At 41.2% G+C, this 288,358-nt stretch overlaps 1 protein-coding gene and 1 long non-coding RNA gene across 6 annotated transcripts; one reads left to right on the top strand and one right to left on the bottom strand.

The window, feature by feature from the left end:
- Positions 1-110,030: 110,030 nt before the first annotated feature.
- Positions 110,031-254,042, bottom strand: BLVRA (biliverdin reductase A). Of its 3 annotated transcripts, XM_053926451.1 has the most exons (9): positions 253,919-254,042; positions 209,772-209,804; positions 186,239-186,369; positions 185,603-185,724; positions 183,104-183,223; positions 165,866-165,963; positions 127,347-127,454; positions 115,224-115,395; positions 110,031-110,383 (listed from the first exon to the last, which is right to left on the bottom strand). In XM_053926451.1, exons 3-9 carry the CDS (start codon positions 186,356-186,358, stop codon positions 110,134-110,136), a joined length of 990 nt encoding a protein of 329 aa, XP_053782426.1. In that variant the 5' UTR covers positions 186,359-186,369; positions 209,772-209,804; positions 253,919-254,042; the 3' UTR covers positions 110,031-110,133. The 3 variants fall into 3 exon arrangements, with proteins under 3 accessions (XP_053782426.1, XP_053782427.1, XP_024413982.1); XM_053926452.1 differs by lacking the exon at positions 127,347-127,454; XM_024558214.3 differs by lacking the exon at positions 186,239-186,369.
- LOC123479458 (uncharacterized) lies at positions 254,026-274,014 on the top strand. 3 transcript variants are annotated; one of them, XR_011651318.1, is made up of 4 exons: positions 254,026-254,094; positions 267,218-267,390; positions 269,499-269,573; positions 270,225-272,019. It is a non-coding gene; the product is annotated as an uncharacterized lncRNA (long non-coding RNA). The 3 variants fall into 3 exon arrangements; XR_011651319.1 differs by lacking the exons at positions 254,026-254,094; positions 270,225-272,019 and adding exons at positions 254,179-254,400; positions 273,330-274,014; XR_006655079.3 differs by lacking the exon at positions 254,026-254,094 and adding an exon at positions 254,268-254,400.
- Positions 274,015-288,358: the final 14,344 nt, after the last annotated feature.

Raw genomic sequence — 288,358 nt, 5'->3', positions numbered from 1 at the left:
GCTACTGAAATGATCTCCCGTCAGCAACGGAGGGAATGCTAGCATAGCACTTTGTGATCCTTGAAGCGGAATGAGCTTCCACAGTAGAGTTTTCTCCTAGGTACTTTTTCCATCAGAAAAGCGTAGCCCCGGGAAGAAGAGAGGCAACCGCCTACTACCTCACTTTGCCCATACAGTGTTTGCAACGTGGAAATGCACGTGCAGCTAGCAGTCCCCGTACTCTATCCGAGTGACTCTCTCACACAGCACAGCAGTGAACGGTTTGAAAGCTGCCAAGTTACTCGGGAATGAACATGTTCCTGAGAAGTGGCTTTAAGCATGAACGCAGCACTAGATCAATGTGCTCATAGCAGTTGAATTGGAAATGAGTGCCTTGTACCATATCACATACCCTCTTCAGAACTTATGATCAGCTCTCTTGCTCTGTTATTTTTACCTTGTTGTGTTTCAGTGCAACGATCTACAGAATCACTTTCTCGTCCTCAACGGACTGCGTGAAAGCACAGGACTAAGACACCTATGAAATGCAGGATATTCTATGGCACACTGTCCGCTACCTGTGGCCGTCATCTAGCTTTAGCCCTAGCCCTAAACCTATATGTAACATTAACCCAAACGCTAATGCTAAACCTATCCCTAACGCTAACCCTAACCCTAACCCTAACCCTATCCATAACCCTAACCCTAACCCTAACCCTATCCCTACCCCTACCCTCATGATAAAGCTTATCCTTTCCATAATCGTAATGCTAGCCCTAACCCTAACTCTATCTTTAAACAGAAATCTTCTGATATGTCAGAGCTGTGGGTTGTGTCCTAAACTGAATCCTTCTGAAATCATTTTCAATCCGTAGTGAATGAACAGGAGCATAGCAGTTTCAGACCTCCGCAGGACAATGAGCTGCGAGTGTGGGCTTTTCCCCGTCTCTTTTGTCCGGGAAAACAGCAGAGGCCGAAGATCTCCTGCAGCTACTGACTACTGTGTCTTGTGGACAAAACTGTTTCTCGAACGTACATATGCCCATGAAGCTCACAGCCCACTGACTCTATGCGATTGAATTTCCTTCTGATAGAATAGCAAGGAATTCATGGAAAGCTTCCAAACAACTAGGGACTCAGGATGTCTCATACAAGTCCCTTATTAGAAAACTTCATCTCCAGCGGGTAACACTAGGTCAATGCACTCGTTTCAGTAGAGTGCGAAATGTGTGGGATGCCGCTAGAAGCCACCGATTCGGAACGTCATTTCAATTGGTTTTCTGTATGATCACCTTGACGGGAACTTTGCTAGCCACAGACTTGTGGAATCACGTTGCCCAAAACAAATGAGTGAACGGAAGCACAGGACTATGCCAACTATGACCCAGAGTAAGCTTGGCTACCACTGTTTTCGCCAAATTACGCGTTCTGCGAGCAAAGCGTATGCGGACGTTGGAAGGCCGCTAGGCCATGCTACGCGACTTGGCCTCCAAGTCTCGGAAGACCTAAGGGAATGTCAATGTCAGAGTAGCCTGTGGGGCTCCCAGTGGAAGATAATACATTCCTGAAGATTTGTTTGCTCCTCAAACGCACTCGGGAATCAACCTATTTCGTAGGAAGCGGGTTTTTCTCCAAAGCCGAATCAGTGTTCAACGTCTTCTCAATGTTGTCATTTCCGTAGCGGATGTGATGGGAGAAGAAGACTGTAGCCTAAGAAACCATGGAGACTATACCACGTCCCTCGGACTCCACCCGTTCGTGAAGCATTCGAAGAGGAAGAAGCTAAAAATACCTCCTGGGCCTACCAGGCCATTCATTCCACTCTGAGAATACAGCAGTGAAGACTTTGCGCTCCCCTGCGTCATTCAGCAATTATACCAAGTCGTGCGAAAAGTGTTCTCAACAAAAGCCATCCACACTATTGGACGTGTTAGCAGGGTTCTCATTTCAGTAGGAGATGAAAGCAGCGGTGTGTCACATAGGACGTACCCTTGTGAGCATCCTGTCCAAGAACCTTGCTGCCATATAGCATCTCTGGCTCGTGTCATAGCGCAGGAGCTACTGAAATGATCTCCCGTCAGCAACGGAGGGAATGCTAGCATAGCACTTTGTGATCCTTGAAGCGGAATGAGCTTCCACAGTAGAGTTTTCTCCTAGGTACTTTTTCCATCAGAAAAGCGTAGCCCCGGGAAGAAGAGAGGCAACCGCCTACTACCTCACTTTGCCCATACAGTGTTTGCAACGTGGAAATGCACGTGCAGCTAGCAGTCCCTGTACTCTATCCGAGTGACTCTCTCACACAGCACAGGAGTGAACGGTTTGAAGGCTGCCAAGTTACTCGGGAATGAACATGTTCCTGAGAAGTGGCTTTAAGCATGAACGCAGCACTAGATCAATGTGCTCATAGTAGTTGAATTGGAAATGAGTGCCTTGTACCATATCACATACCCTCTTCAGAACTTATGATCAGCTCTCTTGCTCTGTTATTTTTACCTTGCTGTGTTTCAGTGCAACGATAAACAGAATCACTTTCTCGTCCTCAACGGACTGCGTGAAAGCACAGGACTAAGACACCTATGAAATGCAGGATATTCTATGGCACACTGTCCGCTACCTGTGGCCGTCATCTAGCTTTAGCCCTAGCCCTAAACCTATATGTAACATTAACCCAAACGCTAATGCTAAACCTATCCCTAACGATAACCCTAACCCTAACACTAACCCTAACCCTATCCATAACCCTAACCCTAACCCTATCCCTAACCCTAACCCTAACCCTAACCCTATCCCTATCCGTAACCCTAACCCTAACCCTATCCCTACCCTCATGATAAAGCTTATCCTTTCCATAATCGTAATGCTAGCCCTAACCCTAACTCTATCTTTAAACAGAAACCTTCTGATATGTCAGACCTGTGGGTTGTGTCCTAAACTAAATGCTTCTGAAATCATTTTCAATCCGTAGTGAATGAACAGGAGCATAGCAGTTTCAGACCTCCGCAGGACAATGAGCTGCGAGTGTGGCTTTTCGCCGCTCTCTTTTGTCCGGGAAAACAGCAGAGGCCGAAGATCTCCTGCAGCTACTGACTACTGTGTCTTGTGGACAAAACTGATTCTCGAACGTACATATGCCCATGAAGCTCACAGCCCACTGACTCTATGCGATTGAATTTCCTTCTGATAGAATAGCAAGGAATTCATGGAAAGCTTCCAAACAACTAGGGACTCAGGATGTCTCATACAAGTCCCTTATTAGAAAACTTCATCTCCAGCGGGTAACACTAGGTCAATGCACTCGTTTCAGTAGAGTGCGAAATGTGTGGGATGCCGCTAGAAGCCACCGATTCGGAACGTCATTTCAATTGGTTTTCTGTATGATCACCTTGGCGGTAACTTTGCTAGCCACAGACTTGTGGAATCACGTTGCCCAAAACAAATGAGTGAACGGAAGCACAGGACTATGCCAACTATGACCCAGAGTAAGCTTGGCTACCACTGTTTTCGCCAAATTACGCGTTCTGCGAGCAAAGCGTATGCGGACGTTGGAAGGCCGCTAGGCCATGCTACGCGACTTGGCCTCCAAGTCTCGGAAGACCTAAGGGAATGTCAATGTCAGAGTAGCCTGTGGGGCTCCCAGTGGAAGATAATACATTCCTGAAGATTTGTTTGCTCCTCAAACGCACTCGGGAATCAACCTATTTCGTAGGAAGCGGGTTTTTCTCCAAAGCCGTCTCAGTGTTCAACGTCTTCTCCATGTTGTCATTTCCGTAGCGGATGTGATGGGAGAAGAAGACTGTAGCCTAAGAAACCATGGAGACTATACCACGTCCCTCGGAATCCACCCGTTCGTGAAGCATTCGAAGAGGAAGAAGCTAAAAGTACCTCCTGGGCCTACCAGGCCATTCATTCCACTCTGAGAATACAGCAGTGAAGACTTTGCGCTCCCCTGCGTCATTCAGCAATTATACCAAGTCGTGCGAAAAGTGTTCTCAGCAAAAGCCATCCACACTATTGGACGTGTTAGCAATGTTCTCATTTCAGTAGGAGATGAAAGCAGCGGTGTGTCACATAGGACGTACCCTTGTGAGCATCCTGTCCAGGAACCTTGCTGCCATATAGCATCTCTGGCTCGTGTCATAGCGCAGGAGCTACTGAAATGATCTCCCGTCAGCAACGGAGGGAATGCTAGCATAGCACTTTGTGATCCTTGAAGCGGAATGAGCTTCCACAGTAGAGTTTTCTCCTAGGTACTTTTTCCATCAGAAAAGCGTAGCCCCGGGAAGAAGAGAGGCAACCGCCTACTACCTCACTTTGCCCATACAGTGTTTGCAACGTGGAAATGCACGTGCAGCTAGCGGTCCCCGTACTCTATCCGAGTGACTCTCTCACACAGCACAGGAGTGAACGGTTTGAAAGCTGCCAAGTTACTCGGGAATGAACATGTTCCTGAGAAGTGGCTTTAAGCATGAACGCAGCACTAGATCAATGTGCTCATAGCAGTGGAATTGGAAATGAGTGCCTTGTACCATATCACATACCCTCTTCAGAACTTATGATCAGCTCTCTTGCTCTGTTATTTTTACCTTGCTGTGTTTCAGTGCAACGATCTACAGAATCACTTTCTCGTCCTCAACGGACTGCGTGAAAGCACAGGACTAAGACACCTATGAAATGCAGGATATTCTATGGCACACTGTCCGCTACCTGTGGCCGTCATCTAGCTTTAGCCCTAGCCCTAAACCTATATGTAACATTAACCCAAACGCTAATGCTAAACCTATCCCTAACGCTAACCCTAACCCTAACCCTAACCCTATCCATAACCCTAACCCTAACCCTAACCCTATCCCTATCCCTACCCTCATGATAAAGCTTATCCTTTCCATAATCGTAATGCTAGCCCTAACCCTAACTCTATCTTTAAACAGAAATCTTCTGATATATCACAGCTGTGGGTTGTGTCCTAAACTAAATGCTTCTGAAATCATTTTCAATCCGTAGTGAGTGAACAGGAGCATAGCAGTTTCAGACCTCCGCAGGACAATGAGCTGCGAGTGTGGGCTTTTCGCCGCTCTCTTTTGTCCGGGAAAACAGCAGAGGCCGAAGATCTCCTGCAGCTACTGACTACTGTGTCTTGTGGACAAAACTGTTTCTCGAACGTACATATGCCCATGAAGCTCACAGCCCACTGACTCTATGCGATTGAATTTCCTTCTGATAGAATAGCAAGGAATTCATGGAAAGCTTCCAAACAACTAGGGACTCAGGATGTCTCATACAAGTCCCTTATTAGAAAACTTCATCTCCAGCGGGTAACACTAGGTCAATGCACTCGTTTCAGTAGAGTGCGAAATGTGTGGGATGCCGCTAGAAGCCACCGATTCGGAACGTCATTTCAATTGGTTTTCTGTATGATCACCTTGGCGGTAACTTTGCTAGCCACAGACTTGTGGAATCACGTTGCCCAAAACAAATGAGTGAACGGAAGCACAGGACTATGCCAACTATGACGCAGAGTAAGCTTGGCTACCACTGTTTTCGCCAAATTACGCGTTCTGCGAGCAAAGCGTATGCGGACGTTGGAAGGCCGCTAGGCCATGCTACGCGACTTGGCCTCCAAGTCTCGGAAGACCTAAGGGAATGTCAATGTCAGAGTAGCCTGTGGGGCTCCCAGTGGAAGATAATATATTCCTGAAGATTTGTTTGCTCCTCAAACGCACTCGGGAATCAACCTATTTCGTAGGAAGCGGGTTTTTCTCCAAAGCCGTCTCAGTGTTCAACGTCTTCTCAATGTTGTCATTTCCGTAGCGGATGTGATGGGAGAAGAAGACTGTAGCCTAAGAAACCATGGAGACTATACCACGTCCCTCGGAATCCACCCGTTCGTGAAGCATTCGAAGAGGAAGAAGCTAAAAGTACCTCCTGGGCCTACCAGGCCATTCATTCCACTCTGAGAATACAGCAGTGAAGACTTTGCGCTCCCCTGCGTCATTCAGCAATTATACCAAGTCGTGCGAAAAGTGTTCTCAGCAAAAGCCATCCACACTATTGGACGTGTTAGCAATGTTCTCATTTCAGTAGGAGATGAAAGCAGCGGTGTGTCACATAGGACGTACCCTTGTGAGCATCCTGTCCAGGAACCTTGCTGCCATATAGCATCTCTGGCTCGTGTCATAGCGCAGGAGCTACTGAAATGATCTCCCGTCAGCAACGGAGGGAATGCTAGCATAGCACTTTGTGATCCTTGAAGCGGAATGAGCTTCCACAGTAGAGTTTTCTCCTAGGTACTTTTTCCATCAGAAAAGCGTAGCCCCGGGAAGAAGAGAGGCAACCGCCTACTACCTCACTTTGCCCATACAGTGTTTGCAACGTGGAAATGCACGTGCAGCTAGCAGTCCCCGTACTCTATCCGAGTGACTCTCTCACACAGCACAGGAGTGAACGGTTTGAAAGCTGCCAAGTTACTCGGGAATGAACATGTTCCTGAGAAGTGGCTTTAAGCATGAACGCAGCACTAGATCAATGTGCTCATAGCAGTTGAATTGGAAATGAGTGCCTTGTACCATATCACATACCCTCTTCAGAACTTATGATCAGCTCTCTTGCTCTGTTATTTTTACCTTGCTGTGTTTCAGTGCAACGATCTACAGAATCACTTTCTCGTCCTCAACGGACTGCGTGAAAGCACAGGACTAAGACACCTATGAAATGCAGGATATTCTATGGCACACTGTCCTCTACCTGTGGCCGTCATCTAGCTTTAGCCCTAGCCCTAAACCTATATGTAACATTAACCCAAACGCTAATGCTAAACCTATCCCTAACGATAACCCTAACCCTAACACTAACCCTAACCCTATCCATAACCCTAACCCTAACCCTATCCCTAAACCTAACCCTAACCCTAACACTAACCCTATCCCTATCCGTAACCCTAACCCTAACCCTATCCCTACCCTCATGATAAAGCTTATCCTTTCCATAATCGTAATGCTAGCCCTAACCCTAACTCTATCTTTAAACAGAAATCTTCTGATATATCACAGCTGTGGGTTGTGTCCTAAACTAAATGCTTCTGAAATCATTTTCAATCCGTAGTGAGTGAACAGGAGCATAGCAGTTTCAGACCTCCGCAGGACAATGAGCTGCGAGTGTGGGCTTTTCGCCGCTCTCTTTTGTCCGGGAAAACAGCAGAGGCCGAAGATCTCCTGCAGCTACTGACTACTGTGTCTTGTGGACAAAACTGTTTCTCGAACGTACATATGCCCATGAAGCTCACAGCCCACTGACTCTATGCGATTGAATTTCCTTCTGATAGAATAGCAAGGAATTCATGGAAAGCTTCCAAACAACTAGGGACTCAGGATGTCTCATACAAGTCCCTTATTAGAAAACTTCATCTCCAGCGGGTAACACTAGGTCAATGCACTCGTTTCAGTAGAGTGCGAAATGTGTGGGATGCCGCTAGAAGCCACCGATTCGGAACGTCATTTCAATTGGTTTTCTGTATGATCACCTTGGCGGTAACTTTGCTAGCCACAGACTTGTGGAATCACGTTGCCCAAAACAAATGAGTGAACGGAAGCACAGGACTATGCCAACTATGACCCAGAGTAAGCTTGGCTACCACTGTTTTCGCCAAATTACGCGTTCTGCGAGCAAAGCGAATGCGGACGTTGGAAGGTCGCTAGGCCATGCTACGCGACTTGGCCTCCAAGTCTCGGAAGACCTAAGGGATTGTCAATGTCAGAGTAGCCTGTGGGGCTCCCAGTGGAAGATAATACATTCCTGAAGATTTGTTTGCTCCTCAAACGCACTCGGGAATCAACCTATTTCGTAGGAAGCGGGTTTTTCTCCAAAGCCGTCTGAGTGTTCAACGTCTTCTCAATGTTGTCATTTCCGTAGCGGATGTGATGGGAGAAGAAGACTGTAGCCTAAGAAACCATGGAGACTATACCACGTCCCTCGGACTCCACCCGTTCGTGAAGCATTCGAAGAGGAAGAAGCTAAAAGTACCTCCTGGGCCTACCAGGCCATTCATTCCACTCTGAGAATACAGCAGTGAAGACTTTGCGCTCCCCTGCGTCATTCAGCAATTATACCAAGTCGTGCGAAAAGTGTTCTCAACAAAAGCCATCCACACTATTGGACGTGTTAGCAATGTTCTCATTTCAGTAGGAGATGAAAGCAGCGGTGTGTCACATAGGACGTACCCTTGTGAGCATCCTGTCCAGGAACTTTGCTGCCATATAGCATCTCTGGCTCGTGTCATAGCGCAGGAGCTACTGAAATGATCTCCCGTCAGCAACGGAGGGAATGCTAGCATAGCACTTTGTGATCCTTGAAGCGGAATGAGCTTCCACAGTAGAGTTTTCTCCTAGGTACTTTTTCCATCAGAAAAGCGTAGCCCCGGGAAGAAGAGAGGCAACCGCCTACTACCTCACTTTGCCCATACAGTGTTTGCAACGTGGAAATGCACGTGCAGCTAGCAGTCCCCGTACTCTATCCGAGTGACTCTCTCACACAGCACAGGAGTGAACGGTTTGAAAGCTGCCAAGTTACTCGGGAATGAACATGTTCCTGAGAAGTGGCTTTAAGCATGAACGCAGCACTAGATCAATGTGCTCATAGCAGTTGAATTGGAAATGAGTGCCTTGTACCATATCACATACCCTCTTCAGAACTTATGATCAGCTCTCTTGCTCTGTTATTTTTACCTTGCTGTGTTTCAGTGCAACGATCTACAGAATCACTTTCTCGTCCTCAACGGACTGCGTGAAAGCACAGGACTAAGACACCTATGAAATGCAGGATATTCTATGGCACACTGTCCTCTACCTGTGGCCGTCATCTAGCTTTAGCCCTAGCCCTAAACCTATATGTAACATTAACCCAAACGCTAATGCTAAACCTATCCCTAACGATAGCCCTAACCCTAACACTAACCCTAACCCTATCCATAACCCTAACCCTAACCCTATCCCTAACCCTAACCCTAACCCTAACACTAACCCTATCCCTATCCGTAACCCTAACCCTAACCCTATCCCTACCCTCATGATAAAGCTTATCCTTTCCATAATCGTAATGCTAGCCCTAACCCTAACTCTATCTTTAAACAGAAATCTTCTGATATGTCAGAGCTGTGGGTTGTGTCCTAAACTAAATGCTTCTGAAATCATTTTCAATCCGTAGTGAATGAACAGGAGCATAGCAGTTTCAGACCTCCGCAGGACAATGAGCTGCGAGTGTGGGCTTTTCGCCGCTCTCTTTTGTCCGGGAAAACAGCAGAGGCCGAAGATCTCCTGCAGCTACTGACTACTGTATCTTGTGGACAAAACTGTTTCTCGAACGTACATATGCCCATGAAGCTCACAGCCCACTGACTCTATGCGATTGAATTTCCTTCTGATAGAATAGCAAGGAATTCATGGAAAGCTTCCAAACAACTAGGGACTCAGGATGTCTCATACAAGTCCCTTATTAGAAAACTTCATCTCCAGCGGGTAACACTAGGTCAATGCACTCGTTTCAGTAGAGTGCGAAATGTGTGGGATGCCGCTAGAAGCCACCGATTCGGAACGTCATTTCAATTGGTTTTCTGTATGATCACCTTGGCGGTAACTTTGCTAGCCACAGACTTGTGGAATCACGTCGCCCAAAACAAATGAGTGAACGGAAGTACAGGACTATGCCAACTATGACGCAGAGTAAGCTTGGCTACCACTGTTTTCGCCAAATTACGCGTTCTGCGAGCAAAGCGTATGCGGACGTTGGAAGGCCGCTAGGCCATGCTACGCGACTTGGCCTCCAAGTCTCGGAAGACCTAAGGGAATGTCAATGTCAGAGTAGCCTGTGGGGCTCCCAGTGGAAGATAATACATTCCTGAAGATTTGTTTGCTCCTCAAACGCACTCGGGAATCAACCTATTTCGTAGGAAGCGGGTTTTTCTCCAAAGCCGAATCAGTGTTCAACGTCTTCTCAATGTTGTCATTTCCGTAGCGGATGTGATGGGAGAAGAAGACTGTAGCCTAAGAAACCATGGAGACTATACCACGTCCCTCGGACTCCACCCGTTCGTGAAGCATTCGAAGAGGAAGAAGCTAAAAGTACCTCCTGGGCCTACCAGGCCATTCATTCCACTCTGAGAATACAGCAGTGAAGACTTTGCGCTCCCCTGCGTCATTCAGCAATTATACCAAGTCGTGCGAAAAGTGTTCTCAACAAAAGCCATCCACACTATTGGACGTGTTATCAATGTTCTCATTTCAGTAGGAGATGAAAGCAGCGGTGTGTCACATAGGACGTACCCTTGTGAGCATCCTGTCCAAGAATCTTGCTGCCATATAGCATCTCTGGCTCGTGTCATAGCGCAGGAGCTACTGAAATGATCTCCTGTCAGCAACGGAGGGAATGCTAGCATAGCACTTTGTGATCCTTGAAGCGGAATGAGCTTCCACAGTAGAGTTTTCTCCTAGGTACTTTTTCCATCAGAAAAGCGTAGCCCCGGGAAGAAGAGAGGCAACCGCCTACTACCTCACTTTGCCCATACAGTGTTTGCAACGTGGAAATGCACGTGCAGCTAGCAGTCCCCGTACTCTATCCGAGTGACTCTCTCACACAGCACAGGAGTGAACGGTTTGAAAGCTGCCAAGTTACTCGGGAATGAACATGTTCCTGAGAAGTGGCTTTAAGCATGAACGCAGCACTAGATCAATGTGCTCATAGCAGTTGAATTGGAAATGAGTGCCTTGTACCATATCACATACCCTCTTCAGAACTTATGATCAGCTCTCTTGCTCTGTTATTTTTACCTTGCTGTGTTTCAGTGCAACGATCTACAGAATCACTTTCTCGTCCTCAACGGACTGCGTGAAAGCACAGGACTAAGACACCTATGAAATGCAGGATATTCTATGGCACACTGTCCTCTACCTGTGGCCGTCATCTAGCTTTAGCCCTAGCCCTAAACCTATATGTAACATTAACCCAAACGCTAATGCTAAACCTATCCCTAACGCTAACCCTAACCCTAACCCTAACCCTATCCATAACCCTAACCCTAACCCTAACCCTATCCCTATCCCTACCCTCATGATAAAGCTTATCCTTTCCATAATCGTAATGCTAGCCCTAACCCTAACTCTATCTTTAAACAGAAATCTTCTGATATATCACAGCTGTGGGTTGTGTCCTAAACTAAATGCTTCTGAAATCATTTTCAATCCGTAGTGAGTGAACAGGAGCATAGCAGTTTCAGACCTCCGCAGGACAATGAGCTGCGAGTGTGGGCTTTTCGCCGCTCTCTTTTGTCCGGGAAAACAGCAGAGGCCGAAGATCTCCTGCAGCTACTGACTACTGTGTCTTGTGGACAAAACTGTTTCTCGAACGTACATAAGCCCATGAAGCTCACAGCCCACTGACTCTATGCGATTGAATTTCCTTCTGATAGAATAGCAAGGAATTCATGGAAAGCTTCCAAACAACTAGGGACTCAGGATGTCTCATACAAGTCCCTTATTAGAAAACTTCATCTCCAGCGGGTAACACTAGGTCAATGCACTCGTTTCAGTAGAGTGCGAAATGTGTGGGATGCCGCTAGAAGCCACCGATTCGGAACGTCATTTCAATTGGTTTTCTGTATGATCACCTTGGCGGTAACTTTGCTAGCCACAGACTTGTGGAATCACGTTGCCCAAAACAAATGAGTGAACGGAAGCACAGGACTATGCCAACTATGACCCAGAGTAAGCTTGGCTACCACTGTTTTCGCCAAATTACGCGTTCTGCGAGCAAAGCGTATGCGGACGTTGGAAGGCCGCTAGGCCATGCTACGCGACTTGGCCTCCAAGTCTCGGAAGACCTAAGGGAATGTCAATGTCAGAGTAGCCTGTGGGGCTCCCAGTGGAAGATAATACGTTCCTGAAGATTTGTTTGCTCCTCAAACGCACTCGGGAATCAACCTATTTCGTAGGAAGCGGGTTTTTCTCCAAAGCCGTCTCAGTGTTCAACGTCTTCTCAATGTTGTCATTTCCGTAGCGGATGTGATGGGAGAAGAAGACTGTAGCCTAAGAAACCATGGAGACTATACCACGTCCCTCGGACTCCACCCGTTCGTGAAGCATTCGAAGAGGAAGAAGCTAAAAGTACCTCCTGGGCCTACCAGGCCATTCATTCCACTCTGAGAATACAGCAGTGAAGACTTTGCGCTCCCCTGCGTCATTCAGCAATTATACCAAGTCGTGCGAAAAGTGTTCTCAACAAAAGCCATCCACACTATTGGACGTGTTAGCAATGTTCTCATTTCAGTAGGAGATGAAAGCAGCGGTGTGTCACATAGGACGTACCCTTGTGAGCATCCTGTCCAAGAACCTTGCTGCCATATAGCATCTCTGGCTCGTGTCATAGCGCAGGAGCTACTGAAATGATGTCCCGTCAGCAACGGAGGGAATGCTAGCATAGCACTTTGTGATCCTTGAAGCGGAATGAGCTTCCACAGTAGAGTTTTCTCCTAGGTACTTTTTCCATCAGAAAAGCGTAGCCCCGGGAAGAAGAGAGGCAACCGCCTACTACCTCACTTTGCCCATACAGTGTTTGTAACATGGAAATGCACGTGCAGCTAGCAGTCCCCGTACTCTATCCGAGTGACTCTCTCACACAGCACAGGAGTGAACGGTTTGAAAGCTGCCAAGTTACTCGGGAATGAACATGTTCCTGAGAAGTGGCTTTAAGCATGAACGCAGCACTAGATCAATGTGCTCATAGCAGTTGAATTGGAAATGAGTGCCTTGTACCATATCACATACCCTCTTCAGAACTTATGATCAGCTCTCTTGCTCTGTTATTTTTACCTTGCTGTGTTTCAGTGCAACGATCTACAGAATCACTTTCTCGTCCTCAACGGACTGCGTGAAAGCACAGGACTAAGACACCTATGAAATGCAGGATATTCTATGGCACACTGTCCGCTACCTGTGGCCGTCATCTAGCTTTAGCCCTAGCCCTAAACCTATATGTAACATTAACCCAAACGCTAATGCTAAACCTATCCCTAACGATAACCCTAACCCTAACACTAACCCTAACCCTATCCATAACCCTAACCCTAACCCTATCCCTAACCCTAACCCTAACCCTAACCCTATCCCTATCCCTACCCTCATGATAAAGCTTATCCTTTCCATAATCGTAATGCTAGCCCTAACCCTAACTCTATCTTTAAACAGAAATCTTCTGATATATCACAGCTGTGGGTTGTGTCCTAAACTAAATGCTTCTGAAATCATTTTCAATCCGTAGTGAGTGAACAGGAGCATAGCAGTTTCAGACCTCCGCAGGACAATGAGCTGCGAGTGTGGGCTTTTCGCCGCTCTCTTTTGTCCGGGAAAACAGCAGAGGCCGAAGATCTCCTGCAGCTACTGACTACTGTGTCTTGTGGACAAAACTGTTTCTCGAACGTACATATGCCCATGAAGCTCACAGCCCACTGACTCTATGCGATTGAATTTCCTTCTGATAGAATAGCAAGGAATTCATGGAAAGCTTCCAAACAACTAGGGACTCAGGATGTCTCATACAAGTCCCTTATTAGAAAACTTCATCTCCAGCGGGTAACACTAGGTCAATGCACTCGTTTCAGTAGAGTGCGAAATGTGTGGGATGCCGCTAGAAGCCACCGATTCGGAACGTCATTTCAATTGGTTTTCTGTATGATCACCTTGGCGGTAACTTTGCTAGCCACAGACTTGTGGAATCACGTTGCCCAAAACAAATGAGTGAACGGAAGCACAGGACTATGCCAACTATGACCCAGAGTAAGCTTGGCTACCACTGTTTTCGCCAAATTACGCGTTCTGCGAGCAAAGCGTATGCGGACGTTGGAAGGCCGCTAGGCCATGCTACGCGACTTGGCCTCCAAGTCTCGGAAGACCTAAGGGAATGTCAATGTCAGAGTAGCCTGTGGGGCTCCCAGTGGAAGATAATACGTTCCTGAAGATTTGTTTGCTCCTCAAACGCACTCGGGAATCAACCTATTTCGTAGGAAGCGGGTTTTTCTCCAAAGCCGTCTCAGTGTTTAACGTCTTCTCAATGTTGTCATTTCCGTAGCGGATGTGATGGGAGAAGAAGACTGTAGCCTAAGAAACCATGGAGACTATACCACGTCCCTCGGACTCCACCCGTTCGTGAAGCATTCGAAGAGGAAGAAGCTAAAAGTACCTCCTGGGCCTACCAGGCCATTCATTCCACTCTGAGAATACAGCAGTGAAGACTTTGCGCTCCCCTGCGTCATTCAGCAATTATACCAAGTCGTGCGAAAAGTGTTCTCAACAAAAGCCATCCACACTATTGGACGTGTTAGCAATGTTCTCATTTCAGTAGGAGATGAAAGCAGCGGTGTGTCACATAGGACGTACCCTTGTGAGCATCCTGTCCAAGAACCTTGCTGCCATATAGCATCTCTGGCTCGTGTCATAGCGCAGGAGCTACTGAAATGATGTCCCGTCAGCAACGGAGGGAATGCTAGCATAGCACTTTGTGATCCTTGAAGCGGAATGAGCTTCCACAGTAGAGTTTTCTCCTAGGTACTTTTTCCATCAGAAAAGCGTAGCCCCGGGAAGAAGAGAGGCAACCGCCTACTACCTCACTTTGCCCATACAGTGTTTGTAAAATGGAAATGCACGTGCAGCTAGCAGTCCCCGTACTCTATCCGAGTGACTCTCTCACACAGCACAGGAGTGAACGGTTTGAAAGCTGCCAAGTTACTCGGGAATGAACATGTTCCTGAGAAGTGGCTTTAAGCATGAATGCAGCACTAGATCAATGTGCTCATAGCAGTTGAATTGGAAATGAGTGCCTTGTACCATATCACATACCCTCTTCAGAACTTATGATCAGCTCTCTTGCTCTGTTATTTTTACCTTGCTGTGTTTCAGTGCAACGATCTACAGAATCACTTTCTCGTCCTCAACGGACTGCGTGAAAGCACAGGACTAAGACACCTATGAAATGCAGGATATTCTATGGCACACTGTCCGCTACCTGTGGCCGTCATCTAGCTTTAGCCCTAGCCCTAAACCTATATGTAACATTAACCCAAACGCTAATGCTAAACCTATCCCTAACGATAACCCTAACCCTAACACTAACCCTAACCCTATCCATAACCCTAACCCTAACCCTATCCCTAACCCTAACCCTAACCCTAACCCTAACCCTATCCCTATCCGTAACCCTAACCCTAACCCTATCCCTACCCTCATGATAAAGCTTATCCTTTCCATAATCGTAATGCTAGCCCTAACCCTAACTCTATCTTTAAACAGAAATCTTCTGATATGTCAGACCTGTGGGTTGTGTCCTAAACTAAATGCTTCTGAAATCATTTTCAATCCGTAGTGAATGAACAGGAGCATAGCAGTTTCAGACCTCCGCAGGACAATGAGCTGCGAGTGTGGGCTTTTCGCCGCTCTCTTTTGTCCGGGAAAACAGCAGAGGCCGAAGATCTCCTGCAGCTACTGACTACTGTGTCTTGTGGACAAAACTGTTTCTCGAACGTACATATGCCCATGAAGCTCACAGCCCACTGACTCTATGCGATTGAATTTCCTTCTGATAGAATAGCAAGGAATTCATGGAAAGCTTCCAAACAACTAGGGACTCAGGATGTCTCATACAAGTCCCTTATTAGAAAACTTCATCTCCAGCGGGTAACACTAGGTCAATGCACTCGTTTCAGTAGAGTGCGAAATGTGTGGGATGCCGCTAGAAGCCACCGATTCGGAACGTCATTTCAATTGGTTTTCTGTATGATCACCTTGGCGGTAACTTTGCTAGCCACAGACTTGTGGAATCACGTTGCCCAAAACAAATGAGTGAACGGAAGCACAGGACTATGCCAACTATGACGCAGAGTAAGCTTGGCTACCACTGTTTTCGCCAAATTACGCGTTCTGCGAGCAAAGCGTATGCGGACGTTGGAAGGCCGCTAGGCCATGCTGCGCGACTTGGCCTCCAAGTCTCGGAAGACCTAAGGGAATGTCAATGTCAGAGTAGCCTGTGGGGCTCCCAGTGGAAGATAATACGTTCCTGAAGATTTGTTTGCTCCTCAAACGCACTCGGGAATCAACCTATTTCGTAGGAAGCGGGTTTTTCTCCAAAGCCGTCTCAGTGTTCAACGTCTTCTCAATGTTGTCATTTCCGTAGCGGATGTGATGGGAGAAGAAGACTGTAGCCTAAGAAACCATGGAGACTATACCACGTCCCTCGGACTCCACCCGTTCGTGAAGCATTCGAAGAGGAAGAAGCTAAAAGTACCTCCTGGGCCTACCAGGCCATTCATTCCACTCTGAGAATACAGCAGTGAAGACTTTGCGCTCCCCTGCGTCATTCAGCAATTATACCAAGTCGTGCGAAAAGTGTTCTCAACAAAAGCCATCCACACTATTGGACGTGTTAGCAATGTTCTCATTTCAGTAGGAGATGAAAGCAGCGGTGTGTCACATAGGACGTACCCTTGTGAGCATCCTGTCCAGGAACCTTGCTGCCATATAGCATCTCTGGCTCGTGTCATAGCGCAGGAGCTACTGAAATGATCTCCCGTCAGCAACGGAGGGAATGCTAGCATAGCACTTTGTGATCCTTGAAGCGGAATGAGCTTCCACAGTAGAGTTTTCTCCTAGGTACTTTTTCCATCAGAAAAGCGTAGCCCCGGGAAGAAGAGAGGCAACCGCCTACTACCTCACTTTGCCCATACAGTGTTTGTAACGTGGAAATGCACGTGCAGCTAGCAGTCCCCGTACTCTATCCGAGTGACTCTCTCACACAGAACAGGAGTGAACGGTTTGAAAGCTGCCAAGTTACTCGGGAATGAACATGTTCCTGAGAAGTGGCTTTAAGCATGAACGCAGCACTAGATCAATGTGCTCATAGCAGTTGAATTGGAAATGAGTGCCTTGTACCATATCACATACCCTCTTCAGAACTTATGATCAGCTCTCTTGCTCTGTTATTTTTACCTTGCTGTGTTTCAGTGCAACGATCTACAGAATCACTTTCTCGTCCTCAACGGACTGCGTGAAAGCACAGGACTAAGACACCTATGAAATGCAGGATATTCTATGGCACACTGTCCGCTACCTGTGGCCGTCATCTAGCTTTAGCCCTAGCCCTAAACCTATATGTAACATTAACCCAAACGCTAATGCTAAACCTATCCCTAACGATAACCCTAACCCTAACACTAACCCTAACCCTATCCATAACCCTAACCCTAACCCTATCCCTAACCCTAACCCTAACCCTAACCCTAACCCTATCCCTATCCGTAACCCTAACCCTAACCCTATCCCTACCCTCATGATAAAGCTTATCCTTTCCATAATCGTAATGCTAGCCCTAACCCTAACTCTATCTTTAAACAGAAATCTTCTGATATGTCAGAGCTGTGGGTTGTGTCCTAAACTAAATGCTTCTGAAATCATTTTCAATCCGTAGTGAATGAACAGGAGCATAGCAGTTTCAGACCTCCGCAGGACAAAGAGCTGCGAGTGTGGGCTTTTCGCCGCTCTCTTTTGTCCGGGAAAACAGCAGAGGCCGAAGATCTCCTGCAGCTACTGACTACTGTGTCTTGTGGACAAAACTGTTTCTCGAACGTACATATGCCCATGAAGCTCACAGCCCACTGACTCTATGCGATTGAATTTCCTTCTGATAGAATAGCAAGGAATTCATGGAAAGCTTCCAAACAACTAGGGACTCAGGATGTCTCATACAAGTCCCTTATTAGAAAACTTCATCTCCAGCGGGTAACACTAGGTCAATGCACTCGTTTCAGTAGAGTGCGAAATGTGTGGGATGCCGCTAGAAGCCACCGATTCGGAACGTCATTTCAATTGGTTTTCTGTATGATCACCTTGGCGGTAACTTTGCTAGCCACAGACTTGTGGAATCACGTTGCCCAAAACAAATGAGTGAACGGAAGCACAGGACTATGCCAACTATGACGCAGAGTAAGCTTGGCTACCACTGTTTTCGCCAAATTACGCGTTCTGCGAGCAAAGCGTATGCGGACGTTGGAAGGCCGCTAGGCCATGCTGCGCGACTTGGCCTCCAAGTCTCGGAAGACCTAAGGGAATGTCAATGTCAGAGTAGCCTGTGGGGCTCCCAGTGGAAGATAATACGTTCCTGAAGATTTGTTTGCTCCTCAAACGCACTCGGGAATCAACCTATTTCGTAGGAAGCGGGTTTTTCTCCAAAGCCGTCTCAGTGTTCAACGTCTTCTCAATGTTGTCATTTCCGTAGCGGATGTGATGGGAGAAGAAGACTGTAGCCTAAGAAACCATGGAGACTATACCACGTCCCTCGGACTCCACCCGTTCGTGAAGCATTCGAAGAGGAAGAAGCTAAAAGTACCTCCTGGGCCTACCAGGCCATTCATTCCACTCTGAGAATACAGCAGTGAAGACTTTGCGCTCCCCTGCGTCATTCAGCAATTATACCAAGTCGTGCGAAAAGTGTTCTCAACAAAAGCCATCCACACTATTGGACGTGTTAGCAATGTTCTCATTTCAGTAGGAGATGAAAGCAGCGGTGTGTCACATAGGACGTACCCTTGTGAGCATCCTGTCCAGGAACCTTGCTGCCATATAGCATCTCTGGCTCGTGTCATAGCGCAGGAGCTACTGAAATGATCTCCCGTCAGCAACGGAGGGAATGCTAGCATAGCACTTTGTGATCCTTGAAGCGGAATGAGCTTCCACAGTAGAGTTTTCTCCTAGGTACTTTTTCCATCAGAAAAGCGTAGCCCCGGGAAGAAGAGAGGCAACCGCCTACTACCTCACTTTGCCCATACAGTGTTTGCAACGTGGAAATGCACGTGCAGCTAGCAGTCCCCGTACTCTATCCGAGTGACTCTCTCACACAGCACAGGAGTGAACGGTTTGAAAGCTGCCAAGTTACTCGGGAATGAACATGTTCCTGAGAAGTGGCTTTAAGCATGAACGCAGCACTAGATCAATGTGCTCATAGCAGTGGAATTGGAAATGAGTGCCTTGTACCATATCACATACCCTCTTCAGAACTTATGATCAGCTCTCTTGCTCTGTTATTTTTACCTTGCTGTGTTTCAGTGCAACGATCTACAGAATCACTTTCTCGTCCTCAACGGACTGCGTGAAAGCACAGGACTAAGACACCTATGAAATGCAGGATATTCTATGGCACACTGTCCTCTACCTGTGGCCGTCATCTAGCTTTAGCCCTAGCCCTAAACCTATATGTAACATTAACCCAAACGCTAATGCTAAACCTATCCCTAACGCTAACCCTAACCCTAACCCTATCCCTATCCCTACCCTCATGATAAAGCTTATCCTTTCCATAATCGTAATGCTAGCCCTAACCCTAACTCTATCTTTAAACAGAAATCTTCTGATATATCACAGCTGTGGGTTGTGTCCTAAACTAAATGCTTCTGAAATCATTTTCAATCCGTAGTCAGTGAACAGGAGCATAGCAGTTTTCAGACCTCCGCAGGACAATGAGCTGCGAGTGTGGGCTTTACGCCGCTCTCTTTTGTCCGGGAAAACAGCAGAGGCCGAAGATCTCCTGCAGCTACTGACTACTGTGTCTTGTGGACAAAACTGTTTCTCGAACGTACATATGCCCATGAAGCTCACAGCCCACTGACTCTATGCGATTGAATTTCCTTCTGATAGAATAGCAAGGAATTCATGGAAAGCTTCCAAACAACTAGGGACTCAGGATGTCTCATACAAGTCCCTTATTAGAAAACTTCATCTCCAGCGGGTAACACTAGGTCAATGCACTCGTTTCAGTAGAGTGCGAAATGTGTGGGATGCCGCTAGAAGCCACCGATTCGGAACGTCATTTCAATTGGTTTTCTGTATGATCACCTTGGCGGTAACTTTGCTAGCCACAGACTTGTGGAATCACGTTGCCCAAAACAAATGAGTGAACGGAAGCACAGGACTATGCCAACTATGACGCAGAGTAAGCTTGGCTACCACTGTTTTCGCCAAATTACGCGTTCTGCGAGCAAAGCGTATGCGGACGTTGGAAGGCCGCTAGGCCATGCTGCGCGACTTGGCCTCCAAGTCTCGGAAGACCTAAGGGAATGTCAATGTCAGAGTAGCCTGTGGAGCTCCCAGTGGAAGATAATACATTCCTGAAGATTTGTTTGCTCCTCAAACGCACTCGGGAATCAACCTATTTCGTAGGAAGCGGGTTTTTCTCCAAAGCCATCTCAGTGTTCAACGTCTTCTCAATGTTGTCATTTCCGTAGCGGATGTGATGGGAGAAGAAGACTGTAGCCTAAGAAACCATGGAGACTATACCACGTCCCTCGGACTCCACCCGTTCGTGAAGCATTCGAAGAGGAAGAAGCTAAAAGTACCTCCTGGGCCTACCAGGCCATTCATTCCACTCTGAGAATACAGCAGTGAAGACTTTGCGCTCCCCTGCGTCATTCAGCAATTATACCAAGTCGTGCGAAAAGTGTTCTCAGCAAAAGCCATCCACACTATTGGACGTGTTAGCAATGTTCTCATTTCAGTAGGAGATGAAAGCAGCGGTGTGTCACATAGGACGTACCCTTGTGAGCATCCTGTCCAGGAACTTTGCTGCCATATAGCATCTCTGGCTCGTGTCATAGCGCAGGAGCTACTGAAATGATCTCCCGTCAGCAACGGAGGGAATGCTAGCATAGCACTTTGTGATCCTTGAAGCGGAATGAGCTTCCACAGTAGAGTTTTCTCCTAGGTACTTTTTCCATCAGAAAAGCGTAGCCCCGGGAAGAAGAGAGGCAACCGCCTACTACCTCACTTTGCCCATACAGTGTTTGCAACGTGGAAATGCACGTGCAGCTAGCAGTCCCCGTACTCTATCCGAGTGACTCTCTCACACAGCACAGGAGTGAACGGTTTGAAAGCTGCCAAGTTACTCGGGAATGAACATGTTCCTGAGAAGTGGCTTTAAGCATGAACGCAGCACTAGATCAATGTGCTCATAGCAGTGGAATTGGAAATGAGTGCCTTGTACCATATCACATACCCTCTTCAGAACTTATGATCAGCTCTCTTGCTCTGTTATTTTTACCTTGCTGTGTTTCAGTGCAACGATCTACAGAATCACTTTCTCGTCCTCAACGGACTGCGTGAAAGCACAGGACTAAGACACCTATGAAATGCAGGATATTCTATGGCACACTGTCCTCTACCTGTGGCCGTCATCTAGCTTTAGCCCTAGCCCTAAACCTATATGTAACATTAACCCAAACGCTAATGCTAAACCTATCCCTAACGCTAACCCTAACCCTAACCCTAACCCTATCCATAACCCTAACCCTAACCCTAACCCTATCCCTATCCCTACCCTCATGATAAAGCTTATCCTTTCCATAATCGTAATGCTAGCCCTAACCCTAACTCTATCTTTAAACAGAAATCTTCTGATATATCAGAGCTGTGGGTTGTGTCCTAAACTAAATGCTTCTGAAATCATTTTCAATCCGTAGTGAATGAACAGGAGCATAGCAGTTTCAGACCTCCGCAGGACAATGAGCTGCGAGTGTGGGCTTTTCGCCGCTCTCTTTTGTCCGGGAAAAGAGCAGAGGCCGAAGATCTCCTGCAGCTACTGACTACTGTGTCTTGTGGACAAAACTGTTTCTCGAACATACATATGCCCATGAAGCTCACAGCCCACTGACCTTATGCGATTGAATTTCCTTCTGATAGAATAGCAAGGAATTCATGGAAAGCTTCCAAACAACTAGGGACTCAGGATGTCTCATACAAGTCCCTTATTAGAAAACTTCATCTCCAGCGGGTAACACTAGGTCAATGCACTCGTTTCAGTAGAGTGCGAAATGTGTGGGATGCCGCTAGAAGCCACCGATTCGGAACGTCATTTCACTTGGTTTTCTGTATGATCACCTTGGCGGTAACTTTTCTAGACACAGACTTGTGGAATCACGTTGCCCAAAACAAATGAGTGAACGGAAGCACAGGACTATGCCAACTATGACGCAGAGTAAGCTTGGCTACCACTGTTTTCGCCAAATTACGCGTTCTGCGAGCAAAGCGTATGCGGACGTTGGAAGGCCGCTAGGCCATGCTACGCGACTTGGCCTCCAAGTCTCGGAAGACCTAAGGGAATGTCAATGTCAGAGTAGCCTGTGGAGCTCCCAGTGGAAGATAATACATTCCTGAAGATTTGTTTGCTCCTCAAACGCACTCGGGAATCAACCTATTTCGTAGGAAGCGGGTTTTTCTCCAAAGCCGTCTCAGTGTTCAACGTCTTCTCCATGTTGTCATTTCCGTAGCGGATGTGATGGGAGAAGAAGACTGTAGCCTAAGAAACCATGGAGACTATACCACGTCCCTCGGACTCCACCCGTTCGTGAAGCATTCGAAGAGGAAGAAGCTAAAAGTACCTCCTGGGCCTACCAGGCCATTCATTCCACTCTGAGAATACAGCAGTGAAGACTTTGCGCTCCCCTGCGTCATTCAGCAATTATACCAAGTCGTGCGAAAAGTGTTCTCAACAAAAGCCATCCACACTATTGGACGTGTTATCAATGTTCTCATTTCAGTAGGAGATGAAAGCAGCGGTGTGTCACATAGGACGTACCCTTGTGAGCATCCTGTCCAGGAACGTTGCTGCCATATAGCATCTCTGGCTCGTGTCATAGCGCAGGAGCTACTGAAATGATCTCCCGTCAGCAACGGAGGGAATGCTAGCGTAGCACTTTGTGATCCTTGAAGCGGAATGAGCTTCCACAGTAGAGTTTTCTCCTAGGTACTTTTTCCATCAGAAAAGCGTAGCCCCGGGAAGAAGAGAGGCAACCGCCTACTACCTCACTTTGCCCATACAGTGTTTGCAACGTGGAAATGCACGTGCAGCTAGCAGTCCCCGTACTCTATCCGAGTGACTCTCTCACACAGCACAGGAGTGAACGGTTTGAAAGCTGCCAAGTTACTCGGGAATGAACATGTTCCTGAGAAGTGGCTTTAAGCATGAACGCAGCACTAGATCAATGTGCTCATAGCAGTTGAATTGGAAATGAGTGCCTTGTACCATATCACATACCCTCTTCAGAACTTATGATCAGCTCTCTTGCTCTGTTATTTTTACCTTGCTGTGTTTCAGTGCAACGATCTACAGAATCACTTTCTCGTCCTCAACGGACTGCGTGAAAGCACAGGACTAAGACACCTATGAAATGCAGGATATTCTATGGCACACTGTCCTCTACCTGTGGCCGTCATCTAGCTTTAGCCCTAGCCCTAAACCTATATGTAACATTAACCCAAACGCTAATGCTAAACCTATCCCTAACGCTAACCCTAACCCTAACCCTAACCCTATCCATAACCCTAACCCTAACCCTAACCCTATCCCTATCCCTACCCTCATGATAAAGCTTATCCTTTCCATAATCGTAATGCTAGCCCTAACCCTAACTCTATCTTTAAACAGAAATCTTCTGATATATCACAGCTGTGGGTTGTGTCCTAAACTAAATGCTTCTGAAATCATTTTCAATCCGTAGTGAATGAACAGGAGCATAGCAGTTTCAGACCTCCGCAGGACAATGAGCTGCGAGTGTGGGCTTTTCGCCGCTCTCTTTTGTCCGGGAAAACAGCAGAGGCCGAAGATCTCCTGCAGCTACTGACTACTGTGTCTTGTGGACAAAACTGTTTCTCGAACATACATATGCCCATGAAGCTCACAGCCCACTGACCTTATGCGATTGAATTTCCTTCTGATAGAATAGCAAGGAATTCATGGAAAGCTTCCAAACAACTAGGGACTCAGGATGTCTCATACAAGTCCCTTATTAGAAAACTTCATCTCCAGCGGGTAACACTAGGTCAATGCACTCGTTTCAGTAGAGTGCGAAATGTGTGGGATGCCGCTAGAAGCCACCGATTCGGAACGTCATTTCACTTGGTTTTCTGTATGATCACCTTGGCGGTAACTTTTCTAGACACAGACTTGTGGAATCACGTTGCCCAAAACAAATGAGTGAACGGAAGCACAGGACTATGCCAACTATGACGCAGAGTAAGCTTGGCTACCACTGTTTTCGCCAAATTACGCGTTCTGCGAGCAAAGCGTATGCGGACGTTGGAAGGCCGCTAGGCCATGCTACGCGACTTGGCCTCCAAGTCTCGGAAGACCTAAGGGAATGTCAATGTCAGAGTAGCCTGTGGAGCTCCCAGTGGAAGATAATACATTCCTGAAGATTTGTTTGCTCCTCAAACGCACTCGGGAATCAACCTATTTCGTAGGAAGCGGGTTTTTCTCCAAAGCCGTCTCAGTGTTCAACGTCTTCTCCATGTTGTCATTTCCGTAGCGGATGTGATGGGAGAAGAAGACTGTAGCCTAAGAAACCATGGAGACTATACCACGTCCCTCGGACTCCACCCGTTCGTGAAGCATTCGAAGAGGAAGAAGCTAAAAGTACCTCCTGGGCCTACCAGGCCATTCATTCCACTCTGAGAATACAGCAGTGAAGACTTTGCGCTCCCCTGCGTCATTCAGCAATTATACCAAGTCGTGCGAAAAGTGTTCTCAACAAAAGCCATCCACACTATTGGACGTGTTATCAATGTTCTCATTTCAGTAGGAGATGAAAGCAGCGGTGTGTCACATAGGACGTACCCTTGTGAGCATCCTGTCCAGGAACGTTGCTGCCATATAGCATCTCTGGCTCGTGTCATAGCGCAGGAGCTACTGAAATGATCTCCCGTCAGCAACGGAGGGAATGCTAGCGTAGCACTTTGTGATCCTTGAAGCGGAATGAGCTTCCACAGTAGAGTTTTCTCCTAGGTACTTTTTCCATCAGAAAAGCGTAGCCCCGGGAAGAAGAGAGGCAACCGCCTACTACCTCACTTTGCCCATACAGTGTTTGCAACGTGGAAATGCACGTGCAGCTAGCAGTCCCCATACTCTATCCGAGTGACTCTCTCACACAGCACAGCAGTGAACGGTTTGAAAGCTGCCAAGTTACTCGGGAATGAACATGTTCCTGAGAAGTGGCTTTAAGCATGAACGCAGCACTAGATCAATGTGCTCATAGCAGTTGAATTGGAAATGAGTGCCTTGTACCATATCACATACCCTCTTCAGAACTTATGATCAGCTCTCTTGCTCTGTTATTTTTACCTTGCTGTGTTTCAGTGCAACGATCTACAGAATCACTTTCTCGTCCTCAACGGACTGCGTGAAAGCACAGGACTAAGACACCTATGAAATGCAGGATATTCTATGGCACACTGTCCTCTACCTGTGGCCGTCATCTAGCTTTAGCCCTAGCCCTAAACCTATATGTAACATTAACCCAAACGCTAATGCTAAACCTATCCCTAACGCTAACCCTAACCCTAACCCTAACCCTATCCATAACCCTAACCCTAACCCTAACCCTATCCCTATCCCTACCCTCATGATAAAGCTTATCCTTTCCATAATCGTAATGCTAGCCCTAACCCTAACTCTATCTTTAAACAGAAATCTTCTGATATATCAGAGCTGTGGGTTGTGTCCTAAACTAAATGCTTCTGAAATCATTTTCAATCCGTAGTGAATGAACAGGAGCATAGCAGTTTCAGACCTCCGCAGGACAAGGAGCTGCGAGTGTGGGCTTTTCGCCGCTCTCTTTTGTCCGGGAAAACAGCAGAGGCCGAAGATCTCCTGCAGCTACTGACTACTGTGTCTTGTGGACAAAACTGTTTCTCGAACATACATATGCCCATGAAGCTCACAGCCCACTGACCTTATGCGATTGAATTTCCTTCTGATAGAATAGCAAGGAATTCATGGAAAGCTTCCAAACAACTAGGGACTCAGGATGTCTCATACAAGTCCCTTATTAGAAAACTTCATCTCCAGCGGGTAACACTAGGTCAATGCACTCGTTTCAGTAGAGTGCGAAATGTGTGGGATGCCGCTAGAAGCCACCGATTCGGAACGTCATTTCACTTGGTTTTCTGTATGATCACCTTGGCGGTAACTTTTCTAGACACAGACTTGTGGAATCACGTTGCCCAAAACAAATGAGTGAACGGAAGCACAGGACTATGCCAACTATGACGCAGAGTAAGCTTGGCTACCACTGTTTTCGCCAAATTACGCGTTCTGCGAGCAAAGCGTATGCGGACGTTGGAAGGCCGCTAGGCCATGCTACGCGACTTGGCCTCCAAGTCTCGGAAGACCTAAGGGAATGTCAATGTCAGAGTAGCCTGTGGAGCTCCCAGTGGAAGATAATACATTCCTGAAGATTTGTTTGCTCCTCAAACGCACTCGGGAATCAACCTATTTCGTAGGAAGCGGGTTTTTCTCCAAAGCCGTCTCAGTGTTCAACGTCTTCTCCATGTTGTCATTTCCGTAGCGGATGTGATGGGAGAAGAAGACTGTAGCCTAAGAAACCATGGAGACTATACCACGTCCCTCGGACTCCACCCGTTCGTGAAGCATTCGAAGAGGAAGAAGCTAAAAGTACCTCCTGGGCCTACCAGGCCATTCATTCCACTCTGAGAATACAGCAGTGAAGACTTTGCGCTCCCCTGCGTCATTCAGCAATTATACCAAGTCGTGCGAAAAGTGTTCTCAACAAAAGCCATCCACACTATTGGACGTGTTATCAATGTTCTCATTTCAGTAGGAGATGAAAGCAGCGGTGTGTCACATAGGACGTACCCTTGTGAGCATCCTGTCCAGGAACCTTGCTGCCATATAGCATCTCTGGCTCGTGTCATAGCGCAGGAGCTACTGAAATGATCTCCCGTCAGCAACGGAGGGAATGCTAGCATAGCACTTTGTGATCCTTGAAGCGGAATGAGCTTCCACAGTAGAGTTTTCTCCTAGGTACTTTTTCCATCAGAAAAGCGTAGCCCCGGGAAGAAGAGAGGCAACCGCCTACTACCTCACTTTGCCCATACAGTGTTTGCAACGTGGAAATGCACGTGCAGCTAGCAGTCCCCGTACTCTATCCGAGTGACTCTCTCACACAGCACAGGAGTGAACGGTTTGAAAGCTGCCAAGTTACTCGGGAATGAACATGTTCCTGAGAAGTGGCTTTAAGCATGAACGCAGCACTAGATCAATGTGCTCATAGCAGTTGAATTGGAAATGAGTGCCTTGTACCATATCACATACCCTCTTCAGAACTTATGATCAGCTCTCTTGCTCTGTTATTTTTACCTTGCTGTGTTTCAGTGCAACGATCTACAGAATCACTTTCTCGTCCTCAACGGACTGCGTGAAAGCACAGGACTAAGACACCTATGAAATGCAGGATATTCTATGGCACACTGTCCTCTACCTGTGGCCGTCATCTAGCTTTAGCCCTAGCCCTAAACCTATATGTAACATTAACCCAAACGCTAATGCTAAACCTATCCCTAACGCTAACCCTAACCCTAACCCTAACCCTATCCATAACCCTAACCCTAACCCTAACCCTATCCCTATCCCTACCCTCATGATAAAGCTTATCCTTTCCATAATCGTAATGCTAGCCCTAACCCTAACTCTATCTTTAAACAGAAATCTTCTGATATATCAGAGCTGTGGGTTGTGTCCTAAACTAAATGCTTCTGAAATCATTTTCAATCCGTAGTGAATGAACAGGAGCATAGCAGTTTCAGACCTCCGCAGGACAATGAGCTGCGAGTGTGGGCTTTTCGCCGCTCTCTTTTGTCCGGGAAAACAGCAGAGGCCGAAGATCTCCTGCAGCTACTGACTACTGTGTCTTGTGGACAAAACTGTTTCTCGAACGTACATATGCCCATGAAGCTCACAGCCCACTGACTCTATGCGATTGAATTTCCTTCTGATAGAATAGCAAGGAATTCATGGAAAGCTTCCAAACAACTAGGGACTCAGGATGTCTCATACAAGTCCCTTATTAGAAAACTTCATCTCCAGCGGGTAACACTAGGTCAATGCACTCGTTTCAGTAGAGTGCGAAATGTGTGGGATGCCGCTAGAAGCCACCGATTCGGAACGTCATTTCACTTGGTTTTCTGTATGATCACCTTGGCGGTAACTTTTCTAGACACAGACTTGTGGAATCGCGTTGCCCAAAACAAATGAGTGAACGGAAGCACAGGACTATGCCAACTATGACCCAGAGTAAGCTTGGCTACCACTGTTTTCGCCAAATTACGCGTTCTGCGAGCAAAGCGTATGCGGACGTTGGAAGGCCGCTAGGCCATGCTACGCGACTTGGCCTCCAAGTCTCGGAAGACCTAAGGGAATGTCAATGTCAGAGTAGCCTGTGGAGCTCCCAGTGGAAGATAATACATTCCTGAAGATTTGTTTGCTCCTCAAACGCACTCGGGAATCAACCTATTTCGTAGGAAGCGGGTTTTTCTCCAAAGCCGTCTCAGTGTTCAACGTCTTCTCAATGTTGTCATTTCCGTAGCGGATGTGATGGGAGAAGAAGACTGTAGCCTAAGAAACCATGGAGACTATACCACGTCCCTCGGACTCCACCCGTTCGTGAAGCATTCGAAGAGGAAGAAGCTAAAAGTACCTCCTGGGCCTACCAGGCCATTCATTCCACTCTGAGAATACAGCAGTGAAGACTTTGCGCTCCCCTGCGTCATTCAGCAATTATACCAAGTCGTGCGAAAAGTGTTCTCAACAAAAGCCATCCACACTATTTGACGTGTTAGCAATGTTCTCATTTCAGTAGGAGATGAAAGCAGCGGTGTGTCACATAGGACGTACCCTTGTGAGCATCCTGTCCAGGAACCTTGCTGCCATATAGCATCTCTGGCTCGTGTCATAGCGCAGGAGCTACTGAAATGATCTCCCGTCAGCAACGGAGGGAATGCTAGCATAGCACTTTGTGATCCTTGAAGCGGAATGAGCTTCCACAGTAGAGTTTTCTCCTAGGTACTTTTTCCATCAGAAAAGCGTAGCCCCGGGAAGAAGAGAGGCAACCGCCTACTACCTCACTTTGCCCATACAGTGTTTGCAACGTGGAAATGCACGTGCAGCTAGCAGTCCCCGTACTCTATCCCAGTGACTCTCTCACACAGCACAGCAGTGAACGGTTTGAAAGCTGCCAAGTTACTCGGGAATGAACATGTTCCTGAGAAGTGGCTTTAAGCATGAACGCAGCACTAGATCAATGTGCTCATAGCAGTTGAATTGGAAATGAGTGCCTTGTACCATATCACATACCCTCTTCAGAACTTATGATCAGCTCTCTTGCTCTGTTATTTTTACCTTGCTGTGTTTCAGTGCAACGATCTACAGAATCACTTTCTCGTCCTCAACGGACTGCGTGAAAGCACAGGACTAAGACACCTATGAAATGCAGGATATTCTATGGCACACTGTCCTCTACCTGTGGCCGTCATCTAGCTTTAGCCCTAGCCCTAAACCTATATGTAACATTAACCCAAACGCTAATGCTAAACCTATCCCTAACGCTAACCCTAACCCTAACCCTAACCCTATCCATAACCCTAACCCTAACCCTAACCCTATCCCTATCCCTACCCTCATGATAAAGCTTATCCTTTCCATAATCGTAATGCTAGCCCTAACCCTAACTCTATCTTTAAACAGAAATCTTCTGATATATCACAGCTGTGGGTTGTGTCCTAAACTAAATGCTTCTGAAATCATTTTCAATCCGTAGTGAATGAACAGGAGCATAGCAGTTTCAGACCTCCGCAGGACAATGAGCTGCGAGTGTGGGCTTTTCGCCGCTCTCTTTTGTCCGGGAAAACAGCAGAGGCCGAAGATCTCCTGCAGCTACTGACTACTGTGTCTTGTGGACAAAACTGTTTCTCGAACGTACATATGCCCATGAAGCTCACAGCCCACTGACTCTATGCGATTGAATTTCCTTCTGATAGAATAGCAAGGAATTCATGGAAAGCTTCCAAACAACTAGGGACTCAGGATGTCTCATACAAGTCCCTTATTAGAAAACTTCATCTCCAGCGGGTAACACTAGGTCAATGCACTCGTTTCAGTAGAGTGCGAAATGTGTGGGATGCCGCTAGAAGCCACCGATTCGGAACGTCATTTCACTTGGTTTTCTGTATGATCACCTTGGCGGTAACTTTTCTAGACACAGACTTGTGGAATCACGTTGCCCAAAACAAATGAGTGAACGGAAGCACAGGACTATGCCAACTATGACGCAGAGTAAGCTTGGCTACCACTGTTTTCGCCAAATTACGCGTTCTGCGAGCAAAGCGTATGCGGACGTTGGAAGGCCGCTAGGCCATGCTACGCGACTTGGCCTCCAAGTCTCGGAAGACCTAAGGGAATGTCAATGTCAGAGTAGCCTGTGGGGCTCCCAGTGGAAGATAATACATTCCTGAAGATTTGTTTGCTCCTCAAACGCACTCGGGAATCAACCTATTTCGTAGGAAGCGGGTTTTTCTCCAAAGCCGTCTCAGTGTTCAACGTCTTCTCAATGTTGTCATTTCCGTAGCGGATGTGATGGGAGAAGAAGACTGTAGCCTAAGAAACCATGGAGACTATACCACGTCCCTCGGACTCCACCTGTTCGTGAAGCATTCGAAGAGGAAGAAGCTAAAAGTACCTCCTGGGCCTACCAGGCCATTCATTCCACTCTGAGAATACAGCAGTGAAGACTTTGCGCTCCCCTGCGTCATTCAGCAATTATACCAAGTCGTGCGAAAAGTGTTCTCAACAAAAGCCATCCACACTATTGGACGTGTTAGCAATGTTCTCATTTCAGTAGGAGATGAAAGCAGCGGTGTGTCACATAGGACGTACCCTTTTTAGCATCCTGTCCAGGAACCTTGCTGCCATATAGCATCTCTGGCTCGTGTCATAGCGCAGGAGCTACTGAAATGATCTCCCGTCAGCAACGGAGGGAATGCTGGCATAGCACTTTGTGATCCTTGAAGCGGAATGAGCTTCCACAGTAGAGTTTTCTCCTAGGTACTTTTTCCATCAGAAAAGCGTAGCCCCGGGAAGAAGAGAGGCAACCGCCTACTACCTCACTTTGCCCATACAGTGTTTGCAACGTGGAAATGCACGTGCAGCTAGCAGTCCCCGTACTCTATCCCAGTGACTCTCTCACACAGCACAGCAGTGAACGGTTTGAAAGCTGCCAAGTTACTCGGGAATGAACATGTTCCTGAGAAGTGGCTTTAAGCATGAACGCAGCACTAGATCAATGTGCTCATAGCAGTGGAATTGGAAATGAGTGCCTTGTACCATATCACATACCCTCTTCAGAACTTATGATCAGCTCTCTTGCTCTGTTATTTTTACCTTGCTGTGTTTCAGTGCAACGATCTACAGAATCACTTTCTCGTCCTCAACGGACTGCGTGAAAGCACAGGACTAAGACACCTATGAAATGCAGGATATTCTATGGCACACTGTCCTCTACCTGTGGCCGTCATCTAGCTTTAGCCCTAGCCCTAAACCTATATGTAACATTAACCCAAACGCTAATGCTAAACCTATCCCTAACGCTAACCCTAACCCTAACCCTAACCCTATCCATAACCCTAACCCTAACCCTAACCCTATCCCTATCCCTACCCTCATGATAAAGCTTATCCTTTCCATAATCGTAATGCTAGCCCTAACCCTAACTCTATCTTTAAACAGAAATCTTCTGATATATCAGAGCTGTGGGTTGTGTCCTAAAGCAAATGCTACTGAAATCATTTTCAATCCGTAGTGAATGAACAGGAGCATAGCAGTTTCAGACCTCCGCAGGACAATGAGCTGCGAGTGTGGGCTTTTCGCCGCTCTCTTTTGTCCGGGAAAACAGCAGAGGCCGAAGATCTCCTGCAGCTACTGACTACTGTGTCTTGTGGACAAAACTGTTTCTCGAACGTACATATGCCCATGAAGCTCACAGCCCACTGACTCTATGCGATTGAATTTCCTTCTGATAGAATAGCAAGGAATTCATGGAAAGCTTCCAAACAACTAGGGACTCAGGATGTCTCATACAAGTCCCTTATTAGAAAACTTCATCTCCAGCGGGTAACACTAGGTCAATGCACTCGTTTCAGTAGAGTGCGAAATGTGTGGGATGCCGCTAGAAGCCACCGATTCGGAACGTCATTTCAATTGGTTTTCTGTATGATCACCTTGGCGGTAACTTTGCTAGCCACAGACTTGTGGAATCACGTTGCCCAAAACAAATGAGTGAACGGAAGCACAGGACTATGCCAACTATGACCCAGAGTAAGCTTGGCTACCACTGTTTTCGCCAAATTACGCGTTCTGCGAGCAAAGCGTATGCGGACGTTGGAAGGCCGCTAGGCCATGCTACGCGACTTGGCCTCCAAGTCTCGGAAGACCTAAGGGAATGTCAATGTCAGAGTAGCCTGTGGGGCTCCCAGTGGAAGATAATACATTCCTGAAGATTTGTTTGCTCCTCAAACGCACTCGGGAATCAACCTATTTCGTAGGAAGCGGGTTTTTCTCCAAAACCGTCTCAGTGTTCAACGTCTTCTCAATGTTGTCATTTCCGTAGCAGATGTGATGGGAGAAGAAGACTGTAGCCTAAGAAACCATGGAGACTATACCACGTCCCTCGGACTCCACCTGTTCGTGAAGCATTCGAAGAGGAAGAAGCTAAAAGTACCTCCTGGGCCTACCAGGCCATTCATTCCACTCTGAGAATACAGCAGTGAAGACTTTGCGCTCCCCTGCGTCATTCAGCAATTATACCAAGTCGTGCGAAAAGTGTTCTCAACAAAAGCCATCCACACTATTGGACGTGTTAGCAATGTTCTCATTTCAGTAGGAGATGAAAGCAGCGGTGTGTCAATAGGACGTACACTTGTGAGCATCCTGTCCAGGAACCTTGCTGCCATATAGCATCTCTGGCTCCTGTCATAGCGCAGGAGCTACTGAAATGATCTCCCGTCAGCAACGGAGGGAATGCTAGCATAGCACTTTGTGATCCTTGAAGCGGAATGAGCTTCCACAGTAGAGTTTTCTCCTAGGTACTTTTTCCATCAGAAAAGCGTAGCCCCGGGAAGAAGAGAGGCAACCGCCTACTACCTCACTTTGCCCATACAGTGTTTGCAACGTGGAAATGCACGTGCAGCTAGCAGTCCCCGTACTCTATCCGAGTGACTCTCTCACAGAGCACAGGAGTGAACGGTTTGAAAGCTGCCAAGTTACTCGGGAATGAACATGTTCCTGAGAAGTGGCTTTAAGCATGAACGCAGCACTAGATCAATGTGCTCATAGCAGTTGAATTGGAAATGAGTGCCTTGTACCATATCACATACCCTCTTCAGAACGTATGATCAGCTCTCTTGCTCTGTTATTTTTACCTTGCTGTGTTTCAGTGCAACGATCTACAGAATCACTTTCTCGTCCTCAACGGACTGCGTGAAAGCACAGGACTAAGACACCTATGAAATGCAGGATATTCTATGGCACACTGTCCTCTACCTGTGGCCGTCATCTAGCTTTAGCCCTAGCCCTAAACCTATATGTAACATTAACCCAAACGCTAATGCTAAACCTATCCCTAACGCTAACCCTAACCCTAACCCTAACCCTAACCCTATCCATAACCCTAACCCTAACCCTATCCCTAACCCTAACCCTAACCCTAACCCTATCCCTATCCCTAACCCTAACCCTAACCCTATCCCTACCCCTACCCTCATGATAAAGCTTATCCTTTCCATATCGTAATGGTAGCCCTAACCCTAACTCTATCTTTAAACAGAAATCTTCTGATATGTCAGAGATGTGGGTTGTGTCCTAAACTAAATCCTTCTGAAATCACTTTCAATCCGTAGTGAATGAACAGGAGCATAGCAGTTTCAGACCTCCGCAGGACAATGAGCTGCGAGTGTGGGCTTTTCGCCGCTCTCTTTTATCCGTGAAAAGAGCAGAGGCCGAAGATCTCCTGCAGCTACTGACTACTGTGTCTTGTGGACAAAACTGTTTCTCGAACATACATATGCCCATGAAGCTCACAGCCCACTGACTCTATGCGATTGAATTTCCTTCTGATAGAATAGCAAGGAATTCATGGAAAGCTTCCAAACAACTAGGGACTCAGGATGTCTCATACAAGTCCCTTATTAGAAAACTTCATCTCCAGCGGGTAACACTAGGTCAATGCACTCGTTTCAGTAGAGTGGGAAATGTGTGGGATGCCGCTAGAAGCCACCGATTCGGAACGTCATTTCAATTGGTTTTCTGTATGATCACCTTGGCGGTAACTTTTCTAGACACAGACTTGTGGAATCACGTTGCCCAAAACAAATGAGTGAACGGAAGCACAGGACTATGCCAACTATGACGCCGAGTAAGCTTGGCTACCACTGTTTTCGCCAAATTACGCGTTCTGCGAGCAAAGCGTATGCGGACGTTGGAAGGCCGCTAGGCCATGCTACGCGACTTGGCCTCCAAGTCTCGGAAGACCTAAGGGAATGTCAATGTCAGAGTAGCCTGTGGGGCTCCCAGTGGAAGATAATACATTCCTGAAGATTTGTTTGCTCCTCAAACGCACTCAGGAATCAACCTATTTCGTAGGAAGCGGGTTTTTCTCCAAAGCCGTCTCAGTGTTCAACGTCTTCTCAATGTTGTCATTTCCGTAGCGGATGTGATGGGAGAAGAAGACTGTAGCCTAAGAAACCATGGAGACTATACCACGTCCCTCGGACTCCACCCGTTCGTGAAGCATTCGAAGAGGAAGAAGCTAAAAGTACCTCCTGGGCCTACCAGGCCATTCATTCCACTCTGAGAATACAGCAGTGAAGACTTTGCGCTCCCCTGCGTCATTCAGCAATTATACCAAGTCGTGCGAAAAGTGTTCTCAACAAAAGCCATCCACACTATTGGACGTGTTATCAATGTTCTCATTTCAGTAGGAGATGAAAGCAGCGGTGTGTCACATAGGACGTACCCTTGTGAGCATCCTGTCCAAGAACCTTGCTGCCATATAGCATCTCTGGCTCCTGTCATAGCGCAGGAGCTACTGAAATGATCTCCCGTCAGCAACGGAGGGAATGCTAGCATAGCACATTGTGATCCTTGAAGCGCAATGAGCTTCCACAGTAGAGTTTTCTCCTAGGTACTTTTTCCATCAGAAAAGCGTAGCCCCGGGAAGAAGAGAGGCAACCGCCTACTACCTCACTTTGCCCATACAGTGTTTGCAACGTGGAAATGCACATGCAGCTAGCAGTCCCCGTACTCTATCCGAGTGACTCTCTCACACAGCACAGGAGTGAACGGTTTGAAAGCTGCCAAGTTACTCGGGAATGAACATGTTCCTGAGAAGTGGCTTTAAGCATGAACGCAGCACTAGATCAATGTGCTCATAGCAGTGGAATTGGAAATGAGTGCCTTGTACCATATCACATACCCTCTTCAGAACTTATGATCAGCTCTCTTGCTCTGTTATTTTTACCTTGCTGTGTTTCATTGCAACGATCTACAGAATCACTTTCTCGTCCTCAACGGACTGCATGAAAGCACAGGACTAAGACACCTATGAAATGCAGGATATTCTATGGCACACTGTCCTCTACCTGTGGCCGTCATCTAGCTTTAGCCCTAGCCCTAAACCTATATGTAACATTAACCCAAACGCTAATGCTAAACCTATCCCTAACGCTAACCCTAACCCTAACCCTAACCCTATCCATAACCCTAACCCTAACCCTAACCCTATCCCTATCCCTACCCTCATGATAAAGCTTATCCTTTCCATAATCGTAATGCTAGCCCTAACCCTGACTCTATCTTTAAACAGAAATCTTCTGATATATCACAGCTGTGGGTTGTGTCCTAAACTAAATGCTTCTGAAATCATTTTCAATCCGTAGTGAGTGAACAGGAGCATAGCAGTTTCAGACCTCCGCAGGACAATGAGCTGCGAGTGTGGGCTTTTCCCCGCTCTCTTTTGTCCGGGAAAACAGCAGAGGCCGAAGATCTCCTGCAGCTACTGACTACTGTGTCTTGTGGACAAAACTGTTTCTCGAACGTACATATGCCCATGAAGCTCACAGCCCACTGACTCTATGCGATTGAATTTCCTTCTGATAGAATAGCAAGGAATTCATGGAAAGCTTCCAAACAACTAGGGACTCAGGATGTCTCATACAAGTCCCTTATTAGAAAACTTCATCTCCAGCGGGTAACACTAGGTCAATGCACTCGTTTCAGTAGAGTGCGAAATGTGTGGGATGCCGCTAGAAGCCACCGATTCGGAACGTCATTTCAATTGGTTTTCTGTATGATCACCTTGGCGGTAACTTTTCTAGACACAGACTTGTGGAATCGCGTTGCCCAAAACAAATGAGTGAACGGAAGCACAGGACTATGCCAACTATGACCCAGAGTAAGCTTGGCTACCACTGTTTTCGCCAAATTACGCGTTCTGCGAGCAAAGCGTATGCGGACGTTGGAAGGCCGCTAGGCCATGCTACGCGACTTGGCCTCCAAGTCTCGGAAGACCTAAGGGAATGTCAATGTCAGAGTAGCCTGTGGAGCTCCCAGTGGAAGATAATACATTCCTGAAGATTTGTTTGCTCCTCAAACGCACTCGGGAATCAACCTATTTCGTAGGAAGCGGGTTTTTCTCCAAAGCCGTCTCAGTGTTCAACGTCTTCTCAATGTTGTCATTTCCGTAGCGGATGTGATGGGAGAAGAAGACTGTAGCCTAAGAAACCATGGAGACTATACCACGTCCCTCGGACTCCACCCGTTCGTGAAGCATTCGAAGAGGAAGAAGCTAAAAGTACCTCCTGGGCCTACCAGGCCATTCATTCCACTCTGAGAATACAGCAGTGAAGACTTTGCGCTCCCCTGCGTCATTCAGCAATTATACCAAGTCGTGCGAAAAGTGTTCTCAACAAAAGCCATCCACACTATTTGACGTGTTAGCAATGTTCTCATTTCAGTAGGAGATGAAAGCAGCGGTGTGTCACATAGGACGTACCCTTGTGAGCATCCTGTCCAGGAACCTTGCTGCCATATAGCATCTCTGGCTCGTGTCATAGCGCAGGAGCTACTGAAATGATCTCCCGTCAGCAACGGAGGGAATGCTAGCATAGCACTTTGTGATCCTTGAAGCGGAATGAGCTTCCACAGTAGAGTTTTCTCCTAGGTACTTTTTCCATCAGAAAAGCGTAGCCCCGGGAAGAAGAGAGGCAACCGCCTACTACCTCACTTTGCCCATACAGTGTTTGCAACGTGGAAATGCACGTGCAGCTAGCAGTCCCCGTACTCTATCCCAGTGACTCTCTCACACAGCACAGCAGTGAACGGTTTGAAAGCTGCCAAGTTACTCGGGAATGAACATGTTCCTGAGAAGTGGCTTTAAGCATGAACGCAGCACTAGATCAATGTGCTCATAGCAGTTGAATTGGAAATGAGTGCCTTGTACCATATCACATACCCTCTTCAGAACTTATGATCAGCTCTCTTGCTCTGTTATTTTTACCTTGCTGTGTTTCAGTGCAACGATCTACAGAATCACTTTCTCGTCCTCAACGGACTGCGTGAAAGCACAGGACTAAGACACCTATGAAATGCAGGATATTCTATGGCACACTGTCCTCTACCTGTGGCCGTCATCTAGCTTTAGCCCTAGCCCTAAACCTATATGTAACATTAACCCAAACGCTAATGCTAAACCTATCCCTAACGCTAACCCTAACCCTAACCCTAACCCTATCCATAACCCTAACCCTAACCCTAACCCTATCCCTATCCCTACCCTCATGATAAAGCTTATCCTTTCCATAATCGTAATGCTAGCCCTAACCCTAACTCTATCTTTAAACAGAAATCTTCTGATATATCACAGCTGTGGGTTGTGTCCTAAACTAAATGCTTCTGAAATCATTTTCAATCCGTAGTGAATGAACAGGAGCATAGCAGTTTCAGACCTCCGCAGGACAATGAGCTGCGAGTGTGGGCTTTTCGCCGCTCTCTTTTGTCCGGGAAAACAGCAGAGGCCGAAGATCTCCTGCAGCTACTGACTACTGTGTCTTGTGGACAAAACTGTTTCTCGAACGTACATATGCCCATGAAGCTCACAGCCCACTGACTCTATGCGATTGAATTTCCTTCTGATAGAATAGCAAGGAATTCATGGAAAGCTTCCAAACAACTAGGGACTCAGGATGTCTCATACAAGTCCCTTATTAGAAAACTTCATCTCCAGCGGGTAACACTAGGTCAATGCACTCGTTTCAGTAGAGTGCGAAATGTGTGGGATGCCGCTAGAAGCCACCGATTCGGAACGTCATTTCACTTGGTTTTCTGTATGATCACCTTGGCGGTAACTTTTCTAGACACAGACTTGTGGAATCACGTTGCCCAAAACAAATGAGTGAACGGAAGCACAGGACTATGCCAACTATGACGCAGAGTAAGCTTGGCTACCACTGTTTTCGCCAAATTACGCGTTCTGCGAGCAAAGCGTATGCGGACGTTGGAAGGCCGCTAGGCCATGCTACGCGACTTGGCCTCCAAGTCTCGGAAGACCTAAGGGAATGTCAATGTCAGAGTAGCCTGTGGGGCTCCCAGTGGAAGATAATACATTCCTGAAGATTTGTTTGCTCCTCAAACGCACTCGGGAATCAACCTATTTCGTAGGAAGCGGGTTTTTCTCCAAAGCCGTCTCAGTGTTCAACGTCTTCTCAATGTTGTCATTTCCGTAGCGGATGTGATGGGAGAAGAAGACTGTAGCCTAAGAAACCATGGAGACTATACCACGTCCCTCGGACTCCACCTGTTCGTGAAGCATTCGAAGAGGAAGAAGCTAAAAGTACCTCCTGGGCCTACCAGGCCATTCATTCCACTCTGAGAATACATCAGTGAAGACTTTGCGCTCCCCTGCGTCATTCAGCAATTATACCAAGTCGTGCGAAAAGTGTTCTCAACAAAAGCCATCCACACTATTGGACGTGTTAGCAATGTTCTCATTTCAGTAGGAGATGAAAGCAGCGGTGTGTCACATAGGACGTACCCTTTTTAGCATCCTGTCCAGGAACCTTGCTGCCATATAGCATCTCTGGCTCGTGTCATAGCGCAGGAGCTACTGAAATGATCTCCCGTCAGCAACGGAGGGAATGCTGGCATAGCACTTTGTGATCCTTGAAGCGGAATGAGCTTCCACAGTAGAGTTTTCTCCTAGGTACTTTTTCCATCAGAAAAGCGTAGCCCCGGGAAGAAGAGAGGCAACCGCCTACTACCTCACTTTGCCCATACAGTGTTTGCAACGTGGAAATGCACGTGCAGCTAGCAGTCCCCGTACTCTATCCCAGTGACTCTCTCACACAGCACAGCAGTGAACGGTTTGAAAGCTGCCAAGTTACTCGGGAATGAACATGTTCCTGAGAAGTGGCTTTAAGCATGAACGCAGCACTAGATCAATGTGCTCATAGCAGTGGAATTGGAAATGAGTGCCTTGTACCATATCACATACCCTCTTCAGAACTTATGATCAGCTCTCTTGCTCTGTTATTTTTACCTTGCTGTGTTTCAGTGCAACGATCTACAGAATCACTTTCTCGTCCTCAACGGACTGCGTGAAAGCACAGGACTAAGACACCTATGAAATGCAGGATATTCTATGGCACACTGTCCTCTACCTGTGGCCGTCATCTAGCTTTAGCCCTAGCCCTAAACCTATATGTAACATTAACCCAAACGCTAATGCTAAACCTATCCCTAACGCTAACCCTAACCCTAACCCTAACCCTATCCATAACCCTAACCCTAACCCTAACCCTATCCCTATCCCTACCCTCATGATAAAGCTTATCCTTTCCATAATCGTAATGCTAGCCCTAACCCTAACTCTATCTTTAAACAGAAATCTTCTGATATATCAGAGCTGTGGGTTGTGTCCTAAAGCAAATGCTACTGAAATCATTTTCAATCCGTAGTGAATGAACAGGAGCATAGCAGTTTCAGACCTCCGCAGGACAATGAGCTGCGAGTGTGGGCTTTTCGCCGCTCTCTTTTGTCCGGGAAAACAGCAGAGGCCGAAGATCTCCTGCAGCTACTGACTACTGTGTCTTGTGGACAAAACTGTTTCTCGAACGTACATATGCCCATGAAGCTCACAGCCCACTGACTCTATGCGATTGAATTTCCTTCTGATAGAATAGCAAGGAATTCATGGAAAGCTTCCAAACAACTAGGGACTCAGGATGTCTCATACAAGTCCCTTATTAGAAAACTTCATCTCCAGCGGGTAACACTAGGTCAATGCACTCGTTTCAGTAGAGTGCGAAATGTGTGGGATGCCGCTAGAAGCCACCGATTCGGAACGTCATTTCAATTGGTTTTCTGTATGATCACCTTGGCGGTAACTTTGCTAGCCACAGACTTGTGGAATCACGTTGCCCAAAACAAATGAGTGAACGGAAGCACATCACTATGCCAACTATGACGCAGAGTAAGCTTGGCTACCACTGTTTTCGCCAAATTACGCGTTCTGCGAGCAAAGCGTATGCGGACGTTGGAAGGCCGCTAGGCCATGCTACGCGACTTGGCCTCCAAGTCTCGGAAGACCTAAGGGAATGTCAATGTCAGAGTAGCCTGTGGGGCTCCCAGTGGAAGATAATACATTCCTGAAGATTTGTTTGCTCCTCAAACGCACTCGGGAATCAACCTATTTCGTAGGAAGCGGGTTTTTCTCCAAAACCGTCTCAGTGTTCAACGTCTTCTCAATGTTGTCATTTCCGTAGCAGATGTGATGGGAGAAGAAGACTGTAGCCTAAGAAACCATGGAGACTATACCACGTCCCTCGGACTCCACCTGTTCGTGAAGCATTCGAAGAGGAAGAAGCTAAAAGTACCTCCTGGGCCTACCAGGCCATTCATTCCACTCTGAGAATACAGCAGTGAAGACTTTGCGCTCCCCTGCGTCATTCAGCAATTATACCAAGTCGTGCGAAAAGTGTTCTCAACAAAAGCCATCCACGCTATTGGACGTGTTATCAATGTTCTCATTTCAGTAGGAGATGAAAGCAGCGGTGTGTCACATAGGACGTACCCTTGTGAGCATCCTGTCCAAGAACCTTGCTGCCATATAGCATCTCTGGCTCCTGTCATAGCGCAGGAGCTACTGAAATGATCTCCCGTCAGCAACGGAGGGAATGCTAGCATAGCACATTGTGATCCTTGAAGCGCAATGAGCTTCCACAGTAGAGTTTTCTCCTAGGTACTTTTTCCATCAGAAAAGCGTAGCCCCGGGAAGAAGAGAGGCAACCGCCTACTACCTCACTTTGCCCATACAGTGTTTGCAACGTGGAAATGCACGTGCAGCTAGCAGTCCCCGTACTCTATCCGAGTGACTCTCTCACACAGCACAGGAGTGAACGGTTTGAAAGCTGCCAAGTTACTCGGGAATGAACATGTTCCTGAGAAGTGGCTTTAAGCATGAACGCAGCACTAGATCAATGTGCTCATAGCAGTTGAATTGGAAATGAGTGCCTTGTACCATATCACATACCCTCTTCAGAACTTATGATCAGCTCTCTTGCTCTGTTATTTTTACCTTGCTGTGTTTCAGTGCAACGATCTACAGAATCACTTTCTCGTCCTCAACGGACTGCGTGAAAGCACAGGACTAAGACACCTATGAAATGCAGGATATTCTATGGCACACTGTCCTCTACCTGTGGCCGTCATCTAGCTTTAGCCCTAGCCCTAAACCTATATGTAACATTAACCCAAACGCTAATGCTAAACCTATCCCTAACGCTAACCCTAACCCTAACCCTAACCCTATCCATAACCCTAACCCTAACCCTAACCCTATCCCTATCCCTACCCTCATGATAAAGCTTATCCTTTCCATAATCGTAATGCTAGCCCTAACCCTAACTCTATCTTTAAACAGAAATCTTCTGATATATCAGAGCTGTGGGTTGTGTCCTAAACTAAATGCTTCTGAAATCATTTTCAATCCGTAGTGAATGAACAGGAGCATAGCAGTTTCAGACCTCCGCAGGACAATGAGCTGCGAGTGTGGGCTTTTCGCCGCTCTCTTTTGTCCGGGAAAACAGCAGAGGCCGAAGATCTCCTGCAGCTACTGACTACTGTGTCTTGTGGACAAAACTGTTTCTCGAACGTACATATGCCCATGAAGCTCACAGCCCACTGACTCTATGCGATTGAATTTCCTTCTGATAGAATAGCAAGGAATTCATGGAAAGCTTCCAAACAACTAGGGACTCAGGATGTCTCATACAAGTCCCTTATTAGAAAACTTCATCTCCAGCGGGTAACACTAGGTCAATGCACTCGTTTCAGTAGAGTGCGAAATGTGTGGGATGCCGCTAGAAGCCACCGATTCGGAACGTCATTTCACTTGGTTTTCTGTATGATCACCTTGGCGGTAACTTTTCTAGACACAGACTTGTGGAATCACGTTGCCCAAAACAAATGAGTGAACGGAAGCACAGGACTATGCCAACTATGACGCAGAGTAAGCTTGGCTACCACTGTTTTCGCCAAATTACGCGTTCTGCGAGCAAAGCGTATGCGGACGTTGGAAGGCCGCTAGGCCATGCTACGCGACTTGGCCTCCAAGTCTCGGAAGACCTAAGGGAATGTCAATGTCAGAGTAGCCTGTGGGGCTCCCAGTGGAAGATAATACATTCCTGAAGATTTGTTTGCTCCTCAAACGCACTCGGGAATCAACCTATTTCGTAGGAAGCGGGTTTTTCTCCAAAGCCGTCTCAGTGTTCAACGTCTTCTCAATGTTGTCATTTCCGTAGCGGATGTGATGGGAGAAGAAGACTGTAGCCTAAGAAACCATGGAGACTATACCACGTCCCTCGGACTCCACCTGTTCGTGAAGCATTCGAAGAGGAAGAAGCTAAAAGTACCTCCTGGGCCTACCAGGCCATTCATTCCACTCTGAGAATACAGCAGTGAAGACTTTGCGCTCCCCTGCGTCATTCAGCAATTATACCAAGTCGTGCGAAAAGTGTTCTCAACAAAAGCCATCCACACTATTGGACGTGTTAGCAATGTTCTCATTTCAGTAGGAGATGAAAGCAGCGGTGTGTCACATAGGACGTACCCTTTTTAGCATCCTGTCCAGGAACCTTGCTGCCATATAGCATCTCTGGCTCGTGTCATAGCGCAGGAGCTACTGAAATGATCTCCCGTCAGCAACGGAGGGAATGCTGGCATAGCACTTTGTGATCCTTGAAGCGGAATGAGCTTCCTCAGTAGAGTTTTCTCCTAGGTACTTTTTCCATCAGAAAAGCGTAGCCCCGGGAAGAAGAGAGGCAACCGCCTACTACCTCACTTTGCCCATACAGTGTTTGCAACGTGGAAATGCACGTGCAGCTAGCAGTCCCCGTACTCTATCCCAGTGACTCTCTCACACAGCACAGCAGTGAACGGTTTGAAAGCTGCCAAGTTACTCGGGAATGAACATGTTCCTGAGAAGTGGCTTTAAGCATGAACGCAGCACTAGATCAATGTGCTCATAGCAGTGGAATTGGAAATGAGTGCCTTGTACCATATCACATACCCTCTTCAGAACTTATGATCAGCTCTCTTGCTCTGTTATTTTTACCTTGCTGTGTTTCAGTGCAACGATCTACAGAATCACTTTCTCGTCCTCAACGGACTGCGTGAAAGCACAGGACTAAGACACCTATGAAATGCAGGATATTCTATGGCACACTGTCCTCTACCTGTGGCCGTCATCTAGCTTTAGCCCTAGCCCTAAACCTATATGTAACATTAACCCAAACGCTAATGCTAAACCTATCCCTAACGCTAACCCTAACCCTAACCCTAACCCTATCCATAACCCTAACCCTAACCCTAACCCTATCCCTATCCCTACCCTCATGATAAAGCTTATCCTTTCCATAATCGTAATGCTAGCCCTAACCCTAACTCTATCTTTAAACAGAAATCTTCTGATATATCAGAGCTGTGGGTTGTGTCCTAAAGCAAATGCTACTGAAATCATTTTCAATCCGTAGTGAATGAACAGGAGCATAGCAGTTTCAGACCTCCGCAGGACAATGAGCTGCGAGTGTGGGCTTTTCGCCGCTCTCTTTTGTCCGGGAAAACAGCAGAGGCCGAAGATCTCCTGCAGCTACTGACTACTGTGTCTTGTGGACAAAACTGTTTCTCGAACGTACATATGCCCATGAAGCTCACAGCCCACTGACTCTATGCGATTGAATTTCCTTCTGATAGAATAGCAAGGAATTCATGGAAAGCTTCCAAACAACTAGGGACTCAGGATGTCTCATACAAGTCCCTTATTAGAAAACTTCATCTCCAGCGGGTAACACTAGGTCAATGCACTCGTTTCAGTAGAGTGCGAAATGTGTGGGATGCCGCTAGAAGCCACCGATTCGGAACGTCATTTCAATTGGTTTTCTGTATGATCACCTTGGCGGTAACTTTGCTAGCCACAGACTTGTGGAATCACGTTGCCCAAAACAAATGAGTGAACGGAAGCACAGGACTATGCCAACTATGACCCAGAGTAAGCTTGGCTACCACTGTTTTCGCCAAATTACGCGTTCTGCGAGCAAAGCGTATGCGGACGTTGGAAGGCCGCTAGGCCATGCTACGCGACTTGGCCTCCAAGTCTCGGAAGACCTAAGGGAATGTCAATGTCAGAGTAGCCTGTGGGGCTCCCAGTGGAAGATAATACATTCCTGAAGATTTGTTTGCTCCTCAAACGCACTCGGGAATCAACCTATTTCGTAGGAAGCGGGTTTTTCTCCAAAACCGTCTCAGTGTTCAACGTCTTCTCAATGTTGTCATTTCCGTAGCAGATGTGATGGGAGAAGAAGACTGTAGCCTAAGAAACCATGGAGACTATACCACGTCCCTCGGACTCCACCTGTTCGTGAAGCATTCGAAGAGGAAGAAGCTAAAAGTACCTCCTGGGCCTACCAGGCCATTCATTCCACTCTGAGAATACAGCAGTGAAGACTTTGCGCTCCCCTGCGTCATTCAGCAATTATACCAAGTCGTGCGAAAAGTGTTCTCAACAAAAGCCATCCACACTATTGGACGTGTTAGCAATGTTCTCATTTCAGTAGGAGATGAAAGCAGCGGTGTGTCAATAGGACGTACACTTGTGAGCATCCTGTCCAGGAACCTTGCTGCCATATAGCATCTCTGGCTCCTGTCATAGCGCAGGAGCTACTGAAATGATCTCCCGTCAGCAACGGAGGGAATGCTAGCATAGCACTTTGTGATCCTTGAAGCGGAATGAGCTTCCACAGTAGAGTTTTCTCCTAGGTACTTTTTCCATCAGAAAAGCGTAGCCCCGGGAAGAAGAGAGGCAACCGCCTACTACCTCACTTTGCCCATACAGTGTTTGCAACGTGGAAATGCACGTGCAGCTAGCAGTCCCCGTACTCTATCCGAGTGACTCTCTCACAGAGCACAGGAGTGAACGGTTTGAAAGCTGCCAAGTTACTCGGGAATGAACATGTTCCTGAGAAGTGGCTTTAAGCATGAACGCAGCACTAGATCAATGTGCTCATAGCAGTTGAATTGGAAATGAGTGCCTTGTACCATATCACATACCCTCTTCAGAACGTATGATCAGCTCTCTTGCTCTGTTATTTTTACCTTGCTGTGTTTCAGTGCAACGATCTACAGAATCACTTTCTCGTCCTCAACGGACTGCGTGAAAGCACAGGACTAAGACACCTATGAAATGCAGGATATTCTATGGCACACTGTCCTCTACCTGTGGCCGTCATCTAGCTTTAGCCCTAGCCCTAAACCTATATGTAACATTAACCCAAACGCTAATGCTAAACCTATCCCTAACGCTAACCCTAACCCTAACCCTAACCCTAACCCTATCCATAACCCTAACCCTAACCCTATCCCTAACCCTAACCCTAACCCTAACCCTATCCCTATCCCTAACCCTAACCCTAACCCTATCCCTACCCCTACCCTCATGATAAAGCTTATCCTTTCCATATCGTAATGGTAGCCCTAACCCTAACTCTATCTTTAAACAGAAATCTTCTGATATGTCAGAGATGTGGGTTGTGTCCTAAACTAAATCCTTCTGAAATCACTTTCAATCCGTAGTGAATGAACAGGAGCATAGCAGTTTCAGACCTCCGCAGGACAATGAGCTGCGAGTGTGGGCTTTTCGCCGCTCTCTTTTATCCGTGAAAAGAGCAGAGGCCGAAGATCTCCTGCAGCTACTGACTACTGTGTCTTGTGGACAAAACTGTTTCTCGAACATACATATGCCCATGAAGCTCACAGCCCACTGACTCTATGCGATTGAATTTCCTTCTGATAGAATAGCAAGGAATTCATGGAAAGCTTCCAAACAACTAGGGACTCAGGATGTCTCATACAAGTCCCTTATTAGAAAACTTCATCTCCAGCGGGTAACACTAGGTCAATGCACTCGTTTCAGTAGAGTGCGAAATGTGTGGGATGCCGCTAGAAGCCACCGATTCGGAACGTCATTTCAATTGGTTTTCTGTATGATCACCTTGGCGGTAACTTTTCTAGACACAGACTTGTGGAATCACGTTGCCCAAAACAAATGAGTGAACGGAAGCACAGGACTATGCCAACTATGACGCCGAGTAAGCTTGGCTACCACTGTTTTCGCCAAATTACGCGTTCTGCGAGCAAAGCGTATGCGGACGTTGGAAGGCCGCTAGGCCATGCTACGCGACTTGGCCTCCAAGTCTCGGAAGACCTAAGGGAATGTCAATGTCAGAGTAGCCTGTGGGGCTCCCAGTGGAAGATAATACATTCCTGAAGATTTGTTTGCTCCTCAAACGCACTCAGGAATCAACCTATTTCGTAGGAAGCGGGTTTTTCTCCAAAGCCGTCTCAGTGTTCAACGTCTTCTCAATGTTGTCATTTCCGTAGCGGATGTGATGGGAGAAGAAGACTGTAGCCTAAGAAACCATGGAGACTATACCACGTCCCTCGGACTCCACCCGTTCGTGAAGCATTCGAAGAGGAAGAAGCTAAAAGTACCTCCTGGGCCTACCAGGCCATTCATTCCACTCTGAGAATACAGCAGTGAAGACTTTGCGCTCCCCTGCGTCATTCAGCAATTATACCAAGTCGTGCGAAAAGTGTTCTCAACAAAAGCCATCCACACTATTGGACGTGTTATCAATGTTCTCATTTCAGTAGGAGATGAAAGCAGCGGTGTGTCACATAGGACGTACCCTTGTGAGCATCCTGTCCAAGAACCTTGCTGCCATATAGCATCTCTGGCTCCTGTCATAGCGCAGGAGCTACTGAAATGATCTCCCGTCAGCAACGGAGGGAATGCTAGCATAGCACATTGTGATCCTTGAAGCGCAATGAGCTTCCACAGTAGAGTTTTCTCCTAGGTACTTTTTCCATCAGAAAAGCGTAGCCCCGGGAAGAAGAGAGGCAACCGCCTACTACCTCACTTTGCCCATACAGTGTTTGCAACGTGGAAATGCACATGCAGCTAGCAGTCCCCGTACTCTATCCGAGTGACTCTCTCACACAGCACAGGAGTGAACGGTTTGAAAGCTGCCAAGTTACTCGGGAATGAACATGTTCCTGAGAAGTGGCTTTAAGCATGAACGCAGCACTAGATCAATGTGCTCATAGCAGTGGAATTGGAAATGAGTGCCTTGTACCATATCACATACCCTCTTCAGAACTTATGATCAGCTCTCTTGCTCTGTTATTTTTACCTTGCTGTGTTTCAGTGCAACGATCTACAGAATCACTTTCTCGTCCTCAACGGACTGCATGAAAGCACAGGACTAAGACACCTATGAAATGCAGGATATTCTATGGCACACTGTCCTCTACCTGTGGCCGTCATCTAGCTTTAGCCCTAGCCCTAAACCTATATGTAACATTAACCCAAACGCTAATGCTAAACCTATCCCTAACGCTAACCCTAACCCTAACCCTAACCCTATCCATAACCCTAACCCTAACCCTAACCCTATCCCTATCCCTACCCTCATGATAAAGCTTATCCTTTCCATAATCGTAATGCTAGCCCTAACCCTGACTCTATCTTTAAACAGAAATCTTCTGATATATCACAGCTGTGGGTTGTGTCCTAAACTAAATGCTTCTGAAATCATTTTCAATCCGTAGTGAGTGAACAGGAGCATAGCAGTTTCAGACCTCCGCAGGACAATGAGCTGCGAGTGTGGGCTTTTCCCCGCTCTCTTTTGTCCGGGAAAACAGCAGAGGCCGAAGATCTCCTGCAGCTACTGACTACTGTGTCTTGTGGACAAAACTGTTTCTCGAACGTACATATGCCCATGAAGCTCACAGCCCACTGACTCTATGCGATTGAATTTCCTTCTGATAGAATAGCAAGGAATTCATGGAAAGCTTCCAAACAACTAGGGACTCAGGATGTCTCATACAAGTCCCTTATTAGAAAACTTCATCTCCAGCGGGTAACACTAGGTCAATGCACTCGTTTCAGTAGAGTGCGAAATGTGTGGGATGCCGCTAGAAGCCACCGATTCGGAACGTCATTTCAATTGGTTTTCTGTATGATCACCTTGGCGGTAACTTTTCTAGACACAGACTTGTGGAATCGCGTTGCCCAAAACAAATGAGTGAACGGAAGCACAGGACTATGCCAACTATGACCCAGAGTAAGCTTGGCTACCACTGTTTTCGCCAAATTACGCGTTCTGCGAGCAAAGCGTATGCGGACGTTGGAAGGCCGCTAGGCCATGCTACGCGACTTGGCCTCCAAGTCTCGGAAGACCTAAGGGAATGTCAATGTCAGAGTAGCCTGTGGAGCTCCCAGTGGAAGATAATACATTCCTGAAGATTTGTTTGCTCCTCAAACGCACTCGGGAATCAACCTATTTCGTAGGAAGCGGGTTTTTCTCCAAAGCCGTCTCAGTGTTCAACGTCTTCTCAATGTTGTCATTTCCGTAGCGGATGTGATGGGAGAAGAAGACTGTAGCCTAAGAAACCATGGAGACTATACCACGTCCCTCGGACTCCACCCGTTCGTGAAGCATTCGAAGAGGAAGAAGCTAAAAGTACCTCCTGGGCCTACCAGGCCATTCATTCCACTCTGAGAATACAGCAGTGAAGACTTTGCGCTCCCCTGCGTCATTCAGCAATTATACCAAGTCGTGCGAAAAGTGTTCTCAACAAAAGCCATCCACACTATTTGACGTGTTAGCAATGTTCTCATTTCAGTAGGAGATGAAAGCAGCGGTGTGTCACATAGGACGTACCCTTGTGAGCATCCTGTCCAGGAACCTTGCTGCCATATAGCATCTCTGGCTCGTGTCATAGCGCAGGAGCTACTGAAATGATCTCCCGTCAGCAACGGAGGGAATGCTAGCATAGCACTTTGTGATCCTTGAAGCGGAATGAGCTTCCACAGTAGAGTTTTCTCCTAGGTACTTTTTCCATCAGAAAAGCGTAGCCCCGGGAAGAAGAGAGGCAACCGCCTACTACCTCACTTTGCCCATACAGTGTTTGCAACGTGGAAATGCACGTGCAGCTAGCAGTCCCCGTACTCTATCCCAGTGACTCTCTCACACAGCACAGCAGTGAACGGTTTGAAAGCTGCCAAGTTACTCGGGAATGAACATGTTCCTGAGAAGTGGCTTTAAGCATGAACGCAGCACTAGATCAATGTGCTCATAGCAGTTGAATTGGAAATGAGTGCCTTGTACCATATCACATACCCTCTTCAGAACTTATGATCAGCTCTCTTGCTCTGTTATTTTTACCTTGCTGTGTTTCAGTGCAACGATCTACAGAATCACTTTCTCGTCCTCAACGGACTGCGTGAAAGCACAGGACTAAGACACCTATGAAATGCAGGATATTCTATGGCACACTGTCCTCTACCTGTGGCCGTCATCTAGCTTTAGCCCTAGCCCTAAACCTATATGTAACATTAACCCAAACGCTAATGCTAAACCTATCCCTAACGCTAACCCTAACCCTAACCCTAACCCTATCCATAACCCTAACCCTAACCCTAACCCTATCCCTATCCCTACCCTCATGATAAAGCTTATCCTTTCCATAATCGTAATGCTAGCCCTAACCCTAACTCTATCTTTAAACAGAAATCTTCTGATATATCACAGCTGTGGGTTGTGTCCTAAACTAAATGCTTCTGAAATCATTTTCAATCCGTAGTGAATGAACAGGAGCATAGCAGTTTCAGACCTCCGCAGGACAATGAGCTGCGAGTGTGGGCTTTTCGCCGCTCTCTTTTGTCCGGGAAAACAGCAGAGGCCGAAGATCTCCTGCAGCTACTGACTACTGTGTCTTGTGGACAAAACTGTTTCTCGAACGTACATATGCCCATGAAGCTCACAGCCCACTGACTCTATGCGATTGAATTTCCTTCTGATAGAATAGCAAGGAATTCATGGAAAGCTTCCAAACAACTAGGGACTCAGGATGTCTCATACAAGTCCCTTATTAGAAAACTTCATCTCCAGCGGGTAACACTAGGTCAATGCACTCGTTTCAGTAGAGTGCGAAATGTGTGGGATGCCGCTAGAAGCCACCGATTCGGAACGTCATTTCACTTGGTTTTCTGTATGATCACCTTGGCGGTAACTTTTCTAGACACAGACTTGTGGAATCACGTTGCCCAAAACAAATGAGTGAACGGAAGCACAGGACTATGCCAACTATGACGCAGAGTAAGCTTGGCTACCACTGTTTTCGCCAAATTACGCGTTCTGCGAGCAAAGCGTATGCGGACGTTGGAAGGCCGCTAGGCCATGCTACGCGACTTGGCCTCCAAGTCTCGGAAGACCTAAGGGAATGTCAATGTCAGAGTAGCCTGTGGGGCTCCCAGTGGAAGATAATACATTCCTGAAGATTTGTTTGCTCCTCAAACGCACTCGGGAATCAACCTATTTCGTAGGAAGCGGGTTTTTCTCCAAAGCCGTCTCAGTGTTCAACGTCTTCTCAATGTTGTCATTTCCGTAGCGGATGTGATGGGAGAAGAAGACTGTAGCCTAAGAAACCATGGAGACTATACCACGTCCCTCGGACTCCACCTGTTCGTGAAGCATTCGAAGAGGAAGAAGCTAAAAGTACCTCCTGGGCCTACCAGGCCATTCATTCCACTCTGAGAATACAGCAGTGAAGACTTTGCGCTCCCCTGCGTCATTCAGCAATTATACCAAGTCGTGCGAAAAGTGTTCTCAACAAAAGCCATCCACGCTATTGGACGTGTTATCAATGTTCTCATTTCAGTAGGAGATGAAAGCAGCGGTGTGTCACATAGGACGTACCCTTGTGAGCATCCTGTCCAAGAACCTTGCTGCCATATAGCATCTCTGGCTCCTGTCATAGCGCAGGAGCTACTGAAATGATCTCCCGTCAGCAACGGAGGGAATGCTAGCATAGCACATTGTGATCCTTGAAGCGCAATGAGCTTCCACAGTAGAGTTTTCTCCTAGGTACTTTTTCCATCAGAAAAGCGTAGCCCCGGGAAGAAGAGAGGCAACCGCCTACTACCTCACTTTGCCCATACAGTGTTTGCAACGTGGAAATGCACATGCAGCTAGCAGTCCCCGTACTCTATCCGAGTGACTCTCTCACACAGCACAGGAGTGAACGGTTTGAAAGCTGCCAAGTTACTCGGGAATGAACATGTTCCTGAGAAGTGGCTTTAAGCATGAACGCAGCACTAGATCAATGTGCTCATAGCAGTGGAATTGGAAATGAGTGCCTTGTACCATATCACATACCCTCTTCAGAACTTATGATCAGCTCTCTTGCTCTGTTATTTTTACCTTGCTGTGTTTCAGTGCAACGATCTACAGAATCACTTTCTCGTCCTCAACGGACTGCATGAAAGCACAGGACTAAGACACCTATGAAATGCAGGATATTCTATGGCACACTGTCCTCTACCTGTGGCCGTCATCTAGCTTTAGCCCTAGCCCTAAACCTATATGTAACATTAACCCAAACGCTAATGCTAAACCTATCCCTAACGCTAACCCTAACCCTAACCCTAACCCTATCCATAACCCTAACCCTAACCCTAACCCTATCCCTATCCCTACCCTCATGATAAAGCTTATCCTTTCCATAATCGTAATGCTAGCCCTAACCCTGACTCTATCTTTAAACAGAAATCTTCTGATATATCACAGCTGTGGGTTGTGTCCTAAACTAAATGCTTCTGAAATCATTTTCAATCCGTAGTGAGTGAACAGGAGCATAGCAGTTTCAGACCTCCGCAGGACAATGAGCTGCGAGTGTGGGCTTTTCCCCGCTCTCTTTTGTCCGGGAAAACAGCAGAGGCCGAAGATCTCCTGCAGCTACTGACTACTGTGTCTTGTGGACAAAACTGTTTCTCGAACGTACATATGCCCATGAAGCTCACAGCCCACTGACTCTATGCGATTGAATTTCCTTCTGATAGAATAGCAAGGAATTCATGGAAAGCTTCCAAACAACTAGGGACTCAGGATGTCTCATACAAGTCCCTTATTAGAAAACTTCATCTCCAGCGGGTAACACTAGGTCAATGCACTCGTTTCAGTAGAGTGCGAAATGTGTGGGATGCCGCTAGAAGCCACCGATTCGGAACGTCATTTCAATTGGTTTTCTGTATGATCACCTTGGCGGTAACTTTTCTAGACACAGACTTGTGGAATCGCGTTGCCCAAAACAAATGAGTGAACGGAAGCACAGGACTATGCCAACTATGACCCAGAGTAAGCTTGGCTACCACTGTTTTCGCCAAATTACGCGTTCTGCGAGCAAAGCGTATGCGGACGTTGGAAGGCCGCTAGGCCATGCTACGCGACTTGGCCTCCAAGTCTCGGAAGACCTAAGGGAATGTCAATGTCAGAGTAGCCTGTGGAGCTCCCAGTGGAAGATAATACATTCCTGAAGATTTGTTTGCTCCTCAAACGCACTCGGGAATCAACCTATTTCGTAGGAAGCGGGTTTTTCTCCAAAGCCGTCTCAGTGTTCAACGTCTTCTCAATGTTGTCATTTCCGTAGCGGATGTGATGGGAGAAGAAGACTGTAGCCTAAGAAACCATGGAGACTATACCACGTCCCTCGGACTCCACCCGTTCGTGAAGCATTCGAAGAGGAAGAAGCTAAAAGTACCTCCTGGGCCTACCAGGCCATTCATTCCACTCTGAGAATACAGCAGTGAAGACTTTGCGCTCCCCTGCGTCATTCAGCAATTATACCAAGTCGTGCGAAAAGTGTTCTCAACAAAAGCCATCCACACTATTTGACGTGTTAGCAATGTTCTCATTTCAGTAGGAGATGAAAGCAGCGGTGTGTCACATAGGACGTACCCTTGTGAGCATCCTGTCCAGGAACCTTGCTGCCATATAGCATCTCTGGCTCGTGTCATAGCGCAGGAGCTACTGAAATGATCTCCCGTCAGCAACGGAGGGAATGCTAGCATAGCACTTTGTGATCCTTGAAGCGGAATGAGCTTCCACAGTAGAGTTTTCTCCTAGGTACTTTTTCCATCAGAAAAGCGTAGCCCCGGGAAGAAGAGAGGCAACCGCCTACTACCTCACTTTGCCCATACAGTGTTTGCAACGTGGAAATGCACGTGCAGCTAGCAGTCCCCGTACTCTATCCCAGTGACTCTCTCACACAGCACAGCAGTGAACGGTTTGAAAGCTGCCAAGTTACTCGGGAATGAACATGTTCCTGAGAAGTGGCTTTAAGCATGAACGCAGCACTAGATCAATGTGCTCATAGCAGTTGAATTGGAAATGAGTGCCTTGTACCATATCACATACCCTCTTCAGAACTTATGATCAGCTCTCTTGCTCTGTTATTTTTACCTTGCTGTGTTTCAGTGCAACGATCTACAGAATCACTTTCTCGTCCTCAACGGACTGCGTGAAAGCACAGGACTAAGACACCTATGAAATGCAGGATATTCTATGGCACACTGTCCTCTACCTGTGGCCGTCATCTAGCTTTAGCCCTAGCCCTAAACCTATATGTAACATTAACCCAAACGCTAATGCTAAACCTATCCCTAACGCTAACCCTAACCCTAACCCTAACCCTATCCATAACCCTAACCCTAACCCTAACCCTATCCCTATCCCTACCCTCATGATAAAGCTTATCCTTTCCATAATCGTAATGCTAGCCCTAACCCTAACTCTATCTTTAAACAGAAATCTTCTGATATATCACAGCTGTGGGTTGTGTCCTAAACTAAATGCTTCTGAAATCATTTTCAATCCGTAGTGAATGAACAGGAGCATAGCAGTTTCAGACCTCCGCAGGACAATGAGCTGCGAGTGTGGGCTTTTCGCCGCTCTCTTTTGTCCGGGAAAACAGCAGAGGCCGAAGATCTCCTGCAGCTACTGACTACTGTGTCTTGTGGACAAAACTGTTTCTCGAACGTACATATGCCCATGAAGCTCACAGCCCACTGACTCTATGCGATTGAATTTCCTTCTGATAGAATAGCAAGGAATTCATGGAAAGCTTCCAAACAACTAGGGACTCAGGATGTCTCATACAAGTCCCTTATTAGAAAACTTCATCTCCAGCGGGTAACACTAGGTCAATGCACTCGTTTCAGTAGAGTGCGAAATGTGTGGGATGCCGCTAGAAGCCACCGATTCGGAACGTCATTTCACTTGGTTTTCTGTATGATCACCTTGGCGGTAACTTTTCTAGACACAGACTTGTGGAATCACGTTGCCCAAAACAAATGAGTGAACGGAAGCACAGGACTATGCCAACTATGACGCAGAGTAAGCTTGGCTACCACTGTTTTCGCCAAATTACGCGTTCTGCGAGCAAAGCGTATGCGGACGTTGGAAGGCCGCTAGGCCATGCTACGCGACTTGGCCTCCAAGTCTCGGAAGACCTAAGGGAATGTCAATGTCAGAGTAGCCTGTGGGGCTCCCAGTGGAAGATAATACATTCCTGAAGATTTGTTTGCTCCTCAAACGCACTCGGGAATCAACCTATTTCGTAGGAAGCGGGTTTTTCTCCAAAGCCGTCTCAGTGTTCAACGTCTTCTCAATGTTGTCATTTCCGTAGCGGATGTGATGGGAGAAGAAGACTGTAGCCTAAGAAACCATGGAGACTATACCACGTCCCTCGGACTCCACCTGTTCGTGAAGCATTCGAAGAGGAAGAAGCTAAAAGTACCTCCTGGGCCTACCAGGCCATTCATTCCACTCTGAGAATACAGCAGTGAAGACTTTGCGCTCCCCTGCGTCATTCAGCAATTATACCAAGTCGTGCGAAAAGTGTTCTCAACAAAAGCCATCCACACTATTGGACGTGTTAGCAATGTTCTCATTTCAGTAGGAGATGAAAGCAGCGGTGTGTCACATAGGACGTACCCTTTTTAGCATCCTGTCCAGGAACCTTGCTGCCATATAGCATCTCTGGCTCGTGTCATAGCGCAGGAGCTACTGAAATGATCTCCCGTCAGCAACGGAGGGAATGCTGGCATAGCACTTTGTGATCCTTGAAGCGGAATGAGCTTCCACAGTAGAGTTTTCTCCTAGGTACTTTTTCCATCAGAAAAGCGTAGCCCCGGGAAGAAGAGAGGCAACCGCCTACTACCTCACTTTGCCCATACAGTGTTTGCAACGTGGAAATGCACGTGCAGCTAGCAGTCCCCGTACTCTATCCCAGTGACTCTCTCACACAGCACAGCAGTGAACGGTTTGAAAGCTGCCAAGTTACTCGGGAATGAACATGTTCCTGAGAAGTGGCTTTAAGCATGAACGCAGCACTAGATCAATGTGCTCATAGCAGTGGAATTGGAAATGAGTGCCTTGTACCATATCACATACCCTCTTCAGAACTTATGATCAGCTCTCTTGCTCTGTTATTTTTACCTTGCTGTGTTTCAGTGCAACGATCTACAGAATCACTTTCTCGTCCTCAACGGACTGCGTGAAAGCACAGGACTAAGACACCTATGAAATGCAGGATATTCTATGGCACACTGTCCTCTACCTGTGGCCGTCATCTAGCTTTAGCCCTAGCCCTAAACCTATATGTAACATTAACCCAAACGCTAATGCTAAACCTATCCCTAACGCTAACCCTAACCCTAACCCTAACCCTATCCATAACCCTAACCCTAACCCTAACCCTATCCCTATCCCTACCCTCATGATAAAGCTTATCCTTTCCATAATCGTAATGCTAGCCCTAACCCTAACTCTATCTTTAAACAGAAATCTTCTGATATATCAGAGCTGTGGGTTGTGTCCTAAAGCAAATGCTACTGAAATCATTTTCAATCCGTAGTGAATGAACAGGAGCATAGCAGTTTCAGACCTCCGCAGGACAATGAGCTGCGAGTGTGGGCTTTTCGCCGCTCTCTTTTGTCCGGGAAAACAGCAGAGGCCGAAGATCTCCTGCAGCTACTGACTACTGTGTCTTGTGGACAAAACTGTTTCTCGAACGTACATATGCCCATGAAGCTCACAGCCCACTGACTCTATGCGATTGAATTTCCTTCTGATAGAATAGCAAGGAATTCATGGAAAGCTTCCAAACAACTATGGACTCAGGATGTCTCATACAAGTCCCTTATTAGAAAACTTCATCTCCAGCGGGTAACACTAGGTCAATGCACTCGTTTCAGTAGAGTGCGAAATGTGTGGGATGCCGCTAGAAGCCACCGATTCGGAACGTCATTTCAATTGGTTTTCTGTATGATCACCTTGGCGGTAACTTTGCTAGCCACAGACTTGTGGAATCACGTTGCCCAAAACAAATGAGTGAACGGAAGCACATCACTATGCCAACTATGACGCAGAGTAAGCTTGGCTACCACTGTTTTCGCCAAATTACGCGTTCTGCGAGCAAAGCGTATGCGGACGTTGGAAGGCCGCTAGGCCATGCTACGCGACTTGGCCTCCAAGTCTCGGAAGACCTAAGGGAATGTCAATGTCAGAGTAGCCTGTGGGGCTCCCAGTGGAAGATAATACATTCCTGAAGATTTGTTTGCTCCTCAAACGCACTCGGGAATCAACCTATTTCGTAGGAAGCGGGTTTTTCTCCAAAACCGTCTCAGTGTTCAACGTCTTCTCAATGTTGTCATTTCCGTAGCAGATGTGATGGGAGAAGAAGACTGTAGCCTAAGAAACCATGGAGACTATACCACGTCCCTCGGACTCCACCTGTTCGTGAAGCATTCGAAGAGGAAGAAGCTAAAAGTACCTCCTGGGCCTACCAGGCCATTCATTCCACTCTGAGAATACAGCAGTGAAGACTTTGCGCTCCCCTGCGTCATTCAGCAATTATACCAAGTCGTGCGAAAAGTGTTCTCAACAAAAGCCATCCACACTATTGGACGTGTTAGCAATGTTCTCATTTCAGTAGGAGATGAAAGCAGCGGTGTGTCAATAGGACGTACACTTGTGAGCATCCTGTCCAGGAACCTTGCTGCCATATAGCATCTCTGGCTCCTGTCATAGCGCAGGAGCTACTGAAATGATCTCCCGTCAGCAACGGAGGGAATGCTAGCATAGCACTTTGTGATCCTTGAAGCGGAATGAGCTTCCACAGTAGAGTTTTCTCCTAGGTACTTTTTCCATCAGAAAAGCGTAGCCCCGGGAAGAAGAGAGGCAACCGCCTACTACCTCACTTTGCCCATACAGTGTTTGCAACGTGGAAATGCACGTGCAGCTAGCAGTCCCCGTACTCTATCCGAGTGACTCTCTCACACAGCACAGGAGTGAACGGTTTGAAAGCTGCCAAGTTACTCGGGAATGAACATGTTCCTGAGAAGTGGCTTTAAGCATGAACGCAGCACTAGATCAATGTGCTCATAGCAGTTGAATTGGAAATGAGTGCCTTGTACCATATCACATACCCTCTTCAGAACTTATGATCAGCTCTCTTGCTCTGTTATTTTTACCTTGCTGTGTTTCAGTGCAACGATCTACAGAATCACTTTCTCGTCCTCAACGGACTGCGTGAAAGCACAGGACTAAGACACCTATGAAATGCAGGATATTCTATGGCACACTGTCCTCTACCTGTGGCCGTCATCTAGCTTTAGCCCTAGCCCTAAACCTATATGTAACATTAACCCAAACGCTAATGCTAAACCTATCCCTAACGCTAACCCTAACCCTAACCCTAACCCTATCCATAACCCTAACCCTAACCCTAACCCTATCCCTATCCCTACCCTCATGATAAAGCTTATCCTTTCCATAATCGTAATGCTAGCCCTAACCCTAACTCTATCTTTAAACAGAAATCTTCTGATATATCACAGCTGTGGGTTGTGTCCTAAACTAAATGCTTCTGAAATCATTTTCAATCCGTAGTGAATGAACAGGAGCATAGCAGTTTCAGACCTCCGCAGGACAATGAGCTGCGAGTGTGGGCTTTTCGCCGCTCTCTTTTGTCCGGGAAAACAGCAGAGGCCGAAGATCTCCTGCAGCTACTGACTACTGTGTCTTGTGGACAAAACTGTTTCTCGAACGTACATATGCCCATGAAGCTCACAGCCCACTGACTCTATGCGATTGAATTTCCTTCTGATAGAATAGCAAGGAATTCATGGAAAGCTTCCAAACAACTAGGGACTCAGGATGTCTCATACAAGTCCCTTATTAGAAAACTTCATCTCCAGCGGGTAACACTAGGTCAATGCACTCGTTTCAGTAGAGTGCGAAATGTGTGGGATGCCGCTAGAAGCCACCGATTCGGAACGTCATTTCACTTGGTTTTCTGTATGATCACCTTGGCGGTAACTTTTCTAGACACAGACTTGTGGAATCACGTTGCCCAAAACAAATGAGTGAACGGAAGCACAGGACTATGCCAACTATGACGCAGAGTAAGCTTGGCTACCACTGTTTTCGCCAAATTACGCGTTCTGCGAGCAAAGCGTATGCGGACGTTGGAAGGCCGCTAGGCCATGCTACGCGACTTGGCCTCCAAGTCTCGGAAGACCTAAGGGAATGTCAATGTCAGAGTAGCCTGTGGGGCTCCCAGTGGAAGATAATACATTCCTGAAGATTTGTTTGCTCCTCAAACGCACTCGGGAATCAACCTATTTCGTAGGAAGCGGGTTTTTCTCCAAAGCCGTCTCAGTGTTCAACGTCTTCTCAATGTTGTCATTTCCGTAGCGGATGTGATGGGAGAAGAAGACTGTAGCCTAAGAAACCATGGAGACTATACCACGTCCCTCGGACTCCACCTGTTCGTGAAGCATTCGAAGAGGAAGAAGCTAAAAGTACCTCCTGGGCCTACCAGGCCATTCATTCCACTCTGAGAATACAGCAGTGAAGACTTTGCGCTCCCCTGCGTCATTCAGCAATTATACCAAGTCGTGCGAAAAGTGTTCTCAACAAAAGCCATCCACACTATTGGACGTGTTAGCAATGTTCTCATTTCAGTAGGAGATGAAAGCAGCGGTGTGTCACATAGGACGTACCCTTTTTAGCATCCTGTCCAGGAACCTTGCTGCCATATAGCATCTCTGGCTCGTGTCATAGCGCAGGAGCTACTGAAATGATCTCCCGTCAGCAACGGAGGGAATGCTGGCATAGCACTTTGTGATCCTTGAAGCGGAATGAGCTTCCACAGTAGAGTTTTCTCCTAGGTACTTTTTCCATCAGAAAAGCGTAGCCCCGGGAAGAAGAGAGGCAACCGCCTACTACCTCACTTTGCCCATACAGTGTTTGCAACGTGGAAATGCACGTGCAGCTAGCAGTCCCCGTACTCTATCCCAGTGACTCTCTCACACAGCACAGCAGTGAACGGTTTGAAAGCTGCCAAGTTACTCGGGAATGAACATGTTCCTGAGAAGTGGCTTTAAGCATGAACGCAGCACTAGATCAATGTGCTCATAGCAGTGGAATTGGAAATGAGTGCCTTGTACCATATCACATACCCTCTTCAGAACTTATGATCAGCTCTCTTGCTCTGTTATTTTTACCTTGCTGTGTTTCAGTGCAACGATCTACAGAATCACTTTCTCGTCCTCAACGGACTGCGTGAAAGCACAGGACTAAGACACCTATGAAATGCAGGATATTCTATGGCACACTGTCCTCTACCTGTGGCCGTCATCTAGCTTTAGCCCTAGCCCTAAACCTATATGTAACATTAACCCAAACGCTAATGCTAAACCTATCCCTAACGCTAACCCTAACCCTAACCCTAACCCTATCCATAACCCTAACCCTAACCCTAACCCTATCCCTATCCCTACCCTCATGATAAAGCTTATCCTTTCCATAATCGTAATGCTAGCCCTAACCCTAACTCTATCTTTAAACAGAAATCTTCTGATATATCAGAGCTGTGGGTTGTGTCCTAAAGCAAATGCTACTGAAATCATTTTCAATCCGTAGTGAATGAACAGGAGCATAGCAGTTTCAGACCTCCGCAGGACAATGAGCTGCGAGTGTGGGCTTTTCGCCGCTCTCTTTTGTCCGGGAAAACAGCAGAGGCCGAAGATCTCCTGCAGCTACTGACTACTGTGTCTTGTGGACAAAACTGTTTCTCGAACGTACATATGCCCATGAAGCTCACAGCCCACTGACTCTATGCGATTGAATTTCCTTCTGATAGAATAGCAAGGAATTCATGGAAAGCTTCCAAACAACTATGGACTCAGGATGTCTCATACAAGTCCCTTATTAGAAAACTTCATCTCCAGCGGGTAACACTAGGTCAATGCACTCGTTTCAGTAGAGTGCGAAATGTGTGGGATGCCGCTAGAAGCCACCGATTCGGAACGTCATTTCAATTGGTTTTCTGTATGATCACCTTGGCGGTAACTTTGCTAGCCACAGACTTGTGGAATCACGTTGCCCAAAACAAATGAGTGAACGGAAGCACATCACTATGCCAACTATGACGCAGAGTAAGCTTGGCTACCACTGTTTTCGCCAAATTACGCGTTCTGCGAGCAAAGCGTATGCGGACGTTGGAAGGCCGCTAGGCCATGCTACGCGACTTGGCCTCCAAGTCTCGGAAGACCTAAGGGAATGTCAATGTCAGAGTAGCCTGTGGGGCTCCCAGTGGAAGATAATACATTCCTGAAGATTTGTTTGCTCCTCAAACGCACTCGGGAATCAACCTATTTCGTAGGAAGCGGGTTTTTCTCCAAAACCGTCTCAGTGTTCAACGTCTTCTCAATGTTGTCATTTCCGTAGCAGATGTGATGGGAGAAGAAGACTGTAGCCTAAGAAACCATGGAGACTATACCACGTCCCTCGGACTCCACCTGTTCGTGAAGCATTCGAAGAGGAAGAAGCTAAAAGTACCTCCTGGGCCTACCAGGCCATTCATTCCACTCTGAGAATACAGCAGTGAAGACTTTGCGCTCCCCTGCGTCATTCAGCAATTATACCAAGTCGTGCGAAAAGTGTTCTCAACAAAAGCCATCCACACTATTGGACGTGTTAGCAATGTTCTCATTTCAGTAGGAGATGAAAGCAGCGGTGTGTCAATAGGACGTACACTTGTGAGCATCCTGTCCAGGAACCTTGCTGCCATATAGCATCTCTGGCTCCTGTCATAGCGCAGGAGCTACTGAAATGATCTCCCGTCAGCAACGGAGGGAATGCTAGCATAGCACTTTGTGATCCTTGAAGCGGAATGAGCTTCCACAGTAGAGTTTTCTCCTAGGTACTTTTTCCATCAGAAAAGCGTAGCCCCGGGAAGAAGAGAGGCAACCGCCTACTACCTCACTTTGCCCATACAGTGTTTGCAACGTGGAAATGCACGTGCAGCTAGCAGTCCCCGTACTCTATCCGAGTGACTCTCTCACACAGCACAGGAGTGAACGGTTTGAAAGCTGCCAAGTTACTCGGGAATGAACATGTTCCTGAGAAGTGGCTTTAAGCATGAACGCAGCACTAGATCAATGTGCTCATAGCAGTTGAATTGGAAATGAGTGCCTTGTACCATATCACATACCCTCTTCAGAACGTATGATCAGCTCTCTTGCTCTGTTATTTTTACCTTGCTGTGTTTCAGTGCAACGATCTACAGAATCACTTTTTCGTCCTCAACGGACTGCGTGAAAGCACAGGACTAAGACACCTATGAAATGCAGGATATTCTATGGCACACTGTCCTCTACCTGTGGCCGTCATCTAGCTTTAGCCCTAGCCCTAAACCTATATGTAACATTAACCCAAACGCTAATGCTAAACCTATCCCTAACGCTAACCCTAACCCTAACCCTAACCCTAACCCTATCCATAACCCTAACCCTAACCCTATCCCTAACCCTAACCCTAACCCTAACCCTATCCCTATCCCTAACCCTAACCCTAACCCTATCCCTACCCCTACCCTCATGATAAAGCTTATCCTTTCCATATCGTAATGGTAGCCCTAACCCTAACTCTATCTTTAAACAGAAATCTTCTGATATGTCAGAGATGTGGGTTGTGTCCTAAACTAAATCCTTCTGAAATCACTTTCAATCCGTAGTGAATGAACAGGAGCATAGCAGTTTCAGACCTCCGCAGGACAATGAGCTGCGAGTGTGGGCTTTTCGCCGCTCTCTTTTATCCGTGAAAAGAGCAGAGGCCGAAGATCTCCTGCAGCTACTGACTACTGTGTCTTGTGGACAAAACTGTTTCTCGAACATACATATGCCCATGAAGCTCACAGCCCACTGACTCTATGCGATTGAATTTCCTTCTGATAGAATAGCAAGGAATTCATGGAAAGCTTCCAAACAACTAGGGACTCAGGATGTCTCATACAAGTCCCTTATTAGAAAACTTCATCTCCAGCGGGTAACACTAGGTCAATGCACTCGTTTCAGTAGAGTGGGAAATGTGTGGGATGCCGCTAGAAGCCACCGATTCGGAACGTCATTTCAATTGGTTTTCTGTATGATCACCTTGGCGGTAACTTTTCTAGACACAGACTTGTGGAATCACGTTGCCCAAAACAAATGAGTGAACGGAAGCACAGGACTATGCCAACTATGACGCCGAGTAAGCTTGGCTACCACTGTTTTCGCCAAATTACGCGTTCTGCGAGCAAAGCGTATGCGGACGTTGGAAGGCCGCTAGGCCATGCTACGCGACTTGGCCTCCAAGTCTCGGAAGACCTAAGGGAATGTCAATGTCAGAGTAGCCTGTGGGGCTCCCAGTGGAAGATAATACATTCCTGAAGATTTGTTTGCTCCTCAAACGCACTCAGGAATCAACCTATTTCGTAGGAAGCGGGTTTTTCTCCAAAGCCGTCTCAGTGTTCAACGTCTTCTCAATGTTGTCATTTCCGTAGCGGATGTGATGGGAGAAGAAGACTGTAGCCTAAGAAACCATGGAGACTATACCACGTCCCTCGGACTCCACCCGTTCGTGAAGCATTCGAAGAGGAAGAAGCTAAAAGTACCTCCTGGGCCTACCAGGCCATTCATTCCACTCTGAGAATACAGCAGTGAAGACTTTGCGCTCCCCTGCGTCATTCAGCAATTATACCAAGTCGTGCGAAAAGTGTTCTCAACAAAAGCCATCCACGCTATTGGACGTGTTATCAATGTTCTCATTTCAGTAGGAGATGAAAGCAGCGGTGTGTCACATAGGACGTACCCTTGTGAGCATCCTGTCCAAGAACCTTGCTGCCATATAGCATCTCTGGCTCCTGTCATAGCGCAGGAGCTACTGAAATGATCTCCCGTCAGCAACGGAGGGAATGCTAGCATAGCACATTGTGATCCTTGAAGCGCAATGAGCTTCCACAGTAGAGTTTTCTCCTAGGTACTTTTTCCATCAGAAAAGCGTAGCCCCGGGAAGAAGAGAGGCAACCGCCTACTACCTCACTTTGCCCATACAGTGTTTGCAACGTGGAAATGCACATGCAGCTAGCAGTCCCCGTACTCTATCCGAGTGACTCTCTCACACAGCACAGGAGTGAACGGTTTGAAAGCTGCCAAGTTACTCGGGAATGAACATGTTCCTGAGAAGTGGCTTTAAGCATGAACGCAGCACTAGATCAATGTGCTCATAGCAGTGGAATTGGAAATGAGTGCCTTGTACCATATCACATACCCTCTTCAGAACTTATGATCAGCTCTCTTGCTCTGTTATTTTTACCTTGCTGTGTTTCAGTGCAACGATCTACAGAATCACTTTCTCGTCCTCAACGGACTGCATGAAAGCACAGGACTAAGACACCTATGAAATGCAGGATATTCTATGGCACACTGTCCTCTACCTGTGGCCGTCATCTAGCTTTAGCCCTAGCCCTAAACCTATATGTAACATTAACCCAAACGCTAATGCTAAACCTATCCCTAACGCTAACCCTAACCCTAACCCTAACCCTATCCATAACCCTAACCCTAACCCTAACCCTATCCCTATCCCTACCCTCATGATAAAGCTTATCCTTTCCATAATCGTAATGCTAGCCCTAACCCTGACTCTATCTTTAAACAGAAATCTTCTGATATATCACAGCTGTGGGTTGTGTCCTAAACTAAATGCTTCTGAAATCATTTTCAATCCGTAGTGAGTGAACAGGAGCATAGCAGTTTCAGACCTCCGCAGGACAATGAGCTGCGAGTGTGGGCTTTTCCCCGCTCTCTTTTGTCCGGGAAAACAGCAGAGGCCGAAGATCTCCTGCAGCTACTGACTACTGTGTCTTGTGGACAAAACTGTTTCTCGAACGTACATATGCCCATGAAGCTCACAGCCCACTGACTCTATGCGATTGAATTTCCTTCTGATAGAATAGCAAGGAATTCATGGAAAGCTTCCAAACAACTAGGGACTCAGGATGTCTCATACAAGTCCCTTATTAGAAAACTTCATCTCCAGCGGGTAACACTAGGTCAATGCACTCGTTTCAGTAGAGTGCGAAATGTGTGGGATGCCGCTAGAAGCCACCGATTCGGAACGTCATTTCAATTGGTTTTCTGTATGATCACCTTGGCGGTAACTTTTCTAGACACAGACTTGTGGAATCACGTTGCCCAAAACAAATGAGTGAACGGAAGCACAGGACTATGCCAACTATGACGCAGAGTAAGCTTGGCTACCACTGTTTTCGCCAAATTACGCGTTCTGCGAGCAAAGCGTATGCGGACGTTGGAAGGCCGCTAGGCCATGCTACGCGACTTGGCCTCCAAGTCTCGGAAGACCTAAGGGAATGTCAATGTCAGAGTAGCCTGTGGGGCTCCCAGTGGAAGATAATACATTCCTGAAGATTTGTTTGCTCCTCAAACGCACTCAGGAATCAACCTATTTCGTAGGAAGCGGGTTTTTCTCCAAAGCCGTCTCAGTGTTCAACGTCTTCTCAATGTTGTCATTTCCGTAGCGGATGTGATGGGAGAAGAAGACTGTAGCCTAAGAAACCATGGAGACTATACCACGTCCCTCGGACTCCACCCGTTCGTGAAGCATTCGAAGAGGAAGAAGCTAAAAGTACCTCCTGGGCCTACCAGGCCATTCATTCCACTCTGAGAATAGAGCAGTGAAGACTTGGCGCTCCCCTGCGTCATTCAGCAATTATACCAAGTCGTGCGAAAAGTGTTCTCAACAAAAGCCATCCACGCTATTGGACGTGTTATCAATGTTCTCATTTCAGTAGGAGATGAAAGCAGCGGTGTGTCACATAGGACGTACCCTTGTGAGCATCCTGTCCAAGAACCTTGCTGCCATATAGCATCTCTGGCTCCTGTCATAGCGCAGGAGCTACTGAAATGATCTCCCGTCAGCAACGGAGGGAATGCTAGCATAGCACATTGTGATCCTTGAAGCGGAATGAGCTTCCACAGTAGAGTTTTCTCCTAGGTACTTTTTCCATCAGAAAAGCGTAGCCCCGGGAAGAAGAGAGGCAACCGCCTACTACCTCACTTTGCCCATACAGTGTTTGCAACGTGGAAATGCACGTGCAGCTAGCAGTCCCCGTACTCTATCCGAGTGACTCTCTCACAGAGCACAGGAGTGAACGGTTTGAAAGCTGCCAAGTTACTCGGGAATGAACATGTTCCTGAGAAGTGGCTTTAAGCATGAACGCAGCACTAGATCAATGTGCTCATAGCAGTGGAATTGGAAATGAGTGCCTTGTACCATATCACATACCCTCTTCAGAACTTATGATCAGCTCTCTTGCTCTGTTATTTTTACCTTGCTGTGTTTCAGTGCAACGATCTACAGAATCACTTTCTCGTCCTCAACGGACTGCGTGAAAGCACAGGACTAAGACACCTATGAAATGCAGGATATTCTATGGCACACTGTCCTCTACCTGTGGCCGTCATCTAGCTTTAGCCCTAGCCCTAAACCTATATGTAACATTAACCCAAACGCTAATGCTAAACCTATCCCTAACGCTAACCCTAACCCTAACCCTAACCCTATCCATAACCCTAACCCTAACCCTAACCCTATCCCTATCCCTACCCTCATGATAAAGCTTATCCTTTCCATAATCGTAATGCTAGCCCTAACCCTGACTCTATCTTTAAACAGAAATCTTCTGATATATCACAGCTGTGGGTTGTGTCCTAAACTAAATGCTTCTGAAATCATTTTCAATCCGTAGTGAGTGAACAGGAGCATAGCAGTTTCAGACCTCCGCAGGACAATGAGCTGCGAGTGTGGGCTTTTCCCCGCTCTCTTTTGTCCGGGAAAACAGCAGAGGCCGAAGATCTCCTGCAGCTACTGACTACTGTGTCTTGTGGACAAAACTGTTTCTCGAACGTACATATGCCCATGAAGCTCACAGCCCACTGACTCTATGCGATTGAATTTCCTTCTGATAGAATAGCAAGGAATTCATGGAAAGCTTCCAAACAACTAGGGACTCAGGATGTCTCATACAAGTCCCTTATTAGAAAACTTCATCTCCAGCGGGTAACACTAGGTCAATGCACTCGTTTCAGTAGAGTGCGAAATGTGTGGGATGCCGCTAGAAGCCACCGATTCGGAACGTCATTTCAATTGGTTTTCTGTATGATCACCTTGGCGGTAACTTTTCTAGACACAGACATGTGGAATCACGTTGCCCAAAACAAATGAGTGAACGGAAGCACAGGACTATGCCAACTATGACGCAGAGTAAGCTTGGCTACCACTGTTTTCGCCAAATTACGCGTTCTGCGAGCAAAGCGTATGCGGACGTTGGAAGGCCGCTAGGCCATGCTACGCGACTTGGCCTCCAAGTCTCGGAAGACCTAAGGGAATGTCAATGTCAGAGTAGCCTGTGGGGCTCCCAGTGGAAGATAATACATTCCTGAAGATTTGTTTGCTCCTCAAACGCACTCAGGAATCAACCTATTTCGTAGGAAGCGGGTTTTTCTCCAAAGCCGTCTCAGTGTTCAACGTCTTCTCAATGTTGTCATTTCCGTAGCGGATGTGATGGGAGAAGAAGACTGTAGCCTAAGAAACCATGGAGACTATACCACGTCCCTCGGACTCCACCCGTTCGTGAAGCATTCGAAGAGGAAGAAGCTAAAAGTACCTCCTGGGCCTACCAGGCCATTCATTCCACTCTGAGAATAGAGCAGTGAAGACTTGGCGCTCCCCTGCGTCATTCAGCAATTATACCAAGTCGTGCGAAAAGTGTTCTCAACAAAAGCCATCCACGCTATTGGACGTGTTATCAATGTTCTCATTTCAGTAGGAGATGAAAGCAGCGGTGTGTCACATAGGACGTACCCTTGTGAGCATCCTGTCCAAGAACCTTGCTGCCATATAGCATCTCTGGCTCCTGTCATAGCGCAGGAGCTACTGAAATGATCTCCCGTCAGCAACGGAGGGAATGCTAGCATAGCACATTGTGATCCTTGAAGCGCAATGAGCTTCCACAGTAGAGTTTTCTCCTAGGTACTTTTTCCATCAGAAAAGCGTAGCCCCGGGAAGAAGAGAGGCAACCGCCTACTACCTCACTTTGCCCATACAGTGTTTGCAACGTGGAAATGCACATGCAGCTAGCAGTCCCCGTACTCTATCCGAGTGACTCTCTCACACAGCACAGGAGTGAACGGTTTGAAAGCTGCCAAGTTACTCGGGAATGAACATGTTCCTGAGAAGTGGCTTTAAGCATGAACGCAGCACTAGATCAATGTGCTCATAGCAGTGGAATTGGAAATGAGTGCCTTGTACCATATCACATACCCTCTTCAGAACTTATGATCAGCTCTCTTGCTCTGTTATTTTTACCTTGCTGTGTTTCAGTGCAACGATCTACAGAATCACTTTCTCGTCCTCAACGGACTGCGTGAAAGCACAGGACTAAGACACCTATGAAATGCAGGATATTCTATGGCACACTGTCCTCTACCTGTGGCCGTCATCTAGCTTTAGCCCTAGCCCTAAACCTATATGTAACATTAACCCAAACGCTAATGCTAAACCTATCCCTAACGCTAACCCTAACCCTAACCCTAACCCTATCCATAACCCTAACCCTAACCCTAACCCTATCCCTATCCCTACCCTCATGATAAAGCTTATCCTTTCCATAATCGTAATGCTAGCCCTAACCCTGACTCTATCTTTAAACAGAAATCTTCTGATATATCACAGCTGTGGGTTGTGTCCTAAACTAAATGCTTCTGAAATCATTTTCAATCCGTAGTGAGTGAACAGGAGCATAGCAGTTTCAGACCTCCGCAGGACAATGAGCTGCGAGTGTGGGCTTTTCCCCGCTCTCTTTTGTCCGGGAAAACAGCAGAGGCCGAAGATCTCCTGCAGCTACTGACTACTGTGTCTTGTGGACAAAACTGTTTCTCGAACGTACATATGCCCATGAAGCTCACAGCCCACTGACTCTATGCGATTGAATTTCCTTCTGATAGAATAGCAAGGAATTCATGGAAAGCTTCCAAACAACTAGGGACTCAGGATGTCTCATACAAGTCCCTTATTAGAAAACTTCATCTCCAGCGGGTAACACTAGGTCAATGCACTCGTTTCAGTAGAGTGCGAAATGTGTGGGATGCCGCTAGAAGCCACCGATTCGGAACGTCATTTCAATTGGTTTTCTGTATGATCACCTTGGCGGTAACTTTTCTAGACACAGACTTGTGGAATCACGTTGCCCAAAACAAATGAGTGAACGGAAGCACAGGACTATGCCAACTATGACGCAGAGTAAGCTTGGCTACCACTGTTTTCGCCAAATTACGCGTTCTGCGAGCAAAGCGTATGCGGACGTTGGAAGGCCGCTAGGCCATGCTACGCGACTTGGCCTCCAAGTCTCGGAAGACCTAAGGGAATGTCAATGTCAGAGTAGCCTGTGGGGCTCCCAGTGGAAGATAATACATTCCTGAAGATTTGTTTGCTCCTCAAACGCACTCAGGAATCAACCTATTTCGTAGGAAGCGGGTTTTTCTCCAAAGCCGTCTCAGTGTTCAACGTCTTCTCAATGTTGTCATTTCCGTAGCGGATGTGATGGGAGAAGAAGACTGTAGCCTAAGAAACCATGGAGACTATACCACGTCCCTCGGACTCCACCCGTTCGTGAAGCATTCGAAGAGGAAGAAGCTAAAAGTACCTCCTGGGCCTACCAGGCCATTCATTCCACTCTGAGAATAGAGCAGTGAAGACTTGGCGCTCCCCTGCGTCATTCAGCAATTATACCAAGTCGTGCGAAAAGTGTTCTCAACAAAAGCCATCCACGCTATTGGACGTGTTATCAATGTTCTCATTTCAGTAGGAGATGAAAGCAGCGGTGTGTCACATAGGACGTACCCTTGTGAGCATCCTGTCCAAGAACCTTGCTGCCATATAGCATCTCTGGCTCCTGTCATAGCGCAGGAGCTACTGAAATGATCTCCCGTCAGCAACGGAGGGAATGCTAGCATAGCACATTGTGATCCTTGAAGCGGAATGAGCTTCCACAGTAGAGTTTTCTCCTAGGTACTTTTTCCATCAGAAAAGCGTAGCCCCGGGAAGAAGAGAGGCAACCGCCTACTACCTCACTTTGCCCATACAGTGTTTGCAACGTGGAAATGCACGTGCAGCTAGCAGTCCCCGTACTCTATCCGAGTGACTCTCTCACAGAGCACAGGAGTGAACGGTTTGAAAGCTGCCAAGTTACTCGGGAATGAACATGTTCCTGAGAAGTGGCTTTAAGCATGAACGCAGCACTAGATCAATGTGCTCATAGCAGTGGAATTGGAAATGAGTGCCTTGTACCATATCACATACCCTCTTCAGAACTTATGATCAGCTCTCTTGCTCTGTTATTTTTACCTTGCTGTGTTTCAGTGCAACGATCTACAGAATCACTTTCTCGTCCTCAACGGACTGCGTGAAAGCACAGGACTAAGACACCTATGAAATGCAGGATATTCTATGGCACACTGTCCTCTACCTGTGGCCGTCATCTAGCTTTAGCCCTAGCCCTAAACCTATATGTAACATTAACCCAAACGCTAATGCTAAACCTATCCCTAACGCTAACCCTAACCCTAACCCTAACCCTATCCATAACCCTAACCCTAACCCTAACCCTATCCCTATCCCTACCCTCATGATAAAGCTTATCCTTTCCATAATCGTAATGCTAGCCCTAACCCTGACTCTATCTTTAAACAGAAATCTTCTGATATATCACAGCTGTGGGTTGTGTCCTAAACTAAATGCTTCTGAAATCATTTTCAATCCGTAGTGAGTGAACAGGAGCATAGCAGTTTCAGACCTCCGCAGGACAATGAGCTGCGAGTGTGGGCTTTTCCCCGCTCTCTTTTGTCCGGGAAAACAGCAGAGGCCGAAGATCTCCTGCAGCTACTGACTACTGTGTCTTGTGGACAAAACTGTTTCTCGAACGTACATATGCCCATGAAGCTCACAGCCCACTGACTCTATGCGATTGAATTTCCTTCTGATAGAATAGCAAGGAATTCATGGAAAGCTTCCAAACAACTAGGGACTCAGGATGTCTCATACAAGTCCCTTATTAGAAAACTTCATCTCCAGCGGGTAACACTAGGTCAATGCACTCGTTTCAGTAGAGTGCGAAATGTGTGGGATGCCGCTAGAAGCCACCGATTCGGAACGTCATTTCAATTGGTTTTCTGTATGATCACCTTGGCGGTAACTTTTCTAGACACAGACATGTGGAATCACGTTGCCCAAAACAAATGAGTGAACGGAAGCACAGGACTATGCCAACTATGACGCAGAGTAAGCTTGGCTACCACTGTTTTCGCCAAATTACGCGTTCTGCGAGCAAAGCGTATGCGGACGTTGGAAGGCCGCTAGGCCATGCTACGCGACTTGGCCTCCAAGTCTCGGAAGACCTAAGGGAATGTCAATGTCAGAGTAGCCTGTGGGGCTCCCAGTGGAAGATAATACATTCCTGAAGATTTGTTTGCTCCTCAAACGCACTCAGGAATCAACCTATTTCGTAGGAAGCGGGTTTTTCTCCAAAGCCGTCTCAGTGTTCAACGTCTTCTCAATGTTGTCATTTCCGTAGCGGATGTGATGGGAGAAGAAGACTGTAGCCTAAGAAACCATGGAGACTATACCACGTCCCTCGGACTCCACCCGTTCGTGAAGCATTCGAAGAGGAAGAAGCTAAAAGTACCTCCTGGGCCTACCAGGCCATTCATTCCACTCTGAGAATAGAGCAGTGAAGACTTGGCGCTCCCCTGCGTCATTCAGCAATTATACCAAGTCGTGCGAAAAGTGTTCTCAACAAAAGCCATCCACGCTATTGGACGTGTTATCAATGTTCTCATTTCAGTAGGAGATGAAAGCAGCGGTGTGTCACATAGGACGTACCCTTGTGAGCATCCTGTCCAAGAACCTTGCTGCCATATAGCATCTCTGGCTCCTGTCATAGCGCAGGAGCTACTGAAATGATCTCCCGTCAGCAACGGAGGGAATGCTAGCATAGCACATTGTGATCCTTGAAGCGGAATGAGCTTCCACAGTAGAGTTTTCTCCTAGGTACTTTTTCCATCAGAAAAGCGTAGCCCCGGGAAGAAGAGAGGCAACCGCCTACTACCTCACTTTGCCCATACAGTGTTTGCAACGTGGAAATGCACGTGCAGCTAGCAGTCCCCGTACTCTATCCGAGTGACTCTCTCACACAGCACAGGAGTGAACGGTTTGAGCTGCCAAGTTACTCGGGAATGAACATGTTCCTGAGAAGTGGCTTTAAGCATGAACGCAGCACTAGATCAATGTGCTCATAGCAGTGGAATTGGAAATGAGTGCCTTGTACCATATCACATACCCTCTTCAGAACTTATGATCAGCTCTCTTGCTCTGTTATTTTTACCTTGCTGTGTTTCAGTGCAACGATCTACAGAATCACTTTCTCGTCCTCAACGGACTGCGTGAAAGCACAGGACTAAGACACCTATGAAATGCAGGATATTCTATGGCACACTGTCCTCTACCTGTGGCCGTCATCTAGCTTTAGCCCTAGCCCTAAACCTATATGTAACATTAACCCAAACGCTAATGCTAAACCTATCCCTAACGCTAACCCTAACCCTAACCCTAACCCTATCCATAACCCTAACCCTAACCCTAACCCTATCCCTATCCCTACCCTCATGATAAAGCTTATCCTTTCCATAATCGTAATGCTAGCCCTAACCCTAACTCTATCTTTAAACAGAAATCTTCTGATATATCACAGCTGTGGGTTGTGTCCTAAACTAAATGCTTCTGAAATCATTTTCAATCCGTAGTGAATGAACAGGAGCATAGCAGTTTCAGACCTCCGCAGGACAATGAGCTGCGAGTGTGGGCTTTTCCCCGCTCTCTTTTGTCCGGGAAAACAGCAGAGGCCGAAGATCTCCTGCAGCTACTGACTACTGTGTCTTGTGGACAAAACTGTTTCTCGAACGTACATATGCCCATGAAGCTCACAGCCCACTGACTCTATGCGATTGAATTTCCTTCTGATAGAATAGCAAGGAATTCATGGAAAGCTTCCAAGCAACTAGGGACTCAGGATGTCTCATACAAGTCCCTTATTAGAAAACTTCATCTCCAGCGGGTAACACTAGGTCAATGCACTCGTTTCAGTAGAGTGCGAAATGTGTGGGATGCCGCTAGAAGCCACCGATTCGGAACGTCATTTCAATTGGTTTTCTGTATGATCACCTTGGCGGTACCTTTTCTAGACACAGACTTGTGGAATCACGTTGCCCAAAACAAATGAGTGAACGGAAGCACAGGACTATGCCAACTATGACGCAGAGTAAGCTTGGCTACCACTGTTTTCGCCAAATTACGCGTTCTGCGAGCAAAGCGTATGCGGACGTTGGAAGGCCGCTAGGCCATGCTACGCGACTTGGCCTCCAAGTCTCGGAAGACCTAAGGGAATGTCAATGTCAGAGTAGCCTGTGGGGCTCCCAGTGGAAGATAATACATTCCTGAAGATTTGTTTGCTCCTCAAACGCACTCAGGAATCAACCTATTTCGTAGGAAGCGGGTTTTTCTCCAAAGCCGTCTCAGTGTTCAACGTCTTCTCAATGTTGTCATTTCCGTAGCGGATGTGATGGGAGAAGAAGACTGTAGCCTAAGAAACCATGGAGACTATACCACGTCCCTCGGACTCCACCCGTTCGTGAAGCATTCGAAGAGGAAGAAGCTAAAAGTACCTCCTGGGCCTACCAGGCCATTCATTCCACTCTGAGAATACAGCAGTGAAGACTTTGCGCTCCCCTGCGTCATTCAGCAATTATACCAAGTCGTGCGAAAAGTGTTCTCAACAAAAGCCATCCACGCTATTGGACGTGTTATCAATGTTCTCATTTTAGTAGGAGATGAAAGCAGCGGTGTGTCACATAGGACGTACCCTTGTGAGCATCCTGTCCAAGAACCTTGCTGCCATATAGCATCTCTGGCTCGTGTCATAGCGCAGGAGCTACTGAAATGATCTCCCGTCAGCAACGGAGGGAATGCTAGCATAGCACATTGTGATCCTTGAAGCGGAATGAGCTTCCACAGTAGAGTTTTCTCCTAGGTACTTTTTCCATCAGAAAAGCGTAGCCCCGGGAAGAAGAGAGGCAACCGCCTACTACCTCACTTTGCCCATACAGTGTTTGCAACGTGGAAATGCACGTGCAGCTAGCAGTCCCCGTACTCTATCCGAGTGACTCTCTCACAGAGCACAGGAGTGAACGGTTTGAAAGCTGCCAAGTTACTCGGGAATGAACATGTTCCTGAGAAGTGGCTTTAAGCATGAACGCAGCACTAGATCAATGTGCTCATAGCAGTGGAATTGGAAATGAGTGCCTTGTACCATATCACATACCCTCTTCAGAACTTATGATCAGCTCTCTTGCTCTGTTATTTTTACCTTGCTGTGTTTCAGTGCAACGATCTACAGAATCACTTTCTCGTCCTCAACGGACTGCGTGAAAGCACAGGACTAAGACACCTATGAAATGCAGGATATTCTATGGCACACTGTCCTCTACCTGTGGCCGTCATCTAGCTTTAGCCCTAGCCCTAAACCTATATGTAACATTAACCCAAACGCTAATGCTAAACCTATCCCTAACGCTAACCCTAACCCTAACCCTAACCCTATCCATAACCCTAACCCTAACCCTAACCCTATCCCTATCCCTACCCTCATGATAAAGCTTATCCTTTCCATAATCGTAATGCTAGCCCTAACCCTAACTCTATCTTTAAACAGAAATCTTCTGATATATCACAGCTGTGGGTTGTGTCCTAAACTAAATGCTTCTGAAATCATTTTCAATCCGTAGTGAATGAACAGGAGCATAGCAGTTTCAGACCTCTGCAGGACAGTGAGCTGCGAGTGTGGGCTTTTCGCCGCTCTCTTTTGTCCGGGAAAACAGCAGAGGCCGAAGATCTCCTGCAGCTACTGACTACTGTGTCTTGTGGACAAAACTGTTTCTCGAACGTACATATGCCCATGAAGCTCACAGCCCACTGACTCTATGCGATTGAATTTCCTTCTGATAGAATAGCAAGGAATTCATGGAAAGCTTCCAAACAACTAGGGACTCAGGATGTCTCATACAAGTCCCTTATTAGAAAACTTCATCTCCAGCGGGTAACACTAGGTCAATGCACTCGTTTCAGTAGAGTGCGAAATGTGTGGGATGCCGCTAGAAGCCACCGATTCGGAACGTCATTTCAATTGGTTTTCTGTATGATCACCTTGGCGGTACCTTTTCTAGACACAGACTTGTGGAATCACGTTGCCCAAAACAAATGAGTGAACGGAAGCACAGGACTATGCCAACTATGACGCAGAGTAAGCTTGGCTACCACTGTTTTCGCCAAATTACGCGTTCTGCGAGCAAAGCGTATGCGGACGTTGGAAGGCCGCTAGGCCATGCTACGCGACTTGGCCTCCAAGTCTCGGAAGACCTAAGGGAATGTCAATGTCAGAGTAGCCTGTGGGGCTCCCAGTGGAAGATAATACATTCCTGAAGATTTGTTTGCTCCTCAAACGCACTCAGGAATCAACCTATTTCGTAGGAAGCGGGTTTTTCTCCAAAGCCGTCTCAGTGTTCAACGTCTTCTCAATGTTGTCATTTCCGTAGCGGATGTGATGGGAGAAGAAGACTGTAGCCTAAGAAACCATGGAGACTATACCACGTCCCTCGGACTCCACCCGTTCGTGAAGCATTCGAAGAGGAAGAAGCTAAAAGTACCTCCTGGGCCTACCAGGCCATTCATTCCACTCTGAGAATAGAGCAGTGAAGACTTGGCGCTCCCCTGCGTCATTCAGCAATTATACCAAGTCGTGCGAAAAGTGTTCTCAACAAAAGCCATCCACGCTATTGGACGTGTTATCAATGTTCTCATTTCAGTAGGAGATGAAAGCAGCGGTGTGTCACATAGGACGTACCCTTGTGAGCATCCTGTCCAAGAACCTTGCTGCCATATAGCATCTCTGGCTCCTGTCATAGCGCAGGAGCTACTGAAATGATCTCCCGTCAGCAACGGAGGGAATGCTAGCATAGCACATTGTGATCCTTGAAGCGGAATGAGCTTCCACAGTAGAGTTTTCTCCTAGGTACTTTTTCCATCAGAAAAGCGTAGCCCCGGGAAGAAGAGAGGCAACCGCCTACTACCTCACTTTGCCCATACAGTGTTTGCAACGTGGAAATGCACGTGCAGCTAGCAGTCCCCGTACTCTATCCGAGTGACTCTCTCACAGAGCACAGGAGTGAACGGTTTGAAAGCTGCCAAGTTACTCGGGAATGAACATGTTCCTGAGAAGTGGCTTTAAGCATGAACGCAGCACTAGATCAATGTGCTCATAGCAGTGGAATTGGAAATGAGTGCCTTGTACCATATCACATACCCTCTTCAGAACTTATGATCAGCTCTCTTGCTCTGTTATTTTTACCTTGCTGTGTTTCAGTGCAACGATCTACAGAATCACTTTCTCGTCCTCAACGGACTGCGTGAAAGCACAGGACTAAGACACCTATGAAATGCAGGATATTCTATGGCACACTGTCCTCTACCTGTGGCCGTCATCTAGCTTTAGCCCTAGCCCTAAACCTATATGTAACATTAACCCAAACGCTAATGCTAAACCTATCCCTAACGCTAACCCTAACCCTAACCCTAACCCTATCCATAACCCTAACCCTAACCCTAACCCTATCCCTATCCCTACCCTCATGATAAAGCTTATCCTTTCCATAATCGTAATGCTAGCCCTAACCCTAACTCTATCTTTAAACAGAAATCTTCTGATATATCACAGCTGTGGGTTGTGTCCTAAACTAAATGCTTCTGAAATCATTTTCAATCCGTAGTGAATGAACAGGAGCATAGCAGTTTCAGACCTCCGCAGGACAATGAGCTGCGAGTGTGGGCTTTTCCCCGCTCTCTTTTGTCCGGGAAAACAGCAAAGGCCGAAGATCTCCTGCAGCTACTGACTACTGTGTCTTGTGGACAAAACTGTTTCTCGAACGTACATATGCCCATGAAGCTCACAGCCCACTGACTCTATGCGATTGAATTTCCTTCTGATAGAATAGCAAGGAATTCATGGAAAGCTTCCAAACAACTAGGGACTCAGGATGTCTCATACAAGTCCCTTATTAGAAAACTTCATCTCCAGCGGGTAACACTAGGTCAATGCACTCGTTTCAGTAGAGTGCGAAATGTGTGGGATGCCGCTAGAAGCCACCGATTCGGAAAGTCATTTCAATTGGTTTTCTGTATGATCACCTTGGCGGTAACTTTTCTAGACACAGACTTGTGGAATCACGTTGCCCAAAACAAATGAGTGAACGGAAGCACAGGACTATGCCCACTATGACGCAGAGTAAGCTTGGCTACCACTGTTTTCGCCAAATTACGCGTTCTGCGAGCAAAGCGTATGCGGACGTTGGAAGGCCGCTAGGCCATGCTACGCGACTTGGCCTCCAAGTCTCGGAAGACCTAAGGGAATGTCAATGTCAGAGTAGCCTGTGGGGCTCCCAGTGGAAGATAATACATTCCTGAAGATTTGTTTGCTCCTCAAACGCACTCGGGAATCAACCTATTTCGTAGGAAGCGGGTTTTTCTCCAAAGCCGTCTGAGTGTTCAACGTCTTCTCAATGTTGTCATTTCCGTAGCGGATGTGATGGGAGAAGAAGACTGTAGCCTAAGAAACCATGGAGACTATACCACGTCCCTCGGACTCCACCCGTTCGTGAAGCATTCGAAGAGGAAGAAGCTAAAAGTACCTCCTGGGCCTACCAGGCCATTCATTCCACTCTGAGAATACAGCAGTGAAGACTTTGCGCTCCCCTGCGTCATTCAGTAATTATACCAAGACGTGCGAAAAGTGTTCTCAACAAAAGCCATCCACGCTATTGGACGTGTTATCAATGTTCTCATTTCAGTAGGAGATGAAAGCAGCGGTGTGTCACATAGGACGTACCCTTGTGAGCATCCTGTCCAGGAACCTTGCTGCCATATAGCATCTCTGGCTCGTGTCATAGCGCAGGAGCTACTGAAATGATCTCCCGTCAGCAACGGAGGGAATGCTAGCATAGCACTTTGTGATCCTTGAAGCGGAATGAGCTTCCACAGTAGAGTTTTCTCCTAGGTACTTTTTCCATCAGAAAAGCGTAGCCCCCGGAAGAAGAGAGGCAACCGCCTACTACCTCACTTTGCCCATACAGTGTTTGCAACGTGGAAATGCACGTGCAGCTAGCAGTCCCCGTACTCTATCCGAGTGACTCTCTCACACAGCACAGGAGTGAACGGTTTGAAAGCTGCCAAGTTACTCGGGAATGAACATGTTCCTGAGAAGTGGCTTTAAGCATGAACGCAGCACTAGATCAATGTGCTCATAGCAGTTGAATTGGAAATGAGTGCCTTGTACCATATCACATACCCTCTTCAGAACTTATGATCAGCTCTCTTGCTCTGTTATTTTTACCTTGCTGTGTTTCAGTGCAACGATCTACAGAATCACTTTCTCGTCCTCAACGGACTGCGTGAAAGCACAGGACTAAGACACCTATGAAATGCAGGATATTCTATGGCACACTGTCCTCTACCTGTGGCCGTCATCTAGCTTTAGCCCTAGCCCTAAACCTATATGTAACATTAACCCAAACGCTAATGCTAAACCTATCCCTAACGCTAACCCTAACCCTAACACTAACCCTATCCATAACCCTAACCCTAACCCTAACCCTATCCCTATCCCTACCCTCATGATAAAGCTTATCCTTTCCATAATCGTAATGCTAGCCCTAACCCTAACTCTATCTTTAAACAGAAATCTTCTGATATATCACAGCTGTGGGTTGTGTCCTAAACTAAATGCTTCTGAAATCATTTTCAATCCGTAGTGAATGAACAGGAGCATAGCAGTTTCAGACCTCCGCAGGACAATGAGCTGCGAGTGTGGGCTTTTCGCCGCTCTCTTTTGTCCGGGAAAACAGCAGAGGCCGAAGATCTCCTGCAGCTACTGACTACTGTGTCTTGTGGACAAAACTGTTTCTCGAACGTACATATGCCCATGAAGCTCACAGCCCACTGACTCTATGCGATTGAATTTCCTTCTGATAGAATAGCAAGGAATTCATGGAAAGCTTCTAAACAACTAGGGACTCAGGATGTCTCATACAAGTCCCTTATTAGAAAACTTCATCTCCAGCGGGTAACACTAGGTCAATGCACTCGTTTCAGTAGAGTGCGAAATGTGTGGGATGCCGCTAGAAGCCACCGATTCGGAACGTCATTTCAATTGGTTTTCTGTATGATCACCTTGGCGGTAACTTTGCTAGCCACAGACTTGTGGAATCACGTTGCCCAAAACAAATGAGTGAACGGAAGCACAGGACTATGCCAACTATGACGCAGAGTAAGCTTGGCTACCACTGTTTTCGCCAAATTACGCGTTCTGCGAGCAAAGCGTATGCGGACGTTGGAAGGCCGCTAGGCCATGCTACGCGACTTGGCCTCCAAGTCTCGGAAGACCTAAGGGAATGTCAATGTCAGAGTAGCCTGTGGGGCTCCCAGTGGAAGATAATGCATTCCTGAAGATTTGTTTGCTCCTCAAACGCACTCGGGAATCAACCTATTTCGTAGGAAGCGGGTTTTTCTCCAAAGCCGTCTGAGTGTTCAACGTCTTCTCAATGTTGTCATTTCCGTAGCGGATGTGATGGGAGAAGAAGACTGTAGCCTAAGAAACCATGGAGACTATACCACGTCCCTCGGACTCCACCCGTTCGTGAAGCATTCGAAGAGGAAGAAGCTAAAAGTACCTCCTGGGCCTACCAGGCCATTCATTCCACTCTGAGAATACAGCAGTGAAGACTTTGCGCTCCCCTGCGGCATTCAGCAATTATATCAAGTCGTGCGAAAAGTGTTCTCAACAAAAGCCATCCACACTATTGGACGTGTTATCAATGTTCTCATTTCAGTAGGAGATGAAAGCAGCGGTGTGTCACATAGGACGTACCCTTGTGAGCATCCTGTCCAAGAACCTTGCTGCAATATATGATCTCTGGCTCGTGTCAAAGCGCAGGAGCTACTGAAATGATCTCCCGTCAGCAACGGAGGGAATGCTAGCATAGCACTTTGTGATCCTTGAAGCGGAATGAGCTTCCACAGAAGAGTGTTCTCCTAGGTACTTTTTCCATCAGAAAAGCGTAGCCCCGGGAAGAAGAGAGGCAACCGCCTACTACCTCACTTTGCCCATACAGTGTTTTCAACGTAGAAATGCACGTGCAGCTAGCAGTCCCCTTACTCTATCCGAGTGACTCTCTCACACAGCACAGGTGTGAACGTTTTGAAAGCTGCCAAGTTACTCGGGAATGAACATGTTCCTGAGAAGTGGCTTTAAGCATGAACGCAGCACTAGATCAATGTGCTCATAGCAGTTGAATTGGAAATGAGTGCCTTGTACCATATCACATACCCTCTTCAGAACTTATGATCAGCTCTCTTGCTCTGTATTTTTACCTTGGTGTGTTTCAGTGCAACAATCTACAGAATCACATTCTCGTCCTCAACGGACTCAATGAACGTACAGGACAATGAGAGGTATGAAATGCACTATCGTCTACGACACACTTTCCTCGACCTGCGACTGTCATCTACCTTTAGCCCTAGGCCTAAACCTACAGGTAACATTAACCCAAACCATAATCCTAAACCTATCATTAACCCTAAACCTAACCCCATACCTAACCATAACCTAACCCTAATAATAAAGCTAATCTTAACCATAACCCTAGTGCTAGCCTTAACCATAACTGTATCTTTAAAGAGAAGCCGTCTCAGATATAAGAGCTGTGGGTTGTGTCCTAAACTAAATGCTAGTGAAATCATTTTCTATCCGTAGGGAATGAACAAGAGTATAGCAGTAGCTGAACTTTGCAGGACAATGAGCTGCGAGTGTGAGGTTTTCGCCCTTCTATTTTTTCCTTCAACAACTCAGAGTCTGAAGATTTCCTTCAGGTACTGACTACTATGTCTTGTGGAAAAAACTGTTTCTCGAACGTAGATATGCACATGAAGCTCACAGTCCACTGACTCTATTCGAGTGAATTTCCTTCTGAGAGAACAGGAAGGAATTCATGGAAAGCTTCCAACAACTAGGCAATCAGGATGTTTCACACAAGTGCCTTCTTGGCAAATTTCATCTCCAGCGGGTAACACTAGGTCAATGGACTCGTTACAGTAGAGCGCGAAATGTATGGGGTGCCGATATAACCCACCGATTTAGAAGGTCATTTCAATTGGTTTTCTGTGTGATCACCTAGGCGGTAACTTTGCTAGCCAAAGAGTTCCGTAATCACGTTTCCCCAAAGAAATGAGAGAACCCTAGTTGGCACTGGACTATGCCAGTTATGAAGTACAGTAAGCTTGGCTATCACTGTTTTCGCCAAATTATGCCTTCTGGGTAGAAAGCGTATCCGGACATTGGAAGGCCGCTAGGCCATGCTACGTGGCTTGGACTCCAAGTCTCTGAAGATCTAAGGGAATGTGGATCTCAAGTAGCCTGTGGGACTCCCAGTGGAAGATAATACATTGGTGACGTTGTATTTTCCCCTCAACATCACTCGGGAATAAACCTATTTCGTCGCAAGTGGGTTTTTTTCAAAGCTGTCTCAGTGTTGAAGGTCTTCTCAATGTTCTCATTTCAGTACTAGATGTAATGGGAGAAGAAGAGTGTAGCCTAAGAAATGCGTGGAGACTATACTACGCCCCTCGGACTCCACCGGTTCGTGAAGCATTAAAGGACGAAGAAGCTAAAAGTACCACATGGGCCTACCAGGGCATTCATTCCACACTGAGAACACAGCAGTGAAGATATTGCGCTCCCCTGCATCATTCAGGAATTATATGAAGTCATGCCAAAAGTGTTTTCAACGAAAGCCATCCACACTCTTTGAATGTTATCTATGTTCTCATTTCAGTAGGAGATGAAAGCAGTGGTGTCTCTCATAGTACGTACTCTTGTCAGCATCCTGTCGAAGTACCTTGCTGCAATATATGATCTCTGGCTCGTGTCATAGCCCAAGAGCTACTGAAGTGATTTCTCGTCAGCAAAGGAGGGAATGCTAGCATAGCACTTTGTGATCCTTGAAGCGGAACGATCCTCTACAGTAGAGTTTTCTCCTAGGTTGTTTTACCTTCAGAGAAGCATAGTCCCTGGAAGAAGAGAAGCAACAGCCTACTACCTCACTTTGACCATACAGTGTTTTCAACGGTGCAATGTGTGTGCAGCTAGCAGTCCCCTTACTCTACTCGAGTGAATTTCTCTCACACAGCACAGGAGTGAACGGTTTGAAAGCTGCCAAGTACACGGAAATGAACATGTTCCTGAGAAGTGGGTTTAAGCATGAACGTAGCACTAGATCAATATGTTCCTATCAGTTGAATTTGAAATGAGTTACTTGCAGCATATCACATAACCTCTTCAGAACTTATGATCAGCTCTTTTGCTCTCTTATCATTTATCTTGCTGTGTTTGAGTGCAACGATCTACAGAATGACTTTCTCGTCATCAACGGACTCAATGAAAGTACAGGACAATGAGAGCTATGAAATGCACTATCGTCTACGACACATTTTCCTCGACCTGCGGCCGTCATCTACCTTTAGCCCTAGGCCTAAACCTTCATGGAACATTAACCCAAATCATAATCCTAAGCCTATCCTTAACCCTAACCCTAACAGTAATCCTATACCTAACCCTAACCCTAACCCTATTCCTATCCCTAACCCTAACCCTAACCGTTATAATAAAGCTAATCCTAAAAATAACCCTAATGCTAGCCCTAACCCTATCTCTATCTTTCAACATACATCGTCTTATATATGAGAGCTGTGGGTTGTGTCCTAACCAAAATGCTACTGAAATCATTTTCCATCAGTAGTGAGTGAACTGGAGCATTGCAGTAGCTGAACTTTGCAGGACAAAAAGCTGCGAGTGTGGGGTTTTCGCCCCTCTATTTTTTCCTTCAGAAAATCAGATTCCGAAGATTTCCTGCAAGTACTGACTACTATGTCTTGTGGACAATAGTGTTTCTCGAACGTAGATATGCACATGAAGCTCACAGTCCACTGACTCTATGCAACTGAATTTCCTTCTGAGAGAACAGCAAGGAATTCATGGAAAGCTTCCAAAGAACTAGGGAATCAGGATGTTTCACACAAGTGCCTTATTAACAAATTTCATGTCCAGCGGGTAACACCAGGTCAATGTACTCGATTCAGCACAGTGCGAAATGTATGGGGTGCTGACATCAACGACCGATTTAGAACGTCATTCCAATTGGTTTTCTGTATGATCACCTAGGCGGTAACTTTGCTATGCAAAGAGTTCCGGAATCACGTTCCCCCAAACAAATGAGTGATCAGAAGCACAGGACTATGCCAACTATGAAGTAGAGTAAGCTTGGTACCACTGTTTTTGCCAAATTATGTGATCTGGTAGGAAAGGGTATCCGGTCGTTGGAAGGCTGCTAGGCCATGCTACGTGACTTCGACTCCAAGTGTCTGAGGATCTAAGGCAATATGAATGTCAAGTACCCTGCAGGGCTCCCAGTGGAAGATAATACATTGGTGAAGTTGTGTTTTCTCCTCAACATCGCTCGGGAATAAACCTATTTCGTAGGAAGCAGGTTTTTTTATCCAACGCCATCTCAGTGTGGAACGTCTTCTGAATGTTCTCTTTTCAGTAGTAGATCCAATTGGAGTATAAGAGTGTAGCCTAAGAAATGCATGGAGACTACTACGTCCTTTGGACTCCACCCATTCATGAAGCATTAAAGGAGGAAGCAGCTAAAAGTACACCATGGGCCTACCAGGGCATTCATTCCACTCTGAGAATACAGCAGTGAAGACTTTGCGCTCCCCTGCATCATTCAGGAATTATATGAAGTCGTGCTAAAAGTGTTTTCCACAAAAGCCATCCACACTATTTGACGTGTTATCAATATTCTCATTTCAGAAGGAGATGAATTTCTTTCGTGTCTGAAATAATACTTGTAATTTCAGTGGAGTTGTCGGTGTATCTTTGTGAAATATGACCACATCAGTGGTAACTTTGATTGTAAAAGGGATGCTGAAATCATGTTTCATTGTGCAAAACAGTGAATAGGACTATTAGTGGCATAGGACTATGTCACTTTTGAGGTAGAATAAGAGTCAGGACCACTGTTTTCTGCAATGTGTTCTTCTATTCAGAATAGCATAGCCCAACTAGGACATGACTGTTCAGCCTTCCAGATGACTAGGACTATACAGGTTTGTTAAAGTCAAAGTGAATATGAATATAGCATTCCACTTGCCATGCTTCAAGTGCATTTTACTCTGATAAAATAGTAATGAAGTGTTTGAACAGCTCTAAATCACTAGGAAAGGAGAGCATTTCTTATGAAGTGTGTTTTTGAAAAAACCCATCCGTACCATTTATAACGCCATATAAATGTACCCTTTTCAGTACGAGATGCATACTAGTCATGTTTGATATAACAAAACGGCAGTGAAAGGAATGAACACCACAAAATCACTTGGGAATAAGAATATTTCTTACAGTGTGTTTTCAGGAAGCCCATCAATAGTGCTTTAGGACTCCATGTTAATGTACTGATTTCACTATAAGATGGATATTAGTGGTGTCTGACATAATAAAATGGCAGTGAAGGCTTTGAACAAATCAAAATCATTCAGGAATGAGAATATTTCATACAAAACATGTTTTCAGGAAAACCCATTGGCAGCATTTATAACGCCATGTAAAAGTACTCATTTAGAAAAAAAAAGTACTCATTTAGGTACAAGATGAACACTATTGATGTCTGATATAACAACATGGTACTGAGGGGTTTGAACAAATAAAAATCATTCGGGAATGAGAATATTTTGTATGAAGTGAGTTTGGGGGAAAACCCATTTGCAGCTTTTATCATACCATGTAAATGTACTCATTACAGCACGAGATGACTACTAGTGGTGTCTGACATAATGAATTGGTTGTCAAGGGTTTGAACACCTCAAAGTTACTCAAAAAAGAACATTTTGCACAAAGTGGGTTTTGGGGAAAAACTGTCTGCGGCATTTATAATGCCATGTAAATGCACTCATTTCAGAAGGAGATGAATACCAGTGGTGTCTGAGATAATATGTGCTATTTTCAGCAGATCTGTTGATGTATCTTTGTGAAATATGACCACTTTAGTGGTAAGTTTGACTGCCAAAGAGCTGCTGAAATCAATTTTCCATGTGCAAAATATTGAATGGATGCACAGTACTATGTCAGTTTTGACGTAGAATAAGTTTCTGGACTACAGTGTTTTGCAATGTAGTCTTCCAAGCAGAAAAGAATGGCCCAACTAGGGCATGCATGTACGGACTACTACATGACATGCACTGTACAGGTTTGTGGAATTTGAAGTGAATATGAACATATCAATCCACTTGTCATGATCCAAGTGCATTCCACTCTGATAAAATGGTAGTCAAGTGTTTGAACACTTCCAAATCCCTGAGAAATGAGAATATTCCATACAAAGTGGGTTTTTGGAAAAACCATGTGCACCATTTATAAGGCCATGTAAATGAACTCATTTCAGAATGAGATGAATACCAGTGGTGTCTAACATAGTAAAACAGAGATGAAGTGTATGAAGACATCTAAATCACCTGGGACTGAGATTATTTTGTTTCAAGTGGGTTTTGGGGAAAACGCATCCACACCATTTGTAACATACATGTAAATATACTCATTTCAAAATGAGACAAATACTTGTGGTGTCTGAGATAATACAATGGTAGTAAAGGATTTGAATAAATTGAAATCAATCGGGAATGAGAATATTTCATACAAAGCAGGTTGTTGGGAAAACCCATTGTAGCACTCACAACATCATGTAAATGTACTCATGTCAGTACGAGATGAATATTAGTGGTGTTTGACATACCAATATGGTAGTGAAGGGTTTGAACACCTCAGAGTCACTAGGAAATGAGAATATTTTGTACAAAGTTGGTTTTCAAGAAAACCCATCTTCACCCACTTTTGTACAAGATGAATACAGGTGGTATCTGATATAACCCATGCTATTTTCAGCAGATTTATTGAAGTATCCTTGCAAAATATGGTCACTTCAGTGGTAAGTTTGTTAGCCAAAGAGCTGCTGAAATCCCCGTTCCATGTGCAAAAGAGTGAATGGCTGTGTAGGACTATGTCATTTTTAATATAGAATAAGCTTCTGGACCACAGTTTTGTGCAATGTGTTCTTCCAAGCAGAAGAGCATACCACTACTAGGACATGCATGTACAGTCTACTACATGACTTGGACAATACAGGTGTATGAATGTCAAGGTGCATGTGAACATAGCAGTCCACTTGCTGTGCTCCTTGTGAATTTTCATCTGATAAAACTATAATGCAGTTGTTGAACACCTCAGAACCACTTGGGAATGAGAAAAATTCATACAAAATGGGTGATCGGGAAAACCCATCTGGAGCTTTTGCAACTCCATGTACAGGTATTCATTTCAGTATGTGATGAATTGTAGTAGTGGCTGAGATGATAAATGCTGTTTCCAGCAGATCTGTTGCTGTATCTTTGTGAAGCATGATCACTTCAGTGGTAAGTTTTACAGTGAAAGAGCTACTGAAATCACTGTTCCATGGGCAAAACAGTGAATGTACATATAAACTATGTAAGTTTTGAAGTAGAATAAGTTTCTGGAACGCACTTTTCTGCAATGTATTCTTCCAAGAAGAAAAGCAGACCCCAACTAGTATATGCATGTACAGTCTACTACATGACTTTAATTGTACAGGTTTGTGAGTGTCAAAGTGAATATGAACAAAATAGTCAACTTGCTGTGCCCCAAGTGAATTTCAATCCGATTAAACAGTAGTGAAGTGTTTGAACATCACAAAACCACTTTGGAATTTGAAAATTTCTTACGAAGCAGGTTTTTGGGAAAACCCATCTGCAGCATTCATAATGCCATATATATGTACTCATTTCAGTATGTGATGAATTGTAGTGGTGACTGAGATGATATGTTTTATGTCAGCAGATCTGCTGAGGTATCTCTGTGAAATATAGTAACTTCATTTGTAAGTGTGATAGTGAAAGAGCTACTGAAATCAATGTTCCATGGGCAAAAGACTGAATGGATGCATAGAACTATGTCAGTTTTGAAGTCAAATAAGCTTCTGGAACACAGTTTCTGCAATATTCTTCCAAGTAGAAAAGTGTACCCCAAATAGGATGTGCACGTACAGCCTTCTACATAACTTGTACTATACAGATTTGTGAATGTCAAAGTGAATACAAACATATCAGTCCATTTGCCATGCTCTAACTGCATTTTACTCTGATAAAACTGTAGTGAAGTATTGGAACACCTCAAAACCACTTGGGAATGAAAAAACTTCATACAGAGAGGGTTTTTGGGAAAACTCATCTGTAGCACTTATAATGCCATGTACATGTACTCATTCCAGTACATGATGAATTCTTATGGTGTCTGAGAATATAAGTACTGTTCTGTAAAGATCTTGTGAACTAACTTTGTGAAATATGATCACTTCAGTTGTAAGTGTGATCAATATAAAGCTAAGAACATCAATGTTCCATTGATGGATCAATGGTGTAAATAGCCAGTAGAGTCATATGACTGTATCAGTTGTGAAGTAATATAAGCACTTTGCCCACAGTTTTCTGTAATGTGGTCTTCTCAGCACAAAATCATACCACAACACTGTCATGCATGTATAGTCTACTATATGACTGGGACCGTACAGTTTAGTGAATATCTATGTCATTATGAACATAACTGACCCCATAAAGTGTTCCCAGTACATTTCATTATGATAAAAATGTATTGAAGTGTTTGAACACCTCAAAAACACTTGGGAATAAGAATATTTTGTACTAAGAAAGTTTTTGTGCAAACACTTCTGCAGTGTTTATACATCATGTGCATACTCATTTCACTGTTAAGTTTGTTTGCTAAATCTGTTAAACTCACTGTTCACAGTGCAAAATAGTCAATGGATTCATAAGACTCTGTTTTGAAGTAGAATAAGATTTTGCTCCATGGTTTTCTGTACTGTACTCTTTCAATTTAAAAGTGTATCCCTCTAAGGACTTGCATGGACCATATGCTACACGTGTAGAGGATACAGGTTTGTGAAAATCAAAGTAAACATAAACATAAGTCCACTTGTCATCACATTTCAATATGATTAAACTGTAGTGAAATGTTTGAACAACTTTACAAAGTGTGAGAATAATATTTTTATGAAGCGTGTATTAATGGAAATGCTTTGGCAGCATTTATATGCCCTGTGCTTGTACTCATTTCACTATATGATAACTGATATCAGTGTGAATAAGTACTTTTGGTGAAGATCTGGTAAACTATTTTGTGAATACTATCACTTTTGTGGTAAGTTTGATTGCTAAAGAGCTATGAAAATCACTGTTCCATATGAAAACAGTCAATGGATTCATACAACTATGTGAGTTGTGAAGTACAATAAGGTTCTGGCCTACAAATTCTGTAATGTATTCTTCTAAGCAAAACATGTACCCCACCCAGGACATGTATGTACAGTCTACTGTATGACTATAGAAATAAAGGTTTGTGAATATGAAAATAACAGACCACTTGTCCTCCAAGTGCATTTCACTCTGATAGAACAATAGTGAAGTGACTGAACACCTTTAAACTACTTGGAAATAAGATATCTTTCCCAACGTGCTTTTGCACAACCAGTTCTGCAGCATTTATACTCTTTGTACATATACTCATATGAGTATGTGATGAATGCTAGTGACATCTCATATAATAAGTACTGTCCCATGAAGATCTGGTGAAATATCTTTGTGAAACATGATTACTGGTAAGTTTGATGGCTATGGAGCTACTAAAATCACTGTTCCATGAGCAAAACAGTCAATGGATTCATAGGACTACATTAGTTTTGAAGTAGAGTAGGCTTCTGGCCACAGTTTTCTGTAATGTAGTCTTCCTAGCAGAAAAGCGTACCCCACACAGAGGCAGCGTTCACCAGCTAAGACTGTGGATGCTAGCTAGGTCCCTACCAGAGAAACTGGGGAGCCAGGTGACACCTGGAGAAGGGAAAAGAGTTAACCCATGTTGGACCCTGAACTGGATTGTCTCCAATCTGGTTACAAAGTTGGGCTGTGTGAAAAAAAGGGCACTTGTTAGAATGGCAGGCTTACACAAGAGGATTTTACTGAAAAAAGGCTTGCAGCCGCTGTTTAAGAAACTCTCACACAACAGCTGGCTCACACAGTGGCTGGCTCATGAAGAGAAAGAAGGCAGCACATCGCATGGACCATTCAAAGGAAGGAAGCAAGGTTCAGGGAGTAAGCAGTCCCCACAGACTTAATTTAGTGCGGGATCTGAAAAGCCCTGAAGAAACTTTGAGAGTGCACAGCACCCAGGTTAGCAAAAAGGGAGAAGGTGGCGTGTGAGTTGCCCCTAATTAGTGCACCTAACGGGTGGCACAACTGGTAGATTAATGGCACAGTCCTGGCACAGATGGAGAATGGGGGCCTGGCATCGCATGGAGACCAGGGCTGGAGGCTAGGCAACTGTGAATATTGAGGCCCAGACCTGGCACCCATCTACGCAAAATCATAGGAAGGGAGAAAAGCACAACCCAGTACCCCTCTGCCTGCTGCATCCAAGACCAGAAGAACTCGCTTGGTGAGTTTAAAGTCAGCAGGAGACTTTTTTTTCTTCTTTCCCACTTTTTTTCTTTTATCTTTTATCTTTTTTTCACAAGTGAGACAATAAGACCTGAGCTGTGAAAGGTCCAGAGACAGATCCAAAGAGGGAGCACAAGGCTAACACCAACAACTGAGAAACTGAGACAAATTTCACTTTGCTTTTCTATAGAACTTGCATTTTATTATTTGTATTATTATTATTTATTCATTATTTTTATTTATTTTATTTTATTATTATTTACTATGTTTCTTCTTTCTGTTTAGTTTTGTTTTGTTTGTTCAGTTTTATTGTTTGACTGTTTTTTTTGTCTCTCTTCCATATTGTATTTTTTTTATTTTAATTTTGTACTGTTATTCAATTACATTTGTGTGCCTTTTCTCCCCATCCCTCCACCCCACCCCAGCTGAACACCCCTCCCTCCCCCACCTCCACTATCCCCGTTGATTTTGTCCATGTGTCCTTTATAGTAGATCCTGTAATCCCCTCTTCTCACTGTTCGCTCCCCACTCCCCGCTCTCCATTGTTAGATTGTTCTTAACTAAAATGTCTCTGGTTATATTTTGTTTCCTTTATTCTCCTACTTATTATGTTCCAGTTAAAGGTGAGATCATATGGTAATTGTCCCTCACTGTCTGGCTTATTTCACTTAACATAATGTTCTCCAGTTCCATCCATGCTGTTGCAAAGGGTATAAGCTCCTTCTTTCTCTCTGCTGCGTGGAATTCCATTGTGTAGATATACCAAAGTTTTTTGATCCACTTGTTTGCTGATGGGCAATTAGGTTGCTTCCAGTACTTGGCTATTGTAAATTGTGCTGCTATGAATATTGGGGTGCACAGGTTCTTTTGGATTGGTGTTTCAGGTTCTTGGGGTATAATCCCAAGAGCGGAATTGCTGGGTCAAAGGGCAGTTCCATTTTTAGTTTTCTGAGGTAATTCCATACTGTTTTCCACAGTGGCCTCACCAGTCTGCATTCCCACTAACTGTGCACTAGAGTTCCCTTTTCTCCGCATCCTCTCCAACATTTGTTTGTGGATTTGTTTATGTTGGCCACTCTGACTGGTGTGAGATGGTACCTCACTGTGGTTTCAATTTGCATCTCTCTGATGGCTAGTGATGCTGAGCATCTTTTCATATGTCTCTGGGCCCTCTGTATGTCTTCCTTGGAGAAGTGTCTGTTCAAGTCCTTTGCCCATTTTTTTAATTGGGTTGTTTCTCTTCCTGGAGTGGAGTACTGTGAGTTCTTTATATATTTTGGAGATCAGGCCCTTGTCTGAGGTATCATTGGCAAATATGTTTTCCCATACTGTTGGTTCTCTTTGTAATTTGGTGCCATTTTCTTTAGCCTTGCAGAAGCTTTTTATTTTGATGAGGTCCCATTTATTTATTCTTTCCTTTATGTCCCTTGCTTTAGGGGACATGTCTGTGAGGATGTTGCTGCGTGGAATGCCTGAGATTTTCCTGCCAATGTTTTCCTCGAGGACTTTTATGGTGTTATGACTTATATTTAAGTCTTTTATCCATCTTGAGTTTATTTTTGTGTATGGCGTAAGTTGGTGATCGAGTTTCATTTTTTTGCACGTAGCTGTCCAGATCTCCCAACACCATCTGTTGAAGAGGCTGTTTTTGCTCAATTTTATACTCCTGCCTCCTTTGTCAAATATTAATTGACCATAAAGACTTGAGTTTATTTCTGGGCTCTCTGTCCTCTTCCATTGGTCTATGTGCCTGTTTTTATGCCAGTACCAGGCGGTTCTGATTAGAGTGGCCTTGTAATATATTTTGATATCAGGTATTGTGATCCCTACTGCTTTGTTCTTCTTTCTCAAAATTGCTGCAGCTATTTGGGGTCATTTATGGTTGCATATAAATTTCTGAAATGTTTGTTCTATATTTGTGAAATATGTCATGGGTACTCTAATAGGGATTGCATTGAATCTATAAATTGCTGTGGGGAGTATGGCCATTTTGATGATGTTAATTCTTCCAATCCATGAGCATGGTACATGCTTCCATTTGTTTGTGTCTTCCTTAATTTCTTTCTTCAGTGTTGTGTAGTTTAATGAGAACAGGTCTTTTACCTCCTTGGTTAGGTTTATTCCTACGTACTTTATTTTTCTTGTTGCTCCGTCAAATGGGATTTTTTTCCTGATTTCTGTTTCTGCAGTTTCGTTGTTGGTATACAGGAATGCCTTTGATTTCTGAGAATTGACTTTGTATCCAACTGTTTTGCCAAATTCATTTATTAGGTCAAGTAGTGTTTTGGTGGACTCTATAGGATTTTCCATGTACACTATCATGTCATCTGCACAGAATGAGAGTTTTCTTTTTCTTCTTTTCCAATTTGGATGCCTTCTATTTCATTTTCTTGTCTGATTGCTATGGTTAGGACTTCCTATACTATGTTGAATAAGAGTGGTGACAGAGGGCATCCTTGTCTTGTTCCTGATCTTAGTGGGAAAGCCCCAAGTTTTTGTCCATTGAGTATGATGTTGGCTGTAGGTCTCTCATATATGGCCTTTATTATGTTGAGGAATGCACCCTCTATTCCCACTTTGCTGAGTGTTTTTTATCAGAAATGGGTGCTGTACCTTATCAAATGCTTTTTCCACATCTATTGATATGATTGTGTGATTTTTGCCTTTGCTGTTGTTGATGTGATGTATTATGTTTATTGATTTGCGAATATTGTACCATCCTTGCATCCCTGAGATGAATGCCACTTGGTCATGGTGTATGGTCTTTTTAAAGTATTGCTGGATGCGGTTTGCCAATATTTTGTTGAGAAGTTTAGCGTCTATGTTCCTCAGCCATATTGGCCTGAAGTTTTCTTTCTTTGTTGTGTCTTTCTCTGGTTTTGGGATTAGGATGATGCTGGCTTCATAAAAACAGTTTGGGAGTCTTCCATCAGTTTGGATTTTTTTGAATAGTCTGTGAAGGATAGGGGTTAGCTCTTCCTTAAATGCTTTGGAGAATTCTCCTGTGAAACCATCTGGTCCAGGGCTTTTGTGTGTTGGGAGTTTTTTGATGACTGCTTCAATTTTGTCTGCTGTTATTGTTCTGTTCAGGTTTTCTGCTTCTTCATTAAGTTTTGGAAGATTATACTTTTCTAGAAATGTGTCCATTTCACCTAGGTTTTCAAATTTCTTGGCATACAGTTCTTCGTAGTAATTTCTTACAGTCCTTTGTATATCTGTGATATCAGTTGTAATCTCTCCTCTTTCATTTCTAATTGTGTTTATTTGGATCCTCTCTCTTTCTTTCTTGATGAGCCTACTTAAAGGCTTGTCGATTTTGTTTATCTTTTCAAAGAACCAGCTCCTGGATTCATTGACCCTTAGAATTGTGCTTTTAGTCTCTATGTCATTAAGTTCTGCTCTGATCTTGGTTATTTCCTTCCTTCTGCTTGCTCTGGGCTGTCTTTGTTGTTGTTCCTCCAGTTCTTGTAGGCGTAGGATTAGGTCGTTTGTTTGAAATGTTTCTATCTTTTTAAGGTAGGCCTGTATTGCTATGAACTTCCCTCTCAGGACTGCCTTTGCTGTGTCCCATAGGTTATGGGTTGTTGTGAGTTCATTTTCATTTGTTTCCAGAAAGTTTTTGATTTCTTCCCTAATCTCGTTCTTGACCCATTCATTGTTTAATAGCATGCTATTCAGTCTCCATGATTTTGAGTGTTTTGGGGTGTTTCCTTTGGGGTTGGTTTCTAGTTTCAGTCCCTTGTGGCCAGAGAAAATGCTTGATATGATTTCAGTTTTCTTGAATTTGTTGAGGCTTGCTTTGTGTCCTATCATGTGGTCTATTTTTGAAAAAGTTGCATGTACACTTGAAAAGAATGTGTATTTTGTTTCTTTGGGATGAAAAGCTCTATATATATCAGTTAAGTCCATTTCCTCTAGGGTATTGTTAAGTGACACAATATCCTTGTTGATATTTTGTTTGCAAGACCTGTCCATTTTTGACAGTGGGGTGTTAAAGTCCCCTACCATAATTGTGTTGCTGTCAATATCTTTCTTGAAGTTCTCCAAGATTTTCTTTATGTATTTTGGTGCTCCTATGTTGGGTGCCTATATATTTACAAAGTTTATGTCTTCTTGGTGGATTCTTCCTTTGAGTATTATGAAGTGACCTTTTGGGTCCCTCTTTATGGCCCTTCTTTGGAAGTCTATTTTGCCTTATATGAGTATTGCTACTCCTGCTTTTTTTTCCTGTCCGTTTGCTTGGAAAATTTGTTTCCAGCCCTTCACTTTCAGTCTGTGTAAGTCTTTTGTCCTGACATGGGTCTCTTGTAGGCAGCATATGTGTGGGTCATGTTTTCTTATCCATTCAGCTGTTCTATGTCTTTTGATTGGAGCATTTAATCCACTTACATTTAAGGTTATTATCGATAGGTAGTTATTCATTGCCATTTTTTCCTACCTGTGTTCATCTCTCTTTCTCTTTTCCTTCCTTTCCTTAAAGCAGTCCCTTTAGCATCTCTTTTAGAGCTGGTTTGGTGGATGTGTATTCTTTTAGACTTCTTTTGTCTAGGAAACTCTTTATTTGGCCTTTCTTCTTGATTGAGAGCCTTGCTGGGTAAAGTAGTCTTGGTTGCAGGCCTCTGGTTTTCATTACTTGGAATCTTTTTTGCCATTCTCTTCTGTCTTGGAGCATTTCCATTGAGAAGTCAGTTGCTAAACTTATTGGGGCTCCCTTGTATGTTACTTCCTGTTTCTCCCTTGCTGCCTTTAAGATCCTCTCTTTGTCTTGGAATTTTGCCATTTTAATTATGATGTGTCTTGCAGTGGGTCTCTTTGAGTTCCTCTTGCTTGGGACTCTCTGAGTTTCCTGGATTTGGGTGACTTTTTCTCTCCTCAGATTAGGGTAATTTTCCATCATTACTTTTTCAAACAAGTTTTCTATCCCTTGCTCTTCTTCTTCTCCTTCTGGTATTCCTATTATACGGATATTGTTACGTTTCATGTTGTCCTGCATTTCCCTTATTACCTCTTCATTCTTTCTGAGCCTCTTTTCCTTTTCTTGCTCTTTCTGGGTGTTTTTTCTACTTTGTCCTCCAGCTCGCTAATCCGATCCTCTGCTTTATCAAGTCTGCTTTTCATTCCTTCTACTGTTTTCTTCAGTTCAGAAATTGTATTCTTCATTTCCTCTTGGCTCTTGTTGATAGTTTCTATTTCCTTTTTCTTGTTGATATAGTTTGCAGTGAGTTCATTGTAGTTTCACTGTAGTTTCTGGTAGTTCTCTGTGAGCTCAGTGAACTCAGTGAGCTTCCTGATAACCTTTGCTTTGAACTCAGTATCTGATAGTTGACTTGCCTCTTTTTCAGTTAGCATTCTTTCTGAGGCTTCCTCCTTTCCTTTCATTTGGGGATTGTTTCTTTGTCTTCCCATTGTTTGTGGGATTCTTCTTGTTAGCCTCTGCTTCTTAAATTGCTCTATTCTGACTCCCTGGGTTTATGGTATGAAGTTCTGTGGGAGAATGCCAATGGGATTCAGTGGTGCTGTCTCCTTAATCTCCTGAGCTCACTGGTCTTGGGCTGACGTTTATGGGTGTAACATGGTCTAACTCTGGTCTTTTCAGCACTCCAGGTTTTCTTGTCTCACCTGTGGGAAAAAGAGAAAGGGGGCGGGGGAAAGAAAAAAAAAGAAGGGAAGGAGGGAAAAAAGGGAATAGAAAAGGAAAGGAAGGAAGGAAGAAGGAATAAAGAAAGATCGGAGGCAAGATAAGAAGGAATTTTAACAAAAGTTAAAACAAAAGAATAAATAAAAGAAGGCAGGATGAAGGAATAAAAAAGGTAAAGGATGGAAGGAAGAAGGAATAAAAAAAGAAAGGAGGACAGAAAGGAAGGAGGAATTCAGGGGGAAAGGAGGAAAGAAAAAGAGAAACATCTTCTGCTGGCTTTAAACCAGTCAGGTTAGTTCTGCTGGTCTTCCTGTCTGTGGACAGGGAGGGAGTGGTTGGAAGGATTGGTTTCACTTTTCTCCTTTCCTGAGCCACACTTTTCGCTGTTGTTCAGCCTTCAGTCCAGTCCCTCAGGGTCCTTCTGCTCCCCACTAGGCCTTTAGTTCACCAGTTGTGCTGTCCTTGAGTTGCACCAGTTAGGGGTAACTCACACTCCTTCTTCTTGCTCTTTGCTGTCTTAGATGCTAGGGGCTCTCGGTGCTGCTATGGGGTCGTTCAGCCCCCTACTGGGTCGAGTCTTTCCGGGGAATGCAGTCTCCCTTAGCCCTGCAGCTCTCCTCTGCTGGGTGTTCTGCCTTAGTCCTAGAGAGCCAGTAGGCCCTGCAGGGCTCTGTGCACAGGGGCTATGTAGGAGTTGTTCAGAACCGGTCGTTTTAGGTGTGGTCCCTTGCAGGCAGACAGGCTGTTGATTAGCCAGTCTGCTGCTTTGGGACTGAGTGAAGCTTGGCTGGCTGGTCCGCCGCTCTGGGCCTCAGTTGTGTGGCTGGCCCATCCGCAGCTCTGGGACTGAGTCGCGGGCCGGCCGGTCTGCCACCCGGGGCCTGTGCGTGGGGCAGCTAGCCTCTGCTCCCGGTGAGCACCCACCTGAGGTTTCAGGTGTGCGCGGCCAGCTGGGGTTTCAGGTGTGGGCCCCCAGTCCGCTATTCTGGGTGCACGCAACCGGGCTTCAGATGAGCGCCAGGGCTGCTTTTCCGGCGTTCACTGTCCGGGGACTGAGGAGGGAGGGGCGCCAGAGGCCCCGGCTGCTGCGGACAGTTATCTAACTAGCCGCTGAGTGCCTCTATTTTCTTTTTCTTTTTGAGAAATTCTTCCTATTCAAGTCCCCTTGGTCCAAATAACTACCTGGCTGCTCACACAGCTCAGCCTGGCTCTCTCCCAAGAATCCTGCAGCAGACCCTGTGTCCAGGCCGGGGCTTCAGCCGCCCTGGTCCCCGGTAAGGTCCCAGGGACCTTATTGTCCTTAAGAACTCTTCTTACCATCAGATCTTTCAATGTCCTCTATCTTTGGTCTCTGATCTTCATATATGCTGGAATACCATTGGCTGTTGGCTCTGCTCCTCAGATCAGCTAGGTGTTTCACTGGTGTTGAGGGGAAGTGGACTCCGCTCCCACCTAACTTGTCGCCATCTTAGCTAAAACTCCATATTGTATTTTAATTTTCCTTTTTTCACTTCACTTATGTACCAATAAAACATTCTTGGTTGTGTACTTTCTATTATTGTTATTCATATCATATATTTCTTCTCATACTATTGTTGTTCTAGTATGATTGTAAATAATAGTTGTTCCATATAATTGTAAATACACCACAGCACACCACCCTGATCTTAGCCCATTTCGCTACCTTCCTGATCTTTATTACTGTTGTGGGTAACTCTACTTTCTCGCACCACTACACCTACTATCTATCCTTTATTCTCACTATATCTCATCATCTAATCTCACACAAGCACTCTGTTTTCTGGATTCAACTCACAATCCTTCTCCCTTCTGACAAGAGTCTTATCTCTTTTTCACCTCTTATAAAAAGTGGAAAATTGCATAGAATATCATGGTTAATACTATACTTATCTAAAGGATTGCCTACCTCTTCTCTACTTGTTGGTACTTTACATCCCATAGTATGCTCTCCTGGTGTCTTAATCCATTTTGCCTTCTCCCTGCCATTGATCACATACAAGATTAAGTGGGAGCTGTGAACACCAATATACCTGCTGGAGAAGAGAACCCACCAACAAAGGAATTACCAACAGGTAAAAACACAAGTACAACAAGAGAGCTCACACAAACAGAAGAAAGGGAAACCATAGAGCATCCAGACAAGGAGATCAAAGAGACCACTGAATCCCATAGAATTCCTACCCTAGAAGTTCACTCTACAAAGCACCTAGCAAAGGGGAACATCAAGAAGCACAACAACAAACAAAAAGGGTCACCTAAAATGGGGAGACAAAGAAAGAACCTGCGATCAAAAGGAATGGAAGACTCCCCCAATAAAAGAGCTAAATGAAATGGAGGTAAGCAAACTATCAGATACAAAATTCAAAATAATGATTAAAAGGATGCTCAAGGAACTCACAGACAACTACAAGGAACTGAGTGAGAACTACAACAGTATGAAAAAGGAAATTGAAACTATAAACAAAAACAGGAAGAATAAACAACAAAATCTCAGAAATAAAAACACACTACAAAGAATTACAAGCAGGCTGGATGTAGCAGAAGAACGAATTAGTGAGTTGGAAGACAAGGTGGAAAGAAACACCCAGGTAGAGCAGCTGCATGAAAAAACCCCTCAAAAAATATGAAGATAACTTAAGGGTAATCACAGATGACATGAAACGCAACAACATTCAAATCATAGGGATATCAGAAAGAGAAGAAAAGCAACACCCAAACTCTTTTCAGGAACCCAGCATCATCCTAATCCCAATACCAGATAAAGACACAACAAAGAAAAACTACAGGCCAACACTGCTGATGAACATAGACGCTAAAATCCTTAACATAACATTGGCAAACTGCATCCAGAAATACACCATGGTCATACACCATGATCAAGTGGGATTCATGCAAGGCATTCAAGGATCTTACAATATTCACAAATCTGTAAAAGTAATACATCATATAAACAAAAGGAAAGACAAAAATCACATGATCATAGCAATAGATGCGGAGAAAGCATGCGATAAGGTACACAGCACCCATTTACGATAAAAATACTCAGCAAAGTGGGAACACAGGCAGCATTCCTCAACACAATAAAGGCCATATATGAGAGACCTACAGCTAACGTCATACTCAATGGGCAAAGTCTAAAAGCTTCCCCACTAAGAACAGGAAGAAGATAAGGATGTCTACTTTCACCATTTCTATTCAACATAGTATTGGAAGTCCTAGCCACAGCAATCAGACAAGAAAAAGAAATAAAAGCCAACCAAATTGGACAAGAGGAAGCAAACTGTCATGGTTTACAGATGACATGATAGTGTACATAGAAAATTCTATAGACTCCACCAAAAAACTGGTCAACCTAATAAATGAATTTGTCAAAACAGCAGGATACAAAGTCAATATTCACAAATTAAAGGCATTTGGTACACCAACAATGTAATATCAGAAACAAAAATAAGGAGAAAAATCCATTTGCTGTAGTAAGAAGAATAGTAAAGTACCTAAGAATAAATCTAACCAGTGAAGTGAAAGACTTGTACTCAGAAAACTACACAACACTGAAGAAAGATATTAATGGAAGCATGTGCTATGTTCATGAATTGGAAGAATCAACATCATCAAAATGTCCATACTATCCAAAGTAATTTATAGATTCAATGCAATCCCTATTAAACTATCAATGGCATATTTCCCAGATATAGAACAAACATTTCAAAAATTTATATGGAACCTTATATGATCCCAAATAGCTGCTGCTATTTTGTAAAAGAAGAATGAAGCAGGAGGGATCACAATCCCCAATATCAAACTGTATTACAAGGCCAGAGTAATCAAAACAGCCTGGTACTGGCCTAAGAACAGACACATAGATCAATGGAACAGAATAGGGAGTTCAGAAATAAATCCAAGTCTCTATGGTCAATTAATATTCAACAAAGGGGGAAGAGAATAAAATGGAGTGAAAATAGCCTCTTCAACAAATGGTGTTGGGAGGTCTGGAGAGCTAAGCTACATGGAAAAAAATGAGCCAACTTACACCATACACAAAAATAAATTCAAGGTGGATAAAATACTTAAATATAAGTCATGACACCATAAAAGTCCTAGAGGAGGACAGAGGCAGGAAAATCTCAGATATTCCACACAGCAACATCTTCACAGATATGTCCCCTAAAGCAAGGGACATAAAGGAAAGAATAAACAAATGGGACTTCATCAAAATTAAAAGCTTCTGCATGGGTAAAGAAAACAGCACCAAATTACAAAGAGAACCAACAGTATGGGAAAACATATTTACTAATGATACGCCAGACAAGGGCCTGATCTCCAAAGTATATAAAGAACTCACACGACTCCACTCCAGGAAGAGAAACAACCCAATTAAAAAACGGGCAAAGGACTTGAACATACACTTCTCCAAGGAGGACAAACAGAGGGCCCAGAGACATACGAAAAGATGCTCAGTATCACTAACCACCAGAGAGATGCAAATTAAAACCACAGTAAGATACCACCCCACACCAATGAAAATGGCCATCAAAAGCAAATCAAGAAACAAATGTTGGAGAGGATGTGGAGAAAAAGGAGCCCTAGTGCACTGTTGGTGGGAATGCAGACTGGCACAGCCACTGTGGAAACCATGTGCAATTTCCCAGAAGAATAAAAATGGAACTGCCTTTTGACCCAGCATTTCCAATGCTAGGGATATAACCTAAGAACCATGAAACACCAATTCAAAATAATCTATGTAACTCAATGTTCATTGCAGCACAATTTACAATAGCCAAGTGCTGGAAGCATCCTAAGTGCCCATCAGTAAATGAATGGATCAAAGAACTATGATACACTTACAGATGAAATACTATGCAGCAGAAAGAAAGAAGGAGCTCCTACCCTTTGACAGCATGGATGGATCTGGAGAGTATGGTGCTAAGTGAAATAAGCCAGGTGGTGAACGGCAAATACCATATGATCTCACCTATATGTGGAACCTAATCAATGAAACAAACAAGCAAGGAAAATATAACCAGAGACCGTGTAATTAAGACAGTAACCAGAATGACAGTAACCAGAGGGGAGGTGGGAGGGGATAATGGGGAAAGAAGGGTGAAGGGTTTTCTGAAACATGTATAAAGAACACATGGACAAAACCAAAAGGGGATAGGATCAAGTATGGGGAGTGGGGATAGATGGGTGAGGGGAGTAGTAGGGGTGAAATGGAGACAAATGTACTTGAACAACAATAAAAAAACAGAAGTGACATTCTGAGCTATTCTAGAGTAAAGAATTACAAAATTAAAGAAAGGATTTCTTTAAAGTTTTGTACTTGTAAATTCTTTTCCCCAGAGTTTATAAAACTGATTGGTAAATTAGTGTTGCTTTGTGTACATATCAAAATATTAATAGTGCTTATTTTATTAAAAATAATTCAATTGAATTAAAAAAGAAAACCTTACCCCACTTAGACTGCAGGTACAGTCTACTCCATGACTTGGACTATACAGGTTAGTGAATATAAAAGAGAATATGAACATAACAGTCACCTTGTCATCCACCAAGTGCATTTCACACTGATAAAACTCCAGTGAAATGTTAGAACACCTCAAAAACACTGGGAATTAGAATATTTCCTGCCAGGCATGGTTTTGTGCAACTGCTTCTGCTGCTTATACTCCTTGTGCTTGTACTCATTTTAGTATGAAATGAATGCTAGTGGTGTCTGAGATTAATAACTGTTCTATGAAGATCTGTTGAGGTATCTTTGAAATATGAGTTATTCAAAGGTAAGTTTGATTGTTAAAAGGCTACAAAAATAAATGTTCCATTTGCAAAGCTGTCAATGGATTCATATGAGTATGTCAGGTTTGATGTAGAATTAGCTTCTGGCCTACAGTTTTCTGTAATGTATTCTTCCAAGCAGAAAAGCATATCTCCCCAATGTCATGCATGCACAGTCTATTATATGAATTTGACTATACAAGTTAGTGAATATCGAAGAAAATATTAATATAACAATCCACCTGTAGTCCTCCAAGTGCATTTTACTCTGATAAAACTAGTGAAATGTTAGAACACCTCAAAACCACTTGGGAATAAGAATACCATATGATCTCACCTTTAACGGGAACATAATCAACAAAAGAAAAAAGCAAACAAAATATAACCAGAGACATTGAAATTAAGAACATTGTAACGATAGCCAGAGGGGAGTGGGGAGGAGATAGTGGGGAGAGGGGTCCAAAGGAGCTACTATAAAGGACACAAGGACAAAATCAACAGGGAGGGTAGAGGTGGGAGAGGGAGGTGGGACTGGCTGGGGTGGGGTGGAGGGATGGGGAGAAAATGCAAACAATTGTAACTGAATAAAAATTAAAAAAGAATATTTCATAACAAGCAAGTTTTCATGCAAACACTTTTGCAGCATTTATTTGAAATGTACATGAACTCTTTTCAGTATGTGATGATTGTTAGTGGTGTCTGAGATAATAAGTACTCTTCCATGAAGATCTGGTGAAGTATCTTTGTGATATATGATCACTTCAATGGTTAGTTTGATGACTATAGAGCTCTTAAAATCACTGTGCCTTGTGCAAAACAGTCAATGGATTCATATGACTATATCAGATTTAAAGTAGAGTTAGCTTCTGGCCAGAGATTTCTGTAATGTATTCTTCAAGCAGAAAAGCATACCCTACTTAAGACATGTATGTACAGTCTACTACATGATTGGGAGTATACATGTTTGTGGCTATTGAAGTGAATACGAATATAATAGTCCACTTGTTGTTCTCCAAGTGCATTTCACTCTAGTAAAATTGTAGTGAAATGGCTGAATACCTAAAAAACCAACTTGGAATGAGTATATTTCATACTAAGTGGGTTTTCATGAAAACGTTTCATCATTTACCCACCATACACATACACTCATTTCAGCATATAATGAATGCTAGTGGTATCTGAGATAATAAGTCCCTTTCTTTGAAGAATTTGTGAAGTGTCTTTGTGAAATATGATCACCTCAGTGGTAACTGTGATTGCTAAAGAGCTTCTGAAATCACTGTTACATGTGCAAAACAGTTAATGGATTCATCTGTCTATGTCAGTTTTGAAGTAGAATAAGGTTTTGGTCCACAGTTTTCTGTAATGTATTCTTCCAAGCAGAAATGTGTATGTCATGTTGGACATGCATGTACAGTATGCTATATGATTTGGACTCCAGAGGTTTGTGAATATCAAAGTGAATATGAACATTAGAGTCTTTTTGCCATCCTGCAAGTTAATTTCCTTCTGGGAAAACTAGTGAAGTGTTTGAACACTTCAAAACCTCTTGAGACTAACAATATTTTGTATGAAGTGGGTTTTTGTCAAATACTGCTGCAGCTTTTGCAGGCCTTGTAGATGTAACCATTTCAGCATATGTAGAATGACAGTAGTATCTGAGATAATAAGTACTACTCTCTGTAAAAGTATTTTGAGTGTATTTATGAAATATGATCACTTTAGCAGTACTTTAGCCACACACCCTCCTCCCCCGGCCGCCATGGATGAAAATAATCTACCAAGACATGATCTGCTTGGGGAGGAGAGGTGGCCGATCTCTCGAAGGAGAAGGGCCAAGAGCCTTTTCCTCTATGGGCTTTTATTGGGTTCATTTTGCACAGGAATGCAGGTAAAGCTCATCAATCATTGTCAGGCAGTAAGGATCAAACAATAGATAACATACAAAGAACTCTGAGGGCTTATTCTGAGTTAGGGCCAGTTAACTAAAGGGCTATATAAATTTGGGAAACAAACTCATTTCATGCTTGGACCCTTGTCAGAAAACTGAGGACATTCTTAGCAAAGCAAGTTTCACAGGGTTTTATGCATTCTTTCTTAGGCCTGATCTCCCCAGGGAATCCGCCCCTCCCAGCACAGGACTGCACTGCTCTCTGTTATTGCTTCAGGCTTAAGTCAGGCAGTGGAAGTAAGGTAGCCAAGAGATTAGGAGACTTCTTGCAGACAGAATGAGGACTCAGGCTATGTCAAAGCTTAGGGGGGAGGGTCCATCACCCCCTTTTTCTATAGACCCCTGAGTCCTTCCCTGTGGGCCTTTTTCGTGACCACGCCTGTCTTAGGTCATCCCTGCCTTGAGGAATCTTACCCGTCATTGGCTAACTGGTCAAGCTCAGGGCCAAGCAGGGTAAAGTAAAGTGGGCAGAGGTGGTACCCCTGCCAGGGAGATAAGCTTTGTCTCCTTAGTGGCTTATGGTCCCAAGGTCTCTGACTCAGCCTTAACCATGGGGGTTTACAGCTTCTGAAACAAGGCAGGGCGGTTCCCGACATAGTACATTGCATTTTCAGACTTGCCATTTGAGTTTAACTTAAGTCTGGGGTAAACAATGGATTTAAAGACAAAATTCAAGTGAGTTCTTAGATATTAGACCTTTTTCTGACAAGCATGTTAGAGAGTTTTTTTTTTGGTTCCAGCTTCTGGTTAAATAATTAACAGTTTCACTTTGTCCAGTATTATTACCTGAATTAATGGAGATTATCCTTAGCTACATGTATCAGTTTGAAGTCTAGTTAAGTTCCAGTGAATATTATGGTATGAATAAGAAGTACCATCTGGGTATTGATTATCCTTTGTAATAATTATGACTTAGAGTTTGTGCATCAGTGAAGTTTGGAATGCCTTTGTAAGAAGAATAGATATGAGTGTTTGTTTTAAGTTAAAATATGTTCAAGGGTTTTTTCCTGAGTAGGTATTGGAAAGCAATGTTAACATGAACACATTCCTAAAGAGGTGTTAGAATCACTGTTACATGTGTAACACAGTGAAGGGATTCATACAACTGTCAGTTTTGATATAGAATAAGCTTCTTTCACACAGTTTCCATAACATATTCTTCCAAGTAGAAAAGTGTACTGCACGTAGGACATGTATGTACAGTGCACTGCATGACTTGGACTCTACAGGTTTGTGAATATCAAAGTGGATGTGAACGTAAGAGTCCACTTGTCATCCTCCAAGTGCATTTCATTCTGGCCAAAGGGTAGTGAGGTGTTTGAACACCTTAAAACCACTTTGGACTAATATTATTTCATATGTAGTAGGTTTTTTGCAAATCCTCCTGCAGCATTTTCAGGCCATGTATATGTGACCATTTCAGCATGTGATGAATGCCAGTGGTGTCTGAGATAATCAGAACTATTCCGTGTAAAGATCTGAGTGTGTGAAATATGATCACTTCAGGTGTGAATTGCAGTTTAAGACTTGGCATTTGAGTTTAACTTAATATTGGGGTATGCAATGGATTTGAAGACAAAATTCAAGTGAGTTCTTAGACATTAGACAGTTTTCTGACAGACATGTTAGAGACAGTGTTAGCCTTGTTTTCAAACTTTAGGTTTGACAAGAGAATTAAGTGACAGTATCGCTTTGTCCGGTATTATCATCTCAATTATGTTAGAATGGAGGTTATCCTTAGCCATACAGTTCAGTTTGAAGTCTAGTGAAGATTTCAGTGAATATTATTGTATAAATAAACAGTTACAACTAGATATTGATTACCCTTTGTAAAAATGATGGCTTAGAGTTCCATGTATTTGCGAAGTTAGGGGTGCCTTCATGAAGAGAATAGATATGCGTATTTGTCAAGAGTCTATCTCCATCATGGTCAGTCGTGGCCATCCCCTTCCCACAGATCTAGGTGCAGACAGTATCTCTGGTATTCTCGTGGTTGGTGTGTGCCACAGCAGTTAGGGTGTGCTGCTGGCTGTGTATGTGTGTAGCCTGGTTCTCCCAGATGACTTTGTGTATCTAAGCCACTCCCATCAAAGTTTCAGGATCCCAGCCTTGGCAAAGGAAGATGCAGCTAGGCTCTCTGACCAGGCTCTCCATGGATCCTGGCCTGGTGGCTGTAGGTGCTGTGGCAGCCACAGCTGCTGGCACCACACCCAGGGACTTTTCCTGCCTACCTATAAAACCTCCTTACTGCCCATTTTGAAGCTTCCTCCATACTCTTTGGCTTTCAAAATTCCTATCAGCTAAGATTCCATTCACTGTTCACGTTGTTTTTCAGATCAGCTAAGTATCCAAGTTGAGTGCAAAAGCAAATAGGCTTGGCTCCCACCTACTTGGCTGCTATCTTCTAAACCATTTCGGTTCATCTGCTTTCAAATTTTCTATGCTTCCTGTACCTGAATGTGTTTCCTTTTCAGTCATTATTTTCTAAAAATACACTTTCTGCCTTTCTCTTCTCCTTTTGGGATCTCTACGACGTGAACGTTACTGTGCTGGATGTTGTCCCTGAGGTTTCTTATACTATCCTCATTTACTTTTTTTTTCTTTTTGTTGTCCTAATTGGCTGATTTCCACTACTTTGCCTTCCAAGCCACTAATGTATTCTTTCATATTAACTAACCTGCTGTCAGTTCCTCCTAGTGTGCTTTTCATTCCAATTATATTTTTCATCTGACTGGTTATTATATTTTCTCTTTGTTGAGATTCTGATTATTCTGTTCTTCAGTTTATTGAGCATTTTTATGACCGTCAGTTTGAATTCTTTAGTAAATTACTTGTATGAGTGTTTTCTTTTTTGTTTTGTTTCTCCATTTGGTACCTATTTTTCTGTCTACTCATTTTGTTTTTGTGTTTGTTCCTGTAAGTTAGATAAAATAGCTCTCTCCCAATCTTTAAAGTGTTCTGTAAAAGTGGCCTCTGTGTAGACTCTATACTGGGTGGTATTTGTAGGCCAGCTGGAGTCAGGGCAGTGTGTGTTGTGCCTGGGTTGCCATTTGTTCAGGAGTATTTTCTTCCAGGTAGGGCAGCTTTGTGCACATGTATGTTTGGTAGCTCTCTGGTGTTTTGGCTTTGCGTGGTCAGACGGGTTGGGGTAGGACAGCCTAGTTTGTCTGCACTTCATCCCCTATTGATCCAAGAGGTCTTTTTTTGTGTGTGCCAAAGCTTCATGCCAGTTCCACTCTTGATTTGGGTGCAGCTGCCTGGTGCACACACTGGTTATCCCTATTGATTTTATTTGTCTCCTGTGGGACTGGAGTCTGTGCTGCGCAGGGAAGCCCCATAAGCAGCCATGCATTGTGGCACTTTGTTGGCTCCCTCTGAGTCCAAGTGGAGCTATGCTTGTGTGTGTCTATGTATGTGAGGCATGCACTGTTGATTTTTTGACTGCTGCTGGAGCCTGGTCTGGGGAGCCATGTGAGTACCTGTGCTACAGCACATGCAGGTTCTGCTTTTGCACTGGCTGGGAAGGACAGTGGGTATGTGCAGCAGTGACCTGAGGCACACATGCCTCAGTACCCTGTTGGACACAGTGGAGCAAATTCCATATGAGGGGCCCCATGCACATCTGTTATGGCACCCTCTTGTTCCTGCTAGAGCTACTCAGAACACTTGAACAGCTCTGTTATCCCACCAAGGCTATCCAAGTGCAGTGAGAATACTAAAACTGGTCCTTACCAGCTCCTCTGCTCCTAGTGGGTTCCCTCAAATTCTAGAGAGCTCCAATGGTTACTCAACCTTTTCTATGCCCTCTTCTTTACTGGATACAAGCTGTTCAGTTATTCTTCAGTTGTATCTCAGTGATAATTTGTCTAAATGCAGGTGTGCATTGTGTTTATGGAATGGGACAAACTTCGCCTCCTTTTATGCCACTATCTTGAACCTGCCTGAGATCAATTTTTTTTTCTCTTTAAACCTTATTGGGAAAGGTAGCTGAAATCTACAGGCAAATGGGTTTGCTAATATGCCTCTCTTACAGTAACTTAACTCTTCTTCAAAGCTTCAGGCCACCTCACTACTGCAGAAGAGCCTATCCCAGTCACTTATTACTACATGGACAAGAAGGGAATTCTACTGGCTGGGCTTTTGTGCTTAATTTTTCTTTCTTTCTTTTTTTTTTTAAGATTTTATTTATTCATTTTTAGAGAGAAGGGAAGGGAGGGAGAAACATCAATGTGTGGTTGCCTCTTGAGCGCCCCCTACTGGGGACCTGGCCTGCACCCCAGGCATGTGCCTTGACTGGGAATCAAACTGGTGACCCTTAGGTTTACAAGCCCACGCTCAATCCACTGAGCTACACCAGCCAGGGCTAATTTTTCTTTTCTAAAAAATATTTTATTTACTTATTTTTAGACAGGGGAAGGGAGGGAGAAAGAAGAGGAGAGGAACATTGATGTGCAAGAGAAATATTGATCTGTTGCCTTTCACATACTCCCAATTGCGGACATGGCCCACAACCCAGGTATGTGCCCTGACTGGGAATCGAACCTTTCGGTTTGTAGGCCAATGCTCAGTCTCCTGAGCCCACCAGCCAGGGCTGTGTGCTTAGTTTCTTTGTCAGCTTTACGAGTTAGTCAAGCTACTCCTGCCAGGGAGAAGTGTGTGAGAAACGGGTTAAGGGCACTACTTTAAATCGCTTTTCTCCTAGAGGACACTCCAACACTCTGAAGCATTTGTATAGCCGTAAAGGTGTTTTTTGTTCAGTTAGAACAGAAAGGTCACGTTGTTCTGAAATATTAGACCTCAAATTCTCCTTTTCTCACTAGGCCTTCCAAGGAAATTAAGAGAGCCTTAAGTTGCAGGAGAAAATGAAGGTCACCATCTTGTGGATACTTTGAACAATAGGCTGAGGAATGCTTGTGGCATCTTTTCTTTTGTAACACCCTGGGGGAGAAATTGTAATTCAATGCTTGGCCTTTAGAGGAAGAAGTATTTGGGGAATGCCGCAGTGGGGTATATCCAGGATGGCTCCAGCAGTCCCAGAAGTAGTTGTAAACGGGAGACTAAGAAAGGCTGATGCTCCATTACCTCTCTAGGTTCTTTTATCACCTCCTCCTTCTGAAATTCTTTAATATTAATAAAATTAGTACATGTTTTTATTTTATATTTCTTGACCAAACACAAAATAAGCTTAAGATAAGTAATTATCAATATTAATAATCACTTACCCCTGACAAAAAAATCTTTCTTTGACCAAACTTTAGTAAGGTTTCTGTAAACATTCTTCTCAGCCTGGACCTTGGGACTTCCATTTCTCTCTTTGCATCACCGAATTTTAGCAAAAATCGTATTAAGTCAGTTTAATAAAAATCTTCACTCTCAATATATGATCAAATTTTTCATCCTCACTGATCAAGTTGACCTGCTTTCTGCAAGAATTTTCTCAAGATAGTTTAGCCAGAATCCCCTTACCCCCAATGTTTCCTGTTTGTAATTTTGTATCTACTGATTTCCAACCTGCTCCTTGGCTATAAATCCCCACTTGCTCATGCTGTATTTGGAATTGAGTCCAGTTCTATGCTGAGGTCCCTTTTCCTCTATAGCCACGGTCCTAAGTAAAATCTGTTTATACATCTTTACTGTCCAGCTCTGGTTTAGACACCTACCCCCACTTCCAATACCAAATAGGGTTAATATTATTGAAATAGCAGTTATCAAGCACAAATGGGAGAAGCTATTGCACTGCATTTTAATCATTAAATATATAATATTTACTTCATACTAGATGCTGCACAGCATACAAAAATAGATACAATATTCCATGACCTCAAAGGACATTGGATGTGGATAACAAACCAAGAAAAGAAATTGACCAATACTTATCACAAATTATTTTATATAGCTATAAAGAATAAATATACTTTTTTTTTCCTGCTCTATTTACCTCGATGTACAATGGTGATGAAATAATAGCAAAAGGTAAAAAAATAGAGTTTGACTCCATCAATGACCTCATGGATTCTAGACTGGTTAATGGCAAGCGAAGATGGTAAAAAACATGATGAAGGACTTACAGAGGCAAGAAAACTAAGCCAAGCTTTGAAGAAAATGCAATAGGACCATCAATGAAATAAAAGAGCAGCTTCCTGGGACTTGGTTCTGCCTGAAGACTGACACATGAGGGACAAGTTCAGACAGGGTAAGGGCTAAAAGCACAAATACATTTGTTGGCTCTCAACTGGATGCCTCCTCCTTGATCTCATCTTCTCTCTTCCAGGCAGCCTTCTGACTGCTTTACCTAAATTGGAAATCTGATCAGGCCACTCCCCTATTAAAATAACACTGTTCAATGCCTCTGCATTGCCTAATAAATAACAGACTAGCTCCTTCACTCAGCTTATGGGGTCTCCCGTGATAAGATTTGCCCCCGAGACTTCCTTCTCCAGTAACTGTTCCCATGGCACTCACCAAGCTGTTCCTCACTTTTTTTATGTCAATCTTTTGCCAGGAGAGCCCTACTCTCACCTTTACACAGCTAACTTATTCATCATCTAGATCTGGTTTGAAGGTCTTCCCTGAACCTTTCTCCAGATGGCCAGGGGTATATATCTTTTACTGGACCTACTACATTGTAAGGACTGCTTTATGTGACTGGTTCCTTTATAACACTGTGAGTTATTGAGGGCAGTAACTATATCTCATTCATTTTTAGGATCCCCAGTACATAGCACAGTCAACTAGTGAAAGTTTGTGAGGAAAGATAAAGTTCCTAAAAGCATGGAAGAAGAGAAAGTTCATGGTACTATCTTGTAGTTGTTGAGTACCTGAGGGGTTTTTGAAGATGGGTTCTGCTACTTAGGTGATTTCAAACAAGATTTTCTAATACACTAATGGAAAAAAGCCTAGTAATACCTTTCATTTACTTTTCCCTGATAGGGATCTTGGGAAAAGTAAATGAAATAAGACGTACAAAGCAATGGATCAGCTTAACCAAACTGAGTTCTTTCCTCATCCCCGTGTGCCCCTATTCCTAGTACAACTCATGACAATAAGCAAATCCTGCTTGCCCAGGACATATTTAATTGTAAGAATAAAGTTAACTCTTGATAAAAATCAAACTATGGTTTCATACTGGAAGTGCTTTCTTGATTTCTTTTCTTCTTTCAGCAACAGTATTTCTGGATTTCTTCTGCAAGCCACAAGCAGTGCAGGATGCGTTTCTTTTCAGCAGCCAGTTCCATTTCAGAGAACTGGCCCAAGAGTTTCCGGACAAATATATTTTGATCTTTCAGAAAAATATTCTTATTGACTCCTACATTTGGCACATTCTCCAGGGACCCAGATTTGAAATGGAAGCTTAAATGTCGGTTTCGTTTTAGACCAGGACCTTTCTCTTCAATCCATGTCAATGGACTGCAAAAAACCAAAAGAACCATAATGTTAGAGATTACACAGGAGTGCAAATGAATGCTTGCTGGCACCTGAGTACCTGGTAACAGGTCCTCATTTTGTACCCACCTTCCCTGCAGCTGCTGCTCACTATACTGGTTCAGGTGGCAAGCCAACCTCCACCAGTCTGCCAAAGGTCATGGGTAATTATTTCCAACTTGACTTGAAACAGTCTTTTATTGAATTTTGCCATCAGCCAGAGGAATCCATGCAACAATTTTTGTGTGAACACTAATTAGTTATTCAGGAGTTTTTACTGAGTCTCATGGATGGATCCCTCTAGGGAAGCCAGATAAGAGCTGCAGACAATCATGAACCACCTGAGATTTTGTGCAAATTATTTCCATGTGTATGTGCATTTTTATGGGAAAGTATTCTTTCATTACATTCTCAAAGACGTGCATGACTCAGCACATGCTAGAAAACATAAGACATTCCCTGCTGGTTAACAAAGCACCTGCTTCCACTTCAAATTTTTCCCATTAATGTTAGTGCTCACAAAAATATAAAATCCTAATAGACCACTTCTCTAAAGATTCTCCTTTCTCTTGGTTTATCTTTTATCTTTATAATAGATAAGAGCTGTGTTATCTGCTTAATGAAAACAGAGAAACCTGGTAAGTAGACTTTGAATTAAAGTACGATTTATTGAATAATATGAGAGGAAAAATATAAAGTCTGTTGATTTTTACATATTCTAAAAAGAATACAGCATTAGGACTTTTTAAATAAAAAAAAATACATAATTCTTTCACCTAACTAAAAGTATCTTTAGTTTGACGTAATTCTTTTATATATTTTGTATGTATATGGAATATAAATTATAAAAATTGACAATGTATTTTTACTTATTTAAAACTATTATTTTTCTGTATAGCATATACAACTGATTATATAATTTATTTAGTATTTCATTGTTGCCAAATATTTAAGCTCATTGTTATTTCAAATTAATATGAATAGAGTATCTTCTATTCAACATCTTCACACATATATAGTGTTCCTTCCCTCTTCTTAGAACAAATTCCCAGGAATGAGATAATTTGGTATTGGCCTCTAGCTATTCCTATTTGCTTTACCCTACACCTTTTCTTTTCCTGCAGGGATGAGTTAGGGTCAGGAAGACGGTAACTTTGTTAGACTTTGTACTAAGTGATGAAGTTTTCAGGGTGAACAGGGAAAGTGTTTAATCCTAAGCATGCATCAGGGTCTCTGGCCTTCTCTTGTGTCCTGCCACTATTACTAGGATCTTCTCTTTCCTCTTCCACTGGACCATAGTAGGTCAGGCCTGGTGTGGGCAAGTTAGACCAGCATTGCTAAGGAATGAAGAGAAACTACCATTTGTTTGCTTATTCTCTTCCTCTAGAGTGATGGGCCATAATAAGGCGTAAGATTAGGTGTGAGGCTGTAGAAAAAGCACCCAAGCAAGTCACTTAAGATTGTTTTGTGTGTTGAAGGAAGCTCAGTGTTGCTTCCAACCTAAAGGAGTCCTCCCCTTTGGCTAACCTAGTTTACCAAGACTTAGGATGTGGAATGAATGTTTAACAGAGAAAAATCTGAAGTATATAAAGGTGGAGTCATTCTAATAATCATTCATGCAAGGAGACATCACAACAAAAGTTGACAGAGTAACTTCCTCATTTTGTGTTCCTATATGCTAAAAACTTCAAAAGCCACACTTTTTCCTAAACGTATATTTACAAGTGACAGCCTCAGTGTTTAGCATTTTACTGCAAACTGTATGAAGTAGAGTTGTGGATAGAATCTGGTCTACTTTTGTTTTGGGCTTGGACAGCACCTTACTTGAAGTATTCCAACCAAAAACACAAACTTGAATTCACAGACAGCTTTTCTGCTGCTTCTCTCTGTGAAAACATTCACATGCAAATATGTGCATTCATCAACCTGGGCAGTGACTACCTGTAAAAATGCTTCTTACTTATCACCTTCTATTGGAAGTATTCAACCACATCCTCATTCCTAGTGCTAGCACATGTCTGCAAGAACTGTTGAGGTGGTGGTGATTTTCAAACAGTGCTCTTTCCCTAGCCCTGAAGCACAAGCAGGCAGGGCCATGAATGGCTTTGGCTTCTACCAACTGGCTCCAATAGGAGTTGAAATTTGTACATCTTCTATATATTGGCTGTCCACATAAGATTTGGTTTAAAAAACACTCTGATGCTTATTTTTGGAAAGTTGGAAAACTGGTTAAATGCAAAGAACATGAGCTTGGGAGTTAAGTTACACTAAAATTTCCTGGGTAATTCTGGGACCTACCTCACTGAGAGATGAGAACTAGGATAAGGTGTGTTTTCCATGGCATTCCTTTCTCAAGGTGTGACAATTTGGGGACTGGAGACAGGCTCCCTAAGTGTGTCTTAAATGTGATTCTCATTCAATTACTTGTTAGCTCTGTGCCCTTGGCAAGATTTTTAACCCGAGTCTCAGTTCCCTTGTTGAAAATAATGTCTACTTCAGAGAGGTGGTATAAAGATTATGTGAGAAAATCCCTATAAAATGGCTAGGGCTGTACCTAACACATAGCAAGTGCTTGAAAGACATTAGCTAATACTAGCACTTGTACAACAGGGTTTTGAATAATGTTCCCTGTCTTGCCAGTTCTTTTACTGTGACCCTTCTAAGTCATGCCTCCCCTCCTCTCCATCTCCTCCTGTGGTTTTGCTCCATTCCATTATGTTGCCTGAAGATAGCTGTAATTTAAGAAATTGTGTCTGACAGAGGTACCTAATATGTAGTAACAAGACCTGGAAAGATATCTACTTACAAAATCTAGCCTGCAAATTAAGATAAACTTTACGCAAAAAAGAGGAAAGAGGTCCACAAATCCCAAAGCATTCTTCCCAGGCAAAGTCAGAAGCCAGAGCTGCATTCACAAGATAAAAAGGCTTTACTGTGTCACATAGCACTCTACCACAGCATATGTAAACCAGGCAGGGACCAATCTGCTACAAAGAACTGTAGTTCAATAAGTTTCCTATTCTGGAAATCATTAAAATGATCCATGTATGGATCAATACTAACCCTTAAATCAAAAATTTACATTCACGGCAGTCAAAGACTCTAGTAAAGAGCAGTTAAATTAAACTAGTAAACTAGTAAGGTGTTCAATCTATCAACTACATTTTTTTGTTGTGACTCAAATTTTCAAAAAATAAATGTTTATTACAAACTATCAAAAAGTTGGTGTAAATTCTACTAAAAATTAATTTCTTGGCTAGTTTTTTGGGGATTTTTTTCCTTTTTCTTTTGTGTTTGTTTTATTGAGGTAGAGTTGACAAGTAACATTATATTAGTTTCAGCCTACAGCTACTTTAAAAAAGTCATGGTACAGCCTTTGCATTCCTGAATGTGATGACAAAGATTAATGCTAATGCTCCTTATTAACTGCTTTAATACCAAATAAAAATAATTTGAAATACTACAAATACTCTAATCCACCTAAGAAAATTTCTCATATCCTTGCATATAACATAGTTTTATAATTTGAGGAAATACAAAATGCCAGAATGTTCCCTCCACCCCTATCTCCTATTCAGTAAAAAAGAAATGAGTACACAACTTAACCTATGTTGTGGTGGTGGTGGTAGTGACATTAAAAATGCAATTTGAAAGGTGAAAGTATTATATGAATTTAATTATAATATGGAATTTGTTATCTATCCCAACATTCACCCAATACTTGCCTCACCTTTACAATAACAAGAGTCAGCTCCTGCTTTATTCACATCTTGTTTTCTGTGTAACTCCTACTCAAACTTTACGACTGAGCACAGCACCTCCTCCTATAAGCAGCATGATCTGACCTCTCCAGTTTCCCCTTCCCTGCACTCCTATAGCACTTTGAGATACATTTAGCTCTGAACACAGGGGATAGCATCTGCAGGTGGACATGTATGAACATGGCTACAATTATACATGGCCAACATCAGAGCCAGGGGCCACCATTGTTATCACTCCATATGCTGCAAATCCAAGCTCTGCACGTTTCACCTTCATCTGTTACCTCTGCCTTTCCCTAGAGAAAAGGTTACTACTCAAAATAGGTATCAGGTTCATTCAGGGTATCATACACTGTTCTTTTTTAAAAAATACTGAAAGATCTGTTTATTTTACTACCAAGAGACCTACCTACCTGGAAACACAGAGAAAATCTAAAACCTTTGCTGTTTTAAACATTTTACACAGCTGAAATGCTTTTTAAAAAAGTTATAAATGTGCTTTTGTTGAAAAAGACTTGGTGTAAGAATTAAAGAATGAGAATATTTGGGGAACAGTAGTACAGTATGATGTCAAGATAAAGCTAAAAAAATAGAACCTTAAATTTTGATCACACTGAGAGAGGAATATTTGGACATGTGCTAAGCAAGGTAAAATGTTAATAGCAGGATCTAGTTAGTACTTGTAGGGGTGTTCACTGCAAAATTCTTTCAACTTTGCCATATGTCTGAAACTTTTATAATAACATTTTGGAAGAATATCAGGCCACAGAAGCTACTAGGTCTGATATTGCTTACCTGTATGGCTAGGCAACCTGCCCAGATTCTGTAAGTCTCTCTTTACTTACTAGTCAAGGGGATCTTATTTCCCTTATACAGGGCTGCTGTGAGGATGAAATAAGGCAATATAAGTGAAATCTCATTGCCTGTTCTATTTGCAGAAGTAGACATTCCTTCCAGAATTGGGGCTAAGCGCTTAGGCCTACCAGGTTCCCTTTAGATGGAGCCTTGTATACACAGGAGGATGTCCTTAAGTTTCTTTCTACTCATGGTTTCTGACAACCTACCGTTTATTTTCTGTCTCCAAGCACACAGTCATTTTCATGTACTGATCTTCCTTTCGCTCTTCCAAAGTGGCAGACACAAGAGAAAGTTCCCCAAAGAGAGAAACCAGCCATGTGAGGCGAGAAATGCCACTGAATGCGGGGAAGCCAAACCGTTCTTCTTCCAGTGGGCCAGCTGTGGAGAATCACAAACACTCTGGGAACTGGGAAATAAAGAACTGAGAGCTGGAAAGCAGAGTAGCACGTACACGGGTATAGCACGGAGTAAACAGATGTGGCTGGGTAATTAGAGCAATACAATCTTGTCTTAATGTGCAAAATAACTAATAATACTAATGAAAACTCAGGTGCTTGAATATAAAATTCTGTCATAAAAGTGTCAATTTTTTCTTGTTTATTAAATTTAGTTTTGTTAGTATGATAACACATTTTATTGGAAATAGCAGTCAATCTACTCCATGGGATAATTAAAACATTTCAGGATTCTAAAATGTATGTGTGTATATACATAAACATATATATCCTCTTCGGTTAGTGATTTGAGGAAGTAAAAAGAGAAACCAACATATTTAGTTCCTCAAGCCTATGTTCCTAGAAATACCATATAACTATCTGTATACATCATAAAAAGGTAAAAGTTTCATGACAACTGTGAAGAATACTGTAATACCTATAACCTATGTCAGTATCAAGAAAATTGACAGTGTTGTCTTGTTAGTCTTCATTATTTCCCTAACAAGAGTATATTTAAGAGTATAAATGTGATAAATCTAGTTAAGAAACAGTTCCTCTTTTTCCCCAACCTAAATTATATACCTAACCTAGATTTAAAAGACTTTATACCTATTATATTGCTCAATAAAGCAAAGATTTCTTATAATTTTGATGCTGAATTAAACAATAATTATTAATATGTTTTTAAAAAGATAAGTTATAAATAAAAGCAAAATGACTTCTGCTCAAGGGAGTAGAGTAGGTAATTGTTATGCTGGCCTCCTCCCATGAACACATGAAAAGTACAACTCAATTACAGAACAACCATCATTGAGGACCACATAAAGACTAGCTGAACACAACTTCTATAACTGAGGATATAAAGAAAAAGCCACCTTGAGACTGGTAGGAGGGGCAGAGACATGGTATGAACAGGTCCCATATCCATATTGTAGCAGTTAAAAAATGGAAGGTGTATCTCAGCTGTGGAGAAGACCTGAGGAGCAAGATTCTCAGCCCCACACCAGGCTACCCAGACTAAGGCTCCAGAGCCAGAATAAAAGTCCCTAAAATTTCTGGCTCTAAAATCCCGTGGGGATGACAGCTGAGTAAAATAGAGGGCTGTTGCAGACCTACACACAAACTCACTTTCTTAAGCTCACTTGCTTTGAGCTCCAGCACTGGTGTAGCAGCTTGAAAAATGCCAGGGACATAAAGGGAGGAGCTGAATTAACTAACTTCAAGGTGAGGGCAGGAGAGTCAGGGGTTAGGGCAGCTATGTACAGGGACAGAAGTGCTGGCAGACACCATTGTTCCTTGGTTAAGCACTCCCCACACCCAGCCTGCACACTTGATACAATATCTAAACTATTCATTAATCTGCCTAACACCAATCACCCTTGCCTGGTGATTCCCTGAGTCCTGACCCAGCCAAATTACACTTCTGGCCTGACTTCTTCCAGCAGTTTTTCCAAACAAACTGGCTGTCTCAGCTCACATATGCATCTTCCTAAAAGATCTCTAAAGTTCAAAAATGCCAAACAAGTAGCATCTGGCCCCAGCAAGCCTGCCACTGCTTGCTAAGTAAGCTGCTTTAAGCAAGAAACTAGTGGAAGCTGGCATCAGTTCTCTACTTGGTCTCTTCCAGGTGCCTCCAAGCCAAGCACAGGTGGCAACATTCTACAGATCACCTTGTACCTCCTACCAGATAGCCCTGAACGGGACAGAGGCAGCAGCTGACCTTGGCTTGAACCAGAGTCCCTCCCAAAAGGTTTCAGAAACAAAATACCCAGTGGCCAGGTTCAGACTCAACCAGCTCCACAAATTCCAAACCTAAAGAACAGACTCAGCAGGCAGTAGAACCTTGCTAAAGCGAATTCCATTCTATGGGGTCAGTACTTGCACAACCGCTCATTTGCTATACTCACAGCCATTCCTCACAGCCATTCCTGTGGTCAACCGCTCCTTCCACTGACATCATAACAGCAAAGCTCAACTACGACATGAGGGCACATACAATCCACACAAAGGACACACTAGAGAACCTGACCAAGTGACCAGGAAAATTGCACCACTGGGCCCCCACAGGACATATACTACATAAGGCCATTTTGCCAAGACCAGGAAATGGACATCAACGTAACTCATAGAAACAAACACAGAAAGGCCACACAAATGAGGAGAGAAATATGTCCCAAATGGAAAAATCAGGACACAACTCCAGAAAAAGAACTTAAATGGAGACAGAAAATCTAACAGATGCAGAGTTCAAAACACTGGTTATAAGGATGTTCAACAAACTTAGGGGAAGAGTAGATAAGCTCAGTCAGAACTTCAACAAAGAGATAGTAAACATAAAAAGGAAGACTGAAAATATATAAAAACAAACCAGTCAATAATGAAGAATACAATAACTGAAATGAACACATTAGAGGGAATCAACAGTAGATTAAGAAGCAGAGGTTCAAATCAGAAATTAGGAAAACAAGATAGGACAAAACATTCAATTAGAACAGCAAACAAACAAAAAACCCACCCAAAATGAAATAAGGATGGATAAAGAGACCTTTACGACAACATCAAGTATACCAACATTTGCATCATAGAGCTACCAGAAAGTGAAGTGGCAAAAGACTGAAACCTACTTGAAGAAATAATTATAGAAAACTTTTCTAACTTGGTAAAGGAAATACACATACAACTTGAGGAAGCACAGAACGTCCCGAACAAGATTACTCTTAAAAGGCCCAGGTGTGGACAAATCATAAACAAAATGCCAAAAATTAAAGACAAAGAGAGAATCTTAAAAGTAGCAAGGAAGAAACAGTTAGTTACCTACAAGGGAGTTCCAATAAGGCTGTCAGCTAATTTCTCAACAGAAAATACATAGCAGAGAAGCGACTGTCACAAAAAAATCAAAGTGAAAAAAAGCGAAGACCTACAATACAGGTACTCTACCAAGGAAGGCTATAATATAGATTTGAAGGTGAGATAAAGAGTTTCCCAGACAAGATAATCATAAAAAGTTCATTGCTACAAAACCAGTATTAGAAAAAATATTAAAGGGACTTAAGTAGAAGGAAAAAATAGTGAAAATATAAGTAACAAAAATGGAAATAACTACATACCTATCAGTAATTACTTTAAATGTAAATGGATTAAATGCCACAGTCAAATATATAGGGTGGCAGGAGGGATGAGAAAACAAGACCCATATATTTGCTGCCTATAAGACACACACTTCAGATCAAAAGACACGCACAGACTGAAAGTAAAGGGATGGAAAAAGGTATTTCATGCAAATGGAATAAAAAAAGCTGAAGTAGCAATACTTAATATCAGACACAGCAGATAAAGTCTATAAATGAAGTCTACAACAAGAGACTAAGAAGGACATTTCATAATGATAAGAAGACCAATCCAAAAAAATAATATAACCCTTGTAAACACCTATGCACCCAGCAGAGAAGCACCTAAATATAAAAAGCAAATACTGATAGACATAAAGGGAAAGATAAGTGCTAATACAGTCATATAAGGGGAATTTAACACCCCAGTGACATCAATGGATAGATCATCCCGACAGAAAATAAATAAGGAAATACTGACCTTAAATGACACATTAAGCTATTAAATTTAATTGACATCTTCAGAGCATTTCACACCAAAGCAGTGGAATATATATTATTTTGAAGCAAACATGAAACAGTTTCAAGGATATACCAAATATTAGGCTATAGGGAACCTATCCACGTGGAATGTCAAATGTAGCCCAGCCCTATTGGAAAACAAATATGTGCGAGTCAGTATACAGGAAGCCAAACCCATGGATCAGCTTCCCCGTGGGAAACCAGGCCTGCATTATACCAAGGCTGCTTTGAGGCTTGCTCTTGCTAAAACTCCCTCACCCTGAGTTGGAGCAGCAAATGTTTACTGCATATCTTTAAAGTAACTTTTTGAAGTCTGTGCTAATTCTCCCAAGGGCAGAATGTAATCAGACCAATCACTCTTATTGTTTGTTCCCTTGCATTTGCAACATTTTTCCCTTGTTAATCTGTAAGAAGTAATCAGTACATCCTTTCCTTTGTTACCTGTAAAAAGTAATCACCTAAAGCAAACCTGAGCATAATGAATGAGAACCTTCTTTGATGTTTGCTATTAGAAAGCCAATAAAAGCCTACCAAGGCAAGGGTCGAGGTGCTCTCTCTCTCAGAGAGTGGCCATGCCATCCCTTTTTCTCCACAGGACTTCTCCGTCCATGTGAATTTGTTCGTTGCATCCACAACATATGGACTCTGCTGGACAGAGTCTTCATCATTAGGTCACAGAATAAGTACCAATAAATTTAAGAATGAAATCATATCAAGCATCTTTTCCCATTACAATGGTGTGAAACAAGAAATCAATTATAAGAAAAAACTAAAAACACACAAACACATAGAGGCTAAATAACATGCTAATGAATGGTTTAACAGCAACATCAAGGAAACAATAAAAAGATACCTTGAGACAAATAAAAATAAAAACACTAACCTAAAATACATGGGACAGAGCCAGAGTCCTTCTAAGAGAAAAACATAGAGTAATACAAGGCTATTTCAAAAAGCAAGAAGAATCTCAAGCAAACAATCTAACCTTACACCTAAGAAACTAAAAAAAAGAAGCAAACAAAGGCCAACGTGAACAGAAAAAAGGAAATAATAAAGACCAGAGCAGCAGTAAAAGAAATACAGTCTAAAAAAAAAAATACAAAAGATCAATGCCACCAAGAGGTGGTTCTTTAAATAGATTTTAAAAATTGATAAATCTTTAACAAACTCATCAAGGGAAAAAGAGAGAAAACCCAAATCAATAAAATTAGAAATGAAAAAAGTCAAGTGACAACTGACACCACAGAATTACAAGAGATTGTAAGAAAATTCTATGAAAAATTATATGCCAACAAATTAGACACTGCGGCAGAAATGGTTAAATTCATACAAACAATCATCCCAGACTGAATAAAGAAGAAACAGAGAGACTTCTGGTCATGAAGGCAGCATAGGCAGACATGGCTCACCCCTTCATACAACCACATCAAAATTACAACTGAAATACAGAACAACTATCACTCAGGATTGTCAGAAATCAAGTTGAATGGAAGTCTGACAACTGCAGAATTAAAGAAACCACATCCAGACTGGTAGGAGGGGCGCAGATGCAGAACGGGTTGGTCCTACACCCATGTGTGGTGGATACAAATTCAGGAGGGATATCTCGGGAGTGAGGATTCCCAGATCCACAGCAGGCACCCCATCCCAGGATTCCAGTACTAGGAAGTTAAGTCCCACAACTTCTGACTGCAAAAACCAGAGGAGATTGTGTCCGTGAAGAAACTTCTGGAGCCCAAGGAGTTCCTCTTCAAGAAACCACACATGGACTCACCTACTCAGACTCACTCCCTTGAGCTCAAGCACCGGGGTACCAACTGGATAGGTACTACTGGTATATAAGGAGAAACAAGTTATCTGGCGTTAGGGCAATCAGAGGCTATTGACCCTTTGCTAAACCCTCCCCAAACAAAGTCAATTGGATGGTGCCATATCTGAGACTCCATCAACCTGGCTAACACTGTTTGATCCATCTTGGAGATCCTAAGAGACTCTGCCCCACTCAAATTACATGCCTGCCCAAGCTGCTTTTCCATTTGAATGTCTGGTCTTGATTTGTGCTTCAAAACTTCCTAAATCCTATCAAACAAGTGACAAGTGGCTTTAGTGAGCACCAGACCTGGTACTAGCAGCAGCCAGATTAGATTCACAGCTTGGTTTGCTTGCAATGTCTAAGTTCAGCACAAGTAGCAGCCATTTCAGATTGCTTTATAGCTCAGGCAGTGGCCCCTGGCAAAACACAGGTGGGAACTGACTTGATCTGTACCACCTGGGAAAAACCAGGGCCAGTGCACCCAGTGGACAGCTACAGACCACATTGGAAAACCACCTTCCTGCTCTTGCAAAGCTAACCCTCCACGGAAGGTGAAGGTTGGTGATCTGTGGTCCCAGCCAATCCTTGTAAATGACTGTCCTGAGTAAATTCCTCCCATTCACCTGCCAACAGCAACCAAGGCTGAACTACAAGAGGAGGGTGTACTCAGCCCACACAAAGGGCACAACTTGAGTACCCAGCCTGAGTGATAAGGGAGGCTCTGCCACTGGACCCTACAGGAGACCTACTACATTAGACCACACTACCAAGACATGGAGTCAAAGCAGCTCTACCCAGTACACAAACACACACAGGGCGGCTGCAAAAACAAGGAAACAAAGAAACATGGCCCAAATGAAAGAACAGATCAAAACTCCAGAAAAAGAACTAAACAAAATGGAGATAGGCAATCTATAAGATGCAGAGTTCAAAACACTGGTCATAAGGATGCTCAAGGAACTTAAGGGAGGACCTCAGCAGCATAAAAAAGATCGAGTCAGAAATGAAGGATTCATTAATTTAAATAAAGAGCAACTTACAGGGAAGTAACAGTAGAGTGGATGAGGCCAAGAATCAAATCAATGACTTGGGACATAGGAACCAAAACAACCCATCAGAACAGCAAGATGAAAAAAAAAAAAAATCCAAAACCATGAGAACAGTATAAGCAGCCTCTGGGACAACTTCAGGAGGACCAACATTTGCATCATAGGGGTGCCAGAAGGAGAAGAAAAAGAGCAAGAAATTGAAAATCTATCTGAAAAAAGAGTGACAGAAAATTCTCTAATTTGGTGAAGAAAATAGACATGCAAGTCCAGGAAGCACAGAGAGCCCCAAACAAGATGGATGCAAGAAGGGCCACTCCAAGACACATCATAATTAAAATGCCAAAGGTTAAAGAAAGAGACAATCTTAAAAGCAGCAAGAGAAAAGAAGTTTGTTACCAGATGGTTGCCAGATGAGAGGGGGGTGCGGGAGAATGGATGTAGGGGTGAGGGGATTAAGTAGTACAAATTGGGGTCTTCTGGCCAAGATGGAGGTATAGATAGATACACTTTGCATCCTCTCACAACCAAAAGGAGGAAAACAAACTTGAAAACAAAAAATAACCAGAAATGCCAGAAAATTGACCTGTATGGAAGTCTGATAGTGAAAGAGTTAAAGAAAAAACATTCATTCAGACTGATAGGAGGGGCGGAGATGAGCAGCTGGGATAGAGAGGATTAGAGGCAAGGAGGCAGCTGGCAGGGCAGAAGGTCCCACATTTGCAGATAAATCAGGAGGAAAACTGGGCAGTGAGACAGACCACACAACCCAGGGATCCAGCACAGGGAAATAAAGCCTCAAAACCGCTGACTGAAAAAACCTGTGGGTGTTGCATTAGTGGGAGAAAACTCCCAGCCTCACAGGAGAGTTTGTTGGAGAGACCCACCAGGTCCTAGAACATACAGAAACCCGCTCTCCCAGGAATCAGCATGTGTAGAAATAGTCAATGAAATATTAGCAACCCAAATTCTCCCACATATTAGAAAGATCATAAACCTTGATCAAATGCGATATATTCCTGGGATGCAAGAATGCTTTGATATCTGCAAATCAATTAACATAATATGCCACATAAAAACAAAAGATAACAATCATTTAATACCACCAATAGATGCAAAAAAAGAATTTGACAAAATCCAGCATCCATTTATTACACACACTCTCAGCAAAGTGGGAATAGACAGAAAAATACCTCAGCATAATAAAGATCTCATATGGCAAGCCCACAGCTACCATCAGACTCAACAGTGAAAGTGTTTTTCTTAAGATTTGAAACAAGACAAGAATAACTACTTTCACCAATTTTATTCACCATAGTACTGCAGGTCCTAGTCATAGCAATCAGATAGGAAAAATAAATAAAGGTATGCAATTGGAAGGGAAGATGTTACACTCTCATTATTTGCAGATGGCATAATACTATATAAATACTCCACACACAAAAAAACTCTTAGATGGATCTGGAGAGCCTTATGCTAAGTGAAATAAGCCAGGTGGTGAAAGACAAATACCATATGATCTCACCTTTAAGTGGAACCTAATCAACAGAACAAAAAAGCAAGCAAAATATAACCAGAGACATTGAAATAAAGAACAAACTGACCAGAGGGGAGGGGGCAGAGGGATAATGGTGGAAAATATGGTAAGGGCCATCAAGGCATATGTACAAGGGGTATATGGACAAAGCCAAAGGGGGTAGGTTCAAGGGAGGGAGGTGGAGATGGGAGGGGTAGGGCGGCATGGTGGGGGGAAAATGGAGACAACTATACTTGAGTAACAATAAAACAATTATAAAAACACAGGTGGGAACGGAAATAAAAAATAATTAAAAAAAATAAATAGAACTGTTTAATTTGTACTGTACACAAATTTTACTGCACATGAAATGATCGCAGAACTTTCCAAAATTCAAGCAACTTTGAGATGTATACTGATGTAAATAAAAAGTACATAAAAGTGAAAAAATCTATTAGAACTCATAAGTGAATTTAGTAATTTACAGGATACAAAATTAACATTCACAAATTGATTACATCTTATATACCAATAAAAAACTATCAGAACAATCCAATTTATATTCAAAAACATTACATCTAAAAATACTATACCTAATTGAGTCCAAAAAATAATATACCTAGCAATAAATTTAACCAAAGGAAACTATAAGACATTGAGGAAACCGAAGACAGAAATAAATGCAAGCATGCATATACCATGCTCATGAATAGACAGAATTAACATCGTTCAATTGTCCGTATTACCCAAAGCAATTTACAAATTCAATGAAATCCCTATCAAAATACCACATTTTCCACAAATAATCCTAAAATTTACATGGAACCAAAAAGTACCCTGAATAGCCATGTAATCTTGAGAAAGAAAAATAAAAGTTGGAGGTATCATATATTATTTCATGTTCATGTATATGCTAATCCTACGAAGTATTTATTAGCATATGCATTAAATGAAATAATGCATGCCATATACTTAGCACAGTTCCTTGCATAGATTAATGAATATTAATATTATTATTATTTGTTGCCACAATTCTCATTACATTATTTTAAATGATTAAGACAGATTTTGAAATGAGGTTCCACTGTATATTCTGAAAACTCATGAAGAATTGGAAGGTTTTTCAATTTAACAATGCCAGGCCATCAATAGACATATTAAAAAAATGGCTATCAACAACTGAACCTAAGAAAAACAAAAACAAAAACTAAGCAAACAACTAGAACAGGAACAGAATCACAGAAATGGAGATCACGTGGAGGGTTATCAGTGAGGAGAGAGAGGGGAGAATGGGGAAAAAAGGTACAGGGAATAAGAAGCATAATTGGTAGGCACAAAATAGATAGGGGTGGTTTAGAATAGTATAGGAAATAGAGAAGCCAAATACCTTTTATGTACAACCAATGGACATAAACTAAAGGGAGGGGAATGTTAGAGGGAGGGGGGTGCAGGATGGAGGGGGATAAAGGGAAGAAAAAAAACTGGACAACTGTAATAGCATAATCAATAAAATATACTTAAAAAAAGAAAAAAAATGGACTATCATCAGTAAATCAACAAACAACAACTGCTGGCAAGAATGTGGAGAAAGGAGAACTGTAGTGCACTGTCAGTGAGAATGCAGACAGGTGTAGCCACTGTGGAAATCAGTATGGAGTTTCCTCTAAAAATTAAAAATGAAATTGCCTTTTGACCCAGCAATCCCACTTCTGGGAATATATCCTAAAAATCCTGAAAAACCAACTGAAAAGAAAATAAGCAGCCCTATGTTCACTGCAACAATATTTATAATAATAGCCAAGATGTGGAAACAGCCCAAGTGCCCATCAGTATATGAGTGGATAAAAAAATGTGGTACATTTTCACAATTGAATACTACTTGGCTGTAAAGAGGAAATCTTTCCTTTTGGGACAGCATAGATGAACCTGGAGATTATTATGCTAAGTGAAATAAGCCAGTCAGAGAAATACAAATACTAGATGATTTCACTTATATGTGGAAATCTAATGAGAAAAATAAACTGACAAAACAAAATAGAAATAGCCATGGACACATGGAACAGACTGACAGCTGTCAGAGGGAAGAGGGTTTGGGGGTGTTGAAGAAATAACGTGAAGGGATTAAAAAACTACACATATAACATATATATATATAAATGTATATATACACAGCACATAGACACAGACAACAGTGAGGTGATAGAGGAAAGGGGATGTGGATGTGGTAGGCAGAGCGCAAAGAAGGGATAAATGAGAACAGAGACTTTGCTTTGGGTAATGGGCACATGATGCAGTGTGCACACAATGTTTTTTGAGTTGTACAATTGAAACCTGTATGGTTTTGTGAGCCAATGTCACCCCAATAAATGAAACAAGAAAATAAATAAAAATTAAAAAATAACATATAAAGTGGACCCAAAAAACCCAGAATTTATTTATAAAAAATTGTGTGTTTATTCTTACATGTTTAAACTTCAGTCACCTTCAAAGTGTTCTCCATTTGATGCAATACACCTATCGGAGACATTTTTCTCCACTGCTCAAATCAGTTTTTGAACTCATCGATTTTAATGCCTTTAGTGCTTCTAGAAGCACTTAATGCCTTTAGAAGCCTTTAGTGCTTCTGTCGTTTTTTGTTTCACCTCTCCCACATCGGCAAAATGTTTCCCTTTGAGGACTTTTTCTCATCCAGGGAAACAAAAAAAGTCACTTGGGACAAGATACGGTAAATAGGGAGGGTGGGGCATGGGAGTTATGCAGGTTTTGTTCAAAAACTGATGAACACTCAGTGCAGTGTGGGCAGGTGTGCTAGTAAATCACCCTTCATGAAATGGGCAAACACATTGAAAGAGTCTTCAAAAAAATTCACTGAAGGTGAACACAGTCTCTCACAACAATGCCAGCTGGTACACTGATACAGATGGGTTCCTAGAACACTCACCTAGCATGGGAAGCCTGTACTACAAGAGGCCCACCTTCAGTAAGATAAATCCGCTTTTTGGGGGGGGTTCCTCCTTTATATGACACAAAAAGTGTTTTTTTCATGAAAGTATACATAGTTTTCTAAACAGAGACAAATCAACTGAGATGACATACATTTACATTGTTGCCAATCTCTTTAGTGTCTAACAAGAAAAAGGTCTGGGTTCCTATATATAGTACTCTATCAATCATTTATGTAATATTATCATGGCTAATGTATATGGATAAAATCTGATTTCACACAGATATGTAATGGAGAAATGGGAAAAAATACAATATCAGGGTTTCAATTCTTTAATGAAACCCTCAGGAAGGTAGCCAGATAAGGAGTCATCCACAGGTGACTTCAAGAGTAGGAGGCTCCAGGATGCTCATTTCCTATTATTAATGGAGGTGCTGAAAGAATTACCAATATAAACTAAATAGCCAAAGATATGGTAGATCAAATATTTTGGCCACAGTCAATGTCCTTGCAATTTGTGGAAGGAAAAGAAGACTAGCACATTCCATTTGCTCCATGAAGAGAGGTATGTTCTACTCTCCAAGAACCTTCCCCTCTATCCTTCTGAGAAAGAGGTTTCAACTTACTGTTGAAAAATAATCTCCAGCTTGTTAGTATTTCATGAGGGAAAATTCTACTTAGCACATGGGAACAGTGGCATAACTATGCTTAAGATTTCTAATACCTTTTTTCCCAGGTCCCACTCAGCAATTAAATCTCATTTGAATAAAGAAAGAAAAATGTATTTTGATTGTTTGTAGATGCATGACAAATTAAACTGGCCCTCAATCAGAGTCTTTAGTAAAAATAAATCAAAGCTCACGTCCTAGAGAGCTGGGAAACAAGCTGGCTGGCATCCTGGACTCACCAGTTACACATGACCTGTGATCCCACCTAAAACTGACCTGTAAAGAGAAGAGACCCTTTCAGCAGGTCTTTCCCGGCAACTTCTTTTTTCAGGAATGCAAACTCTTCCATCAAGAGTTCAATATGTTCCTCATGCAAGACTTTCCCTGTCAACACAAAAGTGGAATAAAAATCTAGTCATGAGCAATTGTGTATAGCTGTGCACCCAGAGTGTAAATCTGTTTTCCTCCAGCATAGGACCTACAGATTTTGAAACTATTCTGTAGACTACTACAGTCTTATATACCCCAGCTGTAGGTAGTGCCAATTCTAAAATTACAACACGTATAAAAATCTAAGAAAGCGAGATAATATCCACCTGCCTCAAAGGCAATATGAGACTAGGCAAATATCTGAGACAGCTGATTGTTCCAGACAGAAGAGAATAGTGCAGCATAAAAATCTAAGACACAAAAAGAAGAAAAGGGATTATCGAGATTAAAGGAAATGAGCTAAAATTATACTTTTGAACAAATTGGAAGAACCAGATGACTTTCTAAATTATTCAGGTTGGAGGGAAGATAAAACCTTAATAATCATAACAAACATTTTGAATTCTAAAGGAAAGCTGTTTAAAATTTTTTTGCTCTAGTGGCCTTTTCATTTCTAAGCTAGACATTTCATAAAATACCCAAGATATTTTGGTATTAACTGCAAAGTGTGTTTATGATTTACACTTTCACTGACCCAAATGCAAATCTGGGTCACTGGAAGATACTTGTGGAACATCAGCTTTTGCTTAATCCAGACTCACAGAAAATACTGCAGAATGTGTTAGGCTTGATTTGCATCTCACTGAGTGAGCAGGAATATCTTCTGAGACTCCAGCGAATTCAATGTGTGGGAGAGTAAGATCCCTCCCAACCACTCCCTAATCCGTAAGTAATGCAAACAAAGCTTCTTACAATAAGTGTAATTTCTCTTCTGTGGGTGACTGTCCATATGTGCATGTATATGAGGGGACATTGGGCATCTGTGTAGTTAAACTATGTTTCAGAGTATGTTGTGTTCTCTCTAGCATCATTTCTACATTTCCATTTCTGTATTTCCATGTCCATGGAAATCCATATCCATATCCATGGTCATTAAGGAAATTTTATATCTTTCAACTACATCTTTCTTTTTCTTTCATTCACTCAATTCTCTATTGTGATAAATGTGGCAACCACGTATACACATATATACACAAATGCACACACGTGCACATATATTCATATACATATATTCCCAGATCACTTCACTGAAAGGATTTAGAAGCAAAAACCTTAAAAAGTAAAAGCAATGAGCACACCTAGCTTACAATCTTTTCTTAAAATTTATTGTTCTTGGAGAGACAGAGAAACATTGATCCATTGTTCTACTTATTTATGCATCCATTGGTTGATTCCTTTTTTTAACTTGTCATTGGTTGATTCTTGTATGTGCCCCGCCTGGGTATCAAACCCGCAACTTTGGCATATAAGGACAATGCTTTAACCAACTGAGCTGTGTGGCCAGGGCTTGCATACAAATCCTGGCATCAAAATACCATTTACTTCACTGTTGGTGCAAATGTACATTTATGCAGCCACTGAAAAAAACAGTATGGAGGTTCCTCAGAAAACTAAAGATAGAACTACTACATGATTAAGCTATTCTACTTCTGGGTATTTATCTGAAGGAAAAACATTAACTTCAAAAAATATATGCAACCCTATGTTCACTGCAGCATTATTTACAATAGCCAAGACATGGAAAGAATCTAAGTGTCCAATGATGGATGAATGGATGAAGAAAATGTGATCATATATACATATATGCATATGTATATATGAATATTATTTGACCATGACAAGAAAACCTTACCATTTGAGACAATATGGACCTTGAGTACATTATCCTGAGTCAAATTAGAGAAGAAAAAAATACCATATGACTTCACTTATATGTGGAATCTAAAACCAAAGGAACCACTACCACCACCACCATACCACCACAAAAAAAAACCCCAAACCCCCCTAACAGGTACAGGGAAGGGATTGGTGGTTGCCAGAGGTGGGAGGTAACAGTTGAGCAAAGTAGGTAAAGTTGACCACAAAGTACAAATTTCCAGTTATAAAATAAATAAATTTAGGAATGTAATGTACAGCATCGTGACTATAATCATTATTTACCTATATATCTGAAAGTTGCTAAGAGTAAATCTTAAGTTTCATAGGAGAAAAATTGTAATTATGTGTAGTAATGGATATTACCTAGACTTATTGTTTTGATTACTTTAATATATATACAAATATCAAATAACTATGGTGTATACCTGAAGCTAATATGTTATATGTCAATTATATCTCAAATTTTTAAAATACTGATTAAAAATGCCTTCACCACTAAATGAACTACAGCTCTGTGAAGAAAGTCTAATTATAGGGCTGAGGCAGAAAAAGTATACAATGAACTTAAACCATTTTATGTAAGAAAGAAAAGAATTGCTCAAATAATAACAGAAATATAACAAAATGAGACAAGAGGTAGTGTGAAGAGATCCCCATTGACCAAATATGAAAAATTGAATATCAAAATAATGAAAAAGGATTATAAAAGGAAGCCATGAATCCATACTAATATGAATACATAATCAGAAAGTGTAATAAATAATATTTACCAAGTTTCAAACTACCTGCCCACAAAATAATAATTAATTATGAAGGGGGAAATTAGCTTCATTGGAGTAGCCTACCAAACACCACCTTAATCAAACAGTATCATTAGTAATGAACAAATTGAAATTCAATAGCACCTGATAGGATGCACTGCAAAGAACACAAGACCACTTCTACGATATTCTTATAAAAGATGCATATCCCAAATACAATAATGAAGAAACAACAGGCAAACTCAAAGTTACGAACATTATAAAAGTAACATGACAACTGAAGACTATATGTGATTCTAAACTAAATCATTTTGCTATAAATAGCATTAGGAAAACTGGGAAATTTTAAAGGAGGTCCAATGATTAGATTGTTGGAACCAGGAACCACGCTGCCTGGTTTCAGAGGCTGTAACCCCCCATGGTTAAGGCTGAGTCAGAGTTGGAACCATAAGCCACTAAGGAGACAAAGCTTATCTCCCTGGCAGGGGTGCCACCTCTGCCCACTTCACCCTGCTTGGCCCTGAGCTTGACCAGTTAGCCAATGACGGGTAAGATTCCTCAAGGCAGGGATGACCTAAGACAGGCATGGTCACGAAAAAGGCCCACAGGGAAGGACTCAGGGGTCTATAGAAAAAGGGGGTGATGGACCCTCCCCCCACTAAGCTTTGACATAGCCTGAGTCCTCATTCTGTCTGCAAGAAGTCTCCTAATCTCTTGGCTGCCTTACTTCCCTTGCCTGACTTAAGCCTGAAGCAATAACAGAGGGCAGTGCAGTCCTGTGCTGGGAGGGGCGGATTCCCTGGGGAATCAGGCCTAACAAAAATACATACATTCCTGTGAAACTTACTTAATTTGTACCCTCAGTTTAAAAGATAAGGGTCCAGACCTGAGTCTGGCGCCTAAAGTTTTATAGCCCTCTAACTAATTGGCTGTAACTCAGAATAAGCCCTCAAAGTTCTCTGTAAATCATGTATTGTTTAACCCTTACTGGCTGACAATGATTGATGAGCTTTATCTGTATTCCTATGTGAATGAATCTAATAAAAGCCCATAGAGGGAAAGGCTCTGGGCCCTTCTCCTTTGAGAGATCGGCCACCTCTCCTCCCCAAGCAGATCATGTCTTGGTAGACTTATTCTTCATCCATGGCACACTGGGGGGCTGCGTTAAAGCCCCCCGACAGATTGTAGTGTGTATCTGCGTATTTCCCTAGTTTTTCATTTTTTTAAGTTGAGGAATAACTGAATAATATAATTGTAAATATTGAAAGTATATAACATTGATTTGTATTTCATATACAGTGTGAAATGATTATGAAAATCAAGATACTTAACACATCCATCCATCGTCTTACAGTCAACATTTTATGTGTGTGTAATGAGAATGTTTAATATCTATTCCCAGCAACTTGAAACTATACCATATTATTAAATATAGTTACCATTATGACATTGCATCTTCAGAACTTATAATGGAAAATTTGTACCCTTTTTCTTACACCACCCTAGTTTCCCTTGCTTCCAGCCCCAGGCAACTACTGTTCTGATTTCTGTTTCTATAAAATCTCGGGGGGGTTATTATCTTTTTAGATTCCACATGCAAGTGAAACTCTACAATGTCTTTCTCTGGCTTTATTCACTTAGCATAACATACTCCAAGTTCATCCATGTTGCAGCAAATGGAAGAATTTCCTTCTTTTTCGTGGCTGAATAATATCTATTTTGCACAGGGAGATTCCACATGCAAGTGAAACTATACAATGTCTTTCTCTGGCTTTATTCACTTAGCATAACATACTCCCAAGTTCATCCATGTTGTAGCAAATGGAAGAATTTCCTTCCTTTTCGTGGCTGAATAATATCTATTTGTACAGGGTGAGGCAAATGTAGGTTTACAATTGTGAGTAGGTGAAACAGTTTATTCCATTATTATTTACTAATCGAGTAAATAATTTTGTATTTTTTTTGCCATATGAACTACTGTAAATGTACTTTTGCCCCACCCTGTATATATGAGGTCTGTCTGGAAAAAGTCCAGCCATTGTTAATATAACAAGAACGGTTTGTGTAGCATCGACATAACCTGGTAGCCAAGGAGAGTGGACTGGAATGCTTAAGCATGTACAATGACGACTTCAATGTACTAGTCAGTGGGGGTGGCAGATGCCATTTAGTGAGCATATGTACTGTGTGGCCATCACATTCAAATTGACTGAGCAAGTAGAGCAACAAATTTGCATCAAATTTTGCTTTAAGCCTGAACATTCCTCCACGAAAACTATTCAGATGATTCAGAAGGCCACAGCTATGGGCAACTGGTGATTGGCAACTTAATCATTACCATGTGCCTGCTCATGCATCATGCCTCGTGCAGAATTTTCTGGTGAAACACCAAATCACCCAGGTGACTCAAACCCCCTACAGCCCAGATTTGGCACCCTGCAACTTCTGGCTTTTACCAAAACTAAAATCACATTTGAAAGGGAAGAGGTTTTTGGACCATCGATGAGATTCAGGAATATATGACAGGGCAGCTGATGGTGATTAGAACTTTGTCAGGTTCCAAGGTATCTACTTTGAAGGGGACTGAAGTGTCTTTGTCCTATATACAATGTTTCTTGTATCTTCTATAAATGTCTCTATTTTTCATATTACATGGCTCAGTACTTTGAAAAGACCTCATACATATGTCACATTATTTTTTATCCTTTCATCCACGGAAGGACATTTAGGTTGTTTCCATTTCTTGGTTATTGTGTGAACAATACTATAATGAACACAGAGTGAATCTCTCTTCAATATACTGATGTCAGTTCCACTGGATATATACTCAGGTGTGGGATTGCTGGATCATATGGTAGTTCTGTTTTTAATATTTTGAAGACGCACCATATTCTTTCTCATAGTGGCTGCATCAATTTACATTTCCACAAACAGTACACCAGGGTTGCCTTTCCTTCACATCCTTGCCAACTCTTGTTATTTTCTTGATGATAGCCATACAGATGTGAGGTGATATCTCATTTTGATTTTGATTATATTTATGTGATGATTAGTAATGTTGAGCACTTTTTAATGTATCTGTTGGCCATCTGTATATCTTCTATGGAAATATGTGCATTCTTCTTCTGCCCATTTTCCAATGTGATTATTTGCTTTTGCTATTTAAGAGTTCCGTATATTTTAGATATTAACTCCTTATACAGGGTGTGTATGTGTATACATATATGTGTGTGTGTGTGTATGTATATATATATACTTGCTACATGTATATTTATACATACATTTTTCCTATTCTGTAGGTTGCCAATTCAATTCGTTGTTTCCTTTGCTGTGCACAAGCTCTTTCAGTTAATATAAACCTATTTGTTTACTTTAGCTTTCATTGCCTGTGCACTCTGGGTCTTATCCAATAAATCATTGCCAAAACCAATGTCAAGGACTCAGGTATTCGTCCCTGTTTTATTCTAGGAGTTTCAGTTTCAGGAAAGTCTTTTTTATGGCTTCATTTGTCTATGATACATATCGAGGTAATTTTTTGTAACTGGTGTTAGAGTACAGGTCCAGGTTTATTTTTCTGCATGTGAATATACAGTTTTCCCAACAACACTGATTAAAGAGACTATCCTTTCTCTATTGGGTGTTCTTGGTGTCCTATGGAAAAAATAAAGGCGTTTATGTCTGGGTTCTCTATTCTGTTCCACAGCTGTTTGCCTGTTCTTGTGTAAACACCCATACTGTTCTGATAACTATAGCTTTGTAGTATAGGTTGGAATCAGGAAGTGTGATGCCTACACTTTGTTTTTTTTCCTGCTCTCTGTATTTCTTTTGCTATTTTGGGTCATTTGTGGTTTTATATAAATTTCAGAAGTTTCTTTTTCTATTTCTGTGAAAAATGCCATTGGGATTTTGACAGGGGTTGCACTAAATCTGTAGATTGCTTTGGACAGTATGGTGATTTTAACAGTATCAATTCTTCCAAACCAAGAACATGGGATATATTTCCAATATTTGTGTCTTCTTGATTGATTTCATCATTTCATCAATGTCTTAAAAGAGTTTCCAGTGTACGGGTCTTTCACCTTTCTCATTAAATTTATTCCTGTTATTTTTTTGTTTTGGGTGATACTGTAAATGGGATTTATTTTTTAATTTCTTTCACATATGATTGTTAGTGTACCAAAATGCAACTGATTTCTCTATGTTGATTTTATATTCTACGACTTTACTGAATATAACAGCTTTCGGTGGAGTCTTTAAGGTATTACATGTATAAGATCCTATCATCTACAAACATAATCGATTTTAATTTTTCCATTCTTATATGGATATCTTTTATTTCTTTTGCTTGCCTAATTACTCTAGCTTTGGCTTCTAGTATTATGTTAAAAAGGATATAGTGTTGAAAGTGGGCATCTTGTCTTGACTTGAATCTTAAGAGGAAAAGCACTAGTCAACTAAATGAGTCAATGCTGGGTATGTTTTCAATGCTATTCTGGATAAATATGTCTGAACAGTTGTGGTTCTCAGAAATTCTCTCTTTTTTAAAGATAAGATGCTCATGCCTATAATTCTACCCCCTACCAAATGAGTCAGTGCAACAATGTAATTCTATGTTCTGACAACAGGATAAATACAACATAAATACATTTTCAATTTCTTAAGTATCTTAAGATTTTTCTTCTTTTCTTTTTTATATCAAACACTTAAACATTTTTAGGGATTTTTTTTTTTCAAATTATGTGTAGCTTTTAAAAATTTGCTTCTGTCCTGGCTGGCGTGGCTCAGTGGACTGAGTGCCAGCCTGTGAACCAATAGGTCACTGGTTGGATTCCCAGTCAGGATACACGCCTAGGTTGTGGGCCAGGTCCCCAGTTGGGGGTGTGTGAGAGGCAACCACACATTTATATTTCCCTCCCTCTTTTATCCCTCCATTCCCCTCTCTCTAAAAATAAGTAAAATCTTAAAAAAAAAATTTGATTCTGTTTTTGTTTGGAGGGATTATGCTGTGTGTGCAAATTGTCACACTTAATTATTTAATGAGCTCTTTTATTTCATATTACTAAAGGAAATTATGCTTATTACAGAAAACTTTAAAATACAGAAAAATACAAAGTAAAATCACCCAAACTGCCACTACCAAGAAATAGCCAGTATGAGACAAATTGTCTATACATCTGTATTTAAATAACATCTTATAGTTTTGTAATCTGCATTTTGAATTTAGCCATGCAAAATATGCCTTTTCTTATGACAATAACAATCTTCATGATTTTTAGAGCCTGCAGTGTATCCCACCACATGAATAAACAATATTAACCATTAACCATTTTCTTAGTATTAAGTACCAATTTGTTTATTTCTTCCTATTGAAATGTGGCATGAACACTTCTTTACAAAAGTTTTAAAAATATTTCTGTAAAGAGTTTACAAAAATATTAACTTTTTAATGTCTTTTGATACATATTTTATATGTATTACAAAATCGCCAAATTGCTAAGTTAATAATGTTGCATGAAGAGCTTTCTAATTACCGTGTATTGGCATTCCACTTGAGGTCAAATTCTACCTGCTCAACTTTGATTGCCCTTACTGTTCTAAATTTATTTTAGTTTTTAATTTATTTATTAAAAAAAGACACAAAATTTACCATATGAACCATATGGTAAGTCCAATAGTGTTAACTAAATTCACACTGTTATAATACACAAGATCTCTAGTAATCTTTCACCTTGCAAAACTAATTTTATACCTACTGAACAATATTCCCCATATTCCCCTTCTGCCAGACCATAGCAATCACTATTCTAGTTCCTTTTACTGTGAATTTGACTGAACTAGATACATGATTTCTTTCTTTCTGGCTGGCTTATCTCACTTATCATAATGTCAAGGTTCTTCCATGTTGTAGTTTGTAACAAGATTTCCTTAAGACAATATTCCATTATACATATACACACATACACGTCATTTTCTTTATGCATCTCTCAATGAACATTTGAGTTTCTACCATCTATTAACTATTGTAAATTATGTATGACAAAAATGGGTGTGCAAATATCCCTTTCAGAGCCTTTGAGCTCTTTTCAATTTATACCCTGAAGTGGGATTGCAGGATCATATGGTAATCCTATTCGCAATTTCTTCAGAAACCTCTGTAATTTTTCCCATAGAGGCTGCACTATTTTTTATTTCCACCAATACTGCAAAAGGCTCCAATTTGTCCAATTCTTCACACTTATTATTTTTGGTTTTTTAACTTAAAATAAGACCACCCTAATAGAGGGATGAAGATATATTGTGGTTTTGACTTGCATTTCTCTGATCATTAGTGATACTGAGCATTTTTCCATATGCTTATAGACCATTTACATCTTGTTTGGAGAGATGTCTATACAGGTCCTCTGCACATTTTGTAGTCATGTAAGAGTTCTTAACATATTCTGGATATTAACCCCTTATCAGATATGTAATTTACAAATATATTCCCCCATTCAGTATGTTGCCTTTTCACTATGTTGACTGTCCCCTTTTGCTGTGATTTTTTTTCTTTTTCGACTGCAAAATCCCCTTATCTATTTTTGCTTTTGCTTCCTGTGCTTTTGATGTGACATCCAAATAATCATTGGCATGCCAATGTCCAGAAACTCTTTACCTCTGAGCTCTTTACAGTTTTAGGTTTTTCATTGATCCACTTAGTACATTTTAAAATTAATATGATATAAATTAAGGTCACACAATCTTTTTGCATGTCTATTTGTTTCCTTTGGTATGAATTTTAAGGTTACTTCTGGTCAAGGAACAATGAATTTGCCTCTGGCTGAAGTTTGTCATCATTAACACATTAGCACCCTCAAGTCTCGTTACAAAATATAAAACTTTCCAAAAGTGTATTATACCTAGGACTTTATATTAGCTACATATGGTACCCAAACAGGTTTGCCAAATTACTGGCAAACATTCATGTAAAAATTTTTTTAAAACTTTTACCTTAACTTATTGGGGTAATATTGGCTAATAAGATTAACATGAGTTTCAAGTGTACATGATCATTATATTGCATTGTGTGCCCAACAACCTAAGTCAGCTCTCTTTCTACCACCACATATTTCACCCACATTACCATTTAATACTCCAACTCACCTTCCCTCTAGTAATGACCATACTGTTGTCTTTGTCAAAGTGTTTTATTTTTTAACCATTTGCTGCTCTCAGTTTTATATCCAAAAGATGACTAAAATTATATGGTTCTTTTAAAATTGTTATTGTATTTTTTTCCACTACCATTTAGTCCCCTTATACACCATTCCCCCTAGCAATCACCACACTCTTGTCCATGAGTCCTTTTCCCCCTTAGCTCAATCCTTCCAAACCCTAACCTCCCCAGCCCACTAGCTGTCATCATCCCCTCATCTAGATCCTATTCTCCTTTTTCCTTGTGACTTCAGTTTGTTCATTAGATTCCACATATAAGTGAAATCATATGGGATTTGTCTTTCTCTGACTGGTACTTCACTTAGCATAATGTTCTCCAAGTCCAACCATACTATAGCAAAAGGTAAAACTGTTTATCATTTCTACAGCCAAGTATTATTCCATTGTGTAAATGTTCCCTAGTGGTTTTATCTACTCTCTATTCATGGACACTTGGGCTGCTTCCATAAGTTGGCAATAGTAAATAACAATGCAAGAACATTTGAGTACTTATGTTCTTTCAAATTAGCATTTTGGATACATATGGATATATTTCCAGAAGTGGGATCACTGGGTTAAAGGGCAGATCCATTTTTTTTTAGATATATCGATACTACTTTCCATAGTCCCTGCACCAATCTTCATTCCCAACACAAGTGCAAAAGGGTTCCACTTTCGCCACATCCTCACCAGCATGTTTGTTGATTTACTGATAGCCATTCTGACAGGTATAAGACGGTATTGTTGATGTTGAAGACCTTTTCCTATGTGTATGGGCCATGTATCTGATGGTTAATGAAGTTGATCACCTTTTCATATGTGTATGGGCTATCTAATTGTTCTTCTTGAAGATGTGTCTATGGAGGACCTTGCCTATTTTTCAATTTCTTTTTTTATTGTCCTTCAATTACAGTTGTCTACATTTATCCTTCATAATTCCCCCAGACCCAAGCCAATCCCACCTCCTTCCCTTGCTTCCATCCTCCCCCTTGGTTTGGTCCATGTGTCCTTTATTGTAGTTCCTGAAAACCCTTCTACCCACTGTCAAAGCCCACTCCACTTTGGCTATTGATGGATTATTCTTCATTTCAATATCTTGGGTTATACTTTGTTTTTCTCTTTTGCTCATTATGTTCCACTTAAAGGTGACATTATATGGTATTCCTCCCTCACCACCTGGCTTATTTCACTTCGCATAAAGCTTTCCAGTTCAGTCCATGCTGTTGCAAAAGGTAGGGGCTCCTTCTTTCTCTCTGCTGCATAGAATTCCATTGTGTAAATGTACCATGGTTTTTTGATCCACTCATTTACTGATGGGCATTTAGGTTGCTTCCAGCACTTGGTTATTGTAAATTGTAGTGCTATGAACACTGGGGTGCAAAGGTTCTTTTTGATTGGTGTTTCAGGGTTCTTAGGGAATAATCCCAGCAGTGGAAAGGCTGGGTTAAAAGTCAGTTACATTTTTAGTTTTCTGAGGAAATTCCATACCGTTTTCCACAGTGGTTGCACCAGTCTGCATTCCCACTAACAGTGCACTAGGGTTCCCTTTTCTCCACATCCTCTCCAACAATTATTTGTTCACTTGTTTGTGATGGCCATTCTGAACAGTGTAAATTGGTATCTCATTGTGATTTTATTTTGCATCTCTCTGATGGCTAGTGATGCTGAGCATCCTTTCATATGTCTCTGGGCCTGCTGTATGTCCTCCTTGGAGAAGTGTCTGTTCAAGTCCTTTGCCCATTTTTTACTTGGGTTTTTTGTCCTCCTTGAGTGGAGTTGGGTGAGTTCTTTATATATTTTGGTGTTCCAAACCTTTTCTGAGGTATCATTGGCAAATGTTTTCCCATATAGTTGGTTCTCCTTTCATTTTAATGCTGTTTTTTTTAAGCCATGCAGAAGCTTTTTAATTTGATGAGGTCCGATTTATTTATTCATTCCTCTATGTCCCTTGCTTTACGGGATGTATCAGTGAAGATGTTGCTGCGTGGAATGTCTTCAGATGTTACAGCCGATGTTTTCCTCTAGGACTTTTACGGTGTTATGACTTATATTTAAGTATTTTATCCAACATGAATTTATTTTGTGTATGGTGTAAGTTGGTGATTGAGTTTCATTTTTTTGCATGTGTCCAGATCTTCAAACACCATTTGTTGAAGAGACTCTTTTTACTCCATTTTATGCTTCTTCCCCTTTGTCAAATATTAATTGACCATAGAGACTTAGGTTTATTTCTGGGCTCTCTGTTCTGCTCCACCAATCTATGTGTCTGTTCTTATATCACTACCGGGCTGCTTTGATTACAGTGGCCTTGTGATACAGTTTGATATCAGGTATCGTGATCCCTCCTGCTTTGTTCTTCTTTCTCAAAATTGCTACACCTACTCAGGGTCCTTTATGGTCCCATATAAATTTCTGAAATGTTTGTTTTTCATCTGTGAAATATGTCATTGGTACTTTAATAGTGATTGTATTGAATCTAAAAATCGCTTTGGGTAGTATGGTCCTTTTGATGATGTTAATTCCTCAAATCCATGACCATGGCACAAGCTTTCATTTGTTTGTGTCTTCCTTCATTTCTTTCTTCAGTGTTGTGTAGTTTTCTGAGTACAGGTCTTTTACCTCCTTGGTTAGGTTTATTCCTAGGTACTATATTTTTCTTGTTGTTATATCAAATTGGAACTCTTTTCCTGATCTAATTATATTTCATTGTCGGTGTACAAAAAAGCTTTTTATTTCTGAGTATTGACTTTGTATTCCGCTGCTTTGCCAAATTCATTTATTAGGTCGAGTACTTTTTGGTGGAGTCTATAGTATTTTCTATATACACTATCATGACATGTGCAAACAATGGCAGTTTTACTTCCTCCTTTCCAATTTGGATGCCCTTTACTTCTTTTTCTTGCCTAATTGCTGTGGCTACAACTTACAGTACTATGTTGAATAGGACTGGTGAAAGCGGGCGTCCTTGTCTGGTTCCTGATCTTAATGGGAAAGCATTGAGTATTATGTTGGCTGTAGGTCTCTCATATACGACCTTTATTATATTGAGGAATGCTCCCTGTATTCACACTTTGCTGTGTGTTTTTATCATAAAAGAGTGCTGTACCTTAAATGCTTTTCCTGCATCTATTGATATGATCATGTGATTTTTTTCTCTTTTATTTTGTATATGTGATGTATTACATTTACTGATTTGCAAATATTGTACCATCCCAGCATCCCCAGATAGAATCCCACTTGCTCATGGAGTATGATCCTTTTAACATATTGATGTATGCTGGGTGCCAATATTTTTTGAGGATTTTAGCATCTATGTTCATCAGCAATATTGGCTTGAAATTTTCTTTGTTATGTCTTTATCTGGTTTTGGGATTTGGATGATGCAGGCTTCATAAAAAGAGTTTGGGAGTCTTTCATGTTCTTGGATTTTTTAGAATAATCTGTGGAGTATGGGGATTAGCACTCCCTTAAATGCTTTGTAAAACTATCCTATTAAACTGTCTAGTCAAGGGCTTTTGTGTGTCAGAAGCTTTTTGATTACTATTTCAATTCCATTAGCTGTTATTGATCTGTTTAGGCTTTCTGCTTCTTCTTCAAACAGTTTTGGAAGACTATATTTTTATAGAAATTTGTCCATTTGACCTAGGTTTTCAAATTTCTTGGCATATAGTTATTCATAGTAATTACTTATAATCCTTTGTATTTCTGTGGTATCAGTCGTAATCTCTCTTTCACTTCTGACTGTTTATTTGGGTCCTCTCTTTTTTTCTTGATGCGCCTGCTTAAAGACTTGTTGATTTTGTTTATCTTTTCAAAGAACCAGCTCCTGTGCTCATTGATCCTTAGAATTGTACTTTTAATCCCTATGTCTTTTCATTCTGATCTGATCTTGGTTATTTCCTTCTTTCTACTTTCTGTGGGTTGTCCTTGTTGTTCCTCGAGTTCTTGCAAGCATAGGGTTAGGTTGCTTCTTTGAAATGTTTCTATCTTTTTTAGGTAGGCCTATATTGCTATGAACTTCCCTCTCAGGACTAGCTTCGCTGTGTCCATAAATTTTGGATTGTTGTGAGTTCATTTTCATTTGTTTCCAGAAACATTTTGATTCCCTAACCTCATTCTCGACCCATTCATTATTTAAGGGCATGGTAATCAATCCCTATCAATTTGAGTGTTTTGGTTTTTTTTCCTTGAGGTCGGTTTCTCGTTTCAGGCCCTTATATCAGAAAAATACTTGATATGATTTTAATTTATTTGAATTTGTTTAGACTTCTTTTGTATCCTATCATGTGGTCTACCTTTGAAAATATTCCATGTGAATTTGAAAAGAATGTGTATTTTGCCTCTTTGGGATGAAGGGCTCTACCTATCATTTAAGTACATTTCATCTAGGAAATTGTTCAATGCCAATATCTTTGTTGATATTTTGTTTTGAAAATCTGTTCATTTTTGACAGTGGGATGTTAAAATCCCCTAGCAAAGTGTGTTGCTGATTATATCTTTCTTGAAGTCCTCCAAGAGTTTATTTTATGTATTTGTGAGCTCCTATGTTGGGTACATATATATTTACTATCTTTATGTTTCCTGATAGATTCTTCCCTTGAGTACTATGAAGTGACCTTCTGGGTCTCCTTTTATGGTTTTTTTTTTTTTTTTTGAGTCTATTTTGTCCCATATGAGTATTGCTACTTTGGCTTTTTTCCCCAGTCCATTTGCTTGGAATATTTGTTTTCAGCCCTTCACTTTCAGTCTGTGTAGGTCTTTTGTTCTGAGGTGGGTGACTGTAGGCAGCCTATGTGTGGGTCATGTTTTCTTATCCGTTCCACTATTCTGTGTCTTTTGATTGGGGCCTTTAATCCATTTACATTTAAGGTTATCATTGATAGGGACTTATTCATTGCCATTTGTGTGTGTGTGTGTGTGTGTGCCTGTGTTCCTGTCTCTTTCTTCCTGTTCTTAAAGCAATCCCTTTAGCATGTCTTACAGAGCTGGTTTACAGGAGGTATATTGTTTGAGGCTTCTTTTGTCCAGGGAGCTCCTTATTTGGCCTTCCATTTTAATTGAGAGTCTTGGTGGATAATGTAGTCTTGGTTGCATGCCTCTGGTTCTCATTGCTTGGAATATTTCTTACCATTCCCTACTGGCTTTGAGCGTTTCCATTGAGAAGTCAGCCGCTAGTCTTATTCGGGCTCCCTTGTATGTTAATTCCTCTTTTTCTCTTCCTGACTTTAAGATTCTCTCTTTGTCTTAGAATTTTGCCATTTTAATTATGACGTGTTTTGAAGTGGGCCTCTTTGGTTTCTTCTTGATTGGGACTCTTTGTATTTCCTGGAGTTGTGTGACTTTTTCTCTCATCAAATTAGAGAAGTTTACCATCATTACTTTTTCAAAGAGTTTTAAAATACCTTCCTCCTTTTCTCCTTCCAGTATTCCTATTATACTGATATTATTACATTTCATGTTATCCTGCATTTCCCTTTACCCCTCTTCATTCTTTCTGAGCCTCTTTTCCTTTTCTTGCTTTTTCTGGGTGTTTTTTTCCAACCTTGTCCTTCAGCTTGGTGATCGGATCCTCTACTTCATGAAACCTGCTTTTGGTCCCTTCTACAGTGTTCTTCAGTTCAGAAATTGTATTCTTGTCTTCCTCTTGGGCATGGTTGATAGTTTCTATCTCCTATTTCATGTTGATATAGTTTGCAGTGAGTTCATTGTAGTTTCCCTGTAGTTTCTGGTAATTCTTTGAGGTCTTTGAGGTTCCTTATAACCAATGCTTGGAACTCAGTATCTGATAGTTGACTTGCCTTTATTTTATTTAGCATTCTTTCTGAGGATTCCTCCTTTCCTTTCATTTGTGAATTGTTTCTTTGACTTCCTATTGTTTGAGAGACTCTTCTTGTTTGCCTCTGGTTTTTAAATTTATCTGTTCTGACTCCCTGGATTTATGGTGTGCACTTCTATGCTAGAAGACCAGTAAGATTCAGTGGTGCAGCCTCCTTGATCTCCTGAGCTTGCTGCTCTTGGGCTGTCATTTACGTTGGCTCTATGTCATTGGTTTTGATTGTTGTTGGGTCTTTCTTTGGTGGGACCTTCCCTCCAGCTGGTTAACTGAGGGTCACTCCGACCACCTGGTCTTGTATTCAGTTGTGCAGGTGTGGGAAGTTTGTGTTGAAGCTGGTACTTTCGTGTGTACAAAGTTTTGAGGATTCTCTCTTGCTCTTATTGTTTGTTCTAAGTACTTTCCTCACCATTTAATTGTATTTCCAGATAGGTCCTGGGTTGAGTTAGCGTGGCTTCCACTACCTCCTTCACCTTCTGTGGTTATCTGTTGGTGGTTCCTTTGTTGGTGGGTTTTCTCTTCCAGCAGATATTCTGGTGTTCACAGCTTCTACCTACTCTTTCTGTGTGATTAGTTGCAGGAGGAAGGCAAAATGGATTAAGACAGCAGGAATGTATTCTATGGTATTTAAAGTACCAACCCATAGTGAAGAGATAGGAGATCCTTTGGATATTTATATTGTTAACCATGATATTTCACCCACGTAGCCATTTTTTAGAAAGTGTGGAAAGAAGAGTCTTGTGGTGGGTGGGAGGTAAGGATTTTGAGTTGGATCTAGAAAGCAGTGAGCTTGTGGGAGGTGAGATTATGAGGTGAGAGGAAAGGATGGAAAATAGGTGTAGTGTATGAGAGAATAGTGTTAACCACAACAGTAATAAAGTTGATGAAACAGTGAAGTGGGCTAAGATCTGGGAGGATGCTGTGTAGTATTTACAACGGAATGAAACAGCAATTATTTACAGTAATAATGGAGCAACAATCATATCGACAGAATCTATGTGATCTGGATAACAAGAATAGGAAGCATAGGACATAGAGTAGTGTGCTATTGGAACACAAGTGAAGTGAAAGATGGAAAATTAAAATACACTATGAAAGAGAGAACAAGGAAATCAGTCAAACAATGCAATTTAAGAAGCCGAGTGAACAAGACTAAACAGAAAGAAGAGAAATACAAAAATACTAATAAAAGATGTAAGAATAATGAAAAAATAATACAAGTATAGTATAAGTTGCAAGTTCTCTGGAGTAGGAAAGTGAAATTTGTCTCATTGTGTCAGCTGTTGGGATACCCCCTCTTTGGGTCCAACTCTGGTCTTTTCACAGCTCCTCGTTTTTATTGTATCACTTGTGGTATTTAAAAAAAAATTTAATGATAAAAATAGAAGAGAGAAGAGATAAAAAGGGAAAGGAAGAGAGAAGAAATAAAACAGAAAAGGAAAGAACGAAAGGAAGGAATTAAAAATAATTACTTAATTAAAAAAAAAAAGCCTCCTTCTTGTTTTAAACAGGTCAAGTCAGTTGTGCTTATCTTATTGGCTGCAGCAGGCTGAGGGGGAATTGGTTTAGATTTTCTCCCTTCCTGAGGTGCACTCGCCCAGTTCCTCAGTTTGCTGCTGGGCCCCCAATGCCCTTCTGCCCCCAGCCTAGGCTTCAGTCCACCAGTTGCACTGTCCTTAAGGTTCACCAATTAGGGGCAACTCACACACCACCTTCTTGCTCTTTGCTGTCCTAGATGCTAGGGATTCTCAGCGCCCCTTTAGGATGGTTCACCCCCCCCCCTCACCCTCCGCCCCTGAGTTGTCTTTCTGGGGATTGCTGACTCCCTGAGCCCTGTAGTTCTCCTCTGCACAGGCATCTCCACCTTGCTCTTAGAGAGCCAGTCGACCCGGCAGGGCAGGGTTGCCACCGTGGCTGCCGCTGTGAATGCAGGTGTGCGCCTTGTCTGCTGCTTCCCCCAAGGTGCATGGGTTTGGTCCAATGTGCCTCTGGGAGGAGGGGTCTGGTGCGCTCTGTCCGAGCCTGTGGGTGTGGTGAGATGGGAGGTCACTGGTTCAGCAGGTTCTGGTGCGCACTGTACCCAGGTCAGCAGGCCTGCACACTCGCTGGGGCAGCCGCTGCGGGTATGCAGTCTCCCTAGTGCTTCAAATAAGAGTGCAGGGTCTTCTGCACCACCAGGGAAGTGTCGCGCAGCTAGGCAGGGTTAAGGTGCAGGAGGCCAGGCGGCTTCTGCAGGAGAATTACCCAAACAGTCGCAAAGTGCCTCTTTTTTCACTTTTTCTTTTTGAAAAATTCCTCCTGCTCAGGCCTGCCTCTCCATACAAAGGCCGGGCCTCTCACATAGCCCAACTCTCCTTCCAGACCAGGGACTATCCAGATGAGGGTCCATCATGGCCCAATTCTCCCAAACAGTGTCCACAGTCTCATTGGGGGCACACAGTCCCTATGTGTTTGCCACTTCATCCTTATTTACCACCGGCAACTTCAAGCAACCAGGTCTTCCCCAGTGCTGCTCAAACCTTGTTTGGCAGGGGAGGGAGCCATTGACCGGCTCTCTCCCAAGGACCCTGTGACAGACCCGGAGGGTACCAGACCTGGGGCTGCAGCCACCCTGGTCCCCGTGCTGGACCCAGGGACCTTATTGTTCTGAAGTACTCTTCTTACCATCTGATTTTTCAGTGTCCTCTACAATTTTTGGTCTCCACTCATCATATATGCTTGGATACTGCTGGCTGTTCACTCTGTTCCTCAGAAGATCGGCTAGGTGTTTCCCTCATGTGCAGAGGGAAGTGGACTCTGCTCCCATCTATGTTGCCGCCATCTTCTTTTTTTTTTTTTTTTCCCCTGGTGCTGAGTTTTTTAAGTACTTTATAAATTTTGGATATTAACCCCTTATCAAATGTATTAGCAAACATGTTCTCATTCTGTGGGTTATCTTATTTTGTTGATGATTTCTTTTGCTGTGCAAAACCTTTTTAGTTTGATGTCACATTTGTTTATTTTTTCTTTTGTTTTCCTTGCCTGCAGCGATATGGTGAATAAAATATTGCTACAAGCAATGCACGAGAGTTTGCTGCCTATCTTTCCTTCTAGGGCTTTTATGATTTCAGCTCTAATATTTAAGTCTTTAAGCCATTTTGAATTTATTCTTGTGTGTGGTGAAAGAAAGTGGTATAGTTTCATTTTTCTACACACATCTGTCCTATTTCCCTAACATTGAATAAGTTATCTTCAGGCTATTGCATGAGCTTACTTCCTCTATCAAATATTAGTTAGTTATAAAGGTATGGGCATATTTCTGAGCTATTTTGTTCCATTCACCTATGTATCTGTTCTTAAGCCAGTGTCATGCTATTTTAGTTACTATGGCCTTATGATATAATTTGCTATTACGTAGCATGATTCCTCCAACTTTGTTCTTTCTCAGGGTTGTTGTTGCTATCCTGAGCATTTTGAAAGTCCATAGAAATTTTTGAAATCATTATTTTTCTTCTGTGAAATATGTCATTGGAATCTTGAAAGCAACTGGGTTGAATGTATACATTGCTTTGGGTAGTATGGACACTTAATGTTATTATTTCTTTGTATCCATGAACATGGTATGTGCTTCCATTTATTTGTATCTTCCATGTCTTTCATCACTATCTTATAATTTCCAAGAATAGATGTTTTACATCTTTGGTTAGGTTTATTCTTAGATATTTCATTCTTTTTGAAGCAACTGTCAGTGAGATTGCTTTCTTAATTTCCCTTTTAGTCAGTTCATTATTGGCATGTAAAATTGAAACTTATTTCTGGATATTCATGTATCCTGCCACATTGCTGAATTCATTTATCAGTTCTAGAAGGTTCTTGGTGGAATATTTGGGGTCCTATGTACAGTACCATGTCGTCTGCAAATAAAGACAGGTTTACTTCTCCTTTCTACTTTGGATGCCTTTTATTTCTTCTTGTCTGATTGCTTGGCTAGCATTTCCAGTACTATGTTGGATAAGAGAGGTGAAAGCGGATATCCCTGTCTTTTTAAGTGCGGGGGTGGGGGACAGGTTATACACTGGGGAGCCCAACTTAGGGTTTAGGCTGCGCACTTCTCAGAGGTAACCCACCCTCCACTTAAATATCCCTGTCTGAAGGTGAATGCACAATTCAATATCTAGATTATGTATTACAGAATTATACACCTGAAATCAATATAATTTAAGTAATTAATGTCACCCCAATAAATTCAATAAGAACAAATTTTTTTTTTTTTTAAAGAAAGCATAGTAACATTTCCTTCAGCACTTTTGAGTCAGAAAGACAGAAACCAGTCCCTCAAAGCAGCACCATAAAAGTCCAGAATATTACATACACAGGCCACTTTCCTCTTCCACTCCCCTCCCAGGCAGCAGTAAAAAGTTGGGAATTTTCTACTGATTAAACCATGTGGCGCCAGGGATGGGTAGGTTAAAACAAGCAAGTGCAATGAACTTTTTTTCTTGCTTCAATGCAGCTCATACTGGCTTTGTGCTTGCCTGTGGTTCTTTAACCACTTACCTGATTTCTACAGTTTTTACTAAGGCATTCTGGTTGATATATTAAGACAACTTCTCCAAGAGTGAATGAAGCCCTGGGACTTCACATTCCACTACCTTGCCAACATCACTCCCAAATTATCCTTAACTTCTACCATTCAAAATGATATGTGTACTATTTAGGTGTGTCCCACTTAATAATAAGATTATTAGTCCTAGGCTACAATGTAAATGCTATAATTACTTATACAATTTACTTTCAGCAGGTGAGTTAATAAAGCTTGCTAACTGTGAATATTTGGCAATATGGGCTCCTCAAGGACAAGAGTCATCTCATTGTTATCCCTATTGTCGTGCGCAAGGGCTCATACATAAAGTTCACTGTTGGGGACCACTCTGGGGGGTTCTGGAGACTGTAGCCCCATGAGAGCAGGCCTTAAAAGAGGCTTAGTAAGTCTCCCTGGAAAGCCAGGAAACGCAGGTGGCAAGCATGGCCGGACACTAACACCGAAGGTACCTGTGGGAAATCAGGCCTGAAATGTACATTGTATCCCTTTTAAGCTTGCTCTGACTTGCAATAGCCCTGTTGATATAAACCAGATATTTACGTTAAAACATAAGCAGTGAACTCCTTGTCTCCTGAAATATGCCTTTACAACCATCTGGTGTCAGCATGTCTCACTGACCCTGACTGGAGACAATCTCTGTGTTTTTTCAATTGTTATCTGTAGATAATGTCAGTTTTTATGACTATAGTCGTTTGGACATTGATTGATAAGGTATGCATGTATGCTATATTCCCCTACACATCCCAATCCTAGTAAAAGCTGTTTTGGAGAAGGGTTCAGGGCATTCTCCACCAGAGGGAATCACCACTCCCTTTCCTGCCAGAACAACAGATTGTGTCTGGACGACTCCTTTCTTTTCATCTGCAACTGGGAGAAACTCCATTGGCCGGGGATCCCCCACAGTTCACTATTATATAAAAACCTGCTTAAAGAATCTTCTAGTAGGAGTTATAAATACTTGCCAAGAGAAAAAAGGTCATTTTCATTTTTAAAAATTTAAATTTTTTTGTAAAGCCATTCATAATCTGTACATATCCACACAGATTGTTTGGTAAAGAAGCTAATACTAAGGCTCCAAAGTAACATTAATTCTTAATATTTTCTTGTTCTTTTTACCTCATCAAAGATTAAGGTTTTTTTTTTCCAAGTTTCCTTAGTTTTTAAGTGATGTGCTTTTCTGTTTTAGAATACTGCACCAAGTTAAACATCAGGTCTCCTTATTTAGTCACTTACGAGTTGGAATATTTATCTAGCTTTCTTTGTATTTCATGACCTTGAAATAGTTTTAAATAATGCTGCTGTGAAAATAGGGGTGCATAGAATCTTCTGAACTGGTGTATCAGGATACTTGGGGTATAATACTAGCAGTGGGATCAATGGATCAAAAGGCAGCTTAGTTTTTTTGAGGAAATGCCATACTAATTTCCACATACAGTGGCAGCATCAGTCTGCATGCCCACCAAGAGTGCACTAGGGTTCTCTTTTCTCCACATCCTGTCCAGTACTTGCTGTTTGTTGACTTCTTAATGATGGCCATCCTAACTCTTGTGAAGTGGTGGTATCTCATTTTAGTTTTAATTTCCAATTCTCTGATGGCTAACGATGTTGAGCATTTTTTGTATGTCCCTGGGTCCTCTGTATGTCCTCCTTAGAGAAGTGTCTGCTCAGGTACTTTGACCATTTTTAAATTGGATTATTGGTCTTCCTGCTGTAGAGTCCTAATGACATATATATATATATATATATATATATATGATTTTGGAGATTAAATCCTTGTTCGAGGTATCACTGGAAATATGGTTTCCCATACAGTTGGCTCCCTTTTCATTTAGTTGATGTTTCCTTTAGCCATGCAAAAACTTAATTTGATGTAGGATCATTTGTTTATTCTTTCCTTTACATCCCTTGCCTTAGGAGACATATTGGCAAAAACATTGCTGTATGGGGATATCTGAAATTTTCCTGCCTATAATTTCCTCTAGGCCTTCAATGGGGTCATAACTCATATTTAATCTTTTATCCTTCTTGGGTTTATTCTGGTGTATGGTGTACACTGGTGGTCTAGTTTCATTTTTTACCATGTACCTATCTCAATCTCCCAACACTATTTATTGAAAACACTGTATTTTTACTCCATTTATGGTCCTGACACCTTTGATAAATACTAATTGACATAAAGATATGGGTTTATTTTGGGGCTCTCTATTCTGTGCCACTGGTCTAGGTGCCTGATCTTATACCAGTACTAGACTGTTTTGATTATTGTGGCTTTGTAATATAGTTTGATATCAGGTATTGTGATCCCTCCTACTTTGTTGTTTCTATAGTAAATAATTTTTTTTACTGAGTTTCTGTGTCTGATATTTCATTGTTGGTGTACACACATGCCTTCAATTTCTTAATATTGAGTTTGTATCCTGCTGTTTTGCCAAATTCACTTATTAGCTCAGTTAGTTTTTTGGTGGAGCTTACAGGGTTTTCTATGTACACCATCATGTCATCTGCAAACAATGACAATTTTACTTCATCCTTTCCAATCTGGATGCCTTTTCTTTTTCTTGTGTAAGAGCTGTGGCTAGAACTTCCAAATACTATGTTGAATAGAAGTGGTAAAAGCAGACAGCCTTGTCTTGTTCTTGATCAGGGGAAAAGCTTTTAGCTTTTTCCATTGAGTGTAATGTCAGCTGTAGGTTTCTCATACATAGTCTTTATTATGTAGAAGTTAGCTCCCTCTATTCCCACATTGCTGAGTGTTTTTATTATAAATGGGTGCTGTATTTTATAAAATGGTTTTTCAGCATCTATTGATATGACCATGTTATTTTTGTCTTTTGTTTTATTTATCTGGTGCATTATGTTTACTGTTTTGCAAATAGTGTACCATTCTTGCATTGCTGGGATGAATCCCACTTCATCACAGTGCAAACCATTTTAAGGTAATGCTTGATACAGTGTACCAATAATTTTTTGAGGATTTTAGCACCTAAGTTCATCAGAGATATTGGCCTGTAGTTTTCTTTCTTTGTTTTCTTTATCTGGTTTTGGTATTAGTACAATACTGGCATCATAAACAGCGTTTTGGAGTCTTCCCAATTCTTGAATTTTTTGGAACAGTCTGAGAAGGATAGAAGTTATCCCTTCCCTAAGTGTTTTGTAAAATTCTCCTGTGAAACCACCCATCCCATGCTTTTATGGGTGGAAAGATTTTTTGATTACTGCTTTAATTTCAGTAGCTGTTATTGGTCTATTCAGGCTTTCACATTTCTTGATTAGTTTTAGAAGATACATTTCTAGAAATTTGTCCATTTTTCTCAGGTTGTCAAATTTCCTAGTATAAAGTTGTTCATAGTAATTTCTTACAATCCTTTATGCTTCTGTGATATTGGTTGTAATTTCTCCTCTCATTTCTCATTTTATTTATTTTGGTCCTATCTCTGTTTTTGTTGTTGTTGTTGTTGTTGTTGTATTTTATGTGTCTGGTAAAAAGGCAGACTGTCAATTTTACCTTTTTAAAGAACCAGCTCTTAGATGTATTGATTCTTTGAATTGTTTTTTTTTTGTGTGTGTGTGTGTCTCTGTGTCATTTAATTCTGTTCTAATCTTGAATATTTCCTTCCTTCTATTTGACTGGGGATTTGTTTGTTGCTATTTCTGTAGTTCTACTAGATGTAGGATTAGGTTGTTGGAGATTTTTTAATCTCTTTTAAGTAGGGCTATATTGTTATGAACTTCCCTCTTAGGACTGTCTTCGCTGTGTCCATTTGGTTTCAAGCTGTTGTGTGTTGATCTTCATTTGTTTCCAGAAACTTTATGATTTCTCCTCGAACTCACTGTCAACCCATTCATTATATAATACTAAATTTTTAGTCTCCATGAATTTGAATGTTTTTGAGTTTTTTTCCTTGAGGTTGGTTTCTAGTTTCAGACTGTGGATGTCCAAGAAAATGCTTGATATGATTTCACTTTTCTTGGTTTGATTAGGCTTGTTTTATGACCTACTTGTTGTCTGTCTTTGAAAATATTCCAATTGAAAAGAATGTATGTTTTGGTTCTTTGGGGTGGAATGTTCTGTACATATCAATTATGTCCACTGATGCAGTGTTATGTTCAGTGCCAAAATACCATTTTGAATTCTTTGTTTGCAAGATCCATCTATTGTTGACAGCGGGGTGTTAAAACCCCTAATGTGAATGCGTTGCTGTATATATCTTTCTTAAAGTCCTCGAGATTTTCCATATATATTTGGGTACTGATATTTTGGGTGCATATGTATCTACAGTTTATTGGTGGAGTCTTCCCTTAAGGTTTATGAAATGTCCTTTGCCTCTTTTATGGCCTTTATTGAAATGTATTTTGACTTATATTGCTATCTCAGCACTTTTTTTTTTAGGTCCATTTGCTTAGATAACTTTTTCCATCCTTTCATTTTCAGTCTGTGTAGATCTTTTGTTTTGAGGTGGGTCTTGTAGACAGCATATTTGCGAGTCAGGTTTTCTTATCTATTCAGCTACACTATGTCTTTTGATTGGAGCATTTCATCCATTTACATTTAAGGTTATGACTGATAGGTACTCATTCATTGCCATTTTCCCCTTTGTACCTGTGTTCCTTTCTCCTTCTTTTCTTCATCTTCTTAATGCAATCCCTCTATCATGTCTTGCATTGCTGGTTTGCTGGAGATGTATTGTTTCAGCCTTCTTTTGTCTGGGAAACTGCTTGTTTCACTTTCTATTTTAAATGACAACCTTGCTTGGCAGTATAGTCTTGGTTGCAAGCCTGTTCTTTTTATTACTTGGAGTATTTCTTGCCATTCTCTTGTGGTTTGCATAGTTTCTGTTGAGAATTTAGCCTTATTGTATCTCCTTTGTATGTTACTAGCCATTTTTTCCCCTTATGCCTTTAAGATTCTTTGTCTTTGAATTTTGCCATTTTAACTATAATGTGTCTTGGGCACCTTCGGGTTCATCTTCGTTGGGACCCTCAGCCTTCCTAGACTTATGTGACTTTTTCTCTCAGTAAGTTAGGGATATTTTCTGTCATTGCTTTTTCAAACATGTTTTCCATCCCTTGCTCCTCCTCTTCTCCTTCTGGTATCCCTACCATATGGATATTATTACATTTCGTGTTGTCCTGCACCTCCCTTAAACCCCTTTCATTCCTTTTGAGACATTTTTCCTTTTGTTGCTCTTTCTGGGATTTTTTTTCTACCTTGTCATCTGGCTAACTGATTCGATCCTCTGATTCATCTACCTGCTTTTAATTCCTTCTACTGTGTTCTTTGTTTTAGATATTATATTTTTCATTTCCTCCTGGTTATTATTGATAGTTTCTATGTCCTTTTACACAGATGTAGTTTGCAGTCAGTTCTTGTATCTTCCCGCAAGTTGTTTGTAGTTCTCAGTGAGCTCCTTATAACCATTATTTTGAACTTGATGTTTGATAGTTTGCTTTCCTCTATTTCATTTAGCACTCTTTCTGGGGATTCCTCCTTTCCTTTCGATTGGATATTCTTTCTTTGTCTCACCAACTTAGTTGACTCTTCTTGTTTCTGCATATTAGATTTATTACTCCCTGTCTTCATGGTGTGAATGTCTATGGTAGGAGATCTGTGGCATTCAGTAGTGCAGTATCATTGATTTCCTGAACTTGATGCTCATGGGATGTGCTTTGTGCCATTTATGTGGGCTCTCTTATTGTAATTGGGTTTTGGGTCTTGTTGGGTATTCTTTGGTGGGTCCTTTCTTCTGGCTGGCTGATGGAGAGTCACTCTACCCACCACATTTTGTATACTGTTGTCTAGATGATGCCAGATCAAAACGAAACTGCTCAGAACACACCCATACCTGCAGAAATAACCCTCAACCACAATCACAATATCAACACCAAGTAAGCCAATATTAATAAAGATGTAAAGAGATTAAGATTATAAGAAAGGAAAAATGAGTATGAGATGACTAACTGAAAGAAAAGTGATTTTTTCAAGGATAGAGGGAGAAGCAATAATAAAATTAGGGAATAGAGAAAAGGTGGAGAGAAGGCAGAATGGAGTAGGAGAGGGGGATAGTAAAATTTGACATTTGAAATACAAAAATAGTGACTATCTAGAAATAAAATTGAAGAAATGCAACCACAACCACCTTACCCACAATCAACAAGCAAAGCCTGATTAAGGTGGAGAAAAAATAAGGGTATTTTAAGAATGGTAAGAAGAATATAAGATGCCTAACGACAAGCTAAAATTGTTTTTCAGAGGTTGGAGGGGAGAGAAATAGTAAAGGTGTGGAAGAGAAAGAAGTGGTAGCAAAAGAAAATAAAATGTAAAACAAAAATAAAAAGGAAGGAAGAAGATAAAATGGAGTACGGGCAGAGCAAAATACAAGATTTGAAATCAACTATAACATCAAACTTGGTGATAAATTAGGCCTGAACTTGAAGGACAAGAATTGAATGTTGAAAAGCTATGCAGGACAGGAAATAGCGGGTATCCTGGCATGAGGAACTGTGTAGCTTGTAGTGTCTGGTGAAGGGACCTTTCAGAGCTTTTTCTTCTTTCGCCTGTGGAAATGTACCCAGCAGGAGACTCCTGAGCCTGACCTTGTTGATCCGTACAGCCTATAATCCCACAGATGGGAGTTGGGGTCACCTGTCTATGCGGGGATCTGGCTGGCTGCAGCAAATCCCAGGCGTTTAGTTCCTGCCTTCCAGTCCCAAGCCTGATGCTCTCTCCCAGGAAGTTTGGGCCCAAATTCTACACTCTAAACATTCCCCTGCTCATGGGCCATGCTGGGTTGGGTCCTAGAGTTCCTTCGACATGACTCTATCCCTCTGACTTTCTCATTAGCAGAGGTGCTGCATCTGCTCGCACTTGTGTGTGAAACCCAGGTCCCTGCCAAATCATGGGTCTTGCCTTAGCTCCCCTTTTAAAAGAGTTACTGTGCGGCCCACAAGCTGCAGCACCAGTCTCTTGGGGGCCTGTTCTGCACGTGTTCCTCCTTCCCAATAATCACGGTCTCATGGACACGGCTGGCCACTGACTTTCAGAGCCCCCAATGGTATTAGAAAAAGTTTCTCTCTGGATCTTTCCTGGATAGCTTCGGAAGAGCTCTTAAGCTATACTATGACACAGAGTGGTGGCAGAGTGCTGATCCCTCTCTCTCCAGAGATCTTTGGCTTCAGCAGGCCTGCTCCCACAGTGCTGTTTCTGAAACCTGAACCTCCCAGGCCTTCTCTTTCTGCCCAAATTGCTCGCGGCTCCTGAGCCAATCTACAGCCACCCCAACTAAGTACAGCCAAAAGTGCTGGGGTGGGCAGCCATGTGGCTCCACTTAGAGACCCCGGGTTGCCAGTTCCTAAGTACCCTGTAGATGGGCAAATTGTTGCCCACTGCCATGCACTCCCTGTGTTCTTGTCCATGTATGTGTTCACTCAGAGATGCTCTCTCTCACTCTTCTCTAGTGGACTGCTTTGTGTTTTGGCTGCAAGACCTGTCTGGTTTTAGGAGAAAGTGGATGGAGCTACCATCTTCTTTGCTGCCATCTTGCATCTCTGATGTTTTTCTCATAATCAAATAGTAGTTATGGGTTTATAGAAAGGTACTGAGCCATTTTTATCACATCGCATCAAGGGTACATGCTATTAACATGATGTCACTATATCATGTTCACCTGGCTTAGGTACTGTTTGATTTCTCCAGTGTAAACTTAGTCTTTCGCCCTCCTTTCCACTGGAAGAAAGCTACTATGTTCAGGACATTGTTTTCCTGAAAATAACTTGGCCTTTTATCTGGTAGAATATTCCACATTCTAGTTTATTTGATATTATAATTTGGTGTCTCCTTTACCACTGTATTTCCTGTGATATGGAAGTTTAATTTACATTTTAATTATATGGTTAATGCTATATGCATCATACCAGATGGCTTCACGTCAGAAAAATCCATTTAGCAATCATTTGGTTAGGATGGTACCAGCAGAACTATTTACTGTTCAGTGACTTTTTTTGAAATTAGCAAGAAATATGTGGGACATACATTGTAATCTTGTACTTTGTCCATGGACATGGGTTGCATGATGACCTAAAAATTCCTCAATCATTTCGATATTCATTCATCCAGCTATACATTCAAAAAACATCCACTGGATATCTACTTAGTTTTAGAAAGTGTTTAGGTTTACCTGGTGGAACTAAGGAGGCGAGACATTGTCTCTATCTTACAGGAGCATAGCCCAGTGCTAAAGAAGACATCCTGAGTTTCAATAAAGTGGGGTTGGCCTACATTGCTGATAAAAATAAGGTGCTATTGTTTTCTTTTATTCTTGTTCAAGTACAGTTGTCTCCATTTTCAACCCACCTTGCCCCACCCACACCAACTATCCCTGCCTCCCACTCTCAAATATACCCCCCTTGGCTTTGTCCTTGTGTCCTTTACAAATGTTCCTTGATGACCTTTCATATATTCCCCCAATATACCTCCCCTCTGGTTACTTCCAGTTTGTTCTTTATTTCACTATCTCTGGATATCTTTTGCTTGCTTGTTTGTTTTGTTGATTAGGTTCCACTTAAAGGTAAGATCATATAATATTTGTCCTTCACTTCCTGGCTTATTTCACTTAGCATAATGCTCTCCAGTTCCATCCATACTGTCAAAAAGGGTAGGGGCTCCTTCGTTCTTTTTACTGCATACTATTCCATTCCGTAAATGTATTATAGTTTTATACCCACTCATTAATTGATGGGAATTTAGGCTGCTTCCAATACTTGGCGAACGTATATATTGTGTTGCTATGGACATTGGGGTGCATATGTTCTTTTTAATGGATTTTTCAGGATTCTTAGGGTATAATTGTAGCAGTGGTATTGCTGGGTCAAATATCAGATCCATTTTTACTTTTTTCAGGAAATTCCATACTGTTTTCCACAGTGGCTTCATCAGTCTACATTCCCACCAACCATGCACTAGGGTTCCCTTTTCTCCACAACCTATCCAGCACTTGTTTGTTGATTTCTTTATGAAAGCCATTCTGACAGTATAAAGTGATACCTCGTTGTGGTTTTAATTTGAATCTCTCTGATGGCTAGTGATGCTGAACATCCTTTCATAAGTCCTGTATAGGGAACCATTCCAAGCATGGGAAATGTGGCCCAGCCCCCACTTGGAGAAGCCAGTGGGGAGCGAGGTTCGGCAGGCAGGACCCACGGCCACAGATAGGTTCTCCCATGGGGAATCAGGCCTGCATTGTACCTAGGATGCTATGAGACTTGCTTTTGCTAAAACTCCCTCACCCTGGACTGAGGCAGCAAATCTTTACTGAGTATCTTTAACTTCGTGAAGTCTGTGCCAAATCTCCCAAGTATGGAGTGTAATCAGTTCAACCACTTTCCCCCTTGAGCTGTAATATCCTTCTCTTTGAAGTAATTACCAGCATTCTGACCTTGGTTGTCTGTGAAAGGTAATCACCTACAGTGAACCTGTGCATAGTAAATGAGGACCATTCTCCATCTAATGTGCCCAGAAAAGCAATAAAAGTCTGTGCAGGAAGGGGTCAGGCTCTCTCAGGGGCTCTCTCTGGCCCTCTCGCCCTCTCTCACTTAGAGTGTGGCCACGCTGTCCCTTTTTCTCCACAGCATTTCTGTAGTCCATGTGTATTTGTCTATTGCTGTCACAACACAGGATCCTGCTGGCCAGGATCTGCATCAGTCCTGGGCACTCTCTATGTCCTCATTGAAGAAGTATATGCTCAGGTCCTCTGGCTATTTTTCAATGGGGTTGTTTGTCTTCCTATAGTGGAGTCATGTTAATTCTTTATATATTTTGGATATTAAACCCTTGTCTGTGGTATCATTTTCAAAAGTTTTCCCATATTGTTGATTCTATTTTCATTTTGTTGATATTCTCTTTAGCTGTGCAGAAGCTTCTTATCTTGACAAAAGCCTACTTATTTACCCTTTCCTTAATGTCTCTTGCTCTGAGGGACATATTGGTGAACACATTTCTGCGTGGTATACCTGAGATTTTCCTGCCTATGTCCTCCTCCAGGACTTTTATGGTTTTGCGACTTACATTTCAGTCATTTATCCACCTTGAATTAATTTTTCTATATGGTGTTAAGTTGGTGATTGAGTTTCATTTGTTTGCATGTAACTGTCTAGATTACCCAACAGCATTTGTTGGAGAGGCTGTTTTTACTCAATTTAATACTTCTGGACCCCTTTATCCAATATTAATTGACCAGAGAGACTGGGGTTTTATTTCAGGGCTCTCTATTCTGTTCCATTGCTCTACATGCCTGTTCTTATACCAGTACCAAACTGTTTTGATTACAGTTAATTATAATATAGTTTGATATCAGGCATTGTGAACCGTCCTACTTTGTTCTTTCTCAAACTTGCAGCAACTATTTGAATTCTATAATGTTCTATATAAATTTTTGAAATGTTTGTTCTATACGTACTGAAATATGTCATTGGTATTTTAATAGGAATTGTGTTGAATCTACAAACAGCTTTGGGTAATGTACATTTTGATGATGTTCATTCTTTCAATCCATGAAAATGGTATATGCTTCCATTTGTTTGTGTCTTTCTTAATTTCTTCACTGTTGTGTAGTCTTCTGAGTACAGGTCTTTTCACTCCTTGGTAAGGTTTATTCCTGGGTATTTTACATTTCTTGTTGCTACAGGAAATGTGTTTTCCTAATTCCTTATTCTGATCTTTCATAGTTGATGTATAAAAATGCCTTCTGTTTCTGAGTAAGGACTTTGAATCCCGCTCTTTTGTCAAATTCATTTATGAAGTCGAGTAGGTTTTTGGTGGAGTCCATAGAGTAATCTATGTATGCTATCATGTCATCTGCAAAAAATGACAAGTTTTTTGCCCTCATTTCCAATTTGGATGCCTTTCATTTCTTTTTCTTGCCCGATTGCTGTGCCTAGGACTTCCAATACTATATTGAATAGAAGAGGTGAAAGCAAACATCCTTACCTTGTTCTTGATCTTAGTGGGAAATATTGCAGATTTTGCCCATGCAGAATGATGCTGGCTGTATATTTCTCACATATGGCATTTATTATATTCAGGTATGCTCCCCCTACTGCCACTGTGCTGAGTATTTTTATCATAAGTGGGTGCTGTACCTTATTGCATGCTTTTTCCACATCTATTTATATGATCATGTAATCTTTGTCTTTTCTTTTATGTGATATATTGTTTATTGACTTGTGAATATTGTAACACCTTTGCATCCCTGGGATGAATCCCACTTGATCATGGTGTATGATACTTTTAATGTATTGCTGGACACGGTTTACCAACATTTTCTTGAGGAGTTTAGCATCTATGTTCATCAGCGACAGTGGCCTGTAGTTTGCTTTCTTTGTTGTGTTTTTATCTGGTGTTGGAATTAGGATGATGCTTGCATTGTAAAAATAGTTTGGGAGTCTTCCTTCTTCTTGGATTTTTTCAACTAGTCTGAGAAGGATAGGGGATAGCCCTGCCTTAAACATTTCTATAAATTCTCCTGCGAAACCATCAGATCCAGAGCTTTTGTGTACTGCAAGTTTTTTTATTACTGTTTTACCTTTTCAGCTGTTACCAATCTGTTCAGGCTTTCTGCTTCTTCTTCAGTAGATTTTGGGGGATTATATTGTTTTAGAAATTTGTCTATTCACCCTGATTTTCAAATTTCTTAGCATATAGTTCTTCATAACAATTTCTTACAATCCTTTGTATTCCTATGGTATCAGCTGTAACCTCTCCTCTTTCATTTCTGATTGTGCTTACTTGGGTCCTCTCTCTTATTTTCTCGATAACTCTGGTAAAAGGCTTGTCAATTTTCTTTACCTTTTTAAAGAACAGCTGCTGGATTTAATTATACTTTGGATTGTTCTTCTAAGTTTGCATGTTGTTTAATTGTGCACTGTTCTTGGTTATTTCCTTCCTTCTACTCACTCAGGGCTTTGTTTGTTGTTGTTCTTGCAGTTCTTGTAGCTGTTTGTTTAGATTGTTTATTTGAAATATTTCCATCTTTCTTAGGTAGGCCTGTATTGCTATGAACTTTCCTCTTAGGTCTGCCTTTCCTGTGCCCCATAAGTTTTGGACTGTTGTGTGATCCTTTTCATTTTCCAAGAAACATTTTGATTTCTTCCTTGCTCTCATTCTTAACCCATTCACTATTCAATAGCATGCTGTTTAATCTTTAACCAATTTGAGTGTTTTTGAGTTTTTCCCTTGATGTTGGTTTCTAGTTTCATACCATTGTGGTCCAACAAAATCCTTGATATGATTTCAATTTTCTTGAATTTGTCAAGGCTTGTTTTTGTCCTATTATGTGGTCTATCTTTGAAAATGAGCCATATGCACTTTAAAACAATGTGTATTTTGCTTTTGGGGGATGAAATGTTCTCTATAGATTAGTTAAGTGCAATTGATCTAGGGCATTGTTATAGGCCACAATATCCTTGTTGACAATGTGTTTGGTAGATCTGTCCATTTTTGACAATGGGGTGCTAACATCCCCTAGTATAAGCATATTGCTGTCTATATCTTTCTTGAAGTCCTCCATGGTTTTCCTTATATATTTTGATGCTCCTGTGTTAGGTGTATATATGTTTACAATATTCATGTCTTCTAGATGGAAAATTTCCTTCAGTATTATGCAGACTTTTTCAGGTCTCTTTATATGGCCTTTGTTTTAAAGTGTATTTTTTCTAAGAATTACTACACCAGCTTTTTTTCCTGTCCATTTGCTTGGAATATTTTTTTCCAACCCTTCACTTTCAGTCTGTTTTTTTTTTCAAGGTGGGTCTCTTGTAAACAGTATAACTATGGGTCATGTTTTCTTATCCATTCGGCTGCTCTATTTCTTTTGATTGGAGTATTAAATCCATTAACATTTAAAGTTATCACTGATAGGTACTTATTCATTTCCCCTCTTTTTATGTATGGTCCTCTATCTCTCACCGTTTTTCTTCCTCTTCTTATGGTAGTCCCTTTATGATATCTTGCAGTTTGGTGGAGGTGTATTCTTTCAGCCTTCTTTTGTCTGGGTAACTCCTTATTTTGTCTTCCATTTTAATTGAGAGTCTCACAGGGTAGAGCAGTCTTGGTTGTAGGCCTTTGCTTTTCATTACTTGGGATATTTTTTGCCATTCTCTCCTGGCTTGCAGTGTCTGTTGAGAATACAGCTGGTAGCCTTATTCAGCTCCTTTGTATGTTACTTTTTATTTGTCTCTGCTGCTTTTAAGATTTTTTTGTCTTTAAAAGTTGGCATGTTAATTACGATGTGTGTTGAGTTGGCTGTTTTGGGTTCATCTTAATTAGGACCCCTCCTTGCTTCCTGATCTTATTTGGTATTTCCCACCTCCAAGTTCGCAAAGTTTTCTGCCACTATTTTTTGAAACAGACTTTCTACCCTTGCTATTTTTCATCTCCTTCTAGTATTCCCAGGATTTTAATGTTGTTGCATTTCATGCTGTCTTGCAATTCCCTTAAACTATTGTCATATTTTTTTAGTCTTTTTTCGTGGTTTTGCTCTACCTGGGTATTTCTTTCTACTTTATCTTCCAGCTCACTGATTCAGTCCTCTGCTACATGCATCCTGCTTGAAATTCCTTCCAGTGTGTTTTTTATTTCAGAAATTGTATTCTTTATTTCTTCCTGGCTCTTGTTTATAGAGTCCATTTTGTTTCTCATTCTGTTGTAGTTTTCACTCAGTTCCTTGTAGTTTTCTGTGAGTGCCTCGAACATCCTTATAACCATTTTTTTGAATTCTGTATTTGATAGTTTGCTTGCCTCCATTTCATTTAGCTCTGTTAGCAGGGAATCATTAATTACCTTAGACTGCAGGTTATTTCTTTGTTGCCCTATTTTAGGTGAGTCTTTTTGTTTGTTTCTGCAATTCTTGATGCTCTGCTTTGCTAGCTGTCTTTGTAGGGTGAACTTCTATGTTAGGAGTTCTGTGGGACTCAGGGACTCTTTTATCTCCTTGTCTGGATATTCTAGATTTGCCCTTTCTTTCGTTTGTGTCAACTCTCTTATTGTTCTTGGGTCCTTTGTTGGTGGGTTCTCTCATCCAGTGGGTTTAGTGGTATGCACAGTTCCCACCTTATTTATATGTGATCAGAGACTGGGCAAAGCAAAGGGGAAATGGATTAAGACAGTGGCAGTGTATTTTATGTGATTTAAAGTATCCACAAGTAGAAAAAAGACGGCAGATCCTATGGAGAAGTATAGCAGTAACCGTGATATTTCACCCAAGTAGCCCATTTTTATAAAGGGTGAAAAAAAGATAAGACTCTTGTTAGAGGGAGAAAAGAATGTGAGCTGGCTCCAGAAAGCAGAGTGCTTATGCAAGGTTAGACAATGAGATATAGTGAGAGTAAGGGCTAGAAAGTTGGTGTAGTGTGCAAGGGAATAAAGTTAACCACAACAGTAATAAAGTACTGGAAGACAGTGAAATGGACCACGACCAGGGAAGGGTGCTGTGTGGGAACTGGATCCACAAAAATATGGTAAGAAATATATGATACGAATAAAAAAATTAAGAATTAAAAGACCAAGAGTAGTGTGTTGTTGGAATTCGAGTGAAGTAAAGGAAATTAAAATGCAATATGAAAGGGAGAACAAGCAAAACCAGTCAAACAATGAAATCAAACAAGAAAGAAAACTCAATGGAAGTAAGAGAAATTTAAAAAATAATAAAAATAACAAAAACATAAAGATAAAAAAAGTAACAAATAAAATGCAAGTTCTGTAAGATGGCAGGGTGAACTTTGTCTCTGTTGTTGGTGTTACCCTTCTGATCTCTCTCTGGATCTGTGTGTGTTCCTTTCACAGCTCCAGGTCTTTTTGTATTACACTTGAAAGGAAAAAAAAAAGCCTCCTGCTGACTTCAAGCCCAAGCAGGCTCTGCTGGTCTTGGATGCTCCAGGCAGAGGGCGGCTGGTTTCTGTTTTTTTTTTTTTTTCCTTTCCTGTGGTTCTGCCTTAGGAGATCCATCTGTGTTACAATATTCAGAAGCATCCAGCCTCCAGCCCAAGCCCTCAGAGCACTACGCAGACCACACTATCCATATCCCCGTGTCCAGTGGTGCCTATAATTCACCTCGTTGTGTCATCCTTTGATTAGTCCGTGAGGTACACTGGGTGGGAGCAACTTGCAACCCTCCTCCCTCTTTGCTGGCCTGAGCCCTGTGCACAGGCAAAGTCCCTTCAAGGCTGTTTAGTTCCTCTCTTAAATCACGCTTCTCTGGGGACTATAACCCCTAGCCCCTGCTGCCCCATTTTAATCATTACGTTAGGTGCCCTGATTTGGAACAAATCGTGCCCCTCCTCCTCCCTCTTCACTAACCCTGCCACAGCATGAGTTCCTTGCACAGTGGCTGAGACCTTTTTTTTTTTTCTTTTTTAGCAAATTCCCTTTGGTTGCAGACAGCTTCTTAACAAGTGCGTGACTTTTCACACAGCCTAACTCTCTGACCAGTCCTGAGACTATCTGGGTCAGGGTCAGTCACGATTCAACTCTTCTCCCATCTCCAGGTGTCACCCAGGTCCCCAATTTCTCTGGTACTGTCCTAGCTGGTGACCCCAACCCAAACAGGAAACACCACCTCTGTGGGCCTCCCATCACATCTTTATCCCCCCAGCAACCTCAAGCATCCAGGTCTCTCCTGATGCAGGACTGGCTTTCCTGCTCTGGCAGGGGAGGGAGCTGCGATGTTACGATCACTGATTTGGCTCTCCTCCAAATCTCCTACAGCAGTTGTGGTCCTGGTGCAGGTCTCAGGGGCCTTCCTGAAGGCCAATGCAATCTCCTACCATCTGTTTTTAAAGTCCTCTGCAATCTTTGGCTTCCAAACTTCATATAAGCTGGAATTCCACTGGCTGTTCACTCTGTTCTTCAGAATATCGGTTAGGTGTCCCAGTTGGGTGCACCTAACCCAGTTGGGAGCAATTGGGTTCAGCTCCCACCTACCTTGCTGCCATCATTCCTGAAATCTCCACATTGTGTTTTCTTTGTTGATTTCCATAATCGTTCATCATTCTTTTTTCATATATTAAATGTTTTCCATAGCAAATGTTGAAAAAAAGGAATCTGTGATCCAAAATTCATTTAACTAGCTCCTTTCATCCTTAAACATTTCATTTAACTCTACTTGCTTCCATAGGGGACTTGTCCAGTTACTATAACAACAAATAAAAATCTCTGGTGCACAAGATGATTCAGAAGAACAAATGTGAACACCAGAAAACATAAGAATTGAATTCAGATTTCCATCTCCCATTTAGTAGTCATGTTACTAGTTTTTTGTCCTGGCACAAATAATTTAACTTTTTTGATCTATGGATACCGATCTTTTTTTTTTTTTTTTTTTTTTTAAATTTTTTTTATTGTTATGCAATTACAGTTGTATGCCTTTTCTCCCCATCCCTCTACCCCACCCCAGGTGAACCCACCTCCCTCCCCCCTCTCCACCCTCCCCCTTGGTTTTGTCCATGTGTCCTTTATAGTAGTTCCTGTAATACCCTCTTCCCACTATCCCCGCCCCCACCCCCCACCCCCGCCCTGGCTATTGTTAGATTGTTCTTAACTTCAATGTCTCTGGTTATATTTTGTTTGCTTTTTTCTTCTATTGCTTATGTTCCAGTTAAAGGTGAGATCATATGGTACTTGTCCCTCACTTCCTGGCTTATTTCACTTAGCATAATGCTCTCCAGTTTCATCCATGCTGTTGCAAAGGGTATAAGCTCCTTCTTTCTCTCTGCTGCGTAGAACTCCATTGTGTAAATATACCATAGTTTTTGGATCCACTCGTTTGCTGATGGGCACTTCGGTTGCTTCCAGTACTTGGCTATTGTAAATTGTGCTGCTATGAACATTGGGGTGCACAGATTCTTTTGGATTGGTGTTTCAGTGTTCTTAGGGTATAATCCCAGCAGCGGAATTACTGGGTCAAAGGGCAGTTCCATTTTTAGTTTTCTGAGGAAATTCCATATTGTTTTCCACAGTGGCCTCACCAGTCTGCATTCCCACCAACAGTGCACAAGGGTTCCCTTTTCTCCACATCCTCTCCAACATTTGTTTGTGGATTTGTTTATGTTGGCCATTCTGACTGGTGTGAGATGATACCTCATTGTGGTTTTAATTTGCATCTCTCTGATGGCTAGTGATGCTGAGCATCTTTTCATATGTCTCTGGGCCCTCTGTATGTCTTCCTTGGAGAAGTGTCTGTTCAAGTCCTTTGCCCATTTTTAAATTTGGTTGTTTGTCTTCCTGGAGTGGAGTCGAGTGAGTTCTTTATATATTTTGGAGATCAGGCCCTTGTCTGAGGTATCGTTGGCAAATATGTTTTCCCATACTGTTGGTTCTCTTTGTAATTTGGTGCTGTTTTCTTTAGCCATGCAGAAACTTTTTATTTTGATGAGGTCCCATTTGTTTATTCTTTCCTTTATGTCCCTTGCTTTAGGGGATGTGTCTGTGAGGATGTTGCTGCGTGGAATGTCTGAGATTTTCCTGCCAATGTTTTCCTCAAGGACTTTTATGGTGTTACGGCTTATATTTAAGTCTTTTATCCATCTTGAGTTTATTTTTGTGTATGGCGTAAGTTGGTGATCGAGTTTCATTTTTTTGCACGTAGCTGTCCAGATCTCCCAACACCATCTGTTGAAGAGGCTGTTTTTGCTCCATTTTATGCTCCTGCCTCCTTTGTCAAATATTAATTGATCGTATAGACTTGAGTTTATTTCTGGGCTCTCTATTCTGTATGGATACCGATCTTTAAGCTACAGAAAATAACTATCTCTAAGGATTTCTAAGAGAATTAAGCAAAATGAAGTGCATATGAGAGTTCTCAACTACCTGGCATATAACAAATATAAATGGTGTTGTTAAAAAACAACAAAACTACAAAGTATGGATATAGGAAAAAATTAATCTGAGCATTTATCCATTAGCGATATAAATATCACATGAATAAAACTAAAATAGTATAATGTTACCATAGGTGAAAACTAATTCATATTTTAATTGGAGTAACATAAGTTCACAAGTCTCAAACAAAAGTTTGCAAATTCTCTCCCATCCCTCTGCCCTGTTGGTCCTCCACATATCCCCTTATACGTGCCTATGCCATTAAGGGAGAAATGTTGGGATCCTTTTGGGCCAATAATATATCTGATCGGGTTAAACTTTAAAGGCATAAAGATGATATCACAGAAATCTTCGTGACAGTACTTTTTAGTAAGGGGGTCTGTGTTCTAGACAGACAGAAAGCACATACATCACCTTTCTGCTCAGCTAGCTCCCACAGGTCCTGAGCTGCTGCCCAAGACAGCGTCATAGGATATTCCACAAGGACATGCTTGCCAGCATTAAGGAATTGTCTTTGAAAACAAGAGATACATACGGAAAAAAAAAAAACACAAACACTTCAGATAAGCTTCATTAAAATGTTTTGCATTACAAAGTACAAAAAGTTATAAATGAAAAAAAGTCTGTGTGTAAATGTGCTAAGGAGTGAGAGTAAAAAGCAGAGGATGAGGGTGAACTGAAAACTGCATTATTTTGAACTATACTGTAAAACAATGCCTTTCTAGTTAGTTAATTTAAACATTAATTTATTCATCTATTAACATATTCAACTAGGTACTATTTACCAGTTATTCTGGAGAAGAAAGCAAGCCACATTAACAGCTTAATTACTTGATAACACACGATAGCTATAAATGAAGACTATAAACCCCATGGCAGCTGGCTCTAGCTGAGGCAGTCTGAAAATATTTCACTAACAACTGAACTAACTCTTAAATTATGAGTAAACATTTTCCAGGTACAACAGAATAAACATTTTTCATTTTGAGCAGCACATGCAGGGGTTTGGGCATTTGGTGGGGCATTGTTCAGCTGAATAATAGTAAGAATTACAGCATGGCAGGGGAGTGGGCTATAGGGAATAGAGATAAATGGGGTCGTAATATTACTGGGGAACTCAATGTGAAGGATTTAGAATGCTGTGCTTAGAAGTTTGAATTTTATTCTCTAGATATTCCAGGGTATAAACATTTACAGTTGACTATTGAACAATGCAGTAAAGGCACCAATTTCCCACACAGTGAAAAATCTGTGTAACTTTTGACTCTACAAAAACTTAACTACTAATTGTTGTTGGCTGGAAGCCTTACTGACAATATAAATGCAGAACTACTACATGTTTTGTATTTTATATGAATTATACACTGTATTCTTATAAAATATATAGGAAGATATAAAAATGTTGAATGATATAAGAGGAATGATATGGCACAGGATATCCACCTCAGTCTCTCCTATTGAAGTTACGACAGTTTGAACAGCTATATTTCAAGAAAGAATTCCCTGCTCAATGCAAGAACACACTTGAGAGATCCACACATTGAAACATCTAAAAGTGGGAAAACGGGAACAAACTAGAGACACAAGAAGAGAAAAATGATGAGCCAGGCCACAAACACAGCTTCGCAGATGGGAGATCACAAAGGGGCTCAGCCAGAAGACAAGAAAAATCAGGTTGTGGCTAGTACTCCATTCAGCAGGGAGGAGCAAAGAATACCAGTGACATTAAGTCCAGTCCTTAATGGTTAAGTGAAATGTGGTATGGATACAAGGAAGCACACACCAAGGGACATCATAATTACATTACCCAAGATTAAACGTAAGAAGAGAATCTTAAAAGCAGCAAGTGAAAAAGAGGCAGTTACCTACAAAGGACTATCAGCTGATTTCTCAAAAGAAACCTTGCAGACAAGAAGGGGCTAGAAAGAAGTATTCAAAGTCATGGAAGGCAAGGACCTACATCCAAGATTACTTTATCCAGAAATGCTATCATTTAGAATGGAAGTGCAGATAAAGTGCTTCCCAGATAAGGACAAGTTAAAGGAGTTCATCATCACCAAGCCCTTATTGTATGAAATGTTAAAGGGACTTATCTAAGAAAAAGATGATGATCAGAAATTACAAGCAGTAAAATAACAACAAACTTACAACTTTCAACAACTGAACCTAAAAAAAGAAAAATAAAAATGAAGCAAAGAACTAGAACAGCAAAAGAATCACAGAAATGGAGATCACAAGGAGGGTTATCAGTGGGTTGGCAGAAGGGGAGACTGGAGGGAAAAGCACAGGGAATATGAAGCATAATTGGCAGGCATAAAATAGACAAGGGAAGGTTAAGGATAGTCTAGGATGGGAGAGAGAAAATGGTGACGAGATAGGTGGGAGCTGGGTCCACTTCCCCCTGCACACAAGTGGAACACCTAGCTGATCTTCTGAGGAACAGAGTGAATAGCCAACGGTATCCCAACATATATGAAAGCTGGAGGCCAAAAATTATAGAACACATTGTAAAATCAGATGGTAAGGAGACTGCTTTGGGATGATAAGGTCCCTAGGACCAGCACGAGGACCAGGATGGCTGTAGCCCAAGGCCCGGCCCATTCCGGGCCTGCCTCACAATTCTTGGAAGAAAGTCAGGTCAGTGGCTCCCTCCCCTGCCAAACAGGGAGCATACAGTGGCATCAGGATGGACCTGGATGCCTGAAGTAGCTGGAGGGAATAAACATCAAGTGGTAAACACACAGGGGTGGTTTCCCCCCACTGAGACTGTGGATGCTGGCTGGGTCATTACTAGAGAAATTGTGGAGTCAGGTGACACCTAGAGAAGGGAGTATAGTTGGGTTGTGATGGACCCTGACCCAGATACTCTCCAGTCTGGTTGGAAAGTTGGGCTGTGAGAGAGGCTGGGCACCTGTTTGGAACAGAACGGCAGGCTTAAATAGAAAGGATTTATTTATTTATTTATTTTTTTTTAAAAAGAGGCTTTCAATGGCTGTTTAGGGAGTTCTCTTGTAGTGGCCGCCCCCGTAGCTGCCACAGCCTTGGCCACGGGCCAGCCCCTGATTCCACAACTGCGGCCATGCCCCTACCCCCCCGCCAGCGGCAGCCGTGGAGGTGGTGTGCAACCATGCCCACCGTAGCAGAGGCACGCGGGCACCTGCCTGGGCAGCCAAGGCAGCACTCTCGCCCTGCAGAGCCAGACTAGCTCACTAAGAGGAAGGAGGAGGTGCCCCCTGCAGAGGAGAGCAGCAGGGCTCCTGGAATTAGCATTTCTCACAAAGACTGAACTCAGTGGAGGAGCCAAACTACCCTGAAGAGAATTTGACAGTCCCTGGCACATAGGACAGCAAAGAGAGAAAAGGTGGTGTATGAAATGCACCTAATTGGTGCACCTTAAGGATAGCACAACTAGTGGACTAAAGACGAATGCCTGGTGCAGAAGGGCACAAGGGGTCAGGCAGTAAGCTGAGGAACTGGGCTGGAGGCTGAGCAACTGAGAAGATTGAGGCCCAGACCTGGTCCCCATCTGTGCAAAACCACAGGAAGGGAGAAAAGCAAAAACCAACCCACCACAGACTCCTGCAGCCAGGAAGACCAGCAGAACTCCCTTGGCTGATGTAAAGCCAACCTGAGGGGTTTTTTTTTCCTGTCCTTTCCTTTCCCTACTGCCACAAACAAGTGAGACAGTAAGACATGGAGCTGTGAAAGGATCAGAGTCAGACCCAAAGAGGGATCATTACAACAACTGAGAAACTGGGACAAATTTCACTTTGATATTCCAGAGAACTTGCAAATTATTGTTTATTTGTAGTATTATTACTTTTTCATTATTCAACTTCTTTTATTTTATTAAATTTCTCGTCTTTCTGTTTAGTTTTCTTCGTCTTACTTAATTGCGTTCTTTGACGCATTTTCCTTCTCTCTTTCATAGTATATTTTTAAGTTTCCTCCTTTCACTTCACTTGTGTTCCAATAGCATTCTACTCTAGGTCGTGTCCTTCCTATTCTAGTTATTCAGATCCCTGATTCTGTCATATGATTGTTCTTCCATCGCTATTGTAAATAATTGTTGTTCCATACAATTATAAAGACTAAACGGCATCTGCATGTTAGCCCACTTCACAGTCTTCTGGAACTTTATTACTGTTGTGGTTAACTCTATTCTCTTGCACACTACACTTATATTCTATTCTTTACTCTCACTATATCTCATAATCTGAGCTCCCACAAGCTTACTGTTTTCTCGATCCAAGTCACAAATCCTTCCCCCCATTAATAGGAGTCTTAATTTTTCCCCACCCTTTCAAAAAAGTGGCTCTTTGGGAGAAATATCACAGTTAACACTATACATATCCAAAGCATCTCCAATCTCTTCTCTGGGTTGGTACTTTAAATACCATAGAATACACTCCCACTGTCTTAATCCATTCTGCCTTCCCCATCCAACTGATCACATAAAAGAGTAGGTGGGAGATGAGAAGATCAATATACCTGTTGGGAGAGAGAACCCACCAACAAAGGAAGCACCTACAGATAATAACGGAAGAAAGTGAAGGAATGAGTGGAAGCCATACTAACCTCCACTCAGGACAAATATGGAATTATAATTAAATGGTGGAGAAATTACCCAGAACAAAAAAAAGACAATAGAGAGAGAGAAACCTGAAAACCATGGACAGACAGAAGAACCAGTTTCAACACAACCTGCCCAAATACACAAAACAGAATATAAGACATGGTGGGCACAGTGACACTCAGTTAACCAGCTGGAGGGAAGGTCCCACCAAAGAAAGACCCAATGTCAATCAAAACCCATGACATACAGAGAGCCAACATAAACAACAGCTCAAGAGCAGCAAGTACAGGAGATCAAGGAGACTGCACCACTGAATCTCACAGGTATCCTACGATAGAAGTTAGTGCTATAAACCCAGGGAGTCAGAACACATCAATGTAAGAAGCAGACGCTAATGAGAATAGTCTCACAAACAATGGGAAGACAAAGAAACAAACCCAACACAAAGGGAAGAATTCTCACAAAGAGTGCTAAGTGAAATAGAGGCAAGTGAACTATCAGATACTGAGTTGAAAGCGGTGGTTATAAGAAAGCTCAATGAGCTCACAGAGAACTACCAGAAACTACAGAGAAACTGCAATGAACTCACTGCAAATTATATCAACATGAAAAATTAAAGACAAACTATCAACATGGGAAAAGAGGAAATGAAGAATACAATTTCTGAGTTGAAGAACACAGCAGAAGAAATCAAAAGCTGGCTTCATGAAGCATAGGATCAAGTCAGCAAGCCAGCGGACAAGGTAGAAAAAAACTCCCAAAAGAGCAAGATGAGGAAAAGAGACTCAGAAGGAACAAAGAGGTGTTAAGGGAACTGGAGGACAACACGAAACATAATAATATCCATATAATAGGGATACCAGAAGGAGAAGAAGAAGAGCAAGGGATAGAAAACCTGCATGGAAAAGTAATGATGGAACACTTACCTAATTTGTTGAGAGAAAAAGTCACACAAATCCAGGAAACACACAGTCCCAATTAAGAAGAACCCAAAGAGGACCACTTCAAGACACATCATAATTAAAATGGCAAAATTCCAAGACAAAGACAGAATCTTAAAGGCAATATGGGAGAAACAGGACGCAACATTGAAGGGAGATCCAATAAGAATAGCAGCAGACTTCACAATGGAAACACTCGATACCAGAGTCCAAGAGAATGCCAAGGAATATTCCAGGTAATGAAAAACAAAGGCCTACAGTCAAGACTACTCTACCCAACAATGCTCTCAATTAAAATGGAAGGCCAAATAAGGAGTTTCCCAGACAAAAGAAGCCTCAAAGAATACTCCTCCTGCAAATTAGCTTGGCAAGAGATGCTAAAGGGTCTGCTTTAAGAACAGAAAGAAAAACAGTGAGAGAGAGAGGAACACAGGTACAAACAAATGGCAATGAATAAGTACCTATCAATAATAACCTTAAACATAAATGGATTAAATGCCCCAAACAAAAACACAGAAGACCTGAACGGATAAGAAAGCATGACAAGACTTATGCTGCCTAAAAGAAACCCACCTCAGAAGACCAAAACAGACTGAAAGTGAAGGGCTGGAAACAAATATTCCAAGCAAAAGGACAGGGAAAAAAAAAAAGCCAGGGTAGCAATACTCATATAAGACAAAACAGACTTCAAATAGAGAACCACAAAAAGAGACCCAGAAGGTCACTTCATAGTACTCAAAGGAAGAATCAATCAAGAAGACATAAATATTGTAAACATATATATACCCAACATAGGAGCACCCAAATACATAAAGAAAATCTTGGAGGAACTCGAGAAAGATATCGAAAGAAACACAATTATAGTAGGGGATTTTAACATCCCACTGTCAAAAAAGGACTGATCTTCCAAACAAAATAGCAACAAAGATATTCAGCACTGAACAATTTCCTAGATAAAATGGACTTAACTTATATATAGACAACCTTTCATCCCAAAGAAGCAAAATATACATTCTTTTCAAATGCACATGGAACATTTTCAAAGATAGACCACATGATAGGACACAAAAAAAGCCTCAAAAACTTCAAGGAAATTGAAATCAAATCAAGCATATTCTCTGACCACAAGGGACTGAAACTAGAAACCAACCTCAAAGAAAAAACTCAAAAACACTCAAACTCATGGAGATTGAATAGCATGCTATCAAACAATGAATAGCTCAAGAATGAGATTGAGGAAGATACCAAAAAGTTTCTGGATAGACAAAAAAATTCACAAGAATCCAAAACTTATGAGACACAGCAAAGGCAGTAATGAGAGAGACGTTCATAGTGATATAGGCTTACCTAAAACACATAGAAACATTCCAAATAAACAACCTAACCCTACACCGACAAGAACTCGAGGAACAACACAAAGACAGCCCAGAGCAAGTAGAAGGAAGGAAATGAGCAAGATCAGTGCAGAATTAAATGACATAGAGACTAAAAGAATAGTACTAAGGACCAATAAATCCAGGAGCTGGTTCTTTGAAAAGATAAACAATATTGACAAGCCTTTAAGTAGGCTCATCAAGAAAACTCAAATAAGCAGAATCAGAAATAAAAAAGGAGAGATTACAACTGCTACCACAGAAATAAAAAGGATTGTAAGAAATTACTACAAAGAAGTATATGCCAAGAAATTTGAATACCTAGGTGAAATAGACAAATTTCTAGAAAAATATAATGTTCCAAAATTGAAAGAAGCAACAGCAGAAAGCCTGAGCAGACAAATAACAGCTGACAAAATTGATCAAAATCTCCCAGCACACAAAAGCCATAGACTAGATGGTTTCATAGGAGAATTTTACAAAACATTTAAGGAAGAGCTAACCCCTATCCTTCATAGACAATAGTCACCTAAGACACCCAAGAAGATGAAAGACTCCCAAACTCTTTTTATGAAGCCAGCATTGGCCCTAATCCAAAAACCAGAAAAAGATACAAGAAATAGAACATCAGGCCAATATCACTGAAGAACACAGACATTAAAATCCCCAACAAAATATTACCAAACAGCATATAGCAATACATTTCAAGGGTCATCCAACATGATCAAGTGGAATTCCTCCCAGGGAAAGCAAGGATGGTACAATATTTGCAAATCAATAAACGTAATACATCACATAAATAAAATGAAAGACAAAAATCACATTATCTTATCAACAGATGTGGAAAAGCATTTGATAAGCTGCAGCACACTTTTATGATTAAATCATTCAGCAAAGTGGGAACAGAGGGAGCATTCCTCAACCTAATAAAGGCCATATGCGAGAGACCTACAGCTAACATCATACTCAATGGGCAAAAACTAAAAGCTTTCCCTCAAAGATCTAGAACAAGATAAGGATGTCTCCTTTCACCAGTCCTATTCAACAAGTATTGGAAATCCTAGCCACAGCAGACAAAACAAAGAAATAAAAGGCATCCAAATTGGAAAGGAGGAAGTAAAATTGTCATTGTGTTCAGATGATATGATAATGTACATAGAAAATCCTATATACTCCTCAAAAAACTACTCGACCTAATAAGTGAATTTAGAAAAACAGCAGGATACAAAGTCAGTATTAAGAAATCAAAGGTGTTTTTGTACACTGACAATGAAATATCAGAAACAGAAATCAGGAAAAAAAATCCCATTTGCTATAGCAACAAGAAAAATAGAGTACCTAGGAATAAACCTAACCAAGGAGGTAAAATACCTGTACTCAGAAAACTACACAACACTGAAGAAAGAAATTAAGGAAGACACAAACAAATGGAAGCATGTACCATGCTCATGGATTGGAAGAATTAACATCATCAAAATGGCCATACTACCCAAAGTAATTTATAGATTCAATGCAATCCCTATTAAAATACCCATGACATATTTCACAGATATAGAACAAACATTTCAGAAATTTATATGGAACCATAAACGACCCCGAATAGCTGCAGCAATTTTGAGAAAGAAGAACAAAGCAGGAGGGATCACAATGCTTGATATCAAACTGTATTACAAGGCCACTGTCATTAAAACAGCCTGGTACTGGCATAAAAACAGGCACATAGACCAATGGAACAGAACAGAGAGCCCAGAAATAAACCGAAGTCTCTACGGTCAATTAATATTTGCCAAAGGAGGCAGGAGCATAAAATGGAGCAAAACAGCCTCTTCAACAGATGGTGTTGGGAGATCTGGACAGCTACGTGCAAAAAAATGAAACTCGATCACCAACTTACGCCATACACAAAAATAAACTCAAGATGGATAAAAGACTTAAATATAAGTTGTAACATGATAAAAGTCCTCGAGGAAAACACTGGCAGGAAAATCTCAGACATTCCACGCAGCAACATCCTCACAGACATGTCCCCTAAAGCAAGGGACATAAAGGAAAGAATAAACAAATGGGACCTCATCAAAATAAAAAGCTTCTGCATGGCTAAAGAAAACAGCACCAAATTACAAAGAGAACCAACAGTATGGGAAAACACATTTGCTAATGATACCTCAGACAAGGGCCTCATCTCCAAAATATATAAAGAACTCACACGACTCCACTCCAGGAAGACAAACAACCAAATTTAAAAATGGGCCAAGGACTTGAACAGACACTTCTCCAAGAAAGACATAGAGGGCCCAGAGACATATGAAAAAATGCTCAGCATCACTAGCCATCAGAGAGATGCAAATTAAAACCACAATGAGGTACCATCTCACACCAGTCAGAGTGGCCAACATAAACAAATCCACAAACAAATGTTGGAGAGGATGTGGAGAAAAGGGAACCCTAGTGCACTGTTGGTGGGAATGCAGACTGGTGAGGCCACTGTGGAAAACAGTATGGAATTTCCTCAGAAAACTAAAAATGGAACTGCCCTTTGACCCAGCAATTCCGCTGCTGGGATTATACCCTAAGAACCCTGAAACACCAATCCAAAAGAACCTATGCACCCCAATGTTCATAGCAGCACAATTTACAATAGCCAAGTACTGGAAGCAACCAAAGTGCCCATCAGCAAACAAGTGGATCCAAAAACAATGGTATATCTACACAATGGAATTCTACGCAGCAGAGAGAAAGAAGGAGCTTATACCCTTTGCAACAGCATGGATGAAACTGGAGAGCATTATGTTAAGTGAAATAAGCCAGACAGTGAGGGACAATTACCATATGATCTCACCTTTAACTGGAACATAATAAATAGAAGAAAAAAGGAAACAAAATATAACCAGAGACATTGAAGTTAAGAACAATCTAACAATAGGCAGGGGGGTGTGGGGAGGGGACAGTGAGGAGAGGGGATTACAGGAACTACTATAAAGGACACATGGACAGAATCACCGGGGAGGGTGGAGGTGGGGGAGGGAGGGGGGTTCAGCTGGGGGGGTGGAGGGATGGGGAGAAAAGGCACACAACTGTAATTGAATAACAATAAAAAATTAAAATTAAAAAAAGAAAACAATAACCTATTCAACATTATGCATTTGCACATGTCAAACCAAAGAATGGGTCTCCCATAAAAGGATTCTGTTTGGAGAAGTTGCCTATTAGTGTAAACTCTATAAAACGTGCCATACATTAAAACGAGTGAATAGAACTTCTAAAAAAAAAAAAATTAAAAATGGAGCTGACTTTTAACCCAGCGATCCCTCCTAAAATCTCGAAACACCAATTCAAAAGAATTTATGCACACCCCATGTTCACAGCAGCACTATGATAACCAAGATATGCCAACAGCGTTAAGTACTCATCAGTAGATGAGTAGACACAAAAACTGTGGTACATTTACACAATGGAACACTACCCAGCAAGAAAAGGGAATTCCTACCTTTGGTGACAGCATGGATGAAACTGGAGACTATTATGCTAACTGAAATCAGTCAGTCAGTGAAAGACAAATACAATGTGATGTCACTTATAATGAATAAAATAAACTAATGAGAAAAATAGAACCATAGGCATAGAATCATGGAACAGAATGACAGCTATAAGGGGGAAGGGGAGAAGGGGGGACTGATTGAAAGGTGAAGGGATTAGTTAAAGAACATATACAAAGGACCCATGGACATGAACAAGGGTGTGGAGACTGACTATGGAAGTGGGGGGTGGGATGGGTGAAGGGGGGTGAAGGGGAAAACATGGGACAATGGTAACAGCATAAACAATAAAATATTTAAAAAAAGAAAAAAAGTACCTCAACGTAATAAATGCCATATATAACAAACGCTCTGCTAATATCATGTCCAATAGTGAAATATTTAAACTTTTTCCTCCAAAATCAGGAATAAGACAAAGATGCCCACTCTCAGCACTCTTACTCAACATAGTTTTGAAAGTCTTAGCCCGAGAAATGAGACAAGAGAAATAAATAAAAAACAATCAAACTGGGAATGAAAAAGTAAAAGTGTCACTTTCTGCAGATAACATGATTCTGTACATAGAAAACCCTAAGAGTCCTACAAAAAATTATTAGAAGCAATACAGAAATACAGTAGAGTTACAGGATACAAAATCAATGTACAAATTCCTCTGCTCTCTTGTATACTATGAAATTGCAGAAAAAGAAATGCAAAAAATTTCCTTTTGCAATTGCAACCAGAAGAATAAAACACCTAGGAATAAACTTTATGCAAGATGTGAAGGACTCATATACTGAAAACTACAAAGGACTATTACAAGAGACTGAAAAAGATACAATGGGCCCTGGCTGGATACTTGGTTAGAGTATCGTCCCAAAACAACAACATTTTAGGTTTGATCATTGGGCAGGGCACATACAAGAATCACCCAATAAATGCATGAATGAGTGGAACAATCAGTCCATGTTTCCTCCCTCTCTCTCATTCCTTTCTGCTATTCCTCTCTCTTTAAAATAATTTTTTTTTAGAAAAGACACAATGAAATGAAAAGATATTCCATGATCATGGATTACAAGAATCAACATAGTTAAAATGGCCATATTACCCAAAGCAATACATAATTTTAATGAATTCTCTAAAAAGATCCCAATATCATTTTAAAAAGTAGAACAAAAAAATCATGAAATTTGTATAGAACCACAAAAGACCCTAAATAGCCACAGCAATCCTGAGAAAAAAGAAAAAAGCCAGAGGTATCATACTGCCAACTTCAAATCATGCTACACAGCTATGACAATCAAAACAGCATTGTTATGAGCAGAAAAACAGACACAGAGACCAATGGAACAGAACTGAGAGCCCAGAAATAAAATTACATGTATATGGGCAAATAATTTTTGACAAAGGAGCAAAAAACACAAATAGAAGAAAGAAAGCCTCTTCAATAAATCATGCTGGGAAAACTGGAAAGCCACATGCAAAAGGATAAAGCTACTTTCCAGTTTGTCACCATGTACAAAAATTAAATCATCATGGATCAAAAACCTAAATATAAGATCTGAAACAATAAATTAGATACACAGAAAAAAAACATAGGTACTAACTAACTTATGGATCTTGGTCATAGAAAATATTTTATGGATTAGACCCTAAAGGCAAAGGAAGTAAAAACCAAAATAAATGCATGTTATGTTAAACTATGTTAAACTAAAGAGCTTCTGCACAGCAAAAGAAACTGACAACCAAACAAAAGGCAACAACTGAACAGGCTATGATATTTGCAAACAGCAGCTCCAACAAGGGGTTAATATCCAAACTATATAGAGCTCACACAACTCAACACAAACAATCCAATTAAGAAATGGGCAGACACCTCTCAAAAGAAGGCATACAAATGGCCAACAGATATGTGAAAAGATGTTCCACTTCACTAGCTATTAGGGAAATGCAAACCAAAACTACCATGAGATACCACCTCATACCTGTTAGAATGGCTATAATCAATAAGACACATAATAACAAATGTTGGAGAGGTTGCGGAGAAAAAGGAACCCTCATTGACTACCAGTAGGAACGTAAGCAGACACAGCCACTATGGAAAACAGTATGACAGTTCCTCAAAATATTAAGAATAGAGCTATCATATGACCCAGCAATGCCTCTTCTACGTATCTACCTGAAAAACTTAAAAATATTTATTCACAAAGATATATACACCCTATTCTGGCTGGTGTGGCTCAGCGGAATGAGCCCTGGGCTGCAAAGCAAAGGGTTGCCGGTTCAATTCCTCATCAGGGCACATGCCTGAATTGTGCAAGAGGCCCCCAGTAGGGGAATGTGCAAGAGGCAACCACACATTGATGTTTCTCTCCCTCTTTTTCTCCCTCCCTTCCCCTCTCTCTAAAAATAAATAAAATCTTTTTAAAAAAGATATATGCACCCTTATGTTCACTATAGCATTATTCACAGTGGCGAAGACATGGAGACAACAAAAGTGTCCTTTACCAGAGGACTGGATAAAGAAGATGTGGTCCATATATACTATGGAATACTACTCATCCATAAGAAAGAATGAAATACTTTCATTTGCGGCAACATGGATGAACCTTGAGAATATTATGCTAAGCGGAATAGGTCAGTTAGAAGAAGCTAAGAACCATATGATTTCACTAATATGTGGGTATAAAACTGAAACTCATAGGCACAGACAACAGTATGGTGGTTACCAGAGGGAAGGGTGTGGGGTGTTAGTAAAGGGTAAAAGGGGGACAAATACATGGTGATGAAAGATTATCTGACTTTGTGTGGCTGGTACACAATTCAATATACAGGCCATGTATCATAGAAACATAGACTTGAAACCTGTATGATCTTATTTTTCAATGCCACTCCAATAAATTTAATTAAAAATATTAAGAACATCATAAGAAAGAGAAAATACAGTATTTTACTGCATTTATTGACATTGTGTTTGTTTGTTTACAAGATAAATCATAAACCATGTCACTACCTACATCAATATTGTCAGACATGATAAAAAATACTGTACGTGTTATACATATTATAAACACTAGACATCAAAAATGAAAGCATGTGAAAATGAAATTCATATTTATTTACAAGTATAATGATTCAAGCATTGATAATGAAGCAGCAGCAATATAACTGGTTTATGGTAGATTAATGTAATTGGTGCAGCTGCTTCATGAGAGCCTCAGCTATGCTAATGAATAAATCATAAAATTTCTATGTCTATACTGCATTAGTCTTATTCATAATGCAGTATTAGAAACACTCTTACATTTTTTAATCACTTAGCTGTGATAACAGGCTGGTAGGCAGTTTCTCCAATTACGAGTGAGGTATACTATGCAGTAATGTAGTTCTTTGAAAGCAAAGTTATAAAACAGTAATGATGACAATATTAATTTGATATTAAATATCACTCACCTTATATTTAGGTAAGAAAAGTCTATCCATGTGCATACAAGTCAAACAAATAAAGTTCTACATAATGAATACTTAAGTGATGATTATGATAGCAAAAGCAAAGTAAGTCTCATACAGTTCTTGACAAACAGTTACTAGATTTTCACAGGAAGACACACTTACAAAACAAGTAAGATTATTTACTGCATAACATGATGGTTAGTTATTATTAAGTAGAAGTGGATCATCATAAGAATCTCCATCCTCATCATCTTCACATTGAGTACACTGAGAAAGAGGAGGGGTTGGTCATGTTTCAAGGGTGGTGAGGTGAAAGAGGGAGAGGATGTAGGGGAGGCAGGAGAGGCACTGATACTTCTGCCTGATGTTTTGCTTTTTCATTTTTCTAATAATGTTTTTTATATAATACCAGTGTTCTTCCACTGTTTTAGTTTCAGTGCCCATGTCATGTAAGGATACATATCATAAAAGTCAAAAGCAGTCCTGAATAATTGTAACTCTTTTGCAAGATTGTCTAATAACAATCTTTTGTCTGGCAGTGCTTCTTCTATGTCTTCTTTCTCATCATTTTGTTTCAGAAGAATTCTTCTCTATCAAGTCCTCTTGTGTTAATTACTCTAGTGTAGTGTCTATTAGCTCTTGAATTTCTCCAAGATCCATATCTTAAAACTCTTCACCCATTCACACATTTTATTTGCCATATCCAACATCTCTTTCATGGTTTTCTTGGTTGGTTCTGTTATAAATTCTGTGAAGTTATGCATAACAAATGGACACAGTTTGCTCCAGCAAGACTTATTGTTTTAGGCTTGATAGATTTCACAGCTTTTTCTATAACATATTCAATGGTGTAATCTTTCAATACTTTCATGATACTTTCGCTATTGGGGTTCTCTTCCATAGTACTGAACGTAGAGTACAGTTTCCATATGTTTCCATAGAGTACAGTATAAAATGAGCCTTAAGATCTTTATGACTCCCTGATGTAAAGACTGAATTAGAGATGTCATGTTTGGGGACAAGTAGACCAATTTAGTGCCTCTGGTGTTGAGCTCATGGGGTTATTAAGTGACCAGAGGCATTGTACAAAATCAAAAGAACTTTAAAAGGCAGTCATTTATTGGCAGGGTACTTCTTGACTTGGCAAGAGATAACATATCAATAGAACCAATATAGAAAAATAATTCTTGTTGTCCATGCCTTCTTGTATAACCAAAATACCCTATTTTTTGGAATATAAGATGCACCGGACCATAAGACACACCTAGGTTTTAGAGGAAAATAGAAAAAAAAAACCCCGCTCCACCGCCACCACCCCCTCACCCCAGCGAGCCAGGTAAGCCATATTTGGACTATAAGATGCACCCCCCTTTTCCTCCCAAATTGGGGGGGTGAGTCTTATAGCCCCCAAAATATGGTACTTTTCCTTTCAAGGCTCATGGGTTAGCAGGCTTTATAGATAAAAGCAATCCTGATCATAAACTGATGAATTTGCATAAGAGGGTAGAGTTAGCCTATCCCTTCCTCCCTTAAATCCTGATGCTCACTTCTCTTCCTTACTAACAAATGTCCTTTTGTGGCATTGTATTTTCCCAGAATAGGGCATTTTCATATGCATCACAAACGTTTTCAGGTAGGTATCTCTTATACCCAATGGCATCTGAGAACTTCTCTGCTGCCTCTTGGTAGAAGCTGCTTATCTGTTATCTTGACATTTTTAAAGCCAATCTCTTCCTAAATTTATCAAACCTTCCTTTGCTGGCATTAATTCTCTAGTTTTAGATCCTTCACATTCCTTTTCCTTTTAATTGTCATACAATAACTCACTTTTTTCCAAATAATATTAGAGTCTATAGGCATGCCTTTCTTATAACAATCCTGCACTGTTTTTACCTTTTTTTATCATTGACACTATTAAATGTTCCCCATTTTCTCCCCGTTTGCCTACATCCACCCAGCCGCTGCCCTTACCCAGCCTTCACCACACTGCTGTCTGTGTCCATGAACTATGTACGTTCTTTGGCTAATTTCTCCCAGTTCCCCTCACCCCCGCCCCTCTGAGATATGAGATATGTTAGTATGTTCCATGTATCCATGCCTCTGGTTTTATTTCATCATTTTCAATACAAGGTAAAAAGGTACTTCACAAAAAGTACAAGGTTTTTGCACATGCTGCAGCAGCTTCCCAAATTTTTATTTTTCCACAATGATCTTTATGCCAGACTAATTTGTCTTGAAATGGCAGGCAACTGCTGCTGCAGTTGCAATGTCGTATCTCTTCTCAGCTTTCTGGGAGTACTTCCAGCATCACTAGTGACACTTGGTATAGGTCCAATTTTGTGTAGTAGGATACAGGTTTGCAAACCTGTACCCTACTACACACAATGAAAAGTATACAAAAACTGCAAGGAATCACTTTTTACTGTGATATGCAACTTACTAGAGAGACACATACAGCTCAGCTGGAGATGGTTAGTGTCACACAGCATTTTTAGTGGATATTCACAATACTTGAGCAAAAGCAACAGGAGATGACTACAAAAGTATTACAGTAATATAGTATGTACCAGTAATATAGTATGTACTACAGTTAATTTTATACAGTTATGATTTAGTATTTCATCGTTATATTTGTTTACATTTCTCTCAACTGCTAATGGTTACCATGTATGGTTGTGTTTGTGTGCATAATTTGGATTAACTTTTTATTTTTTATAATAGACTTGTGTATATTTTATGGTAACGAATGATAAAATAGACTACTATCTACATAAATTTTATGCATTCATGACATACCTTTAAAATTTTTTTGGTACTTTCTAGACTATACAGCTTATCTACAAGTTTTTTCAATTATCTTAAATCTCCAAAAAATTTACAATATATTTATTGAAGAACTCCACATATCAATGGACCTGTGCTGTTTAAATCTGTATTGTTCAAAGGTCAACAGTACAAGCATGGGAATTATATGATCACTTTTTAAAAGAAAACACACTCTGGTACCAAATAAGGTTAAAGAAAACTAAATAAAGGAGCTTCTGTTCACACAACAGTTGGCATGGTAAAGAGGGAGCAGCTTACTCCTAGGGTATAGCAGATGTAGTTTAACATAAGAACCTAGAGGGAAAGCTGAAATACAGGGAGATAGCTGGCATGGCCTTGTTTGCTACCAGGTCCTCCTTCCATGCTCAATCTCACCAAATGGTTGAAGGGCTCTAGCCTTTTCCTTCAAAGGTGAGGCAGGAGACCTTTTGCTTCTCTTGCTTTATAAAAATGTCATCTATTCTCTCTGATGCCACCACTACTTCCTTATTTCATAGCTGAAACACTTCATGTTAAAGGAACTCTCAGAGATATTTCACAATGTTTAAAGTGCAAAGGATAAAATTTTGGAAGCTTATCCAAACTTAGAAAAAATTATGACAATTCACCAAGGCGCAGAAAAGACATTGGCTCTATATCCTAAGTTATATGATGAGAAAAAGGCAAACACTGTTCAAACTACTATAATTTCTTTACAAAAAATAAAACACCTTAATCCTTAATGTTTCTAATGTTTAAAATTATAGTGTGCTAAACAAACATTAGCTTTACTACATTTTTCATTTCCTTATACGTTTATAACCAATAGTGAGAGTTTTCAACATTTGACAACAATTTTTAAATATCATGGATCCACTGTAATTTTTTTCATTGGCTATTAAGACCCCTTTCTGAGACTTCATCTTGCCAGTCACTTTTATAGCCCCACATTACTGTGTAAGGCAAAAACTGCCTGCATTGGAACCTACCTGATATAGTCCTCGTGGCTAGTACTTTCACTGCAGATACAAGCAACCTCAATCTCTTGGCTGGAAAGAGCATCTTCCAAAGAAATCTGTGGGACTTCATCAATACACTTGAGCTCTCGTCTATTTGAGAGTAACAGAAATAGCCCTTAAAAGTAGGCAGAACACTGGCTTAGAATAAATGAGCATCATCTTTCTCCCCTCTTCCCAACAAGGTCCTGATGATCAGGTTTTAGAAATGAAGAAATTAATTTCCTCCCTCCACTTTCAGAGCATTTTCCATGATGGAGTGAAAAACATAGCCTCAGGTTTGAAGTCAAGGGACCTGACATTGAGTGCTGATACTACTGCTAACAGCTTGTATTATGTGGGAGTTTCGAATCACTTCATATCTAAAATAAAAATAATTGATACTTTATCTCAAGAGGAATAATCTCTATGGTCACTGCCAGCCCCAAGTACCTGACCCAAAACTATGGCTACCAAACCAGCTCAAATATACTAACTCCTTTGAGGTGCAAACTGCTGTGTGACTTCAAGGTCCTTCATATACATCATGATCTTGTGATGGTCAAATGGAAGGTAAGTATCATTGCTTCCTTTACAAGTGAACTGACAAAGCCCTGGGAAGAAGTAGCTGCCACAGCTAACCAGTAGCAGAGACATAACAGGAATCCTAATTGTGTTGACTCTTACAAAGTAAGAAGGAACTCCTGATTTACAAGAACTGAGAACCCTGGTCATCAGCACACTACCCTAGTGCAGAGGCTGGAGTGATGAGTGCCATAGAGGAGACAGGGCAGCAGCAGAAGGCTCTCAGTCAGCTCAGAACTCCACTCAAGCTGCAGCAGGCAGAAAGCATTTGGGTAAGTTTGGCTGCCAAAAGATATTGTGATAGGTTTCTTTCTATGGGGGCCACCCAATCTACTCTGCTAAATTTGACCAATATTTACTGTTTGCCAAATACATGGCAGGCACGACAGGGAAGATCTTAAAGAATTAACTAAAAGTTCTCAGCTTCCAGTGAGTTCAGTCATAAAAAAAAAGAGGAAGATACAGATATGCATATATTGATATAACAACAACAGAAATGTAACATGAGAAATGTTGCCCTGGAGTACATGTGGGAGATTCATGGAATGCAGGGAACACCTAGTTTAGGGTTTCAGTAAAGTCTTCCTGGGGAGAAGGCATGGCTTAGGCCATGAGGAACAGGATATATGAGAAGGGGAACAGTGTGATAATGGCAGGGGTGTGGTAAAGCAGTATAAGCTGGCTATCTTCCCACATGACCTAGGTATTTTAGAAATTACCACTGCTTCAGTCATGACAGCCAGTTGGCATAGGACAGGGACTTATAGAAAAAGAGAAGCTCTACTTCATCATGCTTGATCAGAGCTTCAAATAGAGGTGCAATGAGAGTCATAGTATGGCTAACAACAACTTTGATCTCTCATTTGTGTGCAGCTCCCTTATAATCTTGCTAAGATTCACCAATAGCATATTTCCAGCACTTCTGAGCCTCCCTAGTGGCCCAAACACCAGTTTAAATCCTTAAAGGAAAAGATTGGTTTTGAGACAGGCAAACTGGAAGACAGCAGGTCCCATAAATTAAAATATTTAAAAATCTGCATGGACTATCACATAGTTATTTATGCTTTATGTATTTGATTTCCCTAAAGCACTGAAAAGTAGAGATATGCCTACCTTGCTCACCACCACATTTCCTCAGTCAACATAATGCCTACATCTAGGTCACAATTAATATTGATAAATGATGTTACACAGCATTGATCTGGTGAGTACTGTGTGTATGAGGAAGTGGTGGGGGGTGGAGGAAAGAGCTGAACATGGGGCAAGAAATAATAATCACGGTGATGAGTTTGGTTTTGGTTGGTTATAGAAGAGAAATGAAGCCTAAAAGCAGGGCTCAAAGTATCAAAGGAAAAAGAATATAAGGTTTTTAAAAGATGGGCTTTGGTATCAAATAAACCTGGATGTAAATTGAGTTCTTAGACTTTCCAGCTGTGTGACCTCGGGCAAATTACTCAAACTTCTTGTGGCTCAGTTTCTTTATCTATAAGGTGGGGTTGATAATGATAATGGTATCTATGTCAAATAGTTGGTAAGGCTTGTAAAGCTCAGGGCTACTGCATGAATAGCTGTTATAGTAACTGATGTAATGTTTAACTACTGCATACCTAAAGCCTTCTTTCAAGCCAGCCCAACTTGTGTTCCCCCTATGCTCATCTCCCTGCCTTTGCTTTTATAGTCCCTTCTAGGTTAACTCACTGTATATCCAAGCTGAAAGCCTAGCACTCTTCAGTTTTCAGACCCATCCAAACTTGAGATCTTGTGGGACTGACCCTGAGAAAAGTTCTCTGGAATAATCCTAGAGCTGGTTCTCTCTTTCCCAGGTCTGGAAAATCTCTGTGTCCCAAGGCCTACTCCATCTCACTAGGCTTCCCATGAATTATGAAGCATAAAGCAAATCTGAGCCACCTAGACACGAAGCCAATCAGGTTCAGGAGTGCTGAGGAAGCATGTGGATTCTGCAAGTCCCTTATCCGCACCAATCCAGCTCTGCCAACACCAACCACCACCACGCCGAAATTCTTCTCAGGCTAAAACACAAAAAACCAAGGTGGGATTTAAAAACAATCCAGGGATCCAGCAGAAAATAGCAGGGGGGGGGAAAAAAAAAAAAAGACATATTGGTAGAGTAAGTCATGATCCAGACAAGCAAAAAAACGGAGCCAATCCAGGAACACACAACAAGCTGCAGCACGTAAGCGTGGGATAAGACACTCCCTAAAATACAAGTTCACAGAGACATCTAAAACATACAAGGTCTGTCCAGAAGGTATCCAACAATGTAATAGGAAAAACAGAGACATTTATTAAAGGACATACAAAATACAAGAAACAATGTTTACAGGACAATGATGCCTTAGACCCCTTCCAAGTAGGCACCTTAGGACCTCACACAGTTCTCCCAATTGCCATCAGCTGCCTGGTCATATTTTCCTGAATCTCATCAACAGTCTGAAATTTCTTCCCTTTCAAAGGTGATTTTAGTTTTAGGGAAAGCCAGAGGTCGCAGCATGCCAAACCTGGGCTGTAGGGGGTTCGAGTCACCTGGGTGATTTGATGTTTTTTGCAAAAAACTCTGAACGAGACTTGATACATGAGTGAGCACGTTGTCGTGATGAAGCTGCCAATCACCAAGTTGCACATAGCTGTGGCCTTCTGAATCATCAAAGTAGTTTCTGTAGAGGAATGTTCAAACTTAATACAAAATCTGATGCAGAGTTGTTGCTGTGCTCGCTTGGTCATTTTGAATACAATGGCCACACAGTACTCACGCTCATTCAACAGCATCTATTGCCCCCACTGACTAGTACAGTTAAGTCGTCATTGTTCACAGAGGCACATTCCAGTCCACTCTCCTTGGCTGCCAGGTTACATCAATGTCGTGCAAACTGTTCTCATTATATTAACAATGGTTGGACTTTTTCCAGACAGACCTCATATTTTTGCAAGTGCTCTCACCTATGTCATCCATGGAAAAGACTCCTCTCATTTGGCTCTCCACTTATACTGCCACCTCTCCAATGATGAGAGATTCTCCACTTTAAGCCATACATAGGCCATGGTCTGGCATTTCTGTCTCTCTGAATCCTTCATCCAGTGGACAAGTGACTCTGATACATCCAGGAGTCACTGAGAGGCTACAGATACTTAGTAAGATACAGGCATATAGGGAAAATGGGCAAACCATGAGATGTCACCTTAGATTCTGCATTATAATGTAGTTTTCTGAGTTTCAACCAACTTTAGTCCCACTCTGCTATGGTAGATTATTTATCACTTAAGTATACTGCTGGAGGCTATATATGAATAGTATTAGAGTGAAAAATCAAAAAGACTTTTTAAAGTTATACAGCAACTCAACATAGTTCAAACTGATGGAAACTATCTCTACACATTCCTTCAACCCAGTTCTTCAATGTCTCTATGAGCACAGAAACATGTCAACCCAGATTTGCCCTTTACTTTACCTTTGCTATCCAGTTGTCACCATTTTTCACTAATTCTGCCACTTCTCTTGTGTCCACTATTCTACTCTTGGTCCACGACCTCTTTATCTCCTGCCTCACAATGTGGTTAGTCACCAGCTGGTATCATTGCTTCTAATCTCACCTTTCCCATGTGTTATCCAAAGCAGTGCTCCCAACCTTTTTGGCACCAAGGACTGGTTTCGTAGAAGACAATTTCTTCATGGACCAGGGCAGGGGGATGGTTTCAGGATGATTCAAGCGCATTAGATTCAAGCTCATCTACTGCTGTGTGGCCCAGTTTCTAACGAGACTGGACTGGTACCAGCCCATGGCCCAGAGGTTGGGGACCACTGAAAGGATTACCAAAACAACTGCTTAAGATAAAAATTAAGATCCCTCCCTGCTTTAAGCCCTTTATTTTTCCAAATGTTAGGGACTGTCAGTTGGAAAATTCATATTCGTATGAATTTCATATGCCAAATTCATACATTGAAACACTGCTCCCCAATATGACATTTGAAGGTGAGGACTTTGAGGGGTACATAGGATTAGATGAGATCATGAGGTTAGAGCCCTTATGAATACGGTTAGTGCTCTTATAAGAGTCACAACAGAACTTGCTTCTTCTCTCTGCTTTCTGCTCCTGTGAGGGTATAAAAGTCAGCAGTCTGAAACCCAAAACAGGACTCTCACTAGAACCCAACCATGCTGATAGCCTGATATCTGACTTCCAGCCTCCAGAATCGTGAGAAATAAATGTTTGTTGTTTATAAGCCACCCAGTCTATGGGACTTTATTACAGAAACCCAAACTGATCTAAAACACCAACAGCCCTAACTAGTGTGGCTCTGTGGACTGAGTGCCAGCCTGTGAACCGAATGGTCACCAGTTCAATTCCCAGTCAGGGCACATGCCTGGGTTGTGGGCCAGGTCCCCAGTGGGTCAGGGGTGGGGCGGGGAGATGAGAGGCAACCACACATTGATGTTTCTCTCCCTCTCTTTCTCCCTCCCTTCCCCACTGTCTAAAAATAAATAAATTAAATCTTAAAAAAAATAAAACACCAACAAAAGGGAGAAAAATATCCAAGTTCTTAAAAAAAAACCACACACAAAAAAACATAGATGACCTTCAACAACTTGACTCCAGCATGTTTCTCATGCATCACCTTCAAGTTATGTCCTCCACCATATAATCGTAGGATTCTGACTTTCCAAGCAACTTGAAAGTATGCAGAACACACATGACTGTTTGCTACTTCTATGTCAGCAAATCCTATTCCCTTGACTGAAACTCACTGCTCCTACTGCCCACAGCTGGACATATTCAAAGGATCAAGACTTGGGCATCTTCCATAAAAATCCTAGAAAAAAACATAGGCAGTAAAATCTTGGACATTTCTTGTAGCAATGTTTTTTCTGATGTATCTCCTCAGACAAGAGAAACGAAAGAAAACTAAACAAATGGGACTATAGCAAACTAAAAAGTTTTGCACAGCAAAGGAAATCATCAACAAAATGAAAAAACAACTCACTGTATAGAAGAACTTACTCACTCATCTGATAAGGTGTTAAAATCCACAATTTATAAAGCAGTTATACAACTCAGCAACAACAAAAAATCCAATTAAAAATGGGTAAAGGATCTGATAGACACCTCTTCAAAGAAAACATACATATGACCAATAGACATGTGAAAAAATAATCATCAGAGAAATGCGAATTAAAACCACAATGAGATGTCACACCTGTCAGAATGGCTATCACCAAAAAATCAACAAGCAAGTTTTGGCAAGGATGTGGAGAAAATGGGACCCCCATACACTGTTGGTAGGAATTCAAATTGGTGCAACCACTGTGAAAAACAGTGTCAAGTTTCTTTAAAAAAATAAAAATGGAACTGCCTTATGACCCAGTGATTACACTTCTGGAAATACATACAAAGAAACTCGAAACACAAATTTGAAAGGATTTATGCACCCCTATGTTCATTGCAGCAGTATTTACGGTAGTGAAGATTTGGAAGCAGCCTAAGTCCCTCTCAGCAGATAAGTGAATAATAAAAGCTATAGTGGGGGGATTCAAAAATGGCTGCAGAGTAGGTGGAAGCCATGCCCACTTACTCTCAGACCCAAACAAGATTTACAGCTAAATTACAGAGCAATCAACCCGAAAAACCAACTGAAGACTAGCTGATCTGAAATATTATAACCACGAAAAATACACATAGATTGGTAAGAAGGACAGAGATGCAGAAAGGGATAGCCCCTGAATGCAGGTGCAGCCAGCAGCTAAAAAGCCAGAAGAATACAGTAGCTGAAGAAGTCCCTCCCCCTAAGGGTGGTCTCAACCCATGCAGGGATCCCCAACCCACAGTAACACATAGGTAAAAAAGAGTGTGCTTAGTATCTGGCAGTGGAAATCACTTTGGATTCAGTACACCTGGGAGACTCAAACTGCACCCTACGAGAGACAACTCTTATATTGTTACAGCCCTAGCCAGGGGAGTTCACAGTTTGGACTCCGACTGCTGAGGACAGGCAGCCATACTCAGGTCCTGTGAAGTGGTCTGCTGGATACACCCAACAAGGACTTCTAGGGACCCTCTATTTTCTGGGGAAGCTTTTGGCAGAGATCCAGTGACTAGATTGTGTGGTTTGGGAAAGAGAACCAGTGTTCCCCACAACCAGTGCACAGCTAGCACCCCCTCTCCCCCCCTGCACCCCTTGAGCCACTCGACCTACATCATCCTGCTGAGTTCATCAGCACAGGGGAGCTTCACAGGGCAGGGACTTTTGGCTTCATCCTGCTCAGTTTGGTGGTGCAGAGGAGCTAATAAGCTGGGCTGGGACTTTTGGCCCTGTCCTATTGGGTTTGAAGCTTTTGTGGGTCTGGAACTTTCTGTCATGCCCTACTGAGACCAGCCACGTAGAGAAATCAGAGTGCCAGGCAGAGTTGCTATTTAGCCCTGTCCTGCCTGGTTCCATGGTCTAGGGGGAACAGGGACCCACACAGAGCTGGAATTTTCAAACTGTCTACCAGGAAGGCTTCTGTTCAGAAGCCAAAAGGGATGTGCTGGGTTATGTGGCCACACTGCAGAGAGACAGATATATGCTCCCCCGCAAGTTCAGCTTGTGCTATTCCAGGAAGGTGAAGAAGTATCCACCCCACCTTCTGCAGGCTTGCAGGCACCACCCCCAATGGAAGACTGGATCAACCCTGCCAAATGCTGCATACCACTGTGGGTTACAGATCCACACGGGAAACAAACAGTGGTTCACAGTGAAGGCATTTAAAGTATATGACCCTCAGAGGCTATTGAGACCAGGATGAAGTGGTTAGCCTGAACCAACATCATCCCCAAGAAAGACTTTATTCCCTTGAGCCCAGGGCACCTGAGCTTAGTCCCGCAAAGGGGATATCTGGCTGTATACACCCTGAACCTGCAGAGAGCACCCCTAAGGAGAACTAGCATTGGAGACTGCTTGTCATCAGAGACTGAGGGGTTTGTTTTTGGAGCAGGGGCTACTTTCACCTCATTGAGGGCTTGACTGCATGATCCCCAAACAGGGAACCCACTGGCCCTATCTTAGCTAGCCTGGGGTCATTCTACAGTCTCTCTTGGGAAGGCTCTGGAGAAAGATCAGAGAACCTCAGGGGCAGAAAAGTATCCGACAGGTGAAGATGGACCTCAGAGAGCCTCAGTCCTTTTACAGAGGTACCCCCAACTGTAAGCTAAAAGAAGCCAATCCTTTTACACAGATTGGCCCCTCCCATGGACACTCGAGTCCAGGAGATGCAGAAACAACCTGTAAACAACATGGTAGCTACAGACAGGTAGCCCAAGTATGGTCACACACATGTCTGTGTGACAGTGACCTGTACCTGAACCCCTCCCAAGCGGACCCAGAATTAACACAACCAGTGGTGGGTTTCAGACCACCCCAGAGCTCAACCCAACTAAGCACACAAGCAATAACTCCAAAAGGAGATTCCAGCAGGCATAAGAACCTATTGGGAACAACTACACCTCAGGGAGCAGCCCCTGCACATTTCATATACGGTGAATGAGTTTTATCCTTATAGTCACCCCATCTGAAGGTTAATTCAACTAACAGAAGGGCCAACAGCATTCAAGCCTCAAAAACAATAAAAGGTACACATAATCCACAATAAACATTCCTTGATCAGAGAAGTCAGGTGATCTAGAGGATTGTGCCTTGGAGTCCAACAACACACCTTCATCGTAAAAAGTTTTGAAGTCATAGAAGATCAACTCAGAAACAGAATAGGGGGACAAAGAAAAATTCCCAAGAAAAAAGAACAAGAGAAATCACCAGAAAAAGAATGAAATGAAATGGATAAGATAAAAGCAACCAGACAGGAATATGGTGGCAAGGTAGGCGGAGTGCAGCCCAGTTCTCTCTGTGCCCAGCTGGAACACCTAGCTGATCTTCCAAGGAACAGAATGAACCCCCAATGGAATCCCAGCTTATATGAAGTTTTGAGGCAAAAAATTGCAGAGGATATTGAAAAACAGACAGTGAGCAGAGTATGCTGGGATGGTAAGGTCCCTGGGATGTGCCCTGGGACCAAGGCTGCTGCGGCCCCCAACTCGGCCTGCTGCAGGATACGGGGAGGAGAGTTATAGCACCAGCTCCCTCCCCTACCACAGCAGGGAGGGCAGCCTGGCACAAGGAGGGATCTGAGTGCTGGAAGTCACTGGGGGAAGTAGAGACAAGTGGGAGACACACAGAGGTGGTACACATCCACTGGGACTGTGGACACTGGAACTAGAAAAATTGAGGTGCCAGGTGAAACCTGGAGAAGGGAGGAGTTGGGCCGTGTAGAACACTGAACTTGGGTAGTCTCCAGAATGGTTGGAAAGTGCTTGTTAAGAACAGCGGCGGGCAGCTGCTTTGTAAGGAACTCTCCAGCAGCAGCTGGAGCACTCCTAGGGAGATTTCAGCTGCGCGTGTCCACAGTGAGTGGTGGAAGGAAGGGAACCATGAGCCCTGCCTCTCTGGCCCGGCGTGCCTAGACAGTAGCTGAGCTGAACCATGTACCCCGCCTATCTCACACTGCGTGCCCAGAGTGAGGGGCTGGGCAGTACAGTGCGCCCCACTTGACTCAGGGTCTATGCCAAAGATTGACTTACACTGCAAGCAGCTAAGTGGCTGATTTGAGCCTGGCAGCTCACAGAACACCTGGCCAGAGGCCAGGAAACTGTGAATATTGCAACCCAGACCTGGTCCCTATCCTCTCAGAACCAAAGGGAGAAAAGTGAAGCCCAGCCCCCTTCTTCCTGTGGCACCTAGGAAGAACAGCAGAACTCGCTGAACAGGTTTAAAATCAGCAGGAGGCTTATTATCATCTTTTTTTTTTTTTTTTTCCCTTTTTGGATCCTCTCCCCCCACCCTTTCTTTTCCTCCAAGGGAGACAGTAAGACTCAGAGTTACAAAGGTTCCAGAGACAGATGGAAAGGGGGAGCACAAGGCTAACCCCAAAGACTGAGAAACTAAGACAAATGTCACTTTGCTATCACACAGAGCTAGCATTTTATCGTGTATGTGTATTATTATTATCTTGCAATTATTTTTTACTACTTTTACTTTATCAGTATTTTTTCATTTCTCTTCCTTATGTTTAGTTTTCCTCGTTTTATTTCCCTGTTTAATTGCATTGCTTGACTGGTCTTCCTTATTCTCTCTTTATTGTACTTCAATTTTCCTTCTTTCACTTCACCCGTGTTCCAATAACACACAACTCTTGATCAGGTACTTTCTATTCTGGTTATCCAAATCATATATTTCTTGTCATATGATTGTTGTTCCAGTACTATTTTAATTGTTGTTCCATACAATTGTTCATACTACACAGCAACCCTCCATGATCTTAGCCTGCTTCACTTTAATCCTAAGCATTACTATTGTTCTGGTCAACTCTATTGGCTCTCACACTACATCTACCTTCTATGCTTTAATCCCATTATATCTCATAATTTAACCTTGCATGAGCGCTCTGTTTTGTGGATTCAGATCACAATCATCCTCCCCACTAACAAGAGTCTTATCTGTCTTTTGCCTTTTATAAAAAGTGGCTAGTTGGGTGAAATATCACAGTTAATGCTATACTTATCCAAATAATCTCTTATCTGTTCTCTACTTGCTGGTACTTTAAATCACACAAAATACTCTCCTGATGTCTTAATCCATTTTGGCAACCCCCTGCCACTGATCACATACAATAGGTGAGAGCTGTGAACATCAGTATACTTGCTAGCAGAGAAAAACCACCATAAAGTAACCACCAAAAGGTACAAACCCAAGTACAGTAAGAAAGCCACAACGAACAGAAGAAAGGGCAAACCTAGAGTGTCCAGTCAAGGAGATCACAGACCACACCACTGAACCTCATAGAATTCCTACCATAGAAGTTCACCCTACAAAGACAGCTACCAAAGCGAAACATCAGGAAGCACAGAAAAAAACAGAGAGAGTCACCTAAAATGAGGAGACAAAAAAAGAACATGCAATCAAAAGGAATGGATTTAGACTCCCCACTAAAAGAGATAAACGAAATGTAGGTAACCAAACTATCAATACAGAATTCAAATTAATGGCTATAAAGATGCTCAAGGAGCTCACAAGACAACTACAAGGAACTGAGTGAGAACTATATCAGCATGAGAAAAAAACTCCCAGATAGAGCAAGAAAAAAAAAAAAAGAGACTCAGAAAGAACAAACAGGCAGTAAGGGAGCTGCAAGACAACACGAAATGTAACAATATCCATATAATAGGGATACCAGAAGGAGAAGAAGAAGAGCAAGGGACAGAAAACCTCCCTTGATGGAAAAGTAACGATGAAAAACTTCCCTAATTTGATGAGAGAAAAAGTCACACAAATCCAGGAAACACAGAGTCCCAATCAAAAGGAACCCAAACAGGCCCACTTCAAGACACATCATACTTAAAACAGCAAAATCGAAGATGAAGACAGAATCTTAAAGGCAACAAGGGAGAAACAGGAAGTAACATACAAGGGATCCCAATTAAGGCTAGCAGCTGATTTCTCCAAGTCAGAAGAGAATGGCAAGAAATACTCCAAGTAATGAAAGCCAGAGGCTTGCAACCAAGATTACTCTACCAAGCAAGACTCAATTAAAATGAAAGGCCAAATAAGGAGCTTCCCAGACAAAAGAAGTCCGAAAGAATACACCTCCATCAAGCGAGCTCTACAAGAGATGCTAAAGGGACTGCTTTAAGAAAGGAAAAGAGTAAGAGAGACAGGAACACGGGTACAAAAAAATGGCAATGAATAAGTACCTATCAATAATAACCTTAAATGTAAATGGATTAAATGCTCCAAACAAAAGAAATAGAGTAGCTGAATGGATAAGAAAGCATGACCCACACATATGCTGCCTACAAGAGACCCACCTCAGAACAAAAGACTTACAGAGACCGAAAGTGAAGGACTGGAAACAAATATTCAAGCAAACTGACAGGAAAAAAAAAGGGAGGGTAGCAATACTCATATCAGACAAAACAGACTTCAAAAAAAGCCATGAAAGGAGACCCAGAAGGTCAATTCATAATACTCAAGGAAAGAATCTATCAGGAAGACATAAAGATTGTGAATATATATGCACCCAACACAGGAGCACCCAAATACATAAAGAAAATCTTGGAGGACTTCAAGAAAGATATTGACAGCAACACAATTATAGTAGGGGATTTTAACACCCCACTATCAAACATGGACAGATCTTCCAAACAAAATATCAACAAAGATATTGTGTCATTGAACAAAACCGTAGATGAAATGGACTTAACTGATATATATAGAGCTTTTCATCTCAAAGGAGGAAAATACACATTCTTTTCAAGTGTACATGGAACATGTACACTTGAAAAGATAGACCACATGATAGGACACTAAACAAGCCCCACCAAATTCAAGAAAATTGAAATCATATCAAGCATTTCCAGAACCACAAGGCTCTAAAACTAGGAAATAACCTCAAGGAAAAAATCCCAAGACACCCAAACTCATGGAGAATGAATAGCATGCTATTAAACAATGAACAGGTGAATAATGAGATCAAGGAAGAAATCAGAACACTTCTGGAAACAAATGAAAATGAACACACAACAGTCCAAAACTTATGGGACACAGCAAAGCCAGTCCTGAGAGGGACACAGCAAAGCCAGTCCTGAGAGGGAAGTTCACAGCCAAAAGAATAGAAACATTTCAAATGAACAACCTAACACTACACCTACAAGAACTCGAGGAACAACAAACAAAGACAGCCCAGAGCAAGTACAAGGAAGGAAACAACCAAGATCAGAGCAGAATTAAATGACATACAGATTGAACGAACAATCCAAAGGATCAATAAATCCAAGAGCTGGTTCTTTGAAAAGAAACAAAATCGACAAGCCTTTAAGCAGATTCCTCAAGAAGAAAAGAGAGAGGACCCAAATAAACAAAATCAGAAGTGAAAGAGGAGAGATTACAACTGATACCATAGAAACATAAAAGATTGTAAGGAATTACTATTATCAACTATATGCCCAGATCTATGAAATCTGGGGAAAAAAGATAAATATCTAGAAAAATATAATCTTCTAAAACTGAAGATTATATTTGAAGATTCTTTCTTTCAAAAATGAAGAAGCGGCTTTCTGAAGATGGCAGAGAGGTAGGTGGGAGCTGAACCCTCTTGCTAGTGCACCCAACTGGGACACCTAGCTGATCTTCTGAAAAACAGAGTCAACAGCCAACAGAATCCTAACTTATAAAGTTTGGAAGCCAAAGACTGCTGAAGACGTTGAAAACCAGATGGTAAGGAGATTGCGTAGGGACAGTAAGGTCCCTGGGACCTGCACAAGGATCAGGGCTGCTACGGTCCCTGGCCTAGCACATCATGCTGGACACACTGGCTGCAGCAGGAGCTTTGGAGGAGAACCAGATCAGTGAATGTAACTTCTCAGCTCCCTCCTCTACCAGAGCAGGGAAGCCAGTCTCGCTCCAGGAGAGACCTGAAGGCTTGAAGTCACTGGGGGGATAAAGATGCAGTGGCTCTGCTCAGCATCACTAGCCATCAGAGAGATGCTAATTAAAACCACATTGAGAAACCACTTCACACTGCTCAGAATGGTCATCAAAAACAAATCAACAAAAACAAGTGCTGGTGAGGTTGTGGAGAAAAGGGAACTCTAGTACACTGCTGGTGGGAATGCAGACTGGTACAGTCACTGTGGAAAACAGTATGTAATTTCCTCAGAAAACTAAAAATGGAACTGCCTTTTGATCCAGCACTGCTGGGATACTACCCTAAGGATCCTGAAACACCAATTCAAAGGAACCTATATACCCCAATGTTCATAGAAGCACTGTTACAATAGCCAAGTGTTGGAAGCAACCTAAGTGCCCATTAGTAAATATGGATCAAAAAACTGTTACATTTACACATGGAATACCAAGCAGCAGAAACAAAGTTGGAGCTCCTACCCTTTGCAACAGCATGGATGGATCTGGAGAGCATTATGTTAAGTGCAATAATCCAGGCAGTGAAAGAAAAATACCATATGATCTCACCAATACATGGAACCTAATCAATAAAATAAACAAGCAAGCAAAATATATCCAGAGACACTCACATAAAGAATAAACTGACAATAACCAGAAGGGAGAGGGGGAGACGATAACAGGTGAAAAAGGGGAAGGTCATCAAGGAACATTTAGAAAAGACACGTGGGTAAAGGCAAAGGGAGAGAGGGTGGGAGGCAGGGTTGGTGGGGGGACATGGCTGAGTGACAATGAAGACAACTGCATTTGATCAACAATAAAAAAAAAACACATGATCATGTAACTAGATGCGGAAAAAGCATTCACAAAAATCCAGCACACATTAACAATAAAAACTCTCAGTAAAGTGGGAATAGAAGGAATATACCTTATCATAATAAATGCCACATATGAACAAACCGACAGCCAACATCATACTTAATGAGCAAAACTAAAAGCATTTCCCTGAAGCTCAGGGACAAGACAGGGTTATCTGGTTTCACCACTCTTATTCAACATAGTACTGGCAGTCTTCACCATAACAATCAGACAAAGAGAAGAAATAAAAGACATCCTAATAGGAAAGAAGAAAGTAAAACTGTCACTATTCACTGGTGACATTATATTTTACATAGAAAACACAAACAATCCACCAAAAAACTACTAGATCTAATAAGTGAATTTGGGAAATTAGCAAGATACAAAATTAAAATCCACAAATCACTATCATTTTTATATACCAATAATGAGCTATCTATCAGAAAGAGAATCTAAAACCAATCACATTTATTATTACAATATAAGAAAAGGTAACTAGAAATAAATTTAACCAAAAAGGTAAAGGACCTGTTCTGGGAAAATTATAGTACATTCAATATGAATTGAGAAAGACACAAGTAGGTGGAAGCAAACACTGTGCTCATGGATTTAAAGAACTAACATCATTAAAATATATATACTACCTAAAGTAACCTATAGATTCAATGCAATTCCTAATTAAAAAGCAACAGTGTATTTCACATATTTAGGAAAGTTACCAAAATTGTACGTGGAACCAGAAAGAATAACTAATAACCTCAGCAATCCTGAGAAAGAATAAAAGTTGGAGCTCATCACAATACCTGTTATTAAACTATACTTCAAGGCCACTGTAATCAAAATAGTGTGACACTGTCATAAGAACAGGCACATAGATCAATGAAACAGAGCTGAAAGCCCAGAAATAAACCCATACCTTACAGTCAAGTAATATTTGCTTTAGAAGGCAAAAGCATACAATAGAATAGAGACAGACTCTTCAATAAGTGGTGCTGAGAAAATTGGACAGATATATGCAAAAAAATGAAACTAGATCAGCAAATTACAGCATACACAAAAATAAACCATTCTACAATATATCATCTGTATACTGTATTGTGTTTAGCACCGTAAGTCATCTTCCATCACCATTTATCCCCCATTTACCCTCTTCTAACTCCACTCACCACCTTCTCTCTGCAATCACGCTACTGTAGACTTAGTCTGAGTCTGAGTTTTTTCTTTGCTTAATCTCTTCACCAAGCCCCCAAACCTCCCTTCCCCTGAGAGCCGACAGTCTGTCCTTTGTAGTTTTTTCATTAGATTGCACAAATAAGTGAGATCATATGGTATAGGGAACCATTCCACATGTGGGAAATGTGGCCCAGTCCCCACTCAGAAAAGCCAGTGGGGAGCAAGGTTCGGCAGGCAGGACCCACGCCCACAGATAGGTTCTCCCATGGGGAATCAGGCCTGCATTGTACCTAGGATGCTATGAGACTTGCTTTTGCTAAAACTCCCTCACCCTGGACTGAGGCAGCAAATCTTTACTGAGTATCTTTAACTTCGTGAAGTCTGTGCCAAATCTCCCAAGTATGGAGTGTAATCAGTTCAACCACTTTCCCCCTTGAGCTGTAATATCCTTCTCTTTGAAGTAATTACCAGCATTCTGACCTTGGTTGTCTGTGAAAGGTAATCACCTACAGTGAACCTGTGCATAATGAGGAGGTAATGCGCCCAGAAAAGCAGCAAAAGCCTGTCCAGGCAGGGGTTGGCCCTCTCTCTTGGGCTCTCTGTGGCCCTCTTGCCCTATCTCACTTAAGAGAGTGGCCATGCCGTCCCTTTTTCTCCACAGGATTTCTGTAGTCCGTGTGTATTTGTCTACTGCAACCACGACACAGGATCCTGCTGGCCCGGATCTGCATCAATATGGCACTTGTCTTTTTATGACTGGCTTACTTTTCTTAGCATAATAACTCTCCAGGTATATCCATGCTGTTGCAAAGGTGAAGATTCCCTTATTTTTTACAGATCAGTAGTATTCCATTGTTAAATAAACTACATCATTTTAAATATATATATATATTCATTGATTATGCCATTACAGTTGTCCCATTCCCCCCCCACCTTCACTACACTCCATCCTGCCCACCCCCTCCCTCCCACATTCTCCCCCTATAGTTCATGTCCATGGGTCATACTTATAAGTTCTTTGCCTTCTACATTTCCTATACTAGTCTTATCCTCCCCCTGTCTATTTTCTACCTACCATTTATGCTACTTATTCTCTGTACCTTTCCCCCCCTCTCCCCCTCCCACTCCCCGGTCGATAACCCTCCATGTGATCGCCACTTCTGTGGTTCTGTTCCTGTTCTAGTTGTTTGCTTAGTTTGCTTTTGTTTTGGTTTTAGGTGTGGTCGTTAATAACTGTGAGTTTGCTGTAATTTTTACTGTTCATATTTTTTATCTTTTTCTTAGATAAGTCCCTTTAACATTTCATACAATAAGGGCTTGGTGATGATGAACTCCTTTAACTTGACCTTATCTGAGAAGCATTTTATCTTCCCTGCCATTCTAAATGATAGCTTTGCTGGATACAGTAATGTTGGATGTAGGTCCTTGCCTTTCATGACTTGGAATACTTCTTGCCAGTCCCTTCTTGCCTGTAAGGTCTCTTTTGAGAGATCAGCTGACAGTCTTATGGGCACTCCTTTGTAGGTGACTGTCTCCTTTTCTCTTGCCGCTTTTAAGATTCTCTCCTTATGTTTAATATTGGGTAATATAATTATGATGTACCTTGGTGTGTGCTTCCCTGGATCCAAATTCTTTGGGACTCCCGAGCTTCCTGGACTTCCTAGAAGTTTATTTCCTTTGTCAGATTGGGACGTTCACCTTCATTATTTTTTCAAATAAGTTTTCAATTTCTTCCTCTTCCTCTCCTTCTTCTGGCACCCCTATGATTTAGATGTTACAACGGTTAAAGTTGACCCCAAGATTCCTAAGCATCTCATTTTTTTGAAACCTTGTTTCTTCATTTTGTTCTTGTTGAATGTTTATTTCTTCCTTCTGCTGCAAACCAATGATTTGAGTCCCAATTTTCTTCCTGTCACTGTTGGCTCCCTGCGTATTTTCCTTTATTTCACTGTTCATAGCCTTCACTTTTTCCTCTATTTTGCAACCATACTCAACCATCTTCCAGATTATCCTGATCACCAGTGTTTTCAACTCTGCATCTGATAGGTTGGCTATCTCTTCATCATTTACTTGTATTTTTCCTGGGGCTTTGATATGTTCTTTCATTTGGGCCATATTTTTTTGTCCTGGCGCTCCTGTTACGTAGCAAGGGGCAGAGTCCTATGTATTCGCCAGTGTGGGGCAACCCACCTTGCTGCATTGTAGTGCTGTATGTGGAGGAGGGGTCTGAGAGGGAATAAGGCTGCTTGCTCAGCTCTCTGCACACTTTCAGTAACTTCCTTTGCTACCCATAAGCAAATTGGGCCCTTCTGGTGCTGATTCCCAGGTGGGTGGTTTTGTGTACATGTTCTAGGACCCTGTGCGTCTAACAAACTCTCCTGTGAGCCTGGGAGTTTCTCCTGCTGCTTCAACCCCCACAGATGTTTTTCAGTCAGAGGTTTTGAGGCTTTATTTCCTTGCACTGGAACCCAGGTTTGCACAGTCTGTCTCACTCCCCAGTTGTTCCTCGTGGTTTATCCACATGCAAATATGGGACTGCCCACTCCACCAGCTGCCATCTTGCCTGGCCCACCAGCTGCCACCTTGCAGTATGTCCTCTCCACCCCTGCATCTCCGCCCCTCCTACCAATCTGAATGAATGTTTCGTCTTTAACCCCTTGGCTATTGGACTTCCATAGAGTTCAATTTTCTGGCAGGTCTGGTTATTTTTCTTTTATTAAATTTGTTGTTGTCCTCATTTTGGTTGCGTGAGGAGGCAAAGTGTATCTATCTATGCCTCCATCTTGGCTGGAAGTTTCCTGCATTTTTTTAATGTAGTGTGCCACATTTAATGATTTCCAGATATTGTACCAATCTTCCATCCCCGAAATAAATCCTGCTTCATCATAGCATATGATCTCTTTAATGTATTGTTAAATTCAGTTTATTAATATTTTGTTGAGCAATTTAGTGTCTATGTTCATAAGGGATATTGGCCTATAATTTGCTTTCTTTGTAGTGTCTTTATTTGGTTTTGAAATTGGGATAATGCTGGCCTCATAAAATGAGTGAGGATTCTTCTCTCCTTTAGAATTTTTTGTAATAGTTTGGGAGAGACGGATGTTAGTACTTCTTTCAATGTTTGGTAAAACTCACTTGTGAAGCCATCTGGTTCAGGACTTTTGTTTGTGGGAATTTTTTATTACTGCCTTAATATCACTAGTTGTAATCTGTCTACTCAGATTCTCTGATTCTACCCAATTCTGTTTTAGAACACTGTTTTTTTTTTTTTTTTTTTGAAGAACATATGCATTTCTCCTGGATTCTCCAATCTGTTGGAAAATAGTTTTGTACTATTTTCTTACAATGCTTCATATTTCTTGGTATCAGTTCTTACTTCTCTTTCATTTCTGATTTTATTTGGGTGTTGTTCTCTTTCTACCCCTCCCCCCCACCTCAATTCTGCACTCTGATCTCTATTATATCCTTCCTTCTACACACTTTGGGCTTTTTTGTTGTTCTTTTTTTCCACTTCCTTTAAGTGTAAAGTAGATTGTTTACTTGAGATTTTTCTGGTATCTTTTTTTTTTAATATTTGAAAGCTGATTTTATTGTTGGCATGCTAAATATTCTTTTATGAAGAAACATAATTACTTAGGAGACAGTACTCTTTTCCAAAGTATTTTGGGACTTTTGATGTAACTGGCACACTATATATACGCATTTTGATTCTCTGATACAGTGAACCAGGTCTTATAGAATATTTTAGAATATATTATTCAAATGAATCCTAGCCCTTGCTTTAACCTCAATATTACTATTTCTCAAGTTTATCTATAGGAGAGTCAATGAAATCAACATAGGCTTAAATATCTTTTTCTTTTTAGTCGGGCATAATTCATATACAGTCCCCCACCCCACACTGATTATAGTGAAGCTCTGAGTAGTTGGCTAGGTAAATTTTTTCAACTCACTTAATGAATCTTATTGTATACACTGAGATTATCTCTTGTTCAATATCACCAATATGTCATTTCACTAAGTAGAGATTTTTCTTGTTTTTTGAGATGTTATAAATTTCCCTTTTATTATTGTTGTATTCTCATTTTCATTTGTTTCAAGGTATCATTTGATTTCTTCTCTAATCTCATTGATAACACACACATTGTTTAGTAAGATGTTATTTCCCCTTTGTGGAGTTTTCAGTGTTTTTTTCTTGGGATTGATTTCTAGTTTCACACTACTATGGTCAGAGAAGATGCTTGATATGATTTCAATTTTCTTAATATACTGAAACTTGTTTTGTGTCCTAATAAGTGATCTCCTGTAGCAAAAGTTCCACATGCACTTGAAAATAATGCACATTCTCCTATCTTGGAAGGAAATGCTCTGAAGTTATCAATTAAATCCATCTGATCTCATGAGTCCTTTAAGGCCACCCTTTCTTTAAGATCTATCCACTGATATCAATGGGGTGTTAAAATCCCCTACTATGATTGTATTGCTGACTTCTCTCCCTTTCTGTCCATCAAGATTTGCTTTACTAATTTAGGTGCTCATATATTGGATGTATAAATGTTCATAAGGGTTATATTCTCTTGTTGGATTGCTCCCTTTACCATTATGTACTTTCCTTGTTGGTTTCCTACTATAGATTTTGTTTCAAATTTATTTTGTCAGATATAAGTAATTCTACCCCAGCTTTTTTTTTTTCATTTTCATTTGATGAAATATCTTTTTCCATCCCTTTACTTTTAGTCCATGTGTATCTTTCATTCTCAGTTGGGTCTATTATAGACAGCATATGAATGGGTCTTTCCTTCTTATCCATTCAGCAACCCTATTTCTGTTTACTGGAACATTTAAGTCATTTACACTTGAAGTGATTATTGATATGTACACATTTACTGCCATTTTACTCCTTTTAACTAAGTTCCTCTGTTTTTTTTCCCCCTACTATTTCTTAAAGCAGGCACTTTAACATTTCTTGTAGTAATGGTTTGGTGGTAATAAATTCCTTTAGCCTTTTCTTTTCTGGGAAGCTCTTTATTTCTTCTTCAAGTTGAAATAATTGCCTTCCTGGGTAAAGCAGTCTTAGTTGTAGACCCTTGCTTTACATCACATTGAATATTTCAGCTAATCTCTTCTGGTCTGAAATGTTTCTGTTAAGAAATCAGCTGACAGTCTTGTAGGAGCTCCCTTGTTGGTAACTAACTGTTTTTCTCTTGTGGCTTGTAAGATTCTGTCTTTGTCTTTAACTTTCACCATTTTTATTATTATGTGTCTTGGTGTGTACTTCTTTGGCTTCATCCTGTTTGGGGCACTCTGTGCTTCCTAGATATTTGTGTCTCTTTCCTTCACCAAGTTAGGAAAATTTTCGGTCATTACTTCTTCAAATAGGTTGTTGATCACTTGCATAATCTATCTCTTCTCCTTCTGGTGTCTCTCTGATGCTGATGTTGTTACACTTCATGTTGTCCCAAAGGTTTTCTGGTGATAAATTCCCTCAGCTTCTGTATGTCTTGAAAGGTGTTTATTTTTCCTTCATAGCCACAGGATAACTTTGCTGAATATATTTCTTCAAATATTTTATTTATTATTTAGAAAGAGAGGAAGGGAGAAAGAGAGGGAGAGAAACATTGATGTGCAAGAGATGCATTGATTGGTTGCCTCTCCTATGCCCCCAACTGGAGACCTGGCCGGAAACCCAGGCATCTGCCCTGACTGGGAATCGAACCAGCGACCTTTCAGTTTGCAGGTTAGTACTCAATCCACTAAGCCACACCAGCCATCGCACTTTGCTGAGTATATTATTCTTGGCTGGTAATTTCTCTCTCTTCACAGTTTGAATATTCGTTTCAATTCTCTTTTGGCTTGTAGAGTTTCTCCTAAGAAGCCCAAAGATAGCATAATGGGCTTTCCTTCACTGGTTACTTTCTTCTCTTCCCTGGCTGATTTGAGAATTCTTTGTGTGTAATTTACTTTTGGTAGTTTTAAGACATTATGCCTTGGAAAACATCTCTTTGGACTGAGGTAACTATGTGTTCTGTTTGCTTCTTGGATATGAGGATCTAGGTCTTTCCACTGGTTTAGAAAGTTCTCATCGACTATTTGTCTGACTAGGCTCTTCATTCCCTATTTCTTCTCTTCTTTTTATTGATATGCCTATTATTTTTATATTCCTCTTTCTGATCGAGCCAGATAGTTCTTATAGAGCTCTTTCATTTTCTTTTTTTTATGCTTGAGTCTCTCTCGTCTTCCCTCTACATCATTTCTAAACTTTTATCTTCAATATCACCAATCCTTTCCTCCATCTGTTCAGCTCTACTTCATTCCTGATCTCTTTCATTAAGTTCTTCATCTCCAGAATTTCTGTTTGGTTCTTTTTTTAGTTTCAGTCTCTTTTGTACTCATTTTGTTCACTGATTTGTTTTCTGAGCACATTATATTGCCTGTGTATTTTTTTGCATCTCATGGAATATTTTCAGGTCTGCAATTTTGAATTCTCTGTCATTTACATTACATATTTCCATGTTAAGTATTTTTCTGGTGATTTTTCATCTTACTTCTTAACTACCTCACTATCTAGGTTATTCATGTTATTTGTTGGCTTCTTTCTTTATCTCATTTTCCAGTTGGTTTTTAGTTTCCACTAAATCACAAGTTTTTTAGCTCTGTGAAATCCTGTAGCTGTCCCCTTTAGCCAGACACCTCTGTCAGTATGTCAGTGTAGCCATGATGTGTGGGGGTAGGATGGGCTAGGGGAACCAGCCAGCTTCTTTGTTGTTTTTCCCTCCTGCTAATGGTGACCTGAGACCTCCAAGGGGTTCCCCCTGTATCCTGACCCCAGGACCAGTCTCAGAGTACACCCTTTGCTCTTGGAAAAAGGTGATTCTACAGTACCAATCATTGGATTTGGAAAATAACGTGCTCCATAACCCAATACCAAGGGTGAAGTGAGGTGACTTCTGGGGGGCTACAAGATGGGAGGGTTTTTGGTCTTTGTTTCTCTGGCTGGAATGCCAGCTGCCCAACAACCACAGCCTCTCCTCTGTGCCTTCTCTTTGTCCAGGTCTCTGAGCTCAGCCATAACTCACACTGCGTGCTCCTGCAGAAATGCCCACCAAATCTCTTTGCTACTCCAAGCTGAAAAAAGAACCAGCCACAACTGGTTTCCTTCCCTCTCCAGGCTTAGCTCTGCCATGAAATCCCTCAGCCCTATCATCTCAGCCCTTTCCTCTTCTCACCTTCTCTGGTTTGTTCCCACTTGCCAACCTTCAGACGTTTCAATGCCAGGATCTCTCAGCCATGTTTGTGTGTTGAGCAGGGAATACTTTGTTGAGTTACAGCTGTTGAAATTGTTCAAGGAGAAAAACCTAGAGCGGGAGTGTCAAACTCATTTTCACCAGGGGCCACATCAGCCTCACAGTTGCCTTCAAAGGGCCAAATGTAATTTTATGACTGTATAAATGTAACTACTCCTTAACCGTTAAGGAGTTGAAATTACATTTGACCCTTTGAAGGCAACTGTGAGGCTGATGTGGCCCCCAGTGAAAATGAGTTTGACACCCCTGACCTAGAGGATCCCTCATACTACCATTCTTCTTGGGCCTTCTATAAATTCACTCCTTTCTTGTCTTCTGTCACCTCATAGTGAGGTTTTCTTCACTTCGCTGTTTTCCTTCTCCATCCTGTCCCTAGATGTATTTATTCCCCAAAGCTCCATCCATGTCCCTCTGTCATTTGATCTTCCTAGAGTGGGGGAGATTGGGGGAAATCCCTTATTATTAAGTTTTCCATTACCATATTTATGCTAAAGATTCCAATAAGCTCCAGTTCCAAAAAGAAATGCAAACTTGGAATTTTACCTGGCCATCTCACACTGACCTGGGTGGCCACCTGAGTGGTTGTGCTCTGAGCTTCTAGGCAAAGGCCAGGTGCTCCACAAACTCTACCAGTCATTCAGGTTGAAATGTTTGAAATTCTGGAAGTCATTCATGCATTTAACAAACATCCTCAGATATCAAAGGCCTGGTTGTGGCTAGCGATCCTACTCCACTGTTCCTCTCTCAAGTTGTCCTTGACAATTTCATAATTCCTTCCTCCAGACTTTTACTGACTCACTCAAGCTCTTGAATTGCATTACAGGATCAGTAAACAGCTTCTGAATTATCCTAACATTTAGTCAACTATTATTTAGTGAAAACAGACTGTGTGTGAGGCATTGTGATAGATGCCATGGGGATATTAAAATGAACAAGGCATACAGACAGCTATACTCAAAGTTAGGGAATGGAGGATAATGAAAAAAAAAAAAAGATAAATGATAATAGGAATTCACAACCAGGAGGTGTTACTCCCAGAGAGAGAGCCCTAAGAAACTTTTCATACAGTAGAATGACATTTTAAGAGGATGAACAGGATTAGCTGAATATAACCAACAAAAAGACATTCATCAAGTCAGAAACATCAGAACTTGATTCCATATTCTGCCCCTAGTTCCTGTGACTTAGAACAATTTACTTAAATGTCATTCTCCTCATTTACAAAACAGAGGTAGTTATAGCATCTTGATAATAGGCATTTTGTCAGGATTAAATGGATATACATCATGGGGCACTGGGCAGTAGATTAACCATGTTATAGCATAAAAACACAGTGCTGAATAGAAAAATCAAAGAAAATAATATATAAACTATAACACAATACAATTATTTAAATTAAAGAATTATCACACAATGGTTGCCAAGGGTTAGGGATCAGAGAGGCTGTGACAACAAAGGGGCAACAGAAGGGAATGTTTTGGAGGATCTGAATTCTGTTATACTGATAGGTATACAAAACCATGCATGTATTTTAACTCATAGAACTATACACCACAGAAAGTTAGTTTTACTGTATGTGAATGTTAAAAGTATATGTATAAAAAACAATAATATATTTCCATGAATATATGTAAACAAAAAGGTAAACATTCACTACATGAGAACAGCTGGCTTTGGGTGCTGATAATGAGAAAGGAATAAGAAAACAAGTATAAGAGAACTGCCTTGCACAGACCTAGAAAAACCAGGTGTCCTGAACTGGGTCTGCAGAATACCCTTTGTGTCTACTCTGCTGCACTCAAAAAGAGAAGGAGAATGACCTTGAGGAGGGTAAGAAAAATAAAGTAAGTATAGAATTAGGGAAGTAAAAAAAAAAAAAAAAAAGAATTAGGGAAGTAATGAGTAAGCAGAAAGTAAAGTAAGAAACAGATATATTTGAAAGATATGGTCTTATTAGTTCAGTAAGTTCCATGGGTATAAATACCATATCTATCTATCTATATCTATCTATAGATATATCTATCAGATAGATAGATAGATAGATAGAAGATATATGATAGAGAGAGAGAGATTTTACCATTACATCCACAAAGCCAAATGTGGAGTGTGGCATAGTATGTTGTTACATAAATTCTGGTGATTGATTGAATCAAAGAAATAACAAGATTTACATCATGGAATGTGGGAAAGAAGTGTGGGGAGGGGGTGGCATTCGGCTTTTAGGGTAAATAGAGGGCAGTGGTGCCCTTCCCTGAGAAGGCCTGATGAGGATAAGCATATTTGGGGCAAATGTAAAACAGTAAGTCCAACTTAGGTCATAATGAGTTGGGGGGCCTGTGAAACCTTTAAATGAACATGAGCAATCCAGGCTTCTAGATGTATATATCTAGAGATGAGGAGAAAAAAAAAAACAGGTTAAACAGATCCATTTGGGATACCCTAAACATACAACTGACAAATAAAAGCTATAGGATCAGCTGAGTTCTGAAGGACAGTGGGCAGGGTAAGAAGCACCCTAGGAAACATAAATATTTAAGAAGCAGAGAAAAGAGGAAACTCTAAAGAGAGTCTGTGAAGAAGTCACTAGAGGGACAAGTAGAATCCCTGGTGTCATGGACACTTTCAGGAGCTTAATAGTGTGAAATGCTTCAAGGAAAAGGTTTCCACTAAATTTGGCAATATGGATGCCACTGGTGCCCCTCAACTGAGAAGTTTCAGCAGAACAATGAGAACCGAGACAGACTGTAATGGGATTAGATATAAAAAGTAAGTGAGTGGGTGCTAACAGGCATACACACACAAACATGGGTGTTTAAGGCAGAAGAGAAGAGAGAATATTTAAATGGGGACCCCAGGTCTGGGAATGTTTTTGAAAGATACAGAGGAAAAGGCCATCAAAAAAGAAAAGGTCAAAATTATAGGACAGAAAGGGTAACTGGTGACTGATGAAACTGTTACTGAGACAGGTTATATAAGCTTAATACTAATGCAAAGTTTACACTCTTTCTTCAGAACTTCTAAGACATGAACATTTGTTCAGAAACACCAGAAAATAGTTAACAGAAGCAAGCTCTTGGGGGGATGAGATAGTAGGAGGGCTTACTTTTGAATGTTTACCATGTTTTGCAGCTTTTAAGTTCTACTAGGTATGTATATTTATATTATAAAGCTAAATTTAAAAATATATACATATTTAAAATGAATTTTATTAGGGGCCAAAGTCAGACTGCAGCAAGTTAAGAATGACTTGAGGAGAGGAGAAAATGGAGAAATTAGCTGCAGACATCTCTTTCAAGAAGCTACCTCTGCAGGGGGTGAGAATAATAGGATTACAAGGTTTGATAAGATACCATGTGTTGTTTTCTGAAAAAAAAAAACAAAAACTAAAGCATTTTGAAATATTAATTAGAAAGAGCTAGCAGAAATGAGGTAAACAATGTACCTGGTAAAGGAGGTAATTAGGGAGTCAGTGCAAGGTCTGAAGAGGCAGCAGAGTTTGCAACTCAAAGCATGAAAAGGGGCACACTTTCACCAGAACTGTCTTGGAGTGAATCCAATGCATCCATTCCCCATGTCCATCTTCCTTTCTTCTCCGGATATCCAGCCCAGTGGTAGAGGGGTAAGTTTTGGCGGGATGGGCCTGATTAGTGTTAAGTCAATTGGCAAAATACTAGCTCCTCTGAAACAGTAATTGGTCCAGGAATGGGAATGTGACCTAATGCTAGCCAGTAAGACCTAAGAAGGCATTTAGTGGATCTTCAAGAGAAGAGGCTGACACTCTTATGAAAGAGCTGAAGGAAGCCATCTCTTTCTCCTAGACATCTCATTGGATCAAGGAACAGGTACAATGGAAGTGAGATCACCAAGAAGATGATACAGAGAAAGGTTCTATGAAGCAGAAGCAAACGTCCCCAAAATAACATAAAGCAGGGTTCTAGGCCCAGTGCCCTCCACATGCCACTGTTCGTGTCATCCCCAGTCCATGAGTGTTATTTCAGGTTTAACTGTGGTAGATAAATTATTATCTAAGTGAAGAAGTAAAGACACAGATAAGAAGGTTAGAGGCCTAATTCTTCCCGTATCAACCAGAGCCAGGTACATGTTGGTAGGTTAAAGGGGAAATATTTTCAAGTTTATGCGGATGTTTCTGAAAGCTCTGTAGGGAGAGAAGATACTCTGTGAAAAAGAAATGAGGAACATTGCAAGAAAAACATCCTTAAACTGGTACTTTTAAAGAACTCACCTCTGCACTCATCTTGACCTCTTCTTTCATTGGCTGTGAAGACAAAAGCAGAGGTTCAGGACGCTGGTAGCACCTGTCCCAAACTCCATGCGGGCACTCCCTTTGTACCCATACTCCTTGCACCCCAGTATTTCCTGTCCTATTGACCCCTCCAGCAAGGTACCCAGGCCAGTATCTGATTCTGAGGCTGGTGGTGGCTGACTACCCTGGGACATCATGCCAGTGACGCTTCTCTAAAAAATATTTCCAATCCCCAAGGACCATCTCCTAGACTGAAAGACTAGCTGTGAATGTTATGCCTTTGTGTACTTGAAAGAATGATGCACTTACCAAAACTGGTGCTCAGAGAGGCTAGCTTTGTATAAACTGTTCTTTAATGGGGACAGGTAAGACAATAAGAATTATATACTTTTCTTCTTCCCTCCTAGCTGAGTTTCCAGGGGACTTAAATTTATTATGCTCAAGGTATCATTGTTCAACAGGTTATTCTGAACCCTTAGCATTAAGGAGGAGGAAGAAGGGAGCAAAGAGGAAAGCAGGAATAAGGAAAGAAAAAGGGAAGATAAGGGGAAAAAGGAGAGAGAAGAAGTAACAAACTAGTAAGGAATTACAGTGGTTCCAAACTTTAATGTACTCCTGAAACTGCTGTTGAAAGTGGGTATTTCTGGGACCTACCCCCAGAAATTCTGATTCAGAAAGTTCACAGGGGAGGGGAGGCTAAGAAACTGCATTTTCAACAGGCATCCAAGAGATGGTCAGAGAGCCATACTTGAAAAAAACACTAGAACTTAAAGTAGAACAGTGGCCATTAAGAATTAACTTTCTCTTTCATTTTTCAGAACTGTTAGAATAGTCACTTTAACTAAGACCTGGGCAGGCAATAGCAGGGTGAGTGGGTAATCAGAGGTGAAAAGGAAATGACTAAAGATGACTCTTCAGCTCTTCCACCTGTGGGAGATATTCAAAATAATAAAGAAAATGACTGCTCAGACCTTACAAGAGAGGAGAGAGGGCCTTCCATGGCCTCTGGGAAGAGAAGGCTGTGGCAGCCCTTATCCTTGGACCCATCTCTGCATTTGATCTATTCTCTTTCAAAATATTGGAAGGGTTAAGCATAGTGATGATTAACATGAATAATAATGGTGAAATCACACTCACTTTAGAAAAACCTTCAGTCTTGGCAATCGTAAAAAACACCTGGGGTGATCATTTGGCTTGTGTGTTAAAAATAATGTTTTCGGTAATTCCCTTCCCATTTCTCCTTCCTACTTGAGAGTGGGTCAAAGCCTGGTCAGCACACAGACTCTTTCCTTTTGTAATCTAGAACCTTCTAATGCGTCCTAGAAATCTCAAAGAGGGGACTTTCTAGAAGACAAACCCCAAAAATAAAGGGGATAAGCTTTCTTCTCAGGTCTCTGGGAGTCAGTAGGGGTGTGATGTTTTACTTCTTTTTTTTATTGTTGACACTAATTTACTGTCAACACTATAAAAATTATAGTTGTCCCACATTTCCCCCACCCTTTGCCCACCTCCATCCAGCCCCTACCTCCCCTCCCCTGGCCTTCACCACCCTATTGTCTGTGTCCATGGACTATGTATGTATGTTATTTGGCTAATCTCTTCACCTTCTTTTACCCAACCCCACCCTCCCCTCTGAGATCTGTCAGTCTGTTCCACAGAACAAATGACTCTTGTTCTATTTTGTCTGTCACTTTACTTTGTTCTTAGATTCCACATATGAGATCATATAGTATTTGTCTTTCTCTGACTGGCTTATTTGCTTAGCATAATAATCCCCAGGTCCATCCATGTTGTGGCAAAGGGTTAAGGGTTCTTTCTTTTTCACAGCTGTTAAGTATCTCTTGGAGCTTACAAATGAGTAGGTAACAAAATGCACAAATATGAGGAGGGTGATAACAGTGGTTAGCCTATGTGTGTGAGCTACTTCATATACATTAACCCTGATCCTTGAAACCTTGGCAAAAAAATTAATATTAATTTCATTTCACAGATGAGGTACCTGAAATTCAGGGTGGGTAAAAGCCCGTGGCCTTACAGTCAAGGCACTGTAACACTGAACTGTAATTTCCACACTTTCTAGTTCTAGAAACAAACCCTAGTCTGCCACAGAGACTTTTTAAAGATCCTGTCTTACTGTCACCCAAAGAGCTTTTGTAGTAAGATGGAGCCCTGGTGTGTTTGGCCCTGCTTCAGTAAAAAACTAGGCAAGTGACCACAACCAAACAGGTTCCTCATTTGTAGACTGAGCAGTTGGGACTTCAAATCAAAGTTCTGTTTTAGCTCTAAGGTGTTCTCTGATTCCCAGAATAGGAAATTCAGGTGAATGTTAAAATAGGTGAAACTATGCTCAACCTTAGTCACAATCACTAAATGCAAATTAAGATTTCATCCAGATGTTTGATCATACTGAAAAAGATCAAAATGTGCGCCACAGTGTGTTGGTCAAAGTGTGGGGAGGAATATACTCTCTGATATTACTGGGGTCCTCAGATGGGTATCATCTCCACTGTGAGCAATTTAGCAACATCTATTAAGTCCAAATGCATGCAACTCTGACCTAACAATTCTACTCCTATTTCCATCTCCAGCCCCCAAAAAACCACATTGAGGAGGAAATCATTAAATTTCCCTGAGTCCTCTGTCCTTGCAGAAACATTACTACTCCTTGTCTTTTCTCTCTAATGAGAACTTTCAGGAAAGCTTTCCTATGCAAAATAGTCTATAAAACATTACCTGTGAACTTTACCGCTTTCTCACAGAATTTGGAGAAAGCAAAATAAAACAAACAAACAAAAAACAATTTCGAGAGATAAACATGCATGAGAAAGAATCTTATCTATAAATTCTAATGTATTAGATATCAGTGGTCTACTACCTGGGAGTACATTCAATTGCAATATCCTGACCAGATTTTTCCATGCTCTTTTCCCTCCCATTATATTTTAACACCCCTTATAATAAGATGAAACTGTCAAGGGCTGCAGTAACCCCAAGCCAGATAAAATCTTGTTCTACCATTCAACACGCTCCCTGCCCATCCCACATCTCTTTCCCCTATCTCCCTACTGTCCAGCCAACCCCAGTTAAAGTTGGAACAGAACTCTGGGATAACGTTATTCTGTATTTCAACATATTCTAAAAGATGTAAGACCCAAACTTAAAATTACAAAATTTATGTTTGTTTATATCAAGGTTTTAATATTTAAATGACCAAAAACTAAAAGGTTCTAAATTTCTCAGTTTTAGTATTATGTTTACAAAAATTTATAGCACATTTTTACTTTTAGATTAACTTTTTTACATTTTTCCATTTAATCAATCTAACTTATATTTTGGTATATGGCATAAGACTATTTTCCCCAAAGTCTTGTTCCCAAATCATTTATTGACTATTTCCTCCCTTCCCCACCATGATTCATATATAAATTCTTATGAATATTCTTTTTTTTTACTGTCTCTGCTCTGTCATCAACCTCTATTCTGATAGTTCTAATATATTATTTACATGACTGTGGCTTTACTATATGTTTTGATATCTGGTAGTTTAAGTTTTCGCTTCAACTTGTTTAGTATTCTTAGCAATTCTTGCTTGCTCAGACCTCCAGATTAATTTCGGAATGTCTTTGTCAAGTTAAAAAATATCCACTGGGACTGTGCTATGATAGCATAAAACTTATAAATGAAATTAGGATTCATAGTAATTCTTCCAATCAAGAAATATATGAGATGGCTCTCTAGGAGCAGCCTGTTCTTTAAACAAAAACAAACCGAATAAAATAGATAAAAAAGAATCTTGAGTTGGTTCCTGAATTACTACTTCATGACAAATGGCAGGTCAGGCTGAGGTGGTTCACTAGAAAGTTAAAAAAACCATCACCAGGTGGTGGGGGAAGATGACTGGCAATTGTAACTTTGCAGGTCCCTCCCCTCCCAAAGTAGGGAAGCCACTCCCGCACCAGGAGAGAACTGGATACCTGAAGTAGCTGGGGGGAAAAAGACACAGTGGGAGGCACAAAGAGGCATTATTCCCCACCCCACCCGGGGACTGTACCAAAGAAATTGGGGAGCCAGGTGATACCTGGAGATAGAAGAGTTGGGCCACAACTGACCCTGACCCAGAGAGTCTCCAGACTGGTCAGAAAGTTGGGCTGTGTGAAACGTGAGGACCTTGTTAAGAAGGACGAGAGAAAACCAAGGGGAATTCACTAAAAAAAAGTATCTCGGCCACTGTGCAAGGAGCTCTCACATGCCATTGCAGAACCAGCAAAGAGAAAGGAGGAGGGGCGCGATTTGCTCCAAATCAGGGCGCCTTATAGACTGATCAAAGTGGGTTTGCAGAGGCTCAGATGGGTAGCAATCCCCAGAGAGACTTAATTTAACAGGGGAACTAAACATCCCTGAAGGGATTCTGAATGTGCACAGCGCCCAGGCAAGCAAAGAGGGAGGACAAGTGTGAGTTGGTCCCATTCAGTGCACCTCAGGGACTAATCAAAGGGTGCACAATGAGGTGGATTAAAGGTACCAGCCTGGTGAACATGGGCCATGGGGTCCACGGACCGCTCTGAGGGCTTGGGCTGGAGGCTGGACACCTGTGAATATTGTAGCCCAGACTGAGCCCCCAATGCAGAACCACAGGAAAGGGAAAAAACTGGATCCCAGCCCCCCTCTGCCTACAGCTTCCAAGAATGCCAGCAGAACTCTCTTCCAGGGTTTAAAGACAACAGAGGGCTTTTTTTTTCTTCCAAATGTAAGACAGTAAGACCTGGAGCTGAAAAAGCACCAAAAACAGATCCGAAAAGAGATCAGAAAGCTAACGCCAACAACTGAGACAAAATCCACTTTGCTATTCTCCAAAACTTGCATTTTATTTTTTCCTTTTTACTTTTATTTTTGTTATTATTTATTCTTTTCTTCCTTCCATTGAGTTTCCTTTGTTTTGTTTCTTTGATTTCATTGTTTGACTAGTTTTCTTTGTTCTCCCTTTCATATTGCACTTTAATTTCTCTTCCTTCATTTCATTCATATTATTATTCCAATAACACTACTCTTGGCCTTTCACTTTTTTATCCTTTTTGTTCAGATCATACATTTCTTGTCATATTATTGTTGCTCCACATACCACAAGCATCCTTCCCTGGTCTTGGTCCATTTTACTATCTTCGTTGTGGTTAACTTTATTCTCTCCCATGCCACGCGAACGTTCTAGCCCTTACTCTAACTATATCTCACCATCTAACCTCAAATAAGTGCTCTGTTTCCTGGAGTCAGCTCACATGCTTTTGCTGCTCTTAACAAGAGTCTTATCTCTTTTGCACCTTTGAAAAAAAGTGGCTAGGTGGATCACTGTTATCTCCAAAGGAACTCCTATCTCTTCTCTACTTGTTGGTAATTTAAAGCCCATAGGATACTCTCCCACTGTCATGCTCCACTCCACCTTTGACCTGCCTCAGAATACATACCAGATAAGGTGGGAGTTGTGAATACCAGTAAACCCGCTGAAGGAGATAACCCACCAACAAAGGACCCACCGAAGGGTTAAACACAAGTACAACAAGAGAGTCCACACAAATAGGAAAAAGGACATTCCTAGAGCACTCAGACAAGATCAAAGAGACCACACCACAGAGTCCCACAGAATTCCTGCCACAGAAGTTCACTCTACAAACACAGCTAGCAAAGCATAGCATAGGGAATCACAGAAACAAACAAAAAGACTAACCTAAAATGGGGAGACAAGAAGAGAACCTGAAGTCAAAAGGAATGGAGACTCCCCACTAAACGAGCTAAACGAAATGGAGACAAGTAAACTATCAGATACAGAATTCAAAAGAATGGGTACAAGGATGCTCAAGGAATTCACAGAAAACTACAAGGAACTGAGTGAGAATTACAACAATGGAAATGGTAACTATAAACAAGAACCAGGTAAGAAAGAACACCACAATTTCTGTAATAAAAAATATACAAGAAATTACAAGCAGGCTGGATGAAGCTGAAGACCAAATTAGTGACCTGGAAGACAAGGTAGAAAGAAATACAGAGGTAGAGGAACTGCATGAAAAAAGACTAAAAATTGTGAAGACAGCTTAAGGGAACTGCAAGACAACATGAAACACAACAACGTTTGAATCATATGAATACCAGGACAACAAAAGCAGCAATGGAGAGAAACCCTTTTTGAAAAACTAATGACAGAAAACATCCTGAACTGGGAGAGGGAAAAGTCACTCGGTTCAGGGACCACACAGGGTCTCAAACAAGATGAACTGGAAGAGCCCTACTCCAAGACACATAATAATTAAAATGCCAAGTTTTAAAGATAAAGAGAAAATCTTAAAAGCAGCAAGGGCCAAACAAAAAGTAACATACAAAGGAGCTCCAACAAGGCTAGCAGCTGATTTCTCAACAGACCCATTGCAAGCCAGGAGAGAACAGCAAGAAACATTGAAGTAATGAAAAGCAAAGGCCTAAAACCAAGACTACTCTACCTGGTGAGGCTCTCAATCAAAATGGAAGGCCAAATAAGGAGTTTCCCAGACAAAAGATAGCTGAAAGAATACACCTCCATCAAATCAGCACAGCAAGATATGAGAAAGGGACCGCTATAAGAAGAGGGAAGGAAAGAGTGAGAGATAGAGGAACACAGGTACAAAAGGGGTAAAATAAGTACCTACCTATCAACAATAACCTCAAGTGTTAGTGGATTCCATGCTCCAATCAAAAGCCATAGGGTAGCTGAATGGATAAGAAAACAAACTGCCCACCGAGAGACCCACCTTGAAAAAAAAAGACCAGACTGAAAGTAAAAGGTGGAAAAATATTACCAGCGAATGGACAGGAAAAAAGAAATCTTGTGTAGCAATACTTACGTGAGACAAAACGGACTTTGAAATAAAGGCCGTGAAAAGAGACACTGAAGGACACTTCATAATTCTCAAGGGAAGAATCCATCAACAAGACATAACATTTGTGAACACGTATGCACCCAACATAGGAGCACCCAATATACAGGGAAAATCTTGGAGGACTTCAAGAAAGACATAAACAGCAACACACTTATACTAGGGGATTTTAACTCCCCACTGTCAAAAATGGGTAGATCTTCCAAACAAAGTATCAACAAGGATACCGCAGCATTGAACAATGCCCTAGATCAAACGGACTTAACTGATATATATAGAACCTTTCATCCCAAAGAAGCAAAATACACATTCTTTTCAAATGCTCACAGAACATGTTCAAGAAAGAACCACATGAGAGAACACAAAACAACCCTCAACAAATTCAAGAAAACTGAAATCATTTCAAGCATTTTCTCGAACCACAAAGGACTAAAACTAGAAACCAACCTCAAGGAAAAAACTCAGAAACATTCAAATTTGTAGAGACTGAATAACATGCTATTAAACAAGGAATGAGTTAATATCGAGATCAAGGAAGAAATCAAAATGTTTCTGAAAACAAATGAAAATGAACACACAACAGTCCAAACTTACGGGACACAGCAAAGGAGGTACTGAGAGGGAAGTTCATAGCAATACAGACCTACCTAAAAAAGATAGGAACAATTCAAATAAACAACCTAACCAACGCTTCAGCTACAGGAACTGGAGAAACAACAATAAACAAAGCCTAGCAGGAAGGGAATGACCAATCATAGAGCAGAATTAAACAACTAAGAGCCTAAAAGAAAAATGCACAGGATGAATAAATCCAGGAGCTGGTTCCTTGAAAAGATAAACAAAATTTACAAGCCTTTAAGTAGATTCATCTAAAAAAAACAGAGGATCCAAATAAACAAAATCAGAAATGAAAGAGAAAGGATTACAACTGATACCTACAGAAATACAAAGGATTGTAAGAAATTATTACAAACAACTGTATGACAAGAAATTTGAAACCTGGGTAAAATGGACAAATTTCTAGAAAAGTATAATCTCCCAACACTGAATGAGTTGTGGAGAGCCAAGAAGGATAATGTGTGCCAAGTGAGTTGGAATGCAGGCCTTGGGTTCAGCACAGCTGCCCTAGGCCACAGAAGATTGATTGTTGTAAGAAAAGAATTTTCTAAGAAATGTTCTTAGAAAAATAAAGTTTACCTAGCCTTGCTAGGTAAGGCTCAATAAATACGGCCTGACTTTGCCAACAAACAGTTCCCTCCTCTACATCCCAGAGACGGGACTCCGCCTGTCCCTGCTTTGACTCTGTCTCTTTATTTCTTAATCCCCCATCACCTTCCCTCAGGACCTGATCTATCCAGCCATGCCGGTCGTGGCGTGAATAAGAAGCAGAAAGCCTGAACAGACTGATAACAGATGATGAAATCAAAGCAATAATCAAAAAAGTCCTGGCACACAAAAGCCCTGGCCTGGATGGTTTCACAGGAGAATTTTACAAAACATTTATGGAAAAGCTAACCCCTATCCATCTGAGACTATTACAAAAAATCAAAGGACAGGGAAGACTCCCAAACTCTTTTTACGAAGCCAGCATCATCTTAATTCCAAAACCAGATAAAGACACAACAAGAAAGAAAACTACGGGCCAAAATCACTGATGAACATAGACATCAAAATTCTCAACAAAAGACTGACGAACCACATCCGGCAATACATGAAAAAGACACACACCATGATCAAGTGGGATTCATCCCAGAGATGCAAGGATGGTACAATATTCACAAATCAATCAACACATTATACCACATAAACAAAGGAAAGACAAAAATCACATGAACATATCAATAGATGGGGGAAAAGCATTTGATAAGGTACAGCACCCATTTAGTATAAAAACAATCTGCAAAGTGGGAGTAGAGGGAGCATACCAAAACATAATAAAGGCTATGTATGAGAAACCTACAGCCAACATCATGTTGAATTGCCGAAACCTAAAAGCTATCCCACTAAGGTCAAGAACAAGACAAGGATGTCCACTTTCAACACCTAACAAATTGGAAAGGAGGAACTAAAACTGTTTTCAGTGACGTGAGAGTGTACATAGAAAACCCTATACACCCCACCAAAAAAACTACTCGACCTAATAAGTGAATTTGGCAGAACAACAGAATTCAAAGTCAATATTCAGAAATTGAAGGCATTTTTATACACCAACAACAAATTATCAGAAACAGAAATCAGGAAAAAATCCCATTTGCTACAGCAACAGGAAAAATAAACTACCGAGGAATAAATCTAACCAAGGAGGTAAAAGATGTATACTCAGAAAACTATACAACACTGAAGAAAAAAATTATTAAGGGAAGACACAAATAAATTGAAACATATACCATGTTCATGGATTGAGAGAAATAACATCATCAAACATGTCCATGACACTCAAAGAAATTTATTGATTCAATGCAATACGTATTAAAACGTGAATGACATATTTCACAGATATACAACAAACATTTCAAAATTTATGTGGAACCATAATCAACCACGAAGAGCCACAGCAATTTTGAGAAAGAAGAACAAGATAGGAGGGATCACAACACCTGATATCAAACTATATTACAAGGCCACTGTAATCAAAACTGGATAGTACTGGCATAAGAACAGACACACAGACCAATGGAACAGAACAGAGAGCCCAGAAATAAACCCAAGTCTCTATGGTCAATTAATATTCAACAAAAGGGGCAGAAGCATAAAGTGGAGTAAAAATAGCCTCTTCAACAAATGGTATTGGGAGATCTAGACAGCTATATGCAAAAAATTGAAACTCAATCACCAATTAACTCAATTAAACTCAATTAAACAAAAATAAATTGAAGGTGGATAAAAGACTTAAATATAAGTCCCAACACTGTAAAAGTCCTAAAGGAGAACATAGGCAGGAAAATTTCAGATATGCCATGTAGCAATCTTTTCACTGATATGTCCCGTAGAGAAAGGGACATAAAGGAAAGAATAAACAAACAACTTTATCAACATGAAAAGCTTCTGCATTGCTAATGAAAACAGCAGTAAAATGAAAAGCGAACCAACCATATGGGAAAACATATTTGCAAATGATACCTGCTGCAAAGGTTTAATCTCCAAAATATATAAAAAACTCACACAATTCCACTCCAGGAAAACAAACATTGGGATAAAAAAAAAATGGGCAAAGGACCTGAACAGACACTTCTCCAAGGAGGACATACAATGGACCCAGAGACATATGAAAAGATGCTCAGCATCACTAGCCATCAGAGAGATGCAAATGAAAACCACAATGAGATACCACGTCACACCAGTCAGAATGGCCATCATAAATAAATCAACAAACAAGTGCTGGAGAGATTGTGGAGAAAAGGGAACCCTAGTGCACTGTTGGTGAGAATGCAGACTGGTGCAGCCACTATGGAAAACAGTATGGAATTTCCTCAGAAAACTAAAAATGGAATTGCCTTATGCCTAGCAATACCACTGTTGGGATTACATCCTAAGAACCCTGAAACACCAATTCAAAAGAACCTATGCACCCCAATGTTCATAGCAGCACAATTTACAATATCCAAGTGCTGGTAGCAACCTACATGCCCACCAGTTAAATGACTGGGTATAAAAACTATGGTGCATTTACACAATGGAATAGTACGCAGAATACAAGAAGGAGTTCCTACTCTTCGCAGCAGCATGGATGGAAATGGAGAGCATTATGCTAAGTGAAATAAGCCTAGTGGTGAAAGATAATACCATATGACCTCACCTATAAGTGAAACCTAATCAACAAAAGAAACAAGCAAGCAAAATATAACCAGAGATATTGAAATAAAGAGCAAAGTGACAGTAATCAGAGGGGTGGGGAGAGGGATTATGGGGGAAAGTAGGGGAGGGCCATCAAGGAACATGTATAAAGAACACACGGACAAAGCCAAAGAGGGCAGGCTTGAGTGTGGGAGGTAGGGATTTGTGGGGTGGTGGTCATGGTGGGATGAAAATGGAGACAACTGTACTTGAACAAAAAGGAAAAGAACAGACAGCCTAGAAATACCACAACTTTTTGGTCAATTAATATTTAACAAAGGAGGCAAGAACATACAATGGAAAAAAGACATTCTCTTCAATAAATTGTGTTGGGAGGATTGGACTAGTACTTGCAAAACAAAAAAAAACTGGATGATCAACTTACACCATAAACTAGAAAAAACACAAAATGGATAAAAAAGTTAAATGTAAGTTATGATACAGTAAAAATCCTAGAGGAAAATGTAGGCTGTAAAATTTCAGATATCTTGCATAGCAATATTTTTGCTGATATATCACCTTAGGCTCTGTAAGCACAGAAGATAAACAAATGGGACTATATCAAATTAAAAAGTTTGTGCGCACCTAAAGAAAACATGAGCTGTTAACCTACTTTCTACCAATGATTCTGTCTCTATTTTGCTTGTTTGTTCAGTTTGTTCATTAGATTCCACATATGAGTGAAATCATATGGTATTTGTCTTTCTCAGACTGGGTTATTTCATATAGCCTAATCATCCTCAAGTCCATTTACATTGTAGCAAAAGGTAAGATTTCCTTCTTTTTCACAGCTCTGCAGTATTCCATTCTGTAAATGTACTACATCTTTTTTATCCACTCATCTACAGATGGACACTTGGGCTGTTTCCTAATCTTGACTGTTGTAAATAACACTCCAAAAAACATGAGTGCATATATTCTTTCAAATTAGTGTTATGTGAGCACTGGGGTTGGAGGGATCCAGCAAAAAGAAAAAAAGGACTCAGACATGGACAACAGTGTAGTGATTGCAGGCGGAGTGGGATATAAAGGGTACAAACGGTAATGAAAAAATGCAATTTTTAAAATAAATAAATGGTACTCAAAATTCCTATTTAAAGAAACCATATGATCTCACCTTTAGGGGGAACCTAATCAACAAAACAAAGAAGCAAGCAAAATATAACCAAAGACATTGAAATTAAGGACAATCTGATGGTAACCAGAGGGGAGGTGGGAGGGAATAATGGGAGGAAAAGGGAAGGATTTTCAGGAATAACTATAAAGGACACATGGACAAAACCAAGTGGGGTGGAATCAGGAGAGGGAGTGGGGGATGGCCAGGGTCGAGGGGAGTGTGGGGGGTAAATGTAGACAACTGTACTTGAACAATAATAAAATAATTTAAAATAAATATATAAATAAAAAGAAAGAAACCATCAGAAAAAAATGAAAAGTGAACTAATTGTTGGGAGAACATATTTGCATATGATACATTGGACAATTGTTTAATCTCCAAAATATATTAAGAAGTTATATGACTCAATACCAGGAAGACAAACAATCCAACTGAAAACTAAACAAATGACCTAAATAGACACTTCTCTAAGGAGGACATACACATAGCCCTTAAACATATGAAATACGCTCAACATCACTAATTATCATAGAGATGCATATTAAAACCACAATGCGATAATCATCTACACATGTCAGAAGGGCTACCATCAATAAATCAACAAGTGCTGGCGAGGATGTGGAGAAAAGGGAGCCCCAATGCACTGTTGGTGGGAATGCAGTATGGTGCAACCACTCTGGAAAACATTATGGAGTTTCCTCACAAAATTAAAAATGGAACTGTCTTTTGACCTACTGATTCTACCTCTGGGAATATATCAAAGAATCTCAAAACACCAATTCAAAAGAATATGTGCACCTCTATTTCATAACACCACTATTTACAATAGCCAAGAATTGAAAACAGCCTAAGTGCCCATCAGTGGATGAATGGATAAAAAAGCTGCGGTACATTTACACATGGAATACAACCACAGAAGTAAAAAAGTAGGAATTCTTACCTTTTGCAACAGCATGGATGAACTGGAGACTCCTATGCTACGTAAAAGAATCGAGTTTGGTGAAAGACAAACACCATATGTTCTCATTCTAATGAATAATATAAATGAACATGGAAAATAGAATCAGAGACACAGAAACAGATTGACAGCTGTAAGAGAGGAGCGGGGTGGTAGGAGGTGGGGAATGGTTGAAAGAAGGTGAAGGGATAAGACAAAGAACACATATGCATGACCCATAGGCTTAATAAGAGTGTGGGAATTGTCTGTGGGAATGGGGAATGGTTAGGGGGGAGGGCAAAGGGGGAAATATTGGGACAAGTGTAATAGCATAAGCAATTTAAAAAGATTGAAAAAAGAAAAATATTACTAGGGGGAAAAAAATAATAAGGTAGAGGGTAGCTAAATGGGTAAGAAAACAAAACCCATGTATATGCTGTTTACAAAAGAGCAAGCTCAAAATGAAAACTACACACAGACTAAAAAGAAACAAATGGAAAAAGATATTTCATGCAATTGGAAAATGTTTCAAAAGTTAGAAGTACTTATATCAGGCAAAAATAGACTTTAAAACAAAGGCTATAATAAGAAACAAATAAAGCCACTACATAATGATAAAGGAATCCATCTAACAAGGAATATAACTCTTATAAATACTTGTGCATCCAAAATAAGAGTAAGTACATATATAAAAAAAATCTGAACAGACTCAAAAGGAGATATGAACAGTACTACAGGGATAGCAGGAAATTTTAACACCCCACTGACATCAATAAATAAATATTCCAGACAGAAATTCAACAAGAAAAGACTGGCCTTAAATGACACAATGATCAGATGAATTTTATTGATATTTTCAAGGCAATTCAGCCTAAAGTAGCAAAAGGTACATTCCTTTCAAGTGCACATGAAACATTTTCTACAATAGATAATATATCAAGACACGAGTCAACTTTTAAAAGACTGAAATCACATCAAGCATCTTCTATGATCACAATAGTATGATACCAAAAATAAACCACAAGAAAAACAAACTGACAGTAACCAGAGGTGTGGGGAACCGTTCCAAGCATGGGAAATGTGGCTCAGTCCCCACTTGGAAAACCAGTGGGGAACGAGGTTGGCGGGCAGGACCCATGTCCATGGATAAGTTCTCCAGTGGGAAATCAGGCCTGCATTGTACTTAGACTGCTATGAGACTTGCTTTTGCTTAAAAACTCCCTCACCCTGAATTGAGGAAGCAAATGTTTACTGAGTATCTTTATCTTCCCAGAATCTGGGCTAGACCCTCCAGGAATGGGACATAGCCCTTTCAACCATTTACATTGCAAATGTCCTCCTTTGATGTATTCAGTGGCTTCTTCTCCTGTGTCTGCAAAGATAACCACACAAAACAAACCTTTGTATAGTAAAGAGGACCTCTGATGTTAAGGGCCTCAAAAACCTATAAAGGCTGGTCACCCCAAGGCTCTTGGTGCTCCCCCCTTGAGGGAGTGGCCGAGGCGCTGAGAGGTGCTCTCCTCTTGAGAGAGTGGCCGCGCCGTCCCTTTTCCCCCACAGGACCTTTTCCCCCATAGGACGTCTGTAGTCCACGTGTATGTGTATTGGAATACTGAAACCTCAACAGCAGATCTTGCAGGCAGAGATCTGCGTCACAGAGGGGAGGGAGGAGAGGGATAAAAGGGGAAAGAAAGGGAAGGGTAATCAAGAAACTCGTACAAAGGACCCATGGACAAAGACAAAGGGGTGGGGGATAGGATTGAGTGTGGGAGGTGGGAGTGGTGAAGCAGGTGAAAGTGGTGGGGGAAATTGGGGACAACTGTGTTGAACAACAATAAAAAAAGAAAAAAACTGAAACACACAGACATGGGGACTAAATAACATATTACTAAAAATGAATGTGTTAGCAATGAGGTCAAGGAAGAAATGATGACATACCTTGAAACATATGAAAATGAAAACAAAACAACCCAAAATCTACGAGACACATAGCAAAAGCAGTCCTAAAAGAAAAATTCATAGCATTTAGAGGCTTACCAAAGGAAACAAGAAAAAACTCCAACAAACAAAATAATTTTACATTAATGGAAGTAAAAAAAAAAAATAGCCCAAAGTGAGTGGAAGAAAGGAAATAATAAAGAAATAAAGATCAAAGGAGAAATAAATAAGAGTCCAAAAAAACAATACAACCAAGTGTTTGTTCTTTGAAAAGATAAATAAGCTTGATAACCTTTAGCCAGACTCATCAAGAAAAAAAGATACAAATTAATAAAATCAGAAATGAAAGAGAAGTAATGACTGATATCAAAGAAACACAAAAGACTATAAGAAAATATTGGGAACAGCTATATGCCAACAAATTATACAGTCTGAAAGAAATGGATAAATTCCTACAATCTTTCAAAACTGAATCAAGAGAAAGCAGAGAATCTGAACAGATTGATTACAACTAGTGAAATTGATACAGTAATCAAAAAACTCAAAACAAATAAAAGTCCTTGTCCACATGGCTTCACAGATGAATTTTACCAAACATTCAAAGAAGAACAAACACTTATTGTTCTCAAACTGTCCTACAAAATTCAAGAGGAGGGAAAACTTCCATGCTCATTTTACAAGGCCAGAATTATCCTAATTGTAGAACAAGATAAAGGCACTGAATAGAAAGAAAATTACAGGTCAATATCCCTGAGGAAGGTAAATACTAAAATCATCAACAATAATTAGCAAACCAGTTCAAGCAATACACTAAAAATATCTACACAATGTGATGAAGTGGGATTTATTCCATGGATGCAAGGTTGGTACAATATTCTCAAATCAATAAACATGACACACCACATAAACAAAATGAAGAATAAACAAGACATGATCATATTAATAAATGCAGAAAAGCATGTGATAAAAGCCAACTTTCATTTATGATAAAAAAAAAAAAAACCTCATCCAAGTGGTCATAGAGGGAACATAACTCAATGAATTAAGATCAAATATGACAGACCCACAGCCAATATCATACTCAATGTACAAAAACTAAAAGCATTTCTGTTAAGAACAGTAACAAGATAGGAATATCTGCTTTCACCACTCTTACTGAACATAGTCCTAAACCCAGTTATCAGACAAGAAGAAATAAAATACGTTCAAATTGGAAAGGTGGAAGTAAAAGTGTCTTTATTTGCAGATTGCATGTTGTAAATAGAAAACCCTAAAACCTCCATCAGAAAGCTACAAAAGCTAATAAATGAATTCAGCAAAGTAGCAGGATACAAATAAATATTCAGAAATCAGTGACATTTCTATACAAGAGTACTGAACTATCAGAAAAAGAAACTAAGAAAACTATCCTATTTGCTATTGTAACAACAACAACAAAAAGGTACCTAGGAATAAATTTAACCAACAGAGTAAAAGACTTGTACTTGGAAAAGTATAGGACATTGAAGAAAGAGATTGAGAAGATACAAATAAGTGGAAGCATATATTGTGTTCATGGATTGGAATAATTATCATTATAATGTCTACATTATCTAAAGCAATCTCTCAATTCAAGTGCAATCCCTATTAAAATGCTGGTGGAATATTTCACAGATCAAGAAAACATATTCCAGATAGACAGATCAATAGAGACGTACCTAAAAGAGACCCTGAATAGCCTTAGCAATCTTAAGAAAGGTAAACAAAGTTGGAGGTATCAATTCCCTAATATCAAACTATACTACAAGGTCACTGTAATCAAAACAGTCCAGTACTGGCATAAAAACAGGCATATAAATAAGTGGAACAGAACAGAAAGCCCCGAAATCAACCTATGTGCATATGGTCAATTTACATTTGACAAAGGAGGCAAGAGCACACAAGCCAGTCTCTAATAAACAGTGTTAAGAAAGCTGGAAATATACATGCAAAAAATGAAGCTAGACCACCAACTTACACCATACAAAAGAATAAACTAAAAATTGATAAAAGACTTAAATGTAAGTTGTGAAACCGTAAAAATCCTACAAGAAAACATAGACAGTAAAATCTCAGACATCTCTTATAGCAATATTTTTGCCTATATATGTTTTCTAGGACAAGGAAAATAAAGGGAAAAAATATAAATGGGACTACATCAAACTAAAAAGCTGTGCACAGAAAATGAAACCATCAACAAAGTGAAAAGGAAACCCACTGTATGAGAGAGCATATTCATCAACGATACATCTGATAAGGGATTAATCTCCAAAATATATAAAGAATTTATACAATTCAACACTAGGAAGTCAAACAATCCAATTAAAACTGGGCCAAGGACCTGAATAATCACTTCACCAAAGAGGACATACAGATGGTCAAAAGACATACGAAAAGATGCTCAACATCACTAATTATCAAAGAGATGAAAATTAAAACCACACTGAGATATCACCCTACAGCTGCCTGAATGGCTACCATCAATAAATCAACAAACAACAAGTGCTGGCAAAGATGTAGAAAAAAAAGAACCCTAGTGCACTGTTGGTAGGAATGTTATCATAACAGTCAGTTGGAGTGCTGGAGTCTCCTCCATTGGCCAAAATGGCAGGGGGGCACGTATTTATACTCAGTGCACCAAAAGCTACAAGTATGAGTGGAGAGGGTCCTGAGTGTGCCTAAAACTAGAAAAACGAATGGATAAGGCCCTACACGTGCCAAAAGTTAGTGAGATAATTGGGTAGAAAATAAAGCCCTCCCTTCTATCCCTGTAAGAACAGTGGGCGTGAGCAGGAAAAGTGGTCTTGAGACAGGAGTCCATCATTCTCCCAGGTTATGTGGTGACTGAATAAATCCTTTTCTATTTGCACCAGCACCAGCCTAATGAGTTTTCTTTGCAGTAGGCAGCTGAACCTCCATTTACTTAGGTTGCACGTTTTAGCCGCTCAGATGAGACAGCGTGGACTTTGGTAAGTCCAGGGTGGGGGCAGGCTGAAGTTCCAACTGACTGTTGCAGGCAGACTTGGGAAAGAGAGACTGTGAGGATTTCTAGGCAGCCATTGAGAGGTTTTCTTGGGGCATTTCCTTGCACTCCATCTTAAGGCATTGGCCATTTGAAATTCTTGACTGGTGAAAGAAAACAAGTTTTAGGGGAACAGATGGACTCCAAGACTGGTGAGTGAAACCAACATGCACACATGGAGTCATCTATCCCTTTTGCCATGGCTTTGTGCCACTTTGGCTTTGTGCCACTTGCGTCCAGTTAGGATCATTTGTGACACTAGTTAGCAGGCTATCCCTGCCATTTGGGCTTTGTGTCACTTGGACTTTGTGTCACTTAGGACCAGTTAGGAGAATTTGTGCTACTAGGTGGCAGGCTATCCCTGCCGCTTGGGTTTGGGCTTTATGCCCCTGGAGCTTTGTTCCTCTTGGGCTTCATGACACTTGGGCTGGACCACTTGCATAATGGTAGGCAGGAGATAAGACACTAGGACTTGCTTATTAAGTGCTCATTTAGAATAATGGAATTACGGATCAAAGTTTTGTTTATATGTCCCCACCTTGACTAGGGTCTTGTTATGGTTATGGTTTGGGGTTTGTACTTCTGTACCATCAGGGGTTGTTCTGTTTCAACTCCTGAAAGGAACACACTGGTCCAAATTTTAACAGTTTGGTCCATATATAGCTATAATCCAATGACTAAGAAGGGATTGGTTTTCTATTATAACACTGCTTGGCTTATGTATACTTCACCATGCTACAGTTGGAATTGTTTTTGCCAACAATCAGGGAAATAGGACCAAATTTCTTATGTCCAGGCCTTTATGTCTTTACACAACAAGGATTAGGCAAAGGAAGGGAACAACCTAATGATGGAGAGAAGGGAACTGGCTTCAAACCCCTCCCTAATAGTAAGACAAAGAAAGTAAAAATAAGGAAATGAGTCTCTTTAATACCATGAACCCAGAGGACCCAGGATTAGCTGCAGGAAGATTTCCCCTGCCACCACCCATGCTGCTAGATCCCGCTGAAATAGAGTCCAGAGGCGTGACAACCTCACCCCTCAATGAGGAAGGAATGGTCTCTCCCTCAAAGACCCAAAAGGGTAACAGATTTGGCCAGGGAGTATCCCCACCCAGAGAGGGACATTTCCCTTTGAGGAAATACTCAATAGGCAGAATAAACCAGGAAGGCCAGCCCATTGGCAACTACTGGGCCTATATTCAATTTTCCACTTCTTATTTACAAATTGGAAGAATTGTATTCTTTTATTTATTTATTTTTATTGTTATTCAGTTACAATTGTCTGCATTTTCTCCCCATCCCTCCTCCCCATTCCAGCCAATCCCACCTCCCTCCCCCATCTCTACCCTCCCCCTTTATTTTGTCCTTGTGTCCTTTATAGTAGCCCCTGTAAACCCCTCTCCCTACTATGCCCTCCCCACTCCCCTCTGGCTATTGTTACATTGTTCTTAATTTCAATGTCTCTGGTTATATTTTGTTTGCTTTTTTTCTGTTGTTGATTATGTGGAAGAATTTTTAAACGTTCACATAGGAAGGATCCTCAGAAAATGACAGATCTTATCACCTCCATTTTTGCCACTCCCCATCAAACAGGGCAGATGTACAGTCTCTCCTTAACATACTGCTAACAACAGATGAAAGGCAGCTAGTTATGAAAAGGCTAATAAAGATGCTCATCATCTCCATCAAGATCTCCAACCCAGCGGGGGCAATTCCCTTTGACAGAGTCCAACTATGACCCAAATAGCAGAGACCTAGCCTCCCTAGAACATTACAAAAGGTGCATATTGAAAGGGCTTAAGAAAGAGATTCCTTGTGCTGACCAGGTGGCTCAGTTGGTTAGAATGTTGTCTCGACATGCCTAGGTTGCAGGGTCAATCCTTGGGTCAGGGCACATACCTAGGTTGTGGGCTTGATTCCCAGTCTGGGCACAAATGGGATGTTTTTCTGTCTTTCTCTGTCTCTCATCCCCCCACCCTTCCTCCTCTCTCTAAAATCAATAAAACATATGCTCAGGTAAGGATTAAAAAAATAAAAATAAATGCTTGAAAAAAAAAACCTACTTTTTAAAAAAAGAAGAAAAGGGGTGCCCAAACAAAAGAATATGAATATGATATGCACCATTCAACAGAAACCAAACAAAGATCCTTTTCAATGTTTCGAAAGGATCTATTAGGCCTATTGAAATCACATTGATGCTGACCCACATGCACCAGAAAATGCTGGATGGTGAACCTATCTTTTATTGGGCAAAGAGCCCTGGATATGAAAAAGAAGCTCCAATGTTTAGACAGGCCATTGCAGATGAATCCCTTCCAGCTGGTAGATATAGCCTTTAAAGTTTACCATGCCTGAGAAACAAGAAATTTAAAGCAGGCTGCTGTTTTCTTAGAAATAGTGTGAGGAAACCAGAAGAAAAGGCGGGACATGAAAGGAAAAGGGAAAGATTCACTAGGCACTAATCAATGTGCCCACTGCAAAGAGAAAGGCCACTGGAGAAAGGATTGACCAGAATTCAAATAGAAAAACAAAAAGAACAGAAACCCTCAGTGAGAAATATTAAAGGAATAATGATGAATCTGATGATGAATGAGGAGGCCCTGAGGCTCCCCTAGATGTCTCCCAAACTATTACTATTTCCCCACAGGAGCCCTGGGTACAACTGACTATAGGGAACAAGTTAGTTAATTTCCCCGTAGATATGGAAGCTACATACTCAGGTCTAAATACAAAACTAAAACAAGTAAAGCTGAGGTGATGGTTACTGAGTGACCAGACAATTACAAAAATGGGTAGTCTTCCAACCTTTAGAATGTCAGCTTGGGGAGCAAAAACTTACACATAGTTTTCTGTACATGCCAGATAGTCCCATTCCATAGTTGGGCTGAGATCAATGGTATAAATTGCACACACAAATAACTTTTCCCCTGAGCAGCAGAAATTATGTGCAAAAAGTACTTCCAGGCATGCTCTCCAGCTCCAGGTACTCCTGATTTGCCCCAAAAGACCCAGAGGTGAACTCAGTTTGGCTGAGTAAGTCAGTCAAACTGTTTGGGCTGACAAAACTCCAGGTAGTGTGGTTAACATCCAACCCATAAAATTAGTGTAAAAGTAGGGGCATGGATCCCACAGAAAAAACAATACCCCCTTTTCAAAAAGGGAATTCAACCAGTATTGCATGAATTCTTAAAATCAGGATTAATTAGGCCACGCCAATCTCCCTGTAACATCGCCATTTTGAGAGTCAAAAGTCCTCACTTTGATAAATATCAATATGTACAGCATCTTAGGGTCATAAAAAACATTGTCCAGGACATTCATCCTATGGTGCCCAACCCTTAACACCAACTACCTGAGGGCCAACACTTCTTGGGGCTTTAATTCCCCACCTGGACTTGTCAGAATTTAAATCACATTACACAGAATGAGATGATGAACAGGCCCATGAATGCAGATTCTCTATCATTGACCCTAATTCTATATAGAAGATCAACACTCATGATATAATCTTACTCTCTGAAGCTCTAGTATATCTCATCCTCAACACCTACATGAAGGGGCACTTTGTAGAAGGACACCGCCTGAGGATTCAAGTCTTGCTTTTGCAGTTGATACAACAAGAGAAAAATGAACCTGAACTCCTAAAGGAGATTTTAAATTCCTTTTTCAGAATGGGACAGTACCTCCCAAAACTAAGTGACAATGTAACTTTTTATTCTGCATTCCCAGACAGTGGCTTCTGCAGCAAACTTCTCCTACTCTTGGGAATACCACCCAAAGCCCACTCAGGATTAGATCATGGGGATCCTTTAGTGTCTCCAGTTTCTCATTTCATTGCAATTCTCCCTGCACTACTAGGCATACCCCTCACTTGTCTGCCTGTTCAACAGGTCTCACTTTGGAAGTCCATCTACAACACCATCTCTTGAAATAAGAAGCAGTCTACCAGATTCATTTGTCTAGCAGTGCCATCCTCCAGACACGGTATGTGATACCATCCGAAGTCAGAAATCCATTCCTGATCCTCCTCTTTTTTTAGTGATTAGTGAGAATCTCTGAACCTGAGGACAAGGAAGACTACACCCTTGAACAACAAGAAAAAAAAAACTACAGATAATGAGATCTTCATCCACTTACCCTTGTAAGATTATAAGGGTCCAGACATTTAAAGGGGGAAGTTGTTATCACAGAAAATCTGTTGGAGTGCCAGGAAGTCTCCCCCATTGGCCAAGACAACAACAGGGGAGGTTGTTACACTGAGCATGCCAAAAACTAAAAATATGAATAGATAGAGCCTGGAGTGCACCAAAAGCTAGAAAGATAAAAAGACAGGGCCCAGAGTGTGCCAAAAGCTAGCAAGGTAACTGAATAGAAGAGTGTTCTCCTCTATATCCCTATAAAAATGGCAGGCTTCAGCAGGAAAGAGGGTCTTTGAGACAGGAGTCCACCATTCTCCCAGCTTTCACTGCACCTAAATAAAACCTCTTGCCTTTTGCATCAACACCTGCCTCTCAGGTATAGCTTATGTTGCAGCAAGCATCCAAACCTCTGTTTTGTTAAGTTAAAGAAAAGCAAACTGTTGCAGCCTCTGTGGAAAATGATATGGAGTTTCCTCAAAATATTAAAAATGGAACTGCCTTTTGACCCAGTAACCCCACATCTGGGAATACACCCTACGAATCCCAAAACACAAAGTTGAAAGAATATATGAACTCCTATGTTCATAGCAGTGTTATTTACAATAGCCAAGACTGGAATCAGCCTAAGCGCTCGTCAGTAGATAAGTGGACAGGATAAAAAAGCTGTGGTACATTTACACAATGGAATGATTACTACGCAGCAGTAAAATACAAGAAACTCTTACCTTTTGCGACAGCATGGATGGACCTGGAGAGTATTATGCTAAGTGAAATTAGCCAGTCAGTGAAAGTCAAATACCACATGATCTCACTTATATGTGAAATTTAGTGAACAAAATAAACTGATGAACAAAATACAAACAGAGGCATGGACACATGGTACAGAGTGACAGCTGTCAGAGGGGACTGCATGAAGGAAGGTGAAGGGATTAGCCAGAGAACATATATGCATGATGGTCAGAGGATAGGGGATGGGGACTGATTGGAAATAAGATGGGGGGAAATGGGAAAATCTACAATAGTTTCTACAATTACAAAAAGATGAAACGCTTTTTAAAAAAGCAAACAACAACAACCCAGTATCTATAAAACATAGTGAAAGCACTTCTAAGAAGTGAATTTATAGTATTGCTGGCCTGCCTCAAGAAACAAGAAAAACCTCAAATTCACAATCTAACCTTACACTTAAAGGAACAGGAAAAATGACAACGAAAGCCTAAATTGAGTAGAAAGAGAGAAATAATAAATGCAGATGAGGGAGGAAATAAAGAAAATAGAGATTAATAAAAATACAAAACATCAACATATCCAAGAGCTGATTCTTTGAAAAGATAATCAAGTTTGATAAACCTTTAACCAGACTCATGAAAAAAAAACTGAGCAAAGACCCAAATAAATAACATCAGAAATGAAAGAGGGGAAGAATACCTGACACCACGAAAATACAAAGGATTATAAGAAAATATTACAAACAACCACAGTCCAATAAACTGGACAATCAGGAAGAAATGAATAAATAAAATAGCCCAAAACTGAATCAAGAAGAAACAGAAAATCTGAACAGACCAATTACAACTTAAAATACTAAAGTAGTAATCAAAAATTTCCCAACAAAGAAAAGTCCTGGAGTGAATGGCTTCAGAGGAAATTTCCTAAAATATTCAAAGAACACGTATCTTTCTCAACTATCCCAAAAACTTCAAAAGGAGAGAAGATTCCAAGCTCATTTTATGAGACCAGCGTTATCCTAGTTCCAAAACCAGACAAACTGAGATACTATGGGCCAATATCTCTAATGATTATAGATACAAAAATCCTCAACAAAATCTTAGCAAACCAAATCCAGCAATATATTAAAAAGACCATACATCATGACCAAGTGAAATTTACTCCTAATGTTTAAGGTTGGTACAATATCCACAAATCAATTAATATGATACACCACATAAACAAAATGAAGGATAAAAATCACAATATCATATCAGTACATGCCTAAAAAGCACTTGACAAAACCCTGCACCCATTTATGATTAAAAAAACTCTTAGCAAAGTGGGACTAGAGGGAACAAATGTCAACAAAATAAAGGATGTATATAACATCATACTTAAAGGAGAAAAATTAAGAGCATTTCCATTCAAATAAAAAAACAAGACAGAAATGTTCCTTTCACCATTCTTATTCAACATAATCCTGGAAATCCTAGCCATGGCAATCAAACACAAAGAAGAAATAAAATATATCCAAATTGGAGAGAAAGAAATAAAACTACAATTATTTGCTAATGACATAATACTGTGCATAGAAAACCCTAAAGATTTTACAGAAAAACTGCTAGAACTGATAAATAAATTCAGTAAAGTAGCAGCATAGAAAATAAATATTGAAAAACAGACTGCATCTTGATACAACAATAATGAACTATCCAAAAAAGAAAGCAAACAAGAAAATCGCATTTACAATTGCATTAAAAAAATACCTCGGAAGGAATTTAACCAAGGATATAAAAGACCAATACTCAAAAAATTACAAGACACTGAAGACAAAAAATGAAGAAGATAAAAATAAGAGGAAGCATATACCGTATTTATGGATAGGAACAACTAATATCATTAAAATATCCATACTATGTAAAGCAATATGTAGAATCAATGCAATTCCTATCAAGACAGCAATGGTGTATTTCACAGAACTAGAAGAAATATTCCAAAAATTTAGGAGTATGTGGAACCACAAAAGACCCTAAATAGTTTTGGCTAACTTGAGAAAGAGGAACAAAGTGAAAGCATTCACACAACGTGATACCAACCTATAGTACAAGGCAACAGTAATCAAAACAGCATGGTACTGGCATAAAAACAGACATGTACTCACAGATCACTGGAAGGCACAAAAATAAAACTACATTTGTATAGTCGATATTTAACAACAACAAAAAAAGAACATACCATGGGGGAAAGATGTGTATTCAATAACCAGTAATGGGAAAATAGGTCGGATACATGAAAAACATGAAACTAGACCACCTTCTTACACCATAAACAAGAATTTAAAAAAAAAAACAAGAGTAGGCCAAGATGGAGGCATAAGTGGATAGACTTTGCTTCCTTGTACAACCAAAGAAGTACAACCACAAATTTAAAAACAACCCAGAACTGACAGAAAACTGAACTGTATGGGGAAGTCCAACAACCAAGAACATTCATACAGACTGGTAGGAGGGGCAGAGACATGCAGCCAGAACAGAGAGGAGGAGCAGCAAGGTTACAGACTGGGCAGGCAAGCTGGTGGCTGGCGCACCAAGCGATCCCACAATCGTGTGTGAATAAGCCGGGAAGAAACACATGAGGAGTGAGACAGACTAAGCAACCTCTAATTCCAGAGTGGGAAACTAAAGCCTGAAAATGTGTGTCTGTAAAAACCTGTGGGAGCTGTAGCTGCGGGAGAAACTGCCAAATCACAGGAGAGTTTGTTGGAGAAACCCACAGGGCCCTAGAATATACACAAAGCCACCCACCCAGGAATAAGCAACAGAAGGGCCCAATTTGCTTGTGGATATCGGGGGAGGTGACTGAAAGCAGGGTGAGAGCTGAATAAGCCACAATGTTTCCTCTCTGACCCCTCCCCCACATATGGAGCCACAACACAGCTAAGTGGATTGCCCCCCACTGGTGAATACCTAAGGCTTCGCCCCTTACACCAGAACAGGTGTGCCAAGACAAAGAAATACAGCCCAAATGAAAGAACAGATCAAAACTCCAGAAAAAGAACTAAGCCATGAGTAGATAGCCAACATGTCAGATGCAGAGTGTAAAACACTGGTATCGGGATGCTCATAGAAATGATTGAGTATGGATGCAAAACAGAGAAAGAAGTGAAGGCTATGCAAAGTGAAATAAAGGAAAATGCACGGGGAACCAACAGTGAAGGGAAGGAAACCGGGATTCAAATTAACGGTTTGGAGCAGAAGGAAAAAATAAATATTCAACCAGAAAAGAATGAAGAAAACAAAAATTCAGAAAAAAGTGGCTTAGGAACCTCCAGGACAACTTTAAACATTCCAACATCTGAATCACAGGGGTGCCAGAAGGAGAAGAGGAAGAACAAGAAATGGAAAACTTATTTGAAAAAATAATGAAGGAAAACTTCCCCAATCTGACAAAGGAAATAGACTTCCAGGCAGTCCAGGAAGTTCAGAGAGTCCCCAAAAATGTTGGACCCAAGGAGGAACACATCATGAGACATCATAATTATATTATCCAAGATTAAAGACAAGGAGAGAACCTTAAAAGCAGCAAAAGAAAAGGAGACAGTTACCTACAAAGGAGTGCCCATAAGACTATCAGCTGATTTCTTAAAAGAAACCTTGCATACAAGAAGGGGCTAGAAAGTATTCAGTCACTGAAAGGCAAGAACCAACATCCAAGATTACCCTATCCAGCAAAGCTATTATTTAGAATGGAAGGGCAGATAAAGTACTTCCCAGATTAGGTCAGGTTAAAGGAGTTCATCATCACTAAGCCCTTAGTATATGAAAAGTTAAAGGAACTTAACTAAGAAAGAGAAGATCAAAGCTAGGAACAGTAAAATGACAACAGTCTCACAACTATCAACAACTGAACCTAAAAAACAAAAACAAACTAAGCAAACAACTAGAACAGGAACAGAAACACAGAAATAAACATTACATGGAGGGTTATCGTCAGGAAGGGGAATGGGGGAAAAGGTACAGGGAATAAGAAGCATAAATGGTAGGTACAAAATAGATAGGGGGAGATTAAGAATAGTACAGGAAATGGAGAAACCAAAGAACTTGTATGTACAACCCATGGACATGAACTAAGGGGTGGGAATGCTGGTGAGAGGAGGGGCAGGGTGGGTGGGTGGGTACAGAGAAGAGGAAAACAAAAGGACAACTATAATAGCACAATCAATAAAATATACTTAAAAAATACAAAAAAGAATACACTCAAAATGAATTAAAGACAATGTAAAACTTAAAACTATAAAAATCCTACAACATAATGGCAGTAAAATCTGAAACATTTCTCTTAGTATTTCATGTTTTTTCTGATATATCTCCTTAGGCAAGGGAAACTAACAAACATATAACTAACTAACTAATTAAATAAATAAGTAAGTAAATAAATAAATACTACAGAAAACTAAGAAAGTTTTACACAGAAAAAAGAAAAACAACAAAATGAAGACAATCCACCTAACTGGAAAACATATTCACTAATGATACATCTGATTAGGAGTTATAGTCCAAAATTTATAAACAACTTATAAAACTTAACTCCAAAAACCAAACAATCCCATTTTAAAAAGCGGGCAAAGGATATGAATAGACATTACTCTAAATAGGATATATAGATGGCCAATAGGTATATGAAAAGATGTTCAATGTTACCAATCATTACAGAAATGTAAATTAAGACCATAATGATGTATCACTTCACACCTGTCAGAATGACTATCATGAATAAATTAACAGCCCTGGCTGGTGTGGCTCAGTGGATTGAGCACTGACCTGCGAACCAAAGGGTCACTGGTTCAATTCCCAGTCAGGGCAAATTCCTGGGTTGCAGGGCAGGTTCCCAGTAGGGGGTGCCTGAGAGGCAACCATGAGTTGATGTTTCTCTCTCTCTTTCTCCCTCCCTTCCCCTCTTTCTAAAAATGGATAAATAAAATCTTGAAAAATAATAAAAATTAAATCAATTAATTAATTAACAAATGACAAGGGTTGACAAAGATATGGAGAAAAAAGAACCCTGGTGCACTGTTGGTGAAAATGCAGACTTTTACAGCCACTATGGAGCACACAATAAAGGTTCCCCAAAATTTAAAAATGAAAATGTTTCATGATCCAGCAATTCCACTTTTGCGAATATATCCGAAGAACCCCAAAACACTAATTCAAAAGAATATATGTATCCCTATAGAATGTTATAGAATGATTTACAATAGCCAAGATATGGAAGCAACCCATGTGCCCACCAACAGAGTGAATAAAAAAGCTGTGTTACATATACACAATAAAATATTACTCAGCCATTAAAAGAACAATATCCTGCCCTGGCTGGGTGGCTCAGTTAGAGCATTGTCCCATACACCAAAATATTGCAGGTCTGATTCCTAGTCACAGCACATACCTAGGTTGTATGTTTGCTCCCTGATTGGGACACACACAGGTGGCAACCTATGGATGTTAATCTCTCACATCGATGGTTCTCTCCCTCTCTCTCCCCCCGCTTCTCCCCTCTACTCCCCTCCTCAAATTCAATAAACATATCCTCAGGTAAGGATAAAACAAAGAATGAAAACCAACCATCTGCAGCAGAATAGATGAAACTAGAGAATATCGTGCTAAGCAAAATAATTCAGTCAGAGACGGACAAATACCATATAATTTCACGTATATGTGGAATCTAAAAAACAATATAAAGTAACAAATAAAACAGAAACACACTGATAGATACAGAGAACAGTCTGATAGCTGCCAAAAGGCAGAGGGGAATGGGGGACTGGGTGAAAAAGGTAAGAGGATTAAAAAGTACAGATTGGTAGTTACAAAATAGTCATGAGGATGGATATAAATTACAGCATAGAAAATATAGTCAATGATAATATAATAATTATATGTGCAGTTAGGTATTGGAAACATCAGAGGAAACACTGAAAAATAGATGATTGTCTAACCCCTAGGGCCTAGTCTGTACAACTAAAACTAATACAAAACAATATTGAGCGCTGGCTGGTGTAGCTCAGTGGATTGTGGTTCAACTCCCAGTCAGGGCACATGCCTGGGTTGCAGGCCAGGTCCCCAGTAGGCAGTGCACAGGAGGCAACCACACATTGATGTTTCTCTCCCTCTCTCCCTCCCTTTCCCTCTCTCTAAAAATAAATAAGCTAAATCTTTTAAAAATAATAATAATAATAATAATAATAAAAACGTGGTTAGAAACAATACACAAAGTGTAATGTTGCTGGATACTAAATCGTCATGCAAATATCCACTGAATTCCTATACACTAACAATGAAATTTCAAAGAAGAAATTAAATAACAAACCCATTTGCAATTGCAACAAAAAAAATAAAAATACCTAGGAATAAACTTTAAAAGGATATGAAGGACCGACACACTGAAAACTACAAAGTACTGTTAAGAGAGATTGAAAAAGAAACAAAAACTAGAAGGATATTTTGTGTTCATAGATTGGAAGAATCAACATAGTTAAAACAGACATATTATCCAAAGCAATAAACAAATTTAATGCATTCCCCATCAAAATCCCAATGGTTCTTTTAGATAAACAGAACAAAAAATCATTAGATTTCTGTGGAACAATGAAAGACCCTGAGTAGCCAAAGCAATGTAAAGAAAAAACAACAGAGTCACAGGTTATCACATTTTGTGACTTCAAATTATACTAGAGCACTACAATAATCAAAATAGCATGGTATTGGCAGAAAAACAGACACATAGGTCAATAAAACAACACTGACAGCTCAGAAATAAATCCACATATATGTGGGCAAATAATTTTTGACAAAGGAGCCAAAACATACAATGAGAAAAGACAAGCTGTTCAAAAATGGTGCTGGGAAAATTGGAAAAGTCACATACAAAAGAATAAAACTGGACTACTGACTGTCCTCATATGCTGTCCTCATCTGCAAAAAGTAACTTAAAATGGATCAAAGAACTAAATATAAGACACAAAACAATAAATTACATCGAAGAAAACGTAGATACTAAACTTATGGACTTTGTCTTTAAGAGGATTTTATGAATTTGATCCAAAGGCAAGGGATGTAAAGGCAAAAATAAATGAATAAGACTATTTAAAACTAAAAACTTCTACAAAGCAAAAGAAACCACAAACAAAACAAAAAAGCAACCGACTGAATGGGAGAAGATTATTTACAAACAACATCTTCAACACGGGATCAATATCCAAACTATGTAAACAACTCATACAACTCAGCACCAAAAAAACCCAATCCAATTAAAAATAAGGCAAGACTCTGAATGGTTACTACTTCCAAGAAGACATGTAGCTGTCCAACAGATATATGAAATGATGCTCAGTTTCACTAATTAGGGAAATGCAAATTAATATTAAAATGAGATACCACTTCACACCTGTAGAATAGCTATAATCAATAAGACAAGTAATAACCAAATAATTTCACTTGTATGTGGGATATAAAACTAAAAGAAACAAATGAACAAACAAGAAAAACAAAACCTCATAGGTACAGAAAACAGTATGGTGGTTGCCAGAGGTTAGGGTGTGGGGGGATGGTAAAGGGTAAAGGGAATCAAATATATGAGGACAGAAGGAGATTTGACTTTGGGTGGTGGGCACACAATGCAACATACAGATGATGTATCACAGAACTGTATACTTGAATCCTATATAATTTTATTAACCAGTACCAATTAATAAATTGGAGAGTTACATGCAAAAAAATGAAACTAGACCACCAACTTGCACCATACACAAGAATAAACTCAAAATGGATAAAAGACTTAAATATAAATCATGAAATCATAAAAAACCTAGAAGAAAAAATAGGCAGTAAAATCTCAGGAAACTCTCATAGCTATATTTTTGATGATATATCTCCTAGGGTAAAGGAAACAAAGGAAAAACAATAAACAAATGGGACTACTAATCAAATCAAACTAAAATGCTTCTACACAGCAAAAGAAACATCATCAAATTGAAAAGGAAACCCACTGTATGGGAAAACATACTGTCAATGAAAATATTTGATAAAGGGCTAATTTCCAAAACATATAAAAAATGTATAAAACGCAACACCAGGAAAAAAATCTAATTTTAAAATGTGCAAAGGACCTGAATAGACACTTCTGAAAAGTGGACACACACACAGATGGCCAACAGACACATGAAAAAATGCTCAATGTCACCAATCATCAGAGAGGTGCAAATTTAAAACACAATGAGATATCATCTCACCTACCAATATGGCTACCATCAGTAAATCAACAAACAAGTGCTGGAGAGGATATGGAGAAAAGGGAACCCTAGTGTACTGTTGGTAGGAATGCAGAATGGTACAGACACTGTTAAAAACCAGTATAGTTTCCTCAAAAAATTAAAAATGGAACTACCTTTTGACCCAGCAATTCTACTTGTAAAAATATATCCTAATACACCGATTTGTAAGAATATATGTACCCCTGTGTTCACAGCATCATTACTTACAATAACCAAGAAATAGAAACAGCTCAAATATCAATCAATGGATGAGTAGATAAAAAAAGCTGTGGTACATTTACAAAATGAAATACCATGCTGCCATAAAAAAGAAGGAATTCTTGCCTTCTGCAACAGCTTGGATGGACCTGGAGATTATTATGTTAAACGAAATAAGCCAATCCAAGAAAGACAAATACCATCTGATCTCACTTACAACTTGAATCTAATGAATAAAATAAACTGAACAAAACAGAAATAGAGTCAAGAATACATGGAATAGACTGACAGCTATCAGAAGGGAGGCAGTGGGGTGACTGGATGAAAAGAAGATGAAAAGATTAGTCAAAAAGCATATACAAGGTCTGTACAGAAAAAGTGCAGCCATTGTTAATATAACAAAAACTTGCAGGACATCGATGTAGCCTGGCAGCCAAGGACAGTGGACTGGAATGTGCATGTGTGCACAATGACGATTTCACTGTACTAGTCAATAGGGGTGCGGTGGTAGACGCTGTAGAGAGTATGTGCACTGTGTGGCTAATGCATTCAAAATGACTGAGTACAGCAATTGACCTGCATCAAATTTTGCATTAAGATTGAACATTCCTCTGTGGAAACTATTCAGATGATTCCAAAGGCCACAGCTACGGCAACTGGTGATTGGCACCTTCATTACAACAAAGCAACCGCCCATGGCATCACATCTCATGCAGAGTTTTTTGGCCAAACATCGAATCACCCAGGTGACTCTGCCCCCTCTACAGCACAGATTTGGTGCTCTGTGACTTCTGGTTTTTCCCAAAACTAAAATCACATTTGAAAGGGAAGAGATTTCATACCGTCATAAGAATCAGGAAAATATGACGGGGCAGCTGATGGTGATTAGGAGAACTGTGTGAGGTCTGAAGGTACCTAATTTGAAGGGGACTGAGACATCGTTGTCCTATTTACAACTTTCTTATATCCTGTATCTTCTTCAACAAATATCTCCATTATTCTTATTACATGGCTGGATACTTTCTGTATACATAACCCATAGAAACAGATGTTGTTGTGATGGCCAGAGAGAAAGGAGTATGGGGGCTGGGTGGAGGTAAGCAAAGAGGTATAATGGGGATAGCTGTAATAGTGTCAACAATAAAAATAAAGAAAAATGAATTAATTAAAAAGAAAGAAAACAGTATTTTGAGAGAATGACAAATGAAAACACAACATATCAAAACTTATGAAATACATCAAAAGTAGTTCTTAGTGGGAATTTTATAAGCAATAAATGACTACATTAAGAAAGAGAAAGATCATAAATAAACAACCCAAGAAAGGTTTTTTAAAAAGATAAAGAAAGCTGACTAACTTTAAGCTAGATTCAAAAAGAAAATAAATAGGAGATTCAAATAAATTTAATTAAAATAACAGATATTACAACTGATAACACAAATGCAAAGGCTCATAAGAGATTCCATGAATATATATATATACATCAAAAATTGGACAACCAAGAAATGGACAAATTCCTAGAAAAATACAACCTACCAAGACTGAATCATGAAGACACAGGAAATCTGAACAGACTAATATACTGGTAAGGAGATTGAATTAGTAATCTAAAAAAAAAACCCAAAACAAAAACCCCACCTTCCAAAGAAAATTAGTCCAAGACCATATAGATTCACTGGTGAATTCTATAAAACATTTAAGAAAGAATTATTGCCAAGCCTTCTCAAACTCTTTCAAAAAAACTGAACAGGAGAAAAAACTTACAATTTCATTATATGAGGTCAGCATTACCCTCACACCAAAGCAACAAAAGGACCCTATAGAAAGGGAAAATATAGGCCTATTTATTCCTGATAAACATGCATGCCCAAATCATCAAAAATAGTAACAAACACAATTCAGCAAAACAAAGGATAAAACTCTATAGAGGCAGAAAGGGCATTTGACAAAATTCAATATCCTTCAATGAGAAAAATTCTCAACAAACGTGTTAGAGAAAATAAGCCTCATTATAATAAAAGCCACATATACTAGCCCACAGCTAACATCATACTCAATGGCGAAATACTGAAATCTTTTCCTCTAAAATCAGGAACAAGACAAGGATACCCACTTGCACCATTTTTATTCAATACAATATTGAAAGCCATAGTCAGAACAATTAGGCAAAAAAAAAAAAAAAAAGAAATAAATGGTTATCTAAATATGAAAGGAAGAATTAAGATTGTCCTTATTTGCAGATGATATGTTACATGTAGAAAAACCTAAAGACTCCACAGCAAAAAAATACTGTTAGAACTAATCAAAAAACCCAGAAAAGTTGCCAAATAGAAAACTAGTATATAAAAATTACTTGCATCTCTACCCTCTGAAAACAAAATATCAGAAAGAGAAATTAAGAAAACAATCCATTTACAACAGCATCAAAAGCTAGTACTTAGAAGAGTCCAGAAGATGGAAGCAATATACGTGGGAGCTTAACCCACTTGCTCCTGCACCCAACGAGGACACCTAGTGGATCTTCCAAAGAACAGAGTGAACAACCAATAGAATCCCAGCTAATACGAAGTTTGGAAGCCAAAGGTTGCACAGGACGTTTAAAAATGTACAGTAAGGAGATTTGTAGGCCCACGGGAAGGTCTCTAGGCCCTGAGCCAGAGACTACTGCTGCCATAGAAGCTTTGAAGGAGAGCCGGATCAGTGATTGTAACTTAGTGGATCCCTCTCCTCCCAGAGCGGGGAAGTCACAGGCACGCACGAGGAGAGACCTGGAGGCTTAAAGTCGCTGGGGAAATAGACACAGAAAGAGACACACAGCTGGCAAAGTACTTCAGCTAGGACTCTGGTCGCCAAGAGGGGCAGTACCAGAGAAACTGGGGAGCCAGGACACATGGAGATGAGAGAAGAGATGGGCCACAACTTGCAGTAACCCAGATAGTCACTGGACTGGTCAGAGAGTTGGCCTGTGTGGAAAGGTGGGCGCTTGTTAGAAACAGCTGGCTGCACCAAGGATAATTCACTCAAAACAGGCTTTCAGCTACTGTGCAAGGGCCTCTCACAAGCAGTGTCTGGATCAGCGAAGGGGATGGGGGGCATGATTTGCTTCTACTCAGGGCACCTCAAAGACTAATCAAAGGGTTGCACAACGAAGTGGATTATAGGCACCGGGCTGGCACATATACACAGAGTGGAGAGTGCGGACCACACAGTGTTCTGCAAGCCTGGGTCGGAAACCGGTCACCTGTGATTACTGTAGCCCAGACTGAGTGCCCTTCCTCCTTGAACCACTCTGCCTACAGTAAGCATTCAGGAAGACCAGCAAAACCTGCTTGGCAGGTTAAAATCAGCAGGAGGCTTTTTTTTTTAAGTGTAACACAATAAGACCTGTAGCCGTGAGAAGAAAAAAAGGCAGATACAGAAAAAAGTCAGAAAGCGAACACCAACAGCAGAGACAAATTTCACTGTGCTAGCCTTCAGAATTTGCACTTTATTTTGTTATTCTATTTTTTATCTCTTCTTTCCGTCTAGTTTTTTTTATTTTGATTTCATCGTCTCACTGGTTTTCTTTATTCTCCCTTTCATATTGCATTTTAATTTTTCTTCTTTCACTTCACTCATATTCTAATAACACACTACTCTTGGTCTTTTACTTGTTATTCTTTTTATTCAGATTATATATTCCATATCACATTATTCTTATTCCAAATCCCACACAGCAACCTACCCTGGTCTCAATTCATTCCACAATCTTCCTGAGCTTCATTACTGTTGTGGTTAACTTTATTCTCTCACACACTATGCCTAGTTTCTATCTCTTACTCTCACTATATCTCACCATCTAACCATGCGTAGGTGCTCTGCATTCTAAAGTCAGCTCACATTCTTTTTCCCTTCTAACAAGAGTCTTATCTCTTTTTCACCTTTTATAAAAAGTGGCAAATTGGGTAAAATATCATAGTTGCTGCATTTCTCCAAAGGATCTCCTATCTGTTCTCTACCTGCTAGTACTTAAATCCCATAGAATATTCTCCTGCTGTCTTACTCAATTTCACCTTCACCCTGCTCCTGATCACCTACAAAACAATGTGGGAGCTGTGAATACCACTAAACCCACTGGAAGGAAGAATCCACCAACAAGGAGCCAAGAACAGGTAAATCCCAAGCATAGTAAGAGAGCCACACAAACAGAAGAAAGGGCAACCCCAAAGATCCAGACAAGATCAAAGATGCCACACCACTGAGTCCCACAGAATTGCTACCGTAGAAGTTCACCCTATAAAGACAGCTAGCAAAGCAGGGCATTGGGAATCGCAGAAACAAATAAAAACACTCACCTAAAATGGGGAGACAAAAAAACAACCTGAAGTCAAAAGGAATGGAAGACTCCCCAGTAAAAGAGCTAAATGAAATGGAGGTAAGCAAACTAGCAGATACAGAATTCAAAACAATGGTTATAAGGATGTTCAAGGAACTACAGGCAACTTCAAGGAAGTGAGAAGGAACTACAATACTACAATGAAAAAGGAAATAAGAAACTATTACCAAGAATGAAGAAGAAATGAAGAATACAATTTCTGAAATGGAATATACACTACAAGGAATTACAAGCAGGCCGGATGAAGCAGAGGATCGAATTAGTAAACTGGAAGACAAGGTGGAAAGAACCACCCAGGTAGAGTAGCAGCATGAAAAAGACTAAAAAAATATGAAGATAGCATAAGGGAACTGAAAGATAACATGAAAAGCAACAACATTTGCACCACAGGAATACCAGAAAGAGAAGAAAAGGAGCAAGAGACAGAAATACTTTTTCAAACAATAATGACAGAAAACTTTCCAAACCTGGAAGGGGAAAATCCACGCAAATTCAGGAATTACAGAGGGTCCTAATCAAGATGAACCCAGAGACCTATTCCAAGACAAATAATAATAAAAATGCGAAGTTTTAAAGACAAAGAGAGAATCTTAAAACCAGCAAGTGAGAAACAAGTAGTAATATACAAGGGATCTCCAATAAGGCTAGCAGATGATTTCTCTACAGAAACACTAAAAGCCAGAAGAGACATGCAAGAAATACTCCAAGTAATGAAAAGCAAAAGCCTGCAACCAAGACTACTCTACCCTGCAGAGCACTACATTAAAATGGAAAGTGAAATAAGGAGCTTCCCAGACAAAGTAGACTGAAAGAATATACCTCCACAAAACCAGCACTGCAACACATGCTAAAGCAAGTTCAACTCATTTTCACCAGGGGCCACATCAGCCTCGCTGTTGCCTTCAAAGGGCCAAATATAATTTCAACTCCTTAACAGTTAAGGAGTAGATACATTTATATAGTTCTAAAATTATATCCAGCCCTTTGAAGGCAACCATGAGGCAGATGTGGCCCCCGGTGAAAATCAGTTTGACACCCCTGTGCGAAAGTGACTGCTTCAAGAAGAGAGAAAAAAATGTGTGTGAGGGAGAGGAACACAAGTACAAAGGGGGAAAAATGAATATATACCTATCAATAATAACCATTAAAGTTAATGGATTCCATGCTCCAATCAAAAGACATAGGGTAGGTGAATGGATAAAAAAACAACCTGCACATATGCTACCTACAAAGAGACCCACCTCAGAAAAAAAGACCTACACAGACAAAGTAAAGGACTGGAAAAATATTCCCAGCAAATGGACAGGAGAAAAGAAATCTTGTGTAGCAATACTTATGAGACAAAACAGACTTCAAAACAAAGGATGTAAAAAGAGACATTGAAGGACATTTCATAATAATCAAGGGAAAAATCCATCAACGAGCCATAAAATTTGTAAACATATATGCACCTAACACAGGAGCATCCAATATATAAGGAAAATCTTGGAGAACTTCAAGAAAGATACAGACAGCCACACACTTATACTAGGGGATTTTAACACCCCACTGTCAAAAATGGATTGATCTTCCAAACAAAATATCAACAAGGATAACGCCACAGTGAACAATTCCCTAGATCAAATGGACTTAACTGATATATATAGAATCTTTCATCCCAAAGAAGGAAAATACACATTCTTTTCAAATGCACACGGAACATTTTCAAAGAAAGACCACATGATAAGAACACAAAACAACCCTCAACAAATTCAAGAAAACTGAAATCATTTCAAGCATTTTCTCGAACCACAAAGGACTAAAACTAGAAACCAACCTCAAGGAAAAAACTCAAAATACTAAAATTCATGAAGATTGAATAGTATGCTACTGAACAATGAATGGGTTAACAATGAGATCAAGGAAGAAATAAAAAAAGTTTCTGGAAACAAATAAAAATGAACATACAACAGTCCAAAACTTATGGGACACAGCGAAGGCAGTACTAAGAGGGAAGTTCACAGTGATACAGACATACCTAAAAAAGATAAAAATATTTCAAATAAACAACCTAACTCTACATCTGCAAAAACTGGAGGAACAACAACAAACAAACCCAGGGCAAGTAGAATGAAGGAAATAACCAAAACCAGTGCAGAATTAAATGGTACAGAAACTAAAAGCACAATTCTAAAGATGAATAAATCCAGGAGCTGGGTCGTTGAAAAAAGTCAAGACGCCTTTAACAGATTCATCAAGAAAAAAAGAGAAAGGACCCAAATAAACAAAATCAAAAATGAAAGAGGTGAGATTAAAACTGATACACAGAAATACGAAGGACTGTAAGACATTCATATGAATAATTGTATGTCAACAGATTTGAAAACTGGGGGAAAAGGACAAATTTCTAGAAAAATATAATCTTCCAAAACTGAATGAAGAAGCAGCAGAAAGCCTGAGCAGACCATTAACAGATGGTGAAATTGAAGCAGTAATCAAAAAACACCTGGCACACAAAAGCCCTGGACGTGATGGTTTCACAGGAGAATTTTACAAAACATTTATGGAAAAGCTAACCCCTATCCTTCTCAGGCTATTCTAAAAAATCTGGGAAGATGGGAGACTCCCAAACTCTTTTTATGAAGCCAATATCGCCCTAATCCCAAAACCAGACAAAGACACAACAAAGAAAGAAAACATCAGGCCAATATCACTGATCACCATAGACGCTAAAATCCTCAGCAAAATATTGCCAAACCGCATCCAGCAATACATTAAAAAGATCATACACCATAATCAAGTAGAATTCATCCCAGGGACGGAAGGATGGTACAATATTCAGGAATCATAAACATAATAAATCACATAAACAAAAGGAAAGAAAAAAGTGACATGATCATATTAATAGATGTGGAAAGAGTATTTGGTAAGGTACAGCACCATTTATGATAAAAACACTCAGCAAAGTGTGAGTAGAGGGAACCTGCCTCAACAAAATAAAGGCCATATACAACAAACCTACAGCCAACAACCTAAAAGCTTTCCCACAAAGATCTGGAACAAGACAAGGATGTCCTCTTACACCACTTCTATTCACATAGTACTGGGAGTCCTAGCCGCAGCAATTAGACAAGAAAAAGAAATAAAAGGCATCCAAATTGGAAAGAAAGAAGTAAAACTGTCACTGTTTGTACATGACATGATAGTATATATAGAAAATCCTATATACACCTCCAAAAAACTCTTGGTGTACTGGTGAATTTGGCAAAACAGCAGGATACAAAAATCAATATTCAGAAATCAACACCATTTTTCTATACCAACAATGAAATATCAGAAACAGAAATCAGGAATCCCAAGTTGCTACAGCAATAAGAAAAATAAAGTACCTAGGAATAAACCTAACCAAGGAAGTGAAAGACCTGTACTCAGAAAACTATACAACACTGAAGAAAGAAATTAAGGAAGACACAAAGAAATGGAATCATGCACCATGCTCATGGATTGGAAGAATTAACATCATCAAAAATATCCATACTACCCAAAGCAATTTATAGAGTCAATACAATCCCTATTAAAATACCAATGACATATCTCACAGATATAGAATATTCCAAAATTTATATGGAACCATAAACAACCCCGAATAGCTGCAACAATTTTGAGAAGGAAGAACAAAGGAGGGATCACCATACCTGATATCAAACTACATTACAAGCTCAAGGTAATCAAAAAACTTTGGTACTGGCATAAGAACAGGCACATAGATCGATGGAACAAATTAGAGAGCCCAGAAATAAGCTGAAGTCTCTGTGGTCAATTAATATTCAACAAAAGGGGCAGAAGCATAAAATGTAACATAAATATCCTCTTCAACAAATGGTTTTTGGGAGATCTGGACAGCTACATACAAAAAGTGAAACTCAAACATCAACTTACAGCATACACAAAAATAATTTCAAGGTGGTTAGAAGACTTAAGTATAAGCTGCGACACCATAAAAGTCCTAAAACAGAGCATAGGTAGGAAAATCTCAGCTATTTCACGCATCAATATTTTCACGGTATGTATCTCCTAGAGTAAGGGACATAAAGGAAAAAATAAACAAATGGGACTTCATCAAAATAAAAAGCTTCTGCTCAGCTAAAGAAAACAGCAGTAAAATGAAAAGCATACCAACTGTATAGGAAAACATATTTGCCAATGATACCTCAGACAAGGGTCTGATCTCCAAAATATATAAAGAATTCACATGACTCCACTCCAGGAAGACAAACAACTCAATTAAAAAATGGGCAAAGGACCTGAACAGACACTTCTCCAAGAAGGACAACAGAGGGGCCAGAGACATATGAAAGGATGCTCAGCATCACTAGCCATCAGAGAGATGCAAATGAAAACCACAATGAGATACCACTTCACACCAGTCAGAACGACCATCATAAACAAATCAAGGAACAAGTGTTGGTGAGGTTGTGGAGAAAAGGAAACCCTAGTATGCTGTTGTGGGAATGCAGAATGGTGCAGCCACTGTTGACAACACTATGGAATATCCTCAAAAAACTAAAAATGGAACTGCCTTATGACCCAGCAATTTCACTGCTGGGCTTATACCCTAAGAACCCTGAAACATCAATTGAAAAGAACCTATGCACCCCAATGTTCAGAGCAGCACAATTTAAAGCAATCAATTGTTGGAAGCAACCTAAGTGCCCATCAGTAAATAAGTGTATCAAAAAACCATGGTACATTTACACAACGGAATACTATGCAGCATAAAGAAAGAAAGGAGCTCCTATTCTTGTGACAGCATGGGTGGATCTGGAGAGCAGTATGGTAAGTGAAATTAAGGCAGGCGGTGAAATCAAATACCATATGATCTCACCTATAGTGGAACCTAAACAAACATCGAGCAAAATAAAACTGGAAACATTGAAATAAAGAACAAACTGACAGTAACCAGAGGGGTGGGGGAAGAGTGATGATGGGAGAAAATAGCAGAAGGGTCACCAAGGAATATGTGTAAAGGACACATGGACAAAGCTAAGGGGCTAGGATTGAGGGTTGGAGGTGGGGATGGGTGGGGTGTGGGGGAGTTGTGGGGGGAAATTGGAGACAACTGTATTTGAACTACAATAATAAAAAGTATTTAGGAATAAGTTTAACCAAAGAGGTGAAATATCTAAATACTGAAAACTATAAGACACTGATTATAGAAATTTAAGAAATGAAATAAATGAAAATATATTCTGTGCTCATGTAGAAGAGTTCACATTATTAAAATGTTCATACTACCCAAAACAATCTACAAATTCAATGAAATCCCTATCAAAATTCCAATGACATTCTTCTTAGAAAAGGAAAGAAATCCTTAAATTTTTATAGAACCACAAAAGACCCCAAAAAGCCAAAGCAACCATGAAGAAGAGAACAAAGCCAGAGCACCACTGATTTCCTGATTTCCACCTCTATTACAAAGCTACAATTACCAAAACAATATTGTATTGGCATAAACACAGGCACATATGCACGTATGGCCAATTAATTTTTGACAAAAGAGTAAAGAATATAAAATCAGGAGAGAATAGTTTCTCAATAAATGGTGTTTGGAAAACTAGTAGCCACATGCAGAAGAATGACCCTGGATACCTATTTTAAACCAGACACAAATACTAACTCAAAATGTAAAGATTTGAACATAAGATCTGAAACTGTAAATTTCTTAGAAGAATACATAAGGGGTAAGTTCCTTGACAATGGAATTGGCAATGTATCCATCTATCATCACACTGTTCACTTGAAATATCTTAGAATCTTTGGGGTCAATTATACCTTAGTAGAACTGAAAAATCCAATTCTGCAGTAACTAAACAGTATGACTTGGCATTGCTGCATGAAACAGAACAAGAGGTCAAAGGAGCAGTGGCCTGCAAGTATATGTGCTTTATTTTTCAAAAACATTTTTTGTTTATCTGCTTTTACTGCCAAAGCATCCCTTAATAAGTGAAAGCCTTCATTTTGCAGAGTCAGGAAGACATCAGACCACTTGCTGACAGTGGTTCTCCACCTACTCCATTCCCACACCCTCAGGAGGCTGGTTGACCTCCCCAGGCTGCATACCCAAGGCTCCTTCACTTGGGTTTGGCCAGTATAGATCAGTGGGAATGAACAGGAGGGGAAAGACAGAGGCCAGTGTACTTACCCCCCCGACACTAGCCCCATCCTGCTGGGCTGCTGCTCTGGAAATGGGTGCATTCTGCCAATGCCACAGCAGCCCTTGAGGGCCGCCCCTCTTCTAATGCTCCAATTTCCTCCCCTCTATCCCTAAGCTCTATTACCATAGACCCTTCCTTGCCACTTCAGACCAGGGTGGGGATAGCTCCCAAATGATGCTCTTCCCTGGGTGCCCAACCATCACGTGCTGGTTTTCTGAATCCTACCAACTCTTCTATAAGGAGTTCCCACAAAAATTCTTTTCATTTTTGTGCTTCTTCCTGTGGGGATCCTAAATGATATGCCTGCCCACCAAAATCTCAGTAAATTCATGGTCAGGTCTAAACATTTTCCTCAGCTTAAGTGACACCTCTCTTTTGATCTGTCTCTCCCACATGTAGTTGGTCCAAAGGTTATGGGTTATTGTTAAGCTGATCTGTCTCTCCCACATGCAAACTGGAAAACCAATTTCCTTAAAGCATGACAGCAATAATTTTGTGATTTCCAATAACCAAGTGGCTCTCAACTGACATTTACCAGTGTCAATATGTGAAGAAAGGGAAATATGCCAGGAATGTTTCTAAATATCCTATAATATACAGGGCAGCCCTTTCATAACAAAGAGTTATCCACCCTAAATATCCATAGTGTCAAGGTTGAGAAACCCTGGGATACTCATCTTGCAGAATGAACCACAGCCATGATCGACCTTCCTCCTCTCTAAAATACTCACAGATGCCTATAATCACTGCCCCAAAGTCCTATACCCAGGCCACTGGCAGAAGTATGGGAAAGGATTAGAAAGATAGTAATATTCTATCTGCCCTGGCCTGAGAAGTCCGATGTTAAAAGGTAAACTGACCCCTAGACCCCACACTGGATTTCCCTTCCATGGAGAAAGCTGGATAATTTATGGGTGTGTCCAACCTTTTGGTGTCTCTGGGCTACACTGGAGAAAGAAGAGTTTTCATGGACCACACATTAAATACAGTGTAACATGTAATCACAAAAAAAGTCTTATAATGTTTTAAGTGAATTTACAATTTTGTGTTGGGCCACATTCATAGTCACCCTCACCACAGGTTGGACACTCCTGCAAGTTAGGGCCTGGCAAGGGACATGAAAAGATTACATGGGACAAAAGCCTGGAAATATATACATCAAAACATTAACAGTAATTATGTCTTTGAGTTTTTTTGCTTATCTATATATTTTTAATTTTTCTACGAAGGTTAACATTTGTATTAATAATTAAACTCTAAAAAAAGTTATAAATTGTGCCATATCATTGATCCTATCCCTTCCAGCCCCAATTTGTCAACTGAAATAGGCATTCACCTGACAATATACCAGGGTGCTCTAATAATGAAACTCAAGAGAAAATTTCCCTTACAGATGATTACCACGTACAGCTCTGCTTCCTTCAAGGCCATTAATATTTGAGGGATGAATGAAGTCGCTAGTATGACTTACTTTCAAACGATAAGAACTATGCAACTGATCAAGTTTATTTTCCTAGAGACAAATTTGAGACTCAACTACAAAAAATATAGACACGCACTGCCCTATAAGGTAGCCACTAGAGATGTGATATTTAAATGTAAGTTAATCAAATATAAAACATTTAAATTATCACAGAAAGTTCTATTGATAGCACTGATGCACTTTCTTCCCCCCACCCAATTATCTTCTGTTCTAAATTGTCTCTGCTCCCAATATTTACTTAAATTTTTTAATATTTATTTGTTACAATTCTATGTGGTTCTGTCGTAACCTACCTTAATTCCTCTGTGATACATTTCAGGGTATCAGTAATTTGAAATATCTGTGTATAAAAACACTGTTGTTGCTGGGAGCTCAGTGTTAGCTTTTACTAGAGTGCACTTCGTTTACGTAAACACTCCCAACAACCTCTGTGAAATAAGTAATATTTTCCAGTTTCCAAAGACATAACTGAGGCCAGGAGAGGTTAAGTGTCTTGCTCGGGACTGCTTATCAAAGGAGCAGAACCCCCAAACTCCCTGGCATATCCTCATATTCCCTGGGTCTAGCCCGCAACTTAAATTGAAGATGCCTCCATAGAACCAATCACTAGCTCAAAAACAACCGCCTCGACAGCCTACGCCATACAAGGAAGCAGCAGCAGAGTTATGTCTACAGAGAACCGAAACTAAAAACATTTTGTAAATGAAATACAGATTTAATTTTTTAAATAGTTTGTCTTGGGTTTACTTTAGAAAGCACTTCCCTGTAGCAGCACGTCTTGATCCCTGGCCACCAGGCCCAGGCAGGGAGAGGTGGACGGTGCGGAGGCTGAGCCAGGGAGTCCAGGCCGAGGCCCCAGCTGCATTTACAAGCTCCTGCCAGAGGGTTTTATAAAAGTCGCAAGCAACCCCCACTCTCCTACACTTGACTTACCTGACGCTCGGCACAAAGCTCAGCCTTTTCCAGCAGCCTCCAGGCTCCGCCACCGGTGGGCGACTAGACTGGAGCCAGGAGCCGGAAGCTGGGAGCCTGGCGACGGAAGCCGGAAGCCGGGAGCCGGGAGCCGGGAGCCGGGAGCCGACTGGGATTGGCAGCCTACGGTGGAGGAGGTGGGGTTGCGTACCACAGCCTGCGGAAAAGAAAGCCGGGAACCTGTGAAGGAAAGTGATTTTGCCTCACAACCTTTGGTGGGGAGGCGGGGCATACCTCTGTGCTCAGGGTACTCCCAGAGCTGGAAATGAGAATGCCAGGGCCTTGGGTGTATCTGTGCCCCTGCCCTTGTCTGTGCGCCCTGCTTGGCAGCAGTGAGTGGTAGTGAGCGTATTAAACAATAAATTTTTAACTCCTAGGGCTGAAAGTCTTTTTAAAAGAAAGGGCTGGACCATTGCTGGCGAAAAGAGAAGATAGGTCCTGAGGTATGCAGTCTAAACTATCAGCAGCATGGCTAGGCAGAAAAGACATATCTAACATATAACAGTTTTGCAAGCATTTTTATAAATCAAGTAGTGGAGAGAAATATGCAAGCTGTTCAGAAGAAATTTACATTAATTATAGAAAAGGGGAAGGGAGACGATGAGGTAGGGCTAGTTCTGGGATAGAAGCAGCAGAGTTCACAACACAATGGGTAAAGCTCATGTGTAAAGAAGTGGAAGCTCCTGAGGTTGCAAGGTACCTGGCTGTTCTCTGTTGGATAATCACAGACATAGCCACCTGGAAATTACTCCTAAATTCCAACAAATATATATGAATGTGAAAGAGTTGTCAGAGCTAGCCCACAGCTATACATAGGCTGACTGTTCTGTCTCTCACCCTCCAGCCTCTGTAATTTTTTTTTCTTTTAATTCTCACTGAAGGACCTGTTTTATTGATTTTAGAGATAGAGGAAGGTGGGGAAGAGAGAGAGTGAGGTATCGAAGTCCCCAACTATTATTGTAGAACTGTTTCTTCTGTCAGTTTTGTTTCATATTTTTTGATGGTGTGCTAGTAGTTGGTGGGTAAATGTTTGTATTTGTTATATCTTTTGCTATATTGAACTTTTGTTAGTATATAATGTCCCTTGTTGTCTCATATTTTTAAATTTAAAGTCTATTTTGACTGATATAGCCACATTTGTTCTCTTTTGGTTACTATTTGCATTGACTATATTTCATTCCTTTCACTTTCAACCTGTTTGTGTTTGGATCTCAAGTGAGTCTCTTGTAGACAGCATGTAGTTGGATACTGTGTTTTTATCCATTCTTACAATCTCTGTCTTTTGATTGTAAAATTTAATCTGTTTATATTTAAAGTAATTGCGGATGAGAGAGTTCTGTCATCATATTGTTTTCTATTATAGATTTTTTCAGTTTTTTAAAATTTACTTTAATTAATTTATGGATGACATTGATTAGTAAAATTAAGTATCAAGTGTACTATATTATAATACATTTAAAAATTTTATTTATTGAATTTATTGGGGTGACATTGGTTAATAAAATTATATAGATTTCAGGTGTACAATTCTATAGTACATCATCTGTATATTGTATTGTGTCTTTACCACTCCAAATCAAGTCTCCTTCCATCACCATATATTTGACCCCCTTTATATTCTTCTACATCCCCCACTTTCCTTCTCCTCAGGTACCCACCATACTGTTGTCTGTGTTTATGAGTTTTTTTCATTTGTTTATGTTTGTTCATTTGCTTTTTGTTTTATTTTCCACACATGAATAGAATCATGTTATTCTTGCCTTTTTCCATCTGCCTTTTTTTCACTCTGCAGGATACTCTCAAGATCCTTGTGTGTTGGCACAGATGGCAATATTTTATTTTTTCTTATGGCTGAATAGTTTCTCATTCTATATGTGTACTACATCATTTTTATCCAGTTATACATGGAAAGACGCTTGGGATTTTTCCATGTCTTAGGTACCATGAATAGCTACCGTGGTGCAATTAACATAGGAGCACATATATGTTTACAAATAACTGTTTTCAATTTTTTGAAATAAATACTCAAGAAAGAAATTGCTGGGTCACATGGTAGCTCTATTAATTATTTGAAAAACATCCATACTGTTTCCTGTAGTGGCTATACCAATTTACATCCCCAGAAGCAGTGTATAAGGCTTCATTTTTATCCACATCCTCTCCAAAACTTATTATTTCTTGTATTGTTGATAACAGACATACTAACAAGTGTAAAGTAGTACCTTATTGTGCTTTGGATTTACATTTCTCTTATAGTTACTAAAGTTGAGCATCTTTTCATATATCTGTTGGTTATTTTTATGTTTTCTTGAGAAAAGTATCTGTTGAGATCCTCTGCACATTTTTAATTGGGTAGTTTGTTTTTTGTTGTTATTGATTTGTATAGCTTTCTTACATATTTTGGATATTAGACATTGTCTGAGGTATTGTTTGCAAATAACTTCTCCCATTTGGTTGCTTGCCTTTTTTGGTTTTGTTCAGTTTCTTTTGTGTACAAATGCGTTTTAGTTTGATATAGTCCCACTTATTTATTTTTGCTTTTACATCCCCTGCCTTTGAGGTCAAATTCATAAAATCATCTCTGAAACCAAGATCCATAAGTTTGGTACCTATTTTTTTCTCTTATGTATTTAATTACTTCAGGGTTTATGTTTTGGTCTTTGATCAATTTTCAGTTAATTTTTATGTATGATGCCAATAGCAATCTTGTTTCATTCTTTGCCTTTGTCTTTCTAAATTTTTTCAGCACCATTTATTGAAGAAGCTTTCTTTTCTCCATTGTGTTTCTAGCTTCTTGGTCGAAAATTATTTGCCCATACACCTGTGTGTTTATTTCTGGGCTCTAGTTTCTGTTTCTTTCATCTGTGTGTCTGTTTTACTGCCAATAGCATATTGTTTTTATTATTATAGATTTGTAGTATAATTTGAAGTCAGCAAATGTAATAACTCTAAGAATTGTTCTTTTTTCTCAAGGTTGCTTTGGCTATTTAGGATCTTTTGTGATTCTATAGAAATTTGGTGATTTTTCAGTTCTATTTTTCTGAGAAGTGCCACTGCAATTTTGATAGGGATTGCATTAAATCTGTATATTGCTTTGGGTAATATGACCACTTTTATTATGTTGATTCTTATAATTCAAGATCATGGAATATCTCTCTGTATCTTTGTGCCTTCTTCAATTTCTTTCTGTAATGTCTTGTAGTTTTCAGTATATAGGTATATCACATCCTTTGTTGATTCATACCTAGGTATTATTTTTGTGGCAATTGCAAATGAAATTTTTAAATTTTGTTTTGTGAAATTATGTTGTTATTATGTAGGAACACAAATGTAAACTTTTTTACATTAATTTTGTATCCTGCAAATTTACTGCATTTGTTTATTGTTTCTAGCAACTTTTTGATGGAGTCTTTAGGGTTTTCTTTATGAAGAATTATGTCATCTACAAAAAGGACCATTTTACATCTTCATTCTTGATTCGATTGCCTTTTGTTTCTTTCTCTTCCCTGATGGCTCTGGCTATGACTTCCAGGACTATGTTGAATAACAGTGGTGAGAGTGGGTGATGTGGATCCCTGCTGGCGGGATCTGGGTGTTGTGGCAGCAATGGACAAATTCACATAGACTACAGAAATCCTGTGGAGAAAAGGGGACGGCATGGCCACTCTCTAAGTGAGAGAGAGAGAGCGAGAGGGCCAGAGAGAGCCCAAGAGAGAGCCTGACCCCGGCCTGGTCAGGCTTTTAATGCTTTTCTGGGCACATTACATTCAGGATGGTCCTCATTTACTATGCACAGGTTCACTGTAGGTGATTACCTTTTACAGACAACCAAGGACAGAAGCTGGTAATTACTTAAAAGAGAAGGATGTTACAGCTCAAGGGGGAAGGTGGTTGAACTGGTTACACTCCATACTTGGGAGGTTTAGCACAGACTTTAGGAAGTAAAAGATACTCAGTAAAGATTTGCTGCCTCAATCCAGGGTGAGGGAGTTTTAGCAAAAGCAAGTCTCATAGCATCCTAGGTACAATGCAGGCCTGATTCCCCATGGGAGAACCTATCCGTGGGTGTGGGTCCTGCCTGCTGAACCTCGCTTCCCACTGGCTTTTCCAAGTGGGAGCTGGGCTACATTTCCCATGTGTGGAACAGTTCCCTACAAGAGGGCATGCTTTCTTGTTCCTAATATTAAAGTAAAAGCTTTTAGCTATTTATTATTCAGTATATTAGCTGAGGGTTTGCTATATATGGCCTCTATTATGTTGAAGTACTTTTATTCTATACCCATTATATTAAGTGTTTTAATTATAAATGGATGTTTCATCTTTGTCAAATGGTTTTTTGCACCATTGGTAAGATCATATGATTTTTATCCTTTCCTTTTTAAGGTCATGTCTCATCTTGCTTTGTTAAGGTGGTATGAACTCCACTTGATCATGAGATATTATATTTTTCTTATATTGTCAGATTCCACTCACTAGTATTTTGTTTAGAATTTTTGTATCTACATTCATTAGAGATATTGGTCTATAAATTTTCTGGTTTGTGTTGGCCTTGCCAGGTTTTAGTATCAGGGTAATTTTGGCCTCTTGAAATGAATTAGGAAGTATTCCCTCTTTTTCAAATTTGTGGAAGATTTTGAAAAAGACAGGTATTAATTTTTCTTTTTTTTCAATCTTTCAAACTTTTTTATTCTTTTTAATTTCTTTTTTACTTTTAATTTATTGTTGTTCAGTTACAGTTGTCCCACCTTTTTTCCCATTGCTCACCCAAAGCCCCTACCCCCACTCCCATTGTCAATCCCTCCCTATTGTCTGTGCCCATGAGTCCTCTATTCATGTTCCTTTCCTTGCCCCTTCCCCTTCTTTCCCCCATTATTCCCCTCTGGTCACTGTCAGTTTATTCTTTATTTCTAAGCCTGTGGTATTAAATCTTCTTTGAATATTTGGTAGAATTCTGTACTGAAGCCTTCTGGTCCTGGACTTTTACTTTTTAGAAGGTTTTTGATGACTCTTTCAATTTCCTAGCTGTCGATCAATCTATTTAGATCTTTAGTTCTTTACGATTTCTAAGAATTTATCCATTTCTTCTAGGTTAGCAAATTTGGTGATACATAGTATTTTCGTATGATCATTTGTATTTCTGTGGTGTTCATCATAACTTTTCTACTTTCATTTCATTTTTTAAATTTAATCTTTTTATTAAAGATTTTTTATTTATTTTTAGAGAGAGGGGAAGGGAGGGAGAGAAACATCAGTGTGTGTTTGCCTCTCATGTGCTCCCCACTGGAGACCTGGTTTGCAACCCAGGCATGTGCCCTGACTGGGAATCAAACTGGTGACTTTTTGGTTCACAGGCCGGCAGGCACCCAAACCATTGAGCCACACCAGCCAGAGCTTTTTAAAATTTAATCTTTATTGTATTATTTTCATTGCCATTTAGTCCCCTTATTCTTTCATTTCTGATTTTGTTTATTTGAGGCTTTTCTCTTTTTTTAAGTGAATCTAGCCAAAGTTTTGTCACTTTATTCTTTTCAAAGACCCAACTCTTTGTTGCATTATTTCTATTCCCTTTTTGTTCTCCATTTTCTTTCGTTCTGTTTTAATTTTTATTATTTCCCTTCTTCTTACTTTGGGCTTTCCTTTTTTCCTAGTGCTTTAAGGAAATTGTGTTATTTATTTGAAATTCTACTTTTTTCTTGAAATAGGGTTTTAGTGATATAAACTTCCCTCTAATTACTGCTTTTGCTACATCCCTCAAAATTTGAAATGTCATTATTATTCTAATTGTACTCTCTGTATCCTTTGATCTCTTCTTTTATTTTTTCTTTGACCCAATCATTGTTTAGTAACATGTTCTTTAATCTCCACATGTTTGTAAGGGTTTTCCTTTCTTTTTGCAGTTGATTTTCAGTTTTAAAGCACTATATTCAGGTAATATGTTTGGTATGATTACAATCTTCTTAAAATTATAGAGGCTAGCTTTCCATCCAAATATATGGGCTATACTTGAGAATGTTCCATTTGTGCTAGTGAAGTTATATTCTCATGTTCCAGGATGAAAGATTCTATAAATATCAATTTTGTCCATTTGGTCTTATGTGTCATTTGAGGCTAATATTTTCTTATGGATTTTCCATTGAGATGATCTATCTATAGATGTCAGTTGGGCATCTTGGTCCCTTAATAAGATTGCATTTTTGTAAGTTACTCCCTTTTGGTTCTGTTAGTACTTGCTTTATATATTTTGTTGCTCCCAGGTTGAGTGTATATATGTTGATAAGTGTTATGTCTTTTTGATGTATTATCCCCTTTATCATTATAAAAGTATTCATCTTTGTTTCTTGTTACTCTTTTTTATCTTGAAACCTATTTTTTCAGACACAATTATGACTATACCTGCTATTGTGAATGCCACTTTCTTGGACTATTATTTAGGAGCTCCACCCTCTACCCTCCCTAAGTCAATCCCCACACCATTGTCCATGTCTTTGGATTATGCATAAATGTTCTTTGATTAATCCCTTCACCATCTTTCATCCAGTCCTCCTCACCCCTCTGGACACTGTCAGTCTCTTATATGTATCTATGCTTCTGTTTCTATACTGTTTGCTAGTGTAATTATGTTCATTAGACTCTACATATAAGTGAGATCATGTAGTATTTGTCTTTCATTAACTGGCTTATTTAACTTAGCATAATATTCTCAAATAAGCAACCAAATGCTACATCCAAAGAACTAGAAAAACAACAACAAACAAACCCCAGAGCAAGTAGAAGGAAGGAAACATTCAAGATCAGAGCAGAATTAAGTGGCAAAGAGACTAAAAGAACAATTCAAAGGATAAATAAACCCAGAAGCTGGTTCTCTGAAAAGATAAACAAAATTGACAAACCTTTAACCAGACTCATCAAGAAAAAAAGAGGGAAGATGCAAATAAAAAATCAGATATGAAAGAGGAGAAATTAAAACTGATACCACAGAAATATGAGGGATTGTAAGAAATTACTATGAACAACTATATGCCAAGAAATTTGACCACCTGGGTGAAATGGACAAATTTCTAGAAACATTATTTTACAAAACTGAACCAAGAAGAAGCAGAAACCTGAATAGATGGATGACAACCAGTGAAATTGAAGCAGCAATCAAAAATTCCTGGCATACAAAAGCACTGGGCCAGACAGCTTCACAGGCAAATTTAACCAAATATGTAGGGAAGAACTAACCCCTATTTTTTCAAACTCTTCCAAAAAATTCAAGAAGAGGAAGACTGCCCAAACTCTTTCTTAGAGGCTAATATTATCCTAATTGCAAAATCAGATAAAGGCACAACAAAGAAAGAAAACTATAAGCCAATATCATTGATGAACATAGATGCTAAAATCCTCAACAAAATATGGGAAAACCAGATCCAGCAATACGTTGAAAAGATCATACACCATGATCAAGTGAGATTATCCCAGGGATGCAAGCATGGTATAATATTCACAAATCGATAAACATGATATATCCCATAAACAAAATGAAAGACAAAAATAACATGATTATGTCAATAGATGCTGAAGAAGCATTTAAAAAAGTACAGCACACATTTATAATAAAAAAGATCAGTAGAGTGGGAGCATACTCAACATAATAATAGCTACATATGAAAAACCTACACACACCATATTCAAAGGGCAAAACCTAAAAGCTTTCCCCCAAAGATCAGGAACAAGACAAGGATGTCTGCTTTCATCACTTCTATTCAACTTAGTATTGGAAGTTCTAGTGACAGCAATCATAGAAGAAAAAAAATTAAAGGCATCCAAATTGGAAACAAGGAAATAAAACTTTCACTGATTGCAGATGACATGGTAGCGTATATAGAAACCCAGTAGACACCACGAAAAAACTACTTGATATTATACGTGAATTTGGCAAAACAGCTGGATACAAAGTCAATATACAGAAATCAAAGGCATTTTTGTATACCAACAACGAAATATCAGAAACAGAAATTAGGGGAAAAAATCTGATTTACTATAGCAACAAGATAAATAAAGTACCTAGAAATAAACTCATCCAAGGAGGTAAAAGACCTGTACACAGAAAACTACACAACACTGAAGAAAGAAATTAAGGAAGCTACAAATAAATGGAAGCATATAAACTGTTCATGAACTGGAAGAATTAACATCATTAAAATGTCCATATGACCCAAAACAATCTACAGATCAAATGCAATCCTTATTAAGACACCAATGACATATTTTACAGAATTAGAAAAAATATTTCAAAAATGTATTTGGAACCAAAAATGACCCTGAATAGCTGCAGCAATTTTGAGAAAGAAGAACAAAGAAGGAGGGATAAAAATACCTGACATCATACTATTATACAAAGTCCCTGTATTTAAAACCATCTGGTACTGGCATAACAACAGACACATAGATCAATGGTAAAGAATAGTGAGCCAAGAAATAAACCCATGTCTCTATGGTCAATTAATATTTGACAAAGAGGGCCATAGCATAAAATAGAGTAAAATAAACTACTTCAACGAATGATGTTTTGAGAACTGGAATGGTACATGGAAAACAATGTAACTAGACCACCAATGTATGCCATACACCACAATAAACTCAAAATGGATTAAAAACTTAAACACGAGCAGTGATGCCATAAAAGCGCTAGAGGAAAACATAGGCAAGAAAATTTCAGATATCCCACCTAGCAATATTTTTACTGATATATCTCCAAAGCAAGGGAAATAAAGGAAAAAAATAAACAATGGGAACTACATCAAATTAAAAAGCTTTTGCATGGCTAAAGAAAACATACGCTAAGTGAAAAAGGAACCAACTGTATGAAAAAACGTATTTGCCAATGACACCTTGGATAAGGGTTTGATCTCCAAAATCTGTAAAGAACTCATATACTCAACACCAGGAAGACAAAGAATCCAATTAAAAAATGGGCAACAGACCTGAACAGACATTTCTCCAAGGATGACATACAGAGGTCCCACAGACATATGAAAGGATGGTCAACCTCACTAGCCATCAGAGAGATGCAAATTAAAACCACAATGAGATACCACTTTACACTGGTGAGAATGGCCATCATAAGCAAACCAACAAACCAGTGCTCACGAGGTAGAAGAATAGGTAACCCTAGTACACCATTGGTGGGAATGCTGACTGGTGCAGCCACTGTGCAAAACAGTATGGAATTTCCTCAAAACACTGAAAATGGAACTGCCTTTTCACCCAGTTCCTCAGGCAACTCCTGTCCATGATGCCCTCCTTCCCTTTACCAGAGCACAAGGTGAGTGGCTGAAAATAAAAAACTTGTGCTTTGGACCCTTAAGAACAAAAACACAAACCAACCAACCAAAAAAACCCAAAAAACCTGTGGCTTTGTCTCCAGCAGATTCTGTCTCCCCCATCGAACAGAAACCTCCCTGCCTTACACCACTGAGTACTATGTAGGCCACTGATTCTGGCTCTAGTGCTCCATGCTGGGGAGCCCAGTCTGGGGTCCAGGTTTTATTCCTATGAGGGTGGGGGGAAGCTCCCCAAGCCATGCTATCCCTCCATAATGTTGGCCTGCTGCGGGTATGAGCAGGGCTGGCCCCTTTTGTGACCCCGCCCTTCCTACTGGTCTCAAGGTGGTTTCTGCCCATTCTCAGTTAAAACTCTCCTCTTCAGGTGGTCTTCAGCTGGTCCACTCCCTTCTTCAGATTTATTTCTGTGGAGAGCCAAGAAGGATAATATGTGCCAAGGAAGTTGGAATCAGGCCTCAGGTTCAGCACAGCTGCCCTAGGCCCCAGAAGATTGATTGTTGCAAGAAAAGAATGGCTTGGCCGCCTGCTAGATCATTGTACCAAGAAGGAGCAAGAAATGTTCCTAGAAAAATAAAATGTACCTAGCCTTGCAGTTTGTCTTTCTCACACTCTGCTTCAAAGCTTGCTCAATAAATACAGCCTGACTTTACTAATAAACAGTTCCCTCCTCTGCATCCCAGAGAAGGGACTCCACCTGACCCCACTTTGGCTCTTCCTCTTTATTTCTTAATCCCCCGTTGCCTTCTGTTGGGACCTGATCTATCCAGCCATGCCGGTTGTGGCATATTTCCACTTAGATTCTGGCAGCAGGTTTGAGAAAGATCCTCTTACTCCACTATCATCTTGCAACCCTACTCTGTGCCTTTTAATTGGTGAGTTCATTCTATTTACATTTAGTGTAATTATTTATATATAAAAATTATATATAGCCATTTTATCTTTTGTTTTCTAGTAGCTCGGTGTCTCCATTGTTTCTATTCCTGAGTTTTTCTGTCTATGTTTTGGTATGGTGATATTCCATGATTTTTTCCTCTAGTTCCTCTTTTTTTAAATGTGTTTCAGTTAAAGACATTTTGTGGTTATTATTAGGTTTATACATAAGAAAGGTCTATGCATACAACAGTCCTTTTCCTTCTGATTGAACCTTATCTCCATTCACCTGTGTGAGTTAAGTATTTTCCCCCTCTGCTGTGTGTTTTTTTCTCACAAATTATCCATTTTTGTGTTGTGAGTTTATTTCCAAACTGCAGTAGCTATTGTCTTCTTTTTTTTATTACCTGTGCTGCTAAAGCAAACACTGTTATTTTCTTTTTTAACAAATAGTTTTACCTTTCTTAACTTTTGCCTTATATTTAAGTGTTTGATATATTTTAAACAAGGGTTGCAATTGCCTGGTTCTATCTGCCTGTTAGTCATTTTGTTCATAGTTTTATATCCTCTTATCTTTTTGCTTCAGATAGAGGAACACCCTTCAGTATTTGCTGTAATACAGATTTTGTTGTGAGGAATTCCCTCAGCTTCTGTATGTCCAAAACTGTCTTTATTTTTCCTTCATACCTAAAGGATACATTTTTCTTGGCTGCTGATTTTTAAAATTAATTTGAATATTTGAATCCACTCTCTCCAGCTTAGAGGATTTCTACTGAGCAATATGTGATAATCTAATGGGATTTCTTTTTTGGTTTTTCTGTAAATTATTTATTTATTTTTTATTGTTGTTCAAGCACAGTTTTCTGCCTTTTCCCCCACCCCTCCCCACCTCCCTCTCATTTCCATCCCCCTTTACTATTGTCCATATGTCCTTTATAATTGTTCCTACAAACCCTTCACCCTTTTCCCCCATTATACCCTCCCCTCTCCCCTCTGGTGACTGTCAGCCTGTTCTCAATTTCAATGTCTTTGGATGTACTTTGCTTGCTTGTTTGTTTTGTTGATTAAGTTCCTGTTAATGGTGAGATCATATGGTATTTGTCTTTCACTGTCTGACTTATTTCACTTAGCATAATGCTCTCCAGTTCCATCCATGCTGTTGCAAAGGGTAGGAGCTCCTTCTTTCTTTCTGCTGTGTAGAATTCCATTGTGTAAATGTACCATAGTTTTTTGATCCATTCATTTACTTATGGGCACTTCGGTTGCTTCCACTACTTGGCTAAATTGTAAATTGTGCTGCTATGAACATTGGGGTGCATAGGTTCTTTTGGATTGGTGTTTCAGGGTTCTACTAGCCATCACAGAGATGCAAATTAAAACCACAATGAGATACCATTTCACTCTGGTCAGAATAGCCATCATAAACAAAGCAACAAACAACAAATGTTGGAGAGGGTCTGGAGAAAAGGGAACCCTAGTGCACTGTTGGTGGGATTGCAGGCTGGTGCAACTACTATGGAAAACAATATGAAATTTCCTCAGAAAACTAAAAATGGAACTGCCTTTTGACTAATGGGATTTCTTTTATAAGTTACTGTCTTTTTTTCCCTGAATGCACTACTAATTCTTTCCTTGTCATTAATTTCTTTTTTCTTTTAGTGAAAGAGGAAGATAGGGAGAAAGAGAGGGATAAAAACATCGATGTGAGAGAGAAACATTGATCAGTTGCCTTTCGTATACACCCTGATCAGGCACCAAACCCACAACCGAGGCATGTGCCCTGACAAGGAATTGAACTGATGACCTTTTGCTTTGCAGGATGACACCCAACCCACTAAGCTACACCATCCAGGGTTCTCATCATTAATTTTGATACTTTTAATATAATGTGCCTTAAAGAAGATCTTTTTGGGTTGAAATAATTAGGTGCTTTGTTAGCTTCTTACATATGATAATCCAGTTCTTTCTAAAAGTTTAGGAGGTTTTTGTCACTTATTTGTTTGAATAGGCTCTTTATTCCCTTCTCCCACTCTTCACCTTCTGGTATACCCGTTATTCTTATATTACTCTTTCTATTGAATCAGATAGTTATTGTAAATATTTTTTTCTTTTTTCCCCTCAATATTCTCTCTTGTTCCACCTAAGTCACTTCTAGATTTCTATCTTGTATGTCATTAATTCTTTCTTCCATTTTGTCTGCTGTATATCCTAAGGTCACTAGTTCTTGACTTTTTATGGTGTCTTCAGCTCCAGAAATTCTGTTTGGTTTTTATTTTTTTAATTTAATTTATTTATTTTTATTATTTATTGTTATTTTTAACTTTATTGTGCTTTTCCATTACCATTTATGCCCCATTCCCTCTTCCACTTCCACCCACTCCTCTCCCTCCCACAATGACCACACTGTTGTCCATGTCCATGAGTTCTTTCCCTTTTTTTCGTTTTTTGCTTGATTCCTCCACCCCCTAATCCTTGCTTCCAGAGCTGTCACCCTGCTCTCTACCTGTGAGTCTATCTCCATTTTGCTTGTCAGTTCAGTTTGTTCATTAGATTTCACATATGAGTGAGATCATATGATACTTGTCTTTCTCTGACTGGCTTATTTGACTTAGCATAATGTTCTCCAGGTCCATCCATGCTGCCACACAGGGTAACATTTTCTGTTTTTATGGCCAAGTAGTATTCCATTGTATAAATGTACCATAGATGGTTTATCCACTCATCTGCTGAAGGATATTTGTTTAGTTCTTCATTATAGTTTCAATATTTTGGTGAAATAATCCTTTTATTTGTTAATTTTATTTCTGAGTTTGTTGAATGGCACTCTAGAGTTTTCTCAGAACTGCAATCTTGAATTTTCTGTCATTTAAACCACACATTTCTTTGCTTTTAAGCTTATTTTCTGGAGATTTAAAATTTTTCTTTCTGAATTCCCTTGTTATCTTGGTTACTCATTGTGCTTGATGGATTATTTCTCTCTCTGGGCACTTGTGAAAATGAAAGCTTCCTTTTTGAAAAAGAATTTTAGTTGGTAGATAGAGGTCTTTCTTTTGTATTCCTTTAGGTGGTGCTGAAGCACAAGTCTGTATTCCCTCACCTGCATTACTGAGGCTTCCAGGATTTCAGCTGGGAGGTGTTGCCTGGACTGTGGAAAATGCTGTGTTCCCCAGGAGCTGGCTGTTTCCGTTAGGTTCCATTGCCTTGGTCTCAGGGCACTACTCCCAAGGATTGGAAGGGGTAGGTTATGGATCTCCTATATGTTCCTGGCACCACATTCCTGTAGCTGCTATAGGGCTGCTCTGAGCTGCACTAGTTGCTCCTACTAGCCTACATAGCAATAGGAGAGCAGGGGGTGGGATGGGGCAACAAGTTCATACATTGGCAGTTCTGCTTTTCCCTGTGGGTTTAACCACAATGAGTACAGACTACTTAGACTGGACAAGTTTTTTCAGTCCTGTTGTGACCTGCCAAAAGAGGATTTTACTCCCTGGTAGGCCATGGAAGGATGGAGTAGGTAGATTCCCTGTCCAGATTTTTGCTATGCTGGTGAGCTTTACAGTGGTGTGATTTTTTGCACTGTTTCTCTGCCCTCACACCCTGGGCCCAATCTCAGTGTGTGCCATCACCCAGGCCAGATTGCTGTCTCTGTCCCTCCGATTTGGTCTGCCCTTTAGAGGCTGCACCCCAGCCCTTCACCGCTAGTGTGTCTGCTGGGCTCACTATGAGTGTGCATCTGCACATGGCTTCTGTCTCTGTCCTTTGCCCTCCTCAACTCATTTCTGCTTTTCACTTAGATACATCCATCTTCAGATGTCTCTGTGCAATGTGTCAGACATGTTTGTGTGTTGAGCAGGGAATTCTTTGTTGAATTGTAACTTGTACAACTTGTAACTTCAAGGAGAGAAACTTAAAGATCCTCTCACACTGCCATGCTGCTGGCCTGCCTTATAGCTTTTTTGCTCCTTTTTTTTCCTTTAGTTGATTTTTTGTAGTGAAATGTTTAAATTCCCTTTTCATTTTCCTTGATTATATTCTATGGTTATTTTCTTTATGGTTATCATGAAGATTACACCCTAAAATTATAACACTCTAATTTAAATTATATCAGCTTAACCTCAATAACATACAAAAACTCTGCTTCGAAGAGTTTCTGTAGTATAGTGGTTATCATGTTCACGTCACAAAAACTCTACTTCTTTATACTTCTGTCCCCACCTCTTTCAGTTGCTGATGTCACAAAATTATATCTTTATACAATGTGTGTTTCCAAACATAAACTAATAGAAAGCAAAGATGGTGGTGAGATAGATGGAAGCAGAGTCTACTTCCCTCTGCACATGGGTGAAACACCTAGCCAATCTACTGAGGAACAAAGTGAACAGCCAACAGTACCCCAGCATATATGAAGACAGGAGACCAAAAAGTATAGAGGACACTGAAAAACCAGATGGTCAGGGCATTGCTTCAGGACAATAAGGTCCCTGGGACCAGCACAGGGACCAGGGCGACTGCAGCCCCAAGCCCGGTACCCACTGGGCCTACCAGGATCCTAGGAGAGAGCCAGGTTAACAGCTCCCTCCACTGCCAAACAAGGATTGCGCAGCACCGAGAGAGATCTGGTTGCTTGAAGTCACAGGGAGGGGAATAAGGAAAAAGTGGTAAACCCACAGAGACCGTGTGTGCCGGCCATGAATTGGGCCATGATGGGCCCTGACCGGGACAGTCCCCAATTTAGCTGGAGAGGTGAGCTGTGTGAGAGGACAGGCCCTTCCTTGTATGGAGTGGCAAGAATGAGCAGGAGGAATTTCTTGAAAATAAAAAGTGAAAAAAAGGACACTCGGCAGCAATTTGGGGAATTCTCCTGCAGCAGCCGCTCCATCCACCTCCCCACCCAGCAGTGTGGTGCTCCCTCAGTGGTATGGAAGGCCCTGGGGAGAGTGCGCACCTCAGAGGGCCCCCTGACATCTGAGGCCCCAGAGAGAGTGCACATCTCGGAATGCCCAGCACTCATACCTGTAGCCCCGAGGAGTGTGTGTAACCGAAAGTGAGAACCTGAGGGACCAGAGGCTGCTGGGGAACTGGGCTGGAGGCTTATCAGAAACAGAGAAGAGCAAAACTAAGCCCCCCTCAGCCTGCAGCAGACAAAAGACCAGCAAAACTGGCTTGGCCACTTTGAAGCCAGCAGGAGGCTTTTTATTTTTTTTAAGTAATTCTTTATTATTACTATTTTTATTTTAACACCTTTTTCCTCTCTCTCCTTCTTTCTTGCTTTATTCCTTCTTTCCTTCCCTTTATATCTCTTCTTCCTTCCTTCTTCTTCTTCTTCTTTTTTTTAATTCCCACAGTTGAGACAATAAAACCTGGAACTGTGAAGAGACCAGAGTTGGACCCAAAGAGGGGGCATCCCAACAGCAGAGACAGTGAGACAATTTTCAATTTGCTACTCCAGAGAACTTGCAAGTGATTGTATATTTGTATTATTATTTTTTCATGAGTCTTATATCTCTCATTTTATTAGTATTTTAGTATTTCTCTTCTCTCTGTTTAGTCTTCTTCACTTGAGTGGTTAATTTGCATTGTTTGGCTGGTTTCCCCTTGTTCTCTCTTTCATAGTGCATTTATAATTTTCCATCTTTCACTTCACTTGTGTTCCATTAGCACACTACTCTAGAACCTATATCCCCTATTCTAGTTATCCAGATCACATAGATTCTCTGACACATGATTGTTGCTCCATTACTGTAGTAAATAATAGCTGTTCCATACATTTGTAAATACTACACAGCACCCCTCCCAGATCTTAGCCCACCTCACTGTTTCCTGAACTTTATTACTGTTGTGGTGAACTCTATTCTCTCACACATTACACCTATTTTCTACCCGTTACTCCCACTTTACCTCACACTCTGACCTCCCACAAGCTCACAGCTGTCTAGATCCAACTCACAATCTATCCCCCCCGCAATAAGAGCCTTATCATCTTTCCACCCTTTCCAAAAAGTGGCTAGGTGGGTGAATTATCACAGTTAACGCTATACATATCCAAAGGATCTCCTATCTCTTTTCTACAGGCTGGTAATTTAAATAACAGAATGCACCCCTGCTGTCTTAAACCATTTCACCTTCCACTTCCAACCTATCACAAAAAAGAATAGGTAGGAGACCCACCAAAAAAAGAACCACCAACAGATAACAACAGAAGAAGGTGAAGGAGGGGGTGGAAGCCACGCTAACTCAACCCAGGACCTATCTGGAAATACAACTGAATAGTAGAGAAATTACTCAGAACAAACAACTGAACAAGAGAAAGAGAAAAGCCTCAAAACATTGTATACTCGGAAGAACTAGCTCCAACACAACCTGTCCACGCCTGCACAACAGAAAACAAGAGGTGGTGGACAGATGATGCAGATCCTGGTCAGCAGGATCCTTTGTTGTGGCTGCAATAGACAAATACAAATGAACTACAGAAATCCTGTGGAGAAAAAGGGATGGCATGGCCACTCTCTAAGTGAGAGAGTGTGAGAGGGCTAGAGAGAGCCCAATAGAGCACCGACTCCTGCCTGGACAGGCTTTTATTGCTTTTCTGTGCACCTTAGATGGAGGATGGTCCTCATTTACTATGCACAGGTTCACTGTAGGTGATTACCTTTTACAGACAACCAAAGACAGAATGCTGCTAATTACTTAAAAGAGAAGGATGTTACAGCTCAAGGGGGAAGGTGGTTGAACTGGTTACACTCCATACTTGGGAGGTTTAGCACAGACTTTAGGAAGTTAAAGATACTCAGTAAAGATTTGCTGCCTCAATCCAGTGTGAGGGAGTTTTAGCAAAAGCAAGTCTCATAGCATCCTAGGTACAATGCAGACCTGATTCCTCATGGGAGAACCTATCCGTGGGTGTGGGTCCTGCCTGCTGAACCTCACACCCACTGGCTTTTCCAAGTAGGAGCTGGGCTACATATCCCACACGTGGAACAGTTCCCCATATTTCCCCCCTTGTTTTTAGTTAGGACTGCTATAGATCCCACAAAGCTTGCTACTTGCTAGTCTCTTACACAACCCTGGGAAAATAATTTGCATATGCAGCGGAGTACACAGAGCATTACAATAATCAGTAAGCAACCAGTAGCTCCAAAGACCCACGTTCTGGTTAAGTTCATCAAACAAGTTTTTGGGGTTTAGCCAGCTGAGATTATCATGGAGGGTTTGAAAAACCTCTTGCTTAATCAAGCATTGAATGTCTTGCAGCTGCTGATATAATTTTAGCTGCAATTTATCAATTTGTCCTTTTAAATTGGTAGAAAAAGTCCCTCTAGGTGTTGGTGAGTATCACGCCAGCAGTACTGGATGGAATTGCACTTCAGGGTGGGTGATGTACAACTTGGAGAACCCTGGATCAGAAGAGTCCAAAAGGGTGGGGGTGGGTCGCTGCCAGGGAAGCCTTTTCTCATATGGCTTTACCCTCTCTATCAGCGGCTCCAAAGGTCCTGGAGAGAAAAGAAAAGCATACCCTCTTCCCCAAGTGAATAGTGCAACTGGGCCTTCCCATTTTTCTTCCCCTAATGGGTCTTTGTATAAGACCAAGAGGTGTGCAATTGCAGGCCTGTTTTTCCCAAGGTGTTTGTGTATGGGTGACTTTAAATTATCATCACAATTCAAAAAATTGTACGTATTTATTGCCAGGATGGTTAAAATCCTAGGAGGTAGTGAGTAACTTCTATTTACCAAATTATTTGAGGTTGCAATCCTCTGGGGTTAGCACAGAGAGCAGGGTGATGTGCATTCCCCAGAGTGAGGAGGTCCCTGCCCCAGGTATTAAGTGGGGTGGGGAAGAAGTAAGGCTGAATTCATCCAACTTGCCCATTTGGACCAAAACAATTAAGAGACTACACACCTTTCCAGGGTTGAGAAATGTCCCCATTCTAGTTATAGAAATATAAACGTTATAGAAATCCTTTTTCAAAACTAAGCATGCTGGGGCCTCCCAAAATGTGGGGGCTGTTCCTTATCTCAGGAATGACCTGGCTGGAACTCCCCTTGGAGACGTGCAGACTGCACCAGTTTTAAGTTTGCTGCTAGGAGCCCACTGAGGCAGGGTGCTGCTCAGAACCATGGCCCTGCGTGGCCACAGCGGGTCACGATAGTGCAGGAGGGTTGGAACTGCAACTGGCACTGGGTGTGGAGAAAGGAGGCGAGGGGGACCAACTTCTCCTCCACCCCCTGCCAGTCCTTGGCAGAAAAAGCTGGCCCTGAGGCACTGCGAGTGTGCATGCGTGGGTGCCCCAGCCATGCTGTGAGCGCAGGCACACCAGCACCCTGGCTGAGCTCACCAGGCAGGGCCATGTTGCTAGCTGCAGCTGGAGTGGACTGCATAAAGGGCCTAGCTTGCAGCATTGGCTCCTTCCTCTTTTTGTCCAAGTTTTTCTTGACTATGAGGGGTGCTCTCCCCTGCTTTTCCCCATATTCCAAATGTAAAAACCCCTTATCTGGGAGACATCCAGCAGCCTTAAAAAGCTGCTGAATTAGACAAAAACATTGCTCCTGTTCCTTAGAGAGCCTGTTCCCCATGGTAGAGGATTCATAGAAACCTTTAAAGAAAATTTTTTAACAAATACAACCTTTTCTGAAATTCCTCCTGCCACAAATGTGGTGATTATAAAACAAGTTTCAGTTTTGCTTCTCACTCTTTCTGCACCTTTAAATCTTACTTCTCGCTAGTGAAGGGATGTAGTGGGCCAAAATGTGCTGTTGGTGAAAGACCATCAAGGAGAGGGGCACCAGACTTTCTAAGTACCCTAACCCCACTTATGGGCATCGGGTCCTCCCCAAGCATCTAGAACCACGAGGATGGGGCCTGAAGTATTAGGTGACCAACCTTTATGTCGCACTTCCTTGGATCAGCCAGAAGTTAGACTAGGTGATGTTGGAGGTCCCTATAAGGCCCCTGAGCATCTCAGGAATTGATCCCAGACACGCTCGCAAGGTTCCAACTCACGTGGGAACACCTGATTTCTCAGGCCGAGGGGAGGAACAGCCTTTTGTCTTCAGAGCTTGGAGAATGCCAAAAGCTCTTATACAAATCCTGTGACTAACACTAAATTCTTCTGGAAAGCGATCTTCACAGTCCGGTTGAAACCAAAACACTCATTCACTATCGGCTTTTCCTTATGCAGGCAGACCAAGTGAAGAGGCAAATTCGAAAGGACAACAACAGGTGGCTTGAAAGAAATAATTTGCAGAGATGCTTTCAAAATATCCCTGTAACTAGTTGCTGTTTTTAAATCTGATTAAAGGGAAAGTCTTTGTTCTTTCTCCCAAGCCTAGATCTATTTGGGGGTTGTGCCACAGGGATGGGCTTGTGAGTGTTTTCACAGTGTGCCTCTCATTGTGTGAACTTTTGCTTGTGGCTGGCAGGGAAACCTTGTGTTCTGACCTGCTCCACGTCCAGCTAATCCTCTCACAGGTGTCTTCTAGCAGTGAGCACCCTTGTGGCTCTTAACTGCTCGACCCGTGCCCACGAGATTGTGGCAGATGCTTGGGAGAGAAAGCAAGGTTCCTGCTTACTAAAGAAGGTACAGTTGCAAAGCAGTCACAAGAGAGGGTGACCTAGGAAGAAAACCCTCTTCCTCTGAAATCCAACACACCCTACGACCTTCCTGAAAAGCATTCGGTGTCATCTACCCTTACCTGGGCTGATGAGTACACTCCAACCAAGTTGGTGTGTTGTCCACAATGACAGCTCATAGCCCTAGGTCCCTGTTCCTGGGTGCCAGTTGATGCGGATCCGGCCCTCAGCAGGATCCGTGTGTTGTGGATGCAATGGACAAATTCACATGGACTACCGAGTCCTGTGAAGGAAAAGGGACAGTGCGGCCACTCTCTCAAGAGGAGAGAGCCTCGGTGCGCCTGGGCCACTCTCTCAAGAGGAGAGCGGCTCGACCCTTGCCTTGACAGGCTTTTATTACTCTTCTCAGCACATTACATCGAGGATGGTCCTCATTTACTATGCATAGTTTCACTGTAGGTGATTACCTTTTACAGACAACCAAGGACAGAATACTACTAATTACTTCAAAGAGAAGGATGTTACAGCTCAGTGGGGAAAGGGGTTGAACTGGTTACACTCCATACTTGTGTGGTTTAGCACAGACTTCAAGAAGTTAAAGATACTCAGTAAAGATTTGCTGCCTCAATCCAGGGTGAGGGAGTTTTAGCAAAAGCAAGTCTCATAGCATCCTAGGTACAATGCAGGCCTGATTCCCCATGGGAGAACATATCCATGGGCGTGGGTCCTGCCTGCTGAACCTCACTCCCCACTGACTTTTACGAGTGGGAGCTGGACTACATTTTCCATGTGTGGAACAGTTCCCTATAGACAGAGTGACCCTCAGTTAACCAGCTGTGAGAAGCACCCACCAAAGAAAAACCCAACAACAACAACCAAAAACCAAAGACATAAACAGAGCCAACATAAACCACAGCCCAAAATCAGTGAGCTTGGGAGATCAAGGAGACTGTAACACTGAATCCAACAGGTTCTCTACCACAGAAGTTTACACCATAAATCCATGGGGTTAGAACAGATCAACTTAAGAAGCAGAAGCTAATAGGAAGAGTCTCAAAAACAGTGGGAAGACAAAGAAACAATCCCCAAATCAAAGGAAAGGAGGAAGTTTCATAAACAATGTAAATGAAAAAGAGGCAAGTCAACTATCAGATACTGAGTTCAAAGCAATGCTTATCAGGAAGCTCAATGAGCACACAGAGAATTAGCAGAAAGTATAGAGAAACTACAATGAACTCACTGAAAAATATATCAACATGAAAAAGGAAATAGAAACTACCAACAAGGGCCAAGAGGAAATGAAGAATATAAATTCTGACCTGAAGAACACAGTAGAAGGAATCAAAAGTACACTGAATGGAGCAGAGGATGGGATCAGTGAGCTGGAGGACAAGGTAGAAAAAAACACCAAGAAAGAGCAAGAAAAGGAAAAGAGGCTCAGAAAGAATGAAGAGGGATTAAGTGATATGCAGGAGGACATGAAACATAATATCTGTATACAAGAGATTCCAGAAGGAGAAGAAGAGCAGGGGATAGAAAACCTGTTTGAAAAATTAATGATGGAAAAGAACCCTAATCTGATGAGAGAAAAAGTCGCACAAATCCAGGAAACACAGAGAGTCCCAAACCAAAGAGGTGCACTTCAAGACACATCATAATTAAAATGGCAAAATTCCAGGATAAAGACAGAATCTTAAATGCAGCAAGGAAGAAACAGAAAGTAATATGCAAGGGAGCCCAGATAAGACTAGCAGCTGACTTCTCAATGGAATAATCCAAGCCAGAGAAGAATGGCAAAAAATATTCCAAGTATGAGAACCAGAGGCCTGCAACCAAGGCTACTTTACCCAGCAAGGCTATCAATCAAAAAAGAAGGCCAAACAAGGAGCTTTCCAGACAAAAGAAGTCTAAAAGAATACACCTCCATCAAACCAGCTCTGCAGGACATGGTAAAGGGACTGCTTTAAGGAAAGGAAGGAAGAGACAGAGAGAGAGGAACACAGGCAGGAAAAAATGGCAATGAATAACTACCTATCAATAATAACCTTAAATGTAAATGGATTAAATGCTCCAATCAAAAGACATAGAATAGCTGAATGGATAAGAAAACATGACCCACACATATGCTGTGTACAAGAGACGCACCTCAGGACAGAAGACCTACACGGACTGAAAGTGAAGGGCTGGAAACAAATTTTCCAAGCAAACGGACAGGAAAAAAAAGCAGGGGTAGCAATACTCATATCAGACAAAATAGACTTCCAAAGAAGGGCCATAAAGAGAGACCCAGAAGGTCACTTCATAATACTCAAAGGAAGAATCCACCAAGAAGACATAAACATTGTTAATATATATGCACCCAACATAGGAGCACCCAAATACATAAAGAAAATATTGGAGGACTTCAAGAATGATGTTGACAGCATCACAATTATAGTAGGAGATTTTAACACCCCACTGTAAAAAATGGACAGATCTTCCAAACAAAATATCAAAAGGACAGTGCCACATTGAACAATGCCCTAGATGAAATGTACTTAAGTGATATATAGAGAGAGACTTTCATCCAAAAGAAGCAAAATACACACTTTTCAAGTGCACATGAAACATTTTCAAAGATATACCACATGATAGGACACAAAGCAAGCCTGAACAAATTCAAGAAAATTGGAATCATATTAAGCATTTTCTCCAACCACAAGGGACTCAAACTAGAAACCAACCCAAAGGAAAAAAAACCCAAACACTCGAAATCATGCAGATTGAATAGCATGCTATTAAACAATGAATGGATGAAGAATGAGATCAGGGAAGAAGTCAAAAAGTTTCTGAAAACAAATGAAAACAAACTCACGACAACCCAAAACTTATGGAACATAGTGAAGGCAGTCCTGAGAGGGATGTTCATAGTGATATAGGCCTACCTAAAAAACAATAGAAACATTTCAAAAAGCCTACCTGATCCTACGCCTACAAGAACTACAGGAACAACAAGAAAGACAGCCCAGAGCAAGTAGAAGGAAAGAAATAACCAAGATCAGAGCAGAGTTAAATAACATAGAGACTAAAAAGCACAATTCTAAGGATCAATGAATCTGGGAGCTGGTTAAAAAGATAAGAGAACTTTGAAAGTTAATAGGATAAGATAACTTATCTTTTGAAAAGATAATGAGATAACATGACTTAACTTGGAAAGATAAACAAAATCAAACCGGCCTTTAAGCAGGCTCATCAAGAATAAAAGAGAGAGGATCCAAATACACACAATTAGAAATGAAAGAGGAGAGATTACAACTGATACCACAGAAATACAAACGACTATAAGAAATTACTATGAAGAACTATATGTCAAGAAATTTGAAAACCTAGGTGAAATGGACACATTTCTAGAAAAATATAATCTTCTTCCAAACCTAACAAAAAAGAAGCAGAAAGCCTGAACAGACCAGTAACAGCAGATGAAATTGAAGCAGTAATCAAGAAACTTCCAACACACAAAAGCCCTGGACCAGATAGGTGCACAGGAGAACTCTACAAAGCATTTAAGGAAGAGCTAACTCCTATCCTACACAGGCTATTCCAAGAAATCCAAACTGATGGAAGATTCCCAAACTCTTTCTATGAACCCAGCATCATGCCAATCCCAAATCAGATAAAGACACAATAAAGAAAGAAAACTTCAGGGCAATATCGCTGATGAACATAGACCTTAAAATTCTCAACAAAATATTGGCAAACCGCATCCAGCAATACAAAAAACATCATACACCATAACCAAGTGGTATTCATTCCAGGGATGCAAGGATGGTACAATGTTCACAATTCAATAAATATAACACACCACATAAACAAAAGCAAAGACAAAAATCACATGATCATGTCAATAGATGCGGAAAAAGCATTTGATAAGGTACAGCACCCATTTATGATAAAAACACTCAGCAAAGGGGGAATAGAAGGAGCATTCTTCAACCTAATAAAGGCCATATATGAGAAACCTACAGCCAACATCATACTCAATGGGCAAAAATTAAAATCTTTCCCACTAAGATCAGGAACAAGACAAGGTTTTCCAATTTTAGCACTTCTATACAACATAGTATTAGAAGTTTCAGCCACCATACTCAGACAAGAAAAAGCAATAAAAGGCATCCAATTTGGAAAGGAGGAAACAAAACCGTCATTGTTTGCAGATGACATGATAGTGTACATAGAAAATCCTATAGACTCCACCAAAAAACTACTGGACCTAATAAATGAATTTGGCAAAACAGTGGGATACAAAGTCAATATCCACAAATCAAAGGCATTTTTGTATACCAACAATGAAACATCAGGAAAAAAATCCTATTTGACATAGCAACAGGAAAAATAAAATACCTAGGAATAAACCTAACCAAGGTTTAGGTAAAAGACCTGTACTCAGAAAACTACACAACACTGAAGAGAGAAATCAAGGAAGACACAAACAAATGGAAGCATGTACCATGCTCATGGATTGGAAGAATTAACATCATCAAAATGGCTACATTACTCAAAGCAATTTATAGATTCAGTGCAATATCTATTAAAATACCAATGGCATATTTCACAGATATAGAACAAACACTTCAAAAATTTATATGGAACCATAAAAGCCCCAGTATAGCTGCAGGATTTTTCAGCAAGAACAACTAAGTAGGAAGGATCACAATACCTGATGTCAAACCATAATATAATGCCACTGTAATCAAAACAGCCTGGTACTGGCATAAAAACAGACATATAGACCAATAGAACAGAACAGAGAACCAGAAATAAACCTAAGTCTCTACAGTTAATTAATTTTCGACAAAGGGGACAGCAGTATAAAATGGAGTAAAAAAAGCCTCTTCAACAAATGGTGAACAGCTACATGTAAAAAAAATGAAACTTGAGCACCAACTCACACCATAAACAAAAATAAATTCAAGGTGGATAAAAGACTTAAATATAAGTCATGACATCATTAAAGTCATAGAGGAGAACATAGGCAGGAAAATCTCAGATATTTCACGCAGCAGTATGTTCACTGATATGTCCCCTAGAGCAGGGACATAAAGGAAAGAATAAACAAATGGGGTCTCATTAAAATAAAAAGCTTCTGCATGGCTAAAGAAAACAGCATTAAAATGAAAAGAGAACCAACAATATGGGAAAATATATTTGCCAATGATACCTCAGATTAGGGTTTGATCTCCAAAATATAAAAAGAACGCACATGACTCTACTCCAGGAAGACAAACAACCCAATTAAAAAATGGGCAAAGGACTTGAACAGACACTTCTCCAAGGAAGACATATAGAGGGCCCAGAGACATATGAAAAGATGCTCAGTATTGCTAGCTATCAGAAAGATGCAAATTAAAACCACAATGAGATACCACCTCACACCAGTCAGAATGGCCAACATAACCAAAGCAACAAACAACAAATGCTGGAGAGGTTGTGGAGAAAATGGAATCCTAGTGCACTGTTGGTAGAATTGCAGACTGGTGCAACCACTATGGAAAACAGTATGGAATTTCCTCAGAAAACTAAAAATGGAACTGCCTTTTGACCTGGTAGTTCCACTGCTAGGATTATATCCTAAGAACCCTGAAACACGAATCCAAAAGAACCCTTTCACTCCAATGTTCACAGCAGCACAATTTACAATAGCCAAGTTCTGGAAGCAACCTAGGTACCCATCAGCAAATGAGTGGATAAAAAAACTATGGTAAATTTACACAATGGAATTCTATGCAGCAGAAAGAAGGAGTTCCTACCCTTTGCTAGGAACTGGAAACCATTATGCTAAGTGAAATACCCCAGGCAGTGAAAGACAAATACCATATGATGTCACCTTTAATGGGAACCTAATCAACAAAACAAACAAACAAGTAAAATATAACCAAAGACATTGAAATTGAGAAAAGGCCAACAGCAACCAGAGGGGTGAGCAGAGGGAATTTAAGGGGAAAAGGGTGAAGGGCTTGTAGGAACAATTATAAAGGACACACGGACAATAATGAGGGGGGGTGGGAATGGGATGGAAGTGTGGAGGGTTGGGGGTTAGGCTTGGGTGAGGGTAAAAGGCAGAGAACTGTACTTGAAGAACAATACTTGAGGAACAATAAAATTAGAGAAAAATAAAATAAAATACAATAAAAAACGATGGTACATTTCCAGAATTGAATTCTATGCAGCAGAGAGAAATAAGGAGCTCATAGCCTTTGCCACAGCATGGATGGAACTAGAGAGCATTATGCTAAGTGAAATAAGCCAGGTGGTGAGGGACAAATACTATATGATCTCACCATCAACTGGATCATAATTAACAGAATACAAAAGCAAACAAAATATAACCAGAGACATTGAAATTAAGAACAATGTAACAATAGCCAGAGGGGAGTGGGGAGGGGATAGTGGGGAGAGGGGTCTACAGGAGCTACTATAAAGGACACAAGGACAAAATCTAGGGGGAGGATAGAGGTAGGGGAGGGAGGTGGGATTCGCTGGGTTGGGATGGAGGGTTGGGGGAAAATGCAGACAATTGTAACTGAATAAAAATTTTTTAAAAATTAAAAAAAGAACAATCTAACAATAGCCAGAGGGGCAGGGGGAAGGGACAGTGGGGAGAAGGGTTTTCAGGAACTACTATAAAGGACACACGGACAAAACCAAGGCGGAGTGTGGAAGCAAGGGAGGGAGGTGGGTTTTGCTTGGGTGGGGGGGAGGTGTGGGAAGAAAATGCAGACAACTGTAATTGAACAACAATTAAATACTTTTTTTAGAAAACACAAAAAACAGAAACTAATAATTATTTGAAATGTGTCAGTCTCTTAAACTATGTAGAAAATAAGTTTTGGATTTATGAACCAAAGTTATAGTGATACTAGCATTTATATTAATATTTCAATATATAAAAATCAAAAGAGAACTTCCAGCCAAGATGGAGGCATAGGTAGACACACTGTGCCTCCTCCCACAACCAAAAGAAGGACAACAACAATTTAAAAACAAAAAACAACCAGAACTGACAGAAAATCAAACTGTATGTAAGTCCAACAACCAAGGAGATAAAGAAGAAACATTCATCCAGACTGGTAGGAGGGGCAGAGACAAGCAGTTGGGTGGAGAGGGCTCGTGGCAAGGCAGTGGCTGGCGGACCCAGTGAGGTGGAGGATTGTGGAGTGGGTTGGGCAAAGCTGCAGCTGGCTGGCAAGGCAGCAGCTGGTGGACAGAGTGACAGACCATGAAACCCAGAGTTGCAGCGTGGGGAAATAAAGCCTCAAACCACTGATTGAAAACACCTGTGGGGGTTGAGGCAGCAGCAGGAGAAACTCCCAGCCTCACAGGAGAGGTCATTGGAGAGACCCACAGGGGCCTAGAATGTACACAAACCCACCCAGGCAGGCAGCAGCACCAGAAGGGCCCAATTTGATTGTGGGTAGCAGAGGGAGTGACTGAAAATCGGCACAGATTGGAGCAAGTGCCGTTGCTCCCTATTGGACCCATCCCCCACATACAGCCTCAAAGTGCAGTGACCAGCGTTACCCCGCCCTGGTATATACCTAAGGCTCTGCCCCTTTACATAACAGGTGCACCAAGACAAAAAAAAAAATGGCCCAAATGAAAGAATAGATCAAAGCTCCAGAAGAAATATAACTAAGCAATGAAGGGATAGCTAACCTATCAGATGCACAGTTCAAAACACTGGTAATCAGGAAGCTCACAGAATTGGTCGAATTTGGTTGCAAATTAGATGAAAAAATGAAGGCTATGCTAAGAGAAACAAAGGAAAATGTACAGGGAACCAGTAGTGATGCGAAGGAAACTGGGACTCAAATCAATGGTGTGGACCAGAAGGAAGAAAGAAACATCCAACCAGAAAAGAATGAAGAAAAAAGAATTCAAAAAAACTGAGGAGAGGCTTAGGAACCTCCAGGACATCTTTAAACGTTCCAATATCTGAGTTATAGGGGTACCAGAAGGAGAAGAGGAAGAACAAAAAATTGAAAACTTATTTGAACAAATAATGAAGGAGAACTTCCCTAATCTGGCAAAGGAAATAGACTTCCAGGAAGTCCAGGAAGCCCAGAGAGTCCCAAAGAAGCTGGACCCAAGGAGGAACACACCAAGGCACATCATAATTACATTACCCAAAATTAAAGATAAGGAGAGGATGTTAGAAGCAGCAAGAGAAAAGGACAGTTACCTACAAAGGGGTTCCCATAAGACTGTCAGCTGATCTCTCAAAAGAGACCTTACAGGCAAGAAGGGGCTGGAAAGAAGTATTCCAAGCCATGAAAGGCAAGGACTTATGTCCAAGATTACTCTATCCAGCAAAGCTTTGATTTAGAATGGAAGGGCAGATAAAGTGCTTCGCAGATAAGGTCAAGTTAAAGGAGTTCATCATCACCAAGCCCTTATTATACGAAATGTTAAAGGGATTTATTGTTGGGAACTGCCCTACCTGGTTTCAGAAGCTATAAACCCCCATGGCAAAGGCTGAGTCAGAAACCTTGGGATCATAAGCCACTAAGGAGACAAAGCTTATCTCCCTGACAGGGGTGCCACCTCTACCTACTTTACTTTACCCTGCTTGGCCCTGAGCCTGACCAGTTAGCCAATGACAGGTAAAATTCTTCAAGGGAGGTATAATCTAAGACAGTCATGGTCACGAAGAGGTCCACAGGGAAGGACTTGGGGGGCTATAGAAAAAGGAGGTGATGGACACTAGCCCCTCGGCTTTGAAATAGCCTGAGTCCTCATTCTGTCTGCAAGAAGTCTCCTAATCTCTTGGCTGCCTTACTTCCACTGCCTGACTTAAGCCTGAAAGAATGACAGAGGGAAGTGAAGTTCTGTGCTGGAAAGGGCGGATTCCCCCGGGTGATTAGGCCTAAGAAAAAATACATAAAACTCTGTGAAACCTGCTTTGCTAAGAATGTCCTCAATTTTCTGATAAGGGTCCAAGCATGAAATGAGTTTGTTTCTCAAAGTTTTATAGCCCTTTAGCTAACTGACCCTGACTCAGAATAAGCCCTCAGAGTTCTTTGTATGTTATCTATTGTTTGATCTTACTGCCTGACAATGATTGATGAGCTTTACCTGTATTCCTGTGCAAAATGAACCCAATAAAAGTCCATTGAGGAAAAGGCTCTTGGTCCTTCTCCTTTGAGAGATTGGCCACGTTTCCTCCCCAAGCAGATCATGTCTTGGTAGATTTATTTTCATCTGCAGTGGACCGGGGGCTCTGCGGGCAAAGTTCCCCCACAATTTATCTAGGAAAAAGAAGATAAAAAGTATGAACAGTAAAATGACAGCAAACTCACAGTTATTACCACACCTAAAACAAAAACAAAAGCAAACTAAGCAAACAACTAGAACAGGAACAGAACCACAGAAATGGAGATCACATGGAGGGTTATCAACAGGGGAGTGGGAAGGGGAGAGCGGGGGGAAAGGTACAGAGAATAAGTAGCATAAATGGTAGGTAGAAAATAGACAGGAGGAGGGTAAGAATAGTATAGGAAATGTAGAAGCCAAAGAACTTATCTGTATGACCCATGGACATGAACTGTGGGGTGGGGGGAATGTGGGAGGGATAGGGTGTGCAGGATGGAGTGGAGTGAAGGGGGGGGTAATGGGACAACTGTATTAGCATAATCAATAAAATATATTTAAAAGTATTTCAATATATATTAGTCCTGTAAGTAATGTAGAAACAAGAAGTACAACTACAAACCATTGTTATAATAGTACAAAGTTTTTTAAAAATGATTTTATTTATTTATTTTTAGAGAGAGGGGAAGGGAAGGAGAAAGAGAGGGAGAGAAACATCAATGTGTGGTTGCCTCTCATGCACCCCCTACTGGAGACCTGGCCTGCAACCCAGGCATGTGCTCTGACCGGGAATTGAACTGGTGATCCTCTGGTTCATAGGCCCACGCTCAATCCACTGAGCTACACCACGGAGGGCAATACCAACGTTTTAATTGCCACTCTATTGGGTTGACCAAAAAGTCTCTATAGTTTTTTGGCCACAAAAGACACATTTTTCATTTTCACCAATAGCTTTATTGATTTGGATATTTTGAGTAAGTCGGCTATCTCCTGCATGGTATAATGTTGATTGTTCTCAATTAATGTCTCGATTTGATAGCTATCAACTTCAATCGGTCTACTCAACCATGGAGTATCATCCAGCAAAAAGTCTCCAGCAGGAAATTTGGCAAACCACTTTTGACACATTTCATAAGTTACAGCAGTGGTCCACAAGACCACTGACGGGTACCAGGCCACATAGCAGAAGGTGAGCAGCAGGCCAGCGAGCCAGTGAATCTTTGCTCACATTACCACCTGACATCTACCTCCTATTTCCCCCACCCCATCCATGGGAAAATTGTCTTTCATCAAACTGGTCCGTAGTATCAGAAAGGGTGGGGACTGCTGAGTTGACAGCACCTTCTCCATACACTGCACAAATATTTTTTTAGTTTTTCAGTTGTGTTTTTACCTTTCTTGAAATAATAAAGCATAATATGTTGTGTATATTCTTCCATCTTCAATACTTAAATGGCTACATAAAAACATCAATCAATTTTCATACTTTTTTTTAATACACACTGATATGACAGCTGTCACAATGCAATCTAACAAAATTGTTTGGAATGAAGTTTAAGACAACTAAGCACTACTGGAGCCATCTTACAGAAAAAAACAAATGAACTTTTGGGCCAATGCAAAATTTATCTTTATTGAGATCTTTCTTTTTCCTAGGACTTAATTGGTTTCAAGCCTAACATTTAAGTCTTTTTTTATTGTTGTTCAAGTACAGTTGTCTCCATTTTCTTCCCACCACTCCACCCACCCCAGCCATCCCCACCTCCCACTCTTTATCCTACCTCTCTTGGGCTTTGCCCATGTGTCCTTTATACAAGTTCCTTGACAACCCTTCCCCCTTTTCCCTCCATTATTCCCTCCTACCTCCCCTCTGGTTACTACTGAGATCTTATTTCTTCATATGGCTTTGATTTACTGTGTAGTGTCTTTTTATTTCCTCTTGCAGGATTACCTTGAGTATTTCTAGTAGTCAGAAACTCAGCTTTTATTTATCTGGAAATCTCTTAGTTTCTTCCTCACTTTTTATGGACAGTTTGGTGAGATATAAGATTCTTGATTGAGATTCTTTCTTTAAGTACTTTGAATATGTCTCCCCACTGTCTTCTGGTCTTCATAGTTTCTGATGAAAAATCCAGTAATTACTTTATTGAGGATCATTTGTATGCGACCTTTCACTACTCTAGTGCTTTTTTCAAGATTCCCTCTCTTTAAAACCACAATGAGATATCACCACCACCTGCCTAAATGGCTACCATCAATAAAACAACAAACAGGTGCTGGCAAGATGTGGCAAAAGGAAACCCTAGAGCATGGTTGGTGGGAGCTATCTTACAGTGATGGAGCAACTACTGTGAAAAAACATTATGGAGTTTCTTCAAAAAATTAAAAATGGAACTGCCTTTTCATCCAGTGATTCCACTTCTGGGAATATATCCTAAGAATCCTGAAATACCAATTTAAAAGAATATACGTACCCCTATGTTTGTAGCAGCATTATTTATAAGCCAAGATCGAAAAACAGCCCCAGTGCCCCTCAGTAGATAAGTGAATAAAAAAGCTGTGGTACATTTATACAAGGGAATACTACATGCCATAAAAAAGAAGAAATCTTACTTTTTGTTAACAGCTTGGATGGACCTGGAGATTATTTTGCTAAGTGAAATAAGCCATTCAGAGAAACACAAATACCATATGTTCTCACTTATATAGGGAACCTACTGAACGAAATAAACCAACTAACTGAATAAAAATAGAGGCATGGCTATATGGAACAGAATGGTAGTAGTCAGAGGGAAAGGGAGAGGGAATAGAAGTTGAAGGGATGAGCCAAAGAAGATATACCCATAGACACAGACAACAGTTTGCTGATGACCAGAGCAAAAGGAGGGGGGTGGGGGCTGGGTGGAGGTGGGCAAAGTGGGATGCTGGGGACATACGTAATCGTGTCGACAGTAAAAATAAAATTTTAAAAAAGATTTCCTTTCTTTTTTTTGCCTTTTAAAATTTTGATTACTATGTGTCTCAGGGTGGCTATTTTTGTTTCTTTACCTGGAATTCATTGAGCTTCTAGGAAACATTTATGTCTTTCATAAAATTTCATCCAGTATTTATTTCTTCAAATATTCTCTTTGCTCCTTTGAATCTCTCTTCCTTCTTTTAGTGTTATACTATTACAGTTGTCCCAATTTTCCCCCCTTTGCCCTTCTCCACCCATCCAACACCCTGCTCCCACAGGCAATTTCTACACTGTTGTCTATGTCCATGGGTCATTCATATATCTTCTTTGTTTAGTTCCTTCCCCTTCTTTCACCTTATCACCTTCCCCCATGCCCTCTGTTCACTTTCAGTCTGTTCCATGTTTCCATGCTTGTGGTTCTATTTTGTGAGTTAGTTTATTTTGATTATTAGAATCCTTTTATAGGTGAGATTATATGGCATTTTTCTTTCACTGACTCATTTATTTCACTTAGCATAATAATCTCCAATTCCAACCATGCTGTCACAAAAGGTAGGAGTTCTTTCTTTTTGCTGTGTAGTATTATAATGTGTAAATGTACCACAGTTCTTTCATCCACTCATTTATTGATAGGTACTGAGGCTGTTTCCAGCACTTGACTATTGTAAACAGTGCTGCTATGAACATAGGGGTGCATAAGTTATTTGGAATTGGTGATTCAGGATTCTAGGGTATACTCCCAGCAGCAAAATCACTGGGTCGAAAGGCAGAGTTCCATTTTTTAGATTTTTGAGGAAATTCCATACTGTTTTCCACAGTGACTGTACCAGTCTGCATTCCTACCAAGAGTGCACTAGGGTTACCTTTTCTCTGCTTCCTTAGCAGTACTTGCTATTTATTGATTTATCACTGATGGCCATTCTGAAAGGTGTGAGGTGATATCTCACTGTGGTTTTAATTTGCACCTCTCTGATGGCTAGTGATGTTGAGCATATTTTCATATGTCTATGGGCCATCTGAATGTTCTCCTTAGAGAAGTGTCTATTCAGGACCTTTGCCCATTTTTCAATTGAATTATTTGTTTTCCTGGTGGTGAGTCACATGAATATTTATATATTTTAGAGATCAAACCCTTATCCAATGCAATATTGGCAAATATGTTCTCCCATATGGTCGGTTCCCTTTTCATTTTGTTATTGGTTTCTTCTTTTTCTTAATTTATTTATTGTTGTTCAGTTACAGTTGTCCTGCATTTCTTCCCATTGGTCACCCCTACCCCAACCCCTATCTTTCCTACAGTCAATGCCACCCATTGTCCACACCCATGAGTCATCTATTTCTGTTCCTTTATTTGCCCCTTCTACTTCTTACCCCCTTTATCCCCCTGTTCTATCCCTTCAGGTCATGCCACATTATTCTTTATTTTCAAGTCTCTTGTATTTTGCTTTCATGCTTGTTTTGTTGATTAGGTTCCACTTATAGGTGAGATCATATGGCATTTGTCTTTCATGGCCTGGCTTATTTCACATATCATAACTCTCCAGATCTATGTGCTGTCACAAAGGGTAGGAGCTCATTCTTTCCTTCTGCTACATAGTATTCCATGGGGTAAATGTACCATAGTTTTTCGATCCACTCATTTACTGATGGCCACTTAGGTTGTTTCCAGCACTTGGCTATTGTAAATTGTGCTGCTATAAACATTAGGGTGCATAGGTTGTTTTGGATTGGTGTTTGAGAGTTCTTAGGGTATAATCCTAAAAGTGGAATTCTTGGGTCGAAAGGCAGTTCCATTTTTAGGTTTCTAAGGATATTCCATACTGTTTTGACAGTGGCTGCGTCAGTCTGCATTCCCACCAACAGTGCACTAGAGTTCACTGTGGAGTCCCTTTTCTCCACATCCTCTCCAACACCTGTTGTTTGCTGATACCTTTATGATGGCCACTCTGAGAGGTGTGAAGTGGTATCTCATTGTGGTTTTAAGTTGCATCTGTCTGACGTCTAGTGATGCTCGGCATCTTTTCATATGTCTCTAGGCCCTCTGTATGTCCTCCCTGGAGAAGTGTCTGTTCAAGTACTTTGCCCATTTTTTAATTGGGTTGCTTATCTTCTTAGAATGGAGTTGTGTGAGTTCTTTATATATTTGGGAGATTGAACCTTTGTCTGAGATATCATTGGCAAATATGTTTCCACATACTGTTTGTTCTCTTTTCATTTTAATGCTGTTTTCTTTAGCCATTCAGAAGCTTTTTATTTTGATGAGATCCCATCTGTTTATTCCTTCCTTTATGTCCCTTGCTCTGGGGGACATATCAGTGAAAATACTGCTGCCTGAAATATCTGAGATTTTCCTGCCTATGTTCTCCTATAGGACTTTAATGGTGTTGCAACTTATATTTAAGTCTTTTATCCACCTTGAATTAATTTTTTGTATGGTGTAAGTTGGTGGTCAAGTTTCTTTCTTTCTTTTTTTTCTTTTTTTTTTTTCATGTAGCTCTCCAGCTCTCCCAACACCATTTGCTGAAGATGCTATTTTTGCTCCATTTTATGCAGTT

This window comes from Desmodus rotundus, chromosome 6 (genome assembly GCF_022682495.2).
Source record: "Desmodus rotundus isolate HL8 chromosome 6, HLdesRot8A.1, whole genome shotgun sequence".
NCBI lineage: Eukaryota > Metazoa > Chordata > Mammalia > Chiroptera > Phyllostomidae > Desmodus > Desmodus rotundus.
The sequence above is the reverse complement of the archived record's forward strand: the minus strand, read 5'-3'. Positions and strand labels throughout refer to the sequence as shown.

Bases quoted from the DNA above. Each gene is read 5' to 3' on its own strand.
- BLVRA (XM_053926451.1), bottom strand. From the start codon at position 186,358: ATGATTCAGAAGGCCACAGCTATGTGCAACTTGGTGATTGGCAGCTTC. The intron at 115,396-127,346 runs GTCAGTTTTAGG...GATTCTCCACAG, and splicing joins AGGGTCTCTTCTCTTTACAG to CTGGCCCACTGGAAGAAGAA. The intron at 110,384-115,223 runs GTAGGTTGTCAG...GGTTTTTTGCAG, and splicing joins TTGGAGACAGAAAATAAACG to TCCATTGACATGGATTGAAG.